We start from the raw sequence: 288,358 nt of genomic DNA, 5'->3' as shown, positions 1-288,358 counted from the left end.
ATGTGCGTTAAGTTCCAATGCGTTGTTAGATTCATTTAGTTCATTTTATGGTTGATCTTTGATTAGGTTTTGATTTTCAGGCCTTACCGTATGTAATATCTCAAAATTTCCTAGATGCAAACTATATGCCAAAATATATCATTTCATTCGATGAATGCTAACTACGAGAGAGTTGAGATATTTCAATCGAACAAAATGATCGTAAAACAAACAATGATAACTCTAATGCAGCTAATGGCAATAAAAGAAACTTTTCTTTAAAGTCATTAATCACTAACAACAACGAAAAACTTTAATTTCCATTAACTAATATAACGCAAAATAGATTGTTCGTTTTTCTTTTATTGGCAAAATGCACTAAGTAAATTTTGGGAAACAATAACAGAGAGCAAAAAAGCAAATTTCACTCAATGGACACAATCAAGTCTTTGAAAAGAAAGGCAATCCTTCAAACCAAGAAAAACTCCAAAATCTCAATGAGCCATGTGATCTAGGCTCAAAACGAAGCCATATGGACATCAAGCAAAAAGAACTAAATTGCTCGAATAACCCAAAAACAAGCTTCAACAACCACCAAACAGATGCAAAAGAGTATCCAAAAAGTTAACTGGGTCAAGAGAAGACCGAAACAGAAACTGGCAAACACCCAAAGTATGCAAATGTAATCTATGCACACTTTTCATTCATATCCTGAAAATGAGAATTCTAATTATGCAAGTGTGATCTATGCAAGAGAATTCTCAAACACACAATGATTCTAATGTAATCTAAGAACCAATCAAGTGCAAACCAAGAAAAACGGGTGAGAGTTCCAAAGATCATAAACTAAAAACACTCAAAGGCGATTAACACTCATACACAATTTAGCCCCCCCCTCGGCGAATGAGGGGGAAATTTTTTTGCAAAAACAAAAGCAAAAAGATGCAAAATTGTGAAAAGATCGAGACAAACCTCCAAGTAATGATCAAAGGAAATCAAATTAATAATTTGCCAGAAAAAGACTCAAAACCAGTCAAAAAAGACTCTGATACATTCAGATGATTGAACAAAACAGGAAACCCAAGCTTGGGAGGCTGTAAACAAGCAAAATGAACAAGTTCACAGGGTTGGCGCGACTGTCAGGAAGAAAACTGCGCTAATTGAGCATTGGCGCGAGCTGTACACTGGAAAATGGCGCCAATTGGCGCGACTGTCAGGGAAAAAGTCGCGCTAATCAAATTTGCTAGCTTAAAAATAAAAACAAGCAGTTCAGGGTCTGATCGACAGTATCCAGGCAGACTAGGCAGCAAGAAATAACTTAAAAATTCGACCCAGAAAGCTATCCAAGCAATCAAACAAGAGAAAACCAAAGTGCAAGACAAACTCCAAGCTGTTCGGTTCGTAAACCAAACCGGAGATTGACTGAAGTGGCGTTGATCTACTCCGCTAATGCAAAGCAATAGCGTTTTGAAGGCTACCTGGCCGTTCTTCAGGCTCCGTCCAAGGTTTATGAATCAAACAACAAATAGCGTCCCCAACGGAGTCGCCAAATTGTTGTAGAGGTAAATCCCCTCTGCGGACAGAGGCGATCCCACTAGCCCAAAATGGTTCTAGCAACAATCAATTAACGCTACCATGCAAGTTCCTAGTTGCAAATTGAAAGTGGATTATGAGAACCAACTTGGAGTCCAATGCTAGTGTCGTAGACGAGTTGATACTCTCGTTCCCTTGCTCCGGCAGGTCACGATCCTCACGATCTCCGCGAATGGATACCTGCACATGCAAAGAACGAAGCGAATACAAGCATAAAATCCACTAAATACAACTATATATCGGTCAGAAAAGACATAGATCAAACATTATCATAATGAACAATAAGATCAGAACCATAACGATAGTCGTTTATTAATGAATAATAAACAGAGAAAAATACAACCAAAGTTCTGACGTTGAACCTCTCCTCTAGCTGGGCGAGCAGATACATATGTCTTGAAATAGACCTTTCTCTCTCTTTGATTATGAATACACAGCTCAGACTCCTGGCAGCATAACCTCCCTATGCTCCAAGACTCTTACTATCACTCAAGACAAGCGTTATCACTACTAGCACTATCACCACTACTCAAAAACTAGCTTGTCAAATGCATGAGGACAGACTTTTATAGATGGAGAAGGGGAGGAAGATACAATGCATCAAGACACCCATTATGGATTGGCATTATCTCCAAAAAGCCGTTGTGGATAGATGTAAGGGATAGATGATGAATCTCGACATCTAGAAGATTAGCTTTATCCTCAAAAGACTTCATGACTTGAAGGGAAAAAACATCTGGGCGCGCGTTTGTTAAAAATCTTTTCCAAGCTCGGTTGGCGCGGGTGTTACTCTAAGACAGAGCGCCAATGGGCGCGCCTTCTTTTGAGGATCTCCCTCATTGGCGCGGGTAGTACACTGTGGACCTGCGCTAATGGAAAAAGGGCACTTTTCAGGGATATTTTGCAGGAGGTGTCTTCAGGGCACATGAAGTCCATACTTAGGGGAACATAATGCAAGTGTTTTTAAGTTATGTCACTGCTCACAGGTCCCAGAATGAGTCCTCCAAAGTACGGGAAAGGGGTAACAGGGACGGTGACCAATGGTGACAAATTACTGTGTAACAGGTATGTCCTCCTGACTTAAAACACTGCAAATACCTTCTCCACTAGCATCACATTTCACTTGAAAAGGTTTATTAAAATAGGTTTCTCAGTGATCTTCCTTTTCAACAACTTAAAGTTCTTTTCTACTTCAGCAGTCCATTTATATGGTTGTTTATCCTTCTTGATAGTGTCAATAATAGAAGCATTGATCTTACTAAAATTCCTTATGAACTGCCTATAAAAACTAGCAATGCCATGAAAACTTCTTACCTCAAAAACACTTTTTGGTGAAGGCCACTCTATGATTGCCTTTATCTTCTTTGGATCCATCTTTAATCCATCAGCGGAAACAACAAAGCCCAAATATACCAACTCTTCCTTCATGAATGAACATTTCTTTAAATTTAATAATAACTTTTCTTGTTGCAACCTCTGTAAGACATAACTCGGATGTCTCATATGTTCCTCTTTAGATCTGTTATAAACTAATATACCATCCAGATATAATATTACAAATTTACCAATAAATTCTTTCAACACTTCATTCATTAGCCTCATAAATGTACTAGGAGCATTTGATAACCCAAAAAGGCATCACCATCCATTCATATAATCCTTCATTTGTTTTAAAAGTAGTTTTCCATTCATCTCCTTCTCTAATCCTTATTTTATGATAACCACTTTTTAAATCCAACTTTGTAAAATATCTTGCTCCACTTAAACAATCCATCAAATCTTAAATTCTAGGTAAAGGAAATATATACCTGATTGGTATTTTGTTGATTGCTCTTGAATCAGTGCACATTCTCCAGCCTCCATCCTTCTTTGGACTCAACACTGTTGGCACTGCACAAGGACTCAAACTCTCTCTAACCAGTCCTTTATCTAACAGTTCATGAACCTGTTTTCTGATTTCTTAATTTTCTGTGGGGGTCATCCTATGATGACTGATTTTTCTAATGGGTGGTAACTCATTAGGCAAATCATCTACAATGATATCAAAATAATTCTCCAGCATCTCTTGAGTTTAAATTGGCAAATCAGAAATCTTAGTGGAAGTCATTATTACCTTGGGTTTACAAATCAATGCAAAATTTACCTCATCCTCTTCAATCTGTTGTAAGTATTCTTTTCCACTCAACAATAGGGTCTTTGGATCATATTTGCTTGATGCATCCTCCTCTTCCATAAGCAGCAATATATGATTAACACCATCCTTACCAAACTTGTATGTGTTCTTTTTCCCATCATGCATAGCTCCTCTGTCATATTTCCAAGGTCTTCCCAGCAATATGTGACACACATCCATAGGCATCACATCACACAAAATTTTGTCTTTGTATTTGCCCAACTGCAACTCCACTTCACACTGTTCATTCACTAACAACTGATGTCCTTTTTGAAGCCATGACACCTTGTAAGGTGTTGGATGTTTCTTTGTCTTTAATTTCAACTTCTCCACCACTTTTGTAGAGACCAAATTATCAGTACTGCCACTATCAATTATCATTTGACAGCATTTTCCTTGAACCTTGCACACAATCCTGAACAAAGTATTTCTCTGTGCTGGTTCAACAACTTCCTTTGTTGGCTTTAACAAAACTTTGTTAACTACCAAAGGTTCCCCTTTCTTTGGTACATTTTCTTCTTCTATCACCTTTTATGCTTCTTCTTCAGTCTTAGCAACCATTACATTTCTCTTATTTGTTCATGTGTTTTCTGGGCACTCATAGCATCTGCATCCCAGCTTGTTACATCTGTAACATTTGATTTCTCTTCCTCTACATCTGCCTCCTCTTCCTCTGAAAAAACTCCTTTTTTCACTTTCATCACCTTCTGTGGGTGTACACTGACTCGAGTTGTTGCTAGCTCCATCTATAGGTGTTGTAGATCTTCCTCTACCACCTTGACCTCCTCTTCCTCGGAAATTACCTCTACTTCTGGCGGATTGTTTCCTTATGAGTTTTTCTTCAGCTTTCAATACCATCTAATAAGCCTCTTCTACTGTTTTAGGAGACAGCAAACTTATCTCATCTTGGATCTTCATTCTGAGACCATTTATGTATCTTGCAACCTTCTCATATGTATCTTGAATTTGTCCAGCTCTTATGCTCACTTTGTAAAATTCCTTTGTGTATTCTTTCACTGTCAAAGACCTTTGTCTGAGATTCTACATTTGTCTAAATAATGTCTATTGATAATCACTTGGCAAAAAATTACCTCTCAACTTTGCCACCATCCTGTTCCAATTTCTAATTGGCTTCTTACCAAGTTTTTTTTCTTTCTGCCTGCACTCCATCCCACCAAAGTGTTGCATGTCCTTGCAATTCTGTGACATCAAATTTCACTCTCTTTCCTTCTTCCATTTCTTCATAATCAAATAATTTATCCATGCTATTAATCCAATCTATCAACTCCTCGGGGTTTAAACCTCCTATGTAAATTGTACCCTCAAGTCTGGGTTTAGATGTGGATCCCAACACCAATTTAAAGAATCCAATTTCAGGAGTAATTTCTGCAGGTTCCTCTGCTTCTGCAGCTTCAACTTTAGGCTCACTAACATCTCCAACATTTGCATCTCCTTGATTTCCCATTTCCACTGCTTCCAATCTAGCTTGCATCTATTGCATATCTTCCAACACTTCAGCATTTGCAATTGGTCTTCCTCTTCTTTGACCACGTCTTCATCCAACTCTAAAAGCCATGTTGGACTTCTTTCTCTGATATTTGAGATCCTGATCAGTGTCAATAAGCTCCTCTGATACCATTAATGGTGGTCTGGGTACAGGTGTTAGAGATAATCGTTCAAATCCAAAAACGATCTCTTCAAGCACAGGTGGAAGTTCTTCCCGAATTTCCTTTGGAGTTTCAGTCATCCGCCTCCAAATTTAGTTATTTTGCTAAAACAACAATTGTTAAAATTACCCGAAATATGGCAGAACTTCACTTACCACGAAACCAAAAGGAAATAACATTTTCATTCATAAACTTCTTGCATCTGCCTTTTCCACAAACCTTTACCTTTCACACAGAACCGAAAGGAAACAAAGTCGCAGTTTATAACTTCTTAGGTCTGAAATTTAGATTAAAGCCCGTGTACTTTTTTATGCGATATTCGTTGGATCTCGTCACTTCATAGTGAACGACTATGATCAATCCAGACTTCAATAGATTAAATCGCAATTCATACAATATCACGTCTAATTTCCAATTTAAACCTCGTGCATGTTAACCGCACGATTACCATCGGATTGGCCTCCTTCAAGCGGACGTTCCAGATTAACTGAGTTATTAATTCAGTTAAATAATTTCTCACGTCCGGTTTTAGAATTAACGTTCATGCTTGGGAGCACGCGATCACTGTTAGATCTGTGCCTGTCGATCGGATGGTTCAGCGCGTTTCCTAAGGTTCCTCACGACTTTTGCCGGGGTTTTCCCCATTCCGCCAAGAATTTGCAATCCGCCAAGTTTAGACTGTTTCTAAGTTATATTTCTTTTAAACATATCCCGAGCCAAATCCAACCAAATCCCCTTACATTAATTCAAAACTTACATAAATACCATTACATACAACAATCAGATCCTCAATCAATGGATCAAATCTGCCTAATTCTAGATAACATCTAATTTGCTTGGTATTCTCCTCGAGAATCTTAACTAAGTCTAAATACTTGAATTAATTACAAAATAGTTCAAATCCCTGAATTCTAGCTTAAATATTATCTAGAAATCTTTGTAAATTGACAGCTAAAGGATCCCACTCCTTTGCTTGTAAACCTTTTTTGTATTTTTGGAATAAAATTGGAAGCCTTTTGTCTTCAAGCCTCACGCTCCTACATCAGAGTGGGAGTCAAGAGAAGGGAGGAAACATGGAGAAGAGGAACTTAGACTTGGACAACAGATTTTGTAGTTTGGAGGGTGTTCGATCGAGAACTCAAATGCATTATGACTATGCTTGGACTTGGGCTCAGAGGGCTAGAGAACCTATGGAAGTTACCTAGGCTAGGAAGTCAGATAGACTTTCCTAGTTGGTAGGGTGGCATATTTAATCGTGTGGTCCCAAAATAAGCACTGCAATCAAGCCACAGTAGTTGGTACAAATGTATTTTTAATTTCTTGTTGAAACAATTCTTTATAAAAACTTAAGATCCCCTCATAAAAGGAGGCCTTACACATGGTATCAAAGCCCAGATTCATAATATAAACCCTCAAAACCGCATACACACCAACACCCTTATTCCAACCTTGGGTACACATAGAAAATCCTCACCTGCAAACAAAAGAGATGAAATTATCCCAAAACTTAATGAAGGAAAGGATAGTTGTAGCTTACTTTTAAAATTTCCTAATAAACTTTCTTGACTTTGCTGTGGCTCAATTTTGTACAAGTCTCAGTGTCTGACAAATGCATTTTTCCAGTGTCAGCACAACATCTGGTAACTTGCTATATCCCACAAACGACCTAGGTAAATTTTAATGCTATCCACGGAATCGAAACACCGTGTGCATTCTGTGTACTTGGTCTAAGCAAAATTATATTGGGGGTAAACATCCTTAGCAATATAACTTACAGAAACTTACGAATGACAGAGTCGAAGCAGATCTTGTAACTTAGAAAGATTGTAATCAAAAGCTCAACATTATTTATAGGGCTCATTCAAACTGAAGCTGGTGCATATTGGAAAAAAAAAAATAGCAGTGAAACCTTGCAAGCAAACTCTAATGTGCTCCAACTCTACATTAGCAATAAAATATTTTAAACAGATATATAATTAAAAAAATACAAATAGAAAGATAAAACTTTTAAATTCTTGAAGTGGCTAAAACTAACTATTGAAATTGAATATATATATATATATATATATATATATATATATATATATATATATATAGATATATATATAATGACTTTTTGAAACATTTTCAACCCAAATTCCAAACATAGAATAAAGTTGATTCCCATCTATCTTTTGGAAAAATCAAACATTTTCTATCATTATGTCAGAATTTTAGAAAGTGGAAATGTCAAAATAAAGCCACATTCAACTATGAAAAAATAAAACCTCACATGTACCAAATTTACAGGTGCCTTGGATCTCGGCCATGCAAGAAACTTGAATAACATGAATTCAGTCTGATCTAAGGAAACATCTAGAGTTTGGAGATGGTTGGTTAGGGTGAATGAAGTTGATGCCTCTACAATGAGGGTTTATATGACCAAACACACCCAAATCCATTTTAAATGGAAATGAACCTTGAAATAGAGAGAGGTTTAGCACATGCAAAAATAACTTATGACATCCTATTACTGTAAAGACAGAAAAAGAGTTGTATGTATCAAAAATGCATAAATGACAACCCTATCCCATGTTAAATTGTTAAATTGACTCAAGAAGCACAACTATGTCTTTGAGCAATTGATGCCTTATTAGCAACATCAATCACTAAAGTTGCATGTGGTAACAATCACATAGTTAGTTAGCCAAAGTACAAATTTGTCTTAGGTATATCACTAATTGGATCTATTATAATAAGAAATTGTGAATGAGATAGACCACTTGTGTATTTCTAGAAGTTGGTTCAAGACTCTTACATAATAAACTCTAAAATTGTGTTTATCTTGGACTTATTAGAATAGTTGACCAAAAATAAAAACTCCAAATGTAAGTTATTTTCTTTTAGACAAGCTTCTAGAAAATGATATTGATAGGTGATAGAAGACACTTCTAAAATATATTAATTAAAAACACTTACTAAAAAAGTGTTGGATTAAAACATGTCCAAAACTCAAAGTATAAAGACATAATCTACATATATCCCTGAAAAACAATTCAAAAATGTAGACATCTAGATTTAACTCTAGAAATTCAACTAATTTAAAAACAACAATGTGCTCAATTAAGGAATGAAGTAAATTCAACTAATTTAAAAACAATAGTGTGATCAATTGAGGAATGAATTAAGGTGGTGAATTTTAGAAAGTGGGCATTACACTTGCAAAGAGATTCTCTTAATTTGTTTAACTATCTACGCTTTGGTCAAAAAAATAATGGTATTTGCTTCACAAAAATGTCAAAATGTTTGTGAGGTTGAGAAATTTGTTTGTCTTCAGCTTTCAAGATCACAATGTGAGATTTAAATTCACCCAATTTATTGACATTTTAAGGAAAAGAATAATGTTTTTGTATTTTAAAATAAAGATAACGAAAAACCTGGCTTATCGTAAATTTCTTGGCATAAATCCTAGATAATAGAATAACTCTCTCATAAATAATGTCGTGTTGTGTTGCCAAGATGGCTTGAGTAAACAAGTTAAAATAAATAAAAATCTATCCTAATATTAATTCTAAATACCCAATTTACAATTTTTTTTTATTTTTTTTTTATTTTAACATACTAGGCTCTTTATACTACTAGTATTCCATTCATAGAGGTTAACAAACAATGGGATAGGTACAATCTAAATGAGATTAAAAACAATTATTTTTATTTTTTGTTTTAACATACTAGATTGTTTATACTACTAATATTCCATTAGTAGAGGTTAACAAACAATGGGATAGATACAATCTAAATGAGATTCAAAATTTAATTTAAATTGATGAAATGTGTGATTAACATTTTAATTTATAAATTTTTTAGTATGAAAAAAATGTTGATTATTATTAAGGAAAATAAAACCCAGTACATAATGTTCATAATGGAGCATCATAAACAATCCACCATATAGGATTGGATCCCGAGAGAATACAAAGTTCAAAAATATGCAAATGAATACCAGAGTATACAGGTTGTGGATCCACAAAGCCGCAACCAAAAAAAAATATTGAATAGTGCCTTCCAGTAGAAAGCAAGTCCAAATATAGTGGAACATAAGAACAATATCAGAAGTCTGTAAAGCAAACATAGTAGAGCAGAAATCAAAATGTGTATATTGGCTAACATAGTTCATAAAAACTGTGTGGAGTTTGAGCTGCCCATCCCAAGAGAGATATGCATGCTGCTAAGAGGATTCAGAATGTCTAGTTTGGACATGTCATATGCATGTTGCCAAGAGGATCTAGAATGTCTAGTTTGGACATGTCATATGCATGTTGCCAAGAGGATCTAGAATGTCTAGTTTGGACATGTAATATGCTGTTGTATTGTATTCTAGTTGAATATGCTATTGTATTCTCGGTGAATATGTCGGAAGTTCATATTTTGAAAAGTTTATTTGAGATATTCAATGTTCCTAAGCCAACCTTCTAAGTGTGGATGGGATATGGAGGATGATCCCAACACATGGTTGATTATAGCCAGTGAGTCTCCATAAATTTATAAATTTATTTAGAAAACTAGCAAACCACAATAACCCTAATACAACTATAATAACCCTAACGTACAATTTATTTTAATTTTATTTTTCCATTTTAACTTATTAAATTGTTTATACTAGTAGTGTTCCATTCATAGAGGTTCACAAACAATGGGACAGGTACAATCTCAATGAGATTCAAAACTTGAACAATATGGCGAGTAAAATCTTGAATTGATGAAATGTGTGATTAATGGGAAGTGTGTATATTTAAAAGGTTTTTAACTCAGGAATCCGTAAAGAGTTGATAGGGGATGGTAAATGTGAATGGCATCCTGAAAGATGAAGTTGTTGCATCCCATAGCATTTCATAGGTAGCACAGATTCAAGATTTGGGCCCTCGAAATAGCAAAGCCTTGCATTTATGGCATAGAAAGGGTCCAAATCATGTATTTACCACTGCCTCTTTTTTTAAATGTGTTGGAAATAATACGCTACTTCTGTTAATTAAACCTGCGTATATACGCAATTATGCAGAAGGAAACCCGCGTATGCAAACTTTTAATTTACTTTATCTTTCTGATGTTGATTGTTAATCTATGATTTAGAAGCAAATAACCAGTAACCGGAAACAGTAAAACAGAGCAGAAAGACAATCGCACACAAGAACACAAGATATAAGGTGGAAACCCAATGTGGGTGAAAACCACCTGCTGCAATTCGTCTCTATCTTTCTCTTTAATTAGAAACTTCTTTTTACAATTGTACTGGTGCAGTCCTTTACCAGTACGCAGGCTGCAACCTGCAGAGAGCTACAACCCTCTCTCGTTTTCCAGCTTCTTCTGGAAGGGAGCTCCAACCCCCTTAGTTCTTGTACTAGCTTGAGATACTAGTACACAGGCTTCTACCTGCAGAAGGCTGCAACCTTCTCTTTACTTTCAGTGACCTCGTTTCATTAATTTTCAGACTGGATCCATAGATAGCATCAATCAAACATCAAGTATTTCTGCATCAACCAAACTCCTTTTCACCAATAAAAAATTGAATCAAACAAACACTTCTTTGACCGCTATACTCAGAACATAGTAACTGTAATCAAACACCAATTCTGAACCCAGAACACTGCAGCAATAAAACAGAAGCAACTAGAACATAAATCAAGATATGTACGCTACTTCACTATTTAGCAACCTACGTGTATACGCTTCTGTACCACAACCAACCTGCGTATACGCTTCTTTCATTCACAGAAAAGGCGTGTATATGCTTCTCCACTTCACTGAACCTGCGTACAGATCTATAAAGGATAATTTATTCTTTTAAAAACATTCAGTCATTAGTTAACCCAGATTATCATATTTATAGATCAAGAGAGCGCCACATATAAAAGATCAAAATCATACAGAGATACCAATGATCAAGCCTTGAGATTTTGATCCATCAATAGTCCTTATCCTTCTTGCGCTCAGGTTCCTCCTTCATTCAGATCTAGATCTGCACCATAACCCAATCACCAGTATTCCAGATCTAGAACAATATCAGATATTCAATTAATCAGATGATGTCTTGCCACATGATCTCCTTCCTCTTTTATAGTTTTAGGCCTTCCACAATACCACGGTCCAAAACCATAATAAACAATACCAAGGGCCCAATACCTGGGGTCAACACATCTAACGAGATACCATGGTCCAAAACCATAGGTCCAAATACCAAGGACTAACAACCATGGACCAAAAATAGGTTTCCCACCATGTATGCGCTTTTTTGTGCATAAAAGTGCGTGTATATGCATACGCGACTTCTGAACGTATAACCCGCGTGTATACGCATCTTCGGCAAGGTGAACCTGCGTATACAAGATTTCCTTCATTCTGAGCGCCTGAACTGAGATCTGACACCAAAGTGAGTTGCCATGAAGGACAACACCTGTACCATAGGGCCACACCTGTGCCAAAATGCCAACAATCTCCCCCTTTGGACTTGATGGCAACCCCAAGATCCTCAAAGTCATTCTCCCCCTTTGTCATCAAGGGCAAAGGGCTGTGCTCCCCCTGAGTACATGCTGATATCTCTGCTCTAATGTGATGAACATGCTCCCCCTGTCTGTAGGCAAGATCTGCAAAAGATGTTCTTCAAGAAGAACCAAGACATATACATTATGAAATACCTTCCTATCACCAAAAGACTCAATATATACATCCATCACCCAACCAAGTGGGGATCATCCACCCAACCAAGTGGGGATACATCAGAAATTTACATATGACAACCAATCACATTGCATCAACCATCCCAGGCATAGTGGGGAAACCAAAATAGGCCGTTACATGACCTTGATAAAAAAAAGATATACATGACATAGAAACGAAATATCAAGACTATGCAAATCACCAATAACTACTATCAGCAACATCTGACAATCACTGTATATATCAGCAACCATGTTCTCCTTCTGTTCTCCTTTCTGCAGTTGATCCACCTGAACCAAAAAACAGCTTGAGTACTAGAACCAAGAGCTTCTAAGGTAATGCCAACAATGCATTATTAGAAGATTATCTTCTCCCCCTGAACCTATGCCTGATGATCTCTGACAGACCCATATCAGACTCTCTCCAGCTAGAGTCTGTCCTCGCTGATTTTCTTCAAAACTCCATATACGCGACTGCACTTGCATAAATCGGCGTATGTACGTGGATGCCCCTCATCTAACTCGTGTACGCCATCTTTTCTCTGAAACAGACAAGCTTCAACAGCAGGATGATGCATCAACTACTCCCAGCTTCTGTCTGAGATATTCAAAAGTTTCCCTGGGCAGTGGTTTGGTGAGTATATCAGCAACTTGTTCCTTAGAAGGAACATATTCCAACTTGACATTTTTCTCAAGCACTTGTTCCCGAAGAAAGTGATATTTGATAGGTATGTGCTTGGTCTTTAAATGCGTGACAGGATTCTTTGAAATGCTTATTGCACTCGTATTATCACATAAGATGGAGACAGGTGGAGTACAAGTGATTTTAAAATCCTGCAAGATTTGCATCATCCAAAGAAGTTGAGTGCAACAAGATGCAGCAGCCACATATTCCGCTTCAGGTGTAGATAAAGCAATCGAACTCTGTTTCTTGTTGAACCAAGATACTAATCTGGAACCCATAAAGAATGCACCACCACTTGTGCTCTTCCTGTCATCCACGCTTCCGGCCCAATCTGCATCTGTGTAAGCATGAAGTGTGAGATCTGTACCTCTAGGATACCATAGGCCATAGTTTTGAGTTCCTTGAAGGTACTTGAATATTCTCTTGACTGCCTGAAGATGAGTTTCCTTTGGATTTTCCTAAAATCTTCCAACTATTCCCACTGCATGCATGATGTCTGGTTGGGTACCTGTCAAATAAAGTAGACTTCTAATCATAGATCTATAGTTTGGTTGATGTACTGATGCTTATTCATCATTTGCACTGAGACTGCATCCTGTAACCATAGGGGTACATACTGGTTTCGAATCTTCCATGCCATATTTCTTCATAATCTTCTTGAGGTACTTGGTTTGAGACAAGAAGATACCGCCCTCATTTTGTTGGATTTGCAATCCAAGAAAGTATGTCAGTTCTCCAAGCAAAGACATTTCGAATTCTTTCTGCATCACCAAGGCAAAGCTTTGACTCATAGCTTCTTCGTTGCTGCCAAAGATAATATCATCTACATACACAACAAGTATTAGCAATTTGTCATTTTCAATTTTTATATAAAGATTGCTATCTGCTGATCCTTTTGAAAAACCTTGTTGATGAAGGTATTTGTCCAAGCGGTAGTACCAAGCCCTTGGAGCTTGTTTAAGCCCATAGAGAGCCTTTTTAAGTCTGTATACAAGATTTGGATCATTCCCAAGGATAAAACCATCTGGTTGCTCTATGTACACTTCTTCTTCTAAGTCTCCATTTAGAAAGGCTGATTTTATGTCCATTTGAAATACTTTGAACTTCTGGAAGCTAGAGAGAGCAAGGAACATTCTGATGGCCTCAAGTCTAGCAATGGGAGCAAAAGTTTCTTCAAAGTCTATTCCTTCCTGTTGATCATACCCTTTACAAACAAGTCTGGCCTTGTTTCTAATCACTTCCCCATTTTCATTCAACTTATTTTTGAAGATCCATTTTGTTCCTATGACATTTTTGTCTTTTGGTCTAGGAAACAACTCCCAAGTGTTATTATTTTCGATCTGCTCAAGCTCTTCATCCATTGCCTTAACCCAACACTCATCTTTGCATGCTTCTTTTCCATTTTGTGGTTCAGTGGAAGAGAGCAATGCCAAATAGCTTGAAGCTTCTTCTATTGTTCTTCTTGTTTGTATACCTGCTTCTTTCTGCCTCAAAATTTGAGATTCTGGATGATTCTTCTGAACGTACCTGGATGGAGTCTTCTCTTCTAACCTTATCTGTTCCTATGGTGCCTCTTGGGGTTCTTCTTCATCATCTGTCTGATTTGGAGAGTAGTCTTCATCCTCATCGATATTTTCATGATTCACTTGCCTAGGGATGTATCCTTTTTCATCAAGCACTACATCAATGTTGTCAACAATTCTTCCAAGTCTTTTATTGTAACACTTATATGCTTTGTTGTAGGGAGAATAACCAAGGAGAATTCCTTCATCTGCTCTAGGTTCAAGTTTGCCAAGCTGCTCATCAGTATTCTTAATATATCATTTGCTCCCAAAAATTTTGAAATGCTTTACCGAAGGAGTCTCACCATACCAGAGCTCATGAGGAGTTTGAGTGTTGTTCACTCGGACATTTATTTTGTTGAGAATAACAACCGCAGCATATGCAGCTTCACCCCAGAAGGTTGCGGGAGTTCCAGACTCATCAAGCATAGCATGAGCCATTTGTTGGACTGTTCTGTTCATCCTTTCTGCCACTCCATTTTTCTGAGGAGTCCTGGCTGTAGAGAATTCCCTTCTTATTCCGTGTTCTTCACAGAAATCAAAAAATTCATTTGAGGTAAATTCCCCACCTCTGTCGGACTTGAGGCACTTAATTTTGTAATCTGATTCATTTTTAGCCAAGGCTTTGAAGGACTTGAATTTTTCGAATGCTTCATCTTTGTGCTTCATAAGTCCTAACCAAACAAACCTGGAGAAGTCGTCAATGAATAATATAAGGTATTCTTCTCCTCGAGGTGACCTTGTCCTAAATGGACCATATACATCTGTATGGACTAGCTCAAGAGGCCTGCTAGCTGATCCTTCCTTCTCAGGAAAGTTAGTTCTGGTTTGCTTACCAAACTGACATGATTTGCATATGGTGTTGTCTGGAATTTTGATATCTAGAAGACCACGAACTGCTTAGTATTTGCATGCTTTCCTTATTTGTGAAAAGCTTAGATGCCCCGACCTCTGGTGCCATAACCAGTGTTCATCATCCTTGCTTAAATAGAATTGTTGTTGTCCTTCTTCAAATATGTATAGATTATTTGGAGTTCTTCTGCCTTTGATCACTGTTTCTCCTGTATCAAGATCACGAACACTACATCCATTTGATCGAAATATTACCTCGGTTCCTTGATCGCACACCTGAATAACACTCAGAAGATTATGCTTCAAGCCATCAACATACAAAACATTTCCAGCCTTGACCTTTTCTTTCAACTGAGCAGTGCCTTTTCCTTTTATGGCTGCAGGGTTATCGTTTCCAAAAGAAACCTTCTTTCCCTTTTCTAATGCAGTATAGGATTCAAGTTTTTCTTTATCACCTATCATATGCTTCGAACATCCGCTGTCGATATACCATAGATTTTCTTGTCCTTCTACATAAAAGGCTATCCCACATCTTTCTGGTTGTGGTTCCTTCATTCTCCATGTTCTGGCACTTGAGGTTTGTTCCTTCTGAGTTGTCTTCCAAAACCTGCTCCTGCATTCAGAATCTTCATGACCAAAGTTATTACAAATAGAACATTCAACTTCATTTTCAAGGGCTGAAAAGTTGTTATAAGTCCTTTTCGTGATCCCAGTCATATTCCTTTTTTGAGCTTCTCTAGTCATGATTGTCTTATAGGCAACACATTGGGCTGCTTTGTGACCAAATTTATGGCAAGAGAAGCATTGGCCATTGAAGAAACTCCTGCGATTATCAAATCTATCATCCAACCGATTGTAGTTTCTATTGACATCCATTCTTGAGGCAAATTGGGAAGATTTTACCTGAGGCTGACTGTAGCTTCTATTTGTCCTTAAGGTAGCTTGCCCCCGATTTTCTTGATAGTCTTTGTTCGTTCTTGAGGTAAATTGTCCCTGATGATTTCTATTAGGCCTTTGCTCACTCCTCCTTGTTGCATCAAGATAACTTTTGGAGGTGGATGCTTGAGATGTTTCTTCATTATATCCCAGACCTGTCTTGATTAGTGGAGAACGCTGCACATTGATAATCTCATCTAGAGTTTCAAATCCTTTAAAAAATTTGAGATTAATAGCTTTTGTTTTCTCAATCTCCTTTCTAAGACCAACAATTTCACATTCCAATTTTTCAAGATGTTTTTCCCTTTCAGCCAGTTGACACTGCAGAGAATCAATAATCGCATTTTTCTCTTCTAAGAAAATTTTGAGATTAGATATCTCTTTATAAAAACCTTCTACATCTATAGCATCCATGTAGTCAACATCTTCAAAAGCCATTAAAATTTTATACTTATTACCTCGTTCATCTTCGTCACTATTTGAAAGTCCATCACTATCTTCATGAGTGTAATAGCTTTTCTTATTTGCATTATGTTTCTTGTTCCATCTAACAGGTTCCTTCCTTTTGTCAATCTTACCCTTGTGAGGACATTTGGCAGCATAGTGACCGACTCTTCCACAAGCAAAGCATTTGAAAGGTAACTTACCTTGAAACCGTCCAGTACCCCGTTGAATATTTCTGACAAAATTTGATTCTTCTTCTTCTTCTGACACGTGTCCTAACTCATAGTACTCGCCTTTGCCTGAAGCCTTGAAGGCAGCTTCTCTCCTGTCTGATGGACCTCCTTTCCTCATTTCGTAAGCAGTTAGAATTCCGTGCAGCTGTGACATTTTAAGGCTTTGTAGATTCTCTTTTTCTTCTATTGCAGAAACTTTAGATTCAAACCTAGGGGATAGAGATCTTAGAACTTTTTTTCAACCACAATAGCCTCTTTTATTTCTTCACCCAAATTTTTCATACAATTAACAATCTCATCTACATGAAGAAAATAGTTAGCCACACTTTCATCATTATACATCCTGAGATTTTGATACTGAATCCTGAGGGTTTGAAGTTTTGCTCGTTTTACCTGATCATCTCCTTCATAGCTCAGAACAATCTTGTCCCATATCTCTTTTGCCGATTTAAACTGCATTACCTTGACAAATTCTGATTAAGATAAGCATCCTAATAGAGTATTGACCGTCTTTGCATTTGTTTCATATTTCTTCTTTTCAGCCGGATCTGTAGGAGTTGCTGATGGAAAAGTATACCCTGTATCTATGATATCCCAGACTTCTGTACCAAGAGATTGAATATAGGTAGTAACTCTTACCTTCCAATAAACGAAGTTTGTCCCATCAAAAATCGGTGGCCTGATTGATGCTTCCCTCTCGTAGTTGCTCATGATGAATGATCTTCCTTCAAGCAATCAAGCTTCTTCTGAAGGACCTGCTCTGATACCAATTGTTGGAAATAATACTGAGAGGGGGGGTGAATCAGTATTATTAAGTCAAATATTCCTTTTTCAAAATCAAATGATATACGCTACTTCTGTTAATTAAACCCGCGTATATACGCAATTATGCAGAAGGAAACCCGCGTATGCAAACTTTTAATTTACTTTATCTTTCTGATGTTGATTGTTAATCTGTGATTCAGAAGCAAATAACCAGTAACCAGAAACAGTAAAACAGAGCAGAAAGACAATCGCACACAAGAACACAAGATATAAGGTGGAAACCCAATGTGGGTGAAAACCACCTGCTGCAATTCGTCTCTATCTTTCTCTTTAATTAGAAACTTCTTTTTACAATTGTACTGGTGTAGTCCTTTACCAGTACGCAGGCTGCAACCTGCAGAGAGCTACAACCCTCTCTCATTTTCCAGCTTCTTCTGGAAGGGAGCTCCAACCCCCTTAGTTCTTGTACTAGCTTGAGATACTAGTACGCAGGCTTCTACCTGCAGAAGGCTGCAACCTTCTCTTTGCTTTCAGGGACCTCGTTTCATTAATTTTCAGACTGGATCCACAGATAGCATCAATCAAACATCAAGTATTTCTGCATCAACCAAACTCCTTTTCACCAATAAAAAACTGAATCAAACAAACACTTCTCTAACCGTTGTACTCAGAAAATAGTAATTGTAATCAAACACCAATTCTGAACCCAGAACACTGCAGCAATAAAACAGAAGCAACTAGAACATAAATCAAGATATGTATGCTACTTCACTATTCAGCAACCTGCGTGTATATGCTTATGTACCACAACCAACCTGCGTATACGCTTCTTTCATTCATAGAAAAGGCGTGTATACGCTTCTGCACTTCACTGAACCTGCGTACAAATCTATAAAGGATAATTTATTCTTTTAAAAACATTCAGTCATTAGTTAACCCAAATTATCAGATTTATAGATCAAGAGAGCGCCACATATAACAGATCAAAATCATACAGAGATAGTAATGATCAAGCCTTGAGATTTTGATCCATCAATAGTCCTTATCCTTCTTGCGCTCAGGTTCCTCCTTCATTCAGATCTAAATCTGCACCATAACCCAATCACCAGTATTCTAGATCTAGAACAATATCAAATATTCAATTAATCAGATGATGTATTGCCACATGATCTCCTTCCTCTTTTATAGTTTTAGGCCTTCCACAATACCACGGTCCAAAACCATAATAAACAATACCAAGGGCCCAATACCTGGGGTCAACACATCTGACGAGATACCATGGTCCAAAACCATAGGTTCAAATTCCAAGGACTAACAACCATGGACCAAAAATAAGTTTCCCACCATGTACGTGCTTTTCTGTGCATAAAAGTGCGTGTATACGCATACGCGACTTCTGAACGTATAACCCGCGTGTATACGCGTCTTCGGCAAGGTGAACCTGCGTATACAAGATTTCCTTCATTCTGAGCGCCTGAACTGAGATCTGACACCAAAGTGAGTTGCCATCAAAGACAACACCTATACCATAGGGCCACACCTGTGCCAAAATGCCAACAAAATGTGGATAGAGGATTTGTTGATGTCAATTAGATGGATTTGATCCTGCAAATTCTAGCAAATAAGATCTTTGTTTTCTGGAGCAGAGTCGTTGTTCAATTCTCCATTATGAGAAGAGAAAACAAAGAGTAAAAATGTTGCACAGGCCAAAGTCATTAAAAATGCCAACGTCCATTAAGATCTATTTCTTATAAAGATTTTTATGAGGAAAATTATCCAAAAATATAAAAACATTTTAAATAATTTGTAAAAAATTCTTTTAAAAATATCAATTGACTAAACAAGAAATGTTCACAAACTTTACCAATTAAGATTCCTGAAACCCAATTTCTTATTTACCCAATAAAAAGCAAAAAAACAAAAATAGACTTCATTGTTGGCCCTATTACCAATATTCTTAATCTAATCAAACAATAAGTGTTGTTTTAACAATGCCTAACCATCTCCTTCTTTAAAAATCAATGGAGCAATTAGAGAAGACTTCATCTACAATAAATTCGAATCACTACTATATGTTGGGCTGAGATGGCCATGATACACAAAAACAAAACAAAGCAGTTGTCTATAACGCGACTTTTTGAAAGCTTTTCCGGCGGGTTTTTCCGGTCGAAATCTGGCAGGAATTTATTGGAATCGCAAGTTTGATAGCTAGTTTCTGCACAATGAAAGCGTCCCAGGGGTTTTCGAGGGTGTTGAATCCAAATATGCAGTTAAAAAACCATTTTAACTACAAGAAATCAAGATTTAACCTCAATTTCTTCCGCCGGATTCCGTCACCAGAATCTCCAAAAAATCGCATTATAGACAACTCCCAAAACAAATATGCTAAATAAAATAGCAAACCATTGCCAATCAATCACAAGTCAGAGAATATAGAATAATGAACCAAATGGTAAAAAGAAAGAAATGAAATCATGCATGTGTTTTTTTTGTTTGTTAAAAAATTTAAAATTGTTGTTGAATCGAGAGATATTCATTCTATAACGAGTGTATGTATGTCTTTTTTATAAATAAAATAAAATATTCTCTATATAGAAAAGTAACAAGTAATACATTTTATAATAAAAATAAAATAAAAATATTATGTATATTTAATTAATTGTTCATATAATGCCCACGGGGCTTTGGATTGACGGTGAATGGGTGCGTTGTTAAGGCACTGCTTGCGATAGGTCACCGGTTCAAATCCCCGTGGGTGGGTAGGTTAGTCTTAACAAGCAAAAAAAAAAATTAATTGTTCATATAATTAATATAACTTCATGTAAAATAATTAAAAGTAGAAAAAATATGTAACCAAGATATTTATACATTTTAGTTTTCAAAAATATTTTAACACGTGATATTAACTTTATATATTTATATATAGGAAAAAAAATATTAAAAGAAAATAATGTTATATAAAGAAAATATCACATGTGGGAATAGAATTTATTTTAATATGAATTAATATTGACATATATTTAAAAATATGATTACTTTAGTGTGTTTTTATAAAATGTCTCTATACACATGTTATATAATGTCTATAACATTTAAAAATATAATTTAAACAATAAAAAATTACACATTATATTTTATATTTTTTAAAAAAATTGATTTCTCTAAACTTATATTAAATTCGTACTTAAAATAAATCTATACTCATAAATAAAACTCTACCCAACTCCAACTCAACCTCCACTTTTGTAAAAGCTAACCTTGAATTTCAACTCAACTCCGCCACTTCCAAAGCCGGCAGCTTCCTCTGATAGTAGAAGAGGTAGCACTTCTTGAGGCTGTAAAGAAGGTGCCTTCTCCGAAGTCAAGGAACTGGCCCTGCTCAGGCTGTAAAAAGGGAATTTCAACTCAACTCCGCCACTTCCAAAGCCGGCAGCTTCCTCTGATAGTAGAAGAGGTAGCACTTCTTGAGGCTGTAAAGAAGGTGCCTTCTCCGAAGTCAAGGAACTGGCCCTGCTCAGGCTGTAAAAAGGGCACCTGCTGCAAAGCCTATGGAGAGATAAGACGATTTAAGTAACCGGAAATTCAAGTCTCCCCTCCACGCACCCAGATACCCTCGTGTAGACTTTGCCATATCCATGGCCATATCTCATATTTTTTTTTTTTCTCATTTATTTATTAATTTCATTTTCATTTATTTTAGTTTTCTTTTCATATTTTTCAATTTAAGGCGACAAATTTTAAAGAGGAAAAAATAATTAAAAAAATATCCCAGTTTTTTTAAGTTTTATTACTTTTAATTTAACATGTGTATGTATTTTTTCTATTTTTTTCTCTATTTTCAATTTCAGTTACATTAATCATAATATTTTTCCTTGCTTAGACATGATTTTTATAATTAATAACTATTATGATATATAGTTACTAATGCTTAGGATCTAGTGAACATTTTTTGTGAATTTTATTGAATTTGTTTTATTTAAACATAGTTTTTATAATTTTTTTACTCAAGTATATAAAAAAATTCAAGAAATTAATATTCTTGAATTCAAGAAGTTTTTTTTATTCCTTTAGTGTGGTCGTGATTAATGTATGTTGTTCTGGCAAATCAAAGGATTTGAAACTCCTGGCTTATTTTCATTATCCCACTTTGAAGTTCAATATTTTGTTTCACTTATTCAATCAATTTAATATTTAATCACAAATTATAAACAAAAATATAATATTTAGAATTTTTTGAAAATGGCTAATGATATGTTTTATTTATTTTAATATTTAATTTTTTTAATGATTTTTTTTTCACAATACAAAATGTTTTAGGAACTAAGTATTTTGATTAGAAACTAAGTGTTTTGATATCCATCTATAGTTACTAGTGATTTAATTTATATAATTGTTCTAGTTATAATTTAGTTGTTAAATTAATAGTAAGAGAATTGTTATTACGAATTATTCATAAATATTAATTAACTTGTTTTTACAATTTAATTTAAAAATTAATTTAGTACTAAATCACAATTTATAAATCATCCCAACTCAATTTTGCTTTTCAAAAGAAAGAGACCTCATTTGGGAGATAACAACAAAAGTTTTGTTGTTTCATATTCCCATGCCTTCACTGCCACAAACACAATTGCATTCAACTCTATATCAATCATGTTCAATTCTCATAAACTTTGTAGGAGACAATTAGTTGTGCAAAACAAGTTTCTTGGAATTAACATCTCATTGAGTTGAAACTAAGTTTCTCCATATCAATTTGAACCAAACACTACCAAAAAAAATAAAGTTATAAAAAATCATTACAACCAATGAGGTAGGGCTTCTATTTTTTTAGGAATGCTTTAATTGATCATCTCACACTCTATCAACTAATCATACTCCAATTAGCTATATTTAAACTAAGCCGCAGGTACTAGCTACTTCATAGCACTTGTTTTATTTTGTATTGTATTTTTTATTTTTTAATGCTTTTGATAGGTCATTTTTTCTTTCTTATATATACTTATGCACCTTGAGTGGGTCTAATGGTTAAGAGCATTTGTTTCCTCCTAAAAGGTCATAGGTTCAAAAGAGGGGTAGAGTATGTATGCCTTCATAAGAAATGATGATGATGATGGGTTAATTTTAATTAATCATATTAATTAGTTAATTAACTACATTAATGGTTAAAGATTAATAAGGTGCTAAAGATTTATCAACATTAATTAATTAAAACTTTATAAACTAATTGGGAGTGGCTTTATTGAATGGCTTTTGGAGAGGAGATTTGATGCTAGGAAGATGTTAGGAGTGACTCATAGGTGCATTGCACCGTTAACCTGCCTGCAAAGAGAGAGATTTTAGTAGGTTACATGAATCTCACACATGAGAGGATTTAGTAGATCCATAAGGATCTACCCATTATCAGTAACACTTGTTTACAAGCATAGTTAAAGGAAAACATACACCTGTCGTTTTATATACGTATGTGAGTCAAGTAAGAGTTACAAAAGTCCTAAGCTACATTAATGAGCCTTATGTGTCATGCAGATATTCGACCAATTCAGAATGGTGAGGACACAAGGAAATCAAGGCCAAGGAGGGTCAACAAAAGGACCACTTCCTCTAGAACCCCCTTTGCCATCACTGAAGATGGTCCTTATCTTGCACTCCCTAGAGGCAATTAATGAGACCTTAAGAGGGCACCAAACAACTGAGGTGGAAGTAGAACAACCTCCTTCAAGGGTAGGAAACCCTAAGGAGAAAGGGACTTGAATAGAGGACCTCCAACTGAGGAAATTACTAGGGAAATCCAAAATATTAAGCTCCCAAAATTTGTTGGAGGTCATGTCAACGAGCGAGTAGAAGCTTGGTTGGAAGGAATGAAAATATGTTTCGTACTAAGCGACTACAATTCCAATATGCTAACATAGTGATATTCCATCTTAGAGATAGTGCCTTGAACTAGCGGGATAACCTGGAGCAACAATTGCACCTCACTCCTAACATTGTCACTTGGGAGTTATTTGAAGAAGGTTTAGGAAGAAGTACCTGCCAACATATTACCAAGCACAGCAAGTAGGATCCTTCCATGCTTTCGTGAAGGGAAACCACATGGTAGAAGAATATGAGATCAAATTCATGGAATTGGTGAAGTATGTCTTTGTAACAACCACGCCCAATTTACTATGTGGTAGTGGTGTTACTGCTAATCCAACTCCTCTGGTGTTGTTAGAAGAATGGGATAATAAAAAAAATTGTCTTTTATCTTTTTTCCCTCGAAGGGTTTGGTTTATTTAATGAAAGTCACCAACCTTCTTCCAAGTCTCACGACCAGAGTCTCCTAACCTCGCCATATGTGTGTGTATGTGTGTGTGTACATGCTCTTATGCAGAGCATGATTATAGAAGGATTGGTTGGCATGCTTAGTTCGAGCTCTGCCTCTATAGACCCGTTATGCTCAGAGTCTCTTCCCCTCTAAATCATCATGCCAATGAATTTATGTGTGTTAGTTAAACAATGAAGGTCGTGATGCCCTTTTCAGTGCTCACCCGCACTAACAGCGTAATAAAAACATAGTCAGTGCCTTTGACATTAGTGTGTGTGCCTCCCTGCAATCAAAGCGCTGAGGAGAATTCATAGTCATAATAACTATTTAACAGGGTCTCCTTCCCTTCAAATTATCATTGTAAATTATGCACATTTCAAGCCATTTAATGCAACTTAAATTTAACAATCAAACATATATCAATGTCTTTAACCAAAGTTCCCTCTTTCCATGCCAAATTATTGTGGAATGTAATAATGATCACAAACATTCCTCAACTATTGCAGCCATCATTCAACTAGAAAAGAGATATTCACTCATTAAAGTTGCAGGTAAAAGAAGGAACATATGTCTTATATATTATGGGAATCTAATTCTGGGACAAAGACTCTCAACCCAACCATAGATAGTTGCAACCAAAGCTCACTTGCAGTTATCACCCTCAAGCCAGATTCCAAAGTCTAAGGGACTTACTCAAAGGATTAAAACACCAACTGCTAGCTAAAACAGGGACTCCATAGGACCTCCTTCCTTCACCCACTAGCCACTTGTTGGAATATAATCCTAACATCTACATTTATTTTTTATCCTAAGTATCCTTGACTTAGCCACATGCACTAAAAATCATGTTCACACTTGGTTTTTGGTAAACTAGCTCGATGGACCAACTTTCCCTTGTTTTTTTGCCTTTAAAGGCTTAATATTATGGAAATATTGGTCTGACTTCTTTCCTAAACCATTTAGACATCTAAGTGCATGTTCACACCTAACCACACCTCATCCACTTAAGTTATTTGAGGATTGGCGCCCCACATGGAGATTCCCCCTTAAATCAAGGGATTTGGTCCCCCGGACCATTTTAGCATGTTTTAAAATTGCCTTCCTTGGGAAATGCATCCCTCCTCATGCTTTCCTTGTGGCTGATAGTTGGCATAGGTTGTCTTGAGTCATTGTTGCTATTTTAGGCCTCCCTTTAGCTTTTCTTAGCCTTTTCTAGTTTTTTACTAGTTTTTTCCTAGTTTTATAGATTCGACAATTTCTATATAACCACCTCCCTTTGGGATTAGAGGTTTGGTTGCTCATGTATTACTATTGTTCATTAATTTAATACATTGATTTTATGGAGCAAATTCTTTCTCTCCTCTCTTGAATATCAACAAATTACTTGTGTTTAATTTAACTAGAATTCTAGATCTATCGGAGTTTCTACAAGAATTCTACATGGTATCAGAGCTAGTTCAAATCTAGTGGATTGTACACGGTTTTATTTGCAGGTATAGATCATCAAGAGGCACAGCAAGTAGCAATGGATCATCTCTCTCAGCCCACAAAACTTGTTCTAAATGCTTTCAATTACTTCGAATGGAAGACATAGATCACTCTACTCCTCTGAAGCAAAGGGCTTTACAAGGTAACAATGGGAACGGAGACTGAACTGACTTCTACATCAAAGAAGATCAAGTATTTCAATAAATTATATGAAGAAATTGGGTTGATATGCCTATCAATTTCTAGAGAACTCCTCTTTCATGTCAGTGAAGCCACTACTCCCAATGCGGTCTGGACCACATTGGAAGGACTATTCGGCAAGCAGGATGAAATGAGAGTGCATCAACTGGAGAATGAACTCATATCCCTCAATCCAACTCATTTCAGAAACCTGCAAGAATACTTCACCAATTTTAAATCCCTCCTCGTTGAACTTGATGCATGTGGAGTCAAGAAAGAGGAAGATCAACTCATCCTTTCGATTCTCTCGAAATTAGGCCCTAAATATTTTGTATTTGTATCGTCTTTTCAAGCATCTAAATTGACTCAGGAAAAATGGAAAATGCCTCCATTGAATGACTTCATTGCAGCATTGACTCAAGAGCAAGCTAAGTTAGTCCAAATGGGTGTCATCAAGCGTTCAAAGAACCAAGCACTTGTGACTATTGATGCTCCAAAGAGAAATGGAAGAGACAAGCAAAAAGGGAAGGGTGAATTTAATGAATCGAAGAAGGAGAGATCTGTACAGTCTTCAAAGAGATCTTCTTTGCCTAAGGGTAAGACGAAGAAGGAAAGAACACTTTGCAGCTATTGTTCCAAAGGTTTTCATCTTGAATAAAATTGCATGAGGAAAACAATCGATGAGATGGCTAAGCAATTGCAGCAGCACAATCTCACCATGCCCGAGAATGCAAAGAAGAAGGATGATAACAGAACGGGAGATGGGAGAGGGAGAGAATGAGATGGTCATGCTTTAATGGCTGTCACATCCACTCCATTAGCTTGGATCCTTGATTCAAGTGCATTGAACCATATGGCTGCATCAAAAGATGAATTTTCCTCCATCGAAGAAAGCACTAGATCCCCAATTTACTTGGGAGATGCCACACCCACAAAGGTGTGTGGAGAAGCAATTATAGACCTTGAAGGGGGTTGCTTCACAAATGTGCTTCATGTTCCCTCGTTGTCCACAAATTTTCTCTCGATATATCAAATCACTCATTCCATCTATGGAAGGAAGGTGGAGTTCACTCCGAACTCCGCAGTGATTACTAACATTTCCATGGGCTCACAACATGCTCATGGAATTGTAGATCACGGTTCTCGTTTGTATTTCTTCTCCCACTTTGTTCCTAAATCTATTAGCACTATATTTCTGTCACAATCTAATGATATCAGTAGGTTATGGCATGAAATATTTGGCCATATAAACTATAAGTACTTGCATCAACTCAGTAAGGAAAACATGGTAGAAGGATTGCCCGCTATTAAATTCACAAGCGGTGTATGTCAAGGATGCATTCTTGGCAAGCATCCGGAGCAAAAGTTTGACAAAGGGAAGGCACAGAGAGCTTCTTCACCTCTTGGGATGATTCACAGTGACATCATGGGCCCATTCCTGCAGCCTTCAATCAATAAGGCTCGATATGTACTCACCTTCATAGATGATTTCTCTCGCTTTACTTGGGTATTTTTTCTGAAATTAAAATCGGAAGTATTTGAATGCCTTATAGAATTTAAAGCACTTGTTGAGAATGAGTCTGGGTGTAAGATTAAGATACTCCATACTGATAATGGGGGGAGTATGTCAACAAAGATGTGCAGCAACTTTGTATTGATGCAGGTATATAGCTACAACACACAATGCCATATACACCACAGTAGAATGGTGTCGCAGAGAGGAAAAAATGGTCGTTAAAAGAGATGGCCAATTGTATTCTATAGTCCAAATCAGTAGCTCCTAAGTTATGGGCTGAAGCTATTAATTGTGCAGCATATATTCAAAATTGCATTCCTCACAAAGCACTCAAAGGAACCACTCCATTTGAATGTTGGACCGGTAAGAAACTGAAAGTGTCACACTTTCGCATTTTTGGTTCACGAGCATGGGCTCACATTCTGACAGATAAGAGGAAGGCTTTGGAGCCTCAAAGTGTTGAATGTATCTTTGTTGGATATCCTGACAGTATCAAAGGATATATATTGTTGGACTCTCACACTAAAAATTTCCTTGTAGCTCGAAGTGTGAAGTTTGAAGAAGAATCACTGCATGATTTTTCAGCAAACCCTACCGAGGAACCGCTTGTTGCCACTAATGAGGAGGAGTCTGAAACTTCTTTGAGCACTTTAGAGAAGCCTCTTGGGTCTGATTCATAGGATGAGGATCAGGTCATCGCTGCTCCAACTCAGCTGCCAACTTGGGCAGAGAAAACCCTACAAGATGCAGGTGAGCTAGTCGGTGATCCTGCAAATGCGAGAAGGACTAGATCACAGGTTTTTGGGGCTCCTCAAGCCCTGGCTGCCACCGAACCATTGCTTCCCATACATTTATATATGAAACTTGGTTCAGATCCATAGTCACACTCTGAGGCTGCTGGAAACCCGCTTTGGGAGGCTGCCATGGATGAAGAGTACTCTACTCTCATGGAAAACAACACATGGGACTTGGTTCCACTTCTGAAAGGAAGAAATCTTGTTCGATGTCAATGGATCTATCGAACAAATATTGCTGCAGATGGTGAGATCAGTAAGTACAAAGCTTGACTTAATGCAAAAGTATACTCATAGGTACATGGCATAGACTACACAGAGACATTTGCAACTATTGCAAAAATGGACTCCATTCGACTAGTTTTAGCCATTGCTACTTCTCGCAAATGGGAAGTTCATCACATGGATGTGAAGAGTGAATTTCTTCATGGAGATCTCAAGGAGGAGATATATATGGAGCAGCCACATGGATACATTCAGAACTCTTCCCTCGTTTTCAGATTAAATAAATCTTTGTATGGCCTAAAACAGGCTCCTAGAGCCTGGTATGCAAAGATGGATTCTTTCCTGCTTTCCATTTGATTCATTCGATGCAAATCTAATCTGAATGTTTATTTTTTGCAACATGATGATTCCCTTTTGATGATAGTACTTTATGTAGATGATTTACTGATGACAGGGAACCTTACCTCAGCTATTGATTCGGCAAAATCAGCATTGCACGATCGATTTTCCATGACAGATTTGGGATTATTGCACTACTTTCTTGGTCTTGAAGTTTCTCAATCTACTTTAGGGATCAAGATGGCACAATCTAAGTATGCATCAAATCTACTTGTCCACTTTCAGATGACAGAACGTTATCCAGCAACATCTCCCTTTCTTTCCGGGATCCAATTTGAGGATGCGGGTACTACACCTTTGGTGGACAGTACACTGTATCGACAATTGGTTGGGAGTTTGTTGTATCTTACTCACACCTGACCTGATATATCTTTTGCAGTAGGAGTTTGTTCTAGATATATGCAAGAGCCCCATGAGCTTCACTGGAAAGCTTCAAAGAGAATCCTTAGATATGTGAAAGGTACTTCCAATTTTGGTATCTTTTATGTTGCAGATTGCCCACTTTCATTGATTGGGTACACAGATTCTGATTGGGTTGGCGATGGTACAGACCGCAAGTCCACCTCTGGTTATGTTTTCAGCTTTAGTTCATGGCCTTTTTGTTGGTCTAGCAAGAAGCAATCCATGATTTCTTTATCTACAGTCGAGGCAGAGTATAGAGGTGCAGTGAATGTAGCTACACAGGTTGTTTGGTTGCAGGGGCTTCTCTCCGAGTTTGGTATTCAGTATCCACTTTCGACTGTCATATTTTGTGATAATCAGGGGTCCATTCATATATCGATTGATCTAGTTCAGAGGCATAGGACCAAGCACATCAAGATTCACATGAATTACATCCGTGAGTTGATCCGTGACCGAGTCATATCACTGCAGTATTGCCCCACTGAGCAGCAAGTTGCAGACATCTTCACCAAGTCTTTCACTGAAAAGAAATTTTTAGAACTGAGAGCTATGCTTGGAGTGGTGGAGACATCTAAGTAGGCCCTTCTAGCCACTCAGCCCTTTTTTCCTCTTTTGGGGGGTTTTCCCTCTTCATTTTACGAGGATCTTTTATTTATTGTACTTGAGTACCTAACATGGCATCTTGGCCGGGTCTCAATTTAGATAAGTGAGTTAGGATGAACGGGGGGTGTTGGAATATAATACTAACATCTACATTTATTTTTTAGCTTAAGTATCCTTGACTTATCCACATGCACTAAAAATCATGTTCACACTTGGTTTTTGGTAAACTAGCTCGATGGACCAACTTTCCCTTGTTTTCTGCCTTTAAAGGCTTAATATTATGGAAATATTGGTCCAACCACTTTCCTAAACCATTTAGACATCTAAGTTCATGTTCACACCTAACCACACCTCATCCACTTGAGTTATTTGAGGATTGGCGCCCCACATGAAGATTCCCCCTTAAATCAAGGGATTTGGTCCCTCGGACCATTTTAGCATGTTTTAAAGTTTCCTTCCTTAGGAAATGCGCCCCTCCTCATGCTTTCCTTGTGGCTAATAGTTGGCATAGGTTGTCTTGAGTCATTGTTGCTATTTTAGGCCTCCGTTTAGCTTTTCTTAGCCTTTTCTAGTTTTTTACTAGTTTTTTCCTAGTTTTCTAGATTCGAAAATTTCTATATAACCTCCTCCCTTTGAGATTAGAGGTTTGGTTGCTCATGTATTACTATTGTTCATTAATTTAATACATTTATTTTATGGAGCAGATTCTTTCTCTCCTCTCTTGAATATCAGCAAATTACTTGTGTTTAATTTAACTAGAATTTTAGATCTATTGGAGTTTTCGCAGGAATTCTACACCACTCAGCAGTTAAACAATGCGTAGGGAATCCAGAGGCCAACTCCCTCCACCCAAGAATGTCAAGGGAATATAAAGAAGCACATCTCCACCCTTCAAGCAAAACACAATGATTCCACCCACTTTGGGGAATCCAAAACCCACTACAAAATCAACAGCAAGAAAGGCTTCAGAGGTCTTCCATCCAGGAATCCAAGGACACAATCCTCCACCCACACCATCAAGGTGTTAGGTAAAATTGACTCGAGGTTAGAGTCAAGTTTGACCAAGTTAAACAATGGTGATTTTGGGGCACGTGGTATTGTGTACCCATGGTTTTCTTCCCATGGTATTACATGTAATGAAGATTATAAAAGGTTGGGAGGATTTCATTGTAAACAAGGACAAGCAGATGAGCGGTGAAGGCTCACTTAGCCTGGTTGGCTAGGGTTTTGGCCAAGGCTAATGAAAGTTCATTAGGGTGGGTTTTTCCTTGGAGTTGGGGTTTTTCCATTGCAAATACTTTGTTTATTATGTTTGTTTTATTATTGTTGTTGTATTTATTAATTTTTCTCTCGGTAAATGAGTTAATATCTCCGGTATTTTTTCTTCATTTGGTATCAAAGCCGAAGGTTTTGTTTTGGCTTCGGAAGGATGCATTTGTTGCCAAGGGTTTGTATTGACTGATGTATTAAGAGTTGCGAAGAAGCTCAAAATATGTGAATGAGGTGGTACGTGGTTGGAGTCGACAATGTCAGAGGGGTTCAATGCGAATATTTGACAGAAGAAAAAGGCTAGATGAGGTCGAAGCGTGCATGGAAGAGCCCAAGTTTTCAATCAATGACATTGAGGTCCAAGGCGATGGTGTAAAAATGGATGATGAAGACTCAACAAAGGTATTTTATAAATGGCTAAGAACCTGCAAGCGGAGATCACGGAAGAGGGCTTTGAGTAAGTAATCAAGCTCAAGGAGATCTCTTTGGCCAAGTATTTCATTAGAGCAATCGACTTGCTCAGTATTGAGTGTCCAATCCACTTGAAACCAAAAGTGATTATGGATGGAGAGATCATAGAGCTGAGTGAAAACCAGTTGTTAATGGCTGTGAATAGGGGCGATTTTCCATCTAAATGCCCCATATTCCATGCCAGTTATAGGATCTAGTGGCTCTAGCGAATCCGTCGGTGGTCTACAAAAGCAAAGAAGTTGATGGTATGGGAGGTGCTATGGATGGTGATGATGGACACCTGACAGTCCCGAGAGGTGGTGCTACTTCAGTTGGTTAGAGGATCTATGAGAGAGAAACTTACTCTTGCGGCTAGAAGAGATGACAAAATTCTTGCGTTACTGTAGAAAATGGAGTGTTGGAAGTCCACAGAGCAGTTACGTGCAAAAAACATTGATCCTCATTCAACCATTGTAGATGATAAAATGGTTTTCTGTTGTTGGAAGTTATTTCCAGGTGGGAAATGACTAAGGAGATTCTGGAATAGGTCACTAGGAGCAAGCAGAAGTGATGCAACATGATGGGTATGTAACTATGTGAGTGATGCGTTGGCTAGACGATCACATCGATGAGAAATATGACAAGAGAGAGTTATGAAGAGGACACCGGCGGTTGAGGATGGAGTGGAAGCAACGTTGCTATAGACAGAGATGAGAGTCGCAACAAAGGACATGGACGAGGCAAGGGTCAAGGTTATGGTGGTCCTGGTGGTCATGGTGGATGCTTTGGTGGAGGTGGTGACATCTATGGATATGATGGACAGGACCACCCTCCCCGTCAATAGTTTGAAAACACCAGTATCTTCACATGTACAGGCAACTGGGATACCCGTAAAGTGTCACTCGTTGAGTAAGCAACCAAAATTTTATATGTAATTAGTATGTGATGCCAATAATAAAGTGAATAATTAGGGTGAGAGTACGTCATTTTCATTGGGTGGAGATGGACTATGGGAGGTCCATGAAAGATGAAAGCACTTGGCGAGAGAATGGAAGCTTGGTAGTAACAAGGGATAAGCAAAAAAAAAATTATAATCAAGTCAAAATTTTTCATGTAAATGGGCATATGGTTGTAAGACCTAGTATGGCATGCGTACCCTTGGGTAATCACTCGTAAAGTTTGGGTTAGACCTAGGTGATAGGGGGGATGTCGGGTTAACTAATACCCCGAGTATTAAACTTTGAGGGGTGTAAGGACTAGAGTGAGCAGGGTTGGGCTGACTCACTTGGAAACGTTGGTTGGATTTATTCAAGGAACACCAAGTCAAGTTTAAGGGGGCAATGTTAGGTAAAATTGACTTCGGGTTAGAGTCAAATTTGAACAAGTTAAATAATGGTGATTTTAGGACAAGTGGTATTGTGTACCCATGGTTTTTTGCCCATGGTATTACATGTAATGGAACCTGTAAAAGGCTAGGAGGACTTTATTGTAAACCAGGTCAAGCAGGTGAGCGGTGAAGCCTCACTTGGCTTGGTTGACTAGGGTTTTGGCCAAGGCTAATGAAATTTCATTAGGGTGGGTTTTTCCCCAGAGTTGGGGTTTTCCCAGGGAAAATAATTTTTTCATTATGTGTGTTTTATTATTTTTTCTATATTTATTAACTTTTCTCTAAGTAAATAAGTTAATATCTCTAGTAATTTTTCTTCACAATGGAATACAGAGAAATATCATCTCCAACCTCTGGCTTTATAGGGACTCGAGAGAAATTGTCCTCACCAAGGGGATTAAATCTTCATACCAATCATTACAATTGAATTGTTGTCATTGGCTTCTCTTCTCTTCAACAAATCCTTGCTCTTGTCTTCTCTTCGGCTATGTCCTCTGTTGAATGTTGATATAATGGATGATTTTGCTTCCGTGAAGGAATGAATGAATCCCCACTCCATGAGTTTGAACCCCTTCTTTTTCATATGTTTTTTACTTCTCTGCATAAGGATTGACTTCACTATCCTTTTTGCCTTGCAATGTCTTCCAAGACAACATGGTCCTCGTCCTTTTCTTTCAGTCCCATTAAATTCATAATCAATCCATTAAAAACATATACCAACCAACCTTTAGTAGCTACTGAAAACAGCTAATATTTCCTACACAAGGAAATCTTACACATCCCAAGCAAGCCACCTCCTCAGCTCTAGAATCTGTTTCCCTTTTGACTTATCCCTTTTAATATTTTGTAAAATATATACCTTGCATTTTTATGAGGAAAATTGGGTTGGGATTGTCACAGACCCCTCCCACTTGAGGGAACACCGCCCTCGGTTTTCTTCTGTTCTTATGCAACAGCAGAAACAAAATATATATACACATTGTTTTATGGAGATTTATACACACAACTCTATATAGTATTTACAATCATATACACATTTGCTTCAACCAGTAAACAAGAAAGGATATGTTTCTCTCATGGAGTCATTAATTTCCCAAGTGGCTTCCTCTGGTCCAAAGTGCTTCCACTGCACTTTCACTTTCTCTATGGCTTGATTCTGAAGCATGAGACTCCTCCGATCTAGAATGCACAATGGCTTTGGCTGGAAATCTCCCTCTGGTTCCATCTATAGCACATACCAATCAATCACATGGCTAGAATCTTGCACATATCTTTTAAGGAAAGAAACATGGAAAAAACCATGAACTTAACTGATGGAGGTAAATCCAACATATAGGCCACTGGTCCAATCCTTTCAAGGATCTCAAAAGGCCCACAATACTATGGTACCAACTTGGCACATGACCCAATCTTTAAAGAACTCTTCTTGGGTTTGAATTTCAAATAAAAATGTTCCCCGACTTGGAACTCTTTATGCACCCTATACTGGTCTGCATAGATTTTTTTGTTTATCTTGTGACACTTTCAAATTTTGCTTGATGATCTGAATTTGTTGCTTTGTTTCCTTGATCATATCATGCCCAATCATGACCTTAATCACTACATAACTCCAGCTGATAGGAGTATTGCAACTCCTCCCATACAATGCCTCAAATGGACTCATTTTAATGGATTCTTGGTATCCATTGTTGTATGCAAACTCTACAAGTGGTAGGTACTCCTCCCACTTCTTGGGTTGATGCATTACATACATCCTCAACATGTCCTCAAGTATCTTATTTTTCCTCTCTATCTACCCATCTATTTGTGGATAATATGCTATACTAAATGACAACTCGATCCCTAAACCTGCAAACAGTTCCTTCCAAAATCTTGAAGTGAACTTAGCATCTCGGTCTGAAATGATTTTCTTAGGGATACCATGTAGTATCACAATCTTCGTTAACCTCACTAGCAGAATTTGTGGATTTGTCTGCTACAAAATGATCCACTTTGATCAACCTATCAATCACCACCATGATTGCATCATGTTTCCTAGAGGTTCTAGGAAAACCTGTAATAAAATCCATAGAAATTACCTTCTACTTCCATTCTGGAATGGGAATGGGTTGCAGTAGCCCTACTGGATGATTGCATGCATCCTTCACTTGCTGGAATTCTATGTACTTGGCCACGAAATCAACCACCTCTTTCTTCAAATTTGGCCAATAATAGAAATTTTTAATGGTCATGAGGGTCTTTTGGTACCCTTGATTGCGTGAATAAGGCTCGACATGGAACTCCTTCATTATGAGCCTCTTTATTTCATCACTATTTGGCACATAAATTATGTTCTTAAACCTAATTAGGTTATCATTAGTGAGTTCATATTCCTCATCCCCTCTATCTTGTAGCATCTTTTATTTTATTTGTTGATGTTTTTCATCTGTTATCCTACATTCTTGACCCTTTCTACTAGGTTTGGTTTGTAAGAACTCATGGTTGTTATGTGATTCACTTCAATTCTCCTACTAAGTGCATCAATAACCTTGTTCTCCTTTCCTTTAATGTACTTGATCCCGAAGTCAAACTGGCTAAGTGTGTCCAACCATCTAACCTATCTTGCATTCAACTTGGTCTACTTAAACAAATACTTGAGCCCACTATGGTTTGTCGTAAGTGTAAATTTCCTGCCAAGGAAGTAGTGCCTCCACATATTCAATGCATGAATAATGGAAGGTAACTCTAGATCATGAGTCACATAATTTACATAATGCTCATTCAATTTTCTTGACTCATAAGATACTACCTAGAATTCCTACATCAAGACTCCACTGAGCCCTTCTTTGCAGGCATTTGTGCATACCACAAAATCCTTATCAAGAGCTGTAATCCTCAACATTGGTGCATTCCTGAGCAACTATTTCAACTACTCAAAGCATGTTGCACACTGAGTTGTCCACTCAAAATTCGTTCCCCTTCTCTACAAGGTTGTGATAGGATGGCCTATCTTGAAGAGATTTCAAATAAATTTCCTATAATAACTTGCCAATCCCATGAATGATCTGACCTCATTCACATTCTTTGGTGTTGGCCACTCCATTATACCATTGATTTTCTCCAAACCAACTGATATCCCTTCCTTGGAGACAATATGCCCCAAATAGTGTATCTATGACTGGAAAAAGTCACACTTGTTGAGCTTTGTATATATATTTTGCTCCTCGGAAATTGTAGCACTCCATCCAAATGTTTTAAATGATCTTCCTTTGTTTTTGAGTACACTAATATGTCATCAACAAATGCAATGACAAAATTGTCCAAATAAGGACGTAACACATTGTTCATTAAGCACATGAACGTGGCAATGGAATTAGTAAGCCCAAAGGGTACCTCTACAAACTCATAGTGCCCATATCATGTCTTGAAAGCATACTTGTGAATATCCTCCTCCTTGATCCTTACTTGATGATATCCTGACCTCAACTCAATCTTGGAGAATACTATTGATCCCCTCAATTGATTAAAGAGATTATCAATCCTTGGCAATGGGTACCTATTCTTTATGATCACCTTGCTTAATTGATTGTAGCGAATGCATAATCTAAGGGTTCCATTCATCTTCTTTAAAAACAACACAGGTGCTCCCCATGGAGACACACTTGGCCTTACGTAGCCCTTGTCCAACATATCCTTTAGCTTATATTTTAAGTCCACCAACTCAAGGGTACTCATCTTGTAAGATGCCTTGGATGTTGGTGTTGCTCTAGGTACCAGCTCAATAGAGAAATCTCTCTCTCTATGAGGTGGTAATCCAAATACTTCCACTAGAAACACATTTGCATATTGTTGCAGAACCGATTGCATTTTCAACAATTCACATTCATCATTCCCCACATCAATGTCAACCTTCTCATCACTTAAGATATGCACTACAAACAACATGCACCCTTTTCTACTGGTGCGCTTGGTTTTCATAGTCATGATCAACCTCATTAAAGTAGGTTTTATCCTATCCTACAAAACCCTTCTTTCTATTAGAAAATTATATATTACAGAGCAATGGAACACATATAATACTACATAAATATAAAAACAGAAAACGCATAAAACCAGAGAGACACAGATATACGTGGTTCACTCAGTTTGGGATATGTCCACCCCAACCAACCAGTCCTTCCTTTCTATTATCCAGCAAAATGAAGAGACACAACCTACAACAAATCCACTGTAATATCCTCTATTTTCTCTCACAGTCTCACCTCTCTGTTTCTCACTTGGAGAATGCACATCTATTGCATAGCCTCAATACAATTCCCTCATACAAAGAGAGGGGTTGCCTTCTAGGGCAAAAAAACCCTAAACTAAACATAAGTTCTACCGTCAGATCATCCGCCTAATGAACGACCCAAATTGACTATAAATTACTATACTTTTACAAGGAAATTTTACATCTGTTTTTAGCTTCGGGGGCGCTGCCCCCGAAACCCCCACCGGGGGACCGCTGGCCCCAGAACCCCCCAGTCGGGGGGGATGGGCCACCTCCCCCGGAACCCCCACCGGGGGGACAAGTCCCCCCCACACACCCCCGCGTGGAGGGGTGTACAAACTTCCTGGGGTATACATCCGGTTGAAACAAATACCTCTAAATAATCATGCTCCACACCCAACAATCTCCCACTTGGAGAATGATTGTAGCAACTCCACCACTACTTCATTTGTTGGATAATGACTCCTCTTTGGACCTGGTTGTTTCTCATCTTCATTGTCATCCTTGAAGACCGATTGAAACTGAGCATATTCTTAGTTTCTCCCTAGTTACAACTTTTGTTAACATATCTGCAGGATTCTAGCTAGTGTGTATCTTTTCCAGCTTCAACTCTCCATCTTCCAACACTGATCGTATGAAATGGTACTTGAGCTATATGTGTTTAGTCCTGGAATGAAATGTTGAGTTCTTTGCAAGATGATTGACACTTTGGCTATCACTGTATAACAAGCCCATATCATGCTCCTTACCCAATTCACCCATAAACCTTTGTAACCAAATCATTTGTTTACTAGCCTCTGTAGTAGCAACATACACTACTTCTGTTGCTGAAAGTGCAACAACACTTTGGATTTTTGAAACCCAACTAACAGTTGTTCCACCTACAATAAATACATATCCTATAGTGCTCCTCTTGTTATCTCTGTCACCTGCCATATCTACATCAACATATCCCTGTAGAGAAATGGTTGAACCACCAGAACATAATGTTTGATTTGTGGTACCTTTCAAATATATGAGAATCCATTTCACTGCCATCCAATGTTCCTTTCCTGGATTGTTCATGTACCTGCTTACAACTCCTACTGCATGTGCAATATCAGGCCTTGTGCAGACCATTGCATACATTAAGCTTCCAACTGTTGATGCATATGGAACTTTAGACATATAATCCATGTCTTCTTGGGTCTTTGGGCACATTTCCTTACTAAGTTTGGAATGGCTAGCAAAAGGTGTACTAACTGGTTTTGCATTGTGCATGTTAAATCTTTTCAACACCTTTTGTATGTACTCATTCTGAGACAATGTTAATTTGCAATTTTTCCTGTCTCTAGTTATTCTCATACCAAAGATTTGTTTTGAAACTCCCAAATCCTTCATTGCAAATGAATTTGCCAATTTTCTTTTGAGCACATTTATTTCCTGCATGTTAGACCCTGCAACAAGCATGTCATCTACATACAATAAAAATATAATATAACTGCCATCATTTTTCTTTTTCAGATAAACACAATGATTAGAGTGACATCTAGTATAACCTTGTTCAGACATAAACTTGTAAAATTTTAGATACCACTACTTTGGAGCTTGTTTTAAGCCATACAAGCTCTTCTTCAACATGCACACTAGTTTCTCCTTCCCTTTTACCTCATATCCTTGTGGCTGCTGCATATATATCTCTTCCGCCAAATCCCCATGGAGAAAGGTTTTTTTTACATCTAACTGCTCAAGATGCAAATCTTCAACTGCTGCTAGACTTAAAATAGTTCTGATTGAAGTCATTTTAACAACAGGAGAAAATATTTCATCAAAATCAATACCTTTCTTCTGCGCAAACCCCTTCACCACAAGTCTAGCTTTGTACCTTTTTTTTTCCTCCATCTTCTTCCTTCAGCATGTAAACCCATTTATTCTTCAATGTAGTTTTTCCTGCAGGCAACCTGACTAAGTCCCAAGTCTGGTTATGCATTAAGGAGTCCATCTCTTCTTCCATGGCTACCTCCCACTTCTTCCTGCTTTCAACCTGCATTGCTTCTTCATAACATTCAGGTTCACCAAAATCAATCAACAATAAATAATATAATGAAGGAGAGTATCGTTCAGGGGGTATACTTATCCTGGTAGATCTTCTAACACCACTTTCAAGTGTTTGGGATGCCTGTTGCTGTTGTGGTGGTTGTTGTTGTTATGGTTGTTGATTATTATTATTTTCAGGCACCTTTACTTTTTTAGTGATCTCATCAAGAATTGTGTATTCCTTGTTTTCTTTTTCCTGTTTCTTTTCCTGCAACTGATTCTTATACAAGACCTTTTCATTGAATATTACATCTCTGCTCCTAATGATTTTGTGGTTTTCATAATCATATAAGTGATAACCAAAAGCATTAACGCCATATCCAATAAAGGTACATTTCTTTGATTTTGCTTCAAGCTTTGTTCTATTTTCTTTATTAATATGGACAAAGGCCTCACAACCAAAAGGCTTTAAAAAGGAGTAGTCTACCTTTTTACCTGTCCATGCTTCCTCTGGAAAACCACCATCCAAGGAACTTGAAGGTCGTCTGTTTATTAGATAAACAGCAGTATCTACAGCATCTGCCCAAAATTGTAAAGGCAATCCTACATGCAATCTCATGCACCTTGCACGCTCCATGATTATTTTGTTCATCCTTTCTGACACGCCATTTTCTTGTTGTGTTCTTGGAACTATCTTCTCTCTGCAAATTCCATGCTCTGAACAATACCTATCAAACTCTTTGCTACAATATTCACCTCCATTTTTTGATCTGAGACACTTCAATTTCTTTCACGTCTCAATCTCAACCAAAGCTTTCCATTTCTTGAAAGTATCAAATACATCATATTTATTCTTAATACAATAAATCCAAGCTTTTCTAGTTGCATCATCAATAAAAGTAACATAATAATGAGATCCATCGAGAGATGATACCTGAGGAGGTCCCCATACATATGTATGCACAAGCTCTAATTTTTCGCTCTTCTTTTCTTTCCCGAGTCTAAGAAATCTGACTCTCTTCTATTTTCCATAAATGCAATTCTCAAAGAAGTCTAAATAAACATTCTTCAAACCCGGCAACAAATTCCTTGAGTGAAGAATCTTCATCCCCTTCTCACTCATGTGTCCGAGCCTATGATGCCATATTGTTGCATCTACTCATTTCGAAGTTAAAGCATTAACAGAGTTAGAAATACCATTGCATAAATACAATGTACCAACCTTTTCGCCTTTTTCTATTACCAGGGCTCCTTTGGTGACCTTCGAAGCTTTATCTGTGAAAGTTGTCACACAACCTTCATCGCCTAACTGCCCTGTTGAAATCAGATTTTTATTCAGATCTAGAACATGCCTTACCTCCTTTAATAGCCATTGGTTTCCATTCTACTATGTTACAATAACCTTATCCATTCCAACAATTTTACAAGGTTTATCATCACCCAAACGGACTTGTCCAAAATCTCCTTGAACATAGTCATGAAAATATTTCTTATCAGGTGTGGCATAGAATGAGGCCCCTGATCTACCACCCAAGGATCAGTGATATTTTCGAAAGAAAGAACCAAAGCATCTTGTAACACCTCACCTGTCACATTTGCTTCATGATTATTTTCTTGTTGTGCATCTTCTTCTTTTCCCTTCCGAGATCTATAGTCTTTCTTTAGGTGTCCTTTCTTTCTGCATTTCCAGCACACTATCCCCGATCTAGACTTGGATCTGCCTTTCCTTGATTTACTACGATATCTTGAGCTCTTTCCTCTTTCCATTTTCTTCCCCTAGACTCCGCACTTAAAGAATTACCCAATGTCTCACTGGAGCTTTTCCGTCACATTTCCTCGCTAAGGACAGCACCGACAACATCATCAAACTTTAAAGTACTAGATCCAGAAACAGAGTTACTAATGGCCATTACTAAACCGTTCCAAATTTCTAGCAATGAGCACAAGAATAATAGAGCTCTAACTTCATCATCAAAGTTTACCCCTATAGAACTTAACTGACTTGTAACAGTATTAAAATCATTTAAATGGTTTGCAACACATCCACCTTCCGACATCTTCATATTAAATAACCGTTTCATAAGAAATACCTTGTTTGAGGCCGAGGGTTTTTCATATAGTTTCGCCAACACCTTAATCAACCCTTTATCATTGTTTCCTTCGAAATGTTGAAGGCGAACGACGCTGCGAGGCACAACCGTACTGTTTGTTGAGTCTTGAAAATGTCATTCATTTGCATTATACTTTCTCTATTATGTCCATTATATCACCTCCATTTCACTACTATGTCACCACATTCATCCCACTTTCATTATTATTGGGCCACCTTTATGTTTTTCCAATATTTATTATTTCTAAGCCTTTTAAGTGAATTTGTGGTTAAACATTAGAAAATAATGTGCATATGCTTATACCTAACAAATGGGTTGAGATTGTTGACATGTGTAGGTTGAAAGAAGGCTTCTAGAAGACCCTTATGTGGCACTCTAAGGCCAAATTCGAATTTGGTTGGAAAGAATCATGGGATCATGAGGATATGTGTCACATCTCCTAATTGTATTGTAACTCTAAAAAGACATGTGTCTTATCAGTTCCTATTTTGATTAGGACTCTAGAGGTAGAGGGAGAGATTCATGGACTATCATTAATGAGATGGCTCTCATCTTTTTGTATAAATAGGAGATCTCTCTCCTTCATTTGCTAGTCTTTCCTTTAGTCTTTTCTTAGTCCTTTTAGTTTGTTAGTCCCATGGCTTTTGAAAGCTTTGGAGAGCTTTGTTGTACTTTGCACTTTTGAAGAAATTGAATAAAGCTTTGATGTTCTCAACATGGAAGGAGATGTGAAGTAGATGTCATGGAGCATATTAGGATGTAAGTAGATTAGATTTCATTTTGTAAATATTGCTTTGTAGAATGTAAGGTAGATTAGATTTTCATTCATGCAATTTTAATTTATGCAAGTTATTTTCTCCCGGGATTGTGTGTCTTTGTTGTATTTGCTTTATCTCTAATGGTATTTTCAGTTGTCATATTCATAAGTAGCTGCCTTTATTTTTCTAGTTTGATTTCTATTTTAGTTTCTCAAGTTGTATGCTAACATATTGATGGTCTCTTTATCATAAGTTGTTCATCTTTAAGAGATCAGAATATTAATAAATTACAGCTTGCTTTGAGTACTTTTTAGACTAATCTCTAACTACTTATTAATCGTGTTTCACATAATCCCATATGTTGGAAGCAGAGAGTTAGGAAGAGTTGAACATTATAACTGGTCTTTAAAGTGGATTTTTCTTATTTTGATTACTTTTTAGACTTATTTCTAACTACTTCTTAATCGTGTTTCACATAATCCCATATGTTGGAAGCAGAGAGTTAAGAAGAGTTGAACATTATAACTGGTCTTTAAAGTTGTTTTTCTTATTTTATTTTTTTTTGCAGCAGCATGAGTAGTGACTAGTGCCATTAGAAAGTGGTTTTTATGCTTTGCTTTCAGTTTCATTTCAAGCTCTTTCTTTGCAAGTTTAATGTACAGTTTGAATTACTGCATGCTTTCAAGTTGATTGTAGATTAGTGATGCACATAGCCTTCTAATGAACTAATGACGTGATAGAATCATCTTGTCCTTTTGCTGCAGCAAGGATACTTGGTCTCATAGTCATTTTCTCATTATTTGATTATTGCATGTTAGAACAAAACCCCAAAAACAACATAAACTATAAAACAACGAAGTAAGAGAAAGGTTAACTAAGCACATATAGTGCACCACACTTCATCAGCTTACGATACCCGGATTGATAATTTATGTAGAGCAATTTAAGACATTAAATTGACTAGACATTGTTCCGAGTGCCTTTCTATCGAGAAGGTTCCATTCTTCATCTATCATACCCATTGATATCTTTGTTTTTCCACCCAATGGTAGGTACAGATCTTTCTGATACAGATAATCTTCCATTTACTTCTTCCACAACAAGAAGTTTTGGTTGTTAAATTTCCTGACCCTAAACTTACCATCTTCTTCCATTGCTCCCACTCGAATGAGGAACCCTTCTTTCCTGCGAGTTTATTAGCCAAATAAACCTTCGGCTCTGATACCAGTTGTTAGAAAATTATATATTACAAAGCAATGGAACACATAAAATATTGCATAAATATAAACACAGAAAATGCATAAAACCAGAGAGACACAGATATATGTGGTTCACCCAGTTTGGGCTACGTCCAACTTGAACAGTCAGTCCTTCCTTTCTATTATCCAGTAAAATGAAGAGACACAACCTACAGCAGATCCACTGTAATATCCTCTATTTTCTCTCACAGTCTCACCTCTCTGTTTCTCACTCGGAGAATACACATCTATTACACATCCTCAATACAATGCCCTCATACAAAGAGAGGGGTTGCCTTCTAGGGCAAAAAAAACCCTAAACTAAACATAAGTTCTACCGTCAGATCATCCGCCAAATGAACGGCCCAGATTGACTGGAAATTACTATACTTTTACAAGGCAATTTTACATTTGTTTTTAGCTTCTGGGGCATTGCCCCCGAAACCCCCGTCGGGGGACCGCTGGCCCTCGGACCCCTCGAACCCCCACGGGGGGGACAAGTCCCCCCCCCCCGCGTGGAGGGGTGTACAAACTTCTTGGGGTATACATCCAGCTGAAACAAAGACCTCTAAATAATCATGCTCCACACTCAACACTTTCTCCTTGCTCATCTAAGCATCCAATTTCATTTTCAAAACAATCCACTTTGGTCCTATGTAGGTACATCCAATCCATGCCAAACAATATGTTGTATCCTCCCAATGGCAATAAATTCAAGTGCATTGTTGTGGGCATACCATTGAGCTCAAATGCATGTGATCTCACCCAATGGTGAATCTTTCTTTTTCTTTCGGTTACCAATTGAACCATCCATGGTCCTCCATGTATTTCCTTGACCAAATTGCATCTTTATACAAGTTCTGGGCCGACATAACTGTAATTAGAACCTAGATCAATTAGAATAGAAATAATTTGATTGCACAACTTACCTTCCATCTCAATGATGAATGCCTAACGGTTTGCTTAGCGGTTTTATACTTCTGCATAAATTATGGACAACATTTGAGTTACCTCTCCCACTATGTGAGATTATTGGGCATTGTAAATCTTTGTTCGAATAATTTTCTGGTGTGCATATAGTCCTTTTTCCTTTGGTTTTCACCACGTTTCCAGCGTTTTAATTGCTCCCTGCCTTCAAACTTATGTTATGTTGGTGTTGGTTGCTGCACATTTCCTTTAACATCAACATTGTCCTTATGTTAAAATTGATTTACATGGGATGGATGCTTACCTTCCCCTTTTTCTAAACTTTTCTTAGGTCAATTATTCTTAATTCTAGTGCCGTTCATTTCCTTCCAGTCATTCTTGATTTCTGGTTTGTGTGTTTCCTGCTCATAGCAGTGTTTTAGCTTTTTAATGGCATCTTTCAGAGTTTGGGGTTTCAACAACTCAATTTTCTTTGAATGTCATAGGCATCCCACTAATGAATTTATGAATGTTGGCTTTTTGATCCCTAATATATGGCATGTGCCTTAATAGTTCCAAGAACTTAGTGGCACATTCATCATCTATCATTTGTCCCATCTTGAGTTCATAAAACTCTTTTGCCTTGCCATCATAGTAGTGTTTAGACAAATACTGATCCTTGAAGAGCTCTTCAAATTCATTCCAAGTTAAGTATCCCTCAACAATGCCTCTAACATTTTTCAAATCGTCCCATCATATGCCCGCCTTTCCTTTCAAGCTATAGGTGGCAATATTAGCTTTCATATTTCCAGAATAATCATGAGTTCTGGAAAAAAATCTTCATGTCAAGCAACCAATCTTTTTACTCTTTTGATTTCTTCATATCCCCATCAAATGTGGGTGGCTTGGCTTTCTTGAATTCCTCAGGCATGTATTCCTTTTCCTTCCTTCCTTAATGATGGTGATGGTGGTGCCTCTTGGTAGCAGAACTAGATGGTCTTCTAAAATGATGTGCATATGTGTTGGTTCTTCCTCTTGGGGTGCTCAATGGTACATTCCCTGAAACAATGTCTTCACTTTCACACCTATGCCTCTTTTTGAATCTGCTACCATCTGCCCCATTGGTATTCTCCTCTGGCTCCCGAGGCTCCCCCCTGTCTCTATGACAGACCCTCATCTCAGGTTTCCTTTGTCTTTGTAAATCTGAGAGGCTTTGCAGAATAATTGCATTTATCTCGGGTTGTCTCTCTTGCGCTCTTACTAGCCTCTCATTATATTCTTTGAAGCTGCTAACTTCAGCCTCTAGGCTTCTCAAGGTATCCATCCAACCTAGAGAGTGATTTCATCCCCCTTGGTCAAATGATCTTTCATCTTCATTGGCCCTAACCCTTTCACTTCCATGTTATGATTGGTCAGAGTTGTACTGCACCATACTAGTCCTCATTATTGTGTTTTGTATCTACCTTGTGATGCTTGTGATGTGTTGTCAATCACACACATTGTTAGATGCCTCATGCGATAAATAAATAAAAACAATCATAACCATGAACCTTGCATTCATGGAGTTTCCATGGTTATCTCTGTTGTGACAAAACAACCATGCTAGTATGCCAGTGATACTCAATATTTCATATGATTTTTCTCTTACAAAGCTACTATAATGGACTATCTATAACAAAACCATCCACATTAGCACGTGGTTATTAAAAAAAAACATGAAAATCATTGTATGGGCCTACAAAATTCACAAAAGGTTTTAACTATTAATCACAATCATGACAATGAGGCATGTCAACTATTTAGTTTTCTGCCATTTTAAGTAAATCGCAGGGTTAATATACCAATTAAGCATGCAATTAATTTGTTTAGACTGACTTTTAACACCTAAACAATTGTTTTCTCAATTCCTATAATCCATTGCTTGATCATGATAGAGCCCATCCATTCCAAGTGTTGAACCCAAATGCTTTGATACCACCTGTAACAACCACACCTGACTTACTCTGTGGAGGTGGTGTTACTCCTAATCCAACTCCTTTAGTGTTGTTAGAAGAATGGGATAGTAATATTTTTTGTATTTTATCTTTTGTCCCTCAAAGGGTTTGGTTTATTTAATGAAGGTCACCAACCTTCTTCCAAGTCTCATGACTAGAGTCTCATAACCTTGCAATATATGTGTGTGTGTGTGTGTGTGTGTGTGTGTTTTTACTCTTACATAGAGCACGATTATAGAAAAACTGGTTGGCATGCTCAGTTCGAGCTCTACCTCTATAGACCCACTATGCTTATAGTCTCTTCCTTGTTAAATCAACCTGTCAATGAATTTAAGTGTGTTAGTTAAACAACGAATGTCATGATGCCCTTTTTAGTGCCCCACACCAACAACATAATAGAAACACAACCAGCTCATCCAACACTAGTATGTGTGTGTGTGTGTGTATAACCATTTAACAGGGTCTCCTTCCCTTCAGATTATCATTGTAAATTATTCATATTTCAAGCCATTTAATGCAACTTAAATTTAACAGTCAAACATATATCAATTTATTTAACCAGAGTTCCCTCTTTCCCGACTAAATTACTATGGAATGTAAACATAATGATCACAAGAATTCCTCAACTATTGCAGCCATCATTTAACCAAAAAAGAGACATTCATTAATTAAAGTTGCATGTATAATAAGGAACACTTATATTATCTATTATGAGCATATTAGTCTGGGATAAGGACTCTCCACCCAACCATAGATAGTTGCATCTAAAGCTCACTTACAACTATCACCCCTGAGTTAGATTCCAGAGTATGAGGGGCTTGCTCAAAAGATTAAAACACCAATTGTGAGTTGAAACAGGGACTCCATAGGAACTCCTTCCTCCACCCACTAGCCACTTAGTAGTTAAACAATGCAAAGGGAATCTAGAGGCTAGCTGCCTCCATCCAAGAATGTCAAGGGAGTCTAGAGAAGCAAGTCTCCACCCTTAAGGAAAAACACAGTGGTTCCACCCATTTTGGGGAATCTATAACCCACTACAAAATAAACAACAACGCTTCATAGGTATTCCATCCAAGAATCCAAGGACACAATCCTCCACCCACACCATCAAGGGAATCCAGAGAAATACCATCTCCACCCTTCGTATTTACAGGGACTCAAGAGGCATTTTCCTCACCAAGGACAAACCATCTTCATGCCATTCATGTCAATTAAATTATTGTCATTTTCTTCTCTTCTCTTCATAAAATCCTTGCTCTTATCTTCTCTTCAGCTATGTTCTTTGCTAAATGCTGCTCAAATGGATGATTCTTCTTCCATGAAGGAATGAATGAATCCCCCATCCATGAGGTTCGACAACTTCTTTTTCCTCTGTTGTTTACTTTTCTACGCATGGATTGACTTCCCTATCCTTTTTGCCTTGCAATGTCTTCCAAGACAGCATGGTCCTCATCCCTCTCTTTCAGACCCATTAAATTCAAAATCAATCCATTAAAAACATATACCAACCAGCCTCTAGTAGTTGTTGAAAATAGTTCAAATTTCCTGCACAAGGAAATCTATTGTCGCATCCCCTGATGATGGACTCACTTTGTAGTCCGAAACGTTGGGTTCAAAAAACTCCTCAACAGGTCATTCCTCCTCTCTCTAAAATCTTACACATCCCTAGAAAGCCACCTCCTCAGCTCTAGAATCTGTGCCCCTTTTGACTCAACCCTTTTAATATATTTTGTAAAATATTTACCTTGCATTTTTATGAGGAAACTTGATTTGGTGTTGTCACAGCCACCTATATGGATATTGATCAACACTAAGTAGGTTTCTTTGTTCATGGATTGAACCCTAAGATTAAGGTGATGGTTTAAATGTTGAGACCATCCTTAATTTTGGAATTTGTTTAAAATGATTTCTATGTATAAGAGCACTTAAACTTGAAAGGGGTAAATAGAGCCCTTTTTCCAAAATAGCCAAGGTTTATAGGGAAGGCCCCTCTAACCTTTTCCAAGGAAGGAATTTGGAGGCCATTTCCATATGGAAATATGGTTGTACCCATAATAGAAGCAACAAGGATTTCAATGGTTGCCAGTGGAGCTTTTCCAACAGCTTCAGGACTTGTGCAAGTTGAGGATAGATGTGTGGAGATGCAAGCAAGGGAAAAGGTCCAAGTAGGAGCTCAGCCAAGAGGGCCCCATAGCATTATATTCATAATCTACCATGCATCACTTATGTGGGGGACCTCAATACTAGCATGACTTACCTGAGTTACAATTTGTTAACACTTGTATAAAATGAGAAGCACCAACAAGAGGAGCAAGCAACCACCATCATATTTATGTAGTGGTGGATAACCACCAAGTTGAACACCAACCTGCAGTGGTAGAAACCTCAGGTATGATAAATCATGTAAAAGTTAAAATTTTGTTTGATTTTGGTGCTACATATAGTTTCATTTCACCATCTACATTAGCAAAATGTGTATTGGCATCCTAGAGCATGATGAATTAAAACAAGTCAAAATGGCTTATGGGGTAAAACAAGTAGTAGGACCTATTTTTAACCAATGTCAAGTGAACCTCAAGTTATGTAAAACTAAGTTGAAGGCATACATCACTACATTGGGAACATATGATGTAATCATCAAAATGGACTGGTTAAAATCTCATCAAGCTTTAGTATACTATTTCAAAAATAAATTGATATGTTTAGATGATGAAGGTAGGTCAATTGAGATATATGGTATGAAGAGAGGAGTGTCCCTGTGATTCATTTCCATTATGAATGTAAATTTTTGCATCAGATAAGGCTAGAAATTATATGTGTTGAAGGCCATAAGTGACAAGCAAGGACCCTCCCTAGATTAACACCCAGTTCTATTAGAATTCGAGGATGTTTTCCCCAAAGATTCGCCAAGATTACCCCTTGAGAGGGATATCAATTCACAATTTATGTAAAACCCAATGCGAAGCCAATATCGAAGATAACCTATAGGTGATGACCCCAAAACTTTGTGAATTATAGATGTAGTTAAAAGAGTTATTAGAGTTGGGATTTATTAGACCTAGTATTTCACGTTGGGGTGCGCTGACAATTTTCGTCAAGAAGAAGGATGGTTCCTTAAGATTATGCATAGATTACAGGGACTTTAATTGATCCACAATAAGGAATAGGTACCTAATATCCAAAATAGATGATCTCTTCGATCAAATGAAGGGAGTAACGATTTTCTCGAAAATCAATCTATGATCTAGATACCAATAGTTAAGGATTAAAGAAGTTGACATCCAAAAATTTTCCTTTTAGACTCAATTAGGACACTATCAGTTCGTAGTAGTGTCATTTTGTTTGACCAATGCACTTGCAATTTTCATGAGCCTCATGAATGGTGTGTTCCGGAAGTACCTAGACCAATTTGCGCAAGCCTTTTTGGACATTCTCATGTATTCCAAGAATGAAAAGGAGTATGAAGGGCACTTAAGGGTTGTGTTTACATGCTTAAGGGAAAACAATTTGTCGAAATGGTCTTTATTTCAAAATAAAATTCATTACCTCAAGCACATCATCTCAGGAGAAGGGATGTTACTTGAGCCGAAAAATGTGAAGGCCATAATGGATTTTTTGGTGCCAAAAAATGCTCATGAGGTGCATAGCTTCAAGGGGCTAGCATTTTATTATTGGAGATTTGTGGAATGGTTTTCAAATATTGTGAAACCCATTACCACATTACAATGCAAGGGGATTAGGTATGCATGGACAGATGAATGAAACACTGCATTCATTGAATTGAAGAGCTTACTAATCAATGCACTAATCCTTTGAGTGTTGTACATGGAGGAGGACTTCACGATTTTCACATATGCTTCGAAGAAAATATTAGGAGTTGTGTTGATGCAAGAAGGAGGAGTAATATCTTATGCAGCCTAGAAGTTGAAGAAACATGAAGATTTGTATTCTATACATGACTTAGAATTAATAGAAGTGATGCTAGCTTTGAAACTATGGAGATACTACCTCATCGGGATAAGTTTTGAGTTAAAAATTAATCATGAGAGCTTAAAGCATCTCTTCACTAAGAGGGGTCTTAATGCTAGATAGAGGTGATGGAGTGAATTCATGAGTGAGTACAATTTTGGGATTTTTTACATTAAGGGAAATCAGAATGTGGTGGTTGATGCACTAAGAAGGAGGTTGTGAACCTTGTCTTTGGTACCCTTGAGGGTCAATTTGAGGGAGCGTGTACTAGAAAAACTCTTTGAAGATAGTTGGTATATGAAGGTTACATTAGTGCTCTAGAGGGGGAAGCGAATAAATCCAAATTTTGAGAGTTATGTCCTTGAATCAAATGGACTATTGATATTTCAAGGGAGAATGTACATCCCTAAGGAAAGGAGTATACAAAGAACCATCCTCGAGAAGTCACATAGAGCACTCTAATGTGAACATCTTGGTGTGAATAAGATGTATGCAAACATGAAGAAACTCTTCTTTTGGGAAGGCATGAAGCATGACATGGTCCAATTGTCACCAAGTGTCTTGAATGTCAACAAGTGAAGGTTGGTCATCACCAGCCAACAAGACTATTGCAACCGCATGACATCCCTATGTCTAATTGGGAGGTCATTTCTATGGATTTCATTGTGGGTTTTCCACTCACTTCATAAAGGAACAACGACATCTTGGTTGTTGTTGATAAGTTGACCAAACGTGCGCATTTCATCCCAATAAGAGACACTTACAATGTTATTGATGTGGCATGAGTGTTTATAAGCAATTACTTGACTACATGTGTTACCCAGAAAGATACTTTTTGATAGACTCTCACTTTACATCTAGGTTCTAGATAGGTTTGTAATCAACATTGGGGATCAATTGAACTTGAGCATTGCATATCATCCATAAATAGATGGGAAGACTAGACTCGATGGGAAAGATACCTACCTTTGACTAAGTTTTCCTAAAATAATAGTAAACATAGTTTTATTGGGATGCCTTCTTACCAAGATTTATATGGGAAGCCATGTAGGACACTCCTGAGTTGGGAAAGGTTGGAGGATAGAGTAATAGTAGGGTCGGAATTGGTCCAAGAAATGGAGGAACGGCTAAGGTAGATTTGACAAAGGTTAAAGGAAGCACATGATAGATAGAAGAGTTATGTCGACGCACATAGGACCGATCAAAGTTATGAAGTGGGAGACCATTTTTTTATTCATATCCGACCCAATAAGAGCACCATTGTTTTGGGAAATGGACGAAGTTGTCACCTTGATTGCCACCCGATTGCATAAAAATCATAATTTTTTTCATGTATCTATTCTACAACATTATGTTTTTGACGAATATCACAAACTCGATTGGATGGAATTGCAAGTCTCAGACATGGGAACTGCAATGGTCAAACTGTTATACATAGTGGACTGTAGGGTTCAACAAATCAAGCATCGCTTGGTGGACTAAGTTAAGGTCCATTTAGACAAGTATAGACCAGGGTATGCTAGTTAGAAGGATGCAGAGATTATACTTCTCATATACCCCTCACTTTTTGACCACTTGTGATGCCTATTTGACTTAGATAGCTATCTATGTTGAGGTCCTATTTGTATTTTCATGATGCTTTGTTATGAATGCCATGTAATAATAGTTGGATTGTTGAAATTTCTTATATAAAACACTTGATGGATTATGTTTCTATTGATTAAAGTATCTTATGTATGACTTATCCGATGTACGATGTATCTAGTGTATGACTTATCCAACATATGATGTATATAGTGTATGGCTTATTTGGTTATGATTTATCTAGTGTATTACTTATGGGATTATGATTTGTTTAATGTATGATTTACTTCTAGCATATTGATGTTAATTGAAAAAAAATGGGTAACGGATACTTGACCTAATAGTATGATGATTATGATCACCTATCTATATGTGTTTTGTTGTTATGTATATGCTTGGATGAGAACTATACATGATAACCAAGACCCATGCTAGTGACTAGGGGATGTCGAGACATCCAATGAGGAATGGTATGATGTACATTGTTCTATTATATTTTGTATCTGCTTGATATGCTTTATTATGACATAGGGTAAGGTGAAAATTGTAGGTGACATAACTTCCCAACTGGATTATTCAATGAAAAGCTACCAACAAATGGTGTAGTGTGGTCCCTGTGACCCCAGTTCTTTGAGGATGGGTGAAGGCATTTCCCACCATGTAACTTCCAAGCCTAGAATCATGGGATGTCAATGATGGACACACTCCCTTAGATGTGTGATGATGATTGCTAGTTTTCTATTGGGGAAGTTAGGTCTATATAGTCGATTATTTCACCATCTTGGTTCTATCAGTGATTTGATTGGTATAAATTATGCCATAATATATTGTAGCAGAGGATGAATAGGATGGGAGTGAAAGTAGGTTAAGAAAGATAAGAGGTTATACGTTAGTTGGGGACTCTAGATGGGAAGTGACATCCTAGCTTAACTTACTTAATCTTACTACTACATCTTTCTCCCTATTTTGTCATGCCTTATTGTCATATTGCTTCTTAACTTTTTGTATCCTCTTGACTCTGACCTCGAGATGGAGTTTTATGAAGGAAGGGTCTATGTAATGCCCCTACCTGATCTTATTATCTTACATTGTGTTAATAACCTACCAGCTCAATGAGTGTTCTTTGTTCTTGATGATAATATTAAGTATCAGTAGTGTATGTATGAAGTATGCATATGCTAGCAACATACTCACACCTCGCACAAACATGTTGGTATCGCGTAGCCTATTATGTTAGACAACTACAATTAACCTTAAGCCTGATTAATGATCAAGCTTATGGTTAGCCTTAAGCTTGCTTAATAGTTAAGCTTGATTAGTGCTTACTTGACTTATAATTAATAATTTATATTTAAACATGATTATTTAATATTTACTTGATTAGATTCGCGTGAATCCATAATGTTGATAAACATGACTAAATATTAATATTTTATCATTATTATTATTATTTTACTATTTATTCCTTCTCGAGCTTAACAAGGTTGTTCTCTCAAATTAATTCGAGGATAAGGGAAAAGTGAGAGGGACTCGAGCAGAGGCATGGGGGGAGTTAATGACATAAATGAAGTGGGTGATGAGTGGGATGCATTTATTGCGAAATGAGGCATAAGTGTGGGGGCAGTGGGGAGGTAAAGGGGATTTTTCTTTTTGTTTAGTTTTGGTAATGCATGAAGAAGGGGGGAGGGGGAGACGAGAGAAGGGAGGAAAATGGGAGAGGGATAACTTGGACTTAGAAGATGGAGTTTGTAGTTGGGAGGGCATTGGATCAAGAACTCATACACACTACGACTACATTTGGACTTGCACTAAGAGAGCTAGGGAACGTATGGAGGTTCTCTATGCTAGGAAGTCGGATAAACTTTCCTAGTTCGCATGGTGGCATATTGAATCAACTGGTCCTAGCAGGAGCATCACAACTAAGACACCATAGACAAGTTTTTTCTTATTAATTTTCATTGTCAAGATTCTTGTTAATTGTCATTGTAAAATTGTTGAATTGCATTATTGTTAAAATTAAAATGATTGAAAAGAAATAATAATAGTCGATAAAATTGTTTTTTTTAATACAAACTTAAGATGTCTTAAGAGAAGTAGGCATTACAATTAGGAGTAATTCTACCATTTGACTACTCCCATTTATAGATTCAAATGTTGGAAGAAATTAGCTAGATTTATGGTGAATAGCTTGTGAAGAATATTTTTAATCTTGAAAGTAGATGAAATATTACCATAGAAATAAAAAATTACACTTTGTCGTTGACTCAATCAAAATATTGATTGTTTATCATTACCCAAGTTCAAGCAAAGTGACAAGTCCCACACTCTCAAATCCATATTTTAGACAAATCTACCAAAGAAGTGCATGAAATCAAGAAAAATGACGATCAAAAGATGCTCTTCAATTTAGAGATATGACTAATGTCTCTACCATTTAAAAAGGCCCTTAAGAAGCCATTTACTTTGCATCATGCCTAAATGTTATGCCCTTATCATATGTGATCTGGATTGGATTATTATATTATTTTTCATCCATCTCGATGCTTTTAGAGTGGAAAAAGTGAAGGAATCAACTCACGGGACCGTTTTTGTCTACAAGACCTAGTTTGGCAAAACACGATCTGAAACCTTTCGGAAGTGTTTTGAGGCATGAAATGACGTTTTTTGGCAGGAAATATTTGTCGCTTTGGTACCACACGTTTTTCTCCTATTCTACATATAGAGACCTTTCCAATGGTGCAAGAATCATGTCAAACAAACTTTGTATACAAAAGTTATGCCACTCATAAGTTGACCTTCCTGTATTCACCACCATAATTCGAGAGGATGCCACGCCAACCCCCATTATTCATGGAAAAGGGGCTAGCCACGTGAATATGATGTTGAAGATTCTAGAAGAGTTTATATTGTAACTTTGGTTAAGAGTTGAGGTATTCAAAGCTAACCATTAGTAGGCTATCTGGTTGTGTTATAATCGAGCCACTAGGAGGAAAAGGGATTCCATTCTTTCAAGTGCATTTGTTCCATCACAGAGAAAAAATGGACAAGAGGGATAGGAGGTAGAGCATAAAGAGAGGATTTGTGCATTGTAGCAACCCACATGCCACAGGCCATGCTTCTTTGTACTCCCAACCATATTTCCAGTTAGAGAAAGAGAGCATAGCAACCTCATCTTCCAGCTAGGTTTTTCTCCCAAAAGGGTTTCCCAGAGCATATCTTGTGTCAAATGTGTGTGTGAAATTTTTATTTTTGGCATTCTCTATTTTATGCATAATTTTAATTCTCATGCATGTACTATTAACAATAATTCTACAGATCCATAAATCTAATAAAACTGTAATAGTGTAGAATTTCATATTTTAAATATAATTGTATCAGATATGTTACGACGAACTGTCCAATGGAATATCCACATAATTCTACAAATCATATTGGCATCAGAGTAGATTTTTTTGAGTGTATTGTGGATATTTGCAGGAGATCTAGATCGATTGGGCCAAAAGTTATAAACCCTAATCATGATTGATGAATATCTTAATAACCCTTGCGATCTTGTAGAGGAGAAGTTTTCATGGCTGAAAAAGCAAGTCGCTGACATAAATCATAATGTAAGTCTCCTCATAGTGGCCCTTAGCAATAATCTTGGGATATTTTGAGAAGATGGGGGTTCAAATGCAAAGGATAAATAAAAAAGGGAATCAGGTGATCGTGAAGAAATGAAGAATCAACTAAATAAAGAAGTCGAAAAAGATTAACCCAATTCGAGTGTCGTGGATCAATCACAACCCCAATTTAAAATGGAAGAAAAGGTTGATATCAAGCCGTATCACAGTGAGATTGATGCTCTGAAGCTTAATCACTGGTTGCAGCAGCTAGAAGTGTATTTCAACATACATCAATTTGAGGAAGAATAAAAGATTTCATTTGTGCGACTGAAATTAGAGGGCCATGCCTTGACTTGGTGGGAGAGTTACACAGAAACCTTGAGGTTGGAGGGAGAGTTTCTAGTGACTATGTGGGAGGACTTTAAAACCCTCATTAAGTCACATTTTTATCTTATTGGGTATGTAGAGGACCAATGGATCTAGTGACACTACTTCAAGCAAAAGTTGGGAAAAAGCGTGCTAGAGTACACCACAGATTTCAGAAAGTTGGCCATAATGTTTTGTATCTCCCTAAAGAACCTAGATGTACTCCTCAAACATTTGGGGGATCTACAGTGCCATTTGTGGTAGAAAGTGATGTTATGCAAGCCCAAATCAATGGATGAGGCTTGTTTATAAGCACAGTACATGGAGAACATAGGCTTGAAGGGAGTGCAATCAAGTGGATCGAAGAAAAAGGAGCAACAAGATGCTTCTAAGGAGGGGAAGAAGAAGCAAAAACGAGGAAAATATAAAAATACAACAACCATAGAACATCAGCGCAATATCCTAGCAATGATTGCAACTAATGCAACATTGACGACCATATAAAGGAGAAATGATGGAAGTTGCATCCAAAGCTAAACATGAAGAACAAAATGGAAGATAAGAAGAAGAAGAATCTCATGCCCATTGATTCGAGCAACTAAGTTGAAAGCAGCTCGGGCGTCGATGAGAAGATCGTCTATATGTTAATGCAGGAGGAGGTGAATTTGAGTAGCCTTCAGCAACAAGAAGAGAATGAAATGACCAAACTCTTCCATATAAAGATACAGGTCATGAAGACAAAGATTAATGCTCTGTTTGACTCAGGATCACAAGAAAATCTCATTGCAGCAGAGTTGGTTAAGAAGTTGGGACTAGAAGTTTGTGATCATCCAAACCCATATCCACTGGGATGGAGTAAATAAAGATGCAAAATTGGAGGTAAAAAAACAGTGCAAAATTAGATTTTCCATCAGTGTTCACTTTATTGATGAAGTAGAACTAGATGTGACTCGTCTTGATGTATGTGGAGTTGTGTTTGGGAATCCCTACGATCCATGTGGATGTTGGTGGCCACCCAACTATTCCACTTAGACCCTCACCATTGTTTCTTTCAGTTTTTTAATTTCCTTAATTGTAGCACAATTTACTATTTTGGTAGTTTTTTGGGTCCTGAACTTCTGGAGTCATTTTGAGGCCCTAAACGACGTTTTCTTGGCAAAATTTCTTAGTGATTGCTATGGAAATTGCATTGACCACTGTAGTCATCAGAGAGATCTTTCCAACGAGGTATCATACGCGTCAAACGAAGATAATATGACCAAGTTACGACCCTGGGAAGTTGGCTGCCCAACTAATGCCAATGGGGCCCATAAACTCTTGGTGTTACATCTCCTCGGGTTAGGGTTTTGGTTGTTTATGGTTTTCTCTTATTGTTCAATAATAAAAAAATCCCTTGAGCCTCATTATAATGCAGTTCAGAGGCATGTAACTGCCAGATCTCTTCTCAAAGATAAGCTACCATCGCCCGAGCTAGTCTTATTTCCATTTTGCTTGTAAGCATATTCTAGTATTTGATATTAATGAAATGAAGTGTTATTTCTGTTGCATCTTTATATTTATGGTTATATCTGTAATTTGTTGCGTTCCTGTTTAAATTTGGATCAATGGTATCAGAGCAGTCTGCTCTTTCTCTGATTTTCTTTAAATGTCCCCAACAAGGTTGGGATATAAGGAGTTAGGGCTCGAATTGATCGAACCTTTGTAGGACCAACCTCGCAAATCCTGATGGCCTCCCATCATGGATGAAAAGAAAGATGAGGGGGCAAGAGATCCTATCAAAATCTTGCTCGAGGAAGCCCTCGAGCAACAAAGGAACGTGATGATGGACAACTTTGCCCAGATCCTTCTGCGGCCACCCAGGTGCGACACATCTACTTCTAGCCGCTACTCTGTAAGCACCACACCTTTTAAGGTACAAGTTAACTTTGAAATTCCCATATTTGAGGGTTAGATAGATGCAGATGTCGTAGATAAATGGTTAAATTTGATAGAATGATATTTTTATGTTCATGATTTTTCCAGCTGAGAAAAAATCACTTTTGCACTTCTCAAAGTCGCCCCCCATATCAAGGACTGGTGGGAAACCTACTGCGAGTAGAAGGATGATAGTACAACCTCACTATTTTTAGCCGCATCCACTTGGAATTTATTCTGGGATGCCATCAAGGAGCAGTACTACCTTGTCGAAAGCTATGAGGATAAATACATAAAGTGGACCACGATGTAGCAGGGAAGCGACCAAGACGTGCCAGAGTTTACCAATATTTTTCATACCCTTCACACAAAGTTGGTATCAAGGATTCTAAGCAGCATTTGGTATTCAAATACTACAACTTCCTACATAGGTACATCCAGGATGAGATGGAGTTCCTGAACATCTCCTCACTTGGAACGACGTACCAATACGCTGTCAAGATCAAGCAAAAGTTTAAACAAAAGAAGCGAGACTTTGGATTTGCGAATCCAAATAACAAAGGACAAAGCCAAGGCGGGGTGACCCAAGACAACCCGTTGAAGCTGCAAGAAAAGAACACCACCACGAAGTCAAATAAGGACACAAGAAACTGGTGTGAGTTCCATAAGAGCCCCACTCACAACACAAGTGAGTGTCGGACCAAGCAGTTGTTGTTGGCCGAGTTGAAGGCTTCAGAATCATATGCATGTTCTGACCATGAGTCAAAACCTGACAAGGGGAATGACAAAGGGAAGAATATTATTGATGTGGAGCCCATCACCACTATTGCCACCGCCAAGACCCAAAAGAATGAGCTCGAAGATCTAGAGGAGGGGGAGCGTCTTTTCCACTCACAAATGTGGGTGAAGGGTTCGCCACTGCAATTCATTGTCGAATGTGGCAGCCAAAAGAATCTCATTTTAGTAGAGGTCATGAAGCGGTTGGGCCTACTGACCATACCACACTCACAGTCATACAACATCAGGTGGGTTCACCAAGGATGAGATCTCTGAGCCATCCAGTAGTGTCGCCTTCCCTACAGCATCAAGCCCTTCACAGATGAGGTATTGTTTGATGTTGTTCCTCTCAACATTTGTGATGTATTATTAGGACAACCATACTTGTGGAAGCGACATGTTGTATATGAGTCTAGACCTCGCTATGTGATTATTTCTTTGGGTAAAAATTATACAAGATACCGAAGGTAGCCCCACCTACTGCCACCTCTTTGATCTCTGTTAAGAAATGCAGTAGGATCATCTCCCAGACTAGGAAATTTATTTTCTTTTTGGTTCGCTCTCAAAGTAAGGGGAAGATCGTAGTCACATCCATGGCCCCCGAGAAGGGTTCCTCCACGCAGCAGAAGCAAGTGGATACAGTCATGAAAGAATACATGGACATCTTCTCCTCATCCACAAGGGTATTGTTGCACTGTCAAGTCAAAGCATTTGTTCGATCTGACTCCCGAAGCACCTCTACCCAACGGGCTGATATATCATTGCTCCATTATGGAAAATTCCAAGTACAAAAAGCGATATGATCAACATCGGGTGCCACACAAGTTTCAGGTGGGCGACAAAGTCTGGTTGCATTTACAGAAAGAACGCCTTACAAGAGCCCATCAGAAGCTCATACCACTCCGATATGGTCCTTACACCATTACCAAGGTTGTGGGAAACAATGATTTGGAGCACAACATTCCCCCATTCATTAGCTTTCACCCAGTGTTCAATGTAGATCGCCTTCGGCCATACTATCCACCATTATTGGACACATCTTGTTAAGAAACCAGCTCACAAAAAGATAGAAAATATAGATTAATGAATTCAGAATCAGCCTCTTCGAGGGGGAAACCTCCTTTACATTACACAAATGAACAATTCTTGGATGATATAAATGACAAGACCTCCTTTATATATATAGGACTCTAAGGGGTCATAATATAATCGGAGCCGACATAACAATAATAATGTAAGGGCACAACAATAACAATAGTGGGCTTCTATGGGGCACAATAATAACAATATGGGGACTACATGGGCACAACAATATAATAAGGGGGTTGCACTAATAACAATAAGGGGTTACACTAGTATTATAGTGACCTAACATGCACCTCACCTTCAAAAAGTGTTATCCTCAACGCTTGAGTAGTTCTGGATGCTTTTGTATAAAATTCTCATCCTTCAATGTGGAATCTTTAGCGGGTAAGTTCTTCCACTTGATGAGATACTCTAAAATTGATCGATTTCGTAGCTGTCAATTTCTTGTTTTTGTGACTCCTTATAGTTCCAATATGATTTTTCCTTCTTCGTCAAGTTCTAGCAATATTGTTTGAACTAGGATCTTCTCACCTATAAAATTCTTTAAGAATGAACACGTAAAAATGGGTGCACTTGGGAAGATGCAGGAAGCTCCAATTTGTATGCCATAGTACCAATGTTTTGTAACACCTTGTACGGACCATAATACTTTGGTGATAATTTATTATCTTTCTTAGCTTGCTTGAGGGACATTTGTTTGTATGGATGTAGCCGTAAAAATACCCAATCGCCTACATCAAACTTATTTCACTGCGATGTTGATCTGCCTGTTGTTTCATTCGATTCCGCACCAAAGTGGGGTTATCCTTTAAAATTTGGAGAAATTCTTGTTGATGCTCGATATGATCTTTCATTGCTTGAAAATTTTTCTTCTTGATATGTCCTTCTATCTTGAGAGTTTGAGGAGCGGTAATTCCTGCCAATGCATTACAATATATGGTCGAATTCATTTCTTAATGCTCGATGTGATCTTTCACTTCTTGAACCTTTTTCTTCTTGATATGTCCTTCTATCTTGAGAGTTTGAGGAGTGGTAATTCTTGCCAATGCTTTACAAGATATGGTTGGATTCATTTCTTCTTTCTCTGGGTTTCTTCCTAGTGTATATCCTCTTCCTTTGACATTTCTTGATCCTTTTCTTCCTCCTCTTCACAATCTATGTAAAATAATTTCTTCTCAGCACACTTATGACCTTTAGTGTGTTTGCTATCACAACTGTAACAAAGCCCTTTTTCTCTTTTTTCTTCCAATCGTTGTGGTGTAAACCTTGTAGGTTATGGAAGGCTAGGAGAAAAAACACTTCCATATTTATAGTTGTGGGTGGTAGGATTCCTTGTTTCCATAATTCCACTTTCAATTTTATTTTTTTATTTTTTTTGCTTGTGAAACGTTGTAGAAAAAAAGTTATAGCGAAAATGCCACGATGACATTTTTTCGAGCAGCAAAACCCTAGAATCCAAAGCTCTAATACCAAATGCTCTGATACCAAATGTTAAGAAACCAACTCAAAAAAAGATAGAAAATATAGATCAACGACTTTAGAATCAATCTCTTCGAGGGGGCAGCCTCCTTTACATTACACAAATAAACAATTCTTGGATGATACAAATGAGAAGACCTCCTTTCTATATATGGGAGTCTAAGGGGTCATAATATAATCAGAGCCGACATAACAATAATAATGTAAGGGAACAACAATAACAATAGTCGGCTTCTATGGGGCACAATAATAACAATATGCAGACTACATCGGCACAACAATATAATAAGGGGGTTGCACTAATAACAGTAAGGGGTTACACTGTAGTATAGGGACCTAACACATCTAACATTGCAGAACAACTCACACCAACAGAGCTCAACCCAAACTACATGGAACAGGCCACAGCTGATCAGATCATGGACACACATATCAAGAACACTTAACAATAGAGGATATAGCTATATTGAGTTGTCAAAGTAGGCCAAATCCTTCACCAAGGCAAATGGCTCACCAGGGACCAAGTTCAGCAGAAGTTTCCTCATCTCATGGAGGAACTCAACGCAATGGGGACCATTGCTTCCTAGGGGGGAGGATTAATCCAGGTGGATATTGGTGGCCACCTGCCTATTCCACTTGGACCTTCACCATTATTTCTTTCAATTTTTTAGTTTCCTTAATTGTAGCAAGTTTACTATTTTTGGCAGTTTTTCGGGTCCTGAACTTCCAGAGTCGTTTTCAGGCCCTAAATGACGTTTTTTTTTTTGTTTTTTGTTTTGTTTTGTTTTTGTTTTGTTTTGTTTTGTTTTTGTTTTGTTTTGCTTTTTTGTTTTGTTTTGTTTTTTTTTTTGTTTTGTTTTGTTTTGTTTTGTTTTGTTTTGTTTTGTTTTGTTTTTTTTTTTTTTTTTTTTTTTTTTTTTTTTTTTTGGCAAAATTGCGACATGATATATATAGCAATCATGTCGACCGTTGTAGTAGTCAGAGAGATCTTTCCAACAAGGTATCGTACATGTCAAACGGAGATAATATGACCAAGTTATGACCCCGGGAAGTTGGCTGCCCAACTAACCCCAACGGGGCCCATAAACTCTTGGTGTTACATCTCCTCGGGTTAGGGTTTTGGTTGTTTAGGGTTTTCTCTTATTGTTCAATAATAAAAAGGCCCTTGAGCCTCATTGTAACGCAGTTCAGAGGCATGTAGTTGCCACTTATCTTCTCAGAGATAAGCTACCATCGCCCGAGCTAGTCTTATTTCCATTCTGTTTGTGAGCATATTTCAGTGTTTGATATTAATGAAATGAAGTGTTATTTTTTTTGCATCTCTGTATTTATGGTTATATCTGTAATTTGTTGCATTCCTGTTTAAATCCGGATCACCCTACATGTACATGTAAGTTTCATTATTCATGTGGAGATCCAACCAATACCGACTCATCAAGGATGGAAAATCATTCATCATTAATGTGAACAAAGGCAAGTAAAAAATTTCACTAATAAGTGCCAACCAAGCCAAGAAATTGATCATCTCCAGCAAGAAGTATGTTTATTATTTTTAAAAGAAAAATCAATATGTAGAAGAGTCAATAAGAGGTAAGGCATCCCTGGAGGGATGTACTAAGAAACATAAACAATAATTGGAAGAGTTTCTACAAGCATATAGGGATGTGTTCTGAGAGCCTAAAGGGTTACCACCTAAGAGGGAACTGGAGCACGAGATCCAGCTATTTCCAGACTCCCCATTGCAAAATATTGGACTGTATAATAAATATGTTATATGAGCAAGTGAGGTGAAGAAACAGTGGTAGCAGCGACTGGAATAGGGTGTCATTTGACCTAGTACATCATCATGTGGGTTACCCATCATCATTGTGCCAAAGAAAGATGAGATTTGGCTGATGTGTATAGATCACAGGGCATTGAACAAAAACATGCACGAGAACGAGTACCCCATCCCAGGATAGATGATCTACTGGATCAATTGCAACAAGCAAAATACTTCACCAAGCTAGACTTAAAGTTTGGATATCACCAGGTTCAAGTCAAGGAAGCAGATACCCGGAAGACTGCTTTCAAAACCATGCAAGGTTTGTATGAGTCGTAAGTCATGCCATTTGGCCTATGTAATACACTAGCTATGTTTCTGAGATTAATGAATGTTGCATTGAGCCATTTTACAAATTCATCTGTTATTGTTTATTTAGATGATATATTGGTATACAATGCTATGTGGGAGGAGCACATCTCTCATTTGATGTAGGTGTTTGGGACATTAAATAAGTACCAACTATTAGCAAATATTATGAAGTATGAGTTTGCACAACAGTCTTTGGTGTATCAAGGGTATGTGTTAGGTGGAGGAGAGTTGAAGATAAATCTTGCCAAGATGGAGACCATCATGAAATGGTTGGTGCCACTGCCTAGTAATGTTTCTAAGGTCAAGAGTTTCATTGGGGCAACATAATACCTGCAGAATTTCATAGCCTCATTTTCAATGGTAGCAACACCGCTCCATGCCATAACAACAAGTGGAAGAGTTTCCAATGGGGAAAGGGTCAACATAGGGCTTTTGAGAAGCTAAAGAAGAATATCAATCAAGCACTAGTTTTGGCATTACCAAACTTGCAACAACCATTTGAAGTGGATACATATGAAAATGGGTATGCTATGGGAGCGGTCTTGATACATGGAGGAAGGTGTGTATGCTACCATTATAAAGTATTTCGTGGGGCACTCCTTAACTACCCTACCTACAAAAAGGAACTCTATGCCCTGGTATAAGCTATGAAGAAGTGGAAGCACTATCTGATGGGAAAGGAGATAGTAATCCATGCATATCACCAACCACTACAATACTTGCAAGCCCAAAGTAAGCTACAACAGAACAAGCATTACAAGTGGATGGGGTTTCTAGTATAATTTTATTTAGTGATCAAGTATAAGAAGAGAAACACAAACAAATTGTCCAACGTACTTTCAATGCCACCCACATCAAAGATCATAGCTTTGAGGACTTCAAAGAGGTGTTTCAATAGTTGCAGAGTCAGAGTCATGTGCATGATGGCGACAACATTATTAAATACCATCTCCGGGATGGGTTACTTTAAAGGTTGGATAAGTTATGTGTTCCTAAAGGTGATAGAGTGTAGCTGATTAGAGAGGCTCAAAACTCCAAGGTTACAAGGCACTTTGGTGTAGGGAAGATCGTGGCCAACTTGTAGAGGTATGTGTATTGGCCCAAGATGCAAGAGCGGGTAACTAGGTTCATAATAGGATACATGCTTTGTTGTACTAGCAAGCTTAGCAATAGGAAATAGGGTCTACTTCATCCCTTATCGCTACCCAATCATCCTTGGGAAATCATTTCCATTGACTCTGTGGGAAGTTTACTAACAACTAGGAAGGGACATGACTACCTATTTGTGGTAGTTGGTAAGTTCAACAAGATGTGTGTTTTGATGCCCTATAATGATCCGGACCTATGCACGAACGTAACATAATATAGATATAAACATAAACACATAGATGCAACAGAAATAAATCTTCATTTCATTAGTATCAAAGAATTGAAAGATGCTTACAAGCATAATTGAAATAAACTAGCTCGGGCAATGATAGCTTATCTTTGAGAAGAGATGTGGTGGCTACATGTCTCTGAACTGTGTTATGATGAGGCTCAAGGACCTTTTTATTGTTGAACAACAAAGGGAAACCCTAAACAACCAAAACCCTAACCCCAAGAGATTGAACACCAAGAGTCTGTGGACCCCATTGGGGTTAGTTGGACAACCAACTTCCTGAGGTCGTAACTTGGTCATATGATCTTTGTTTGGCGCGTAAAATACCTCATTGGAAATATATATCCAAGTACTACAAGATTTGTGGTAGACTAATAGCTTGTTGTGGACCTTAAAAATGTCGTTTATGGGGTCAAAACAACTCTATAAGTTAAGGACCCGGAAAACTGTTGAAAATAGTAAATGTTTCTATAATCAAGGAAACTTATGAAACTGACTAGAGATCTAGTTGGAATAGGCAGATAGCCACCAATATCCACCTTGATCATGTAAAAAGACCATAAGTGGGCAAGAAGCAACGAACTTGTCCTTTGGATAGGTCTGGGTGCACTTTGGGATACCAAGGAGCATTGTTTCAAATAGGGATATGATATTTCTCAATGCATTACATTCTGGGAGAAGTTGGACACAACATTGAAGAGATCTACAACATTCCATCCACAAACATATGGACAAACAAAATTAGTCAACATGACTTTGGTATAGCTTCTGAGGGGATACAGCCAAAAGCATCCGAAGACTTGGGATGAAAATATAGTGTATGTATAACATTCTTAAAATAGAATAGTCCACATTTCTACATGAAATACCCCATTTGAAACATGTGTTGGATATTTTTTGCCTTCACCTTTGGACATTGCATATGGGCAGCAAGGAGAAGTGAGGGAAGATCTTACAGGAGACACCTTGAGAGATGAAAAGTTTGTAGAAAAGATTAGGCAGATCCATATATAGGCACAAGATACATTGTAGAAGTCATAAGAGAATTATAAGACTAGGCATGATCAAAACAGAACATAGAAATCGTTGAAGGTGGGAGACAGAGTATGGCTACCGTTAAACAAGGAGAGGCTACAGGGGCCTAGTAAGAAAATCAAGGCTATGAGGTATGGCCCCTTTGAGATACTGGAAAAGGTGGGTGATAATGCCTATTGACTTATTTTACCACAATATATGCACATTTACTCAGTTTTGAATGTAGAGAATTTGAAACTCAATGAGCCTTCCATGCTAGATCAGGAAGAGGAACACATCCTACCTTCTACAGAGGATTTGGCACCAAATGCTTAGGCAAAGTTGACAGAACATATCGTTTTATATAAGAGGTAAAGAACTACAAGACAAGGGTAGTATGACCTTTGGTAGATTGGGTTGAAAGGACAAGTTCCAAGCAAAGCTAAATGGTACACCAGAGAGAAGGTGGAGGAAGAATTTTATCACCTCATTCAGTAGAAGCTTTTGGGGACCAAAAGTCTCCTAAATTAGGGAGGTGTGATCGAGATTGGATCATTATATGTTTTTCATCCATATCGATGCTTTTAGAGTGGAAAAAGTGGAGGAATCAACTCATGGGACCGTTTTTAATAGCGGGACCTAGTTTAGTAAAATAGGGTATGAAACTTTGCTCTAGTGGTTTGATGCATCAAACGACATTTTTTGGGGGTTAAAAGTTTTCACTTTAGCGCCACATATTTTTTCCCTATTCTACACATAGAGACCTTTCCATTGACACAAGAATCGCCTCAATGACATTCCTTATGTGAAAGTTATGCCACTCGGAAGTTGACCTTGTTGTTTTCACCACCATAATTCAAGAGGATTCGACGTCAACACCCAGTATTCATGGTAAAGGGGTTATCCATGTGATTATGATGCATAAGACTCTAGAAGAGTCTATATTGTAACTCTGGTTGAGAGTTGAGGTAGTCAAACCTAACCACTAGTAGGTTATCAAGTTGTATTTTAACTGCGCCATTAGGAGGCAAATGTATTCCATTCTTTCAAGTGAATTTGTTCCATAGCTAAGAAAAAAATAGCCAAGAGGGATATGTGGTAGAGCACACAGAGAGAATTTGTGCTCTGTAGCAACCCACATGCCATAGATCATGCTTCTTTTTACTCATAGCCATATTTCCATTTAGAGAAAAAGAGCAAAGTGACTTCACCTTCCAACTGGGTTTTTCTCTCAAAAGGGTTTCCCATAGCACATCTTATGTAAAATGTGTGTGTGAGGTTTTATTTTTGTTGTTATCTATTTTTTGCATAATTTTAATTCACATGCATGCACTATTAACAATAAATCTATTGATCCAAAAATCCAATAAAATTGTAATAGTGTAGAATTTCATATTTTAAATATACTTTTATCAGATCTATTGTGACGAACTGTCCAGTAATAGAAATGCGTATCATTAATAAGACTCTTGACATAGATTTTTGAGAATGTTGACATTCATAAGAGAGTAAAGGGTAGGATCCCCTCCCTAAGAAGGTTATAAACCCACATAATGACTAAGATGGTATGAACCATTTATTTTTATAGTAGGTTAATGTTTATTAGGTCCACTTTAATCCCAACCTTAGAAACACATTAATACACTCAATAATAATAATTGCAAAATAAGGTCAACAGTCGTCATATGTGAAGTGGACATTGTTATTTCAACATTCCCCATTAAGTTGAGTAATTATCCATGGAGAATGTTGAAATTCAAATAGGAGGGTGAATTGGTAGGTATCTAACTCAAATATAGGGTCAAGCATTTTGAAAATACAAAATCGCATGGTTTTATGTATAACCAAGTTAGTTGAATGCATGTGAGAGAATTTAAGAAACCTTGAATACAATATAAGGATGGGCTTATGGGTACCCAACTTGAATACATCATGAGAATAGGCTTATGTATACCCAACTTGAATACATCTAAGCTAGTTTAAATGCAACTAAAAAGGCTAGAATACATTTTAAGGTTTACAAATACCCAATTCAATTGTGATTAAGAGATATTAGTTAATTATGCATACTAAACTTGAATAACTTTGAAAGGTATTGAATATAGTGGAGAGGGATCCAATAGGATTTGAATTCTAGGTAATAAGGAAGTTGGGTCAAACTAACAATTATATATATAATGTCACTATACTAATTTTGGGTTACAGGTTGTTGGCACTAGACAACTTCATGTTAATAGGGCACACCATTCTTTCATTCAACATTAGAGTTAGCCTAGCCTAAATTCTACCTAACTGACTGGACTAAGAAAAAAAATTATGAACCACAAACATTTGAATCAAATTGTTATCCCATTGGTTTATTTAATTCTTTTTTTCTTTTGGTTTTATTAAGATTTAGGGGAATTGGTAACTCTTGGCATTACCTAGGCAAGGTCCATGATCAAAGACAAAAAAGTGCCACTATAACCCTTAAGCTAGTGCCAGCAGCCCACAATCCAACACCTAAAATGTAACTTATGAATCAACAACCAGCGCCTAACAGGTAACTTATGACTCAAAAAGGGCATGCTAGTGCCAACAACATGTAACCCAACACCTAACAAAGAACTTATGACTTTACAAGGGCCGAGATGTATAAGGAACTTATGAATTAGCAAAGTAGGTCACTGTTAGCAGCCTGCAAGATAGCGCCTAGTAGGTAACTTACGACTTTGCAAGGGTTGAGATGTCTGGGTAACTTATAACTTGGAAAACGTGAGGTGAAAGTTTTCATTTACATTCAGTTTTTTAAATATCGAATTATAAGGTTGTTGAATAAGACCACAAAATCATATTCATTGCCTCTCTAGGGATTGTTACGCCCTTTGGATTACAAATGTCTTGGCATTCTTCCAAAGGTGTATGGATTTATTTTTTCAAGAATATAACAAATTTGTCAGAACTTACATAGGTGATATTTTAGTAATTTTCAAATTGTTAGAAGATCATGGAGAACACCCGAGTTGGGAGGTAAAGTGGACAATTTTGGTTTGGAAGTGAATAGAAAGAAAAGGGTGCTCTGCAAACCCAATATTAACTATTTTGGAGTGAATAATAGATGAGGACAAATTTTGATGCAAACGCTCTTGGTCACAAAATTTTATGTTCTGAGATGAGCTCGAGGACAAAACTCAAATTCTGAGATTAAATTCAACATATGTGGAACTATTTAAAAATTTATTTGGCAATAATGGCAACTTCCCTTCGAATTTTTATAAAGCACAAGGCCCTCCCTTTGACATTTCTCTAATTTTACCTTTTCATTACCTTAAACATCAATCAACGTATAATGAAAAATGGAAGTAAAATGACAAGTTCATTAAAAATGTGTTAATAAATTCCAAATTTACAAGTATAGTTATTATTGGCATATCAATTAAATCTACATGTGAGATGCTTGCTAAATTGTTGAACATCTGAAAAACTAATATCTATTTCTTTTATTTTTTTTAGACAGTGGGGAAACATATCATAACTCAGTTGTCAAACCAATAGTTGGGACAATCATTATTGCATGTTATCAACTAATGCAAAATGACTCATCATTGTTATTCAAGGAAAACCATGCCATATGTAATTATCTGTTGGTGGTCCATAAGAGGGCAGGGTTTCACTTCTGCATACCTCTAGGTCATGGTTGTTAACTTGTTTCCCTATAATGAGCTCTTAACCAAACAGAAACAATTTTAAGACATACTCTAGGGTTGATTGGAAAAATAAAAATGATAAATAATAATTAAAAATAAATAATATCAGTTTTTTAAAATAATGCAAAGAAAAAATTAAACAAAAATAAATTAGTAGTCACAATCATCAAAACACTAAGATCAAAGAACCAATACCCAAGTTTCATCATTAATAAAAAATCATGATAATATCAACTCTTGATTCCCAATTTGAAAGGTAAAATCAAAGGACCAACACCCATGTTTTAGCATTAATGATAAATCATGATAACACAAACTTTCTTGATTCCCAACTCAAACATGTAAATCATGATCACACCAACTTTTTCAATTGAATTGAAGAATTTTAATGACGTCCATGAGACCAAAATGACCTAAGGGACCTAGATATCCATCCAACAGAGCATCAAGCAATCAAGTTTATCTCCATAACATCCCTCTTGGTGTGAATCATGATAAAAAAAATGTCGTCTTGTGAAGCTTTCCTTCCACAAATAGCTCACAAAGACTGTCCACTTTCAGGTTGCTTTTGAATTGACTACGAATGTCCTTATAGGTCAGACACTCCATGATGAAGTGCCATTCGGTTTTGACCGCTCCTTCCTCACAAAAGACTCAAGTTCTTTCTTCCCACTATTCCTTGGGAATGACCCATCTACCTCTTTCACATCTAAGATGATGGGGTCCAGTCCTTAGTTGTGCTATTAAAATCCTAGCCCTTCCCTTGATTGTGGCACTCATATAGGTCTTTTCATTATGTGACCATATTGGCTTGAAATTATTGACATATATCATTTTTTTATGGCCAACCTGTTTTTCCCACATGACAGTCCTGAATTTTTCAAGTACCCAATTTATTATTTCCACTTTAGAATTAGGATAGTCCTACCAATTGATTCCCCATTTTTCCATCCACTTGTCATTATGCTTCCTCCAAGTTTTCTTCCTACGCTTTAACTCTTCTGCCACAATCAAATTGGGCCACTGGTGTTCTTCCATGCCATCCACCCTTTTTAAATACGTTAACAAACAGATGATTTCTAAAGCTTCCATCGGAAACAAGCTAACCTCTGCTAGCAAGATCTCATATGGGACAGTTGATTTGACTTTAACGTTACTAGTGATTTAGTGTTTTCGCATTCTTTCTACATGTCTTTTTTTTTTTTTTTTTTTTTTTTTTTTTTTTTTCTGACATGTTGTTCCCCCAAACTTCGCACCCATAGAGAACAATTGGAGTAACTAACAATTCAAAATGAGTTTTATTGGTTTTCTAATCCCATAATTTTGCTTTCCTGCATCTATTTTGAAGGAGATAAGACGCTCCCCATCCCCCTTGAATCCTTTCAATTTTGTATGTCTCCCAACTGAGCCTGTTGTGAAATCAATTCCTAGGTACTTATACTCTTCCACTAACTCCAAGGCTTTTCTTGATTCCCAACTCAAACATGTATTACAATATGAAGGTTGCCACTTGGATGTATGTTGGAGAGGAGTCTCTCTATGTTAATGATGATCAATGGGAGAGCCTAAAGTAGTTTTTATACATCATATACATTTTCACATAATGACAGGGCCTCAATGGAATCTATTTTATTAGTGATATAAGTTTATATTATTTTATTAGTCATATAATTTTAGATTATAGGTATTATCAAGACATATGCATTGAGGCCTTGTGTATCGAACTTGAGCTTTGAATTTTATATGTTAGAGTTCTAATTTCTTATGTTAATTAGTGTTTTGATTGGAATTGAGGATTAAACAATGTATTGTTAATGAATACATTATTTACTTTGTGCAAGGTTATAACATGAGTGGATAAGAAAACTAGTCTCCCAAAATTGTGTTGGTGTAGATTCGTTGAGTCCCTATCTGAAACCAAAGGACACCATACAAGTGATTTGCATTGTTCACTAGAAAATTACCCTTGGTTTTTGATACCTATAAAATCAAATGTGGACTACTGTCAAAGTTGTTGCAACTTTATAAACTAGAAGACACTCACTTCTTTTAACATCAAATTCTTAGACATAGATGTGCTAAGGTCATCCTCATATATAACTTCTTCCAACATCAAATTCTTAAATAGGTGTGCTAATGTCATTCTCATATGTGAGATCCTAATAAATGGAGATATGAAGTTCCTTAGTTATAAAATAATATGCTTCAAATATAATGATCTCAACTCTATGAAGAGTACAACTATATAAAGTATTAAAGGCATTAAACCTAACACAAATTTGTATTACATTTATTCAAAAAATTCTCTAATACTAATTGTAGTGATGCCAACTTAAACCTTTCATGCTTGAGCTCATTATCAAATTGTAAAGCTTATTTGGAAATCAGGACATGTTGATACAAGGAAAATCTTCATTTATAAATATACAAATTATCATACTTTGATAGCATTAAATTTAATATATCTATTGCCCAAAAGGAGAGTATAGGTAACATTATTGATTCTCATGCAATACATATGAATAAATACAATGCAATAACAACCAAAATTATTTTTCTCAAGACACCATTCTTTTAAAATGAACATACAAAAGTTTGCTTGCAAACTTTTTTCTTGAATTCTCATGTTTGTTTTAAAGATAAATATTAAGTGGCAACATTGAAAATATTAAGTTGGTTCAACATACTTGTTTTATATATTTCATCTCTTTTCAATTGGGGGCAATTCATTCTAAAGTGGATTTCTTTTTGTGTTTTTAAATAATTAGTTGATAATGGGAAGTTATGACAATTTTGATAGTTACATATATTTACTTTTATGGGAATCAAAAAATAGGGTTATTATTTAGTGAACACTTCAAAGCATTTTTAAAGAGTTTATTTTATATAGAGAATTTTATATTATGAATTTTTAATTATTTTTATTTTTATTAATTAGTGTAACCATATAAATTAAATGATTGATAAATGTAAATAGGATTCAAAATTTTTACATTACTAAAATTAAAAATATATAGGAATTAACTAATTATAACTTTATTTCAAATTATTATTGTTAAAATTAATTATAAAAATAATTACGCCCATAGGCATGTCTATTTTGGAATAGGGCTTCTATAATTTTAATTTAATTGTCAATAATTTTTAGTTGGATGGTAGGGATTTAAGCTCTACATAATATTTTAGAATGTTCTTTTTTTTAGTAGGTAAGCACCCACGAGGGATTTGAACCAGTGACCTATCGCAAGGAGTGCCTTAACAGTGCACCCATTCACTGTCAATCCAAAGCCCCGTGGGCTAATATTTTAGAATATTCATAGTAGTATACACAATCCAATTGATCTTTGTTGGTGAAAAATGAGACTAGAGAATAGCTTTAGCTATGAAGATTAGGGTTTTGCATGCAATATGTGATTATGTCTTTTGATCAGGGGTGTATCGTGGCCATACGATTGAGCCAAGCAGTTGATGGATGTTGATGAACGACGGTGGATCTGGGATATCTCGAGTGTGGTATGGTTTCTACCCCCCCTTAAGATTTCACTCTTCTTCAACATTCTCATAAGGCAAGTAGACAAGTTTTGTGGCATTGTTGGAAGGGGAAATACCTGTCCCATCCCTTAAAATCACTTCTGGCAACCAGAAGGGCTTGCATTTACCTTGTAGTGGGAGACCCTCAAAAAATAGTGTGGCCTTCGACATTTTTCCACATGATTTTATTTTTGTCGAGGCCTGATCGAGACTGTTGGGACGCCTCCTTGTCCTTGTCCAAGGGACTGAGTTGTTAGGCATTATATTGCACAACCCAAATTTGCAAGGAGAATATCTTTGTTTTACTCGACTTTTGTGGGCCAGAATATCGAAAAAGAAAAAACAAGAAAACTTCAAGATCTTTATCAAGAAACCAAATGGGAAGTCTTCTCGGTTTTGGGTCACTGATTTGGACGCAATATAAACCTTGCAGGAGAGTATTGAAAATAGACTGGGAATTCCTATAAATTCCCAATGCCTTCTTTCTGAAGGCAAGTTGCTTCAGGATTCTTTTCAAATGAAGGATTATTGCATCTGTAGAAACTTCACTATAATCTGGAACCTGAGACTATGTGATGGTGCTTCGATACCTAAGAACCCTAGAGGTTTTGTCTCATATAAGGATACAACTCAAAGGAAATGTTTCAATCCAGTGGATCAACCTTAACTCATCCTAGAACCTTACATAATTGAGTTGAACAAATGAAACAAGTTCCTTCCATGGAGGTTAATCTATCAAAGGTAAACCATATTTCCTCTACTCTCCAATCTAAAGCAGTGATTTGTAGATTCAATAGTTTTTGGCCTCAATCTGATGTGTTGCACTAGTGGGTCTTTATAAATTGGACACCCAAGTATGATATTTATCTATGTTCCAAGGGTTTCTTTATTGTTCAATTTGATACTCATGAAAATTTGGAAAGAGTAATGATCAATAGACCTTGGTTTTGGAGAATAGTTGGCTCTTCATTGCCCCTTGGTTCCTGAATTTTTATGCCACAAAAATGGTGGTCTCAATAATGTCATTGTTGGTGAAACTACCAAACCTCGTCCTTCCTTTCTGGCACCACAAGGTTCTAGAGGAAATCAAGAATACCCTAGGAACATTTAGAAAGATGGACCTCAAAACATCATAAAAAGGACTCTTCACCTTTGCTAGAATATGTGTTGAAATAGACCTCAGTAAAGGTTTATGAGATCATATTCAGCCGAAATAGAAAAAGGTACAATGGACCCAATTATTAGATTACACAAATATGGCTTTTAGATGTCGTATATGTTACCAAACAAGACGCTTACAAAACATATGCTTGTAAGCAAAAAGGATGCCAAAAAAGAAAAAGGGGCAAACTCAGAAAACAAAAGGATGTCAACCTTCTGATCATTACTTCTCATAGGAGGAAGAAGAGGAAACCATGTAGAATCCTACAAATCAAGTAGAAGGGGGTGCAACAACTCAAAATGGTAACATAGACCAAAGGAAAGAGGGCACTGAATTCGAAGAATCCAAGTATGAAAAGAATAGAAAGAAGAGGAAAAAAACAAAATTGGGATGGGGGGTATAAAGAGCTCATGTTTCTGAGAGCTCAGACTCATACAAAGAATCCCCATTGTAGACATTAGGAAATGAACTGGCTGACACCAACCTAGGGGGATGTCAAAAGGTTCAGAAAAAGAAAGGCATAAATGAGAATTTATGTGATTATTATCATGCTTAACTTTGACATTTGTATGTCATTTTTATCATTTTCCCTTTTATTGCTCATAAGTTGGGAGTCTGTAATTTTCTCATTTGTTTCAAGTTCAATAAAATTACGGTTTTTTCCCTAGGAAAATTATACACAAATCAAAGATTAAGATTTATCTACAAAGTAGTTATGCCCTTTTTGCCCTTTTAACTAAATTGATTAATTAAAAAAAATGTCGTGTTCATATGATTTGTTCACATGACTTTTTTTTAATTAATCAATATATTTAAAAGGGAAATAAGGACATAACTACTTTAGAGATAAATCTCAACCTTCGATTTATGTATATTACTAAGAATATTGTAAACTATTGTGAGGAGGTTAAATCACTACCATCCACCTAATAATTATTGATAATTAAATTAAAATTTAGAAAACTGTATTTCAAAATAGATATGTCTATCAAAATAATCAATTATTTTAATAATAATAATAACAATAATAATAATAAAGTTATAATTTAGTTGTATGATGTCTTTTAACAATGTGAGACATATCATGAAGTAAGTGTTTTGACATTTATCAAGGATTGATGCCTATTGGAATTTACAAGCCATTTAATTTATATGGTAGTACTAGTTAATATATGAATGAAACACACACACACACACACATATAAAAGACATGTAACAAGATTTTTGACCATGGAGATTCACCCCCATTTTACTATGGTGTAACACCCTCCTCCCACACTTACCCAAGTTCATCGGTCCACCGAGGTAAATATGTGATGAAGAGTTAATATGATATGACTGGACCTCCTAGGTACAATTAAGGAAGTGGAATTGACGAATTGAAACTTTACTAACCTTCCTCAGTAGCTACAGGACCCCCAGGAGCTAAACAACCACTCCAAGTCCCATAACCATGAGTTATCTTACTTTTTTACTGACCTAGGCTGCTAGTCGCATGCGTAAAAAGGCAATCCAACCACTATAAGCCTTCAGTTGCATGGATAAACCTGTCTCCTAGCGGTTGCAGTCTAATTTACCCAATTTTGTGGATGCAACCTTGAGATCTAAGCCACTTTTTAAGGGCTAGGATCGAGACCTCTACACAAAACTTGATAGAACTTTCCAGAATGATGAATGACACAAGGACAAAGCCATTAATGCAAAACTTGGATAAAAACTTGACCTAACAAGGCCTGACCATAAAAAGCATTGAGTCAAACACATTGCGAACATGTAATTTACAAGCTATAAATGCATATCTGAACATAGGGGTCTCATACTTATCTGAAAATCATCAAGAAGGTTTGATGCCCTCTCACAATAGTTGCAATAACATCTATTAGGTCATGCATTCATTAACCATTCATTTACTAATCAAAACATGATAAGAGACATAACTAAATTCTGTCATAAAACCATGCTTATAACCAACATATAACCAGAATAATAACAGTGATAGAACAACCATCAAAGCCACATCATAACAAGTATAAATACTCATGAAATACAAGAGGAAAAGAGCTCTTATTAACATATGCAAAATCCAACCAAGTTAGGGACTTCCATGTACCACCCGACCATAGATTGGGCTGAACCAAATATTTCTTTCAACCAAGCATTCCTGTGTCATATTTCAAGCATGAATGTGGGACTCATAACAAAACAACCATGGATTCCTCAAGCTTTACTGCATATCCTGCCATTACCGATCAAGGGATTTCTAGGACCAAAGCAGGCACCTACCCAACCAGGCTTTACCGTAATCTCGCCATTACCAGTGAAAGGATGCCTGGGCCCAAACAAGGAAACATACACTGCCAGGCTTTATCGCAATCCTGCCAAAACCGGACAAGGGATCACAAGGCCCTAAACATGCATGAATGCCTCCAGATTTATTCGCCAACGCCTTGAAGAATTTTCCCATCTCCGCCCTCAGGTTTTACTGTCTATCCCACCATTACTGTTCAAGGGATTTCTAGGGCCTTCGGAATTTTCATGAGACCACCTCACCCGGTTCTAAAACCATCCAACAATCCAAGCTCAACCAAATGAAAGAACCTCATCACACCATGGCTATCCAAAAATGGCAAGGAAAAGTTGAAACCACTGTCACACATGGAAAATCCCATGTTAATGACAACAAGAGAACCAAATACACGCATGCATGTACCATGCATGCCTAAACTAGTGAGTATACCTACAAAGTAATCTTCTTGTAGTTGTTTGATCTAACTCCTCCTTGCTTGATCTTTGCTTCCCTTTTCTTTCTTATCCTTCCTTTCTCCAATGCTAGAGTGCTCCAAGAATGCTCTAAGTGTGTAAGAGTATGAGAGAGAGAGCTCCAAAATTGAACTGACAAAAGGTTGTGGATTTATCCTAAGAAGCTTTTTTATCAATGAGGCCTCTATTTTCTTCAATTTCCTCCTCACATGCAACCTGTGACCTTTCACCTTCCTTTTCTACTATTTTCCATTATTTTCATAAATAAAATGCCAATTAATACCCTTTGCCTTTTCAATGCCTTTACCAATTTCCTTAGCCATAATCAACCAAATGAACACCCACTAAGATGTTTTTCCCAACATTTAGCTTGGAATAAGTGTCCCATGACCTTGGTCTTATTTTTTTCTTTATTAACTTTATTACATGAACTTTTAACCCTGGGCTATTACAGACCCCTCCCCCTTAGGGGAATCCCGTCTTTGGTGTTTTATGACACCTACAACCAGCAAGACCGCTAAAAACCAAAACATACTGCTCATGGAGCTTTATAACTTAGCTCAATGTAGTATTTACATTGAGCAACATGTTGCAAAGTAAAACCAACTTGACAAACATAACAATGTGACAACCATACCACTTATTGGAGCTTTATAACACGACTCATTGCGTTATTTATAATAACAACCATACATAAATATGTACATATACTAAAACTCATTTGCCTTCATTGGAAAATAATGAAGGATACATAGCCTATATCTAATCAATCATATCCCATGTAGCTTCATTGGGCCTAAAGTGCTTCCACTACACTTTAACTTGCTCGATTGATTAGTTTCGAAGCATGAGTTGTTTCCGCTGCAAAATGCACTAAGATTTCGAATGGGATTCTCCTTCCCGCTCCACCTGTAATACATACCAATCAATCACATGATCAATATCCTTTACATATATTTTAAGCAATGAAACATGGAAAACATCATGCAATTTCATTGTTGGAGGCAATGTAAGTCTATAGGCCACTAGTCCAATCATCTCAAGGATCTCGAAAGGCCCGCAATACTGAGGTTCCAGCTTCACACATGACCCAATCCTCAAGGAGCTCTTCTTGGGCTTAATGCACAAGTACACATATTCCCCAACCTAGAACTCCTTAAATGCCATGTGTTGATTTGCATAACTCTTTTGTCTATCATGTGTTGCCTTTAGATTCTTCTTGATAACATGCATTTCCTATTCCATCTCTGCCAACATGTCTGGTCCTATCAACTCCCTGTTCACTGGATTACTCCAACTAATAGGAGTATTACAACTCCTTCTGTAAAGTCCCTCAAATGAACTCATCCTCAATGACTCCTAATACTCATTGTTGTAAGCAAACTCAACCAGTAGAAGGTACTCTTCCCACTTCCACTACTGATGCATAACATACATCCTCAAAATTTCCTCCAGAATCCTGTTGATCCTATTTGTCTGTCTATCTGTCTGTGGATGATAAGTTGTACTGAAGGCCAACTTTGTCCCCAAACCTACAAATAACTCTTTCCAAAACCTGTAAGTGAACTTGGAATCTTTGTCTAACACAACCTTCCTAGGAATACCATGCAATCTCACTATATCTCTAATGAATATCTGTGCTACCTCACTAGCTAAATAAGTAAACTTAACCACTATGAAGTGAACTACCTTTGTCAACCTATCAACCACAACCATGATGGAATCATGTTGCCTAAATGTCCTCGACAAACCTGTAATGAAATCCATGGAAATGACGTCCCATTTCCACATTGGAATCAAAATCGACTGTAATAACTTGCATGGATGCTTACACTTTGCATTTATCTATTAACAATCCAAGCATCTAGCCACAAACTCTGCCACTTCCTTCTTCAGGTTCAGCCAATAATAGAACTTATTCACCGTTGTCAATGTCTTATGATATCCTGGATGACCTGAATACATCTTAACATGAAATTCCCTCTAGATAAGCTTCTTGAGCTCACTGTTGTTTGACACATAGATCATGTCCCTCAATCTCACCAAACCATCTTCCGTAAGATGATAATCCACATCTTGTTCACCTGTACCCTATTGTTGTAATATGTGCCTAAACGCCCTATACTTGTCATCCTGTTGCTCTTCCTGTAAGATCTGATCCTATAAATATGTCGCATATGAACTCATAGTTGCTATGTGATTTACCTACACTCTTTTGCTAAGAGTGTCTGCAACCCTGTTCTCCTTCCCTTTAATGTATCTAATCTCGAAGTCAATCTCACTGAGTGTGGCCAACCACCTAGCTTACCTGACATTTAGATTAGGTTGGTAAAATAAGTACCTCAACCCACTATGATCACTCATCAAAATGAAATTCCTGCTAAGAAGATAGTGCCTCCACATCTTCAATGCATAAATGATCGTTGCCAACTCAAGATCATGTGTCACATAGTTCTGCTCGTGCTCATTCAGTTTCCTTGACTCGTAGCATACCACCTATCCCTCCTGCATTAGGAATCCACCAAGTCCTCTCTTACAAGCATATGTACACACCACAAACTCTTTATCTGGATTTACAATCTTTAGAACCGGAGCATAGGTCAAAAACTACTCCAACTGCTCAAAACTTTCAACACATTCTTTTGTCCATTCAAATTTCTTTCCCTTTCTATGCAATGATGTAATATGATAGGAAATATGTGAAAAGTTCATGATGAACCTCTTGTATTAACCTCCTAACCCCATGAATGATTTGAGCTCATACACATTCCTAGGAGTTTCCCATTTCATGATAGCTTTTATCTTTTCTGGATCCACTGTTATTCCTTCCCTGGAAACAATATGCCCCACGTAATGTAACTCTGTCTGAAAGAAACTTCATTTTCTAAGCTTGGCATACAACTGATGCTCTCTTAGAAATCTCAATGCTATTGCTAAGTGTTTGACATGCTCTTCCTCATTCTTAGAATATATCAATATATCGTTAATGAATACAATAACAAACTTGTCCAAATAAGGACGCAACACACTATTCATCAAACACATGTAAGTAGTTGGATCATTATTCAAATCGAAAGGAACTACAACAAACTCATAATGCCCATACCTAGTCCAGAAAATAGCCTTGTAGATGTCCTCTTCTTTGATGATTACTTGATGATATCCATATCTCAAGTCAATATTCGAGAACAATGTTGCTCCCTTCAACTGGTCAAACAAATCATCGATCCTCGGCAACGGGTACCTATTCTTGATCGTCACCTTGTTCAACTGCATGTAATCGATGCACAACCTGAGATTACCATACTTTTTCTTCACAAACAACACTAGTGCACCCCAAGGCGACACACTTGGCCTTATGTATCCCTTGTCAAGCATTTCCTTCAACTACAACTTCAATTCTACTAACTCTTGAGTGTTCATCATGTAAGGCGCCTTTGATGCTAGTGCTACCCCTAGTACCAAATCAATAGAAAAGTCCACTTCCATGTGAGGAGGAAACTCTGAAATATCCGTTGGAAACACATCCTGAAATTGTTGCAAGACCAAGTACCTCTTCAATATTTCTGCATCCTCAACATCCTTACCTTTATCACTGGAGATATGAATTGCAAGTAGCACACATCCTTTCTTGTGAATACACTTCGCCTACATAACTGTAACCATTCTGACTGATGTTGCCTTCTTCTTACCCTGCAAGATTATACGTTCTCCATTGTCATCCAAGTAATCAATGGCCTTTTCATTTAGTCTTATGAAGACACAACCAATCCATACCCATAAGCATATTGTATGATCCCAATAGAAGTACATTCAGATGCATTGATGTAGGCATACCATTCAAGTCAAATGCACAAGCTCTTACCCAATGGTGAACTCTTATCTTAGTATTTGTAGCCAACTGTACCAACCAAAACACTGCATGCACTTCTTTTCTCAAACCACACTTATCCACAAGTTCAGGGTTAACATAACTATAATTAAATCCAGGGTCAATCAAAATAGAAACAAATTGATCACAAAGCTTACCATCCATCTTGATAATATATGTTTGGTGATCTGCCTACCTATTATCCAATGTTGCATAGATCCGAGGAATGTTATTCCCAACATCCCCAACTATCTGTGCTTCATGTGCACTATAGATCTAAGGCCTACCACCCTGATATGACATAAAATCCTTCTTGAGATGCTCCTTGCCACATATTTAACACTACAATTGTTCCCTACGAGTGCCTCTATTTTTCTACTCTCCAGGATGCGACCCATGTCCCTTCTCAAATACATTAAACTTCTTGTAAGGAACATCGTTCTCTTTCTCACATGCATCCTGAGGTCTTGTTCGCTTCGGTGGCCATTTATCTTTAGTCTTGTCTTTCCCTTGCCAACCCTGCTAAGACTATGTCTTATGCTTCTATTGATCATAACAGTGTTTCAACTTCCCAATGACTTCTTATAGTGATTGAGGATCATCATACACAATCTGATCCTTAAATGCTAATGGTAATCCATGGACAAATCTCTAAATTTTTAATTTCTCATCCTTAAGATATGGTACATACCTCAATAACTCTAGGAACTTTGTCATGTACTCCTCATCTATCATCGTTCCCATCTTCATCTCATAGAACTCCTTATACTTACTATCATAGTAACTCTCTGGTAAGTACTTCTTTCGGAAAATCCTTTTAAATTCATGCCAACTCAACTCCTCTGTCCTGATGTCTCTAACTCGCTTCACATCTTCCCACTATGTAATGACCCCAGACGATGTAAATGTGAAATTTTACTATGGTAAAAGACAGTATGACAGTTGTTGTTTTATGTTTAAAAAAAAACAAAACTGTGACAAACTATTTTATTAAAGTAATTTAAATATTTTCTTGAAATGCTGGCAGCCTCTAGGAGGTGGATTTAAAAGAAAGAGATCAGTTGTAATAACTGATTGAAACTACCCTCCCAAACAGGAAAAGTCCTGGCTGTAGGGAGGAAGTTCTGTGCTGTTGGGACAGACAGAAGAGATCTTTTCCAAGGAAAAGAAAAAGGAAAAATACAAAGGAAAACTGGTTAAGTCTGGTAGGGACCAGATAACCAGGCACAAGGTGCACAGATCTTGTTGAGGGCTTGAGGCCTGCAAGATGGCTCGGGGGGAGAATTCCATCTGAGAGATGGATCTCACGGCTGGGTGGAAGAGCAGACTCGAAGCACAGGTGACTTTCTTGAGTATCTATTTATGAATCTGGTGAAACAGGTACGGTTTCAAACCTCAAAGTCATTTTGAATTAAATGAGAAACCTACAGTGAACTCACAGTAGTTAAATAAGAACTGTGCTTCATTTCTTAGAAACTGTCATATTATTCATATACCTGCATAACCGTAGTATTAAATTAAAAGACAGGTTATCAGTTGATAGACCTGACCTGAATATAGTCACGCGGTTAATAAAGCTACAGAGGTGTAGTTTAATTAAAAGACCGCTTATGGATAGGGAAACATGGCACGAAACAGTCAGAGAGATAGAGGTATTTTAAGTAAAGAAGAAGCCAATACCGAGACAAACAGTCCCGAATACCTTGAACATAATTAAACCATACATATAATGTGCCAACAAGAACGAGCCTGGAAACCCCAGAGCTTGGGAAGAAATCACGGCTGTAGCCAGATTATAAACTCAGTGATAGGAAAGAGAAGAATCTACTGTTTTTTATAAGAAAACTGTTGAAATGCGAGATTAAACATACTAATCCAGACAAGAAAAATCTATTCTACAGCTGTATGAGACAGAGAGAGAGCCATTCTGTAACCGGTTATAAACAGCGTTTGCTGATAAAATAACAGAGGAACTAGTTTAATGAGAAACGATAAAGGAAGAAACGAGATATCCGAACAAGGACCCTGTGCATACTACTTCAGGGAGGAAAAACAAAACTCAAAACATATGTATATTCCAACATTTGTAAAATAAAGGAAGCAGTAAGGTATTGTCAACATAACTAACCGAGAGCATTCATAGCAAAAGCTAGTAAAGACGAGAAACGCATGAATATATCAGAACGAATTATTTGAAACCATAGTATATCTTGAATAAATTTAGGAGTCCTGCCGTCGCTGAGACGCGCAGCATATCCATAGTCAAAGGCGGAATCAACGATAATAAGCAATCAACCATGCATCGAATTAATGTTGCTAAGCACACAAGTATATTAATCAATGATTCAAAGCGTAAGCCATCCTGAGGGCTCGAACAGGGCAACATGTTCATATATCTTTCAACAAAAATAATACCAGATAGTGTAACTCTGGGAAGGGAACAAGTGCATATACAATGATAAATGGAGGCAACTTTAAATAAAAGGAACCTGAATCCGTTAGCCCAGATCTGTGCATTACGGCCAGATCCGATGCCTTATGTCTTATAACAGATATAGCAAGCCAAAGTCCGGGAATGCCGCAAGGGCAGCAATACAAACAAAATGAATCCGTAAATACATGTATTAGAACTCATGAGTTCCGCCGGGGACAACAACTCATCAGGCGGGTCATTGACTCAAACCAGACATTAAAACATAAAGGTAAACCGTGAGGGTCCTCCTCGGAGAATGCCTCAACAAACCAAAGCAAAGAACCAGCATACCAACGGCGATCTGTAACAAAACACAATGAGAATAGCTCAGGAACGAGGAGCTTTGAGCTCTCGCATGCAGGGGAAAAGCAAATATTAGATGAGAGCTTACCTGTAACCGCCGAGAGGGCTGAACCGTCGAGACTAGTCACCTCGACACCATCGAAGGGGTCTGAATAATCCCATCTGCATTCGCTACCAGTGAAAAGGAACAAATTAACATGAGTCGCTACATTTAACAATAGAATAGTAAGCGTTAACCAGTAAATTCGGAGCAGAGGGTATTTACCTGTGTAGGCCTGGTGCTGGGCACCTCACGGCTTCTGGTGAGGTTGCAGGTTGTGAAAATGACCCTGGTGGAATCGAACCAGCGTCTAAACGCCGAGGCGGAGCCGGAAGAGCAGTGCGAGCAAATAAACCTTGAGCTTGCTCCAAAGGGTTATGTAATAACTTAAAACCCTCGAACTCATCCCCGCCCTTCATTCCCAGGATGAGATCTCGTCCGTTCAAACAAAGCGGGAAAATGAAGCGGGAAGGCCGAGAAACCCGAACCCGAGGTGTCACATGGCCGGATGGGCAAGCCATGCCACCTGCCCTGTTGTGGACCGAGGTCATTTAAGCAACGGATGAGTTGGCGCCTGCAAGGGCTGCGGCCGGACCACCAAACCCCGCGCCTATTTAATATACGTTGTATGCTGGGGTGGGTTAATAATTAGGTTCAGCTGTAAGCCAAAAGTGCTTCATAAAACAAGTTACGGCATAAACTTAATACCATGGTGCATATGTATACCATATTGCAAAGTAATCAAGTGTTAGACTAATAAATTTATTATTACGAAGGATGCATGGCATAAGTGTTGGACTATGCGGCATATAGTTTAAACATGCGGCAATGCACAAGGTATAAGCATATAGTATAGCGAAATTTATGTGTATGGTATACATTTAAGTACTCAAATTTTTTATTTATGCATATATGAACAGGGGTGTGACACACTAGATGTCCACTTTCCCATTGAGGTTGAAAATAACTATCCCAACCTTCATGTTCTTGGTGTAATCACGCAACTCGAAGAACTTATTCATTCCAAGAAACCATGATTTTGCATCTTCCGACTTCTTTAATTCTCCATCAAATGTAGGTGGCTTGGCTTTCTTGAACTCATCCGGTAAATATCCCCTGTCACTCCTCCTGTAAGGATGATAATGATGATGACCATGATACCTGTCTGAACCAAAACTAGAGTAAAGCCCATGTCCATGTCCTTTCCTATCAGGTGTATCCAAGCATCTTCCATCTCTGACTATGTCATCTCCATTTGACCTATTCCCACCATGAAATCTACTACCATATGCTCCATTAGTCATGTCCTCCTATCCATGTCTGATCCTAAGCGGTCCCTGTCTTTGCAAGTCTGACAAACTCTGAAGGATAACTGCATTGACCTCTGCTTGTTTCTCCTGTGCCCTAACAAGTCTCTCTTGTGAATGAATGATTATGTCATTATCTGCTTTGCAACTTCTTATCTTTGCCTTCAAACTTCTCAAAGTGTCTGTTATGTCAGGAAGTACTCATCTCTTGGCTACTCATCTGATCTATAAGGGGAGTCTCGTGATCTGTAATCCACCATTTTTCTAGTCATCTTTGATCTTCTACTTCTTGCAAACATATCATGTCAGATAAACCAAACATAAACATAACCAACATACCTCAGTATAGTTCAGGGGAGGATATCTCGTCTGCAAGATCAACCAGATTAGCATGATACATGTATAATCATAACAATATATCAACCTCATGCATGACAATACCAACTGCATACCATGACCTCATGCACGACAACCATGACCATAACAATGCATGCATAACAAACATATAGACACTGAAATTCATAACAAAATACTTATACAACCGACATGTATGCATGATAAACACATTCCACCCATCTAGTCCAAGTGATGAACCTGGGAGCTCTGATACAACCCTATAACACCCTCCTCCCACACTTACCCAAGTTCACCGGTCCACTGAGTACATATGTGATGAAGAGTTATTATGATATGGCTCAAACTCTTAGGTATAGTTAAGGAAGTGGAATCGACAAACTAAAACTTTACTAATCTGCCTCAGGAGCTACAAAATCCTCAAGAGTTAAAGAACTACTCTAGGTACCATAACCTTGAGTTAAATTTCTTTTTCACTGACCTAGGCTACTAGTCGCATGCATAACAAAGCAAGCTAGTGACTATAATCCTCTAGTCGCATGGATGATCCTGCCTCCCAACGACTGCAGTCTAATTTACCCAATCTTGTGCATTCTGTTAGTGTCAGTCATTCCAGCCTTCCTCCAGTGATCAAATATGCTCTTACAAAGTGATTTTGAAGTGTCAAGGTCAAATTTTGTCATTTCAGTGAGTCTTCAAGCAAAATTTGGTCACTAGGCATTAGGTCTAGGGTTTGCTTTCACTCCTTCTAAAGTTGTCCAAATGTCAATCCATGTCATCATTCAGCTGAGTCTATCATCATTCATAGGGTTGTCATTATCATCTCAGTGTCTAATGAGTCATTTTACATCTTGTTCATGCTCGACCCCTAGAGGCAAGGAAAGGTGTTAGCTTGCCTATATTATGTATTTTCTTAGTCATTTTCAAGGGTTGGAGGGTTGAACTCTTGAGGGAGAAGCTATCATTGTATTATTTCACTGTATCTCTGCAATTTTTGGCTAAGGAAGACCAGGGTTTTGCAGTCCTCTTTGGGATTCTTTTGGACTCATGTGTTGATGGTGTGTTTCTCAATGTTCTTGTAAGCTTGTTATGTGATTCATTTCCTTTCTTTTACTTCTGCACATTAAACAAATGAAGTGTTAAAGTAAGAATTCATGCTTGCCATGCTCTGCTTTTAAGTTTGTTTAATTTCAATGTTTTCCTCTGTCTAAAGAGAATTCAAAGTGATTGTTTGCTCTCTTTAGCTCCTCATCTTTCATTCCTGACCATTCACCTCGGTTAAAGGCATCAACGCTGTCTCCTACCTCGCCCCAAGGAACCCCCTGCAGAAACTGTGTCCAATCCCCGCACCCAAAATTGCCATCCCCTCAATTTGCCACCCAAAAACCCAAAAAACCCCAAATCAAACTTTTTTATCAGTTTACTAGCCTAATATCAGTGTTACCCTATTGGTCATCTCATCCATTGAAGATTTTACGAGATAGACCGGAGAGAGCCTTCTCCTGCACCGTAGGGCTAGCTACGAGGCTAAATGGTTTGATGTTGCCTTGAGGTTTACCTTTCTCAGCTTGAGGTGAAATTTCAAGCGCTAACACATTCAACCCTGAGATTTGAGCCACTTTTTTCAAGGCTAGGATCTAGACCTATGCCCAGAATTTGATAGAAATTTCCAGAATGATGAGTGAGACAAGGACAAATCCATTAATGCACAACTTAGACAAGAACTTGACCTAACAAGGCCTGACCATGATAAACATTTCGTCAAACACACTGCAAACATGTAATCTACAAGTTATAAATGCATATATGAACATAGGGGTCTTATACTTATTTGAAAAATCATTAAGAAGGTCTGATGCCCTCTCACAATAGTTGCAATAACATCTATTAGGTCATGCATTCATTAACCATTCATTTACTAATCAAAACATGATAAGAGCCATAACTAAAGTTTGTCATAGAACCATTCTTATAACCAACATATAACCAAAATAATAACATTGATAGAACAACCATCAAAGCCACATCATAACACGTATAAATATTCATGAAATACAAGAGGAAAATAACTCTTATTGACATATGCAAAATCCAACCAAGTCAGGGAATTTCGCGTACCACCTCACCATAGATCGTGCTGAACCAAATCTTTCTTTCAGCCAATCACCCTCGTGCCATATTCCAAGCATGAATGTGAGACTCACAACAAAACATCCAGGGCTTCCTTAGGCTTTACCGCATATCCCGCCATTATTGATCAAGATATTTCTAGGCCTGAAGCAAGGACCTACCCAACTAGGCTTTACCGTAATCCCACCATTATCGGTCAAGGGATTCCAAGGCCCAAACAAGGAAACATACACTACCAGGCTTTACCACAATCCCGCCAAAACTGGTCAAGGGACCACTAGGCCCTAAAAAAGCATGGATTCCTTCAAATTTCTTCACCAATACCTTGAGGAATTTTCCCGTCTCTACCCTCAGGATTTACTGTGTATCCCGCCATTACCGGTCAAGGGATTCCTAGGCCCTTGGGAATTTTCCTGAGACCACCTCACCCAGTTCCAAAACCATTTGGAAATCCAAGCTCAACCAAATGAAAGAAACCATCACACCATGATTATTCGGAAAATGGTAAAGAAAAAGCTAAAACCACTATCACACCTGGCAAGTCCCATGCCAATGACAACAAGAGAACCAAATACACACATGCATGTACCATGCATGCCAAAACTAGCAAGGAAATCATACATGCAACTCAATACCTACAAAATAATCCCACTGTAGCCACTTGATCCAACTCCCTCTTGCTTGATCTTTGCTTCCCTTTGCTTTCTTGCCCTTCCTTTGCCTTCCTTTCTCTAATGCTAGAGTGCTCCAAGAATGCTCTAAGTGTGCAAGAGTATGAGAGAGAGAGCTCCAAAACTGAATTGATAAAAGGTTGTGAATTGATCCTTAGAAGCCTTTTTATCAATGAGGCCTCTATTTTCTTCAATTTCCATTATTTTTCTTCAATTTCCTCCTCACATGCAACTTGCCACCTTTAACCTTCCTTTTCTCCTATTTTCCAGTACTTTCATAAATAAAATGTGAATTAATATCTCTTTGTCTTTTCAATGCCTTTGTCATAGATTTTGTCAATTTCCTTAGCCATAACAAACCAAATGGACACCCACTAGGATGTTTGCCCAACATTCAACTTGGAATAAGTGTCCCATGACCCTCGTCTTAATTTTTATTTTATTAACTTTATTACATGGACTTTTAACCAAGGGTTGTTACACATGGAGACCCTTAATCTATAAATATGATTTGTTACATTACCATGGGCAATAAAATGGTTTACTAATATCACATGTCCAAAAAATTATAACCCATTTCCATGCTACATTTTTTATTAATCAATTTAATTAAATAGGCAAAAACGGTGTAACTACTTTTGAGATAAATCTCAACTGGGACTGCTACTAAGAACTAGGACTACCACCATCCGCCTAATAATGATTGATAATTAAATTAAAATTCCGGAAATCTTATTCCAAAATAAACACGCCTATCAACATAATAATTGCGAGAGTAATTTTTTTTTTCGTTCCAAGATAAAAATGTTTTTATCCATAAAAGCATGTGTTTTGTTAGGGTGAATTATATTGCTTGGAAAAGACTGGAGTTTACATAATAAGTAAAGATAATCAAGTTAGTCTCTTACTAGGGAGACCTAACCATATCCAAAAATGAACTCTCCTTAAAGTAGAGAGAGATAACTATAAACTAAAAGATACAAGGAAAACCAAACTCAAACTGAAAGACTGGCCTAACTGGCCTTGTACTAAAGCATTTGTGACAACGCAAACATCAAACATTGACATTACTTAACTAGGTTGAGTGATTCAAATCTAAGACTACAACCAGGATGGGCTCTTTTGGGTCCTCAGATGTTCTCCCTACTGTAGGAGGGAGGGATGCCAATATGTTGTTCTATTCTCTCCATTCTTCGTTCTAGGTCCCTCAAACGTTGATGCATATGTTGAAGGGAGTGGAGAGTATCCTCACAGTGCTCATGCTAGTCTAGAAGAATGTGTCCTAGTAAAAACTTCATCTGTTAATAAAGATCTACAATTTGCATATGTTGATTAAACCTTCCCTCGTGTGTCCTGTATCTAAGATCTAGTCTACCCATTCTGTGAGAACCTCCATATCTGAGAGGGCCATCCTTTGAGAGGAGGCTTCTCCCTCAGCTCGGTTGATTTCTCCTTGAATGTGATATGGTGTGAGGTCTTGATACCCTGAGGTAAAGTCCTCCAATATACGATGCATACATGTATTGCCCTTGTGGGCTCGCTCTTGATAATAAACGACCCCCCTTCTTACTCGCAGTCTCTGTCGAGGCATGGGGAAGAAAGCAACAAGACGAGGAAAAATATGCCTAATCTAGAACCAAATAAGAATACGAGGATGGCAAGGGGAGTGCCACGTCATACAAGAATTGAGAATAAAAGAGTCGTTGTCAAAGGGGACATCTGAGGGGGAGTCTAGTAAACCTAGCCCAAGAGTATAAGGAAGGAGAAAAGCAAGCCCCTACCCCATTAGAACCTCACCAAATACAAGAAAGATTCTTGCAAAAGGTCTAAATAAGGAATAGAGCTGGAAACAAAAACGACCGGGAAGAGGAAGGAAAAACACCACCACATGGGAAAGAAAATATACGAGACCACTAGAAATGTAGAGGCTCTAGGACCACTAATTGAAGATACTAGAGAAGGAGAAGGGATGCCTCACAATGAGCACCAAGGGTTCTGGTTCACAAAAGGAAATAGTTGAGCCTTAGGCTTCCGAGCGAGCAGTGCACCAATTACCTTGCAAATTAATAGAAAAAGCAAACTCAAAACAAATATGCAAGGAAACCCAGTAATACCAATTCCCAAGCGAAGCCATAGGACAAGAGGGAAACATCACTAGCTGGAAGTCAACAACTCCACTAGTGAATAAGCTTCTAGCCACTTAATATTTCTTCATGGTAACTCCGAAAACACTGCCTCACCATCCCTATCCCAAGATTTGCAATTGTCTTCCACCTATCTTGCTACAAACGCCTTGCCACAAGACTGCTCGTGATACACATTTGAGGATTTAACACCGTGAGTGGGATCTTAATGTCACCTCCCATCTTACGGGTGAACAACTTAAGCAATGCAAAAACTGCATATTGCCAAACCTCCACTAGCTTCATTCCTATTAAAACTTCGTAGATCATTATGATCACTCGAATAACAAGCTTCAATGCATTTAAATTTCTTGGGGCTATACTACCATGCCCCCCCATTTGTTGGCTAGGTGGGGCGATGACAACCTATTCCCTCGTCTTCCTTAATCATCACCTCATTCAAAGATCTATAAAAACATGTGTTACATGAATATGCACCCATGTTTAAAAATAACGAAACTCAATAGATATGAGAAATTTGAGAAGCATTTGTCATGTGTTGAGGCCCTTTTTTGAAAAAAAATATTTTCACATTTTCATTTTAAAAACAATGACACATCTCCTTATAATTTTTATTTAATAATTAAAAAAAATCTCAAATTTTTAAAAATGTATTTAATAATAAAAAAATCAATTTATTTTGTTTTTAAAATTAAAAAACACTATAAATATATAATTTATATTTTAATTTCTTCATACTTATATTTTATAATTTTTAAATTTGAATTCATTATATATACATATATTTAGGCAACCTACTTTCATATTACTATTCACCTATGTCAAGATGTTACTAAAAGATTAATAAAAATGGATTCGTAATCCACTTATTAATATAAAGTAGACTGATTTTTTTTTTTCAATTTTTTTTTAATAAAAATGGATTCACCATCATTATAAACCTAAATTTCCAAAATCTTGAAATTTGATAATTATAATCTGCAGAATTTAATAACTATAATCTGCAGACTATGATGTACAGAATTGACAAAAATCATTCTAAAATTTTCACAATTTTCCAAACAATTTTATGGCATCTGTACAATTTGTGGCAAATTTGTGGCCTTGGTACACAATTTTTTTTTTTTTTTTTAAATGTCCGACAAGCATGAGAGCATGTAAAATAACCAGCAGTTTAGAGGAGCATATCAAATACTAATGGCTGAGTATTTGCTTAGTAGTTGATCCACCGGGCATCTTGCTGGTCCAGAGTAGTCCCAACCCTGCGGAGAAGATAAAACGCCATTTGACAGCTATGGCGACGAAATGCTTATCTGCTTCTCAAAAATCCATTAAAATTAACGACTTTTTCGACAAGACGCTCTACCCAGGAACCTTAAGGCCACGTTCCTCCGTATGCAGAGCATTTGACACCAACAGTGCATACTCTGGAAGATTCATTTGTCTTCATATAAAAAATGACAATCGTCAGACTGTGACGAAGGTACGCAGCAGCAAAATTGAACCCACAGATTACACGCAGGAGTTCAGGAAAAGAAGCAGTGCAGATGAGGTTTGCCTCTTAACTGGGTTTCTTCTTCTTTAGATGGGTTTGATAACCTCTGTATTCAAATGCTTTGTACTGTGACGTTAAATAAGATCCTTTGACATCCGTCCTCTATGTGAATAAAACAATATTGCACTCCTGTTTTTTTAGAGCCTGTTTCATAACCCTTTCCAAGGTATCACTGAGAACTAGAGAACTAGATTCTCAGTTGGGATTCGAGAATTACATTGAATTATAGAATGGATGAACACTACAAGGCTTGTCTGTTTACTCTATTTATTTGTTGTTCGGGATTCTATCCTAAAGCATCAGTATATCATGCAAGAAAACCAGCATATATGAAGTAAACCATAATGTTATACTGGTCAAACTGATTACAATCCCAATTCACCACCAGAGCACATCATTTTTCTATTAATTATGTTGTTTGAATATTAATTTTTGAGATCGGTATTTCCCCTGCTGGAGACTCTAGGAGAATTGAACTAGTGGCTAGCACTGAACAGTTTTCACATGTAGACCAATATCTCTTTCTCACATAAATTTACCTTCTTGAAGTGAAATAACTAAACCTTAGCAAGGAATAAGGGAAATATGAAACCCTAGGTTTCAAACCCTAGCTATCATTTTTGTGAGGGAGTAAAGTCAATGGGGAGAGCTAGTTGAAAGATTCACCTATGGGATTGTCATACAAATTCTATAAGTGGGTAATGCATGCAATACTATTACTAAGATTCCATAGAATAATTTTCAACAATAACTTGCACATAGAAACCCTAGATAATTAACCATTCCATACAATAGCCACAAAATGCAAAGATTTATCAAATACAAGGTACACTTACAAGATAGAATGCATGAACAAATCCTTTATTGCTCCAAAATGACATCTCCAAAGCCAAAGAATAGCTCCATAAGAAAAAATCCTTAATAGATCACATCTCCACAAGATACAAGGTCACAATTCAGCTAGGCTGAATTCTCTAAGAGGGCCAAATTAGCTCACAAGTGATAATAAAAATGAAATGAGCCTATCATCTATTTATATGAGGATTAGGTCTCCTAATTTTAGCCTACAAAGTCCCTAAAAACAAGTTTGATTATAAAATGACCTCGGGTTACAACCCAACCTATTAGCTTACAACAAAATAAGCCTAATTAGTCCACATGTGTGAGCCGTAGCCTCTTAATTGCTGATGTCGTCCATAATTAATGCTCCAAATGCCATGTCAATGGGTGATGAGGTGTCAAAGAATGTGTAGATGCCTAGATGATTCCAAATTTGAGGGTTGGCCCTCAAATCCACCTCAATATCTCCCTATGGGATCTGAGGTGCCAGCTGGGGTGTCATCAAGTTGTCTACACAAGTCTCAGACAGTAAAATAAGGCTTTCTCCTCTCTAATGTTAAGATTCCTTTTGGTGTAAGAAGCTCTCCCTAGTCTCTCAATGGGAGACCATCCTCATCTAGGCTCTGAATCAACTCCTGCCCATCAGGTTGTGTCAAGGTTAGCTTGGGGGCATATTGGATCCATTGGTGTTATCTTGAAGAATCCCCAAAACCTGGTCAAAGTAGACCTAAGACTTTGGGACATGTGTCATCTTCGAATACTGTCAAGAGGCTCCAGTCTTTGAATGCTACACTTGCTTAGGCCATGTACTTCTTTGGAAGGCGAGGGTACTTGTGGAGTGGGTGCCCAAGGCCTGGGCTGTTGAACCACATGATAGGAAACAACATGGATTCTAGTAAAAGCAACCATCCATCAAAGACTAAGATCAATAATGCATCTAAGTGAAGCAAAATTGAGTGCTAATGGCATATTAATACTTCAAACCAAGGTCCTCTTCCAAAATCAAGACTAAGTTCTCGCAAAGGTTTTTTTTCCCTTGGTAAGGGTGGCTAATGGTCAACCCTATTAGGTGCTTCCAGAACCAACCCCTAAAGGGAAGTAACATTTCCCTGGTCCACCCTTCAATTGATAGGTGCTAATGTATAATAGTGTGTTAATGGAGGGGAGAAGACTCATGGTCAACTAGCATGGTCAAAGGGACCAACTGATGGGGGGGTGTCCACATCCTAAGTGTATAGATGTGAAGAGGGAGCATTCGTGGATGGATGTGTTACCAGCCCATCTTGATTTTTCCAACCCTCTTGTGTGCCTTTTACTTCTTGATTTTTTCTTGTATTGCCGCTTATAGCTCAAGGGTTAGAGCTTGCTTTGCATGATGTAACAACTTTATTACACCTTGAAGATGAGTCAGTTTATCACTCATTGGGGTTGGGAGCTCTTGCTAGGTTTTTGCTCACGTGCTAATCTTTATGTCATGTCCATCTTTTGCATTTTGATTTTTCTTTCTTTTGTTTTATTGTGGCCATGATATGCTTTTTCTCTATGTTGCAGGAAACGTGGGGGGGGGGGGCCGTTTTCGGCTGGAAACCGGTACGAAACGCGGAAACGCGTTTGGTACGGCCAGGAAACGCGGGAGCCACGTTTTCTAGTTGTAATGTGTGTTTTTTTTTATTTTTTTTTAGGTTTCCAGTAAATTCTAGAAGCCTATTCTAAACTTATAAAAGAGAAGTTTGTCTCATTCTCTCATCACACTATTCAGCAAGTCGTTTCTCTTGGAGACTGGCAGTTGTTTCAGCTAGGGTGTTTTGAGCAGTGAACAAAGTAGATTTCAGTAGTAGGAGAAAGAGATTTCAGCAGCAAGAGAAAGAGATTTCAGCAGGAGATTTCAGTAGCAGCAGATTTGGCTCAGCTACAGCCATATTTCTCTTCTCTTTTCTGGCATTTCGGGGTAGTTTCAGCCATAGAAAATTAATTTAGGTAAGCCACATTCATTTTGTTAGTTTTTTCTTACTATTTCTTCATTTTTTCTAGGGTTTATGTAGCCAAAAATATGAAAAACGTTTTTTATTTATAGATTTGTTTTTTAAATTTATTTTTGCAGCAGATTTGGCTCAGCTACAGCCATATTTCTCCTCTTTTCTGGCATTTTAGGGTAGTTTCAGCCACAGAAAATTAATTTGGGTAAGCCACATTCGTTTCTTAGTTTTTTCTTATTATTTTTTCAATTTTTCTAGGGTTTATACAACCAAAAATATGAAAAACGTTTTTATTATTTAACTTTTTTATTTACAAATTTGTTTTTTTAATTTATTTTTGCAGCAATGGCTTCCAGCCAGAGTGCAGCTGCAAGTTCAAGCCTTAGGGCCAACCCAAGGGCTGAATATTATCCTCTTTGGAGGCATGTGACGAAGCTTCAAAGATGTGGAGGTGGTGGCTCATGGGAATGACGATGCAATCTTTGCAATAATACGTACAAGGGCTCCTACCCAAGAGTGAAGGCACATCTATTGCATGGAGGAGGACAGGGGATTTCAGGTTGCACAAAAACATCAGATCCGTTGGCAAGGAGGGCATATCAAAGAGAGCAAGATGAGGTGGATGGTACTAAGAGAAGGCATGATGACCTTACTCAAGCTCCATCTAACATTGAGCCAAGGATTGTAGCTGAAGCAAGAAAGAGGAGAGTTGGTCACACTCAACAACATGAACAACCAGCACCCAAAAATACCAGAGGCCCAGGGGCATCCCCTTCAGTTCAGGATAGCAGAATTGCTAGATTGGTGAATGTGCAAGCAAGAGAAGAAACTGATTCCAGAGTGGCTAGGTGCATTTATGCATGTGGTATCCCATTCAATGTTGTTCGCTCTCCTTACTGGCAAGATATGATAAGGGCAGTTAACAAAGCTCCTCAAGGGTACAAGGGGCCCAACTATGAGAAGTCAGAACCCAGCTTCTCAAAAATGAGAAGGACCTTGTGGAGGACATTTTAGCTCCAATTCGTTCTTCCTGGAGTAGCTCTGGGGTTACCATAGTCTCAGATGGTTGGACAGATATAAGGCGCAGACCATTGATAAATATCATTGCCACTTCCCCTAAAGGAGCAATGTTTATCAAGGCAGAAGACTGCTCAGGAGAGGTGAAAGATGCACAATACATTGCTGATGTTATTATAAAAGCTATTGAACAAATAGGGCCTAACAAGGTGGTGCAAGTTATCACGGATAATGCACCGGTTTGCAAAGCTGTAGGTTTAATTATTGAGGGGAGGTATGACCACATCTTTTGGACACCATGCATTGTCCATAATCTGAATCTGATCTTAGAGGAGATCGACAACAAAGTTTCCTGGATAAAGGAACTCACAGGGGAAGCAAGGGAGATTATCAAATTCATCACCAACCACCACCAGTCTCAGGCCATATTTCGAGAGTACTTCAAATTGGAGTTGTTAAAAGTTGCTGAGACAAGATATGCCTCAAACTTCGTGATGTTGCGCCGCCTTGTTGAGGTTAAGCATGCATTAGTTTCTATGGCGGTGAGTCAACTTTGGATTGAGTGGAGACAAGCAGATTCAGAGCAGGGATCTATGGTGCGTAGATTGTGCCTTGATGAGGATTGGTGGAGCAAGGTAGATTTCTTGCTAAAGTTCACAACCCCTACATTTGAGCTTCTTCGGAGTGCTGACACTGACCAACCTTTCTTGGGAGAGGTATATGATGGCATGGATTCCATGGTTGAGAAAACTATGGAAATCATTTCGCAGGAGTCTCCGCAACTTTTGTTTGTTGATGATCATTTCGCTGGTTTGATCAAGAAAATCATTGTTGATAGGTGGAACAATTTCAATACTCCATTGCACACTTTAGCACATGCTTTGAACCCCAAATTTTATGATGAGGAGCTTATTGCTAAAAGCAATGGGAAGAGGAAGGCACCCCATAAGGATAGAGAGGTGGCTACTGGGGTGAAAAAAGCCCTTATGAGAATGTTTCCTTCTCATCTACATAGGGAGGTAAAGGAGGAATTTGCTAGTTTTGCTGCAGGAATAGATGATTATGCAGATATATCAGCTTTGGAGGAGAGAAACACCATGAATCCAGTTAGGTGGTGGATTTGTCATGGAGCAAATGGTGTACATTTGCAAAACCTTGCCATTCGTATTCTTTCACAAGTGGCAAGCTCTTCATCAGCAGAAAGGAATTGGAGCACTTATGGTTTTATTCATTCTGTGAAGCGCAATAGGTTGGGTTCACAGAAAGCAGAGGATCTTGTTTATGTGCACTCCAACCTTCGCCTTGCATCTCGTAGGGGTCCAGAATACAACAGTGGTTCTTCTAAAGAATGGGATGTGGATGCAGAAAATCATGATTTGGATCTCTCTTTTGCTGCCCTGAATATTGAGGCCGAATCTGGAAGTGGAATTGGTGCATCATCTTCTTCAGCACTACCATCCACTGTTGAGCATTGTGCTGCTTCTATTTTTGATGAGGATTGTTATGATGAGGATTAGTCTTTTGTGACTTGTCTCTATGGTTCTTGCAGCCTTATAGTCTTTATTGTACTTGCAGCCTCATATACTAATATAAATAAAGGTTGATTTTGAGATTTTGCCCTTGGATATATAATAAAGGTTGCTTTTGGATTTTCCTATATTTTTATTTTCATTATGTGATCATTCATGACTCATGAGTAAATGTGATGTAAATTTAATCTTAATGTTTAAATGTAATAAATTATAATGTATCATTAATGCTTTATGATTGCACATATATATAATAATAATTTTTAAATATTTTTAATATATATATATATATATATTCGCGTTTCCCCGTTTCCAAAATTTGGGGAGGTCGCGTTTCGTATCGCTTCCCGTTTCGAAAACTCGTTTCCGTTTCCCCGTTTCGTGCAACTTAGCTTTTTCTTTTCTTTTAGTTGCATCAACCTCCCAAGGCAAAGTTTGTTGAAAAATCCAAGTACAGTGTGTACAAGCAAGATTTCTGAACTTCTGATAATTATTTGTGAATATATTAGGTTTGCTTTGCAATTACTTTCTCTTCATCAAATAATTACACTTCAGAAAGTCAATCAATAACAGTGAGGAGAAAGAAGAGATCACAGAGCACAATAACAAGGGATACCAATGTTTAGGTCAGAGACCAGGGCAAAAACCCCATGAAGGGGAAAACCCAAACAAAATTTTCCTTATAGAGATCCTTCAACAAGACATCTAGACTACAAGATGGCTTCCACAAGTGCTAAGACAATGTCTGTCAGCAAGATCACAAGATCACAAACATGCCACAGAAACAGAGCTCTGATCCCTTCCTTTAGAGGCTCTGACTTCAGATAGAATGTAGATCTGAGCATGCAAGAAACCTGGACCAAATCTCAGTTATGAAGTAACTCGGATCTCAAAGAGACAAATATGAAAATCACCTTAGATCTTGGCCTATTCACAGGCCTTAAATAGATCAAAACTTGGATATATATATATAAGCCACAGAAGTAGATTGGAACTTGAACCTAGAGAAATAGATTAGATCTGAAATCAATGTATATGCCATAGATCTTTGAACTTGAAACTATATATATATATATATATATATATATGCCTTAGATAGATCAAATCTGAAATCAATGTATAAGCCATAGATGTCAGAGAAGTAGATCAGAATTTGAACCCAGAGAAATAGATCAAATCTGAAACCAATATATATGCCACAGATCTCGGAGAAAAAGTCCCAGTATAACCTCCTTGAGCTCGGCCTAGAAACAGATCTTGGATCTCGGATGGCAACAAAAATTGAACCAAGGATACAGATCTTGGATGGCAACAAAACTTGAACAAGGATACAGATCCCAGACCTCCCAGACCTTCCACAGAGCAACATAATTCGGACAAGAAGTATACTTAGGACCTTCCACATAAGCTTTTGAACAAAAATAAGATCTTGGATCTCTTCCACAGTAGCCTTGAATACTCCTTAGAAGACATTCGAATAGATGAACAAATGATAAATGCTTGAGTGATCAAACTTGCGTATTAGGAAGAGAGAATTGAGTTCTTTATATAGTCATTAGCTGATCCGAATTGGTGAGTTCCTAGGCAAATTGTCTTGACCATCTCGGAAGACTGATCTGATCCAAATGAGTTTTTAGGCAAGCCAACTAGCCATCATGTGATCTGAATGAGAGAATTTCAAGGCAAGCCAACTAGCCATCATGTGATCCGAATTAGAGAGTTTCAAGGCAAGCCAACTAGTCATCATGTGATCTGAATTAGAGAGTTTCAATGCAAGCCAACTAGCCATCATGTGATCTTCTAGGCAAGTTGACTTGATCATCTAGAAGAGCTAGCCTAACACTTGTGGAGTGTTAAATTTTAGGTATGTTCTATGCTTAGAGCAATTTACTTCAATTTTTCACATTAGCTCAATATCAATTCCAGATTAGCAATCACATCAGCATGATAGTAAAGTGCATATAGAACATAAACATAAACATTAGAAGACAAGCCAAGACAAGATGACACAAGATGTGGCGCCAGCCAGGGACAAATCCAAATGTGGGGAAACCCTTGATCAAATCTTCTTATATTCATCAATAGTTCAGCAGAGAGAGAGATAGTACATATACATTTGAAGTCAACACTTTGACTTGCCAAGATAGGAGATCAGACATCTGAGATCTTCACCATGAAGATGACACAATAGTTCTGATGACAAGGACTGCAGATCTGAACTCAAGTGAAGGCACACTTATCAGATCTCATTCTTCAACGGATTCTCCAAGGTGATTCCATCACCATGCTGCATCCATCATCACTATGCTGCAATTCACTGTGCTGCACTCATCATCACTATGCTGCACCCATTCCACTGATAACAAGCTGCTCCTGCAATTCCAGTTAGGGCATAATATGCAGCCCTAAACTCCCTTGACTGTGATATGAAGCTGATCTGATGAGGGCACTAATCTCATGGATCAGCTCTTAATAAACCCTTGCTATGATGCTATGGCCTATGGCCTAGCACATATCAATTCTGAAGTGAAATCATCAACACCAAGGAGCAGACTTCAACCCTTTCCTTTACAGTAAAGTTGTGGCTTATCAAACAGTCCTTAGGGCATGATTATACCAGCTCCCTTCATCACATAGTTACCTACAACAAGCATGTATCTTAAAGCTATGATAAGATATTTCCTTACAGCCACCTTTGCTGTGAATGTAGCTGTCAATGAGTGCTTCTTTAGGACTGCGGATAATGGCTACTTCAGGCTGAGTATAAGGACCTTCATTAACAGAATTTTAGGGCTTCGTCTGAACCATGTATAACAACAGATTAGGATCTTCACTAAATGTGGATTAGGGCCTCCTTCTAGATCTCGGTAGAGCCTCCTACATGCAGTGAAGGAAGCCTCTCCTTTACTACGACTTGCTGTGAGTAGAAGCCTTCCCTTGACTGCTCTTATAGGGCTTCCTTTGACAGCGGATGGGAGGTGATTTTCAGACCTGTGTTTAGGGCTCCTTTATAGCTTCTCTTGACAGCGGATGAAGGGCCCCATAGATTGCGGATTAGAGAAACCTTTTAGGCTGTATATCGTAGCTCCCTTCGACTGCATTTAGGGCACTCTCTCTGACTGTAATTTAGGGTAGCGTAGGCACTCCAAAAAGATCCTTTCTCCTCCACATCTAGGGCTTCTCCTAGACTGTAATATAGGGCTCTCCATGGCAGCATATAAGAAGCTGTGTATAAGACTCCTCCATGACAACGTTAAGCCTTTTCCATGACAATGTTAAGGTCATCTCCATGATAACGTTAAGTCTTCTTCCATGCCTGCGTTAGGGCTTCATCATGACCGAGTTAAGGTTTCTTCATTAGGGCAGCGTAGAGCCTAGGGCACTCCCTCTAGATCTCTCCTTCATCAAAACCCAAAACATAAATGAAGAGAGAGATCACAAGAGTGAGTGTGTGTCAAAATGACTTGAAGGCCACCTCTATTTATAATAAAACGTTGAGGACAAGTGGGGGTAATTTGGTTGCTGGCCGACCTTGACGAATTGTCACATAACACAAATAAATTCATATCTCCATGAATACATGTCGGAATCAGATGATCTTTAGATCAATCCTACACCTCTCGGTGAGAGGAATCCAAGAAAAATATCAGCTGCCATAAATAAGAATACCCACATGGAGTTTGGCCTAGTTGCCAATTTTAACACTCCCTCTCAACTAGGGAGAACTCCATTTGCTAATCCATCTGCCAGTCCGTACTATCTCTGCCATTAGTGCCCTGCTCTGCTCTACTCTACTGAACTATGAAGAATAAGAAGTGATTGAGAATGTATCATACCATCCTCTACTAATCCGAAGTCAGTCCCATATAAAGAGAGTGTCTCATACCACTCTTACTGATTTAAAAATCAGTTCCAAATAAAGAGAGTGTATCAAACCACTCTTACTGATCCGAAATCAGTTTCAAATAGAGAGAGTGTATCATACCACTCTTACTGATCCGAAATCAGTTCCAAATAGAGTGTGTCATACCACTCTTACTGATTCGAAATCAGTTCCAATAAAGAGAGTGTGTCAAAACCAGTGTATATAATATCGCTGAAATATCAACGATTTTCGTAAATATTGCGATGTTTTCGGCGAGCCGAAATATCGCCAAGAAAATATCACAATATTTCCGAGATGTTGGCGATATATCGACAAAATATCGTGCGACGATGCAAAAAATCGCCCAGCGACAGTCAAAAAATTCCGCGCGGCTATAAAAGTCCGATTTTGTTGTTTTTTTCAATCATTTTCATTTCTGATTGCTGGAGAAGGAAGGGGAGAGCTATGTGCTTGCTGCCAAGGAGGGTTTGAGCGTTGAATAGCTATTATCGCCACCAACAACGAAGATTTTGTTGATCTAAGCTTGAAGAACAGTGAGACAATTTCATTTCTTCCATTAACAGGTATGCTCAAATAAACCCCTATGTTAATGAATTTTTTGTTAGTTTTAAGATTGTTCTTGCTTGCCTATTTGCCTACAATCATTTTGCTTGTTTTTTTTCCATTTGAAAAGATTTTCATGCCCATGAGCAAATGCAAGGGTTTTAACTTTTCTCCATATTTGGAGAGCAAACTCCTTTTTTTTTTAAACTTTCAAATACACCCTCTTATTGTCATTTATGGTTTTTCATTGAATTCACATTGCAAAATTGCAAATAATGTAGCAAAAAGGCTGTTTTGTAAAATGATGTGGTTATTACTTATTAAGTTATTAATTCCAATTTTTTTTTTGGTGCCCTAGGTTTGAGTTAGCCCACTACAAAATTCAAATATGACAAAAGCCTTGGACCCATTTTGGGAGTATGGGAACCTTGATGGTGGGACAAATCGATCATATCTTACATGCAAATTGTGTGGGACTAGGATGACAGGAGGGGTTACACGACTGAAATACCATCTGGCTAGACTCAGTGGACATGATGTTGGGATTTGTACAGTTTCTAGTCCAGAGCTTATACAAAAAGCTCTTGAGGCAATTGATGAAAAAGATAGAAAGAAGGAAGAGACAGAAAGAAACAAGGCTGAACGTGCAGGTAGATCTTTCAGGATATCTTCTCCTGATTTTGATGTTGAGGGTAGTGGGAGGGGCTCCACAGCTGGCACATCATCACCTGCTACTGCTAGTGCAAGGTCATCATTTTTTGTTCCACGAATAGGACATGGATCACAACTTGGCATAAAATCGCTTGTTAAAAAAAAGGAGAAGCAAGAAACAGCTAGAGTCATGGGGAGGTGTATTTTCTGGAGCGACTCACCTCTCAGCATCACCAAAACCAATCCATTTTGGCAGCCAATGTGTGATGCTATTGCTGTTCTGGGCCCAGGGTACAAAAGTTCTACATATGAGGAGTTGCGGTGGCCAATGCTTCAAGAAGAAAAGTAGGACATCAACTCTAGATTGGCGGAGTTGAAAAAGACATGGGAAGTTACTGGATGCACAGTGATGTCTGATGGTTGGACAAATAGGAAGGGTAGGACCCTTCTAAATTTCTTGGTACATTGTCCTAAAGGTAGCATGTTTATTAAATCGTTGGATGCATCAAAACATATCAAAGATGCAACAACGATATGTGAGTTGTTAGATGGGTTCATTCAGGAGATTGGTGTGCAGAATGTGGTGCAAGTCATAACAGACAATGCAGCTAATTATGTGTCTACCGGCAAGATGCTTATGGAGAGACATTGCACATTGTTCTGGACTCCGTGTGCAACACATTGTTTCGATTTGTTGCTTGAGGATATGGGGAAACTCTCCTTCATCAAGGAGGCGGTTGATATGGCTAGGAGCGTCCCCAAGTTTATTTATAACCATGCTTTTGTTCTTAGCCTCACGAGGAGGTTCACTAGAAACAAGGAGTTGCGGCGTCCTGCGATCACATGTTTTGCCACAAACTTTATTGCTCTTCAGTCTTTGCTTAGATGTCAGTTCGAGTTGAAGCAAATGTTTGTGGCTGATGACTGGCGTAATTGTAGATACAAAAGGAGACAGGACGGGAATGCCATTGCAAAAATGGTGTACTCTGAGACGTTTTGGCATGGAGTAGAAGAAGCATGCTCAGTTAGTGAACCTATAGTAAAGGTTCTCAGATTGGTAGATGGGGAGAAGCCTGCAATGACTTATGTGTGTGAGGGCATGGATAGGGCCAAGGAGGCCATTCGTTCTTATTATGCAGACAAGGGTTCTGTTGGCCTTGATAAGTAGATGATGTTATGGGATGTGATTGATAGTCGGTGGACAGGGATGCTTCATCGACCCATTCAGGCAGCAACACTCTTCCTCAACCCCGCATTTTTATACAAATGTGGCTTTGATTTTGATGGCGAGGTGATGGAAGGGCTCCATGCCTGTATTCATAGGATGGTACCTGACCCTGAGCTTCGTAGAAAAATCAATCGCGAGATACAGTATTATCGGGATTGTGTTGGCCTATTTGGCTTTGATGATGCTATTAGGGAAAGGACTCTCTTCATGCCATGTAAGTGACAAGTCATCACCCATTATAAATTAGAATTTTCAATTTAGAATTTCCTTATAATTCTATTTTTTTTAAATTCAATTATGTAACTTTTATTTGAAAGTTTAATTATGTTTTAAGTTTTTGAATTTTTTATTTCATTATTTTGTTGTAGATATTTGGTGGCGAAGCTATGGTGCAAGGGCACCAAATTTGCAGAAATTGGCCATACGAATCTTGAGTCAAACATGTAGCTCTTCAGGGTGTGAGTGCAATTGGAGTGTATTTGAGAAAATACACGCAAAAAAGCGCAACAGGTATAACTTTGAGCTCCAGCCTTCAGTTGAGCAATTACACTTATTGTAATTTTTAATTTTTAATTTATGACCTTCAAGTGTCAAGAGTCAAGAGTCAAGACTCATTAGTTTTTTTGACACTCTTACAGGTTGGAGTTCGCACACCTCAATGATTTAGTGTATGTGCATTACAACATCCGACTTCGAGTGAGGCAAATAGAATCACCAATGGATCCAGATGCCATTTCCTTAGACAATATTGATGTATTGTCTCAGTGGAGGGTGGAGTCTGAGGAGCCCATCTTGGAGGAGTCACCTTCATGGTTAGAGCCAGATGATCCATTAGAACAGGGGCAGCAAGAGGAGGAGGACTCGGAGGAGCAACAACGCTCAGAGGAGGAGCAGGAGGAGGAGGAGGAGGACACTGTGGGAGCATTAGCATCAACATCATCTGCTATAGATAGAGGAGAGCACAGCCCCATACCTAGCACTCATTATTTGACATTAGGTGCAGAGGCAGGGTCAGGGCCTTCTACTACTAGGGGCAGGCCTGGCAAACAACCCATTATGTTTTCCCGTAAAAGGGGGAGAGGGCAGTGATTTCAGATAGATAGCTGCTAGTTTTATTTGTTATGCTACATATAACTCATGATGATGAGATACTTTTATATATGTGATGCTATTTTGTATTGGCTCTCCACATTTGAGTCCTTGAATGGACAATTATCAGGGATCAGGATTTGGTATCACCTTTGATGTATGATTTCTATTTGACATCATATATAACAGTGCATTCTTCATATTTATGTGCAAATATGTTTATTTCATGTTGTTATTACTTTATATGTTTAAAAATCTGAAAAAAATGAATATATTATGCATTTTTTATGCTTGCGGATATTTGCCGATATTTTGCCGATATTTTCACAGATATTGCTGATAAGATATTTTCTAGACCGTCGTTGATATTTTGCCGATACCGATATTTTCAACACTGGTCAAAACACTCTTACTGATCCGAAGTCAGTTCTAATTGATCGCAGATCAATATCATCCTAGCATAGGGAGTAAGGCAGTAACACGATGCGTCCATCGATACTACTATGGCCCCTATCCTTGTTTCCCTACTCGTTGGCCAGATGAGAGCTACTTCCCATGAGTCTCGGACTGCATGGGTAGGATGTCTTAGCAGGAGAAGGATGAACCACTCATCCTGCCTACATGTCGCCATGGGGTATCCCAGGGTAAGGCTGAACCACTCATGCTATGATTGTGTCTCAGCAGGAGAAGGATGAACCACTCATCCTGCCTACATGTCGCCATGCGGTATCCCAGGGTAAGGCTGAACCACTCATGCTATGATTGTGTCTCAGCAGGAGAAGGATGAACCACTCATCCTGCCTACATAGCAGACCACTAGGGGAAGGCTGAACCACTCACCCTATGGTTGCTCATCACTCCAAGAAGTACCCCATTACCCCCCCTGGAGCTCCTAGAGTTCAATATCCATATCATACAGGACCCTCAGGAGAGGGGTCTCTCCACAACTCCTAGTCGTCCTTGGAAAGTCAAGAATTTGACCTTTCCCAGGGGCTTCATCTGAATATCGGCGACCTGCACATCAATCCCAGAGTGATGGAGCCTTCTTGCTCCCTGTTGTACCATATCCCATATAAAGTGGTACCTGATGTCTATATGCTTGGAGCGATCATAGAACACGAGATTCCTCAACAATCGAATCCCCCCTCTGGTTGTCACAGAAGATCACGATGGTATCCAACACATGTCCAAACAACTCAAAGAAGAGCTTCCACAACCAGACAGCTTCACAGGAGGCCATACTCACAGCTATGTAACCGGTCTCATCGGTGCTCAAAACAATCGACTTCTGCTTCTTGCTCATCCAGGTTATTGAAGCAGAACCCAAAGAGAATCAACACCCAAAAGTGCTCTTGCGATCCTCCACACTACCTACCCAGTCAGCATCAGAATAATCACGAAACTTCACATTTCCGACAGTGTATCTCAATCCATGAGAGATTGTGCCCTAAATATATCTCAAATGATTCTTGGCACCAATCTAGTGAGACTCAACCATATATGAGCTCATCATGCTAATTGCAAAACATATATCCGAACGAGAGTTCACCAAGAACATCAATGCTAGTATGAGTTTATGAAACTCAAAGGCATTTCCTAAATCAAGTCTGGCATCACTACCACATAACTTCTTAAAGTTAGCCTTTATCGAGGTAGTCACACTCACGGGCTTGCAGTTCACCATTCCAAATCCGGAATCCAACTCCCTCTTTTGCAAATGAGGGGGTCTGCACCTGTCTGAAAGAGGTCGTCCTCATAAGGTACCAGTATGAGAGGTCTATCATCAACAACCTTAAAGCAATGGTTTGGATCGACTTCACTCCTAGTGAATCTCAGCTTCATCAGATAGCTATCAATCCTCTCATACCAAGCCCGAGGTGCTTGCTTTAAATTATAGAGAGCTTTCTTCCACAATCTCAAACCCCTCAGGTTGATCCACATCTGTGGTCTTGCTATTACATGAGGGGAATGGTCCCCTGGTAAGTTTTCTTTCGGTACATCTCGAACATGTACTTCCATGCTCTTCTTGAATTCAAGCATCCCTGTCACCATCTGTCTCAAATCGGGTAGGGCTCCACAATGAAGATGCGTAGACCTCCGGTGCCATAGAAGAGATGTGACACACGACATGGTCTCCATTGGACTTCCTGTAACTTGATATAAATTTCCAACTCTGAACCCAAGAGTAAAAGCATCTTAAAAATTCCTTTTTCAAACACGTACCTTTCCATCAATGAATGCCACCTTGAAACTTTTGACTTCCATTGCTGAAATGGACACCAGGTTCTTCTTGAGATCAGGTACGTAAAGAACTTCTTGTACATGAATCGTGCTACCCTTATTCAATTGAAGGGTAGCATTCCCTACACCCTTTCCGGGATAGGTGACATCGTCTCCAAGAATAATCTCCACGATTGTCTCCTTCTCTTATCAAATTAGAGAGAGCTTCCTTCAATTCGTTGAAGTGCCTTGAGGCACCACTGGAGTTCCTTGCTTCCTTGGAGAGTCGACCATTTCCTTGGTGACCTGCATTCCTTTTTCTTTTGCCATTGTACTTGTCATTCCTCCGATCATTGAAGATACCCCTGGAATGATTGTTATCATCATCAAGTGATGCGTCCCTTCTATTCGGACACTCCCACGCATAATGGCCAAACTTATTGCAAGCAAGGCGTCTGCCTTTCCTTCCACCCTTAGTGTGCTTGTTCTTTGTAGCTGGTATATTTCATGGAGGCTCCGGGATTTTATCCTTCACATAATCCAACACTTCTTGCTCTTCCAATGTCAGATTCAGAGACATCTTCTCTCCATGATAGACTTTATGGAGCTTGACTTCAGCAGGGAAGAGGGATGAGGAACCCATTGAGCCTTTTGTCCTTTCCAACTGTCTTCAATGATTGCTCTTTCACTCTAGCTTGGGCTTTGTCTTCACCTCACCTTTGATACCATGTTAAATTTTAGGTATGTTCTATGCTTAGAGCAATTTACTTCAATTTTTCACATTAGCTCAATATCAATTCTAGATTAGCAATCACATCAGCATGATAGTAAAGTGCAGATAGAACATATACATGTAGAAATTTCTCATTTCCCACCTCGGTTTTCAGTTTCTCCTTATTTCTCCCATATAGTTAAATGCCCTTTCCCATAACCATACATTTAACAAGCTGGAAAATATAAATTTGCTGAAAACACAAATTCTGGAAATTTTACAGAATGTTGGAAATTGCAGAAATAAAAATCAGCAGTAATAAATAGCCATTAAAACACATTTAAACACTGAGATTTTTGGTCAATGTGACCCTGGAAAAACCCCCTACAACTCTTGGGGAAAACCAGTTTGAGAGCTCTTCTTTATTTCTGGAAAATGCCTTTTTACAGTAAGAGAAATATTCAGCAAAAATCAGCAAGCAAACTATTACAACTTATCTCAGCCTTGCTGAAACTCAGCCTTGCTGAAACTCCGCCCTGCTGAAACTCCGCTCTGCTGAAACTCCGCAGCTCACTGTCCAGAAATCTCCCTTGCTTTCTTGCTCTCCTTCTCTCAATTTGCTCATGAAAGAATGAATGACCTTTTCCTCCTTTAATCTAACCCCAAGTGACTTTTGGGTGATCCCTAAATCTAATGGCTGAAATAGATTGAGATCTAAGGCTGAGATTAAATGCTCATTTAAATCTCACTTTTTATTTTTTAATTCACCCCACTTTAATAAAGATCCACTTAGTCATTTATTTCCAAAGTCACTTTTCCTTTCTAATTTTTCATTGACTTTATAAAAGTCACTTTAAAATTAGACTTAGTAACTTTATCACTTAAAGTCACTTTTAAATTAGATTTAACTTTATAAAATTATAAAGTCACTTCAGGAGAAAAATTAAATTCTTTTGGACACTTTTCCTTGGGCCAAAGATCAAAGCCTAAGGGAACCATCTGTCCTCCGGTACCAAATTTCAACACTCCCTCTTACCGAGGAAGGTGTTCCTCACCACACCCATCTTGTCTCTGAAGTAGACATGCTTGCCCCGTGGTAAGGCTTTGGTAAGAATATCTGCAACCTGCTCATCAGTGGAAATATACTCAAGCTTCATAGCTCCCTTTTGAACATAGTCTCTGATGAAATGATATCTGATCCCAATATGCTTTGACCTGTCATGAAATATTGGATTCTCCGTGAGTTTAATGCAACTCTGATTATCACAGTAAATCACTGAAGGTCTCAATGGCTAACCAAATAAGCCAAACAACATCTTGCGAAGCCAGATAGCCTCACAACTAGCTAGACTGGCTGCCATATACTCTGCTTCCGCTGAACTCAGTGCTACTGACTGCTGCTTTCGGCTGAACCATGACACTACTGCTGAACCCAACCCAAAACAACACCCTGAAGTGCTCTTCCTATCAGAAGCACAACCTGCCCAATCAGAATCAGTGTATCCTGCCAATCTCACTCCATCTCCCTGCCTGTAGTCCAGACCATAATCCACTGTCCCCTGCAAGTACCGCAAAATGTGTTTTGCAGCCACCTAGTGAACCTTCCTAGGCTCACACATAAACTGACTCATCGTGTTGACTGCAAAACAGATGTCTGGTCTAGTGTTGACCAAATACATCAAGGAACCAATCAGCTGCCTGTACAATGTGGGATCCACCAACTCGGAATCCGAAGCATGAAGCTTCTTCCAGCTGGTGATCATCGGTGTTGACATGGGTCTACAATCCTCCATGTGGAATTTGCTAAGGATGTCCACAATATACTTCCCTTGCCCTAGGAAGAAATGCCCCTCCTCCTGCCACACCTCCAAGCCCAAAAAGTAATGCATCAAGCCTATGTTCTTCATCTCAAACTCCGTCGCAAGATCTCTCTTGCAGTGCTCTATGAGTCTCTCTGCACCTGTAATGACCAAGTCATCCACATACAGCACCAGCATGAGAGGCTCCTCACCAATCACAATAAAGTAAAGGTTCGGATCTGCCTCACTCTTTGTGAAACCCATCCCCTGCAAATATGTATCTATCATGGAGTACCAAGCTCTGGGAGCTTGCTTCAGGCCATAAAGGGCCTTCTTCAGTCTGCACACATGGGACTCCTTCCCATGCACCTCAAAGCCCTGTGGCTGCTCAATGTACACCTCCTCCTGTATGAAGCCATTGAGAAATGCGGTCTTCACATCCATCTGGTGGATCTTCCAACCTATCTCTACTGCTATCGATATAATGGAGCGGATCGAAGTATATCGAGCCACGGGAGCGGAGGTCTCCTCATAATCAACTCTCTCTACCTGGGAGAACCCTCTAGCCACAAACCTTGCTTTGAATTTCTCAATGCTGCCATCTACAGCATGCTTTACCTTGTAAAGCCATCTGGAAGTAACCACGGATTTGCCCTCAGGCCTCGGCACCACCTCCCAAACATCATTCTTCATGATAGAAGAATACTCCTCCTGCATGGCCTCTCTCCAGACCTGCTGGCTAGCTGCCTCCTCATAGCTAGAAGGCTCAGAGTCAAGGATGCTGGTAACCATCGCCATATAGCTACAAAACCTCTCAGGTGGTCTACTCTCTTTGACTGGCCTCTTCTGCTCAGCAACAGATGAGGCATCTCTCAAGGTGTCCTGAAGCCACTTGGGCTTCCTCTTCCCTGAGCGCACTTCTCCCACCGGAGAATGAAATTCCTCCTCATCATCATCAGGAGCCTGAACTCCTGACTGTCTGTCTACTGTCCTCCTGTCTGCACCTGAACCTGTAGAAGCTGAGGTACCGTGTGAACTGTCCATCAGTGGACTCCCTAGTGAACTGCTCTGCATGCTGCCCGGAGCACCACCCCTCTGGCTCGGTGAGCCACTGCTCACTGACGGACCTGACACCCTCATAGATGCACCTCCTGATCCTCCTGATCCCTGCCCACTGGATCCCTGCGACTGACTCAACTGCTGCTGAGGGTCTGGCTGATCCAGATACTCTAACTCCCGTGACCTCCTAAAGGCCCTGTCCTCCTCGAACTTCACATCCCGTCTGACAACAACTCTCCTCTGTGCAGGAATGTAAATCCGAAAGGCCTTTGAGGTCTCACTGTAGCCCACAAAGATACCCTTCTCTACGGTGGGCTCTAGTTTGGTCCTCTTCTCCTTGGGTATATAGGAGTATGTAATGCATCCAAAGATATGAAGATGACCAATATCGGGCTTCTTCCCAGAGAAAGCCTCCTCCGGAGTCATGTGCCCCAAGGCACGATGCAGACTCTGTTCTGCAAGTAAACAGCTGTGTTGCAGGCCTCTGCCCACAAGAACAATGGCAACCCCTGATTATGTAACATGGCTTTGGTAGCCCCTATGATGGATCTGTTCTTCCTCTTTGCAACCCCGTTCTGCTGGGGGTTGTAAGGAACAGTGAACTCCCTCCTAATGCCTGCCTTCGCACAATAGTCAACAAACTCTCCAAGGGTGTACTCTCCTCCATTGTCCGACCTCAGGGACTTGATCTTTCGACCTGTCTGTGTCTCCACAAGAGCTCTGAACTCCTGAAACCGCTTGAAGACCTCACTCTTGGTCTTCAAAAAATAAATCCAGGTTCTCCTGGAGTGATCATCAATGAATAAAACATAGTACTGATATCCACTCAAGGAAACATGAGACATCCGACCGCTCACATCGGAATGAATCAAATCAAGTATCCCAGTCGCTCTGCTGTCACTGCTGGGAAAAGGGGATTTGGCAAACTTGCCCATCGCACAACCTCTGCAAGTATCAAAGTGATCAGTACTGAAATCTGGCACACCTGTAGTGATCTCCCGCAATGTCCTCAAGGCTCCATGATACATATGTCCCATCCTGCGGTGCCAAATCTCACACAGCTCAGAACTGCTAGCTTTGCTGTCGATACTACTGCTCAATACCAAAAGGGGCTGGAATGCAAACTTGTACACCTTTGCATGGCGTACACCTATCACTCTAGCTGAATTAGCTGGAGTGCCCCTAGGATACATCAACACTTGTCCTCCCCTGAACAGTACCTCATATCCTCTGTCCTCCAAAGCTGAGACGGATATGAGGTTCTTCCTCATCCCTGGCACATAAAGAACATCTGACACTTTCAAGGGAGGTTTGGACTCCCTCTGAAATGTCAGTGTCCCCACCCCGACTGCTCTAACAACTCTGTCATCACCGAGTACTACCTCTATATCAGTGCCACTCTCTGAAAGCTCTGAGAAGTACTCACGGACTCCTGTCATGTGACGTGAAGCCCCACTGTCCACATACCAGATACCTGAAGATGCTCCGCTAATCGAGGGAAAAGCATGCTCCCTCTGAACCTGTGTGGCAGGTGATCCTGCACTAGAGGACTCACACGTAGTGAACGCAAACTCCCGGTCAAAACGACCTGCAAAGTCCTCAATCTCTGCTGAAGCTGCCACGTCTTGGTTCTTCCCCTTCTTCTTCTTCTTCTCCGGACACACAACTGCATAGTGTCCCATCTTTTGACAATTCCAACACTTCACTTTGGAATAGTCCTTCTGTGTGTTCCCCTGTTTACCTTTACCTTTGCCTTTGCCCCCACCACTGCTTGTTGAAGCCTGCTTCTTCCCTTTGCCTTTCTTGCCTCCTGCCACCAGTGCTACATCCTCATCCTGCCCAACTGGCTTGGCTGCCCCAAGCTGACCTTTCCTGATCTCTGTCTGAATGCAATCATCCCAAAACCTCTCCCATGTGGGAAGGGTCTCACGTGCACAAACCCCATCAGCAAAGTTCAACCATGAACGGGGGAGGCCATTCACTGCAATCCGCACCAACTCAGTGGGTGGAATGGCCTCTCCAATCGCTGCTAACTCGTCTCTCACGTTAGTAATCTTTGTGAGATATTCAGCTGCACTATCATTACCCATCTTAATGTTCTTCAGCTTCTCCTTCAGGACCATCTTCCGGTTCTCATTGGTACTCTGGTAGAGATTGGACAATGTTGTCCACATCTCATGGGCATTGCTCTTTCCTCTCACATGAGGAATGCAATGGTCTTTGATTCCGTCTAGAATCAACATCTTACTCTTGTTGTTATTTTTATTATAAGCTGTCAACTGAGTAGCATCAGTAGGCACAACAACAGGGTTCTGTGTGGTATGCACCATGATATTCCAGACTTCTGCCTCCTCAAAGATATTCTGCATTCTCTCATTCCAAACGCTGTAATTTGTATGCCCATCCAGCCTATCCTCCACCCTCAATCCCAATGACATCCCGCTGTCCTAAAACTGAAAAATAGCACTGCTGTAGTAAAGATAAAACTGCTGTTTATGAAAAAAATCATCTTGCTAGAATTTTCTGAGTGAAAAATCAACAACTGTAATTTTTCCTTTTGCTGTCCCAAACTGTCCTTCAGAACTCAAGCTCTGATACCATGTAGAAATTTCTCATTTTCCACCCCGGTTTTCAGTTTCTCCGTATTTCTCCCATATAGTTAAATGCCCTTTCCCATAACCATATATTTAACAAGCTGGAAAAAATAAATTTGCTGAAAACACAAATTCTGGAAATTTTACAGAATGCTGGAAATTGCAGAAATAAAAATCAGCAGTAATAAACAGCTATTAAAACACATTTAAACACTGAGATTTTTGGTCACTGTGACCCTGGAAAATCCCCCTACAACTCTTGGGGAAAACCAATTTGAGAGCTCTTCTTTATTTCTGGAAAATGCCTTTTTACAGTAAAAGAAATATTCAGCAAAAATCAGAAAGCAAACTTTTACAACTTATCTCAGCCTTGCTGAAACTCCGCCTTGCTGAAACTCCGCCCTGCTGAAACTCTGCTGTACAGACTTGCTGAAACTCCGCTGCTGAAACTCCGCTCTGCTGAAACTCCGCTGCTGAAACTCCGCAGCTCACTGTCCAGAAATCTCCCTTGCTCTCTTGCTCTCCTTCTCTCAATCTGCTCATGAAAGAATGAATGACTTTTTCCTCCTTTAATCTAACCCCAAGTGACTTTTGGGTGATCCCTAAATCCAATGGCTGAAATAGATTGAGATCTAAGGCTGAGATTAAATGCTCATTTAAATCTCACTTTTTATTTTTTAATTCACCCCACTCTAATAAAGAACCACTTAGTCATTTATTTCCAAAGTCACTTTTCCTTTCTAATTTTTCATTGACTTTACAAAAGTCACTTTAAAATTAGACTTAGTAACTTTATCACTTAAAGTCACTTTTAAATTAGATTTAACTTTATAAAATTATAAAGTCACTTTAGGAGAAAAATTAAATTCTTTTGGACACTTTTCCCTAGGCCAAAGATCAAAGCCTAAGGGAACCACCTGTCCTCCGGTACCAAATTTCAACAATACATAAGCATCAGAAGACAAGCCAAGACAAGAGGACACAAGATGTGGCCCCAGCCAGGGACAAACCCCAATGTGGGGAAACTCTTGATCAAATCTTCTTATATTCTTCAATAGTTCAACAGAGAGAGATAATACATATACATTTGAAGTCAAGACTCAACACTTTGACTTGCCAAGATAGGAGATCAGACATCTGAGATATTCACCATGAAGATGACACAATAGTTCTGATGACAAGGACTGCAGATCTGAACTTAGTGAAGACACACTTATCATATCTCATTCTTCAATGGATTCTCTAAGGTGATTCCATCACCATGCTGCATCCATCATCACTATGCTGCACCCATCATCACTATGCTGCACTCATCATTGTACTGCACTCATCATCACTATGCTGCACCCATTCCACTGATGACAAGCTGCTCCTGCAATTCCAATTAGGGCATAATATGTAGCCCTAAACTCCCTTGATTGTGATATGAAGCTGATCTGATGAGGGCACTAATCTCAATGGATCAACTCTTAATAAACCCTTGTTACGATGCTATGGCCTATGGCCTAACACATAGCAATTCTGAAGTAAAATCATCAACACCAAGGAGCAGACTTCAACCCTTTCCTTTACAGTAAAGCTGTGGCTTATCAAACAGTCCTTAGGGCATGATACCAGCTCCCTTCATCACATAATTACCTACAACAAGCATGTATCTTAATGCTATGATAAGATATTTCCTTACAGCCACCTATGCTGTGAACGTCACTGTCAATGAGTGCTTCTTTAGGATTGCGGATAATGGCTACTTTAGGCTGAGTATAAGGACCCTCATTAACAACATTTTAGGGCTTCGTTTGAACCATGTATAATAGCATATTAGGATCTTCACTAAATGCGGATTAGGGCCTCCTTCTAGATCTCGGTAGAGCCTCCTACATGCAGCAAAGGAAGCCTCTCCTTTACTACGACTTGCTGTGAGTAGAAGCCTTCCCTTGACTGCTCTTATAGGGCTTCCTTTGACAACGGATGGGAGGTGATTTTCAGACCTGCGTTTAGGGCCCCTTTAGAGCTTCTCTTGACAGCGGATGAAGGGTCCCATAGACTGCAGATTAGAGAACCCTTTTAGGCTGTATATTGTAGCTCCCTTAGACTGCGTTTAGGGCACTCTCCCTGACTGTAATTTAGGGCAACGTAGGAACTCCAAGAAGACCCTTTCTCCTCCACGTCTAGGGCTTCTCCTAGACTGTAATATAGGGCTCTCCATGGCAGCCTATAAGAAGCTGTGTATAAGACTCCTCCATGACAACATTAAGCCTTTTCCATGACAACGTTAAAGTCATCTCCATGTCAACGTTAAGGCTTCTTCCATGGCTATGTTAGGGCTTCATCATGACTGAGTTAAGGTTTCTTCATTAGGGCAGCGTAGAGCCTAGGGCACTCCCTCTAGATCTCTCCTTCATCAAAACCCAAAATAGAAATGAAGAGAGAGATCACAAGAGTGAGTGAGTGTCAAAATGACTTGAAGGCCACCTCTATTTTTAATAAAACGTTGAGGACAATGGGGGTTAATTTGGTCGCTGGCAGACCTTGATGAATTGTCACATAACACAAATAAATTCATATCTCCATGAATACATGTTGGAATCGAATGATCCTTAGATCAATCCTACACCTCTCGATAAGAGGAATCCAAGAAAAATATCAGCTGCCATAAATAAGAAGAAGCACATGGAGTTTGGCCCTAGTTGCCAATTTTAACATGGAGCCACTTGAAGTTATAAAAGTAATAATTTTCTTTTTCTCAAATACAATGAAAATAAATAATTTTATGAAGATCGACCATAGCTACAGTTTCAACAAAGTTTATGGGCCCTACTCAAAGTGTGTGCACTGTGAACATATGAGAGCCAAATCCCCAATAACCTATGACAAGCTATACCCGAAGAATGAAAGTGAGATATGGGGCTTGTAATGTGGGATGGAAAGTGTTAAGTATGGTATAGAGAAAATCAAACACACTATCTCAATCATGACTTTCCAAGTAGTGCCCCTCCAATAACCCAAAGGGCCTTAAGGAAGATCCTATTGGACTAGGGTCAAAGATTACCCCCCTTGGTAAGGTGAGAGAACAAAAATATGGTCATGGTCTGTCAATCTTCCAGATCGCCCCATTGTCAAAACTAAATGCCCAAAACAAAAAGTATAAGCACCCGATTGCAAAATGATCAAAGTATCTTTTGAATAGCAGCCCACCTCCATCTGAGTGTAAATGTCGGATGGTGAGAAGCACATGGCTAATGCAAATGGTGAAGGCATATCACATATCATCATTTACTGGTGGCTGGTAGGGGTTGCTAACTGGCTGACAAATGTAGGAGAACAAATTCCTCCTATGGGGTTACCCATTTTGGTGGGTAACACGCTCGATGCCCCCTAACTTTGTTAATTTTTTTTTCTTAAATTTAATAGAAACCAAAGTTAAATTACAAGAATCAAAACTAAATTTTTTAATGTCAATGTTAGTTGTCTTGATATAAGTTAAGAACAATAGTATTTGGAACTAATAGAACAGTTACAAATGAACCCAACCCATAATGCTATAACACATTCTTTCTGTAAGACATTTAGTGAACTCAACCTTTTTTTCCTTCCTGAGTTTCCACTCTTTCCTACAAATAGTTCATAGGGTGAAACTCTAAAGATGTTCCAAACTTGTTCAGATCAGTGGCACAATTGTTGATGTTATGTAGTTGCCTAATTATAGTGTTTGGTTGAATGTTATAGGTTGGCATAGCAATGCCATGGAGAGATGATATGTATGTCAAATCTGTCAGGGTAGGTGTAAATATAGCTATAAGTCAACTTGAATAGTGTGTTTATGAGTATTGTGTTGTTTCATGAAATCCATCTAAACAATTATGATCGTTTGGTTTCCACTCTTGAAAAGTGGCTAATATAGTGCACATTAAACCAATTAGTCCCTTTCTAGTTTTCAACTTTACTCTGTATCTGATTAAGTTGAGATGGATTGTATTTTCTTTGGCATCTAGGTAATCAGATCCCCCCCCAATGTGTCGCGAATCGGGCGAATCAAACACGATTCTAGAGGGACACGTGTCCAATTCGAGGCAATTGCGTGTCCGAAAATCAGGATTTGTGTCCCACGAGAATCAGATTCACTCCCACAACAAATCCTGATTTTCGAACACATGTCTGGCAAAAAGGGACCCGCGCGGTTGCTAAAAGGCTGATTTGGGTAGTGTTTCCTCACTTTCATTTGTGGATTTGGACCTATGGGAGTGTGGGAGCAACCAACAAAGGAAATTGGCTTTTTTTGGAGGTGATTCAAGCAACATGTACGTGGATTTATCTTCCTTTTTTTCCTCCTATTTTTGCTACAACAGTGTGCCTGTCATTTTGTTTACATTTTTTAATTTATTTTTATAGTAGTCATGGCTTAATCAAGGGCAGCAAGGAAGAGGCAAAAAAAGGGGAGGAATATCCCCGTTGGTGATGCTCCGCTCTTTCAGTTTCATGTGGGTCTGCTAGTGTTCCATCTGTGTTGAGTGGGACTGCAACAACAACTTCAAATGTTGAGAGAAACAACAATTTAGCATGACAACAAGCTCAAGAAAGTAAATATCCCTTGTGGAAGTATGTTACAAAAGATCAAGGGCCAGGCAACAAGTTAAAGGGAGGAGGCAATGTTTTTTGGAAATGCAACTTTTGAAACATCCAATTCAAGAGCACCTATTTCTGTGTGAAAGCACATTTGTTGGGATTACCATCTTGTGGACTTGGAGCATGTTCAGAAGTGATTGCATCTAAGAGGAAAGAACTAAAAAGAGAGACCAATGTTGGTGTGGCAATGGTGGTTGCATCATCTAAGAAAAACAAGGATGAGGATCCCCTTCCATTCTTAAGGAAAAGCAATGTTAGTTATCCATTTGGGAGTTCCGGTGGGGGTGCAGGTCAAGCAACAAAAAGGAGGACACTTGGTCCAATGGACAAGATATTTCAACAAGAGAGGCGAGAAGAGATTGATCTCACCATTGCCTTCTTTTTCTATCTCAACTTCATATCATTTAATGTTGCACGATCACCTTTATTTATTGAGATGTGCCGAGCTCTAACTCAAGGGGCTCCATTGGGGTATGTGCCTCCTGGGTCAGAGAAGCTTAGAACTACATTGTTGAGTAAGGCAAAGGAGGTGGATAAAATGCTTGAGCCTATTAAATCAACATGGCCAACATCTGGGGTTAGTATTGTTTCTGATGGATGGATAGATGCAACACACCATCCACTCATCAACTTCATGGTGTCTTCCTTGAATGGACCAGTTTTCTTGAAAGCAGTGGATGCTCTTGGAAAATACAAGGATGCACAATATATGGGTGAGTTGTTCATTAAAGTTATTGAAGATGTAGGTGTTGATTCTTGTGTGCAAATCATTATAGACAATGCATCTATTTGCAAGGCTGCTGGCATGATCTTGGAAGCTAAATATCCACAAGTATTTTGGACACCTTGCATTGTCCATTCCTTGAATTTAGCACTCAAATCTATTGCTTTTGATGTACCCTGGATTGGAACTCTTATTGAGGATGCACAACATATCTACAACTTTGTACAAAATCATACCAATGCCCTCACAATCTACAAAGAGTACACACATCTATCATTGTTGAAGATCGTAGATACATGATTTGCCTTTACATTCATCATGCTGAAGAGGTTGAGGGAGGTCAAGACTGCTCTTGGGTCCATGGTTATTTCAAAGTTTTGATCTTTTTGGAGAAAGACAGATCAAGCAACCTCAAAAAGAGTCAAGGACACAGTATTAGATGATGCTTGGTGGGAGAGGGTAGATCTTACTATTAAGATCATGGACCCTGTCACTGCTTTGTTGTGATTTGCAGATATAGACCAACCCATCCTAGAAGCACACCTTTGCATTGATTGGCTCACTCATTGAATCCAAAATACTACAACCATGAGTGGCTGAATGGTGGACCTTCACGCAGATTCCCTCCTCACATGGATGGTGAGATTTCACAAGGGAGGAAGGATGCATTGAGATAAATATTTCAGGATAGAGCATCCCTTGATGAGGTGGAGGATGCCTTTGTAGAGTTTTCCACTAGCACTGGGCGATTTGCAGGCTATGATGTTATTAGAGACAGGGGGGCTAAGAAGCCCTATTCTTGGTGGGCAACTCATGGGGCAACATGCCCTCCTCTACAACAGTTAGCCATGAGGCTCCTCTCTTAGGTTACTTCATCCTCTTGTTGCGAGAGGAATTGGAGCACATATGGGAATCTGTATAGTTTGAAGAAGAGCAGGCTTGAGTAGTCTAGGGTAGAGACAATGGTGTATGTGCACACCAACCTTCGTCTTATTTATAGGCAGAGGGAGGAGTGGTTGAAGGGACAGACAAAGATATGGGATGTCTTTCCTGATGACATGTGTTTGGACAACAGTGTTAAGTTGGCATTGACCAACTTGGATCTTAATGACCCAGTGCTAGAGCCTACCATTTTTGATGATGGCGATACTCTTGAGGGGTCATCCTTCACGCTAGCAGATGCAAAGATTAAAGTGGATACAAAGGCAAAGGATGCAAAAGAGAGCAGTGGTGGTACTGATGCTGATTTTGATGTTGATGACTTTGAGCTATAAGCAGCACTGCAACAGCAAGCAGCCTATGAGATTCTTTGGTTCCAGGTTCGAGTGTCTACTTGTTTTGTATTTGCTATATTCCATTGGCATTCCAAGTTAGGAGTCCTTAGGACTTGGTACCTATGTAATACATTTTGATTTTGATGACTTAATGAGAAAGCTACAGTTTATGGTTAATTTCCAGTTGTAAACTTGTATCATTGATGAATCATGATTGCATGCATAATGTTACAAACTTACAATGTACATGTATGAATCTATGATTGAATTTGTTACTTGTATCATCATGAGAATTTGTGTAATATCATAATATGATGTACCTATTATATATATATATATATATATATAACATGCCCTGTTCCGAGGGGTCTTCGTGTCCCATGTCAGACTCTCGTATCCCCGTGTCCTGCGTGTCTTGTGTTCCTGTGTCAGGTGACTTAGCTTGGCATTTGTTAGTATTCTTTGTTATTCTTGTGCTGTATAGCAGTGCTGTTGAAAACTGTAAGTTCACCTATATTGAGTAGATATGATTTGGCATTATTATTGAACTGCTGTTTTAGAAGTTGAGAATGTTAATTACTTGTAAAGTTCATGCACTGATGATTTTTTTGTTCTTTTTGAAATTCTAAATTTAGTAGATGAGTCAGCCATATTGAATTGATTCAAAAGTTTTAGTTGAGTTTGAATCTTGGTTTCCTTAAAAGTTTGACTTTAAATTTTTTCAGGTTTGCATAGAGATACAGAAATGCTATCAACTTGTTCACAACCTTGGAAGGGGAGCTGTGTACTTGGGTTCTTCAAGAATAAAGCCAGATCATCACCATTTTTTGCAAGCCATGGAGCTTGCACGAGAGGTAAAAGCTATTAAGAGACATACCTCTTCTGTCCCTTTTTTTTATTATTGAAAAATGTCTTATATTTACAGAAAATTATTTACAACCAAAAAAGCAAAATGCAGAAGCGTATACACAGTGAACTTCATAACCTCTTCCTGATTGCAACTAGAGCACAGGTAAAAGCAAAATATTCTATGTATCCAAAGATTGGGCAACTTTGATGAAAAGAGCTCCCTTAGCCAAAATCTGATGGTGTCCCTCATCTTTCTACAATGTGCTGAAAGAAGACAAAGATTAAACTTTTAATTAAAAACATATACCTGATTTCCACAGCACAATAACATTGAGATCTGCAAGCAATGCCAAAGCCCTAGTAAGGAACTTTTTTGTTCCCAGCAAACATATCTTTGGGGAAACCTCTCAGGTAGCTCCATTCATTCTGAGGATGGTACGTATTGTAAACTCTAGATTCTCTAGGGTGCAAGGCTAGGTCAACTCCTCATGAATAGTGCATAAATAGTTCGTCAACAATCTTCTCAACAGAGTAACATGTTACAAAGTGGGATTTGAACTTGTCAGCATAGAAATTTTTACCCCTTTGGAAGGTGAAAAGCTTGGTAGATCTATGATAGAAAATCTCAGTGCAACATCTACAAGAATTTGCCCTATAACACCACAACAAACTCTTCTCTCCATTTGGGCTAGAGCTTGCAAGCCACAAGGGGGGGTCCCCCTAGCCTCGCATGCAATGTTTTCCCTTAGATCTGCAAAAAAAAACACAAAAAAGCACACAATAATTTCCTTTGACCAACAACTAAGTGGTTAAAGAGGTTATAGAATAATTTATGACTAAATTGGTGGAATTGTCTTCAGTGTTAGCTTCAAATAGCGAAAGAAAATATAGGAAAGAAGGTGATTCAAATGGCAGTCTTATTACCAAGAAAAAGGCTTAATAACTTCTAAAATATTGCACAATAAATTATTAAAATGCCGACAAACTTAGCGAGACGGATAAGAGCAAAACCGAGCTTTATTTTATTCCTCAAAAACCAGGAGTCTGCCTACGCCAAGAAGTTAGTTATAGAACCTGTTGACCACTACAGGTCAACTGCCCATAGCAGTACACCCCCTTTTTCTTTGCAAAAAGGGGTAGCGCTTGATCAACATGTCCGTGCCATTCAACAGTCATCAGCAGCTTGATCAATTTATTTGATAACCCAGTCTGCATGTATAAATTTGTAAATAATCTTAGCAGATGTGAGTCATTTCCATAAATTGCCTAGGTGGACCTAACTTTCTAATGATAATCTACGTCCCGGAAGGTTTTTTGTCTCACCGATCCATGATCGGCAGAGTTTTCCTTCAGCCTGACCCCAAAGCCGGGATGGATTTTGTCATTAGAATCTTAGGAGAATCCTAGTGTGTTAATCTGCTAGATTATAGTTGTGTTGCAGAACTGGGTGATTTATGAGGGTCTATGTCAAATGGGTTTTCCCCCCCTTGGGATGTAAAGTTGTAAAAGTCATGATGTAAAGTGTCTTAAGGGTTAGAAAATGTTTTAGTCACCTCATAAGTCATAAGTGCTAGGTCCTAGCTGATTTTTCCAAAGGCTAAGTTCGAGGATTCATTTAAAAATGAATTAAAAAATTAAAAAAAAATTAAAAATAAATAAATAACTGAAAAATAAAACAATAAATAAAAAATAAAAAAAATAATAATAAAAAATAAAAAAATATTTTTTTTTTTATAAAATAAAGCAAAAACCCTAAAAAATAATAAAATAATAATATTTTGAGTAAATACATGCAAAATTTCATTTTTTAATGAATTAACAAATTCGACGGATGAGATTAAGAGATGTCTTGATCCTCATCGACAGTCGAGATCATTTCGACATGGATCACTCGAACTAGCTGTTGGGATCATTTCCTTTAAATAGGTTGCTAGGGGTCATTTGAGAAGATAGGATCTGTGAGTCTTGTGCTGAAGAAGCTCTCTTGTAGTTCATTTTTCTTGTGCAATAAAGAAGACTTTGGGGTTAAAAATCTTGCTGGTGTTACTCTTCTGAAAATGCTGTAAGATTGTTCTATTTGTTCTGCATAATTTTATTTTCAGCCATTAATGATAGCTTAATGAAGATTGATCTAGGCACAGGTATCTTGTCTGATCTTTGGGGTTTGAATGATAGTTTAGATTCTGAAATATATTGGCAAGTATCTCCATTTGATCGAGGTTTCACTATTGTTTTCTCCTTCTACATTGATGGTTGATTTTAAGCTGTGTAGGAAATCCTTTTTTCAGATTACCGGGCGTTAGGGGAAGTTCTCGGCTGAACCAGCCAACTCTCGGATTGTGTTTTCTGAAAGAGCCCAGCCAGTTCTTGATCCCGGGCTTATCATTCGAAATATTTTTTATGAATGCTTGCAGGGTTTTCTGAAGCATTTTACATTTAAATTAAATTCTGATAATATTACTGTGATTATTGATAAATCTGGCTACTAAAGATCCTTAGATCTGTAAATACTGTAATTTTTTTGGTAGATCTAGGGTTTTGATTTTGTTTACTGCAATTTTTTTTTTGTGATTTTAGGTTAGTTTTGAAGGGTTTTACTTTAAAATTTTGTGTATATCTGCCGGGTTTTGTTTTCTTCTTGCAGGTTACAGACCTGAGACAAGATCTTGAGTTTTCTCGGTCCTCTGGGTGCTGCGTTGATTGATTGACCATCTGCTTGGCTGGCCGTGGAAGCATCAAGGCCCAGAAATCACGTATTGAAGGGAACATATTTCGATTCAAGGGTTTTGCTGTTCTGTTACCCACGTGAAAAACGTCAGGCTGCCTGCAAAATATGCGTGAGTCCTTCCATGCCGTGGCTTCATGTAGCTGAAGCCGTCAAGAGAAAAGAGCTGCAAAACGAAATCTATACGGGGCTGGTTTGTATATGCATAGCGTCAGGTAGCAGGTCCAATCTAAAACGAAATCGTCCTATTCAGAAATGCTCAGAATCGACCCGCAGGCACTTCGACTTGAATAGCAACGGTGGCCTCAAACCTACCCACGCGTTTTATTAAATCACCATCACCTGGTTGCTGGAGGCTGCATACTTTCAAACAGTGGCGTGAGTTTATATCAGGCATCGATTTTCAAATTTTTTGCGTGGACGTGACTGTCAGGAAAATGACGCATCATTCAGAAACCTTTCAACGTGAACTATTCCTCGCCAGGTAACAAATCAAATCTCAGTCGAAACGCTAAGGTGAGTTTCAAATCAATTCACATTTGCTGCCTCACGCCGTCGAAATCTCTGTCCACCGCATGATATCTCGCTGCTGTCCCTCGCTGTTAGTTATACCTTCGTGGGCTTCTTCTTTACCACGCTGCTGCTATTTCTCGTTGCCACCGTCCAAACTCCTGCGTTCATGTGCCTTCCTTCCAATTCCGCAGCTGCCGTCGGAAACCTGCAAGGGCACGTTCGATTTCTTTTACGGACCAAGTTTATTGCATGCGTGAAATGTATGGGCATAACCGATATATGTTAGCATAGTTTAAGTGTCGCATTTTTTTTTTTTTAGATTTCTAAATCTCCGCATATATTATTTGGTTTTCTTTTCAAATTTTGATTTGGGGCTAGATTTAGTTTTTTTTTTTTTTTTTTTAGACTTAGTTTTATTTGTATGTTTCTTTTTATTAAAATTTTAGATTTAGAATAGACGTTAACATTAGATTTTAATTTAGGAATTAAATTTTTAGTTAAATAGTTTAAATTTTATTTATTAAGTTTTAGTTTTATCTTTTAAATCGTTTCAACTTTTTAGATTTTATTAATTAAAATTCATAAAATTTTTTTTTTTTTTTTTTTTGCAATTTCAGTCTTAGCTCGGGAAATTTTTAGGTTTCATCTTTTATGCTGAGGCTAAAATTTCTGACGTGGGAATTGGTGTTTATCGTTCTTAAATGCTCATTTGAAGATTAACTGCATAAATATGATCTCTGATGGTTGTTTAAAGCATTTACCTTTTAAAATTTTAAATTGCTAAGCTATTAAGCCTTTATTGATCATCTTGCATCTGGCAAAAGTTAAGCTTTCATGATAAATGATTGCTCTTCATGGTTTATATTGCTGCAGTGTCTGATAATTAATCGATTAAACATTTACTCTCATAAGGCACTGGTCCATTAACTCCTAAATCATTTAAGTGCTTGTTCCCTATCGTGTCTCCCAACCCAACTGTTTGGCAGTTGGTCTTCATCATCTCACAGGGTCTACCCCCCTTAGCCGTGGGAGACAGGCTTAAACGGAGAGATCGGGGATCAGAGTGACAGCCCCCGGTCTGAGCGTTGTCGTGTCAAACTGTGCGACAACATTTTTTGGCGTCGTTGCCGGGGACATTTTATTCTCGGCATTTCAACAACAATCATCCTTCTCATTTCTTATCTTTTCATCTGGCCCGGCAACGCCAACATTTTTTGGTGCCGTTGCCGAGGATACTTTATTCTTGGTGTTTCAACGACTTTTTATCATTCATCGTTCATCTTTCTATCATTCGTTTGAGCCGGCAACGCCAACATTTTTTGGCATCATTTGGATCTTTTCATCACATATCAACAACTTCTCTTCAGTTCATTTCTTGTTTGGGTGGCGACTCCATTTTCTTATTTTTTCCCAGACAAGAAGCCTTCCTCATATCTGCTTGTGTTTCCTTTTTGGATCCTAGAATTAGATTCATTGTTCAAGTGGCGACTCCACTTCTTTCATCTATTGATTTTCTTGAGCAGAGATCTCGTTCTATCATCCATTTGATCCCGTATTATTCATCATGGATTATTCATTTAAACCATGTCATTTTACTGACCGCCTCCATGATTTTCCGGAGGAGGCCATTTCTAAATTACCTGTGTTTTCGGGTGGTGATTCAATCGCTGTTAGAAGGCATCTAGGCTTGTTTACTCGTATAATGATCATATATTGTAGACCCCCTCAGTTTAATCATGAAGATATCAAAATGCGTCTTTTTGTCTTTTCTTTAGAGGGTGATGCTTTGAATTGGTTTAATAATTTTCCTAAGGATTCTTTCACTTCCTTACAAGACATTGTCAATGCTTTTAAAGATAGATATGGTAATCCAAACAGCTTGCCTTCTGCCCCTAAAATTGTGCAACAGAATAAAAGTAATTTGATAAAAGGTCCAGCTGACGGTGAAAGATTCCAAGACGATTCTTCATATCAGAATGTGTCATCCACCTGTACTATTGTAGATCAAATTCATTGTAATGGAAAAGCAGGGATAAGTGACAACGAAAAGGAAGATCAAAAGCAAATTATACAAGAACTAATGATGCTGGTAAAAAATATGGAGATTAATCAAACTAATTATGTCAATGATGTGAGAACTTTATGCACCCACCTGGAAAAACGTAATAGGGAGATGGAGATTATGCAAAATCAGCATGCTAAAGAAATTGAGGCCATGAAGACTAATCATGACAGAGAAATTAGATTCATGCAAAGCAAGATGTCAGGCTTAGAGGAAAATATGACGACCATGAAAGCTGATCATGATAGGGAAATTAATTCTATGCAAAACAAGTTATTAACTATGGATGAAGAAATGACTATCATGACGTTCGATCATAATAATCAGTTGGCCACCATGCAAGCAAATCATAAAGAAGAAATAAACTCTATGCAGTATTGCTTGATGAACTTAAAGGAAAAGACCGATAAAGTAATAAAAGATATGGAAGAAGACCATGTCAGGCAAATCAATGCTATAAAGGTTGAACACTCCAGTCAGATAGATGCCATTAAAATACAGGTTCAAAAGTTTCAACAATGGTCAGAGGATAAAAGAAACCAGGAAACATCAATAGATCAGGAGCCTTCTCATTTGTTACAACAAGTTCCATCTTATTATGAGGAGGTCATTGGTTCGATTGAAAGATGGTTAATTGAAGGTGATCCAGATAGACTTAAAAATGATAAAGATCAGATGCAGGATAAAGATAGACATGTCCAACATACTTCATCTGATAACTTTGAAACAGAAAGTTCCATGTCATCAGTGATACAACCTGCCACAAAGAAAAAGCGCAAGAGAAAGAAAATGAGAAGAAGATTTGATGCATCAGACGGCCGCGAGCAGCTTGATTTTCGGATAGGAAAAAGTCCTACCATATGCAGAATTGGACATGGCACATCCGACAAGCAGCCGACAGATTTGCCTGAAAGCAGGCAAATGCTCAGTATACACTATATTGAACACATCTGATGCCATGGGGCATCCTTTGTATTGTATTTCTAACCCTACTCCTTGTCATTTCAGCATTTTTGTTTTAGGATTAGATTTACTTTTCTAGATAGTTAATAAATGAAGAGCTTTTATTTTTCTTGTGCTTAATGTATATGATGATTTTTTGGATGGACGCTACTTATGTTTTATTGTTTGTTGCCTGGATGCAGATTCTGGATTCTCACATTCCTACAATGCAGCAGCGTGTCCCCAAGTAGAGCCAGATGTTGACCACTACAGGTCAACTGCCCATAGCAGTACACCCCCTTTTTCTTTTCAAAAAGGGGTAGCGCTCGATCGACATGTCCGTGCCATTCAGCAGTCATCAGCAACTTGATCAATTTATTTGTAAACCCAGTCTGCATGTATAAATTTGTAAATAATCTTAGCAAATGTGAGTCATGTCTGTAAATTGCCTAGGTGGACCTAACTTTCTAATGATAATCTACGTCCCGGAAGGTTTTTTGTCTCACCGATCCATGATCGGCAGAGTTTTCCTTCAGCCTAACCCCAAAGCCGGGATGGATTTTGTCATTAGAATCTTAGGAGAATCCTAGTGTGTTAATCTGCTAGATTATAGTTGTGTCGCAGAACTGGGTGATTTATGAGGGTCTATGTCAAATGGGTTTTCCCCCCCTTGGGATGTAAAGTTGTAAAAGTCATGATGTAAAGTGTCTTGAGGGTTAGAAAATGTTTTAGTCCCCTCATAAGTCCTAAGTCCTAGGTCCTAGGTGATTTTTCCAAAGGCTAAGTTCGAGGATCCATTTAAAAATGAATTAAAAAATTAAAAATAAATTAAAAATAAATAAATAACTGAAAAATAAAACAATAAATAAAATATAAAAAATAAAAATAATAATAAAAAATAATAAAATAATAATTTTTTTTTATAAAATAAAGCAAAAACCCTAAAAAATAATAAAATAATAAGATTTTGAGTAAATAGATGCAAAATTTCATTTTTTAATGAATTAACAAATTCGACGGATGAGATTAAGAGATGTCTTGATCCTCATCGACGGTCGAGATCATTTCGACATGGATCACTCGAACTAGCCGTTGGGATCATTTCCTTTAAATAGGGTGCTAGGGGTCATTTGAGAAGATAGGATCTGTGAGTCTTGTGCTGAAGAAGCTCTCTTGTAGTTCATTTTTCTTGTGCAATAAAGAAGACTTTGGGGTTAAAAATCTTGCTGGTGTTACTCTTCTGAAAATGCTGTAAGATTGTTCTATTTGTTCTGCATAATTTTATTTTCAGCCATTAATGATAGCTTAATGAAGATTGATCTAGGCACAGGTATCTTGTCTGATCTTTGGGGTTTGAATGATAGTTTAGATTCTGAAATATATTGGCAGGTATCTCCATTTGATTGGGGTTTCACTATTGTTTTCTCCTTCTACATTGATGGTTGATTTTAAGCTGTGTAGGAAATCGTTTTTTCAGATTACCGAGCGTTAGGGGAAGTTCTCGGCTGAACCAGCCAACTCCCGGATTGTGTTTTCTGAAAGAGCCCAGCTAGTTCTTGATCCCAGGTTCATCATTCAAAATATTTTTTATGAATGCATGCAGGGTTTTCTGAAGCATTTTACATTTAAATTAAATTTTGATAATATTACTGTGATTATTGATAAATCTGGCTACTAAAGAGCCTTAGATCTGTAAATACTGTAATTCTTTTGGTGGATCTAGGGTTTTGATTTTGTTTACTGCAATTTTTTTTTTTGTGATTTTAGGTTAGTTTTGAAGGGTTTTACTTTAAAATTTTGTGTATATCTGTTGGGTTTTGTTTTCTTCTTGCAGGTTACAGACCTGAGACAAGATCTTGAGTTTTCTCGGTCCTCTGGGTGTTGCGTTGATTGATTGACCATCTGCTTGGCTGGCTGTGGAAGCATCAAGGCCCAGAAATCACGTATTCAAGGGAACATATTTCGATTCAAGGGTTTTGCTGTTTTGTTACCCACGTGAAAAACGTCAGGCTGCCTACAAAATTTGCGTGAGTCCTTCCACGCCGTGGCTTCATGTAGCTGATAGCCGTCAAGAGAAAAGAGCTGCAAAACGAAATCTATATGGGGCTGGTTTGTATATGCATAGCGTCAGGTAGCAGGTCCAATCTAAAATGAAATCGTCCCATTCAGAAATGCTCAGAATCGACCCGCGGCACTTCGACTTGAATAGCAACGGTGGCCTCAAACCTACCCACGCGTTTTATTAAATCACCATCACCTGGTTGCTGGAGGCTGCATACTTTCAAACAGTGGCGTGAGTTTATATCAGGCATCGATTTTCAAATTTTTTGCGTGGACGTGACTGTCAGGAAAAGGACGCATCATTCAGAAACCTTTCAACGTGAACTATTCCTCGCCAGGTAACAAATCAAATCTCAGTCGAAACGCTAAGGTGAGTTTCAAATCAATTCACATTTGCTACCTCACGCCATCGAAATCTCTGTCCACCGCATGATATCTCGCTGCTGTCCCTCGCTGTTAGTTATACCTTCGTGGGCTTCTTCTTTACCACGCTGCTGCTATTTCTCGTTGCCACCGTCCAAACTCCTGCGTTCATGTGCCTTCCTTCCAATTCCACAGCTGCCGTCGGAAACCTGCAAGGGTACGTTCGATTTCTTTTACGGACCAAGTTTATTGCATGCGTGAAATGTATGGGCATAACCGATATATGTTAGCATAGTTTAAGTGTTGCATTTTTTTTTAATTTTTTTTTAGATTTCTAAAGCTCCGCATATATTATTTCGTTTTCTTTTCAAATTTTGATTTAGGGCTAGATTTAGTTTTTTTTTTTGTTTTTTAGACTCAGTTTTATTTGTATGTTTCTTTTTATTAAAACTTTAGATTTAGAATAGACGTTAACATTAGATTTTAATTTAGGAATTAAATTTTTAGTTAATTAGTTTAAATTTTATTTATTAAGTTTTAGTTTTATTTTTTAAATCGTTTCAACTTTTTAGATTTTATTAATTAAAATTCATTAAAAAAAAAAAAAAAATTTTTTGCAATTTTAGTCTTAGCACGAGAAATTTTTAGGTTTCATCTTTTATGCTGAGGCTAAAATTTCTGACGTGGGAATTGATGTTTATCGTGCTTAAATGTTCATTTGAAGATTAACTGCATAAATATGATCTCTGATGGTTGTTTAAAGCATTTACCTTTTAAAATTTTTAATTGCTAAGCTATTGAGCCTTTATTGATCATCTTGCATCTGGCAAAAGTTAAGCTTTCATGATAAATGATTGCTCTTCATGGTTTATATTGCTGCAGTGTCTGATAATTAATCCATTAAACATTTACTCTCATAAGGCACTGGTCCATTAACTCCTAAATCATTTAAGTGCTTGTTCCCTATCATGTCTCCCAACCCAACTGTTTGGCACTTGGTCTTCATCATCTCACAGGGTCTACCCCCCTTAGCCGTGGGAGACAGGCTTAAACAGAGAGATCGGGGATAAGAGTGACAGCCCCCGGTCTGAGCATTGTCGTGTCAAACTGTGCGACAACATTTTTTGGCGCCGTTGCCGGGGACATTTTATTCTCGGCGTTTCAATGACAATCATCCTTCTCATTTCTTATCTTTTCATCTGGCCCGACAACGCCAACATTTTTTGGCGCCGTTGCCGGGGATACTTTCTTCTTGGTGTTTCAACGACTTTTTATCATTCATCGTTCATCTTTCTATCATTCGTTTGAGCCGGCAACGCCAACATTTTTTGGCATCATTTGGATCTTTTCATCACATATCAACAACTTCTCTTCAGTTCATTTCTTGTTTGGGTGGCGACTCCATTTTCTTATTTTTTCCCAGACAAGAAGCAGATTCCTTTTCGGATACTAGAATTAGATTCATTGTTCAAGTGGCGACTCCACTTCTTTCATCTATTGATTTCTTGAGCAGAGATCTCATTCTATCATCCATTTGATCCCTTATTATTCATCATGGATTATTCATTTAAACCATGTCATTTTACTGACCGCCTCCATGATTTTCCGAAGGAGGCCATTTCTAAATTACCTGTGTTCTCGGGTGGTGATTCAATCGCTGTTAGAAGGCATCTAGGCTTGTTTACTCATATAATGATCATATATTGTAGACCCCCTCAGTTTAATCATGAAGATATCAAAATGCATCTTTTTGTCATTTCTTTAGAGGGTGATGCTTTGAATTGGTTTAATAATTTTCCTAAGGATTCTTTCACTTCTTTACAAGACATTGTCAATGCTTTTAAAGATAGATATGGTAATCCAAACAGCTTGCCTTCTGCCCCTAAAATTGTGCAACAGAATAAAAGTAATTTGATAAAAGGTCCAGCTGACGGTGAAAGATTCCAAGACGATTCTTCATATTAGAATGTGTCATCCACCTGTACTATTGCAGATCAAATTCATTGTAATGGAAAAGCAGGGATAAGTGACAACGAAAAGGAAGATCAAAAGCAAATTATACAAGAACTAATGATGCTGGTAAAAAATATGGAGATTAATCAAACTAATTACGTCAATGATGTGAGAACTTTATGCACCCACCTGGAAAAACGTAATAGGGAGATGGAGATTATGCAAAATCAGCATGCTAAAGAAATTGAGGCCATGAAGACTAATCATGACAGAGAAATTAGATTCATGCAAAGCAAGATGTCAGACTTAGAGGAAAATATGACAACCATGAAAGCTGATCATGATAGGGCAATTAATTCTATGCAAAACAAGTTATTAACTATGGATGAAGAAATGACTAGCATGACGTTCGATCATAATAATCAGTTGGCCACCATGCAAGCAAATCATAAAGAAGAAATAAACTCTATGCAGTATTGCTTGATGAACTTAAAGGAAAAGACCGATAAAGTAATAAAAGATATGGAAGAAGACCATGTCAGGCAAATCAATGCTATAAAGGTTGAACACTCCAGTCAGATAGATGCCATTAAAATACAGGTTCAAAAGTTTCAACAATGGTCAGAGGATAAAAGAAACCAGGAAACATCAATAGATCAGGAGCCTTCTCATTTGTTACAACAAGTTCCATCTTATTATGAGGAGGTCATTGGTTCGATTGAAAGATGGTTAATTGAAGGTGATCCAGATCAATGTTGCAGGAAGCGCCCCCCCCCGGATCCTAGGCCCGAAGCGCGCCCCGTACGGAAGCGCCCCCGGAAGCGCGCTTCCGAAAATGGCGAAGGGCGCTTCGGCCTTTTTAATGCGCTTCCTGGAAATTAGGAAGCGCCGGCCCCGAAGCACGCTTCGGATGGCGCTTCGGGCCAGGAAGCGTGCGCTTCACGCAGCGCTTCGGAGCGCTTCCTCCAAAACCGCGCGCCCAAGGGAAAAAAACTCATTTTTTAAATTTTTTTTTAAAGTTAACTTAAGTTAGCATTGAGGGGGTGGGTTAGGGTGAGGTTAGAGTGAGGTTAATGTGAGGAATGAAAAGAATAAAGCCCCCATTCATTCCTCATTTTCTCACTTTGAGTTTATGAGAGTTGGAGAAGAGAAGAGAGGAAAAGAGAGGAGAAGAGAGGAGAGCTTGGAGGAGTGAAGAAGGAAGAGCAAGGAGAAGGAGGAGGAGCTTGGAGCAAGAGCTTGGAGGACTTCATCTACAAGAGCTAAAGAGGTAAGTTCAAACCCCAAACTCCCTTATTTTTTGTGACAATTTTTTTGTATTTTTCTCCTCCCTCTCCTACTCTTTCCCATTGTTTCTACTTGCTCCTTTATTTACAGGTTGTCCACCACCTATATCCATATTCCAAGATGGTGTTCTTTTGGCTACTATGTATCATTCCACTCTTGGTTTTAATGATGGCAAGGGTGAGGAATAGAAGGGAAGAAACAGAAGAGGACATTGGTGATGGTCCTAATAGTAGTGACCCAATGTATGATGAGGAGGAAGGGTTTGAAGAGGAAGGGGATGAACTTGAAGGGGACACTGAAACACAAGATGGGAAAGCTACATCAACACCCTTGTGGAACTATGTGACCAAACTTGATGGGGGAAAGGGTGGTGGATCTTACAAATTTGTGTGCCCTCATGGTTGTCATGGAGGAAAACCATATTGTGGTTCATATACCTGTCTGAGGAGGCATCTTTGTGGGGTGCTGGACAGTGATGAAAAAAAGGGTTCTGTGGGGTTACAAATTTGCCCAAACATTTCAACTGAAGAAAGAAGAAAATACATCCAAATAGAGATGGCTGCACAACAAAAAAACAAGAAACAAAAAACTCATTCTGAATCAAGTGCAACCTCTAAATTTGGTAGTTGCTCATCTCCTCATGGTACTTCTGCAAGCTCTGGAGGTAGAAGAACAATAGGGGATTTCCTTAATGTTGCTGGGAGGGATGATGTGGATGGAAAGATAGTCCATTTTCTTTGTGCTTGCGGTGTACCATTCAATGTGCTTCGCTCTCCCTATTGGCATGAAATGGTAAAGGCCATCAATGAAGCCCCAAAAGGATACAAGGCCCCCAACTATGAGAAAGCTAGAACAGTGTTATTAGAAAGAGAAAAAGCGAAGGTTCAAAGAGCTTTGACACGTTTTACAAATGAGTGGATAGATTCTGGGGTATCCATTGTATCAGATGGGTGGACAAATATTAGAAACCAACATTTGATAAATGTTCTTGGTGTTTCTTCTAGTGGTGCAGTATTTATTGCATGTCATGACTCCTCCTCCATCACTGCATCTGCACAAAACATTGCAGATCTCCTATTGAAATCAATCAAAGATGTTGGTCCGAATAATGTGGTTCAAGTGATCACAGATAATGCAGCAAATTGTAAGGCAGCAGGAAAAATTATTGAGCGTACTCATCCACACATCTTTTGGTCTGGGTGCCTGGTTCACACATTGAACCTTTTGATGCATGATATTGTGAAACACAAAGATTGTGGGTGGATTGCTGAGGTTTACAGGAAAGGGAAGCAGCTCATTAAATTCATCACAGGGCATACAAGGGTAAACTACTTCTATGGCACTTACTCCAAGTTGCAATTGCTTAAAATTGCAAAGACAAGATTTGCTAGTTATTACCTCACCTTTAGGCGGCTAGTGAGGGTGAGACAAGCTTTAACTAATCTGGTGTGTGCTGAAACATGGGATGAAATTAACACTGACACAGATGGTGCTAATGCAGTCAAGGACACTGTTCTTGACAGTTACTTTTGGTCACAGGTTAAATATGTTTTGCAATTCACCAAACCAATTTATTACATGATCAAGTTTGCAGATTCAGATCGACCAGTAATTGGGGAGGTGTATGAGCAAATGGATAGCATGTTGGGGCAGATTAAAGACATTGTTGAGCCTAGAGATACCACCTTGTACAATTATATTCGTGTAGAGGTGCAAAACCGATGGGAAATGCTAAATATTCCATTGCATGCATTAGCATATGTTTTGACACCTAAATACTATCATCCATCATGGCTTTCAACACCAGCACCTGGGGGGGAAGCAGGAGAAAACCACACCAAGATAAAGAGGTTCACGAAAAATATATGGCTGCATTGAGTAAATTAATCCCTGATGAGGAGGACGCTGCATTGGTACGGAGACAGGTGAGCAACTATACGCTCAACACTGGTCCATTTGGGAGCATGCATGCAATTAAAGATCGAGAGACTTTTTCTGCTCTTGAGTGGTGGAACATGCATGGAGGGGGTACTCCACTTCTACAGAGTTTGGCATTGCGGGTGCTATCACAGGTGGTAAACACTTCTTCTGCAGAGAGGTGTTGGAGCTCTTATTCTTTCATCCACAGTGTTAAAAGGAACAGGTTGAGTTTAGACCGGGCAGAGAGCTTGGTTTATGTTCATTACAACTTGCGATTGTTGTCCCATTACTGTGAAGATGCAAAATCTAATAAAGACTTGTTGATTTGGGACAAGAATCCAGAGGAGCCCAATTTGGAGGATGGAGTGTTGCGACTAGAGCAATTAGAGGATGCTCTTATCCAGGTATGTCCATTGTGGTATGAATTTTCCAATTTTCCCTTATAAAGCATTTCTCTAATTCATGTTTTTAATTTTTTTGTTAACTAGTGTTTTTTTTTTGCATGAATTTTTTGAGCGATTCTAGGATGATGATGACCGTGTTGATATGCCACCACCCCCACCCCCATCTGGTCCCTTGGTTCCTAGGTTCCATGGTTCAACACCAACAGCAGGGGGTTCTTCTTCATTAGTTTCAGTGCCACGACTTACACAGGCACCATCTTCTTCATTGCCACCACGTGGAGGCCCGCCACCACATTCTATTCGTGGTGGAAGGAGGAGAGATTAGTAGATATATTCACAATCTACTACTTTTTGTCATAGATTACTCATTAGACTTGTAGACTTGTGAATTTGAATTTTGAACCTTTTTGGCTTGGCGGTGACCAAGTGACATATTTTGTAAACATTATTATTTGAATTTTGGACATGACAAATGTTGACAGTTGCTCACTTGCTAGATAAATCATAATATGCTCTATGTTTTATGTTTTATAATATGCTTAAATGTTTTATGTTTTATAATATGCTTAAAAATTTGATGTATGTTTGTAATAGCTAGAATATAGATGATTGTTGTACATACTAGTAACTACAATGGAATCATGGATGCCATATCTATCTTGATTTATGCAAAAATATGCATGTTTTCATGTCTTCTACAATTAATTTGGTATTTGGGATGTTTGTTTTGAGTATAAATGCAAAAAAAATATAAAAAAATATATATATATAGCAGACGCTTCCGCGGACGCTTCGCTTCCTAGATTTTTGGAAAATGATGCTTCCGCGTTCCCGCTTCCGCTTCCGCGCTTCCGCTTCGCTCCCGCTTCGTGCAACATTGATCCAGATAGACTTAAAAATGATAAAGATCAGATGCAGGATAAAGAAAGACATGTCTTACATACTTCATCTGATAACTTTGAAACAGAAAGTTCCATGTCATCAGTGATACAACCTGCCACAAAGAAAAAGCGCAAGAGAAAGAAAATGAGAAGAAGATTTGATGCATCAGACGGCCGCGAGCAGCTTGATTTTCGGATAGGAAAAAGTCCTACCATATGCAGAATTGGACATGGCACATCCGACAAGCAGCCGACAGATTTGCCTGAAAGCAGGCAAATGCTCAGTATACACTATATTGAACACATCTGATGCCATGGGGCATCCTTTGGATTGTATTTCTAACCCTACTCCTTGTCATTTCAACATTTTTGTTTTAGGATTAGATTTACTTTTCTAGATAGTTAATAAATGAAGAGCTTTTATTTTTCCTGTGCTTAATGTATATGATGAGTTTTTGGATGGACGCTACTTATGTTTTATTGTGTGTTGCGTGGATGCAGATTCTGGATTCTCACATTCCTACAATGCAGCAACGTGTCCCCAAGTAGAGCCAGATGTTGACCACTACAGGTCAATTGCCCATAGCAGTACACCCCCTTTTTCTTTGCAAAAAGGGGTAGCGCTCGATCGACATGTCCGTGCCATTCAGCAGTCATCAACAACTTGTTCAATTTATTTGTAAACCCAGTATGCATGTATAAATTTGTAAATAATCTTAGCAGATGTGAGTCATGTCCGTAAATTGCCTAGGTGGACCTAACTTTCTAATGATAATCTACGTCCCGGAAGGTTTTTTGTCTCACCGATCCATGATCGGCAGAGTTTTCCTTCAGCCTGACCCCAAAGCCGGGATGGATTTTGTCATTAGAATCTTAGGAGAATCCTAGTGTGTTAATCTGCTAGATTATAGTTGTGTCGCAGAACTAGGTGATTTATGAGGGTCTATGTCAAATGGGTTTTCCCCCCCTTGCGATGTAAAGTTGTAAAAGTCATGATGTAAAGTGTCTTGAGGGAAAGAAAATGTTTTAGTACCCTCATAAGTCCCAAGTCCTAGGTCCTAGGTGATTTTTCCAAAGGCTAAGTTTGAGGATCCATTTAAACATGAATTAAAAAATTAAAAATAAATAAATAACTGAAAAATAAAACAATAAATAAAATATAAAAAATAAAAATAATAAAAAAAATTATAAAATAAAGCAAAAACCCTAAAAAATAATAAAATAATAATATTTTGAGTAAATACATGCAAAATTTCATTTTTTAATGAATTAACAAATTCGACGGATGAGATTAAGAGATGTCTTGATCCTCATCGACGGTCGAGATCATTTCGACATGGATCACTCGAACTAGCCGTTGGGATCATTTCCTTTAAATAGGGTGCTAGGGGTCATTTGAGAAGATAGGATCTGTGAGTCTTGTGCTGAAGAAGCTCTCTTGTAGTTCATTTTTCTTGTGCAATAAAGAAGACTTTGGGGTTAAAAATCTTGCTGGTGTTACTCTTCTGAAAATGCTGTAAGATTGTTCTATTTGTTCTGCATAATTTTATTTTCAGCCATTAATGATAGCTTAATGAAGATTGATCTAGGCACAGGTATCTTGTCTGATCTTTGGGGTTTGAATGATAGTTTAGATTCTGAAATATATTGGCAGGTATCTCCATTTGATCGAGGTTTCACTATTGTTTTCTCCTTCTACATTGATGGTTGATTTTAAGCTGTGTAGGAAATCCTTTTTTCAGATTACCGGGCGTTAGGGGAAGTTCTCGGCTGAACCAGCCAACTCCCGGATTGTGTTTTCTGAAAGAGCCCAGCCAGTTCTTGATCCCGGGCTTATCATTCGAAATATTTTTTATGAATGCATGCAGGGTTTTCTGAAGCATTTTACATTTAAATTAAATTCTGATAATATTACTGTGATTATTGATAAATCTGGCTACTAAAGAGCCTTAGATCTGTAAATACTGTAATTCTTTTGGTGGATCTAGGGTTTTGATTTTGTTTACTGCATTTTTTTTTTGGTGATTTTAGGTTAGTTTTGAAGGGTTTTACTTTAAAATTTTGTGTATATCTGCCGGGTTTTGTTTTCTTCTTGCAGGTTGCAGACCTGAGACAAGATCTTGAGTTTTCTCGGTCCTCTGGGTGCTGCGTTGATTGATTGACCATCTGCTTGGCTGGCCGTGGAAGCATCAAGGCCCAGAAATCACGTATTGAAGGGAACATATTTCGATTCAAGGGTTTTGCTGTTCTGTTACCCACGTGAAAAACGTCAGGCTGCCTGCAAAATCTGCGTGAGTCCTTCCACGCCGTGGCTTCATGTAGCTGATAGCCGTCAAGAGAAAAGAGCTGCAAAACGAAATCTATACAGGGCTGGTTTGTATATGCATAGCGTCAGGTAGCAGGTCCAATCTAAAATGAAATCGTCCCATTCAGAAATGCTCAGAATCGACCCGCAGACACTTCGACTTGAATAGCAACGGTGCCCTCAAACCTACCCACGCGTTTTATCAAATCACCATCACCTGGTTGCTGGAGGCTGCATACTTTCAAACAGTGGCGTGAGTTTATATCAGGCATCGATTTTCAAATTTTTTGCGTGGACATGACTGTCAGGAAAAGGACGCATCATTCAGAAACCTTTCAACGTGAACTAGTCCTTGCTAGGTAACAAATCAAATCTCAGTCGAAACGCTCAGGTGAGTTTCAAATCAATTCACATTTGCTGCCTCACGCCGTCGAAATCTCTGTCCACCGCATGATATCTCGCTGCTGTCCCTCGCTGTTAGTTATACCTCCGTGGGCTTCTTCTTTACCACGCTGCTGCTATTTCTCGTTGCCACCGTCCAAACTCCTGCGTTCATGTGCCTTCCTTCCAATTCCGCCGCTGCCGTCGGAAACCTGCAAGGGCACGTTCGATTTCTTTTACGGACCAAGTTTATTGCATGCGTGAAATGTATGGGCATAACCGATACATGTTAGCATAGTTTAAGTGTCGCATTTTTTTTAAATTTTTTTTTAGATTTCTAAATCTCCGCATATATTATTTGGTTTTCTTTTCAAATTTTGATTTGGGGCTAGATTTAGTTTTATTTTATTTTTATTTAGACTTAGTTTTATTTGTATGTTTCTTTTTATTAAAACTTTAGATTTAGAATAGATGTTAACATTAGATTTTAATTTAGGAATTAAATTTTTAGTTAAATAGTTTAAGTTTTATTTATTAAGTTTTAGTTTTATTTTTTAAATCGTTTCAACTTTTTAGATTTTATTAATTAAAATTCATAAAAAAAAATAAAAAAATAAATTGTTTTGCAATTTCAGTCTTAGCTTGGGAAATTTTTAGGTTTCATCTTTTATGCTGAGGCTAAAATTTCTGACGTGGGAATTGATGTTTATCGTGCTTAAATGTTCATTTGAAGATTAACTGCATAAATATGATCTCTGATGGTTGTTTAAAGCATTTACCTTTTAAAATTTTTAATTGCTAAGCTATTGAGCATTTATTGATCATGTTGCATCTGGCAAAAGTTAAGCTTTCATGATAAATGATTGCTCTTCATGGTTTATATTGCTGCAGTGTCTGATAATTAATCGATTAAACATTTACTCTCATAAGGCACTGGTCCATTAACTCCTAAATCATTTAAGTGCTTGTTCCCTATCGTGTCTACCAACCCAACTGTTTGGCAGTTGGTCTTCATCATCTCACAGGGTCTACCCCCCTTAGCCGTGGGAGACAGGCTTAAACGGAGAGATCGGGGATAAGAGTGACAGCCCCCGGTCTGAGCATTGTCGTGTCAAACTGTGCGACAACAGAACCGATACAATGATGTTCCTAAAGTAGAAGATAGAACAAAGAGGAGAGGAATTAGTGAGAAAGTGTTAAATTATGGTATGTTCTATGCTTAGAGCAGTTTACTTCTTTTCTTCTTATTAGCCATAGATTAGCAATCACATATACATTAAGTAAAGTGTAGATAGAACATTAAACGATGAATAGAAAACAAGCAAAGACAAGAGACACAAGATGTGGCGGCTAGCTAGGGACAAACCCCAATGCGTGGAAACCTTTTGATCAAATCTTCTTTTATCTTCAATAGTTCAGCAGAAAGAAATAGTACAAAATCATAATTCTGTAAATTTATATCAGCAGCAGCAAACCCTAGATCAACAAAGTCAAACTTGGTCAAACGAGTTGAAATTGACCTCCAATATGCATGGTCAATTTCCGGTCAACTAGCCCTCGAACAGCCTCAAGAAACAACTCTTGAACAGCCCCAAAAACACAGTCAAACTGCTGTTGATTGAAGTCAACTTGCTGTTGATTGAAGTCAACTTGCAGCCCAAAATTAGGGCAGTCAACGTTGGTCAAACCTATGGATGGATTGCCTTGATTTTTGTGCCAAAATCTGTGGCTTGCCTAAGAGAGGCAGCCACACCAAAACCACACCCTTGATGAGTCAATGCTTGGTCAACGCAGGTCAAAGAGACCTTTTAGCGGCTTTTGCGTCCTCCTTTCAGTGTCCTCCTTGCCCTAATGCGTCCTCCTTCCCATGTGTGAGCTCCTCCTTGTATAACCCAAAGCTGAGAGAGAGAGAGAAGAATGAGTGAGATGAGATGATGAGAAAATGAAGCAACCTCTCTTGTATTTATATGATTCACTGGGCATGTGTGCCACACATTTAACCGCTGGCCGACCTTGACAATCTGTCAAGTAAAGACAAATAAATTCATATCTCCATAAATACTTGTCGGAATCGGATGATCTTTAGATCAATCCTACACCTCTCGACAAGAGGAACCTAGGAAAGATATCAGCTGCCATAAATGAGGTGACCCACATGGAGTTTTGCCCTAGTTGCCAATTTTAACACTCCCTCTCAACTAGGGAGAACTCTATCTGCAATTCGTCTGACCATCGCTACTATCCCAGCCATCAAATGCACTGCCCTGCACTGCTTGGCCCTGCTTTGCTTTGCTCTACTCTGCTCGAACTATGAAGAAGAAGAAATGATCGAGGATGTATCATACCATCCTCCACTGACCCGAAGTCAGTCTCAGAGTGTGTCATACCACTCTTATTGATCCCATATCAGTATCATTGATCCTAGATCAATGGAGGTCATCCTAGCATAGAGAGTATGGTAGATACGATGCGTCCATCGATAGTATTACTAATGGTCCCTAACTCCATTTCCCTACTCATTGATCAGATGAGAGGTACTTCCCATGAGTCCCAGACTGTATGGGTGGTATGCCTCGATAGAAGAACTAATCATCCTGTCCACAGGAGAACGAATCATCCTGTCCAACAGTTGCCACAGGAGAACTAATCATCCTGGCCCACAGGAGAACTAATCATCTTGTCCTATAGTTGCCATGGGGTGTCACAGGGGAAGGTTGAACCTTTCACCTTGTACATAGTGCACCACCAGGGGATGGTGAGTCGCCCTGTGGTCACATGTGGCTCCAAGAAGTACCCCACACCCCCCTGGAGCTCCCAGAGCTCAATACATCATATTCGACCCTCATAAGAGGGTCTCTGAACGACACCAAGTCGTTCTCAGAAAGTCAAGAATTTGACCTTTCCCAGGGGCTTCGTCAAAATGTTAGCGACCTGTTCATTTGTATCGATATGTTGGAGCCTTATTGCTCCCCGTTGCACCATATCTCGAATATAGTGGTACCTGATATCGATATGCTTGGAGCGATCATGAAATGTGGGATTCTCTGATAAACGAATCCCGCTCTGGTTGTCACACAGGATCACAGTGGTGTCCAATGTAAATCCAAACAGCTCACTGAAGAGATTTCAGAACCAGATCGCCTCACTGGAGGCCATACAAGCAACAATGTACTCTGCCTTGGCAGTGCTCAAAGCCACCGACTTCTGCTTCCTGCTCATCCAGGATATCGAGGCAGATCCCAAAGAGAAACAGCACTCGGAAGTGCTCTTTCGGTCCACCACACTGTCTGCCCAATCAACATCGGTATATCCAAGTAGTCTCACATCTTCGGCAGTGTATCTCAACCCATGAGTGATTGTGCCACGGAGATATCTCAACAGATTCTTGGCACCAATCCAATGTGTGTGGTGAGGCTCAACCATATGTTAACTCAACGTGTTGACTGCAAAGCATATATCCGGATGGGAGTTCACCAAGAACATCAATGCTCTGACGAGTTGATGATACTCAGTAGCATTTCGTAAAACAGGTCCGGCAGCACTACCGCTTAACTTCTTGAAGTCAAGCTCCATCGGGGTAGTCACGGGCTTGTAGTCCACCATACCGAATCTCTCCAATATTTTCACCACGTATTTTCCTTGAGATAGAAAAATCTCCCCTGGTTTTTGCCAGACTTCCAGTCCTAGGAAATGGTGCATCAGTCTTAGGTCTTTCATCTCAAACTCGGAAGCCAACTCCCTCTTACATTTGAAAATGAGAGGGTCTGCACCTATTAGAAAGAGGTCGTCAACGTACAACACCAGTATGAGAGGTTTTTCATCTTCAACGTTAAAGTAAAGGTTAGGGTTAGCTTCACTCCTAGTGAATCCCAGCTTCATCAGGTAGCTATCGATCCTCTCATACCATGCTCGGGGTGCCTGTGTTAGCCCATAGAGGCCTTTCTTCAACCTACACACATGAGATTCTCGATCTTGAATCTCAAATCCTTTGGGTTGCTCCACATAGACATCCTCTTTGATCGAACCATGCAAAAACGCGGTCTTGACATCCATTTGATGTAGGTTCTGTTGTTCCTTAAGAAACTGGTTTCCTGGCTGTAGGGAAATTGTGCTTAAGACATTAATAAAGATTATTTACTGTCACTTATTGTTTATTATATTCCCAAACGAAGGACTTGGAAGGCTTGGCCTTAGACTCTTAATACATGTATGACCAGAACATCTCAAAATGCCATTTGTTGCTAAATAAAATGATGAATGAGGAAATTTTGAAGGGAAAGTTAAAGACAATATGCTGATCTCTCACAGGAACTATTATCTGTAACTTAGAGGAATTATGATCATGAGAAATAAATCATAGACAATATGCTGGTCTTTCACAGAAACTACTATCTATAACTTGGAAAGGAAATGGGAATTTTAAGTATAGGAGCGCTTTTTAAGGGATTTTACGTTGCAGCTTCATTACTACACTTAAAAAGAAGAAAACATTGCATGACACATGACAGTGAACTTACAAAATTATATGTAACAACTACTGGAAACTTCTGGTTCTTTCATTAATCAATGATGTTATCAGGAATACAGGGGCCTGGTTCTCCCAAATTCCAATCCTTTCTTAGTAAATTTTCCACTTTTTATACATTTGTGGAACAGTTATTGATTTCTGAAACCTATCTAACTGTTTTCTAATTATATGACGTAAAACTACTACAAAATTTACAGAGGGTAAAACACCTCAGAGAACATGAAATAGCAAGAACAAAACTGAATTTAGAAAGAGATGACAACTGTTGATTCGCTCTATTTAATCCGCTGTTGAATTCCTTTGAAGGTGCCTCAATGGTAATTAATCTGTTTTAATTGTAACAAACCTATGTTTAATTTATGCATAACCTGGCTTACGCATGTATCGGGTGCATTTCGACTGGCCAGAACAGTTCGACCAACTGCCTTCTTCTTTAAATCTAGCTTTACATTGATTTTCCTGTATACACAACAAAAATAATGCAAAACAGACAAAGTGGAACTGAAAAGGGATTAACCTGTTTTAATAAACTTATCGCATCCACCTATTTAGTGTTCACAATCGACGCTTATTTCTTTTATAATCCCTTTATAATAGAAATATATTAAAAATGCATGATTATAACGCATATGAAAACTTTTCAATATAGCGGACCTGCCAGAACTTTACAACATGATACATAATTTTTCGGGTCCGCTATATCAAATCGCAATCGGCAGTTCTTAACGTTCAAGGTGCTGTGGCGTGGCGGACCCGACGGAGCTTTAAACCATGTTGTATATACCTTTTGGGTCCAGCTTACCCTTATCGCAATCGACATAGCCACCTGCATATGCATATATATATATATATATTAAGGATTTATGCGATAACGTAGACCCACCGGTTTATAAAACATAACCTATATGCATTTCAGGTCCGCTATCACAAGTCGCAATCGGCGGGGGCATATGTATATAATATAAATGTTTTATATTATTTCGGACTCGCCGATGTTATAAAATAGGGCATATAAATTTTCGGGTTCGGAACCCAATCGCTAATCGTAATCAGCGCTTATCCCTAGTGCCAACTATCCATGTTGCGGACCTGCTGAATCCGCCGAACTTTTAAATGCAACATTTAATATTTCGGGTCCGGTGTTAATGTCTTAACACTTGTTTTCTTTGAAGTTCATTACAGTTATGCTTTGCGTTTCCTTTGTAAATCCGATAGAGTTATGCTTTGCGATATACATATACATGTACACCCATATAACCATTGGCCTCCGATATATCATTATTGCTTCTTCCTTTTGCCATTTGATGTATTATAATTACCTTATCTTTAGACTTTTCGAAACGGAAAATATAAAGGGTTTCCTTGAAATTGAATCCCCTTAATGATTTTAGGCCACATTTTGTGATAAAATTAACAAATAAGGCTTAGATCACAATATAGGCTACGACATTTGGCTCCACCTGGGGACAATGCTTTTGCCCCAGAAGCACTAAGAACCGGAAATCAGTGCTTTATCCTTTGGGCATGGAGTCATATATTGCTTTGCCAAGCTTAACTGTGTGAAAATCTTTATAGTGAAACCACACCAATATCCGCAGTGATTAGATGCTTGCGCTCTGATAACAAAATTTTGAGAATCATAGATCAGTAGCCTTAGTTGGGCATGGAGTCCAAAACTGTAAAACCCTGAAATCTGGCAACTGAAAACCTGACAATCTTGAAGTCTGACACCTCAGCAAACGAGTTTCCAACTGGGAAAGTCACCCTTATTCATCCACTAATGTTTTAACTGAAGAACTGCAACTTGAAACCAAATGCTCAACACATAAGCTTATTTATGTACAAGTTCCTACATATGTACATGACTGACCTCAATCAAGTGAAGTCAATCTTCCAATGATACCAGATTAGCATTTGAGTGCTTAATCCAAAACCATTCTGCTAGTGAATCTTGAAAATACCATTCATCCTGAACAAAGAATAAATTATGCATAAAAGCAGCTCACAACAAAAATTGGAAGTATATCCACCAAAAGATATGTGTAGACTGCTGATAAATTCCTCCATGTAATCTGCCACAGGATCTTCAGAAGTATGAGAAAAAACATGTTCTTGATCAACTCCAACAAAGAAATTCTCTGTATATGAAGGTCCCTGCTCAATTGATCCCTCTGTTGGGATGATATGTACAGCAAAATAATCAGCCACATCTTTAAGAAAATAATCTATGTCACTTCCATGTTTCCACTCTTCATCTCTAAGCTTTGATTGAAAATAACTTGTAATTGTATTCTCAGGAAGAAAAAGGAATTTTTTCAAATTACTATATGACATACAATCAACTTCAAACAGATTGTTTACCTCTGATCCATGAGCATCATTGTGTTTTTCAATGCACTGATATACAATCTCTTTATCAGCTTCCTTTTTGCATGACATAGCCTCTTTTGCTATGATAAATGACTCAATATATTGCTGTCCAACATATTCCACTTGCTGGTTTCTTCCTGTAGGTGCAACATCCAATCGATGATCTTGAAGGGCTTCTTCCTGTTCCCCATTTAAATCATTTTCATTATACATAGGAGGATCATCAAACTCATCAAAATAAGATCCTTGGGGATTTATTTGCAACTTAATTGTTTCTTCCTCTTCTAGACTGCTGAGTAGAGATTCTTGATGCATGTTTGCACTTTCCTCCATCTGAATACTCTCTTGATTTGCTTGAAACAGAGTCAACTGATTCTCTGCTTGGGAGATTATTGAAGAAAATTGTTCTATAACCCTCTCCACATCATTTTGAGAAAATGATAGTTCCTCGCTTTCAGAGACCTGCTCATAATTCTGAATGCTTGATATATTATCATTACTAAGTCACTTGACACGGGGATTCGGGACACATAGGATTCGGGATTCGTGGTGTCGGATTCGGGACACGCTGACCCCGGAACAAGACACGTTATATATTATTTTATTAAAATATATATATATATATATATATATATATATATATAAAATATTTAATAAATATATATATATATATATATATATTAAAAATTAGTTATTAGCATATTTCTTACACAAATTTTAATTAATGATACAAATTTATTGATTTCAAACATAGATCTTCATCTATAGCTATTAGCATGCAAAATTTAAATCATGATTCATAATTCATAACTGAAAGACAACTTACAACTACAAGATAGTAAGATAAACACACTGACAACTGTAGTTTTCTCATTAAGTCATCAAATCAAAATCTGTTACATAGGTAGTGTTGGTGCAATGCCAATGGCAAATAGAAATAGAAAATATAAAACAACTATAGGTATACAAGCCTCAAGGCATCAATCAGCATCAGAATCAGCATCACTGTCCCCATCATCATGGTCCCCACTGCTCTCCTCTGCATCCTCCTCCTCCCCTGTATCCATAGTCGCTCTGCATTTGCTGGTATGGAGGTTGACCCCTCTAAGTCATCAAAACTAATAGGGTCTAGCACTGGATCACCGAGATCCATGTTGGCCAATGCCAACTCAACAGTGGTGTCCAGACCCATATCTTCAGGAAAGACATCCCACATCTTTGTCTTTCCCCTCAACCACTCTTCCCTCTGCCTGTAAATAAGACGAAGGTTGGTGTGCACATACACCATTGTCTCTGCCCTGGACTGCTCAAGCCTGTTCTTCTTCACAGTATGCAAATTCCCATATGTGCTCCAATTCCTCTCGCAACAAGAGGATGAAGTCACCTAAGAGAGGAGCCTCATGGCTAACTGCTGAAGAGGAGGGCTTGTTGCCCCATGATTTGCCCACCAAGAGTAGGGCTTCTTAAGCCCCCTGTCTCTAATCACATCATAACCTCCAAATCGACCAGTGCCAGTGGAAAACTCTGCAAAGGCATCCTCCACCTCAGCAAGCAATGCACTATCCTGATAAATCCGCTTCAATGCCTCTTTCCTCCCCTGTGAGATTTCACCATCCATGTGAGGAGGGAATCTGCGGGAAGGTCCACCATTCAGCCACTCATGGCTGTAGTATTTGGGGTTCAATGAGTGAGCCAAACAATGTAAAGGTGTACAATTCTTGTCCCATCTGCGGACAAGAATATCATGTATGGTATCGCAGAAGGCCTCTGGTGATGTCTCATACGGGGGGCACTCACTCTGTAGAATAATGCTCCTCATAGACTCAATCATGGAATCCCATCCCTCATAAACCTCTCCTAGGATGGGTTTGTCTGTATCTGCAACTCGAAGCAAAGAGATGATAGGGTCCATGATCCGAATAATTAGATCTACCCTCTCCCACCAAGCATCATCTAGTACCGTGTCCTTCACTCTTTTAGAGGCTGCCTGATCTGTCTTTCTCCAAAAAGACCAAAACTCAGAAATAACCATGGACCCAAGAGCAGTCTTGACCTCCCTCAACCTCTTCAACATCATGAATGAAGATGCAAACCGTGTATCAGCAATCTTCAACAATGATAGATCGCTGTACTCCTTGTAGATAGTGAGGGCATTTGTATGATTTTGCACAAAGTTACGGATATGTCTTGCATCCTCAAAAATGCTTCCAATCCAAAGCACATCAGAAGCAATGGATTTCAGTGCTAAGTTCAATAAATGGACAATGCAAGGTGTCCAAAACACTTGTGGATATTTAGCTTCCACAATCATGCCAGCCGCCTTGCAAACAGGTGCATTATCTGTAATGATTTGCACACAAGAATCAACACCTACCTCTTCAACAACTCTAATAAATAACTCACCCATAAATTGTGCATCCTTGTATTCGCCAAGTGTATCCACTGCTTTCAGGAAAACTGGACCATTCAAGGAAGACACCATGAAGTTGATGATTGGGTGTCGTGCTGGATCTGTCCATCCATCAGAAACAATGCTAACCCTAGATGTTGGCCATGATGACTTAATAGGCTCGAGCATTTTTTGCACCTCTTTTTTTGCCTTCGTCAACAATGTGGTTCTCAGCTTCTCTGACCCAGGAGGCACATACCCTGCTGGAGCCCCTTGAGTTAGAGCTCGGCACATCTCAACAAATAAAGGTGAACGTGCAACATTAAATGATATGAAGTTTTGATAGAAGAAGAAGGCAATGGTGAGATCAAGCTCTTCCCGTCTCTCTTTTTGGAAAATCCTGTCCATTGGACCAAGTGATCTTCTTTTTAATGCTTGTCCCCCAGTAGAAGTAGAACTCTCAAATGGAAATTTGGTGGTGGCTTTCCTCAAAAATGGAAGGGGGTCTTCATTCTTGCCCTTGGGTGCTTTTGATTTTGAAGCCAGTGCCACATGTTCCATACCAACATTGGCCTCCTTTTCCAATTCTTTTCTCTCTTGTGAAGTAATAACTTTACAAGATCCAATCCCACAACCAGGTATAGCCAACAAATGTGATTTCACACGGTGATATGTGCTTTTGAAAGAAATGTTACAAAAGTTGCATTTCCATTGCACATTGCCTCCTCCCTTTCCCTTGCTGTTTGGCGCATCCTCTCTTGTGACATATTTCCACAATGGATATTTTTCATTGTCTTTATGTCCTCTTCCCTCAACATTACTTGCAGCAGACTCTGATGATATTGGGGGAGGAAGAGCATCTCTACCCATGACATTCTTGCCCTTCCTTGCTGCCCCTGCCTTTGATTGAGCCATGTTACCTCAACCTGTAAAAAAAAATGAACAAACTGCTGTAAAAATTTAAATGAACAAATTGCTGTAAAAATGAACAAACTGCTGTATTACGAAACTATTTACCTAAATTTATATACATATACAATGAAAAGGCAGCAAAGTTTGTCTTGTTTATTCTCTTGTTCTGGCCACAGAGACTTTTCTCTTACAGGCGGCAGAATTTTGTAACAGCTCTCTGTCAGTCGTTTTATGCTTCTGAGACAAGACAGGGTTTCAGTGAATGTTTCTTTTGATCAAGCGAAGTTCTGTGCTCTCAAGGATAAGCTCGCAAGTCTGGCAGTGAGTTGGATAAAGTGGAGGGCTCAGAACCTAGGGCATTTAGCTTAGTGATATAATCTGCCACTCCCCCTACAATTAACTCCTCGATGCCGACTGTTGCAATAATATTGAACACCACATCCATATTTAAAGTTATTAATAATAAAATTGAACTCACATTAACTTTAGAATTCAATATAATTTATTTTGACAACATATTTACCAGCATATTCAGGATATTCTTTTGACACAGGGATTCCTCTTAGACTCGATGGCAGCTAAAATACATTATACGCCCTATGTCATTTGAAACACGAAGACCGATTTCGATTTTAATTTGACAATATTTGACATTTAACTTCTGCTGTCCAATGTCACTCAGATAGTCTGTCTTTGGACGCTAAGAAGAAGCTGCAATCAAGCAATGAAATTTAATGAAAAACACTTATTTCAATATATATTTCAGATCTATTCTATGTACCTGTTTAAGGAGAAACCCATATAGTACGCTGCAATAAATGTTCATAACAGTGTGGTGCTTTTCGGTGAATGGTGTCGATGATAACTTGGGTAGAGGGCTGAAATTTGGTTGCCACTGTGTGTTTGCTTGAGATTAAAATCGACCAGAACCTTAGTGTTCACTCATTAGTTATTTGATATTAAACTGTTTTTGATTCTTGAAGTATTGCCGACGCCGTATTAAAATTATCAATGCGAGTTCTAAACTGTAAATTTTTTAAACCCGTGGGCCGTTACAGTTAAGGTGTAAACCTACAGTTTCTAATGATTAATATGTTATTGTCATAAAACTGAAATTGTAAACCTGTTGAATTGTAAACCCGTATGATTTAAAACAGGCTACGAATCAGTGCTTACCTGTAGTTTAACGATGTGGCGATGCTTGGGTGGAACTGGACTGTGGTCGTTCGGTGGTTCGCTCCTCGCAGCAACAAAGAATGATCATTCACGCAGCTCGCCGCCCCTTTTTAACATTGCAGAACCCTCAAAACGAATCACAAAACCCTCAAAACGCGTCGAAAAACCAGGACTCGCTTTCCAGGATCGAGACACGATTTCTAAATCGGGGCACGTTACGGGACACGACGTGCCACAATAGGACACGACGTGCCCTCCAATCCTGACACGAATCGGCACAGAATCGTGTCCGATTCGACCGATTCGGGATTCGTAACCTGTTTTGAGCGAATCCGGTTTTGTAGATTATCAACAAATCATTAGTTTCATCAACAAGGTTATCTTGAGCCTTTAAAGTATCTTTAGCATCATAATATTCACAACATCCTTCAAAAAGAAACTTGTGTGGATAATAGGTTTTACAAGAAGAATTGAACACTGAATGGAAATCTTTCAAAGATGAAATGCTTGAAAGAGGCAGAGACCTGAACCAAGCCCTAGCTTCTTGATCCAAAGGAAACATAAACAATTTCATCTTAACATCTTCATGAATGATGCCATGCTGCTCCATGCATTCATGAAACTCTTGGAGGTGCTGAGCTGGATCTTCATATTCCTTTCTACTGAATCTTGGAAGATACTGATTCCACACAGAAAATGCAGGCATATCATGGGGATAGCTAGTGATTCCAATAAATGTAAATGGATCAAATTTATGGACTAAGAATGTCGGGAGAGCCATTAAAACCAAGAAAAGAAAACTTCAAAGTCCAGTGGAGTCACCAATCAATGTGGTAAGTAAAATCATAGGTGTGCATATACAACCCACTGCTGAAACTTGTCTTAGCTTCAAACTTAATGAACCTATGGAAAAGTATTCTTATTCTATTGCTTTATAGACTGTGGTCTTTGTTATAATGGAGTCGCCTTTTATTGCTTTTATTCAAACAACCAAATATTTCCTCCTCACTGAACAACCAGAGGAAAATATTGAAAAACCTAGGGAAAAACCTTCTTGTCTTCTCTCCCCGGCAACGACGCCAATTAATGTTGTTCTTTAAGAAACCAATTTCCTGGTTGTAGGGAAATTGTGTGTAAGACATTAATAAAGATTATTTACTGTCACTTATTGTGTATTATATTCCCAAATGAAGGACTTGGAAGACTTGGCCTTAGACTCTTAGTACATGTATGACCAGAACATCTTAGAATGCCATTTGTTGCTAAATATAAATGATGAATGAGGAAATTTTGAAGGGAAAGTTAAAGACAATATGCTGATCTCTCACAGGAACTATTATCTGTAACCTAGAGGAATTATGATCATGAGAAATAACTCATAGACAATATGCTGGTCTTTCACAGAAACTACTATCTATAATTTGGAAAGGAAATGGGAACTTTAAGTATAGGAGTGCTCTTTAAGGGATTTTACTCTGCAGCTTCATTACTACACTTAAAAAGAAGAAAACATTGCATGACACATGACAGTGAACTTACAAAATTATATGTAACAACCCCTGGAAACTTCTGGTTCTTTCATTAATCAATGATGTTATCAGGAATACAGGGGCCTGGTTCTCCCAAATTCCAACCCTTTCTTAGTAAATTTTCCACTTTTTATACATTTGTGGAACAGTGATTGATTTCTAAAACCTATCTAACTGTTTTCTAACTATATGAGGTAAAACTACTACAGAATTTACAGAGGGTAAAACACCTCAGAGAACATGAAATAGCAAGAACAAAACTGAATTTAGAAAGAGATGACAATTGCTGACTCGCTTTGTTTAATCCGCTGTTGAATTCCTCTGAAGGTGCCTCAATGGTAATTAATCTGTTTTAATCGTAACAAACCTGTGTTTAATTTATGCATAACCTGGCTTACGCATGTATCGGGTGCATTTCGACTGACCAGAACAACGAGAAATTCGACCAATTGTCTTCTTCTTTAAATCTGGCTTTAACACTGATTTTCCTGTTTAATATCTCGTCATAGTCTATACCTTCCTTCTGAGAGAAGCCACGAGCGACAAAACGAGCCTTATACTTTTCTGCACTTCCATCAACTGCATGCTTTATTTTGTAAAGCCATTTCGAAGTGACAACTGCTTTGTCTTGGGGTTTGGGGACCACATCCCATACATCGTTTTTCATGATGGACTCATATTCCTCAGTCATAGCATCCTTCCATACTTGATGCTTGACAGCTTCTGCGAATGATAAAGGCTCATTTTGGATGATCGTGCTCATGATGGTCAAGTATCTCTGATACTTGGTCGGCTTCTTACTTTCTCGGAAGGTTCCCCTGGATGCAACGTGCTCTTCAACATCAACAAGTGTCCCCCTTAGCCATGAAGGTCTCTTCCTAGAAGAGGAAGGATCTTGTGGAGGGGGATCAAATTGGATCCATAGGTTCTTCCACATAGGGCATCGTCTCGTCTTCCTTTTCCTTTGGTTCCCTGGTGTCAGCGTCTTTAGATCCCATTTGAGTAGGAAGATTGTCAACTTTGCTAAGATCCATATCTTCGTCAAAGGTGACATCATGGCTAATCTCGATTTCCCTTTGACTAGCCACATAGATTCTATAGCCCTTAGTGTTTTCACTATAGCCCACGAAGATTCCTTTCTTTCCAGATGCACCCAATTTATTCCTCTTCTCCTTCGGCACATGAAAATATATCGGACTTCCAAAAATTCTAAAATGAGATACGTTAGGTTTCTTACCAGTGAACATTTCTTCGGGAGTCTTGGAACCCAATGTTTGATGAGGGCATCGGTTTTGCACATATATGGCAGTATTCGCAGCTTCGGCCCATAGAAATTTGGAAGTCTTTGATCGTGAAGCATAGCACAGACAACTTCCATAATTGTACGATTTTTCCTTTTCGCCACACCATTCTGCTCAGGAGTATATGGTGTTGTAGTCTCCCTCTTAATGCTAGCTTCTTTGCAAAAGTCATGGAACTCATTGGATTCATACTCAGTCCCATTATCAGTCCTTAAGATCTTGATTTTCTTTTCGGTTTGATTCTCGATCAAGGCTTTGAAGTGACGAAACCAAGTGAACACTTCATCCTTCTTTTTTAAGAAGTATGTCCAAGTCTTGCGAGAATATTCCTCTGTAAAAGTGAGGTAATATAAATATCCTCCCAAGGAGTTCATAGGCATCATACCAGATATGTTTGAGTGAACCAACTGCAATATATCGGAGGTCTTGCTTAGGCTTGAGGTGGATGGTCCCCTTTTGAGCTTCCCTTCGGCACATCCCGAACATACACCTTCTTGCTCCACTCGGAACTCGGGCATCCCTGTCACCATTTGTCTTGCATTGGGTAGAGCTTTATAATGAAGGTGAGAAAACCTCCGATGCCATATTTTAGACTGAAGTGATGTGTCACAAGACATGACACCCTGCGGACTTCCTTTGACCTGATATAATGAATCGACTCGAAACCCAAGAGTGAAAGCTTCTTTAAAATTCTTTTTCCATACACGTACCTTGCCATCGATGAAGGTTACCTTGTAGCCTTTGTCTTCCATTGCCGAAACAGACACCAAGTTGTTTTTGAGATCAAGTACATATAGGACTTCTTGCAAATGGATTGTATTACCCTGATTCAATTGAAGAGTGACATTCCCTACGCCTTTCACGGGATATTGTTGTCCCCAAGAACAATTTCTAGGTTGGTCTCCATCTCGATCAGATTAGAGAGAGCTTCTTTGAAACTAGTGAAGTGCCTTGAGGCACCACTATCAATAAGCCAATTTCCCAGCGTGTTTGGGGGAGCAGTGGTAGAGAGGGCTGCGGGTAGACAATATTCATCTTGCTTATTGTTAACAACGTTAGATTCATACCTGGAGTTTCTTGCCTTCTTGAAGGGTTGTCCCGTTCCTTGATTTTCGACATTTCTTTTACCTCTGCCATTGGACCTGCCATTCCTTTGATTGCCTTGAGAGTGATTTTGGTCATCGTCATGGTGTGAGTCCCTTTTATCAGGGCACTCCCTCGCATAGTGGCCCATTTTACTGCAATTGTAACATCGTTCTTTTCTTCCACCCTTCGGTCCAGCCTTTCCTTTGGATTTAGCCCCATATTTGTTTCTTCTTTTAGCATGAGAAGAAAAGGCAGAGGGATGGCCTTTAAGTGCAGGCATTTCTTGCTCTTCCATCCTTGTCTCTTCTTGAATACATCTAGCCATCAATTCCTCAAATCCTCGGATGACATTATTGTTGAGAAGAGTAGTCCTGAGTATATACCATTTAGGTGACAGTCCTCCAAGAGTTGTGATAGTCATTTCCCTGTCAGGAACTACTTCCCCAATAGATAGGAGATCATTCTTGATCTCGGTGATCCTTAAGAAATATGCTTGCATACTCTCATCTTTGCCCTTCTTAATTTCCTTCAGGTTATTTCTAAGGAACATAACTTGATTTGCATCATTAACTTTAAATAAACTCACCAGTCTATTGTAGATTTCCTTGGAGGTTGTCAGCTCGGAAACATAAGCCACCAAGCATTTGTCGATAGAGTCCCGGATGATCTTCCTTGCTTTGACTTCTCCCTTGGACCACTTGCTTTTGGCAGCAGTGGAAGCATTTGATGGAGGGGCAACAACATTGCCTCTCACATGGTCCAACACTTCCTGATCTTTTAAAGTCAGATCGAGAGACATCTTCCATTCGTGATAGTCAGACTTCTCATAGAGCTTGTCTTTAGCGGGGAAGAGTGTTGAGAACCCCATGAAGTTTTTAGGATAGCCTTGCTAACCTTCTAGTCGGTGATTGCTTTTGCTCTTGCTCTTGCTTGGGCTTTGTCTTCACCTCAGCTCTGATTCCATGTTAAATTATGGTATGTTCTATGCTTAGAGAAGTTTACTTCTTTTCTTCTTATTAGCCACAGATTAGCAATCACATATACATTAAGTAAAGTGCTGATACAACATTAAACGATGAACAGAAAACAAGCCAAGACAAGAGACACAAGATGTGGCAGCTAGCCAGGGACAAACCCCAATGTAGGGAAACCCTTTGATCAAATCTTCTTTTATCTTCAATAGTTCAGCAGAGAGAAATAGTACAAAATCAGAATTTTGTAATTTTATATCAGCAGCAACAAACCCTAGATCAGCGAAGTCAAACTTGGTCAAACGAGTTGAAATTGACCTCCAATATGCATTGTCAATTTCCAGTCAACTAGCCCTCGAACAGCCTGAAGAAACAACCCTTGAACAGCCCCAAAAACACAATCAAACTGCTGTTGACTGAAGTCAACCTGTTGCCCAAAACTAGGGCAGTGAATGCTAGTCAAACCTGTGGACGGATTGCCTCGATTTTTGTGCCAAAATCTGTGGCCTGCCTAAGAGAGGCAACCACACCAAAACTTCACCCTTGATGAGTCAACGCTTGGTCAACGCAGGTCAAAGAGACCTTTCAGCACCTTCGGCGTCCTCCTTTCAACATCCTCCTTGCCCTAATGCGTCCTCCTTCTTCCCACGTGTGAGCTGCTCCTTGTATAACCCAAAGCTAAGGAGAAAGAGAAGAATGAGTGAGATGAGATGATGAGAAAATGAATCAACCTCTTGTATTTATATGATTGACTGGGCATGTGTGCCACACATCTAACTGCTGGCCGACCTTGACAATTTGTCAAGTAAATACAAATAAATTCATATCTCCATAAATACTTGTTGGAATCGGATGATCTTTAGATCAATCCTACACCTCTCGACAAGAGGAATCTAGGAAAGATATCAGCTGCCATAAATGAAGTGACCCACATAGAGTTTGGCCCTAGTTTCCAATTTTAACAGAAAGAATGATCTGTTGCTGTTGAAGAAGATCCCCCGGGATCCAATAGCCAACACCTGTATTTAATGATCTCTTCATCCTATGCACATTGGGAAAGAGGGAGATAGAACTTCTCATGCAAGATTAGCCTATGTGCATTGATGAGTGAATTAGCCATCCAACTGCAACTGTTCTTAGTCTAAGTGAGTGTGAATCTTGTAACCCTAGAGAAAAGTGTCAAGCACAAGTTAAAATTAGGGATTGGTTGAGTCGATACAAGGAGAAATATCTTGGAGTATGAATGCACAGTAGCTCAATAGAGAGTTTATCCTAGTCAAGTAGCAACAAATTAGAGAAAGCAACCAAATGGATGGGTGGCGTGGGGGTTTGGTGGAGTAAAGTGAGAAAGAAATGGCACTTTAGTCAATTAAGGAGATAAGTGAGAGAATTGGAAATACATTAGTGTTAAAGTGAAAAGGAGATAAGTGAGTGAAGTGGAAATACATTAGTGTTAAAGTGAAGAGGACTAGAGTGAGGTGGAGGGAATCTAGGGGAGAAGTGAAGGAAGGATAAGGCCATGCGCATGGGTGAAGATGGAATGATTTGGTCCAACTAAGGTCAAACCAATGTTGCGAATATTGGCATTGGGATAAAATTGGTAAGGGTTCGGAAAACCAAAAAATCGTAAAAATTTGGAAAATGTCGGTAAAAATTGGCAAACATCGGCAAAATCAAGGTACCTTCAAAATATTGGTAAAAATTGGCAAACATTGGCAAGGCCAAAAAATCATGATTTCAAGATAAAATCAGGATGTTATCAAGATGTTCGGAACACTCAAACTAGAGATAGATGTTAAATTTTCGTGACACCAACAACTTGGCCAATTACTACTTAGCAGATTCCTTCTTGTAATATTTAATTATTATGCACTGTGCAAACTGAATAAAAGAGACAACTAGGGTCTTAACACATAAAGCAAATATAACATTGGAAACAAATTAATGACACCAATCTGGTACACATGCACATAGAGATTTTCTTCCCTTCAAATTATTTCTTCATTCAAATAGCTTCAAAACCTACAAGGGTTCCTTTCCTGGGATAATGACCACTGAGGAAAATACAAATACAACAAGAAACTTGGACTTATCCTAGCTGATCAAACCCCTCTAAAAATTTGTCTTTCAATCTTGTTGGTTGATCTGGATTTCTCTCCGTTGCTGCCCCTTGCAGTCTTCCTCGAACCCTACACACTTGAATGGAAGTTCTTCTCCACCTAATTACTGAGATCTCACTCTTGTTGTGCCTTGTACTCAAGATGTATCTTCTCACTCTTGTTGTGCCTTGTACTCAAGATGTATCTTCTCCCTTAGCCTAACCTTCCTTTTATAACTCAAGAGTTATTTACCTAATCCACAACCCTTATCTCCAAAGAGATTGATGAACGAGATTAAATCTCAACATCACTTGAAATCATTGGTTGAGATCATCTAATTCACTAATGCAAATAACCTGCGCATTTCAATAGGTTAACTGACTTTATCTTATATTACTTTAGTGATTGCTAAGGTTAAGGGCTATGTTGCAGGAAACGTTGGGCCTAAGCTCATTTCTGGGCAGAAACGATACGGAAACGTGTTTGGTACGGCCTCGAAACGCGTTTCAGGCCATACTGTCACGTTTCACGTGGGGGAAACATGGCCCAGTACGGCCTGAAACACGTTTCCAGGTCATACAACCACGTTTCAGCGATAAAGTGACTTTTTTTTGATTTTTTGTTGTTTTTTTTAATTTTTGCTCCTTGCCAATTCGGGAGTGATAGAGGGAGCTATTGAAGATTGGAAACAATTTTTTTTGAGTGGGGCAGCCTAATGTTCAAGCCTATGGCCCTAGTGTTGATATGCAGTTCATGATAATGTTAAATTCTTTTATCTTTCATTTTCATCATTTTACTTAAATGTTTAACATTACCATGAAATGACTCAGGATGTTTGAGAGTGGTTTCGTTCTCATTGGATTTCATATGGAGAAAGTAGAATTTTAGATTTCACTCAAAATCCAACAAACTTATCATTTTTTCAGGATTTCAGGATTGGAGGGATTACAATGTTTCCATTGGATTTTGTCATGTACTATGTTATGGAACTTGTATTTAATCAAGAAAACAAAGCCCTCTATGCAGGGGAGACTCCCAATAATCAAGAGCACCTAGGGTACTAGGGTATGGAACCTGTATTTAATCAATAGCACTAAGGCAGTTTGACTATGCAGGTGGAGACTGCCAATCAAGCACGAGACAAGAAATTAGAATTTTTTCGTGGCTGATTTTGGATATTGCTATTTTCATTATGTGATCATTCATGAGTAAATGTGATGTAAATTTAGAGACTTATAGTTTATGCGTTGACATATTTAATCATAATGTATCATGTTTGCTTTATGATTGCACCTATTTCTTAAATGTCCTAATACATATATATATATATATATATATATATATATATATATATATTGTGTTTCCTCGTTTCCAAAATTTGGGGAGTCACATTTTGTACCTGTACCCGTTTCGCCGTATCGTGCAACTTAGGTTAAGGGTCAATTAGGTGACTTCCCAATGCTTAGACACTTAGGCTTGGGCAAAAGTGCTTGCCCGAGCCACAAACATCCAAAAGAGAGAGTTAAACTAAAGTGAAGTGGAGAAAAATGAATACACACATTTAGTTAACTTAAGCAAAAACCTCGTGGACGATTGACAAGACACTTCTAGACCGATGCATGCATCCCAATAGTGTGCATTTGATTTGTTGAAGTTTCTAAGTTTACTTAGTTTAGAAACCCTTCATGCACTTTTTTCTGATTTATTCCTACCTACTTGTTCGTTAACAAGTTATTTACAAAGTGAATACTGAAAATAAACACCAGTGCATGCTCAACATATTACAGATCAACAACTAAAAGAAACAAGAACAAACACACCACATGACACCATTATTTTTGGACCAATGTCCCCGGAAAAACCCAATGCGGGAAAACTGGTGCAGCTATCTGAGGGTTTTCTTATTAAGTAATATCAAAGTACAATCTGGGTGCCGAAACTGGCCTACCCAACAGAGAATTTCCTTAGCAGCAATACCTCACAGTTTGAGAGAAATCTCTTGGCCGAAACCCCAGAAAATCCTTCCGGCAACTCTTCAGCACAAAACTGCTCCTACAACCCAGCGTCTGCCCAATCTGGACTGCGTCAACCCCTCCCTGTCTCACACTGGCCTTGTGTCAGCCTTTCTAGGCCTGTGTCAGCCCCAGGAGGCCTTGCGTCAGCTCTGGGAGCCTTTGTGTCAGCTGCGTTGGCCCCTCTGGTGCTCTGCGCAGCACTTGGTTGCCTCTACGTGGCCCGGCGTGAGCCCTTGTCGGCTCTGCGTCACCCTCCTTGGCTCCTGCGCTGCTTTCCCGACACAATCTCTGCCTTCTCTGTTTCTCTGTACTCAAAGCCCCTCAGTTGCTCTCCCGATCACTGATTCTATCTCTCTTAGCAAACCCTGCTCTAGAGAATAGAATGACTGATCATCTGGTTTGTTCTCCAAGTGACCCTCAAACCTCCTCATATACTTTTCCTGTTGACATCTCAACGGTCGAGATTAAGTCCCTAATCAATGGCTAAGATTAGATCTGGCTTGATCCATGTCTTTTGGACCACTCTAACACAGGTTCATATTAATACACATTAATATTTTATTTTCCCTAAGTTTAGACTTAGGGACTCCATTAAAAATATTAATTATTTTAATAACTCTTGATTTGTTTAGAATCTGCCCAAATCCTTTCTGGGTATTGGAGATCTCATGTGCCCCAACCTCTCCACCAAATTTCGTGGTTAGAGCACATTCGATGCTACTCCAAATCAACACTCCCTCTTAGCGAGGGTTGTGCTCTAGCAATACTCCTCACTGAGTATTACTCTGATCATCTGGCATCAGTCCCTGTGCTGATGCTAGGCCTGCTGCCCACCATCCTCTACACTGCTGTATCCTGTACTGCTGCCCATGGTTCTTCCACTGCCACTGCTGCATTTGTATGACAACTCCCTCTGCATCCATGTTGCCGCTGGTCCTTCCTCCCAGCACTGCATCTGCACTGCAACTCCCTCTGCATTTGTGCTGCTGTTGGTCCTTTCTCCCAACACTGCATCTGCACTGCACCTCCTCTCATCATGTTGCATCATGCTGCCCACTGCTGCACTGCAACTCAGTTACTGAGAAGTAAGTAACTGATTTCCCAACTGACCTCCCTGTCGGGCTAGATCCCTCTATCGCTGACAAGTGCTACCTCTCTGACCTCTGCGCTGCTGCAACAACTCCCTGCATCTCGCACCGCTGCACACCTCTCTGTGCCTTCCTGCACTGGTGCAACACTCCTGTGCCTCTCACACTGCTGCAGTCTGCTAGCTCAGCGCTGTCTCAAGACTCCTGCATTGTAGCTCTCTCTGCTGCTCCATCTGCATCCATCGCTACCCACTCAGCCATCCTGCTACTCCTCGTCGGGGCTCCCGTAGCAAGCTCTAATCCAAGAGGCTAGGTACCTCAAGGATCCTGCCCCTCATCGCCTGTAGTCCACCTGACTACAATTCGATGTCTCCCCACTTCTGCTCAAGTGGCGCGTGTGCACTCATGGCACAGTCATCGTTTGTCAAAACTTCCTTCTCTGCCCGTGTTGGCGCTGCCTTAGTCTTGGAAGACTCTCCCTTACTCTTCTTCCTTGGGCACTGGGTCGCATAATAACCCATCTGCCCATAGTGGAAGCACTTGATCTTGGAGAGATCTTTCTTCTTCGCTTTTCCTGCTTTCCCTCAGATGCTAGGGCCACATCTTCCTCCTCCTGCTGAACTTTGATCCCTTTGCTGCTGCTACCTGTCTTTGATTGTCGTCTGATCTCTTCCTGGCGAAGAGCTGCCCACATCTCGTCCCAAGGTAGGAGGGTTCCTCTGCCCAGGATACTTTGGACAAACACTTCCCAATCTTCTGAGACAACATTCAGGGCTGTCCTCACCATAAGATCCTGATCTGGTGTCGCTCCTATAATAGTCAACTTGTCTTGGATCTCATTCAGTCCTCCGAGGAAGGTGTCAATTGATTGACCCTTCTTCATCTGATACGACCTCATTGGGTTCTCGAGCAGCATTCTTCTCTGCATAAAAGTATGCTGGTACAGGTTCCTGAGAGCCTCCCACATCTCAATTGCCGTTTCCTTATCGGCTATATGTGGTACGACATGATCCTTGACCCTGTCAAGGATAATGCACTTGGCCCTCGCCATCGTCTCTTCGTACTTGTCGTTATGATTGGGGTCGACTGGGATAGCTATAATCTTCAAGGTGAAGTTCTTAACACAATTCCTATCAAGCATTGATAAGATTCTGGCCTTTCAGACTACGAAGTTCGATGCTCCGTGCAGTCTATCCTAGTCTCTTACCCCGTGTAGTGCCATGATGCTCCTCTACTTCTCTCCTGGAAGTTCTCGTTTCGACTCCTCTGAGTCTCTACTTCCCGTCTGGAAGTTTTCTTCTGGACTCCCTCTGAGTCCTGATTTACCTCCTAGAAATCCTTTTGCTGCTTGTCGAGATGTCCCCTACTCTGATCGTCTTGTGCAACTGCACTGTTGATCCAGGTTCCTCGGCTAGAAACCCTCGGTAACAACTACTCTGGCCCTGCTCTATTAGGTATTGTTCTGACTACAGTACCTCACCAGCTCCACTCTGCAATATTTCTACAACCTTCTAGACTCCAACAACTACCTCTCTATGAATTGCGCCAGCCCCTCTCTGCCCCACGCTGTCTCTGCGTCACCCCAGATGGGTCTGTGTCAGCCCTAGGATGCCTTGCGTCAGCCCTCCAGCCTTCTACGTTAGCAACGCTGGCCTCTCTGAGGCTGTGTGCAGTTCCCGACTTCCTCTGTGTGGCTCTGGCTGGCTCTGTGTCACACTTCCTTGCTTCTGTGCTACTAGAAATAGCTTTTGTCACCTCGAGACAGCTGTTTTTTGCTGCTATTGCTCAGCTCAGCTGATGTCTTTTAGTCCTCCTGTGATCTGCAATCATGCTCTGATACCATGTTGAAGTTTCTAAGTTTACTTAGTTTAGAAACCCTTCATGCACTTTTTCTGATTTATTCCTACCTACTTGTTATTTTTCTTTAACAAGTTATTTACAAAGTAAATATTGAAAATAAACACTAGTGCATGCTCAACATATTACAGATCAGCAACTAAAAGAAACAAGAACAAACACACCACATGACACCAATATTTTAGGACCAATGTCCCCGGAAAAATCCAATGTGGGAAAACCGGTGCAACTATCTGAGGGTTTTCTTATTAAGCAAAATCAGAGTACAATCTAGGTGCCGAAACTGGCCTACCCAACAGAGAATTTCCTTAGTAGCTATACCTCACAGTTTCAGAGAAATCTCCTGGCTGAAACCCTAGAAAATCCTTCCAGCAACTCTTCAGCACAAAACTGCTCTTGCAACCTCAGCGTCTACCCAATCTGGACTGCGTCAACCCCTCTCTGTCTCATGCTGGCCCTGCGTCAGCTCCAGGAGGCCCTGCGTTAGCTCTGGGAGCCTTTGCGTTAGCTGCGCTAGCTCCTCTGGTGCTCTGCACAGCACTTGGCTGCCTCTGCATGGCCCTGCATGAGCCCTTGCTGGCCCTGCGTCACCCTCCTTCGCTGCTGCGTTGCTCTCCCAGCACAATCTCTGCCTTCTCTGTTTCTCTGTACTCAATGCCCCTCAGCTTCTTTCCCGATCACTGATTCTATCTCTCTTAGCAAACCCCACTCTAGAGCATAGAATGACTGATCATCTGGTGTGTTCTCCAAGTGACCCTCAAGCCTCCTCTTATACTTTTCCTGTTGACATCTCAATGGCCGAGATTAAATCCCTAATCAATGGTTAGGATTAGATCTGGCTTGATCCATGTCTTTTGAACCACTCTAACACAGATTCATATTAATAAACATTAATATTTTATTTTCCCTAAGTTTAGACTTAGGGACTCCATTAAAATTTTTAATTATTTTAATAACTCCTGATCTGTTTAGAATCTGTCCAAACCCTTTCTGGATATTGGAGATCTTATGTGCCCCAACCTCTCCACCAAATTTCGTGGCTAGAGCACATTTGATGCTACCCCAAATCAACATGATTCACTCAAGCGACCCAATTTGTTGAAAATGGTACTAAGGAGGTGTTTTCTAGGCATTTCTCCTTTTGGCCTATGGAGACACATAAATCACCTTTTGTCTAAGTGATATTATGAGTTTATTAATATCAAGAGGGGTAAAGTAATTTTTATGAGGAGAAGTACCATGTACTTTAAGTTATTAAAATCACATGTTTTAAAAGTGACTTTATATGTAAAGTACTAAAGTACACTTCAGATTATTAAAGTGAATTATGTTTTAAAAGTCACTTTATGAGAAAAATGACCATGGTACTAAAACATTAAAATTACTGAGAGTCTAATTAATAGAAAGGGGGACCACATGAGGAGGAGTCAAGTAGGGGACTAATCTCCACCCTTGATGTAAATGTTTTGAGATTAAATTTCAATCATTAGCTCTTAGGGATAGAGTTCCCATCTTATGTAGAAGACAAAAGGGAGTGTTACCCACCACCAGTGGGTGACCCCTATATGAGAATTTTTCTCCTAGATTTGTCTTCAGCCAGTAGCTAGCAGCCCCTTGTAGCCACCTGATAGCTTGATGTGCCACCATTCTCCGCTACCTGAGCCAACCATTGTGTGCCCTTGCTCATCTGTTATGATCGTATGTTTGAAGGTGGGCCTTCCAACCCCGAAGGTATGATTTTTCATTATGTAATTGGGTGTTTATGCTTGCTTTTCTTGGGCACATTTGGACATGGATTAGTGGGGGGATTCGGTGGAAAGAATGGGCTTGGATTGTACTCTTGTTCCCTTACCTCAACTTGGGGGTTAATCTTGTATCCTAGTCCTGTGAGATCTCCTCTATTGGCTACTAGCTTTAGGAGTGGCACTACATGGGAAACCCTAATTTTGGTTGTGTGGTCTTGCTTTCTGATACCATATATTCGACTTCCCTCTACTCATTACAAGCCCTTTTCACATTTTCCCCATTTGGGTCCACATTTGTCCATTGGGTCCACAAGGTGTTAGCCTCCCCCTCCCCTTGTCCACACTTTAGATCGGGCCTAGAATGATGTCCCGGAGGTTGATGAAGCTAGAAAGAAAGTTAAAATCATAATTTAACCACATTCAATAGGAAATGTACCGCAAAATGCAAAAGATGGTCGAGACATAAGAATTTAGCGTGTTGGCAAAAGCCAAACATGATCTCTACCGCCTATCACTATGGCCATGACCCTGGTTCCTAGGTCCCCCTATGAGTGCCTTCTGTATCGTTAAGAAACTCATGATTGTCCCAACCCTTGGTGGGCGATGAATTACCAACCTTAAGGGGGTAATAACTGTTACATCATACGCATCATGTTCTCATCCCCTGGAGCCTCCAACAGTAAAATGAAGAAAAATCAATAAAAGGCAAAAGACATATGAAGAAGGGTGGAAAAACAAAAGTCGGGGTAACTCATGTACCACGATTGCTCCCTCCTACATCCATACACCCAATGTGTGAGCTTCCTTCATCATAGCTACCCTTGTACCATGGCATGTGGCTTGGAGCCTTCCCTCTTGCCCCCACTCCGTTCCATCATTGTTTCACACGACACCTGCCATTTCATGGATGTACCATGGACCCGTCACTCCCTTAGAGATTGAAATCACCTAATAGGGGCCTTTATTAATCTCTCTTATCGAGCAAGGGAACACTTGTACATTCTAGAGCCCATTTGGAAGGGCATGCCACTATGAAGTGTCCACTTTTTCCCTTAATTAGCATGTGTATTTACTCAATTGCACTAATGGATTGTTGTACTAGAAGGTGAGGAGAAGCATTGGATCTTATACAGGATTGCAGGTGGATATTCATCTTGGACTTGGTCTCCCTATACGAGGTGCAAGCCCTCTAGAGGGTCATAATGGCATTTGTAGGGTGAGCGTTGAGAGCCGTGGGCCTCCACTATTGCAGTGTTGAGAAATCAATATGGCAGCTAATTAAGGTGATTTCTCTTAACTTGATAGTTGCTTGTGATGTTCTTTTACTTCTTTGATTAGATTCTTCTTCTGCTTGTTATTATTATGTTCTTTATCATCAAACAACTACCAAAAACATGAAGATCATCAAAGACAAATGGACACCAGATGTAGGCTACAAGCTAGGGCCAAAACCTCTCCTAGAGAGGAAAACCCAAATGAATCTCTTCTCTTCTTATGGACACAATTCAAATGAGAATTCCAAGACTCAAGACCTTTGACCAAGACACCCTCCAAGCACCAAGTCAACCTTCCAACAAAGTCCTTGCAATAAGTCAAATCCTCCCAAAGTCAACAAAGGTCAACATCTTTCAAATCAGCCCTAGATCAGCTCTTGGTCCTGCAATTTTAGAGGTTCGGACCTACAACTTCTTTAGAACTTTGGACCTGCAACTTTTAGCTTCTTGCAGTAGAATAGTAACCCTAATTTCCTCACACGTGTGAACAAAAATGACCAAAAAATTGTCTTCTTCTTCTTTGCTAGGGTTTGCTTCTTGTTTCCTTGCCTAGTTTCTTGATTTCACTCTCCCTTCTTCTTCAGATCGAACTTATTTGTGTGTCTCTCAAATGAGGTCGAAGTCCTTCTATTTATATGCTTTTGGTGGGGTCGAATTACCCCTCACTAGGCTGACTTCTCTTGGACAGGCCGACTTGGTCTTGGAGGGTTACTTTGACACTTTAGACACAAAAATACATTTTCTTTCTTGTTACAAGTTGCCCAATAGGGTCTTACAAATATGACAATGACTTCTTTGACTCATGACATTAATTCTTTTGACTTGACAAACCCTAGAAACATGAAGAACATGCTTGACCTAGAAAGACCACTTGACTTGAGCATGAAACCCATGCTTATAAAAATCATAATAATAATATTTTCTTTCTTCTTTTTCTTTTACATCAAATATACAATATCAAGAATACATGAATCATTATGAAGCCGAACCTAGTTACATATTTCAACATGCAAAGCATCCATTTCTATACCATGGGCTTCTTCAGCACCACGCATTGCTTGTTCCTGTCCCAACCATATAGAGATGATGATACCCTTGGACCATGTTGCCCAACTGAACACACATTTGCACCCAACACTTGGCAACTGATCCGGGGCCTAGATGGGGTTTTGTCTCATCCAGAGAGACACAGGAGGGTTGTTGAGAAATCTAGGGCATAGAAATTAAGTGATTTCTCTTCTATTAGTAACTGCTTGTTAGTGCTTTTTACTTAGATTAGGATCTTCTTTTACTTAGGTTATTAGTGTTCTTCTTCATCAAACAGCTACCAATGCATAAACCATAAAGAGACAAGAGACACAAAATATAGGCTATCAGCTAGGGCCAAAACCTCTCACTCTTTGAGAGGAAAACCCAAACAAAATCTTCTTCTTATAGAGATTCCAATTGACGAATACCAAGACCAAGACCCTTGACCTATTTGCCTCTCCAAGACCAAGACACAAGTTCCCTTGATGATAGTCAACCTTCTGATCCTTCCTTTGTCTCGGCTCCTCTTTCACTTCGACCTCCTTCTACTTCAACTTTTGGCCTCCTTGAATTAGGTCTGCAATCCTAATTCTAACTTGTACATAAGACCTTTTTCTTATGCCTTTCCTTTGCTTGGGATGGAGTCTCCTACTAGCTTGACTTGACCTTCCCTTATGACTTGAACTTCTTTCAACTCCAACCTTTTGCTCCTTCCTAAGGACTGTTGTTCTTCTCAGCTCCTGCTGCTGCAACAGATCCTTTGCTACCTCATACGTGTAGAGGATATAAACCCAAAAACATACCAGAACCTAACTCGGATTATACTCTTTCTCCTTCGCTTGATAATAAGCCTTCCTCGCTATACTTCTGACCTTTTTCATCAGATTGTATGATCACCGAAATCTGCTTTGGAATTTTGTGTCAAAGATGAAACCCGAGCTTCCTATAAATAGTAGTTTGCCTCTGTAAATTAGCCAACATGAGAGAGCTGAGACAACATGTCTCTTTGAGTAGGTTATTTACTCCATTTTGTAGCCGACTTGAAGGAGTTGTTTTGTGCTTGGTCTTGGAGGGCTTACATACTGATTTAATGACTCATAAAAATGTGACATACCCAAGAAGGGTCCTTCATACATGGCATTGACTCATTTTAACTTTATGACCAACCTAAGGACTCACAATGGGAGTCATACTAAAAATTCATTGCTCATGAAATCCATGAGACAAGCATTACAATAATAATTTTATTTTTCTTCTTTGCATCAATTACATAAAATCACAATAACACATGTCGTTATGAAGATCGAACGTAGTTACATTTTTCAACACTCCCTCTTAACTAGAGAGGTATTTATAATGGTACTTGGTCATTCCCAATCTGAAGAATTCTCATAGGAAGAGTCAGATTGGTAACCCATCTGTATAGCATCATATCAACCAGCGTTGTCACATAGCAAGGCCTTGACTAACAACTCTATCTCTCCACAAGATCAGAGCACAATGCTGGCGAGACCAATGATGTATAGACATCCTCATCATTGTCTCTCTCGGAACATACCCCACCCAGGTTCTCAGGGTGTGTTCCACCAGGACTATTCTTATCTTGGATTCTCAGTCCTCAAAGAATATTAGTCCTCAATGACTACTCTTATCTTGGATGCCCTAATACATCCTCAAAGAGCATTGGATGCCAGATGTTTACCCAATCCTCCATTTTGTCTTCCCAAGTGAAGACAAGAATGATGTTCTATCTCTCCCTCTTAATTATGAAGGGCATATCTATTTCAATAAAAGAATGTACTCATTCCTACAGAAGGAATGTAACTAAGCTCCCTCTTGGCTTAGGAATTTCCAAGTTTCTTCCAAGTAAGAAACTTGTTTCCAGGCTCCCTCTTAATTAGGGACCTACAACAACTCCTCGGGTGGAGATGATGGGATAACCAACTGCTTGAAGAACTCCTCTTCATAATGTCATAAATTTCTTTTCGTTATGTAGGAGTCTTCATGTTTGAGACTTCTACATAGGGCTCCGACCATCCATCACTTTTATCCATGAGTCAGCCATGTCATCATCGAAAAGTGATCCATCAGTCCATATCTAGCCTTCCTTCATGCCATGCTTCTTTCGTCATGCCATGTTTACTTAAGGATCTTTCATCTTGCTACACGTGCATTGGTGGTGGAAGACACCCATAGATCTTTCCTTGGCAGCCCTGCATAAACCCATCTAGATATTTGTAAAATAAAGGAATGAACATTAAAATCAACATTACCTTTGTGATGGTCTTTCATCATGACATATTCTAGTTGTTAGTTTTTGGTAGCAGCGGAAGTGTTCTAGCCTTGAAAATTGGTGGAGAGGCTAAGGCACATGAGTTCTAAAGAACCCAGAAACCATTTGGCGAAATTCCACCTGCATTGTATTTTATTAAAATAATTAATATTTTTAATGGGGTACCTAAGTCTAAACTCAGGGAAATTAAAATATTAATGGATATTAATCAAAATATGGTTGAGAATAATCTAGAAGGCAGATCAAGTCATGTTTTAATCTTAGTCGTTGATTAGAGACTTAATCTCGGCCGTTGAAGACTGAACAGGAAAAATATAAAATGGAGGCTTGGGGTTCATTTGGAAACACACACACACACACAAAATTGATATGGAGTTCGATTTATGGGACTAGGAAGCTGAGAAAGCCGAACTAAGTGATCATTCAGCAACAGAGGGGCAGTGAGAATCCGAGAGGACTTTCCGGAGAATACTGACAGAGAGGCGGAGAGAGCTTGCAAAGAGGTAGCGCAATAGTCGTGAGAGCTGACATTGGGCCAGTCTGGGCCCATGCAGTCCCGATGTAGAGCCACAAGGGCTAGCGCAAAGCTAAAAAGCTGTCTGTCACGCAGAATCCAGAATTTTCGGAATAACCGGAACTGTTGGGAATTGCCGAAACAGTCGGGAGAGCTGACGTAGAGGGTAGAGAAGCTGACGTAGGGCCTACACAGGGCCAGTGCAGAAATAGCCAGGGTTAGCCAGTCTTGTGCTGGATCAACCAGAACTCTGCGGGGTGAAGTGAGGTAAAACTCACTTAGATTTTCCGCCAATATTTTCTCTGTAAAAGATTGCTAGATGAGCATCCTAGATTTGTATTTAGATATTTCTCCTGCATAATAATAAATCCTCGGAACTGCTGCACTGGTTTTCCTGCATTGGGTTTTTCCGGGGACTATTGTGTCCAAAAATAAGTGTGTCCTATGTATCTTGTTCTTTGCCCAATTTTCTGTTTCATGAGATCAAATATTTAATTAGTGTAGGCTGCAAAAGTAATTTGCTTCAGTATTTAGAAGAATAACTTGATGAATGTAATTTAAAAATCGAGTAGGTGAAGTAGATTTAGATTTGCTGCAGTAGGGATTCCTTTAGAGTGTAGGAATTTTCACATGGTATCAGAGGGTTGATTTTGAAACAGGAAGAGAAAATCTAGTGCTGAGCAATGAGGCCAAAAGCTACACTTGGCAGCAATTTGAATCCCCTTGAAGGGATTGCGTAGTCCTTGCCGGGAAGTAGATCTGAGGAAATCTCTCTCTGAGTGAGACGACAAAGAGGTACGATTTCCAGTTTGTAAGTTTGCAGAGGTAGAGGGAGTGACGCAAAGCCTCAGCGCAAGGCTTGAAGGGCGCAGTTTTTGCCGGTGCAGAAATCCGCTAGAAAAGAATGAAGACACGTAGAAGGGGAATTTTCTCCTCAGAGAACTTTCCACCAGAAAGTTCGAATTTCTCACTTTTTGAGCAGTTGAGCAGTGCTAAGCAGTGACTAGAGGAGTTAGTTCGATAGTTGGGTGAGATGGCATTGCATGGGCTCAGAGATCAGGACAGGTTGGACGGAACTTCCAACTATGTCATATGGAAGACCAAAATCTTAGCTGTTTTGGAGGAACATGATCTCGAGATCTATGTCAATAGTGTTGTAGCTGTTCCTGTTGACAATGATCAAAAGAAGAAGTACAAAGCCGAGCAGGGGAAGGCAAAGAGGCTCATTCTTGATGGAGTTCGAGATCATGTGGTCTCACACTTGTAGGGCAAGGATACAACCTGAGAGATGTGGGAAGCCTTGTCTTCTCTGTATGAAGGCTCTTCCGAATAGCGGAAGATGTATTTGGAGCAGAAGTTGCAGCGGACTTTGATGCAAAAGGGAGAAGGGGTGAACCTCTATCTTCAGCGTCTTCAGGACACTAGAGACCAGCTTGCTGCAATGGGGTCCACTCCTCAGCCAACCGTGATGGTGAGGATAACCTTGAATGGAGTCTCAGATGAATGGCAAGTTTTCGTCCAAAGCATGTTGAGCAGAGAAAAACTACCTTCATGGGAGGAGATGTGGGCGGCTCTTCAATAGGAGGAGTTAAGGAGGGACCTAGTGGAGGTCAACCTTAGTGGCAGCAGTGGGAGTGGCACAAAGACGAAGGAGGAGTAGAACGCAACTCTGGCATCGAAGGGACAACAAAAGCCAAAGCGAAAGAAGGACATTTCGAAGGTGAAATATTTCAGCTATGGCGAGTTGGGCCACTATGCATCCCAATGTCCTTTGAAGAAAAAGGACAAGGATGAGAAACATGATCCTAAGGCTGCTTCAACAAAGATTGACGAGGATGAGTTTTCCATGAGTGCCCATGTATTTCCAGGAGGGAGATTGATCTGATAATCACCCAATGAGTGACCTCAGTTAAAGATTTATTGAATAAAGGTATTACAGACTCATGTGCTAGTGTGTGTGTCTATGTTATTTAAGCAACGGATCGATCATATTGAAAATACACAAAGACTTAAAATGGAAAGACAACAGAGAAATACAGTAAGCAAATACAAGAACACAAGAAATTAATAAGGAGTTAATCCTATCCTCCAGGGCTACATCTCCGGTCCAGCTCTCAGTGGTGGCCTTATTTTATTGTGTTTTAAGCAGAGAATTACAATGCAGGAGCTAAATATAAGTCCCCTGGAACAGATTTGCTTGGCAGGGTGGTTCTTGGACTCTCCAAGCCACTGGAGTGCACAGACTCTTTGCCTACCAGATCTGTGACCTTCTGGTCTACAATGGAGAGAGCCCAATGCGGTGCTCAGTCCGGACAGATACTCTCTGGGATGGCTTGAATCTCTCAAGCTCTCTGGTGCTCGACGCTGCCTTCGGTCAGCTCGACCTTCTGTCTTCATTCTGCTTTTGCTTCACTGTCTTCTTTGCTTCTCTGTTTTCTGTCTCTCTGTGTTCCGTTCTCCTCTTGGGGTTCCGGTTCCTCTCTCTTTCTCTCTCTGTTTGTCTGTGTGTTTTTGTCTTTGTTCATGGCTTTAAGGCCATTCGTTTCCAAGACTGTTCAGTTCCTCTTCCACCTCCGTCGAATTGCCTTCTGCAGCTGTGCTTGGAGTTCCCTGTTCGGTGTCATCACCAAGCTCATAGGGAGTGGCCACATGTCCTTCTGTAACCCGCCAGCTTGCTTCGTCGGTTCAATTCTTCAGTTACATTCGTGGAATGAGTCTTCCTCCACCGTGGCGCTCAAAACGGACCTCAAATTCTTTACAAATTGTGGCTTAATCCCTCGTCGATTCCACTTCCCCATTGGGCGTGATCTCAACCGTCCGATCTGGATCCCCCAGATCCAACGCCGTCCGCTCATTTCGCGCGATTGACTTGCTCGACCGTTAGTGCGTGATGAGCGGCGGTTTTCTCTCTCCTCCGCTCGCCGTGCGTCGATCGCTGAGTGGAATCGCCTTGTTTTCATCCAAAACCGCTTACCGTTCAAGGAGCCCCCGATCAATACCGCCGGTTTCAGAGCGGGTCCCGCCGTTAGCTTTTAGCTCTTCTCGCCTTTTTCCCTACGGTTCTCCAGCTCCCCATGCAACTGAGTGCTTTGGGCTTCCCCATTTCGAGCCTTTTTGCCCAGCGATAAGCGCTAATCGCGCATCAAAATCCACCTCCGTTTCCCGATCTGGGCCTCCCAGGGGCTAATTCGGCCTCCCGCGCAGTCTCCATGGGCCTCGGTCAGCGCGCTTTGACTAAGGTCCTCGTCGTTCCACGTTGGCTGCCACTGTCACTGGTTCAGGGGTGTTTTCGATCGCTGTTCTGATTTCTTCGATCTTCGTCCCGACCTGATACAGTCATGGTTCTTTTGACAGTTCTTTATGGATCCAATTCGGATCACGACCTTCCCATTGAAAAAGCTTTTGGACCACCAAAAGTTGGTTTTCAAGCATCGAGTAAGTGAGGATATTGTTTTCTCACTTGCCCAATCTCAAGCCACTTCGCATTGCTTGGCTTTGAACCTTTGAGCCCAATCCTGAGGTACTCCACATCTCCCCTGTGCGTCGTCCTTACCTTCCTGCCCAACACTGTGTCTTCCTGCAATTCATTAAGATATTCAGGTAGCAGGTCATCAATAGAAGGCAATTGACTTTGCTCTTCAAGGTCCTCAATCATTGAAGGTTCAAACAATCTCAAACAATCTGCATTTACGACTGAGTAGATGTGCATGTAAGCTGGTAAATCAAGGCGAAAAACATTTTCACCAATCTTCTGAAGCATCCTAAAGGGTCCATACCTGATAGGCTTTAGCTTTTTACCTTCACCTTGCATCCTGTCCTTGCTGATATACAGTCAGACTTGGTCACCAACTTGAAAACTATGCTCCATCCGATGCTTGTCATGCCTAGCCTTGTACTTGGCTTGGCTCTTTTCCAGCTGTTTTTGTACTGCCTGGTGGATCTCCTGGATCTGTTCAATGAACCTAGTTGCCTTGTCCACATCACTCTGTCCATCAACCATGGTATCTTTACCAAAGACAAAATCCAAAGGAGACCTTGGTGTGAAACCAAAACAGGTCTCAAAAGGAGATCTCTGTGTAGAAGGATATTTTGCTTTGTTGTAAGCATGCTACACATAACACAAGTGTTCATCCCAAAGCTTAGGATGTTTGCTGCAATATCCCCTCAGTAATTGGATCACTGTCCTATTAACTACTTCTGTCTGGCCATCTGTTTGTGGATGAAAAGCTGTGCTTTTCTTCAGTTTGGTGTCCATCAGTTCCCACAGACTTGACCAAGTGCAACTGTTTTACTTACCCCAAAGTGACCTGATATCAGAGAAGTGTGTGCTTCCCTAATTATCTTTATCCTCTTAGTTTGTGGAATGCAAATTTTCCCACAATGATATAAGAGTCGGTCCTTCATGTGATAGTCCAATTCTTCTACTCTTTTGCCTTGACTCAAAGTTGCATATACATATTTAAAGTCCATATCCTGAGCATATTGTTCGATGTAGCTTTCATGTAGTACAGAATTATGCTTAAGTATGGTAGATGCATTTATAATGGGTTTAGATAACATGTTTGCAACTTTGTTATGTATGCTCTTTTTATATTTGATGACTAAATGAAACTGTTGTAGAAAACCCATCCATCTGTAATGTCTTGATTGCTGCAATTTAGTTTGGGAGTGCAAATATTGAAGTGGTTGATGATCAATATGTATTACTTTCTCTTTGCCCATTAAGTAATGTTTCCACTTTTTCACACTCTGAACTAATGCATACAATTCTTTATCATATGTAGGATAGTTAACTACTGCAGGATTAAAAGTCTCAAAATGATAACATATGGGTTTACCATGCTGTGTCAACACTGCTCCCATGGCATAGTCACTGGCATCAGTTTGGATCTCAAATGGTCTTTGTAGATCTGGCAGTGCTAGTATAGGTGCTGTACTAATCTTTTCTTTCAAGGTGTCGAAGGCTTTCTGATGTTTGCCTCCCCACTGAAACACCCTATTCAATCCTGTTAAAGCATGTAAGGGAGCTGCAATTGAGGAAAAGTTAGAAATGAACTTACTCCAATATTGTGCTGCTCCTAAGAAGCTCCTCACTTCTGTAGCAAACTTGGGTGTAGGCCAGTTTACAATGACTGCCACTTTAGAGGGATCTATTTTCAGTTCACCTCCCCCTACTATATGACCCAAGTAGTTTAGAGATGTTTTGCCAAATTCACATTTTGAGAGTTTAACATAAAGTTTTTATCTTTTCAAAACATCTAGTTTTTGCTTAACATGCTTTAAATGTTCTTCCCACGTTTTACTAAAAATCATAATGTCATCCAGGTACACAATAACAAAATCATCAAGAAAAGCTCTGAGTACATCATTCATTAATCTCATGAAAGTAGTAGGAGCATTGGTCAAGCCAAAAGGCATAACCAACCACTCATACAATCCCTGCTTTGTTTTGAAAGTAGTCTTCCATGCATCTTGCTCTGCGACTCTGACCTGATGGTATCCACTGTGCAAATCCAGCTTGGTGAAATAAACAACTTCCTTCAATTGATCTAAAAGATCATCTATGCGAGGAAGGGGATAACAATTTTTGATTGTTATCTTATTCAGTGCTCGGTAATCAATGCACATTCTCCACGAGCCATCTTTCTTTCTCACTAAAATGATTGGTGACCCACATGGTGATGTGCTAGGCTTGATGAACCCTTTCTCGAGCAACTCCTGCACCTGCTTCTTGATTTCAGCATTCTCTAAAGTAGACAACCTGTACATTCCAATGTTAGGCAATGGAACATCTTGCTGCAAAATAATATCATGTACTATTCCCTTTTTGGGTGGCAGACCTTTAGGTTCTTGAAATAAGACATCATACTCTCAAACAACCTTTTTTATATTAGCTTGCTGTTCAACATTACAACCTTTAAATACATTGGTTTTATTAGGTTTCTTTTCCTTTACAACCATCAGTAAGAATTGTTTGCATGAATTTATCATTCTTTTCATCTGCCCTGAGTTTATGAGAGTATAATTATTCTTGAGCTTATGAGCTCTTACAAAGTATTCGATTCCATCGTTAACAAGTAGATACTTGTTCTTAGTTCTATCATACAAGTAAGGACTTCCTAAAACAATTGCACATATATCCAAAGGAATTATGTCTAACTCAACCTCATCTACAAATGCTGACCGAAAAGAAAACTTGAGCTTGCACTGTCTAGTCACTTGTAGCTGTGCTTTATCATTCAACCATCCTAATGGGTATGGTTTCTTGTGAGGTGTAGTTGTTAATCCCAATTTCTTTACAATTGCTTCAGAAATTAGATTTACTTGTGAGCCACTATCAAACAAAGTATCAATCTTTTGATTTTTGGAAACAACTCGAATATGGAAAAGCTCATGTCTTTTTCTCTTATTTTCTTCATCAATAACAGATTGAGCAGAATTACTAGTAGATGCTTCAGAATTCTTACCTTTTATACATGTGGCTGCAATAGTTGTTTCATCTCCTGAGTCTGACCCCAAATCTTTCTGAATAGCTACAACAGTCTTCTTCTTCTTGCCCTCGGACTTCTTAGGCCTCAGCTCTGGATGCAGAATCCAACAATGCTCATCATCATGCCCATCCTTTTTACAGTGAGTGCATGAAGCTTTGCTTTTCTGTGCAGTGTTAGCCTTCCTTGCTTTCCACTTCTGCTTTCTTTTCTCCTTGCTCTTGCTTGCAGTGGGTTGGGATGGTCCCCCAACTTCTGGATTTCCATTCTTTCCTCTAACTCCTAGATGGGTAGCTTGTATAGATACCTCATCTACACTAGTGGGATTAAACATGAGGATGGTATGCCTCATGTAGCTGTGTAGACCACCAATGCACTTCAAAAGAGTCTTTGGCGAGTCTAATGAGATACCCAACATCAATGCTCTCTTTCTAAATTCTTGAGAATACCCTTGCACACTTTGCCCTTTCAACTGTCGAAGAGTTTGCCAACTCATCATGGCTTGTTGCGTGTAGGCCAATGGATAGAACTGCTTTTTGATTGCAGAAACAAACTCACTCCAAACAGAGATGGTCTTACCATGTCTTTTCATGTCAGCTTGGGTTCTGCCTTCCCACCAAACCAAGGCAGCGCCTCCTAGGCGTAGGCTTGCTAGCTGAATCTTACTCTTGTCTGAGTCTATGTTCTGTACCTTGTAATACACATCAATTTATCTAATCCAATTGTCCAACTTTTCAGCATTTAGCTCTCCATCATATATAGGCAAATCAAATTTAACATCTAGCTTGATCAAAGATGCTTTCTTATTATGCACATGGCTATTAGGAGGTGTGAGAAAGCTTTCCTCTTTCCATTTTCCTTTGGAGTGGTCATGGAAATGAGACTCATCTTCTTCTTTATCTTGTTTAGAACCTGATGAATCTTCAACCTTATGCTTTCTAAAGTCCCTATACATTTCTTCTACCATAGACTTTATAGCTAGGAAACTTTCTATGAATTGAGGGTCTGGCCCCACAGAACCTTCCTCTGACATTGTCTTCCGAGGATAGACTCTCCCAATTTCAGGATTAGTTTCCACCAACTCTCCTTCTCCTAATTTGAGCTTTGATCTAGTGAGTATTCACCAGCTAAATCAACACAAGCTTGTCTAACCTTACAACCTAAAGCTCTGATTACCACTTGATCTGATAATCACCCAATGAGTGACTTCAGTTAAAGATTTATTGAATAAAGGTATTACAGACTTATGTGCTGGTGTGTGTGTCTATGTTATTTAAGCAACGGATCGATCAGATTGCAAATACGCAGACGCTTAAAATGGAAAGACAGTAGAGAAATACAGTAAGCAAATACAAGAACACAAGAAATTAATAAGGAGTTCACCCTATCCTCTAGGGCTACATCTTCGGTCTAGCTCTCAGTGGTGGCCTTATTTTATTGTGTCTTAAGTAGAGAATTACAATGCAGGAGCTAAATATAAGTCCCCTGGAACAGATTTTTTTGGCAGGGTGGTTCTTGGACTCTCCAAGCCACTGGGGTGCACAGACTCTTTGCCTACCAGCTCTGTGACCTTCTGGTCTACAATGGAGAGAGCCCAATGTGGTGCTCAGTCCGGACAGATCCTCTATGGGATGGCTTGAATCTCTCAAGCTCTCTGGTGCTCGACGCTGCCTTCGGTCAACTCGGCCCTCTGTCTTCCTTCTGCTTTTGCTTCACTATCTTCTTTGTTTCTCTGTTTTCTGTCTCTCTGTGTTCCGTCCTCTTCTCAGGGTTCTGTTTCCTCTCTCTTTCTCTCTCTGTCTGTCTGTGTGTTTTTGTCTCTGTTCATGGCTTTAAGGCCATTCCTTTCCAAGACTGTTCAGTTCCTCTTCCACCTCCGTCGAATCGCCTTCTGTAGTTGCGCTTGGAGTTCCTTGTTCGGCGTCATCACCAAGCTCACAGGGAGTGGCCACATGTCCTCCTGTAAGCGCCAGCTTGCTTCGTTGGTTCAATTCTTCAGTTACGTTAGTGGAATGAGTCTTCCTCCACCGTGGCGGTCAAAATGGACCTCAAATTCTTTACAAACTGTGGCTTAATCCCTCGTTGATTCCGCTTCCCCATTGGGCGCGATCTCAGCTGTCCGATCTGGATCCCCCAGATCCAACGCCGTCCGCTCATTTCGCGCGGCTGACTTGCTCGACCGTTAGCGCGCCATGAGTGGCGGTTTTCTCTCTCCTCTGCTTGCCACGCGTCGATCGCTGAGTGGAATTGCTCCGCTTTCATCCAAAACTGCTTATCGTTCGAGGAGCCCCCAATCAATACCGCCGGTTTCGGAGCGGGTCCCGCCTTTAGCTTTTAGCCCTTCTCGCCTTTTGCCCTACATTTCTCCAACTCCCCACGTGACCGAGTGCTCGGGGCTTCCCCATTTCGAGCTTTTTCACCCAGGGGCTAATTCGGGCCTTCCACCTCCATTTCCCAATCCGGGCCTCCCAGGGGCTAATTCGGCCTCCCGCGTAGTCTCCATGGGCCTCGGTTAGCGCGCTTTGACTGAGGTCCTCGTCGTTCCACGCTCGCTGCCACTGCCACTGGTTCAGGGGTGTTTTTGATCGTTATGATTTCTTCGATGTTTGTTCCGACCTGATACAGTCATGGTTCCTTTGAGAGTTCTTTATGGATCCAATTCGGATCAGAGATGGGGTGATATTGAGCTGTAGTTGGCAAGACTACATATGGGCAGGATCCTTGAGGAGTCCACCTCTTGGATCAATTCCCTACGGGAGCCCAAGATTCAATAATAGTGAGATGGACTTAGTGTCAGATGGTGCAGTGGAGTGTTTGGAGGACAAATGCAACTTATTGGGGACTAGAGATTGATTAGCGCAGAGCAAGGTTGGCAACAATGCAGTTAGCACAGTGTAGGAGTCAGCAGCAATGTAGAAGATTCAGAGGGTTAGAATCAACAACAGTTAGATTCCAATATTCATTGTATTATGTTGAACACAATTAAGTTCAACTAATTTTGGATGTTTTTCAGTTGCTTCTCTCAACAACTGAGTTGCAGTATGGATGCAGTGTTAGCAGTGGCAGTGCTAGCAGCATAGCAGATGCAACGTTTGAGAGGGAGCTGTAGTACAGATGCAGCAGTGGTAGTGGCAACGTCATGGGAAACAATACAGTAGCAACAATAGCACAGTGTTGGTGGCAACAACAATGCAGAAAGGAAGTGCTTCAGAAACAGAGCAACATGCAGGTGGACATTGTTGCTAGAGAACTTTCCTTGCTAAGAAGGAGTGTTAGTTTTTGGTAGCATCGGAAGCGCTCTAGCCTTGAAAATTGATGGAGAGGCTAAGGCACATACGTTCTAAAGAACCTAGAAACCGTTTGGCGAAATTCCACCCGGATTGTATTTTATTAAAATAATTAATATTTTTAATGGAGTTCCTAAGTCTAAACTTAGGGAAATTAAAATATTAATGGGTATTAATCAAAATATGGGTGAGAATGATCTAGAAGGCAAATCAAGTCATGTTTTAATCTTAGCCTTTGATTAGAGACTTAATCTCGGCCTTTAAAGACTCAACAGGAAAAGTATAAAATGGAGGCTTGGGGTTCATTTGGAAACACAGAGAGAGAGAGAGAATTGATTTGGAGTTCGATTTCTGGGGTTAGGAAGCTGAGAAATTTGAACTAAGTGATCATTCAGCGACAGAGGGGCAGTGAGAATCCTGGAGAAGGACTTTTCGGAAAACACTGAGAGAGAGGTGGAGAGAGCTTGTAGAGAGGTAGCGCAGTAGTCGGGAGAGTTGACGCTAGGCCAGTCTAGGCCCATGCAGTGTTGACGCAGAGCTAGAAGGGCTAGCGCAGAGCCAGAAAGCTGCCTGTCATGCAGAATCCAGAACTACCGGAACAGTTGGAACAGTCGGGAACTGCCAAAACATCCGGGAGAGCTGACGCAGAGGGTAAAGACGCTGACGCAGGGTTGACGTAGGGCCTATGCAGGGCCATCACAGAAATAGCCTGGGTTAGCCAGTGTTGTGCCGGATCAGCTAGAATTCTGCCGGGTGAAGTGAGGTAAAAATCACTCAGATTTTCCGCCAGTATTTTCTCTGTAAAGGATTGTTAGATGAGCATCCTAGATTTGTATTAAGATATTTCTCCTGCATAATAATAAACCCTCAGAACTGCTGCATTGGTTTTCCCGCATTGGCTTTTTTCGGGGACTATTGTGTCCAAAGATAAGTGTGTCCTATGTGTCTTGTTCTTTGCTCAATTTTCTGTTTCATGAGATTAAATATTTAATTAGTGTAGGCTGCAGAAGTAATTTGCTTCAGTATTCAGAAGAATAACTTGATGAATGTAATTTAAAAATAAAGTAGGTGAAGTAGATTTAGATTTGCTGCAGTAGGTGTTCCTTCAGAGTGTAGGAATTTTCACAATAGTTTGCATCAACATCCTGCATACATATCGACACATCTCCCAAATATATATATATATATATATATATATATATATATATATTGTCAAGGGTCTCTTTCTTTTTCAGACTTTATTAGAGTCTTCATATCTTCCATGGAGATATTCTAGTCAAATCTTCGCGGTCTTTCGGATGTTGATTGCCTTTACCATGATTGCATATTCCACGATCTCTTCCTTCTTTTCTTCACACATTTCATTCCTAGGAGCTTCCAATTAGAGTTCCTCAATTGTAGTCAACCACCTCATACTTCATATGAGGACATATTATGTTGATTTCATCTAGTGAATGCATGACCCATGCATTCTTGCATTCCTTTGAGGGAGGATATCCTTTCTTTTGATCACGCTCTTAAGATAGAGCACTGGTCCATGTTACATGCAACCATATGACATAACTTTTCAATATAGACCGTAAGCATACATACGTCATTTTCCTTTGGGTCATCCAGACTTCCCGCAACAACTTCCTTGATTGAAAGAGCTTCAATCCCTTGATCTGCTTTACTTTTATGTTATCATACCATCATCCCATGAATTCCACAAGTTTGAAGTTCTCGATGACACAGTTGCTTCCCCTTATGATCGACGAACCTTTCAATGAAGATTCCATCAGAGAATCTTGAGGATCTAAAGTATCCCCATCAGCAGATGTTTCCATTTGACAGATGTATGATGAACCTTATATTAGATTACCTTGCCACTTGTGTTTTCAATGAGATTCCCAAGAGCTATATCCTTGACTTCCATAGATTCTAACTGTCTTTCATGCTTCTCTATGATGATGTCCCAAGCTCTTGCTTTCAATGCTTCTATGATGACTTGATGAATCCCATTATTTTACTTAGTGAACCATGATAGTCATATCTTAGAAGACTTAGGAACTTGAAAAGAACTTATGTGAGGAAGATTCTCTCAATAGTGGAGATCTATTACTTCCTCCTTCTTGGATTTCTTTTTTTCAACTTCCTGCACTTCCTTGATGATGTGGGCTTCTTCTCTTCCTCTTTTGTTATTGTCCTTCTTGAGCTTAGGACAATCTCTCGTATATTGCTCATATTCTGGACACCCATAGCATTATATTTTAGCCACGTTTTTCTTCTTTTTCTAAGGACCAAACTTTCCAAATTTTCCCTTTCTTTTTGTCATAGTAGTGTATGCTTGATTTTGCTCACCTGCTCCCACATCAGATTTGGCCTTTAGTCTAGATTCTTCAATCTTGCATAGTGACCATAGATCCTGGAATGGAGTAGCTTCTTTCTTCCCATAAATACTTGAAGTAAAGTTACCCCACTCCTCCGGTAGTGCATTTAACACAACTATAGTCATTTCTCCATCAGACATGACTTCTCCCAGATCTTGTAGTTGATCTCGGATCTCAGATAGCCTCATAAAGTATGAGGCTATTCCATCTTCAGCTTGTAGAGTTCTTGCCTTAATGAGATGACTTCTCCAATAATGCTTACGGAATACAAATCTACCAGTTTGTCATAGATTTCTTTTGAAGTTTCGAGTTTAGATACATATGGGATGAGGGGATCTTTGATGGATTCTATGATAATCCTTTGAGCCCTGACTTCCCCTTTCATATACTTGGCAAGAGCTTGAGCATATTTCTTTCTTGGTTTAGTGATAGAACCTTTGACATGTTCCATAACCTCATTTTCAATGAGATTCAGATCTGTCCTTTTCTTCCATGCAAGATAGTTTGAAGCCCCAACCAATTTGTGGCTTTCCTTGCAATTTTTTTTTTGACAGATTCAGATTTTGAATTTCTTTTTATTTGATGCCCTAGCTATTGTACCAAGTGGGACCCTTGATGCTGCTTTTGACTTGGGGATTCCTTGAAGGTTTTCAATTTAGTAGCATATCATTCTAAACCTTTTCTCTTGACTATACTGAGCTTAGATGAGCTCTTATCCCGTAAAATACCTCAACCCTAGGCCTAGTATAGTCTCTCTCAAGGGTTTTTTTGTGGAAAGGCATCTTAGCTTCTCCCAAAGCTCACACCTCAATTGAAACTTTCCATTGAATGAGCCATTCTTGCCTCACTTTGAACCCTAGTATAGACACACTAATCAATGGCGAGGATAACTGGGACTCCTCCGGTTTGTGAAAATCCGAGAAGGGGACATAGGCTGTGGTGACAGCAGGCCTTTGTCCCAAATTGTTGTTGTGCCCTCTAGCTTCAGCCTACTAACTAGGCCTGCTAGTTTGTGCAACAACAGGGAGGAAAAAGGAGAAAGAGGCTCATTATTCTCTTGAGAAGATTGAGAGGGGAAGAGAGATGAATGAAGGGAGGAGAAATTGCCGAGTTAAGGAAGGAGAGTTCAAATTAGGCTACTAGTTTGAATTTACAACAGAGAACATTGGCATGAGTCTCCAGGTTAATGCTCCAGTTATTTGAGTCGAGTTTGTTGTAGGATTCAGTCCAAGTTTGCAACCAAATTTTTGTTGGGTTTTAGCCTCTTCTAGGCCTAGTCTTGTGGCTGAGCTCAGTCACAATTTCCCCCATAACTGAGGCTGAAAATTTAGGGTGAGTAGACCCAGAATTGAGGCGGAGAATTTCGGGTGAGAGCAGACCCAGAATGGAGGCGGAGAATTTCGGGTGAGAGCAGACCCAGAATGGAGGCGGAGAATTTCGGGTGAGAGCAGACCCAAAACTTGTCACTGTCAACGAATTGTGGAGGTTACTTCAACACACAATTCAGAGTATTCTTGTTAGAGTTAAAGGTTCGAGTCTCAAGGATAAGTTCTGCTGTCTTCAGGGCTTGAATTCATGGTACTATCACAAAGAACAAGCATAGAGTTTGAGCAAGTATCTGTCTGTGTAAAGGATTGTGTGGTGGCTCGATTCTTCTTGTAGCTCATTGTGCCTACAACAAACAAATCAAGGGAGATAATTTAACCTTTCTCAGCGGCAATAAATTCCTTTAAGAAGCAAAATAAAAGCCTCCTTTCAAAACTGGTTTTCCGCAACTGTGGTGTTTTCCTAGGGTCTAGTTGACCAAAATAATTGTGTCAAAATTGTTTATGTTCTTATTTATTGTTCATTATATTAGCTGAAAGTAGAAGCACTGTTTATGTTTCAAATGAATACTTGAAAATTTTATAAAAACATGTCAAAACATGTGGGTTGGGTTTGAAAAACCTTTGCAAAATTTGTAAACTGGGAAAGGGTGTAGATTATTAAATTTTCTACACAATTAACTCATTACCACACCCAATCCAACTAAGATGTCTCACCATCTCACTTGAGCTCATGCGCTTGTCCATATCTTGCCATGTGTCACCCTCACAAGCTGCCACGTTTACACCTAGATGCCGCTGCATGTTATCAACAGAGACCATCATGTGTCATCACTATAGGATGCCATGTGTCAACCCTATGTGACCACTGCAAAAAATAGAGTATTTTTTGCATGTCCATAAGATCATACTCATTGGACTCATTTTTTAGTGAGGAGTTTGAATATGTCATCAAGATCAAGCCTACTAAAAAAAATATCTCACATGTCTATGAAACCATTGTTATTGGACTTGATTTTTAGTGAGGACTCTGAATATGTGACCAATTTTGACAAGCAACCCCTACTAAAAATATCCATCTCACATGTTCCCTGAAAGAAGCTCATTAGAATCGTGAGCTCGCAACGATCTCAAATGTATCATCACAACTAACATGTGAGTCCCCGGTCCATGTCTCTTAGAAAATAAGGGGACTACTAAAAATAGCATCTCTCTCCAATATGATGAAAATTTGTGCAAAAATTGTATTTGAACAACCATAACATCATTGAACTAATGTTGTAGTTGAACTCCATTGAAACCAACCCTGGGCTCAAGTAAAGTTGTATTGGAAATTTGAATGTCTCTGAACCTCCAACCTAATGAAATGTGCTAGTCCTTAACCCTCCAGATTTGCAAGGGGGCAAATCTTGGGGTTAATGAAACCCAAGTGGGGAGGTTAACAATTTTTTTCACAACCACTCGACCTACACCCTATTGAAAAAGCCCTCAAAAGACAATGTGGGCAAGAGAACAACCATCAACAAACAAAGTAACATTCCAATGCACCGTATTGTGAAGTAGCACATCACGATGAGCCTAAAAAAGCCCCAACAACATGGTGGATTTACATTCCTATAAAACGTGCTTGATAGTTTCGAGGCATTGGAAAACTGCACAAAGTTCACTTTAAAGATTACTTTTGGGCAATTTGGCCATTGAAGGAATACCCTAATAGTTGACCAACCATGTAAAAACACACAACTAGAGTAGAAAACTAGGGCTTAGTGCGAATTTCTAGGGAGGAGGTTTTTCAGTGGTTTGAGAGCCTAAACATCAAGAGGTAGGCGTTGGCTCCAAGACTTATCATGTTGGTGGGCATTCACTCAAATTTTATCCATAAAATCCCTTGCCCTAGTTGTTTGCCCTAAGTGGGAAACCCTATTTTCTCCTCTCTCAGCTTAAGGACTTCTTTGAAGGTTTCATGAGCCTTGGCTTAGCTGAATTTCATTGCAGGAAACCTTTTCCTCTTGCCTTGACCTTGAGTTGCTCCATCAATTGTCAAATCTTCAATACCCTTGGTCTTGAGCTTCCATTCCTAGGGCTTTTCATTGAGAGCGAATGGTTTCTTTGAAGCATTGAACTCAAATTTTATCTCTCTTGAATGAGCCCTAGTGAGATCATTTTGCACATTAACTTGGAAATATTCTTTATAAGTGATCTCTTAGGTTACTAAGACTCCTCTCATTGGTGAAAATCCATAAAGAAAAGGGGTTTTGGCTAAGGTTACATTGGGTATCTACCCCTTTGTTAGCACTTGGTCTAGCTTTTGCCTTGTAGGGTTCCCTCCCCAAGGCCTACTAGATTTTGTGGTAAGATTTTTGGCATCGTTGCTAGGGACCGAAATGTGTGTTTCATCCCCATATGGCAAAATAGATCCTTATTTTATGACTCCATTGGAAGAACAAAGCCCTAGTTCTTCAGTAAGCTTCAAAGACAATGCTTTTAGGGTGAAGCAAGCATCTTTCAAGGCATTTCAGGTTCACCCTGGTGACTCCATATTTGAATATCACGAGAATTTGCATGGCAAGAAATGGCTCACTGGAAGGGCCTATTTAATATGTTTCATGATGATTATCCTCAACCAATTAATCATTATGTCATTAGTTTCCGTGAGGAGCTTGATGCCTCTCTTGATGAATTTGTTGGGAGCCATAAAATTGAGGAATCTACTCAATGCCCTAAAAGGGCATTATGGTTCTTCCCAAGGTATGATGATTATAGCACACCTCTCGATGATCAGAATGATATGATGGAACCAACTATGTCTTTTGTTGAAATTGTAACTAGGTTAAGTCTTCATAATTGTCACTGTACTTGTATCAATATGTATTTCATGTAGAAACAAAAAAAAGGAAAAGAAATTATTATTATTATTTTGTAGCATGTTCTTCATTTTTGGTCAAAAGAAAAAGTCAAAGGGCATGTTCTTCGTGTCCCTATGAAAAGAAGAAAATTAGAATTTTTATAAGTGTTATTCGTTCCTCCAAAGTTGCCAAGTCGGCTCTCCTACAGATCAAGTCGGTTCTGCTATTTGAGGCATCTTTTCGCATACAAGAGCAAGTATATATTGGCACCAATCCTTCGTCATTTGGAAACCATTTGGATGTCCTTCTGAAGAAGACAATTCGGGTCTGTGGTATGGAAATCCGAGGCATATTCTCCTTAAGAAAAGTGAGCTTCTTGTAATATCTTTTGTCTGTAACTATGCAAGTTCCCTGAGGCTCCTTCTGTAATATATGAGATAACTAAGGGAACAAACTTATATGTTGGTCCAAATTTCAGAGAAGACATATTCTCCATGATGATACAAGTTCAGAGAGATACATCATTTATGATGATGCTTGTTCAGAGATATGATGATACAAATTCCGGGAGACACTCTTTATGATGATGCGATTTCAGTAAAGGCCTATTCTCCAATGATGATGTGAGTTTCAAAGACATTTAAGGACATACATATGACAGATAGATTGACAAAGCATGGCGGGGTTTGGAGGGCTGACCTGGCACTGGATCATTGGTTAGATTGACTTGGATTTCTCTTGTTGATGACAAAGCTATAAGGAAAGGATTGACGGGTTTTCCACTTGTGGGTTTTGCCTTGGCCTCTGGCCTAATCTCTTGTGTCTCTTGTCTTTTGTCTCTTGTGCATTGTGATCTCTATTTTCTTAATGTGTAATTGCTTAATCACATTACTAATCAATGTAAATGCTAATAAAAAATTTGTATTTTAGTCACAAGTAATTACCATTATAAGAAATTATATCATCTGTTTGAATTTCAACATGGTATCGAAGCTAAGGTGAAGAAAGGAAGATCGTAGCAACTTTCTCTCTCAATCTATGCCAAAAGAGCTTTCGTAAGATAGTGAAAATGTTTACTAAGGAAAAGGAGTTGTAGAGCATTTTTCCAAGTTACATATCTGTGTCAAGGTCCAAAATAGTCTGCTTCTTCAAGAGGTCCAAGACTTGTACCTCAGTTCAAGACTATTGCCCTCCGAAATTGTTTCAAGGTCAAAGGTACCAGAGTTATCCTTTGTGGTTTATTAGATATGTATAGTTTGGATTTCTTGAAAGTAATTACCAAGCCAAGTCCTAGAGAAATCGAAGCCGAGACCCAAAAAAGAAGTCCGAAACTTTTGTTGTGCAAAGCATACATTTGAAGACGATGAAAGGGATCTGAATTGAGGAAAATAAATACAAGACTTAACATTTGAAATATGACTTGAAGTTTGAAGTTTTGAAGATTATCAACTCTATAACTAAGCAAAAACTTCTTGGTGATCCAAGATTCTTGGCACTTTCAACTGTCGCATCAAAGATCAAGGATCCAAAGTAATACGCGAAACCATGTGGATAGTAATCAAATCCTCAACCTACTGAATTACATCTTTGTGGCATCTGAACCCTTGTGGCTCTTTGGCATCTAAACTACTCTGGCAACATATCCTCTACGACATCTGAGCCACTATGGCATTGATGTTACTGTGAATAAGAGTTATTAAATGCATTCTATGTGGCATCTAAGGACAAAAAGATGACATCTTGTGGCCTCCTGCTGAAATCTAAAGTCTAATGTCACTTAGGGGTCCGCTCCCTGTGTGAAAAGAACCAAGTTTCAATTGAAAATTCAAGACATTATGTAATGTCCTCCATGAATTAAGGCCAAATGGACTTAGTAGCCTATCCATCCCCATGGGCTATAGTCGTTTATAAAGGGGATAAAAACCCAAAATACCCATTGTTGGGCAAGTTTTGGCTTAGCTGGGGTTTTGAGTAAGCTACACTCAACCAGTTAATAAGATGAAATCCATCAAGGAAGTCTATAAATAAAGGATGATTGCATTCATTTAGGCATCAAGTGTGGACCATTTCATGGTGTTTTGAGCATTAGCTTTGAGGGTTTTAGGACCCCACTCTCTCTCTTGACAATTTTGGTGGTGAAAGATTCCACCCTAGTTGACTTCCTTTCATTTTCTCTCTCTGTTATGGGCAAAGCTCTTTTTTGAAGCAACAAAATTTTGGAAGACATGATTCTATATTTGGGCATAATAATATCTATCTAGAAGCAGTGGATTTTTCTGTTGGTTTTGATCTTGTTTATGGGCACAAGAATACCCATTGGAAGACCGTGAAGATTATTGTTGAAAAGACAACAAAAAATCTGTGCTGGGATTTGGGATACAACACAGGGTTTTGTTTGTCTTTGATTCGTTGGCCTTGAAACCTACACGTGGAACCATCGAAGTCTTTATCAATCTACCTGAGGCAGTGACACCGTAGTTGATCCCTTTTTCAGGTAGCGGGTTTGCTTTAGTATTTCGTTTGCACAAAGGCAAAGGGAGAAGCGAACCTTTGTTGGCACATAAACATTTATCTGAAAGGTATCTTGAAGTAAGCAGAATCCCCTGCAAAAACCGAAATCATGGATCAAGCCGAATTGTGTCATCCTGCGGTTGAGACATCTAGGAAGCTCAACGAATAAGGAGAATAATTGCAGATCCATTATAAATTAACTCATGGGCAAGTGAAAGGTTAGAAGGAAAAAAATTTCACAACTAAGGAAATTGCGCAATCTGGGAGGGCATCAAATCTCTGACGTGTGCCAAAGTTCAATACGACGGCTAACGTGTAGTTTCGGAAGCCCTAAAGCATAACCAAAGTCGTACAAGAAGGAAACGATCTATTCTAAAGTTCGATTGGTGCAGGTCTGAAGACTGAGTGCAAAAGTGGGCTTGCAGAAGAAATTCTGAGGTCTTAAGATGCAGTATTAGCTCTCTTGTAGTAGACTCGAATAGCGAGGCTTCTTTTTTGGCTCATGCGTTATCCTATGAAGCAAGATTTGTGAAGAACTGAACAATGAAGATACTCCTGCGATGTCAAGCTTAAAACCAGGGTGTTTTTAACCTCCGGATTCCACTGTGGGAGTAAAAGCGCCTTTAACAAAATGATTAGGGTTATGTAGAAAATAGTTGGGGTTAATTGGCCTACATTCGTTTGCATAGTCAGCTTCCAGAAAGTTGTGCATAGTTAGTTTCCAGAAGTATAGTCATGTTTCTTTTTGAGTTTGGACTATTTTGATTTGGATGTTATGTGCTATCGTATTCACTTTGAGCTTAATATATTCTATGTGGACTTAATGTGGTGGGGCCCGTTGGGCCATTAACTTTTATATATTGGAACTATCTTGGTATTATTAAATTTCTATTATTCTTCACTATAGTGTAAAAAGGACTTTGCACTATTTTCATTGAACTGCATTGTTATAATAAAGGAGAAGTAAAAGGAAAAATTGCCCTAGCTCACTACACATTATCACAGTCTTGAGCACGTGTCTAAGCCTATCTTCAATGTGAAGCCAGATCAAAAGTCTGAATTGAAGGGAACAACAGTGACATCAATCCCCTTGTTATCTGTACAAGCTTTAGTCTCCTCCTTACTAAACAGGTCCAAGCACTCTCATCCTATAGAATGGTTAAGTTCAAGAACACAACCAGAATCATGACCATAGAGGCGCTTCTTCTCACAAAGATGAAAGCACAAGATCTGAAGTTCAAAGTTTTTAACAGAGAAGTATAGTTGAAGGTTTGAAGAGTTGAGCTACCTTGATCAGAGATCTGAGTCTGCTGCAGCTCAAGAAAATTAAGAACAAGGTTGGATAGGTAAGGTTGAAAGAGGTACATATAATCCTTTATTTTTCATATCTCAAAACGCTAGGCATAGATCTAAATTTGTCTTGAACTCAGAGATCTGTAATCATAGAAGTCTATGTCAATCATTTTTGCATGGAATGCTAAATCTCTAAGGTATGAAGAGATCACATTTATGAAATTTCATGAATTGTAAGCTAACATATTCTATGAGAAGTCGTGTCCTCTCTTGAAGACTAAGACATAATCAATATGTTAGGTGTTGCTCTCATTAGCATTCAGATTATTTCCTTGCATATAATGACTAAGTTTTGTGATCAAGACATCGATGAACTCCATCTCATGAATATAAGACCTATCAATGACATTTCTAGGGTTTATGACCATCATATTAGTATACATCTTGCAAATCTGGAAGATGGAAGTTTTTGAGGTGTTTAGTTTTTGAGACATATAGGGTTTGTAAACCCTAACAAAAGTATGAACTAAGAAAAACCCTTGGACTAATCATTTCCGTTGTAAGTAGAACTTAGAAGTCCTAGCTCTTGGAAATGATAGATATGACATCATGTTGAAAATTACAAAAGGTCCAAGATTAAGAGGGAGCTGACTCTTCTCAAAACATAGGCATTCTATACCTTTCTTTAAAATTGTTGTTATTGCCTTCAAGTTTTGGTTATTCTCATGTCTATGTATTCTCTTCTTGGTTATAATTGTTCTCTCATATCCTTCCAGTGAGGATTGCAGGAAAATAACTATGATAACCTAGGCTTTGGCAGTAGAAGAATGAATGAAGCATAGGCAAGAAGACTTTCTAGATGCAGTCTAGAAGAAGAACCAAGGAGTTGGCAAACTTAGAATCTTTGAAGGAGCCTCCTGATTAAAGAAGACTTTGTACTTTGGGAAAGCAGGATTCTTGAGCCAAAGGAAGTAATATTGATTTCAGAGGGAGCTGGAAGCAGAAGTTGACATGGAGGATCTTACAACTTGGGACTTAAAGTTACATCAATTGAATTGGAAGTGCTGACGATGAATACAAACACTACCTGTTATCGCTCAAACTAGCAGGGGTCCTAAAAGGGGATCCTTGAAGGGCTACTACTAGGCTAAGGACAACAATGGAGTGATAGCCCACTGTCACCTTGGCTAAGGCTCCCTACTCTTTAAGGACTTTCACCGATGGGAGGAGACCCGTTATGATAAGGATCACGAAATGAATGGACCAATGATAAGGCGAGGGGTGATCCTAGAAGCCTATTCACAAGAGAGGCTCAAATATGTGGCTTGCTCGTCTTGGAAGACGAGATGGAAGGCTCTCAAGGAAAGCTTGGGGAGAATTTCAAGGGTTAGGGTTTGAGTATGTGCCTTATAAAGGATATCCCTAAGTCCTAAAATTCTTGTGGAAACTTGGGTTTAGGTGATATTTGAAGAATTAACCTTGATAGTGCATGGGACCACACATGACCAGGTGGACCTGAGGTTAGGTGAAGGGGATAAGATTTAGCAACCAATGATATGCTTGACCTAATTAGGGAGGGGAAAGGGATCAATGAATGAATTTTCAATAAAAGGCAATGCAAGGATCCCAGTGAGGTTTCTAGCCTAAGGGAAACCAAGGGCAAGAATTGTTCTTTGAGCGAGGGCTTGCGATATCTCAAGATCCCATCGTCGAAATCTCACGAAATTTGGAGGGCTTCTTGAGGACACACCAACGTAATTGTGGACCAAAAATCAAAGTATTTGGATGGCTAGATTGATGCCCTAGGTGACCTAGAGGACTAAACCTAGAGAAGAGGAGAGGGAAGGAAAATAGGTATAAGGTGATCACCTTATGGCGGACCAGTGCCTAATCCTTTGGGGAGATTTGGAGTCAAGAGTAATTATGACTATGGACATTGAATTTTCTATGTCAAGGAGGCTTCAAAGACAACTTCGCATAGCATTAGGGCAATAACAAAAGCAACTTCAAGAACTTTATACTTCGTTTTGCAAGATTTTTTTCCAATGGAAAAATCTGTAACTTTTTATTAAAGAATGAAAAGTTACAATTGCAGATGCATGATGCATTTCAATAAGCTGCCCTATGGGCTCCAGTGCCATGGCACCCGGCGCTACGTTATATGACTAACGTGCAAAGAATGATGAGAAGAAATTAGAGAGAGAGAGAGGAAGAGAAATGAAAGCAAGAAAAACTGAATATACTTAAGGACGCTTCAGGTTTTTCTTCCTTTTTTCTTTTCGACCTTGCGCCACTCTCCTTGGGTGGGCTCAATCGAGGCTATGACTAACTGTGTTTCAGCTTTCTGCAAGCCTGATTCCTTGTCTGAATCTGATGTGTCTGAATGGTGGTGCCGTTTTATCCCTCCCATATTCTGGTCATCGTTTATCTTCTCTGCCTGATTTGGATGAAACTGTGGAGCCTTGTTGTCTGATATGTTTTCCTTCTGATTCCCTGTTTCAGCTTCCTCTATGATGGTATCATCCTCTTCTGCTTCTGATTCTTCGTCTTCTGATATCGAAGAGGCTTTCTTTTCCGAGACTCTCTTCTTTACGACATCATCTATATTCTGCCATCCTTTGGGCTTCCTTTGTTGTGGCTTGCTCTTGTTGAGGCTTTTGCATGCATTGTACAGATGACCTGTTTGTTGACATCCCCTGCATCTGAAAGCTGTATTCTCATAGTCCAAAGATTGTTTCCACTGTGAATTGTTGAAGTTCAGAATGATGCTTTCAGGTAATCCTTGGCTAAGATCTACCTCGACACATATTCTAGCAAAAGTAAAGATTCCCTTTATGTGTCTCTCTGTATCAATCTTTAACGTTCTTCCAAGGGTATTCCCTATAACTAATAAGGCCTTGGAGTGCCAAAAATGTATCGGGAGATTATGCAGCCTTACCCATACTGGCATCCTTGATACCACCATAGTATTGGCATCAAACTCCGGGAACCATGGGGTAACAAAAAGTCCCGCACTGCCCCAGAACCATGGCCCTTCATTGAGAATTTTTTCCTTTTCTTCTTCTACGAGGAAAGTTACTATGAAGAAACCCTTAGAGCATAGGTGAATTTGGCAGTTTTTTGTCCAGACCGTGTGGATCCATTGGTATAATGCATTGGTTCTAGGCCAAAAGCCGTTAAATCTACAAATAACAGCATTTTTTTGTAGATCTGAGAATTTGTACTTTACCTCTGGTAAATCCAGAGAGATGGAGGGGCTCTCTGGCGATTGATCCACGATATACTGCCCTGGAGGTACATTAGCCGCTGTAGATTCTTTCCCCTTTGGAGGTTCTTTCCCTTTGGCTGCATCGCGATAGGTACCTGTAGGTTTTGAGGTAGCTCCCTTAGATCCACCTCGCAATCGGTGATTGAGGATAATAGTTGAATCCTTTGCAACCCTGTAATGCTGGAGTGTGTGTTGATCCTGCAAGCAGAGCCCTGAAAATAATAGATTTTGTAATGCAACTGGAATTCCCAGTTTGTCCTGGATCTCTTTTTTTAACTCCAATACACTCATCCGTTCCCAGATCTGCACACAAACGTGTCTGCCTTCTGTTGATCTGATAAAGATTTGCTTCAGATCCGCTGTGTCTGCCTTGATCAAGTCCCGTTTTACGGATTTGAGTTCTGGATCTGGCGGACTTCCATCTATCTTCTGCCTGGATCTGGCCAGATCTGATAGATCCACCCCGGATCTACAATGTTTGGCCCGATCTGATGAGCCGTTTCCCAGATCAGGGCTCCTGTTGAGGCGATCTCTCATTTGCACGACGTAGTCTGCGGACCCTCTGTTAAAACGATGCGCATGTCCTCTGCTCGTATCATGTAGATCCGGCCTGGATCTGCGGGGATGGGGCCATGCCAATGAGTGAAGAGGCGAATCTGCCTTATGCCATCCCCTGTGTTTGCATGCAGTAAGCGCCTGAATAGATATTCGCCTGACGCACAATAGACTGGCCGATCTCTTGAAAAACAGGCCGATCTCTAACTGTTTCCAGCCCCCTGGATAGATTCTGGGCCCCAGGACAAAAAATGTCTGCAGATCTCTGGCCTCGGTCGACTTTGCTTTGTTCTTTGGACGAGGGATGAATGCTGTGTTGAGGAGGTCCGATTCTTCCCAGGCATTGGGCCGCTTGATCAGGCCGTCACAGCGTACCAGCTCCGTTCTCAGAAGATCGATCCTGTGAGGGGCGAGGACTGCATCCTTCCCTCCCACGCCGCCTCCGACAACCGCAGAGACAAGGGTTTCCTCCCCTGCGCAGAAAAGAATCTCGGCGTTTGCCATCGCTCCCCGGATCACCCTAAAAGTGTATTTTTCCAATACTACTCTTTTCGTTTTGCAAGATTGATGGCTTATCAAGTTGAATTCCAATGAGAAAGCATCTTTAGGAACATTCATTCATAATACATGGCCCATACATGAAGCATCACTATCTAGAAACCAAATTTCCACAACTTCACATAAATGGATGCAGTAAATTAGCCCTAGTATAGCGAAATCCCAGCAACAATGTATGTGACAAGAATAGAAAATAAAATAGCATTAAATTGTACTTACATGTATTAAGAGTATATCCAACCATCAAGAATTTTCCAATCAAGAAGCTCCAAGACAAGAGAAAATAATCCAAACATCAAAATTCATTCCATGCTCCAAAATTCGTCCTCCAAGAAGGATAGCGAAATTCTCAAGAGAGATACAAGTCCAATCCAAGTGATGATGCTAAAATGAATTCACATCACTTGTATTTATACACTTTTAATGAGTTTGATTTAGCTAATTAGGCCTACATTAGCCCCTAAAATAAAATAATGTGCAAAATAACTAACTTTTGGTGACAAGCCCACCAAACTAGCTCATAAACAAAAGAATAAGCCTCTCAAGAGGTCGAATGATCAATAATACATGTCGTTGGGCCTTCTAAGAGACCTGATGAAGTCCATAGGTGCCATAATGAGAAATAGGACTCCCAAAAGTAGTGGACAAGGGGTTGGCCCCTTGTTCTCCAAATAATAAACTTGTGGTGCTCCCAATGGGTGTGGGGCTACACGAGTAATCTCATGGGTCTCCAAGTAGATCGAAGATGCCTATAGACCATCTGTAAGGGCTCAAACGATAATGTAAGTGATGCCACATCAGCGTACAAGCCTTGGGTCATCAGCTAAGTGCATGATACAACTGTGGGGCCAACTGGGCATAGTGAACTAGGTGCATCTTCCTCGTCCAATAGATGAAACTCGAGCAATCTTTGAACATCTCTGGGGATCCATGGAATGCTGTCTACTGTTGTGGAGGCCCATGGCTCTCTACACACACCCTGCATGTGCCAATGTAGCTCTCTGAAGGGTTAGGATGCCATACAGGGAGACCAAACCCAAAATGGAGACCATCTGTAATCCGGCATAAAATCCAATGTGTCCCCTTGCCTTCAAGTACACCAAGTCATTTAAATAAATCGAATGAAAGAGCTTGCAAACCATGGACAACAAGTGGGCACTTCATAATGGCATGCCCTTCCATAGTGGGCTTTGGCATGTGCTAATGTCTCCAAGCTCTAGGGGGGTAACTAAGTGCCGTATTAGGTGGTTTCTACTTTTAAAGGGGTTGATATGTCCAAGTTATATCCTTCAATTGGTGGTGGCATGTGATAAAGTGATGGTACGGAGTAGGAGATGGAGGGGGCAATCCTAGGTCACATGCCAAGGTACAAGGGTAGCTAATAAATGGGAAGCCCACATTTGGGTATATAATGTATAGAAGGGAGAAATTGTGGTACATGAGTCACCTTGGCCTTGATTTTTCCACCCTTCTTTGTTTGCCTTTTGCCTTTTATGATTTTTCTTTGGTTAACTGGTTAGAGCTCAAGGATTAAGAGCATGATATGTAAGGTATAGTAGTGGATACCCCCTTTGAGGTGGGGCGGTTCATTGTCCACCAGGGGTTGGGACAATCATGGGTTCTTGAATGATAAAAGAGGCTCATCTAGGGCCTATAGGAACCAGGGTGATGGCCATGAGAATAGGGTAAAGCTCATGCATTGGCTTTTGCCCATGTGCTAAATTTGTTTGTCCCAACTATCTTTTGCATTTTGTGGTACATTTTCCTGCTGAATGTGGCCAATTATGATTTTGCTTTTCTTTTCAATTGCATCAACCTTTGGGGCATCGTTCCAGGCCCGACTCAAGGTGTTGGCAAGGGGAAGGGGAAGGCTAACCCTATGTGGACCTAGTGGAGGAATGTGGACCCAGGTGGGAGGAATGGCGAATGGGGTTATAATGAGCAAAAGGGGAGTGATATATGTGGATGAGGAAGCAGGATCACACAACCAAAATCAGGGTTTCCCATGAATTACCATACCTAAAGCTCAAAGGTCAGTAAAAGAGATCCCACAGGACTAGGGTCCAAGGTTAACATCCAAAAGAGGTCTAGGGGATAAGAGCACAAACCTACCCACTCTTTTTGCCTAAGTTGCAGGAAACGCAGGGGGAGGGTCCGTTTCCGTACGGAAACGAAACGGAAACGCGTTTCCGCGTACCGTACGGCCTGGAAACGCGTTTCCGGCCGTACAGGCACGTTTCCCGAAATGGAAACGTGCCCGTACGGCCGGAAACGCGTTTCCAGGCCGTACGGGCCCCGTTTCCTCCAAAAAATCACTTGTTTTTTAATTTTTCTAATTAGTTTGTAAATTTTTTTAGGGTTTCTAAGCTGTTCTAGAAACCATTTCTAAAGTTATAAAAGAGCAGTGCCTCTCATTCTCTCATCACACTATTCAACAAGGAGTTTCTCTTGGAGATTGGCAGTTGTTTCAGTAGCTGGTATATATATATATTATTATATATATTCGCGTTTCCCCGTTTCCAAAATTTGAGGAGGTCGCGTTTCGTTTCGCTTCCCCGTTTCCCCGTTTTGTGCAACTTAGCTTTTTGCCAAATCCCCCCATTAATCCATGCCCAAAAGTTTCCATGATAAGTAAACTACAATACTTAATTACCAAATGATAAGGCATACCTTTAGGTTTGGGAGGCCCACCTTCAAACATACGATCATGACAGATGGGTGAGGGACCACATGGCTGGCTTAGGTGGCGGAGAAATGGCACAACAAGCTAGTTGGTGGCTATTGGCTGCTAGCTGAGGACCATCTTCTAGAATTTTTTTCTAGGGTTATCACCTGCAAAATGGTGTTTAACATCTGGCTCCAACTAGGATGTGATCTATCAAATAGTGGGTGAAGCTACATAACTGGTAGGTCACGAGAACACCAGGAATCTCTTGGTACGCCGTAGACCTATTATCTGCACATAGATGAAAAACATGGGGCATCATACTTTCGGGGTGTCTCATGGTCGCACATGCTTGGATTAGACCCATATCGATTCATAAAAATAAACTTTCAAATGCAGTTTTAAATCTAAATGCAACTAATCTATCATGAGAAATATCATTTGACCTAAGTTGCACGAAACGGGTACGAGTTTCCAAAATGGGCATAGGTACGAAACGTGACCCACCCTCCCTTGCCCCCCCCAAATTTTGGAAACAAGGAAACACAATATATCTATCTATATATATATATATTAGGACATTTAAGAAATATGTGCAATCGTAAAGCATATATGATACATTCTAATTTATTACATTATGATTAAATTGTCAATGCATAAACTATAAGTCTCTAAATTTACATCACATTTACTTATGAATAATCACATAATGAAAATAGCAATATCCAAAATCAGCTAGGAGAAATTTCTAATTTATTGTCTCGTGCTTGATTGGGAGTCTCCTCCTACATATTCAAACGACCTTAGTGCTCTTGATTAAATACAAGTTCCATACCCTAGTATCATACATGCTCTTGATTACTGGAATCTCCCCTGCATAGAGGGCTTGGTTCTCTTGATTAAATACAAGTTCCATACCCTAGTACATGACAAAATCCAATGAAAACATTGTAATCTCCCCAATCCTGAAATCCTGAAAAACAGATAAGTCTGCTAGATTTTGAGTGAGATCTAAAATTCTACTTTCTCCATATGAAATCCAATGAGGGCGAAACCACTCTCAAACATCCTGAGTCATTTCATGGTAATGTTAAAAATTTAAGTAAAAGGATGAAAATGAAAAATAAAAGAGAATGTCACTTTTACTTTAAGAATTTAACATTACTATGAACTGCATATCAACACTAGGGCCATAGGCTTGAACATTAGGCTGCCCCACTTAAAAAAATCCTCTTTTTATAACTTGAGAGGCATCTAGAAGATATTTTAGTTGCCCAATAAAAAATTAGAAACAAAAAAATAAAGAACAAATACAAGAAAAAGTCAATTTAGAAGAGGAAACTCCGTCGTATGACCTGGAAACGCGTTTTCGGCCATACTGGCCATGTTTCCTCCTCGAGAAACGGGCCAATATGGCCAGAAATGCGTTTCCAGGCCGTATGGTACGAGTTTCCTCATTTCCGTTTTGTTTCTGGCCGGAAACGAGCCCTTCTCCAATGTTTCCTGCAACTTAGCATATGATGTTAGTTCTAATGCGAAAATCAGTATGCAATGCATCCTACCTTAACATGCATATGGTACAAAACTAATACTAAGTGTAATCATAAAGCTAGTGCAACCAACATATCATCAAATCAATATAAATATGCCAGCCTATATGATTACTCATGCAGCAAATGCCAAAGCGAATGTGGACAAAATCACATGGATGATAAGGCTAATGGGAGGTAGGAAAATAGAATTCCCACACATGGATGATCATGTGAGAAGAGGTAAGAAAAGGATGTAATCTAGTCCATGAGATCCTCTCTTCTAACCAAAATATAGAGATGTCAATGATTAGGCCCATAAACTTTTGATGGATGGCAACCTTGAGCATATGATGGTCCTTATCATTTATGTCATATTTTATGGCCTCTACAGGGTTATGATTAGTAGGAACGAGAGACTGATGAGATGGAGAAACACAAGTAGGTTTCCCATGATGATCACACTGGAAAGGGGAGGTTATAGATTGATCATGATCCTGAGGGGGCACCCAAGGAGATAAAGAATATTCAATGAGGGGTTCTTCCTTGACACTATACTCAGAAAGGGGAAAGGGATCAAGGTCACTTGAGATCATATGAGAACAAGTGCGGGAATCACTCTCAAAATGATGAACAAGAGAAGAAGGAAAAGGGGAGGGTGGAGTGTTATATCCAATAGGTTTCTCTTCCCCAAAATCATAATCTAAAGGCTCAGGTGATTTGAATATAGAATCATAAGGAGGAGCCTTATTGATTTCCTTAGTATCATATATTGGGCCTCTCCTAACAGGAAAATTGATCACTTTCAACTGCCCCTCCTTATGTGAGGGAAAACAAAATTTCCCCTTCCCAAGGGCATCAATGGATATGTCATCATAAATAATACCCGAGAGAAAGGGAGGACCAATTTCAGCCTCATCCTCCTTGTCGGTGTCGTGAATTACAATAAAATTGAGGACCAACAATTTCCCATTTCTCCTTTTCAATATAGAAGTAATCTCCAATATCATCTTTTGAGGGGAAAATGGGATCACTTTCCTCAAGGTTCTCAAAAGGAGAGTCATTAGGAGTAATATCCTCGAGAAAGGTGAGTTTAGTCTCAACTTCATCCTTCTCAACACGTGTTCTCAAAATCATCCTTTTCATCATGTGGACTCGAGGAGGACTCGTCTTCTTGCTCATTACTTAGATTCTCAATGTCTTGATGATGGGCAATGAAGGCTTCCTCTTGGATGCTTAATGTGGGGCTTGCTTGAAAATGTCCAAGAAAGCCATCAACGAACTTTTCAATAGATGAGATGCTCTTAGGTTCATGATCTTGCAACCATGAGTTATGACCATTGAAAGATCCCATGAACAAGAAGATAAGGAGATCTTGGTGAACAACCTCCTCTCTTGAAGCATGTGCATTAAATCTTTCTACGTGGTCAATTGCGGAGAGAGGATCACCATCAAACACGGCCACCCCATGTACCATCCTTCTTGTGACATGATTAGGGTTCCCAGGGATACTAGCAATGTCCAAAGCGAGAAATTTATCAAAGAAAGACAACCTATTTGAAATATACATGAAAATTATGTAGGAGTCGACAGGGCGAATGTAAAGATGCCTAGAAAAATGCTTGCTTCACGCTACAAGCATCGACCTTAAATTTCAATGAAGAACTAGGGCTTTCTTCTTCCAATGGAGTCGCCAATAATGATATGTCAATATGTCGTATGGGGAACAAAAAACACATCCCTTGTCCCCGACAACAATGCCAAAATGTTACTGCTCAAACTAGTAGGGGCCCTAAAAGGAGATCTTTGAAGGGATACTACTAGGCTAAGGGCAATAATGGAACGATAGCCTATTGTCACTTCGACTAAGGCTCCCTACTCTTTACGGACTTTCACTGATGGGAGGAGACCCGTTATGATAAGGATCACGAAATGGATGGACCAATGATAGGGCGAGGGGTGATCCTGGAAGCCTATTCACAAGAGAGGCTCAAATATGTGGCTTGCTTGTCTTGGAAGACAAGATGGAAGGCTCTCAAGGAAGGGCTTGGGGAGAATTTCAAGGGTTAGGTTTTGAGTATGTGCCTTATAAAGGAGATCCCTAAGCCCTAGAATTCTTGTGGAAACTTGGGTTCTAAGTGATCTTTGAAGAATTAACCTTGATAGTGCATGGGACCACACGGGACCAAGTGGACCCGAGGTTAGGTCAAGGGGATAGGATTTAGCAACCAATGATATGCTTGACCTAATTAGGGAGGGGAAAGGGATCAAGGAATGAATTTTCAATAAAAGGCAATGCAAGGATCCTAGTGAGGTTTCTAGCCTAAGGGAAACCAGGGGCAATAATTGGTCTTCGAGCTAGGGCTTGCATTATCCCACCGTCGGAATCTTACGAAATTTGGAGGGCTTCTTGAGGATACATTAGCCCAGTTGTGGACCAAAAATCGAAGTATTTGAATGGTTAGATTATGAGATAATTGATGCCCTAGGTGACCTAGAGGACTAGACCTAGAGAAGAGAAGAGGGGAGAAGGAAAATAGGTTTAAGGCGATCACCTCATGGTGGACCAATGCCTAATCCTTTTGGGAGATTTGGAGTCAAGAGTAATTATGACTATGGACACTGAATTTTCTATGTCAAGGAGGCCTCAAAGACAACTTAACATAGCACTGGGCAGCAACAAAAGCAACTTCAAGAACTTTATACTTTGTTTTGCAAGATTGATGGTTTATCAAGATGAATTTCAATGAAGATGCATCTCTAGGAACATTCATTCATAATACATGGTCCATACATGAAGCATCACTATCTAGAAACCAAATTTCCACAACTTCGCATAAATGGATGCCGTAAATTAGTCCTAGTATAGCGAAATCCCAGCAACAATGTATGTGACAAGAATAGAAAATAAAATAGCATTAATTGTACTTACATGCATTAAGAGTATATCTAACCATCAAGAATTTTCCAATCAAGAAGCTCCAAGACAAGAGAAAATAATTCAAACATCAAAATTCATTCCATGCTCCAAAATTTGTCCTCCAAGAAGGATAGCGAAATTCTCAAGAGAGATACAAGTTCAATCCAAGTGATGATGCTAAAATGAATTCACATCACTTGTATTTATACACTTCTAATGAGTTCAAGATAGCTAATTAGACCAACATTAGCCCCTAAAATAAAATAATGTGCAAAATAACTAAATTTTGGTTACAAGCCCACCAAACTAGCTCATAAACAAAAGAATAAACCTCTCAAGAGGTCGAATGATCTATAATAGATGTGGTTGGGCCTTTTAAGAGACTTAATGAAGTCCATAGGTGCCATAGTGAGAAATAGAACTCCCAAAAGTAGTGGAAAAGGGGTTGGCCCCTTGTTCTCCAAATAATAAAGTTGTGGTGCTTCCAAAGGGTGTGGGCGTACACAAGTAACCTCATGGGTCTCCAAGTAGATTGAAGATACCTGTAGACCATCTATAAGGGCTTAGATGATAATGTAAGTGATGCCACATCACATACAAGTCCTGGGTCATCTGCCAAGTGCATGATACAACTTTGGGGCCGACTGGGCATGGTGAACCATGTGCATCTTCCTCGTCCAATAGATTAAACTCGAGCAATCTTTGAACTTCTCTGGGGATCCATGGAATGTTGTCTATTGCTCTGGAGGCCCATGGCTCTCTACACACACCCTACACGGGCCAATGTAGCCCTCTAAAGGGTTAGGACCCTGTATAGGGAGACTAAACCCAAAATGGAGACCATCTGTAATCCTGCATAAGATCCAATGAATCCCCTTGCCTTCCAGTACAACAAGTCATTTAAATAAATCGAGTGAAAGAGGTTGCAAACCTTGGACAACAAGTGGGCACTTCATAATGGCATGCCCTTCCATAGTGGGCTTTGGCATGCTAATGTCTCCAAGCTCCAAGGGGGGGTAACCATTTGTCCTATTAGGTGGTTTCTACTTAAAAAGGGGATGATATGTCCAAGGTACATCCTTCAGATGGTGGTGGCATGTGATAAAGTGATGGTACAGAGTAGGGGATGGAGGGGCCAATCCTGGGTCACATGCCAAGGTACAAGGGTAGTTAATAAAGGGGAAGCCCACACTTGGGTATATAATGTATAGGAGGGAGAAATTGTGGTACATGAGTCACCCCGACCTTGATTTTTCCACCCTTTTTCATTTGCCTTTTGCCTTTTATGATTTTTCTTTGGTTAACTAGTTGGAGCTCAAGGAGTAAGAGCATGGTATGTAAGGTATAGTAGTGGATACCACCTTTGAGGTGGGGTAGTTCATTGCCCACCAGGGGTTGGGACAATCATGCGTTCTTGAATGATAAAAGAGGCTCATCAAGGGCCTATAGGAACTAGGGTGATGGCCATTAGAAGTGGGTAGAGCTGATGCATTGGCTTTTTCCCATGTGCTAAATGTGTTTGTCCCAACCATCTTTTGCATTTTGCGGTATTGGATGTGGCCAATTATGCTTTTACTTTTTTTTTCAACTACACCAACCTTCGGGGCATTGTTCCAGGCCCGACCCAAGGTGTGGGCAAGGGGAAGGGGAAGGCTAACCCTATGTGGACCTAGTGGAGGAATGTGGACCCAACTGGGAGGAATGATGAATGGGGTTATAATTGTTGAAGAATCTAGGGCAATTAGGTGTAGTGTGATTCTTCTTGACTAGATAACAATTTGTGAAGTCTTTTTACTTTTCTTGTTAGCTTAATTTTCTCCTTCTTATTAATAAATGTGTGTGTACTTCATCAAACTGCTACCAAAACCATAAGAACAAGAACACAAGATGTTGGCTCTGCCAGGGCCAAAACCTCTCTTCTCTTGAGAGGAAAACCCTTGGCTGACTTGACATTTATAATTTGGATTGCTTCTTTGGTGGTGTTACATGCTTGGAGGAGACTTGACTTTGCTTGGAGGTTTATTCTTTGACTCTTATACAAACATATACATGGTGTAACATGCCCTTAAGGTCTTCAACATTTTATTTTGACCATTTGACTCGCTTATAGCACTTTAACATGTGCTAGACCTATTTCAATGAGCAAGAAACTCATTGATATATATTATAAAAATAATGATTCTTTTCTTGAATAAATACAAATATCAAAAGTACATTTATGAAGACTGAACCTAGTTACATTTCCTTCAACACTCCCTCTTAACTAGGGAGGTATTCATACAACATTACAAGGTGTTTGGTTACGTTTCAATCTTAGAGAATTCACAAAAGAGAAAGTGGATTTGCAATCTGTTGTCGCACAAAGTGTCTAGGCACCACGACAACGCTCAGAGTAAGGGCTGTCACTCTAATCCTTACTCACCTTGTTTCGACTCTCTCCTAGATAAGTCAGGGGGGTAGTCCCTAAGGTGAATGGATGACGATAGTCTGTGGAACACAAGCTCTAGGAGATTTTAAGGATGAACTTAGAGCAAATCTTGGTCAACTAAGATGGATAGATTAGACAATTAATATAAATAAGACACAACCACAAGATAAAACAAATGCTTATAGACCAGTGCCTTATATTCAATTAACCATAGACTAAATGAAAACCAATTATCCAGAGCAAAATTATAAATGTGGCAAAGCGACGATCATGAACAATTAAATGTAAAATGCTCAAAAGTTTAGCATGTAGGATAATCTGGCAAAATTTATCTTTCTCCAAAAGTCAATATGATTTCTTAAAACATTTATCGCCCCTGACAATAGAGAAATAACTACCACAAAAGAACACCAAGGAACCTTAGTTTAATAATTTAATTATTCTTTAGGCAATAAGTTGTATGTGGTATAATTTAATTATTCTTTAGGCAATAAATTGTATGTGGTAAATGAAGAAATCAAAATTTTTTAATGTGACAAAAGTGAAACGAATTAAAGGTTTAAAAATTTTAAATTTTAATGGGCCATGGGCCATAGGCCACATTAAAATATTTAATGTGAAAACACAAATCCATTTTTAATTTATTTCATTCTCAATCCCAAAGTCACCAGAATAAAAAAAAAAAATAGATTTTTAAATTTTTTAAATTTTAGAATTTTTTAATGATTTTCTAATTTTTTTAATGTTTTTCAAATGAAAATAAAAAAGATCAGAATCATAAGTTAAATTTTTTTAAAAAGGACAAAGTGTAAAACTAAAATAAAATAAAATAAAAAATAAAAAAAAGAAAATCGAATAATGACAACCCAAAACAAAAAAATCGAAATTTTAAACTAAAACGAATTTAAACAAAGTTTCAAAAATGAAATCGGATTATTAAAACAAAGAACTAACCTAAACCCTAACGAAAAACCTAAGGCGAAGCTGAAACAAACATTAAATAAAAGAAGGAAAAACGAAATGTTTGTTTGTTTTGTGCATATGCAGGTTTCGAAGAAGGCAACGACAATGGAGGAGAACTGGACGCGGGAGGTCAAGGCAAATAACTGTAGGTCGATGGGAGGGCGAGGAGCTGCAGGTTAACTCGACAGTATTTGTGGCTGCGGATGGAGAAGAGCACATAGGTTGGGACATGAAGGAGTAGAGGAGAGGCGACGTGAAGGTTTTGACGACAACCGGAGAGGGAAAGCTACAACAACAATGAGGGATTGCGGGTTTGATGGAGAAAGGATATGGCAACAAAGGAGGAATAACATATTATGGAGGGTTTTGCAGGTGCAATGAAGGAGAACGCAACAGAGAGAGGTGGGCAACGAATGATTTGAAATTTGCAGTGAAAGGGATAAGATTGCAATAGAAAACGAAAAGCACCAGGCAGCAAAAATATTTCAAAATTTTTTTAGAAACCCCAAAACGTAGACAACACAAGAAAATTTCGAAATTTTCTAGAGGCTCAATACGGCAGTAGACAGAAAAAATGGTAGCAAAAAAACCTAAAAATTTCCCAGAAATTTTGATTAAAATTTTATACTTTTGCTTCAGATTTATCAGTGAAACTCTTAGAAAAAATTTCAAACCCTTGGACTGCAAAAATGTTGGATAATATCCCTGCAAAAATGATTTTGAGGCCAGATCTTACCCTCTAGGGCTTAGATCTGGCTTCAAATCAAACTTCTCTTTCAGATCTGCAACCTGTACCTGAAAACAAAAACATCCAGAACCCAGATATACAAAAATAAATAAAACCCCAAAAACCCAAGTCAGAAAACCAAAAAAATTTACAGATCTATGCACAAAAATGGTAGATCTATAAGATTTGAGGAGTATGAGTCCAACTCCGCTCCCACATCTGATATTCTAAGGCTCTCAACAGCGAGATCTATCAATTTCCCATACAAAAATTAAATATTTTAAATTTTAAAGGAGGTGCTTAACTCAAAACCCTTTTTATATCACACATAAAATCTTATGATAAGCTCAAAGCTAATTTAGCTGGGTTTTTCAAAAAACATAGATTGGGAGTTGGTTGGTCCAACTAAAAACTTCCCCTAACGCCCGAGGATCTAAAAATCAAGATTTTCCTGCAAAACTCAATCCAACCATTAAAATAGAGCGAGAAAATGATAATAAAATTCAGAGAAATAGAGATCCTTGCTATTACATTCAAAATTTAGATTATCATTTAAACCCTAGCCACTGAGCAAGATACCTATACTCAAATCACTCTTCAGAAGCTATCATCAATGGCTAAAAAAAATTTATGCATGAAAACAACACATCTTATAGTATTTCTATGAAGAGTAACACCAACGAAATTTAACCCCAAAGTCTTTCTTTACTATATAGGAAAAAATTACATGAGCTTTTTGCTTAGCACACGACTCAAAGATCAGATGAATTCACTGACGAATGACTTTTTATTTAAAGATAAATCTTCCAACGGCTAGTTTGAGTGATCCTCGTCAAAGCAATCACGATCGTTGATGAGGATAAAAAATTATTTTAATCTCATCTGTCAAAATATTTAAATATTTGAGGAAATTCGAAATTCGAAATTTTCAATTAAATGCATTTTAATTAACTCAAAAATTAAATTTTTGATTTAATTTTCTGAAAATTTTGACTTTGATTTAACCCCAAGGATCAAAAGTTTAAAATTTATCAAAATAATTAATTTACCTTAGTCCTTGGACCTCTTAAAATTGAATTTTTAAGGACTGACGAATTTTTCCTTTGGAGAATTTAAATTTACCTAGGACATAGAATTAATTAAATTTCTGGCTCAGGATTTTAATTAATTTTTGGCCAGAAAATTTAATTAATTAACCTATGAGAGGATAAATTATTTTTCCAACTCTCAAGACACTTTACATGATGATTTTCATATTTCTTTTACATCACAAGGGGGAAAACCCATTTGTAATAAACCTTCACAGAGTACCCATTTCTGCGACACATATAATCCTGCAGACCAAGCAATTTGTAATAAAATAACCTAACCAAATAGTCAGGATTATTCCCAAATTATTTTTACATAGACTTGGTTTAGAACACTAGGACTCGCCTAAGATCCCAATGACAAAATCCATTTCAACTGTGGGGTGAGACTGAAGGAAAACTCTGCCGATCATCCGAGAATGGATCGGTGAGGTAAAAAACCTCCCAGAATGTAGATCGTCACCAGAAAAATAGGTTTGCCTAGGTTGTTACATACATGACACAGATTTGCTGAGATTATTTACATCACATACATGCAGAATGGGTTTACTTTATAACATCTTGGAAATCAGGCTAATGATGATAGCTGAATGATACAGACACATCGATCAGGCGCTATCCCTTTTGTGAAGAAAGGGGGTGTAGTGCTATGGGTCGTTGACACGTAGTGGTCAACATAATCCATCTGTTATAACATCATAATAACCAACATTGTTTCCACAACAAGGCTTTGACTAACAACTCGATCTCTCAATAGATCAGAGCACAATGTTGGCGAGACCAATGACTTATAGATACCTTAATCATTGTCTCTCAAGGTACATACCCACCTGGGTGTTCACTGAGTATGACCTTCTAGGATTATTCCTATCTTGGGTTCCCAACCCTCAAAGAATATTGGTTCTCTTGCCTACTTTTGTCCTGGATGCCCTACACATCCTCAAAGAGTATCGAATGCTAGATGATTACCCAATCTTCCCATTCTTTCTTCCCAAGTGAAGACAAGAATGTTGGTCTATCACTTCCTCTCAATTGAGGAAGACATACCCAAGTATCCTCTGACAAGGTACTTGTCCAAGTTCCTTTGTAATTGGGAACTTGTTATAATTCCCTCTTAGCTAGGGACTTGTCCATTCATCAGCAACTTCTTCTTCGTGGGTCCTTCAACTACTTGATCTTCTTCTTTCCTTCAATGTCATGAAGTTTTGGTTCGAACTTTCTTGTGGAAAGTGGAAAGTGGTCCTCACCTTATCTCTCTTCTTATTTCTTCTTCCTTTTAAGGATAGGTAGCCTCTCTAGGGCTTGGTACGAAATTCATTTGGAGTGAGCTCTTGCAAAACCAATTGGATAGGCTTCTGTGTTGGTGTTTCCTCTAGCCCTCCTCCAAATTTGAGGCAATTCTCACAATTGAATCTCAAGATAATTGATGCCCTAGCCATCGTACCAAGTGGGAACCCTTGAAGCTGCTTTTGACTTGGGGATTCCTTGAAGGTTTGTAATTTAGTAGCATATCATTCAAAACCTTTTCTCTTGACTATATTGACCTTGGATGAACTCCTATCCCATCACATACCTCAACCCTAGGTCTAATATAGTCTTTCTCCCAAGGGGTTTTTCGTGGAAAGCCATTCTAGCTTCTCCCAAAGCTCACACCTCAATTGAGCCTTTCCATTGAATGAGCCATCCTTGCCTCACTTCAAACCCTAGTATAGACACATTAATCAAAGGTGAGGGTTACTGGGACTCCTCCCGTTGGTGAAAATCCGAGAAGAGAAGGGGACATAGGCTATGGTGACAGTGGGCCTTTGTCCCAAATTGTTATTGTGCCCTCTAGCTTCAGGCTACAAACTAGGCCTGCTAGTTTGTGCAACAACAGGTCTTGTTTTCGCGTTCTACATTTTTACTCCCCTCCACACATTGCAAGTCCTTTTTCATCATTTTCCTTCTCTAGGTCCACAAGGCACTAGCACACCCCCTTTCCCTTGTCCACATATTTGGATTAGGCATGGAAACATTGCCGTGGAGGTTGATGCAGCTAAAAGAAAGTTAAAATCATATCATGGCTACAAGCAAGAAACAAAGAAAATGAATATTATAAAATGCAAAAGATGGTTAGGACGTTTAAAATATCACGTGGGCAAACACCAAACATGAGCTCTACTCCTTACCATCATGGCCATCACCCTAATTCCTAGGGCCCATGAGTGCCCCCACATCATTCAAACAACTAATACACGCTCCAACCCCTGGTGGGTGATGAAATGCCCCACTTTAAAGGGGTAATAACTGCTTTATATCATACACAACTTGCTCTCATTTCGTGGAGCTTCGAGCAGTAATACAAAGAAAAATCAAGAAAGGCAAAAGGAAAATAAAAGAGGGGTGCAAAAACAAAGGCCAAGGTAGCTCATGTATCCACAATTTCTCTCTCCTACATCTATATACCCAATATGGGGACATCCCTCATCATTTCTATCCTTGAGCCCATGGCATTTGGCGTTGAGACCCCCGTGTTCCCATCCATTCATCATTATTCACATGACACCTCTCACTTGAAGGATGTACTAAGGACATGTCTTTCCCCTTAGGGGTTGAGACACCTGGTAGGGTCGTTTATTAACCACTCCTACCTAGGGAGGTAACACTGCTTCGAGATCAAAGCCCCAAATTTAGAAGGGAAGTCCCATATGAAGTCTTAATTTTCCCTTAATTGTCAAGCTTGGTTCACTGAGATGCACTAATTAATTATTGTACTTGATGGTGAGGATGCGACATTCAACATTATATGTGATTGGTAGGTGGTTTCATCATGGGTTGGGCAACTTAATTGGGGCCCAAGTCCACCAAAGGATCATATCGACATCCCTAGGTGAAGCATTGAGAGCCATGTGGCTCACATCATGTGCATAGCATCATTTCATGCCATGGGCACCTTCAGCACCCTCAACAGTCTGTGCATTGCTGCACATTATTCACGAGATGATGCACTTGGACTAGTGTGCCCCACCCAACTCAACATTTACCACGTGGTGTGGTAGCTGGTCCAAGGCCCATATGAGGTTTGTCTCTTCTTTGGAGACATTAGAGGGCAAGCCCCATTGTCAAAGCCCTCAGTATTGGAGCATTACAGTTTTTCTATCATTAAGAGACCCATGAGATCAGTTTTTGTGCCCCAAACACAAAATTGGGGCCCACATGATGACATACATGGAGAATTAGGGGCCATCCCCTAGTTTGAGGTTTATGGAGCTGTCTTACACATTTTGTCACAAAGAGGACTCAATGTTGTCTTCCAACGGCCCTACATCAGTATGAAATCATCATTTCAACTTGGATTTTGGATGGCTAACTTATATTTTTATAAAGCTACTCGGCCGACTTGTGACCAAGGGATGTATCTTGCCCATTTCTATAATGTTGAGGGGAATGTATGTTGATTTGGGGTAGCATCAGATGTGCTCTAGCCACGAAAATTGGTGGAGAAGCTAAAGCACATGAGATCTCCAAGACTTAGAAATGGTTTGGGCAGAATCTAACTAGTTTGGGAGATATTAAAATAATTAATATTTTTAATGGAGTTCCTAAGTCTAAACTTAGGAAAAATAAAATATTAATGTGAATTAATATAAAACTGAGTTAGAATGGTCCAAAAGTCATGGATCAGGCCAAATCTAATCTTAGCCGTTGATTAGAGATTTAATCTCGACCGTTGATGGACCAACGAGAAAAGTATAAGAGGAGGCTTGAGGGTCAGTTAGAGAACACACCGAGTTGATCAAGAATTCGATTTTCTGGGGCAAGGCTTGCTGAGGAAATTGAAGGAATGATCAGAGTTGCAGCTCAGGGGCAATGAATACAGTAGCACAGAGGTAGAGATAGTACTGGGAGCATCAGCGCACAAGCCGGGAGAGGGTTGACGCAGAGCCAGCTAGAGGCCACGCAGAGGCAGCCATAGGCCACGTAGAGGCAACCAGGCGCTGCGCAGAGCCTGAGGTGGGCCAGCGTGAGAGACGCAGAGGCTCCAGAGGCTGACGCAGAGCCCTGAGAGGCTGACGCTGGGCCAGAGAGGTTGACGTAGACCCTAGAGTCCGACGCTGGGAGATTTCGTGGGACAGATTGGAGCTGGAGAGCTGGATAGGGTGATGCAGTACCTATCAGCGTGACAGAGAGCGACAGAAGTGCTGCATTGTTACTATGGGATTGTTCATCCGGTGATTTAGCCGGAATATCTGTCTCCGACTGAGAGGTACTACTGTCGAGGGCATTCTCTATTGAGTGAGCCATTTCTGGCACCCTGGTTGTATTTTGAAACTGCATAATAATAAAACCCTCTGAATAGCTGTACCAGTTTTCTTGCATTGGGTTTTTCTGGGGACATTAATCCAAAAACAACGGTGTCACTTGTGTGCTTGTTTCTTTCAGTTGATGATCTGTATGTGTTGATACTGTACTTGTATTTATTTTCAGTATTTACATGGTAAATAACTTGTTAAGTAACTGAACAAGTAGGAAGAAATAAATCAGATAGTACAAGAAGAATTTCTAACGGATAGACTTAGAAATTCCAACATGGTATCAGAGTGTGGTTGCAGATCACAAGATAACTGAAGGCATCAGCCGAGCAGAGCAGTAGCAGCGAAAACAACTGTCCCGAGTGACAGAAGCTGTTCCTAGCAGAAAGCAGCAAGAAAGGGGTGACGCAGAGAGCTTGCGTCATCAATGCGAGCCAGGAGGAGGATCAACGTTGAGGCAGAGAAGAGCAGACCTGACCTACGCAGTGCCCGGTCATCTTTCTCAGCCAGGAAGGATTGACGTTGTGGCCAGGAGGTGCAGATTGTGCCGGTGCCGGGATTGCACAGAGCCTAGAGGCTCTAACCTTCAAACTGTTGGGGCATAGGAGGCTATGGGTAAGTTGCGGAGTGAAGCTGGTGGGGTACTGTGGTAAGAACAATACCTAACAGGGCAAGACCAAGGAGGAGGGAGTTGCTGCTGAGGATTGGCAGAGGGATTTCCAGAAGGAAAATTGAGGCTCAGAGGGAGTCAAATTGAGAACTTCCAGACAGGAAGTAGAGAGACTTGAAAGAGTCGAAAGAGGAGCAGTGAAATGGCAGTGAATGGGCTAAGAGACAGGATAGACTGGACGGAGCTTCAAACTTCGTAGTCTAGAAGGCCAGGATCTTGTCCATTCTAGATAGGTATCGCATCAAACACTTCGCCTTGAAAACAATAGCGATCTTGGTTGACCCAGCTGAAAATGACAAGTACGAGGAGGCAATTTCCAGTGCAAAGTGCATCATCCTTGATGGTGTTAAGGATCATGTGGTTCCACACATTGTCGAGAATGAGACGACAAATGAGATGTGGGAGGCCCTGAAGAAATTGTACCATCATACTTCTGTGCAGAGGAGGATGTTACTTGAAAATCTGATGTGGTCATATTAGATGCATAAGGGGGAGTAGATAGATGTCTTCCTTGGTGGATTGAAGGAGATCCGTGATCAGCTAACTTCCATAGGGGCCACATCGGATGAGGAACTGATGGTGAGGACCGCATTGAACGCAGTCTCAAAGGACTGGGAGGTATTTGTCTAGAGCATACTGGGCAAGACGAGCCTTCCAGATTGGGAGGAACTGTGGGCGGCTCTTCATCATGAAGAGATCAGATGGGTGTCCAAGGTGGGGAGTAGCGGAAAATGGGTCAAAATCAAGAAGGAGGAAGAAGAAGATGCAAATCTCGCATTTGCGAGAAAGCAGGAGTAAAGAAAGAATAAGGACCTCTCCAAGGTTGAGTGCTTCCATTGTGGGGAACTAGGTCACTATGTGAACTAGTGTCCTAGGAAGAAGAGCAAGGGAGAGGCTTCTGAGACCAAGGCTACATCGGCTAAGGCAGAGAAGGAAGTGGAGACTGATGACGACTATGCCACAAGTGCTCATGCATCTCGAGAGAAGAGGTGGGGAGACATCAAGCTGTAGTCAAACAGACTACAGGTGATGAAGGGCAGGGTCCTCGAGGTACCCAACCTCTTGGATTATACCTGGCTACGGGAGGCCCGAAGAGGAGTAAGAGGACTGGTGGATGTCGGTAGAGATGGATGCCGATGGAGCAATAGAGAGGGCTACAGTGCAGGAGTCCCAGGACAACGTGAGGCAGCAGTGCGAGAGGCATGGAGTTGTTGTAGCAGCGCAGAGGTGTGTAGAGGGAGCACTTGTTAGTGACAGAGGGAGCTTCAACATCGAGAGTGTTTCTAGCCTAACAAAGATGTCAGAGTTGGGAGGGTTAGTTACTTACTTCTTAGTAATTGAGTTGTAATGTAGCAGTTAGCAGTGGCAGTGCTATGGGCAACACGATGCAGCTTGATGAGAGGGGATGCAGTGCAGATGTAGCAGTGGCAGTGGCAGGGACGTGGGCAGCAGCATGGATGCAGAGGGAGCTGCCATACGGATGCAACAGTGGCAGTGGCAGGGCCATGGGTAGAAGTACATGATGCACCAGTGTAGAGGATGTTGGGCAACAGGCCTAGCATCAGCACAAGGACCGATGCTGGATGATCAGGGTGATACTCAGTGAGGAATATTACTAGAGCACAATCCTCGCTAAGATGGAGTGTTGATTTGGGGTATCATCGGATGTGCTCTAGCAACGAAAATTGGTGGAGAGGCTAAGCACATGAGATCTCCAAGACCCAGAATGGTTTGGGCAGAATCTAACTGGTTTGGGAGATATTAAAATAATTAATATTCTTAATGGAGTTCCTAAGTCTAAACGTAGGAAAAATAAAATATTAATTTGAATTAATATAAAACTCAGTTACAATGGTCCAAAAGTCATGGATCAACCCAAATCTAATCTTAGCCGTTGATTAGAGATTTAATCTCGGCAGTTGATGGACCAACGAGAAAAGTATAAGAAGAGGCTTGAGGGTTAGTTGGAGAACACACCGAGTTGATTAAGAATTTGATTTTCTGGGGAAAGCTTGTTGAGAAAATCGAAGGAGTGATCAGAGTTGCAGCTGAGGGGCAGTAAATACAGTAGCAGAGAGGCAGATATAGTACCAGGAGCATTAGCGCAGAAGCCGGTAGAGGGTTGTTGTAGAGGCAGCCAGTGGCCACGCAAAGGCAGCCAAGAACTGCACAGAGCTTGAGGTGGGCCAGCGTGGGAGACGCAGAGGCTCAAGAGTTTGACGCAGAGCCCTGAGAGGCTGACGTTGGGCCAAACAGGTTGACGTTGGGCAGACGCTGGGCTAGAGAGGCTGACGTTGGGAGATTTCGTGGGACAAATTGGAGCTGAAGAGCTAGACAGTGTGACAGAGAGTAGCATAAGTGCTGCATTGTTATTGTGGGATCGTTCATCTGGTGATTTAGTCGGAATATCTGTCTCCGACTGAGAGGTACTACTGCCGAGGGCATTCTCTGTTGGGTGAGCCATTTCTGGCACCCTGGTTGTATTCTGAAACTGCATAATAATAAAACCCTCTGAATAGCTGCACCGGTTTTCCCGCATTGGGTTTTTCCGGGGACATTAGTCCAAAAACAACGGTGTCACTTGTGTGCTTGTTTCTTTCAGTTGATGATCTATATGTGTTGATACTGTACTTGTATTTATTTTCAGTATTTACATGGTAAATAACTTGTTAAGTAACTGAACAAGTAGGAAGAAATAAATCAGATAGTACAGGAAGAATTTTTAATGGATAGACTTAGAAATTCCAACATTGTAGGCATAATTTGACTTAGTAGAACACATATAAATAGAAGATCATTTCATTTGGATTGGATCATCATCAAATGGGAAATTCGACCTCTTAGGCTAATTCACACTTGTTCTTGGATTGGCTATTGGAGTATCTTGGATGAATTTCGATATTTGGAGCTTATTTTTTATCTTCTTTTGGAGTTATCTCTTGGATTATGGATGCATATATTGCTTGTCATGTTGTAAGTGTTCTTTGTGTTGATTTTTGGTAGCATCGAATGTGCTCTGGCCTTGAAATTTGGAGGAGAGGCTAAGGCACATGAGATTTCCAAGACCCAGAAATTGTTTTGAGAAATTCCACCCAGATGAGGAGTTATTAAAATAATTAATATTTTCAATGGGTTCCTATAGGAAAATAAAAATATTAATGGGTATTAATAAAGATAAGGGTGAGAAAATTTTAAGAGACGAGGATCAAGTCTATCTTAATCTTAGCCGTTGATTAGAGACTTAATCTCGGCCGTTGATTCATCAACAGGAAAAAGTATAAGAGAAGACTTGAGGATCATTTGGAGACACACCGGCAGATACTCAGTATCTCAAGGAAAATTGATTCTCAAGAGAAGGAGATCGATTTCAAAGGGAGAGTTGCAGGGTGGAGGAAGAGGAGGGCATCAACAACAGTCCGTGACTGAGGAGGAGGTGACACAGGGACAGTGAGAGACAACACAGAGAGAGACGAAGTCCAGAGGAGAGATGTAGCCCTCACGCAGGCTGATGCAGAGGGACGCAGAGCCACTCAGAGCCACGCAGAGTGACACAAAGGTGACGCAGGAGTGAGAGAAGGGTCTCCAAAGTGTCAGAAAGTCAGAAAGGGAAAGTCTTAGGTGTTTTCTTTTAGTTTCTCTGTAAAATCATTCCTTGTAAAATCGATTGTTGCTGAAGATTAATAAAACCCTCATCTATTGCAACGATTTTCCCGCATTGGGTTTTTTCGGGGACAATTGTCCAAAAACAATTGTGTTGATGTGATTGGTTCCTGTGCATGTATTTTCTCTGTGTAAGTATGTGATAACTGCAGTAGATTTTATTTTAATATTTGTTGAAGCGATTTCGTAAATAACTTATTGTGAAGAATAAGTAGGTGAAATAAATCAATTGTTGCAGTAGAATTCCAGTTTAGAATTTTTCACATGGTATTAGAGGAGAGATCCGGCAACAGGAGAGAAAAATTGACTATGGGTCAAGAGCATGATGCAGAGGCATCAACTCAAAGGGACTCATGCAGATTTCCAGAAGAATGCACAAGGGACATGGATCACGATTATTCTATGTTAGCTTCCAGATTGGAAGAAGAAGTCACTTGCCTAGCAAGCTCTGCCTCCTTTGAGGTTTGGTATATAGATAGTGGAGCTTCTTGGCATATGACAGGAATTCGAGAATGTTTTTCAGATTATCAGGAAGAAAGAATGAATTTTCAGATCACCATGGGAAATAAGGCAAAGTGTACCCCAGTAGGAAGAGGTACTGTAGTCTTTCAAATCGAAGCAGGAGAGTGGCTTCGAGCAACCAACGTGCTGCATGTGCCAGGATTGGGATGAACTTACTCTTTGTATCTCAACTTCAAAACAAGGGATATGAAATTTTCTTCATTAAGGAGAAAGTATATGTCAAACACCCGAGTTGGAAAAGGAAGACCCAGATTGGAACCAAAAGTAACAGGCTGTACAGGTTACAACTAGAATCACCAATGGCGCTGATAGGCAACAATGGAGACAAAGATTTGAATGAACTATGGCACAAAAGGATGGGACACTTACACCATGGGGCTTTGAGAATTCTCAGGAAAACAATATCAGGAGTTCTAGAACTAAGTACCGAATGAGATGATGTATGCAGAGGGTGCGCTCTGGGCAAGTATGCCAAAGCAACGCTTTCCAGAAGTAACAATAGAGCTAAGAGTGGGCTAGGATTGATAAACTCAGACATTTGCGGTCCGATGTCCACAAAAGCTCTTAGTGGTGCCAAATACTTCGTCACCTTCATCGATGACCATTCTAGGAAGACTTGGATCTACTTTCTGAAAACCAAGGATGAGGTTTTTGGTTGATTCAAAGAGTTCAAGGCTCTAGTGGAGAATCTAACAGGAAAGAAGATAAAAGTGTTGCGTTCAAACAATTGTGGAGAGTATGTTGACAAGGACTTCACCGATTTTTGCACCAAGGAAGGCATCAGAAGAGAGTGGACAACTCCCTACAATCTGGAGCAGAATGGGGTAGCAGAAAGGAAAAACAAGACTATTGCGGAAGCAACTAAGGCAATGCTATATGATCAGGATATGCCCAAATTTTTGTGGGGAAAAGTATGCAGTGCAACAATTTATGTCCAAAACAAGACTCCTCACAGGGCATTGAGCAAAATCACTCCGGAAAGGGTCTTCACCGGGAAGACACCTGAAGTCAGTCATTTCAGGATATTTGGGAGTTTAGCGTATTGCCGTATACCCGAAGAAAAGAGAAAGAAATTAGATCAAACTGTTGAGAAAGGATATCTTATGGGATATAGCGAGAATGCGAAGGCATATAGAGTCTATCTTCCATGGAGTAGGAAGGTATTGGTTCAACGGGATGTAAAGTTCATGGAGGACAGAGCTTTCAGGAAATCCTGAGAAATGCCTTCCGAGGAGCAGTCAAAAGACGAACCGTTGGTCCACCCACTTCGACCAGCGGAAACTAGTACTAGAAATTCTTCTGAAGACAAAGCTTTAGAATAGGAGGAATCTCAGGAAGCGGGAGAGCTGATGAATGTGCCCACTACCAGTGGAAGAACGAGTTGGGAACTCCGACAGATTCTACAGGATGCAGAGGACTTCATTGGTGCACCCAGGAATAATAAAAGGGAGCGAAGACAGCCAGACAGATACCAGGCCCTAGTAGCTCAGGTTGGGGAACCTTCTAGTTTTCAGGAGGCTGTTCAACATCAAGTATGGGTAGGATGCTATGGTGGAGGAATATAGTCTTATAATGGTTAATGATGTCTGGGAAGTGGTACCTAGGCCTCAGGACAGGTCAATGGTAGGTTCGAGATGGATTTACAAGGTCAAATATGCTGCAGACGGTAGTGTGGAGAAATACAAAGCTAGGTTTGTGGCTAAGGGGTAGGCTCAAAAGGAAGGGATAGACTAGGAAGAAACCTTCGCCCTAGTAGCCAAGTATACTTATATTAGAACCATGATATTTCTTGCAGCACAGATGGTGTGGGAGATTCACCAGATGGATGTCAAAATGACATTCTTGAACGGGGTAATAGAAGAGGAAGTATACATAGAACAGCCAGAGGATTTCGAGACACATGAGAAGAAATCTCATGTATGTAGATTAAAGAAAGCCTTGTATGGGCTTAAATAGGCACCTAGAGCATGGTACAGTCGAATTGATGGCCACTTGTAGAAGATGGGTTTCGTCAAGAGTGATGCAGACCCTAATCTCTACTATCTTGTCATAGAGAATGAGCCTCTAATCCTAATATGTGGATGATATTTTCTTGATAGGATCATCCAGGCTCATCAAAGACTGCAAGAAGAACCTAGCCACAAAATTCGACATGAAGGATTTCGGACAGATGCAATATTTCCTCGGGTTGAAAGTTTGGCAGCAGAAGAGTGAGATCTTCCTTGGACAAGGAAGATATGCTATAGAGACCTTGAAGAGATTCTGGATGCAGGACTATAGACCTATGGCTACTGCAATGATCACCAACTGGAAGAAGATTGATGCATCATAAGATAAAGACGTTGATCCCACCTTATATAGGCAGCTTATAGGGTCCTTGATGTATTTGGTCAATACCAGGCCAGACATTTGTTATGCTGTCAACACGCTCAGTCAGTTCATGGGGGAACCCAAGAGGGCGCACTGGGCAACAGCCAAACACGTTCTGAGGTATATTCAAGGAACAGTTGAGCACGAACTATTGTATACCCAAGGCAATGACATCAGGCTAAGTGGGTTCACTGATGCAGATTGCGCTGGAAGTTCAGTAGATCGGAAAAGTACAACTAGGTACTGTTTCAACATTGGATCAGGAATGACCTCCTGGTGTAGGAGGAATCATAAATCCATGGCACTAAGCTCAATGGAAGCAGAATATATGGAAGCTAGCACAACTTTGTGTGAAGCCATATGGCTTAGGAAATTGCTTGTGAATCTGTTCAGGAGAAGGATGGAAGCGACTAAGATTTTGTGTGATAATCAGAGTTGCATCAAGCTCTTTGAGAATACAGTATTCCATGATCGGTTGAAGCACATTGATATCAAGTGTCACTTTGTGTCCAACGAGGGGTAGTACAGTTGAGGTACACTCCTACAGGAGAATAGGTGGCAGACATCCTCACCAAGGCTCTAGGAAGAACAAAGTTTTTTAGTTCAGGGAGAAGATGGGGATGGTGAAGAATCCATTTCAGTGGCAGAAATGGATAAGTGTCGGAGTTGCAGTGCAACAGTTAGCAGTGGCAGTGCTATGGGCAGCATGATGCAACATATTGAGAGGGAGATGCAGTACAGATGTAGCAGTGGCAGTGGCAGTGTCATGGGAAACAATACAGGAAGCAACAATGCAGGGGATGTGAGGCAGCAAGGCAAGCATCAACAAAAGTACTAATTCGGAAGATCAGTGTGATGTTTTTATGGTGAAGCATTACTAGAGCACATTCCTCGCTAAGAGGGAGTGTTGATTTTTGGCATCAGATGTGCTTTAGCCTTGAAATTTGGAGGAGAGGCTAAGGCACATGAGATTTCCGAGACCCAAAAATCGTTTTGAGAAATTCTACCCGGATGAGGAGCTATTAAAATAATTAATATTTTTAATGGGTTCCTAAGTCTAAACTTAGGAAAATAAAAATATTAATGGGTATTAATATATATAAGGGTGAGAAACTTCTCAGAGACGAGGATCAAGTCTATCTTAATCTTAGTCATTGATTAGAGACTTAATCTCGACCGTTGATTCATCAACAGGAAAAGTATGAGAGAAGAATTGAGGATCATTTGACGACACACTGGCAGATACTCAGTATCTCAAGGAAAATTGATTCTCAAGAGAAGGAGATCGATTTCAGAGGGAGAGTTGTAGGGTGGAGGAAGAGGAGGGCATCAGCAGCAGTTCGTGACTGAGGAGGAGGTGATACAAGGACAATGAGAGACAATGCAGAGAGAGATGCAGTCCAGAGGAGAGACGTAGCCCTCACCCAGGCTGATGCAAAGGGACGCAGAGCCACGCTGAGTGACGCAGAGGTGACACAAGAGTGAGAGAAGGGTCTCCAAAGTCCCAAAAAGTAAGAAAGGGAAAGTCTCAAGTGTTTTCTTTCAGTTTCTCTGTAAAATCATTCCTTGTAAAAGCGATTGTTGCTGAAGATTAATAAAACCCTCATCTGCTGCACTGGTTTTCCCGCATTGGGTTTTTCCGAGGACAATTGTCCAAAAACAACTGTGTTGATGTGATTGGTTCTTGTGCATGTATTTTCTCTGTGTAATTATGTGATAACTGCAGTAGAATTTATTTTAATATTTGCTGAAGGGATTTCGTAAATAACTTATTGTGAAGAATAAGTAGGTGAAATAAATCAGTTGTTGCAGTAGAATTTCAGTTTAGAAATTTTCACACTTTGTTGAAATATTGCTCTTGAAATATGTATAATGTATGGAATTATTGCCACTAGATTAATACTACATTATGCCCTAATTTTGTGAAGATAAATTTTGAAAGCTATTTGTTTGACAATTGCATATATTACTTATGTCATGACATGTGATGAATGTTCCTAGTGAAATATTGTTTTTCTCCATAAAACTTCATAATTCTCGAGTTGGTAATTGTTGAGGGTTGGTACCTAGGGCATCAATTCTTGACCCGCTTTAAGACAATTTTGGCCAATCTAAAGCATCTAGGACTCCATATGCCCAAAGGACAAGGCACTAGTCCAAGACTTTGGTGGTCAAACTCAATTTCTCTCCATAAATCTCCTTTCCTAAAATTGGGTCCCCTAAAGTAGGATTGCTATGCTAGGGCATAGAGCAAATTGCATTAGAGAGTGATTTGGTGGATTCCAAGAGTCTAGCACCAAGACTAAGGTCTTATCTCCTTAACTTCAAAGTTTGGTGGGCATCTAATTAGTTTTCATCCATAAAATCTCTTGCCTTAGGTGTGCCATAAGAGGGAAACCTTAGCTCGTTATTGCCTCAACTTGGGGAATTAAATCATAAAAATCCCATTCTCCTCCTTGCCTTGATCGTGGGAGTGCCTCCATCCATGATTACCTATAAAACCCTAAGTCTTGTGAAAATATTTTCTAGGTCTCTTAGAGGGAGTGAAGCACCTTTAGAAGTGTCATATCATCACCTTAAGCTTCCCTGAGAGGTCTTAACTCATCACCTAACACCAGAAACCCAAGAACATCTATTGAAAGTGATTATTATACTACTGGGACTCCTCCCATTAATGAAAGTCCGTAAAGAGCAGAGGACATTGGTTGTGGTGACAGTGGGCCATTGTCCCCTTGTTAGTACTTAGTCTAGATTTTGGTCTTGTACGGTTTCCCTCCTCAAGGCCTGCTATATTTTGTGGTAATAGGCACATCGATTAGTCACTGACTCACTAGAATTGAAACAAATTCCAGTCAGTGATAGAGTCCAGGCAAAGGACTCACCAACTGGTCACCAAGAACCATGTTCCACCACAACTCCATGGCTACCAAGTGTTAATTTTTTCACTATGTTCTATGCTGTTATAATCACTTAAACAATTTCATCCAATTTCATTCACCCTAGTAACAATTAAGCAATTATAGACAGTAAACAATAAACAATAAATGCACAATAGAAGATAACCAAACATAATGAGACATGAAGATTTACGTCAAAGACCAGGGAAAAACTCCACAAGGGGGAACCTAGAATCAATTCTTCTTCTTCTATTAGTCAATCAATGTTCAACATGAGATACATAAGTCCATTAACACATCCATAAACTAGTGAAAGTCAAACTTTGACTTTCCAAGTTAATCAAACCAAAAACCAATCCAATGAGAGAGAGAAAGTCAATTTTTGTCAAAGATCATATCTGCAATAGAGGGCCGAAATTCGACCTGTGGAAGCTCGGTCAACCACAGTTAATAGGTTGCAACTTTGGTCAAAGTAAATAGTCAAACCTACCTATAAAACTTTGGTCAACCTAGAAGAATATTCAACCTTCTTTCCTTAGTTAGAATTTGGTCAAACAAGGTCAAATTCTCTTGCAACTTTTCGGTCAAATTCCACAGTCAAACCCTGTGGTCAAAACCTAGTCAAGCTTGTGGTTAACCTCAAAAAATGTGCCCAGACATTCAGTCAATGCAGAGAGAATATTTTAGTCAACATTTGGTTAAAGTGTCCTTCCAAGAATTTGGTTAAAGTAGCAGAGAAATAGCTTGGTCAACAAAATTCAACACTAGACAACGCAGGCATAAATATATCAGAAAAGTCAACTTCGTTCAAATAGAAAACGTCCTCCTACTCCTTCACACGTGTGAACTTGTTCTGCGATTTTCAGATCAGATTGTGTGTTGAGATGTGCCAAATGAGGAGTCAACAAGAGTCTATTTATAGTTGACTTAGGAGGGTCAATTTCCACATCTAGGGCCGACATGAACAACTTGAGGCCGGCTTGGTCAAGGGGAAAAATTTGATTTTCTCCATTGTTTTGATGATGAAATTCCAACCAAAGCTGCCCAATTTTCAACACTCTCTCCCATCTATGGAGGAATTTCGACCTGCACCATAAGTCTCATCTCGGATGTACATGTCTCAACATAAGAGAAGCTCATCTTGTCTCATCTCATCTCATGTCAGCGGAACAATGATGACTCGATCCATAAAAGAAGAAGAATGATCCACACGACATTAGGGTAGATCGATTTACCAGAACCAAACTGTCCATGGCAGTCATAAATGACCTTGGTAAAGATCACACACCCTATGTCCACTAACTGACCGTCACCCAACTTGATCCTCAATGATCAAGTGGTAGAACACCTGCATCCAATGTTGATTTGGGGTAGCATCGGATGTGCTCTAGCCATGAAAATTGGTGGAGAGGCTAAAACACATGAGATCTCCAATACCCATAAATGGTTTGGGCAAATTCTAACTAGTTTGGGAGATATTAAAATAATTGATATTTTTAATGAAGTCCCTAAGTCTAAACTTAGGGAAAATAAAATATTAATGTGAACTAATATAAAACTGAGTTAGAATGGTCCAAAAGTCATGGATCAAGCCAGATCTAATCTTAGCCGTTGATCAACGAGAAAAGTATAAGAGGAGGCTTGAGGGTCACTTGGAGAACACACCAAGTTGATCAAGAATTCGATTTTCTGGGGCAAGGCTTGTTGAGGAAATCGAAGGAGTGATCAGAGTTGCAGCTGAGGGTAGTGAATGCAGTAGCAGAGAGGCAGAGATAGTAATAGGAGCATCAGCGCAGAAGCCGGGAGAGGGTTGATGCAGAGCCAGCCAGAGGCCACGCAGAGGCAGCCAGGAGCTGTGTAGAGCCTGAGGAGGGCCAGCGTGGGAAACACAGAGGCTCTAGAGGCTGACGCTAGGCCAGAGAGGCTGATGCAGGCCCTAGAGGCTGACGCTGGGAGATTTCATGGGGCAGATTGGGGCGGATATTTGTCTCTGATTGAGAGGTACTACTGCTGAGAGCATTCTTTGTTGGGTGAGCCGTTTCTGGCACCCAGATTGTATTATGAAATTGCTTAATAATAAAACCCTCAGATAGTTGCACCGGTTTTCCCGCATTGGGTTTTTCCGGGGACATTAGTCCAAAAATAATGGTGTCACTTGTGTGCTTGTTTTTTTTTCTTCAGTTGATGATCTGTGTGTGTTGAGACTATACTTGTGTTTATTTTCAGTATTTACATGGTAAATAACTTGTTAATTAACAAAACAAGTACGAAGAAATAAATCATAAAGTATAGGAAGGATTTCTAACAGTTAGACTTAGAAATTCCAACATGGTATCAGAGGGAGGTTGCAGATCATAGGATAACTAAGGGCATCAACCGAGTAGAGCAACAGTAGCAGAAACAGCTGTCCCGAGTGACAAAAGCTGTTCCTAGCGGAAAAGAAGTAAGGAAGGGGTGATGTAGTGCTTGCATCATCAGTTTGAGCTAGGTAGAGGATCAGCGCGGTGGCAAGAGGAGCAGACATGACCTATGCAGTCCCCGGTCATCGTTCTCAGTGAGGAATGATTGATGCCTGTGGCTAGGAGGTGTGGATTTTGCTAGTGCCGGGATTGCACAGAGATTAGAGGCTCTAACCTTCAGTTTGCTGGGGCATAGGATGCCGTGGGTAAGTTGCGGAGTGAAGCTAGTGGGGTACTGTGTTCAGAATAGTACCTAACAGGGCAAGACCAAGGAGGAGGGAGTTGCTGTCAAGGATTTCTAGCCAAGAAATCCGGACTAGTGGTGCAGCTACACTAATGATCAGAGTGGGGGCATCTCAACATTGCCAGAGGGGTTTCTAGGAGGGAAATCGAGGCTCAGAGGGAGTCACACTGAGAACTTCCAGGAGGGAAGTAGAGAGACTCGGAAGATTCGGAAGAGGAGCAACTAAATGGCAGTGAATGGGGTAAGAGATCAGGACAGACTGGACTGAGCCTCAAACTTCGTAGTCTGGAAGGCCAGGATCTTGTCCGTTCTAGATAGGAATTGTCTCAAGCACTTCGCCTTGAACACGATAACAGTTCCAGTTGACCCAGATGAGAACGAAAAGTACCAGGATGCAATGGTGAGGGCCAAGAGCATCATCCTTAACGGGGTCAAGGACCATGTAGTACCACATATTGCCAAAAAGGACATGGCAAATGCGATGTGGGAGGCTCTGACGAAATTGTATCAACATACTTCCGTGCAGAGGAAGATGCTACTGGAAAATCAACTACGGTCATATCAGATGCAGAAGGGAGAACAGATAGATACCTTACTCGACTGATTGAAGGAGATCCAGGATTAGCTGACTTCCATTGGGGCACGCCGGATGAGGAGATGATGGTGAGGACCACATTGAACACAGTCTCAGAGGATTGGGAGGTATTTGTCCAGAGCATAATGGGCAGGTCGACCCTTCCAGATTGGGAGGAACTGTGGGCGACTCTTCGTCAAGAAGAGATCAGAAGGCTAACCAAGGTGGGAAGCAGCGGCAAGGGGGTCATAATCAAGGAGGAAGAGGAGGATGCTTCCCTAGCATTTGAGGGAAAGCAGGAGAAACAAAAGAAGAAGGACCTCTCCAAGGTCAGATGCTTCCGTTGTGGGGAATTGGGTCACTATGCAAGCCAATGTCCGAGGAAGAAGAGCAAGGGAGAGGCTTCTGAGACCAAGGCTGCGCCAGCAAGGGCAGAGAAAGAAGTGGAGACAGATGATGACTGTGCCATGAATGCTCATGCACCTTGAGAGAAGAGGTGGGGAGACATCGAGTTGTAGTTAGATGGACTACAGGCGATGAGGGGCAGGATCCTCGAGGTACCCAACCTCTTGGATTATACCTTGCTATGGGAGCCCTGAAGAGGACTAGCAGGACTGACGAATGTCAGCGTTGGGAGATCAGTTACTTACTTCTCAGTAACTGAGTTGTAGTGCAACAGTTAGAAGTGGCAGGGCTATGGGCAGCACGATGCAGCATGATGAGAGGGATTGCAGTGTAGATGTAGCAGTGGTAGTGGCAGGGCCATGGGCAGCAGCACAGATGCAAAGGGAGCTGCCGTACAGATGCAGCAGTGGCAGTGGCCAAGCCATGGGTAGTAGTACAGAGGATGTTGGGCAGCAGGCCTAGCATCAACACAAGGATCGATGCCGAATGATCAAGCTGATGCTCAGTAAGGAGTATTACTAGAGCACAATCCTCGCTAAGAGGGAGTGTTGATTTGGGGTAGCATCGGATGTGCTCTAGCCACAAAAATTGGTGGAGAGTCAAAAGCACATGAGATCTCCAATACCCATAAATGATTTGGGCAGAATCTAACCAGTTTGGGAGATATTAAAATAATTAATATTTTTAATGGAGTCCCTAAGTCTAAACTTAGGGAAAATAAAATATTAGTGTGAATTAATATAAAACTGAGTTAGAATGGTCCAAAAGTCATGGATCAAGCCAAATCTAATCTTAGCCGTTGATTAGGGACTTAATCTTGGCCGTTGAATTGTTAATGAGAAAAGTATAAGAGGAGGCTTGAGGGTCACTCGGAGAACACACCGAGTTGATCAAGAATTCAATTTTTTAGGGTAGAGCTTGCTGAGGAAATCGAAGGAGTGATCAGAGTTGCAGCTGAGGGGCAATGAATGTAGTAGCAGAGATGCAGAGATAGTACTCGGAGCATCAACGCAGAAGCTGGGAGAGGTTGACGCAGAGGCAGCCAGAGGCCACAAGAGGCCATGCAGAAGTAGCCAGAGGCCACGCATAGGCAGCCAGGAGCTGCGTAGAGCCTGAGGAGGACTAGTGTGGGACATGCAGAGGCTCCAGAGGCTGACTCAGAGCCCGGAGAGGCTAATGGTGGGCTGACGCTGGGCCAGAGAGGCTGACGCTGGGAGATTTGGTGGGGCAGATTGGGGCTGATATCTGTCTTTGACTGAGATGTACTACTGCTGAGAGCATTCTCTGTTGGGTGAGCCATTTCTGGCACCTAGATTCTATTATGAAATTTCTTAATAATAAAACCCTCAAATATCTGCACTGGTTTTCCCACATTGGGTTTTTCTGGGGATACTAGTCCAAAAATAACAGTGTCACTTGTGCGCTTGTTTTTTCTCTTCAGTTGATGATCTGTATGTGTTGAGACTGTAGTTGTATTTATTTTCAGTATTTACATGGTAAATAACCTGTTAATTAACATAACAAGTAGGAAGAAATAAATAAGAAAGTACAGGAAGGATTTCTAACAGCTAGACTTAGAAATTCCAACATCCAATACCTAGGGGAGATCAATTTACCACAAGCAAGTCCATGGCAGTCACGTCTGAACTTGGTAAAGATCATACACACTGAAGTCTCCTCACGCATTGGCCAGATGGGTGGCAATCATGACAAGCTTAACCAAGTCCATGGCCCTTGGTCAATAAAGACACAAGCTGACTTGCGGGTAGGATGCATATTAGGGTACGTACTCAGCCAAGTCCATGGCTCTAAGGAGTACCCTCAAATCCAAGAGCCTTGTTGTTTATCCCCCATCACCAAGTCCATGGCTAGTCGAAAGACTGGTGGAGAGAGCATATGCTCAATGTTCTTGATTAGTAGTGGTTTCTCTCAGGGAGGGATACATTCTTTAGCACTCCAAGTTGCTCTCTAAAGAATAAGAACTTCACTTTAGGCAAAGGCTTGGTGAGAATGTCTGCAACCTACTAATTAGTCGAGATGTGTTAGAGCTTCACTGCTCCTCTCAGTACCATATCTTTGATGAAGCGGTACTTGATCTCAATGTGCTTCGACCTGTCATGGAACATTGAATTCTCTGAAAGTTTGGTCTTGCTTTGATTGTCATAGTATGTCATGGTCGTATTAAGCACCTGCTTAAACAACTCAGCAAAAATCTTCCACAACCACATTGCCTTGTAGCTAGCCATACTAGCTGCAATATATTCTGCCTCGGTTGTACTGAGAGCAAAAAATTATGTTTCCTGCTCATCCAGGAAATTGTGGTAGAACCTAAGCTAAAACAACGCCTTGACGTGCTCTTCTCCCAGCCTAATTTGCATTTGTATATCCATGCAGTCTCAACTCATCGCTAGAGGTATATCTCAGTCCATAGTTGACAGTCCCATGTAGATATCTCAACACATGTTTTGCGACCACCTAGTGAGTATGCAAAAGTTCCACCATGAACTGGCTCAAGCTATTATATGAAAATATATATCCGGTCTTGTGTTGACCATAAACATGAGAGCCACAATCTGTTGTCAGTACAAAGAAGGATCCGCTAGATTTGGTCCCACAACTTCATCACATAACTTCTTGAAGTTTTCCTAGGTGTGGCCATGGATTTACAATCCGCCATCCCAAATCTCTCCAAAAGTTTGGCAACATATTTTCCTTGGCTAAGGAAAATCTCTCTAGGTCTCTACCACACCTCTAAGCCCAGGAAATAGTGCATTAACCCAAGATATTTCATCTCAAATTCAGAGGCAAGATCTTTCTTCAAGAGTCTTGTTTCCCAAGGCTTGATGAGGACACCTATTTTGGACGTATACATCGATATTTGTTTCTTCTCCCCACATAAAATAGGAAGCTTTTGATCATGAATCATGGCTTTGGCTGCTTCCAAGATGGACCTGTTCTTCTTTTCAACAACTCCATTTTGTTGAGGGTTGTATGGAATAGTCACTTCCCTCTTAATCCCAACATCTCTGCGAAAACCTTTGAAATCATTTGAAGTGTATTCACATCCATTATCAGTCCTCAGGATCTTGATCTTCATTCTTGTTTGATTTTCCACAAGAGCTTTGAAGTCCCTGAACATGCTAAAAGCCTAATCCTTGGCCTTCAAGTAGAAGATCCAAGTCTTACGGGAGAAGTCATCAACAAAGATAATATAATATAAGTATCCTCCAAGAGATGTCATCGGCATGGGCCCACAAAGGTCAGAATGAATGAGTTGAAGAATCTCTTTAGATTTGCTGCTACTAGAAGGGAATGGTCCCTTGATATTCTTTCCATTGGCACATCCTTGACATACACCTTCATGATCAACTTGAATCTTGGGAATCCCTGAAACCATCCTACTCAAGTCAGGAAAAGCCTTGTAATGAAGGTGAGAAAATCTCTGGTGCCAAAGCTCACACTGATTAGTAGTATCATGGACCAATGCTTGAATTGGTTGTCCACAAACTCTGTATAGGCCTTCATTTCTGACACCAAGTGTGAAGGTTGCTCTCAAGTTAGATCTCCTTGGCCAAGCAAGGACTTTTCCATTAATGAATGCAACTCTAAATCCTTTGTCTTCCAAAGCAGAGATGGAGACAAGATTCTTCTTCAAGCTCGACACATACAACACATCTTGTAGATAAATGGCTTGACCAGATTCCAAATGAAAAGAAACAGAACTAGACCCTTTGACAGGATGAGTAGAATTATCCCCAAGTATAATTTTCAAATTAGTCTCCCTCTCAACCAAATTTGAGAGGACTTCATGATACCCAGTGAAGTGTCTAGATGCCTCACTATCCACTAGCCAACTATCAATGCTATCTGAAGATGATCTAGAAAGAGTAGCAACAAGATACTCTTAAGATTGAGTATTAGTAACATTATTGACATACCTTGCGTTCTTAGAGCTCTTTTGAGGGCGCTGGGACTCTCCAACACTTGCATGGGCAGTAGGACCTCTTCCTCTCCTTCTATTGTTGAAGTTGTTGTTGTTGCTGCTGGGCCTTTGAACATTTCTTCTATCAGAACAATACGAGTTATGTGGCCAAATTTGTCACACCGCTAGCATTGGACTTTGCACAAGTCCCTTCTATTGTTGTTGAATGCATGGGATGGTTTCTTAGGCTTCCATTTAGAAGGTCTTCCTTTCTTGACATTGGTTGCAAAGGTTGTAGGTTCTCCCTCTTCTTTGCTTTGGATTCTTCCTCTGGAAATGAGCTTGGGTTCTTCTTGAGTGCAATTTCCCAAAGGCTCATCAAATGTAGGGAGCTCTTTTCTGCAATTAATGCTTGTAATTAATGTCCCCCAAGACATGGGGAGTCCTAGAGTCATCTGCACAAGCTCTCTTTCAGGTATGACTTCTCCAGTGGAAGGAAGTTGATCTCTTATTTGAGGGATCCTCATGAAGTAGGCTGTAATAGACTCAAACTTGTTTATCTTGATGTCACAAAGTTGATTATTCAAGGAAATGACTTGGCTGAGATTGTTGACCTCATACATCCCAATCAATTTGTCATACATCTCCTTTGACTTCTTCATCTTGGACACATAGGTAATGAGATTGTCTCTAAGAGAGGTAATAATGATCTTCTTGGCCTTGATCTCACCTTTCTTGTACTTGGACTTGACACTGAAATTGGCATTCTCAGGAGGTTCAACTACTTGACGCTGCACATATTCCATCACATCATTATCTTCAAGAGTAAGATCCAATTTAGCCCTCCATGCGCAAAGTTGATCATTCAATTTCCCTTCAATCTTGAAGTAGGAGGTAGTCATCTTGTCCAAGAGAGAGTTGATCACCAATCAACAAAAAGAGTGTCTCAAAGGGGTGTTCTCTGGTCTCCAAAGGCTAATCTTCACCTCAAGTCTGATACTACGTTAATTTTTTCAGTGTTCTATGTTGTTATAATCACTTAAGCAATTTCATCCAATTTCATTCACTCCAATGTCAGTTAAGCAATTATAGATAGAACAGTAAACTAAATGCACAATAGAAGATAGCCAAGGACAATGAAACACATGGATTTATTTCAAAGACTAGGGAAGACCTCCACAAGGGGGAAAACCCAGAATCAATTCTTCTTCTTCTATTAGTCAATCAATGTTCAACATGAGATGCATCAGTCCAATAGTACATCCATAAACCAGTGAAAGTCAAACTTTGACTTTCCAAGACAACCAAACCAAAACCCAATCCAATGAGAGAGAGAAAGCCAATTCTGGTCAAAGATGAGATCTGCAACAGAGGGCTGAAATTTGGCCTGTGGAAGCTTTGTCAACCACAGTCAACAATTGCAACTTTTGGTCAAAATCAACGGTCAAACCTGCCTAGAAAAATTTGGTTGACCCAGAAGAATATTCATCTTTCTTTCTTCAGTCAGAATTCAGTCAAACAAGGTCAAATTCTCCTGCGAATTTTCGGTCAAATTCCACAGTCAAACCCTGCAGTCAACCTCAGAAAATGTGCCCAGAATTTCGGTCAATGTAGAGAGAATATGTCAGTCAAGATTTGGTCAAAATATCCTTCCAAGAACTAGGTCAAATCAGCAGAGAAACAGCTCGGTCAACAGAAGTCAATGCTGGTCAACACAAGCAGAAACATATCAGAAAATTCAACTTTGGTCAAACAGAAAACATCCTCCTACTTTGCACGTGTGAACTTGTTCTGTGATTTTTAGATCAGATTGTGTGTTGAGGAGATGTGCCAAATGAGGAGTCAATGAGGGTCTAATTATAGTTGACTTAGGAGGGTCAGTTCACACATGTGGGGCCGACATGAACACCTTGAGGCCGACTTTGTCAAGGAGCAAAATTTGATTTTTCTCCATTGTTTTGATGATGAAATTCCAACCGAAGCTACCCAATTTTCAACACCAAGGCCATACACTAGAGCCACGGGAGCTCTCACCAAGGTGCATCCTTTACGACATGATTAATTGAATAAGCATGTCAGTGACATAGTCCAAGCCCAGGACTCATTGACTATCTAGAACCGAATTCATTGAATCCTCATCAACAACTGAACCATGAATGAATGCCTTCATAGTGAAACATACACTTTGATAAATGCATGAATTTCTTTTGCCATGTGGCACCTTCTAAAACCACATGGGCCTTAGTACTTTTTTCCACTCAACAGATCACATCAGCCCTGTTGCCCCTTTTTCCTGGAGTTGAGCGCCCCCATACTCTTTTGCATGGAGTTGGTCTGCAGCCAACCAATTATTTTATTAATAATATGTGCAGTATTTACATCATGATTACAATTCCAGGCTCTCTGGCCTCATAGCTTCTAAAGGCATATATTCCCGGGTTCGCTGGCCCCAAAAATATATTTAATTCATTTACATGGGTATGCAGGCCCCAAAATATACCTCGATTCACCATCCTATTAATCATATATTTCTGGCTCACCAGCCTAATGTTAAAATTGGCAACTAGGGCCAAACTCCATGTGGGTCTACTTATTTATGGCAGCTGATATTTTTCTTGGATTCCTCTCGTCGAGAGGTGTAGGATTGATCTAAAGATCATCCGATTCCGACATGTATTCATGGAGATATGAATTTATTTGTGTTATGTGACAATTCGTCAAGGTCGGCCAGCAACCAAATTACCCCCACTTGTCCTCAACGTTTTACCATAAATAGAGGTGGCCTTCAAGTCATTTGGCCACTGATCTCTTGTGATCCCTTTCTCCACTTGTTTGGGTTTTAGTGGAAAGAAAGGTCTAGAAGAGAAGGTCTATACGCTGCTCTAGAGGAGATGCCCTAGACCTTAACGCAGTCATAGAGGAGGCCTTAACAAGCTATAGCTGCAGAGGAAGAAGACACCTAGCCGCAGTCAATGAGGGTTTTATGCAGCAAGAGGAGGATCCTTATACGCTGGATAGAGGAGGCCTTAACAAGCCCTAGCTGCAGTCCAAACAAGTGTCCTATGCCGCTGTTCTAAAGTGCCCTAAACGCAGGTCTAGTAGAGACCCTAATCCGCTGTCCTAGAAGGCTCTCAGCCGCAGGTCTAAAGGAAGTTTTAGACGCAGTTGTGAAGGCACTTTAGAAGCCCTATACACAGTAATAAGGAGGCCCTGATCCACCGTTCAAGATATGCTCCTATCTACAGCAAGCCGCAGTCAAATAGATGTTGTCATACACAGTCAAAGGTGGTTTCATTTCGGTGTTACTACTCACTGTCAAGAGGAGAGTAAATTCACTGTTCTAAGTGGTCCAAATCCGCAGCCTAAAAGGGAACTCTAATCTGCTGTTTAGAGATGCCCTTATGTGCCCTAATCGCAACTGGTTGTCAGCATGAAAGTGGCATGGTTTGGGACAGTATAAGGCTGGTTTCTTCTTGCAAGAGGACCGAGTTAAAGGAGCATAGCATCAGACCTGTTGGGGTGTTATTGAAGGGACATGCCATAATGAATTGAAGGGACATGTCATAATGAATATGCTGCCTGAAGACTGTGTGTTAGGCCGCAGGCCATAACACCACAGTCAAGCATTTCGTATGAGTGTATGAGGGCCTATATATGCCCAGATCTTCAGCATAATCTAGGAGCTGTCTTGTGAGATAATACTGCTGAGATCCAAGGCTATTTCGATGACTATTGGAGGGCTGTATGATGCTGCTGCAAGATGAGATGGACAGAGCTATTGTCATGGGTTAGCATTACTGCGTTGAGGATTAGTCAGCTAGCAAGGTGCAGCATGGTGATGGAATCACCTTGGAGAATCAGTTGAAGAATGAGGACTGATAAGTATGCCTTCACCTGAGTTCAAAACTGCAGTCCTTGTCATCAGATCTACAACCTCATTGTGTCATCTTCATGGTGAAGATCTCTGATGTCTGATCTCTTATTTTGGCAAGTCAAAGTGTTGACTTCAAATGTATTTGTACTATCTCTCTCTCTCCGTTGAACTATTGAAGAATATAAGAAGAATTGATCAAGGGTTTCCATTGGGGTTTGTCCCCACATCTTGTGTCCTCTTGTCTTGGCTTGTCTTCTGATGTTTATGTTTATGTTCTATCTGCACTTTACTATCATGCTGATGTGATTGCTAATCTGAATATTGTCATTGAGCTAAAATGAAAAATTGAAGTAAATTGCTCTCAGCATAGAACATACCTAAAATTAACACCTAAACTAGTGTTCCACGGGGACTCGCCCCCCCTAGGGGTTTAGTTTCCTAGCTCCCCTGCGCTCTAGGGACTTGGGGACAAGAAGGGGTCATTTCCCCATGCTCCCAAAAAACAGGGTATGTAGGGGGATGTGCTAGGGCGTCGTTTCCTTGTGTTGAGGGGTTGTTTCCGAAAAGGGGGTCGTGGGCGGGGTCGAGGGGGGACGTGGGGGGTCGAGGGGCCCGATTTTTTTAAATAAAATTTTGTTTATAATTAAAATTTAACATTAGTTTTAATACTTTAGGGTTTCAATTCATTTTTTCATAAATTTAATTCATTATTCGCCCTGACCCCTCACTCCATTCGCAAGACGTTCCTAGTTCCTTTGCAGCAGCGAGGAATTGGTCCACATATAGCTTCACCCACTCTATCAAGAGGAATAAGCTTACCTCTAAAAGAGCGGAGAAGTTAGTTGCTGTGCATAGTGCCCTACGTCTTGAGCATAGGAAGACACCTGAGTATTTGAAGGGACCAGCAACACGATGGCATGTTGATCCAGAGGATGATGTACAGGTAGATATGGAGGAGAGACTTGATGAGAGACATATGGGGTTGGTTGGTGTGCCACTTAGCATGTTTGAGAATGCTAGTGATTCAGATTCAGATGGTGATATGGTTGATCTTGATTTATTCATGCAACAGCGGGATGCAAAGACTAGCGGGGCATTACCTTGAGGCTTGAACAAAATTATGCTCGTTTATCTTTTGATATGTTGATGTTTTTATGTTATTCTGACTCTATAAAATTTTGACTCTTGATGTATTAGACTTGACTTTTATAATTTTATTTCAATATTCACTGTTCAGTATTCAATGTTCATAGTAGGAAGTGGAACATCAATATGGTTTAAACTTTAATCATAATGTATGATGTATGATTATAAATTTATATGATATTAGATAATGATATTCATATCAATGATCATGCTTTGCAGCTTTTCAATTCAAACCCAATTGTCATGGTGGACTCAATTTATACACTATATTATATATTTATAAGTTTTTAAGACCTTGACGTCCCCCCACGTTTCCTAAAAATTGGTGGGGAGCTTTTGCATAGGCCGCTCCCGCATATCCTCGCTCCCTTGCCCCCTTGCCCCCTCGTCCTGGAACCTTGGTGGAACATTGACCTAAACATCATGGTCCTCAGGCCCATTACACAAGTACACCAACCTTAACCTTCTCATAACTCGGCCCACCGGCCTAACATGTGGATACTTATAGAGGCTCACCAGCCTCAACATCACACAGACATACATAAGCAACTCAGGGGTCAAGCAGGGGTATTACAGTGTATGCTTCCGGCCATTTGGAGCCAGCGCTAGCCCGCCAACAACCATGACATCACCGTTCCATAGTTGACGAAACCTCTATAGAGTAATTGAAACAAGTAACTAGTTTTTTAATGGTGCTTTCTATCAGCAATGAGGAATAGCTCAAACACCAATCGCACTCAATGAACCAAATACATCACAATTTCCGTTCCTACATTCTCATACTTTGACAAAATAAAAATACCCGTTTGAGCTCAATTACAGCCTCATGGGTGTTGACCTCTCAGGGAAAGGTGGTAGCTCCCTCAGTCAAGCTCATACCCTGTTTTCTCTGTTTACCATTCTCACTAACAGAATCAGATTATATTTCAGCCCAACAATCATAACCTTTCTTGCTGTCACACCTGCAAATCTGAAACAAAAGCTTGCCCTGTCAAATTTGGACTTCTTAGAACGGCAGAGGTCTCATTGCCGCAAGCTTCCATAATAGTGCAGTGCTTTTCACCATGAATACAAGTATTTATAACCAGTTTGTCTCTATCAATGATGCTTTCTTCAGAATTTCAAATCACACTCAGGGTGAAAAGCATTCTTTGCCACCACTCCCATGAGTTCCCAAATCTGCAGATTGTTCCTTTGTTTCATCACGACTGTCAAAGATGGGTTATCCTTTAAAATTGATGGTATAAGACCTCAGACCTAAGTCACAGGACACATCCTCCAAGGTCCTGTGTCCCGTATTTTATGTGTCGGACATGAAAACGGCCCTAAAATGTGTCGAAAACGTTTTTCATCGTGTCCTGTAAAATGTAAAACGTATTCGCCGATTTTCGTCGTGTCCTGCATCTCGAAAACGCGTATTCCGTTGATAGAAAACGTTGCCTGCATAAGTTGCAATTTTTTATGAAAGAAACAAATAATTTTTGAGTGTGCCAGCTTAATGATCAAGTCTAGGCCCTAGTATTGATATGCTATTCATGGTAATGTTAAATTCTTAAAGTAAAAGTGACATTCTCCTTAATCTTCATTTTCATCCTTTTACTTAAATTTTTAACATTACCATGAAATGACTCGGGATGTTTGAGAGTGGTTCCGGCTTCATTGGATTTCATATGGAGAAAGTAGAATTTTAGATTTCATTCAAAATGCAGTAGACTTATCAGTTTTTCAGGATTGGGAGATTGTAATGTTTCTAGGTGACACCACCTGCCCGGGCTACCTTTGCCACCAGTAGAGGACGTGGTCTACCTCCTATAGCTCCTACTTCTAGTTCTTCAGCTTCTAGAGCATAGCAAACTCCACTGCCAACTCCACCAGCACCAGCATCTACAACTAGAGGGAAAGGGAAAGTTGTGGCATTTTCTCGCAAGAGGGGCAAAGGAAATCAATAGGATTAGAATTTAGTTATTTTCTTATGTGGTTGTAAGTTGTACATGAACAATGAACATCAAATATTCAAGAATAAAGACCAAGCATATCACATTCTAATTTCTAAATAGTAAATTTTGATTCTATTTAATTTTTTAAAGTGAACTATGAACTTTGAGAAGTAATTATATTTTAATTTGATTAGATAATCTGCAACCTGCAATTTAATATGGATAAAAAACTATATTTCAGTATATATATCTATATATATATATATATATATTTTATTAAATATATATAAAACGTGTCCCCCGTGTCCTGTTTCTAGGTCGCTGCGTTTCGTATTGAATACTCGTATTTACGTGTCCTCGTGTCATGTGACTTAGCCTCAGACTTGGCTGTAAGAAAATTTTAACTTCCCCTCTGCCCAAGTCTAGGTCATTGGTGGCTTCAAACTTTGGCTGCCCATCAAAGCACACTATATGTTTTACCTCTGTTTTGTCCAAAGAATGTGTCCGGATGGGGTACATGCCATTGTCAGACTTTCTTCCTCTGTTGCACCTCTTTCAATTATGCCAGCAATGCTACCTTCCTTGGATTCTGTGCTAGGTTCGAGACTTCTAGCATCATCTTCCCCTTCACTAGCCACCCAAATTACCTTGGGATTCTTGAGAGAAAAATCCAGAGGTATATCTATATCAGTTCCCTCTTTTTCATGGCAATTGGGCTGTTATTCCTGGTTAACAACAATATCATTACATGGTTTATTTCTCTGGTTTACAATTCTGATCAGAATATTCGTCACCATCTGGAGTATCATCCTGAAAATCCTAGTCTTCTTGATTAAGCAAACCAGTGGCATTCGATCAAGTTTTGCAATTTACATCGGTTCAAGACCTTAAGAACCCCTGTCAGAGCCCAATTTCTTTACCAGTCCACAGTTTTCATCATCGCTGCTGGCTGTTTAATAGTGTCGAAACAGACCTGCAAACTGGTGGCTGCTTTCTCAGATGGTAACAGGTCAAGATGTATTGGCTGCTGTAGGCCTGCCACTTGCTGATTGGAAAAACTTAAGTTTTCTTTGCTTTAAGAGGAACAAAACTTCACTCATCTACTCCATCATGAAAAATAAAATAGCTCTGTAATCTTCATCTCTAAGGCTGTCATATGGCTGTGCAAGAACTATTTAGAAAGCGCTGACCTTGTTCAAAAAAGTTTTATATAGGTGCCCTAAAGGGGTAAAAAGACATATCTTATTACTTTTGCCAAGTGCCTAGCTGATGATGAATAAGGTCACAAAGTAGATGAAAGGGTCTGTGTGCTTCCAGGATGTCTGATGACAGATCTTCTTTTTATGCAAATTCAGCAGCAACTTTACATTGAAACCACAATATATCTTCAGTATCTGTTTAATAATATAAGCTAGCCCAAGCATTCCAAGTCATTCTTGTTCTTTAGAAGAAATGTTGGAGAGGTATGCCTGTTATGAGTTGGGTAGAAGTTAAAAATTAATCATCCTGTTTTTACAGACAGCAGGTCTTCTAGAATGTACTACGTGGTCAGGAGTTGGACCAGGATTGATGGATTCGATAATCAAAGGAGCACTACAGGCAGGAAAACCAGTAGGAGGTTTTAAAATTGCAAAAGAGGCTGGAGAATGGACAAGCTCAAACTTTCATCCGTATCTGCCTTTGGACACTTACATGACATGCAGGCATGTTATATTTCAAGCTGACATATTTTAAGTGAAAACGGAAGTTTGAACATTGCCATTTCATACAATTCTGCTATGTTGGTAATGTATTTTCATGAGCTTACAGGAATTTAATTTTTTTATGCCAAACAGGTTCTTCTCAGCACGAAAGCATGGATTAGTGGATGCAGCTGTGCGAAATAATCTGACAGACCATACAGCGATCATTGGTTTACCAGGTGGTATAGGCACCTTAGATGAAATTTTTGAGGTCCTCACCCTAATCCAGCTTAAAAGAATAGGGTCAAAGTATCCTGTTCCCTTCATATTGATGAACTATGATGGATTTTATTCCAAACTTCTGCAATTCATTGATACATGCAAGAAATGGGGTACTGTTTCTCATGGAGAAGTCGATTCCTTGTGGAAAGTATGTAATTGTAACTTAGAAGCCCTTGAATATCTAGCAGATTTTTATGATATCCCTGAAGGCAGAAGAAAATTTAGAGGTAGGCTACAAGAAGCCTATGTCTAGAGTGATTAAGTTCGATACAGGAATAACTTTTGTTGTGGGTTCTTTTCTGATATGCAAACAGAAGAAACAGTCTACAACTGAATACATTTATTAACTCAAAAACTAGTTTAATACATAGCAATGACCTTCTTTTATAGGCAGATCCAAAAGAGGACATATAACTTTGACCACGTCATCTCTTTTATTTTAATAATAAAACCTTACATCTTATATGCACTGTTATGCTGTAGCATTGCTGTCCTCCAACATCTCTCTTGGAATCCCTAGCATTTCCTCCCTGTTTGAAGATGCAAGTGACCCCACTTGTGAAATAAGATGAGAGAAACGAGTGGCAAATTCATCTTACAAAAGCCATTTAGCTTGGACAGTCTGTTTCCCCTTGCTGCCCATGAGGTATATAGCGATATTGCCACAAGTGACACACCTAGGGGCTGGAAATCTAGAACATTTTCCATCGGATGAGAGATGGGAATGTCTTCATCTAGTTGTGAAGGCTCATATATGTTGAGCTGGATGACATTAACTACTAGATGAATACTCTGTTATCACACAAACTAGCACCTTTAGCTTAAAGTCCCAAAGAGAGGGTACTAGCCTTGTGGAATTGAAGAGTTTGACCATTGTCACCTCATCAACTCTCCTCTCACTTTAGACTCAGGAAAGGGTTCCTAGTCAAGGGGGTTTTCCCTAATGGTTAACTAGTCTCACTTCGTGTAGTAATGAGTGGAAGTAAAGTGAACATGGCAACAATGAAATGAATGATGAAAATATAAAAAAGTCTTGGTGTAATGAGTGGAAAGGAGTCTAGTTATGTCTATTGTTGACCCACGCCGAGATGTGTAGAACACATCAAATGGTTGCTTAAGTTCCATTGACTTGCTCTCTTGGTATTGTTTGAATAACTGCATAGCCCAAATTGTTGAGAAATCTAGGGCATTAGTATTAGGTGATTTCTCTTCCATTAGTGACTAGTGAATGTTTTTTAACTTCTTTAGATTAGGATCTACTTCTTCTTTAGATTATTAGTGTTCTTCTTCATCAAACAGTAGCCAATGAATGAATATAAATGGACAAGAGATACAGAATGTAAGCTATCAGCCAGGGCCAAAACCTCTCACTCTTTGAGAGGAAAACCCGCACAAATTCTTCTTATAAAGATTCCAATTGACAAATACCAAGACCAAGACCCTTGACCTAGTAGCCTCTCCAAGATCAAGACACAAGTCCTCTTCCATCTCGTTCACTCTTTCTCGTTTCCTTCTAATTCATATTTCGCTCCATATGTGATGACACCCAATTATGATTATTGTGGATAACAAACTTCTCCAGTAGTAACACCGAATCTTGAAGACATATTGCTGAACCATAGTTGCTACCCTTTGAGATACCATCGAGATCTTCTTCCTTGTAACAACAATGAGATATTGTCACACACATGTGACCTTTCTCTTGTGCAACACCGAACGTAAGAAACCCCTATTGTTGTAATCTGAACTTCTGTTCCTTTTCTTATCACTGTAATATCCATTCGAACTTAGACAGAGATCCGAACTACTGTTGACTATGATCATCCCTAAATGGAACCTCACAGTCCCTACTCCTTCCTGTGATTCCATCGAACTTATCACTGCCCTTGTCTATTCGAAATCACAAAGATATCCGAATTGTACTCTTCCACTGTCCATGCAAAATTTTGTCTCTATCACCGAAAACTCAGAGAAAGATATCCGAAATTTCTCTTTGTGGACTGGGCCGAGGTTGCTATTTATAGTGGTCTGTCCGTCATATTAAGCCGACATGAGTTTATGAACAGGTGTGTCTCCATAATGAGAAGCCGACATGAAGAGGACTTTTTGCTTGTCATTGGAGGGCTATGATAAACTCACATACATTTGACATATTCCAAGAATGGTTCTTCATACATGACATTGACTCTTTGACTCTAATGATAAATCCTAAGGCTCTCAATGGGAGCCAATTAGATAAAAACTCTTGCTCATGAAACCCATGAAGAAAGGCATTACAAAAATAATTTTTGTTCTCTTATTTTCATCATTTACAAAGATCATAATTACATGTCATTATGAAGACCGAACCTAGTTACATTTTAGAACACTCCCTCTTAACTAGGGAGGTATTCATAATGGTACTTGGTCATTCTCAATCTGAAGAATTTATTATAAGAAGAGTCGGACGGTAACACATCTGTATAACATCATATCAACTAGCATTGTCATGTAGCAAGGCCTTAACTAGCAACTCTATCCACATGATGAGAGCACAATGCTGGTGAGACCAATGATTCATAGACACCATAATCATTGTCTCTCAAGGTACATACTCCACCCGGGTGTTCACAAAGTATGACCTATTTTGGACTATTCTTATCTTGGATAGCCAGTCCTCAAAGAGTATCAGTCCATGACTACTCTTATCTTGGATGCCCGATCCCATCCTCAGAGTATTGGATGCTAGATGATTACCCAATCCTCCATTCTGTCTTCCCAGGTGAGGACTAGAATGATGTGTCTATCTCTCCCTCTCAATTAGGGAGGACATATCAATTCCAATAACGAAAAGTATTCATTCCTACGGAAGGAATGTACCTAAGCTCCCTCTTGGCTTAGGAATTTCCAAGTTTCTTCCAAGTAAGAAACTTGTTTTCAGGCTCCCTCTTAATTAGGGACCGATAGAAGCTCCTCAACTAGCTGCTTGAAGAGCTCCTTCCTTCGATGTCATGAATTTCTTTGTCAAGGGGTTTCCATCTTTTGTGGCTTCTTCATAGGGCACAGACCATCCTTCACTTTCATCTGTGGGTCAGTCATGTCATTAATCCTTTCATCAGAAAATTATCCATTAGTCTTCATCTGACCTTGCTTTATGTCATGCTGCCTTCTTCATGCGATATTTTTCGGAAGGATCTTACATCCTTCTATATGGTATGGTCCTCTTGGAAGTCATCCATAGTTCTTCCCTTTGGCAGTCCTGCATAAGCCCATCCAGATATTTGATCAAAAATAAGAAATGAACACTTAAATCAAAATTACCTTTGTGATGGTCTTTGATCATGACATATTCCAGTTTGCATCAACATCCTGCATACATGTTGACATATCTCCAACGATATCCATTATCAAGGGTCTCAATCTTCTTTAGACATTCATCAGAGTCTTCATATCTTTCCGGGAGATTTCCTAGTCAGATCTTCTAGTCCTCGGATGTTGATTGCCTTTTCCATGGTTGCATAGTCCACGATCTCTTCCTTCCTTTCTTCACACATTTCATTCCCAGGAACTTCTAATCAGACTTCCTCTAAATCATTGTCAACCATGTCATTTTCATATGAGGACATATTATGTTGATTTCATCTAGTGTGACCTATGCTTTCCTGCATCTTTTCAGAGGAGGAGATCCTTTTCCTTTGATCATGCTTCTCAAGATAGAAGTAATGATCCATGTTCCCTGCAACCATACGAAATATCATTATGGTATTGAATACAAGCATACATACCTAATTTACCTTTAGGCCATCTAGGCTTCTTTCAGTAGCTTTATTGATTGAAAAGATCTTCAACCCCTTGATCTGCTTCATCTCTTATGTCATCATACCATCATCCCATTAATTCCACAAGTTGGAGTTCCTGATGAAACACTTGATTCCACTCTAGATCAGTGAATCCTTCAATGAGGATTCCATCAAAGAATCTTGAGGATCTTTCATATCCCTATCCAACAGATGTTTCCTTTTGACTTGATGTATGATGAGACTTGTCCTAGATGACTTCTTCCTTTCCTTCATTTTCCAATGAGGTTCCCAAGAGCTATAACCTTCACAGTTGACTGCCATAGATTTTGTTCCAGCTGTCCTTCATGTTTCCCTATGGTGATGTCACAAGCTCTTGCTTCTAATGCTTTTCCTCTTTCAAATTTCTCCACTTCTTCAGTGAAATGGATTTCTTCTCTATCTTCCTTGTTATTGCCCTTCTTGTACTTAGGACAATCTTTCCTATAATGCCTATAGCATTGAATCTTAGCTATGAGGACCAAATTTTCCAAACTTCCCCTTCCTGCAAATGTTTGAATCCTTTCATTTTAACCTTCAACAGTTTTTGCCCTCAACCTGTCTTCTTCTATCTTGCATAGAAACCACAAGTTGTTGAATGGGATAAATTTCTTATCCTCATAGACATTGGTTACCTTGTTCATCAGTTGGTGCATTTAGAACAATGAGGATTATCTCTCCCAAATCTTACAATTGAGATCTTATGAAGATAACCCTTTATCCTTTAATACCTTCAATTTGTGTAGATCAGATCTAATTGATGTGACCTTCTTTATCGTGTATTCAGAGAATAGTTCTACCAACTTGTCATATACTATCTCTTTGATGTCTCCAATACTACTATATGTGGGGGCCTTTCATAAGAATCCCGTTCCATGTATTCAGAGGAGACCTTTTCATTGATATGTTCAATGACTTCACTTTCTTCGAGGACTATGTCTATCCTCCTTTTCCATGCAAGTGTTGATTTGGGGTAGCATCGGATGTGATCTATCCATGAAAATTGGTGGAGAGGCTAAAGCACATGAGATCTCCAAGACCCATAAATGGTCTGGACAGATTGTACCTGGTTTGGGAGATATTAAAATAATTAATATTTTTAATGGAGTTCCTAAGTCTAAACTTAGGAAAAATAGAATATTAATGGGTATTAATATAAAACTAGGTTAGAAGGTTCCAAAAGTCATGGATCAAGCCAAATCTAATCTTAACTGTTGATTAGAGATTTAATCTTGGACGTTGAAGGACCAACATGAAAAGTATAAGAGGAGGCTTGAGGGTCAGTTGGAGGACACGCCAGAGTGATCAGTCATTCATTTTGCTAGAGCGGGGTTGCTAAGAAAAAGTGAATCAGTGATCAACAACAAGGGTTAGTGAGTACTGCACAGAGAAGCAGAGACAATACTGAGAGACCAGTGCAAAAGCAGGGAGAGCGAGAGCAGCAGCCAGTTCAGGCCACATAGAGCCCAACAAGGACAACACAAAGGCCAGAGGGACTGCGTCATCCACATAGAGGCTGCTGGAGTGACATAGAGGGACCTAGAGGCTGCGCAGTACCTCAGAGGGCTGATGCAGAGGCTAGAAGGGCCAACGCTGTGCTTTAGAGTCGCCGAAGAGGGTTTCGTGGGACAGGTTTTCTGAATACCTGTTTCTGAATAGAGAGGTATTGCTGCCATATATTTTTCTCTGTCAGGTGAGCCGGTTAGGCACCCAGTTGTACTCAAGGAAATACTGCATAATAATAAACCCCCAGAATAGCTGCACCGGTTTTCCCGCGTTGGGTTTTTTCGGGGACATTTGTCCAAAAATAATGGTGTCACTTGTGTGTTTGTTTTCTTTCAGCTGATGATCTGTAGATGTTGTGACTGCATTGTGTTTATTTTGGTATTTAAATGTTTTAAATAACTTGTTCAGAATTTACAAGTAGAAGAAATAAATCAACAAAATACAGATTAACTTTCTAACGGATAGACTTAGAAAATTCAACATCAAGGAATTTCGATGACCCAACCAGCTTATAGATCTCTTTGCAAAACGAAGTCATTTTACCAAATTTGATTAGAAAATGAAAGATACTTACTTGACAAGTGAAGATGAAATCTTCAACTTGATTACTTTGATGGTGGTGAAGAAGATGTATTAGTGCTCCTTTTGGATGATCTTCTTCCAAATGAAAAGCCCTTCTTCAATAAAGAAGATTGCTCCTTTTATGATTTCAACGCCTTTAGATCTAGCTTCCTTTGTTGATGTTGATTGATGAGGATGTTTTGATGCTTCCTCGGATGATCTTCTTCAAGGATAAGGAGGGGATCCTTATTGTAATGATAGGGAGCTTGCCTTGTAGCTTTTGAAGATGATGATAATGCCTTCCCACCTTCCAGATATTTCGACTTCTTTGGTAGTGAATGAGTGCAGATAAAGAATGCTTCTAGGGTTTCGACTTTCTCCAAGATGATGTGATCTTCGTCTTTAAAGTACTTCAAGCTACCTTGCTTTGTAGATAACTTGATGAGGGTCTTTGTGGTCTTTTGATGATGACTATAGGATCCAACACATTTTGTTGGTTTAGATTTCTAGCTGCTTTGATTTGTAGATCTATTTGCCTTTAGTAGAAATAAGGCTTTGGCCTTGATTATTTTGATTGATGATCCCAAGACTTCTTCTAAAGTAGACCTTCTTCTATGAAGATCTTTGAACTTTCGCTTTGATATCCTTAAACCTGTTTTGATGCCATTCTTGAAACTTGATCCATGAGTGTCTCTTTGATTGCATTCCCTTTTCTTGACTTCGACACCTTAGCTCTGATTCCATGTTGAGAAATACATGGCATTAGTATTAGGTGATTTCTCTTCCATTAGTGACTGCTTGTGAATTCTTTTTAACTTCTTTAGAGTAGGATCTACTTCTTCTTTAGATTATTACTGTTCTTCATCAAACAGTAATGAATGCATGAACATAAATAGACAAGAGACACAGAATGTAGGCTATCAGCCAAGGCCAAAATCTCTCACTCTTTGAGAGGAAAACCCGCACAAATTCTTCTTATAGAGATTCCAATCGACAAATACCAAGACCAAGACCCTTGACCTAGTAGCCTCTCCAAGACAAAGACACAAGTCCTCTTCCATCTTCTCATTCACTCTTTCTCGGTTCCTTCTAATTCAGATTTCACTCCACATGTGACGACACCCAATTGTGATTATTGTGGATAACAAACTTCTCCTCTAGTAGCAACACTGAATCCTAAAGACATATTGCTAAACCATAGTTGCTACCCTTTGAGATACCATCGAGATCTTCTTCCTTGTAACAACAACGAGATCTTGTCACACACATGTGACCTTTCTCTTGTGCAACACCGAACATAAGAAACCCTTGTCACTGTAATCCGAACTTATGTTCCTTTTCTTATCACTGTAATATCCATCTGAACTTAGACAAAGATCCAAACTACTGTTGACTATGATCATCCCTAAACAGAACCTCGCAATCCCTTCTCCTTCCTGTGATTGCATCGAACTTATCACTACCCCTGTCTATTCGAAATTACAGAGATATTCAAACTGTACTCTTCCACTGTCCATGCGAAATTTTGTCTCTATCATCGAAAAACTTAGAGAAAGATATCCGAAATTTATTTCTCTGTGGATTGGGCCGAGGTTGCTATTTATAGTGGTCTATCCGTCATATTAAACCGACATGAGTTTATGAACAGGTGTGTCTCCATAATGGGAAGCCGACATGAGTTAGTTGCTTTGACTTGAAGCCAACATGAGTTAGTTGCTTTGACTTGAAGCCAACATGAAGAGGAGGACTTTGTGGTTGTCATTGGAGGGCTATTATAGACTCATATACATTTGACATATCCCAAGAAGGGTCTTCATACATGACATTGACTCTTTGACTCTAATGATAAATCCTAAGGCTCTCAATGGGAGCCAGCTAGATAAAAAATATTGCTCATGAAACCCATGAAGCAAGGCATTACAAAAATCATTTTTGTTCTCTTCTTTTCATCATTTACAAAGATCATAATTACATGTCATTATGAAGATCGAACCTAGTTACATTTTACAACACAAATACATAAGGCACTAGACTCCTTTCCACTCATCAAACTAAGTCCTTTTCATGTTTTCGTCATTCATTTCATTCTTGCTAGGTTCTCTTTACTGCCATCCATTACTACATGAAGTGAGCATAGTTAACTCTTAGGGAAACCACCATTCATTACTACATGATGTGAGCCTACTTAACTCTTAGGGAAACCCCCCTTGATTATGAACACTTTCTTGAGTCTTAAGTGAGAGAAGAGTTGTTGAAGTGATAGTGGTCAAATCTTGTGTTCCACATGGCTAGTACCCTATTTTTAGGACTTTAAGTTAGAGGTGCTAGTTTGTGTGATTACATAACTAGTTGTGGCGGAAGCTCCAATTTGAAGGCATTTTCACTGGCCTACTGCAAATTTTGATATGGGCCATAATGGTTTGGATGGTGCTTATAATATTTAGCTCTCTGAAAGCATTGCTTCTAAAGATATAACCATACCTTATCACCAATCTGGAAGGTTGCAAGGCTATGTTGGCGATCATGCAAATCTTGATGTGTGCTTTGTTACTATGAATGGTTTTGTGTACTTGTAGATGAATATGGGCCAGATCTTTCACAAATGTAGTGGCCTTCTTTGGGCATTAAGTTGTTAATGTGAAATAGGAGCTGGTAAGGTGGTTGGGAACTCAAAAGTTACAGTAGGATGATACACATAACACTTCAAAAGGAGAAAACCCATCAAAGAGCTCATTGCTCTGTTATAACAATGTTGCATTATGTGTAATGCTTTATCTCACTACTAGTTCCTAGAATTACTTGCCAAACGTAGTTGGACCAAGGTGTGATTGACCACCTTGATTTGGTCATCGGTTTGGGGTTGGAAAGAAGTAGAGAGCTACAACTTGCATTCCAACATTTGCCAAAGCACCTTCAAAAAGTGATTGAGAAAAGGTGCATCTCTATTAGAAGTGATAGTGCAAAGAAGGCTAAAAGTTGTCCAAACATGGTAGAAAAAAAAGTCCGTTGTCTATTGTGTAGTAAGTTTGCTTGTTACGAAGCATGAATAAGGCAATCCTTGAAAAAAGAACATACTACAACAAAAACACAATCATGTTTCTAGAGGATCAGTGAAAAGCCAAAAAAAAATCCATAGAAATATCTTCCCAAGGACAAGTAGGAAGTGGAAGTGGCAAGTAAAATCCAAACTTGCAATTGACAATATTATTATTGTTGCACAAGGCACTAATTTGTTGGGATATATAAGGGAAATAGAAATGGTTCTACAGATGCAAGAAGGTCTTTCGTGTTGAAATTCCGATAGATGATATAATTTATTATCATGGTAATTACTTAAGATTGATATGCATTCTTTTCTTAGTGTTTAATTGTTTATTTATGTCATCAAGCAATTATACATTAGCAAAATATAGAGAATATAACGCACAAGAGATAAGAGACACCAGAAATTAGGCTCCAAGCCAGGGAAAAACTCCACAAGGGGGGAACCCAACAACAATCCTTTCCTTATAGCTTCTTCATCAACAACAGAAATCCAATTCAAAACGAACCATTGATCCAAGTGTTAAGTCAACCCTCCACCAACCAATAATTCACATGAAGTCTACTATAGGTCTGTCCTCTAGATGCCATGATTCTGTCTACCAGAGAGTCCACAAGGCTGTCCATAAAATGCCAAATATTTGTCCCCAATAGAAGCCTGAATTTCGTTTTTTATATCAACTTTCATAGAGATAATGCCACAAAGCCTCCTCCTGAACAGTGCCTCAAAATCTCGCTCATATGCCACAAAAATATTTGTTCGTGTACCTCAGGAATCTCAGATGTATGTGCCTCAGAACTTCAGACATATGTGCCTTAGAGTTTTGGATATACGTGCCTCAAAAATTCAATATGTGTGCCACAGAACTCAGACTGCTCTGCCACAGAAGATCACTGTATTGGTTCTGAATGGTGGAGGATAGGTGCCAATATATACTTGTGTCCACGTGCGAAAAGACATGACTCTTGAGCAAGCCGACTTGTCATCCTAGAAGGCTGACTTGGTAACTTGGAGGAGCAGATGACATTTTACAAAATTCAAAATTTTCTTGTTTTTATAGGGCCACGAAGAACATGCCCTTAACCTTTTCTTTTGACCAAAAATAAAGCATAAAGAACATGCTTAATAAAATATATATATATATATATATATATATATATATATATATATTACATGAAATACATTTTGATACAAGTACAATAATTATGAAGATCGAACCCTGTAGAGTCTCATGACTATTTTGTTTTTGACACTCTTTTCATCATCGCTATCAACTCAAATAAGCAGTAAACTATAGATTTTGACATGGTAAGGTACTCATATGTCTTATTTTTCGTATTTACTAATGTGCCTTATTATTAAGTTAAAAGATTGCAATAGCTACAAAATTAATACGATTCTGTAGCTGTTTCATGATTCCGCAACTATCTCCATGGTTTTCCGGATTCTAGTATGCCAACCAAGCAAAGAAGCAGATGGGCAGATAGGGATTGATCACCTCATGGATCTCCTCCTATTTGTTCGAGCCAAATCATCAAGGAAATCACCCAGTGGCGCAGTCAAAGAAGCAAGTCAATATGTGGATAAGCGGAGCAACAAGAGTTCAGATAAATCACGAATTTTCTTTCCAAATAGAAAATAGTAGAGAAATGTTATTACTTCGTTATAGATTAGAATTCAAACTAGGATTGTTTTAAGTTTTATACGGCATAAAAGTCTCAATTTGTTGACCACAAATTCTATATATATACTCTGTAAACAAAAAGCAGGGAGGCGTGTATGTAATCTTTGAATCTCTGTTTGAAGTTTCATAACTCTGTTCTCTTTAATTGAAGAAGCATTTTCATCAACCTCATGCGCAGTTAATTGTTGAATTAAAGTTCTAAAACCTGTTGTTTTGTGGAGGGCCCCTGCATATAATTGAGGTTCAATCTTTTATGTTTTGCTCAGTCATTTCATTTTCGTTATTTCCAGAATTTCATTATTGTAGCTTCAGTTTCTTTATAGTCATTTGCTTACAGTCTTTTTTTTTGCTGTCTATCAATTTCAGTCATTTATATGCTTTCTAAAATAGAACCATGTATATACTCTTCTTCTTTTCATAGCAAATACATCTGTTAGATTACATTCCTTTTGTTTTTGCTTTATCATTTCAAAGTTGAATTTTTAATTGCAGTGTAGAGATCTTAACATAGGATGCTTTATAAATTCATTCTAGAATAGAAGTGATTCTCTTTTAGAGCATAAATGGTTGTCTTTCTAAAACATAAGTAGTTTATTACAAATTTTAGAATAACTTTTTTTTTAGTTTCTTTTCAAAAACACAATTTATCTTGAAGAAGTTTTCATAGAATTTACAAAGTAGTTTTGCTTTTCCATTACCTTGCATGAAGGTCTTTTGAAACTAATGATAGTTAGTTAAATAGGATCATGATAGCTTGTTTTAATTTTCTTTCCAGAGTTGATTATAGGAATTTAATTGTCAATCATCAATTTCATTAGGAACATAAGAATAAAGAAAATCCTTAAAATAAACATAATCATCATTTTAATAAACTCAAGAAGACTTCTAGCATATATAGTGCACTTGCACTTCACAAGTTTACTAACTCCGGTTGATAATTTATGTAAGCAATTTAAGAACATTAACTTGACCAAACATTTTGGCGCCGTTGCTGGGGAAGTGTAAATAGAAGTCTTGATTTCTTTTGGATAAAAAAACAACAAAAAACAAACAATAAAAAAAACATGATATGCATAGGGAAAGAGACTCTAGGGGTAGATTTGTAGGTAGAGAAAAGAGCTTAATTCCAACAACATCACTTACCCCACCATGATCTCGTAGTGCCACACCACCCACACAAACTCGAATTCAATTCATAGCAGGCAAACATAAACTTCCTGAGGTATTAAGATCTGAAAGCCAACCTAGAGATTTATCAACTTCATCAACAAAAGCCATAATAGAAGAAGATCCTATATCCCCAACAACAAGAACAATTTTCCTATCTTCAACTAGAGAACAACTTCTAGCTCAAGAGTTGGAAGTTCCTACTGAAGAAGAGGAAGAAGAAACCTACTTCAAACCATTGATAGAAGAACCAGAACTAGAACCCTATATTAGTTCTGAATAATTTACAATGGTTGGAGAAGGGGAAGGAGAGATACATAGTTTGAATGGTGAACAACCTAGGATTGGAGCTGGAAGAGGTGGAGGAAGAGGAAGAGGAGAAGATATAAATCCAGAACCGTTTGGATTTCCTATCCTCGATGAAGATACAACTGTAACAATGAGAAATATCTCACCCTCTATTCTTCCAAACTTTCATGGATTAAGGAGTGAAGATCCTAAGACATTTCTCTTTGAATTTGAAGTCTTGTGTAGATCATATAATTATCTACATGATGCTCAAAGGTTGAAATGATTCCCTACAACCCTTAAAGATGCAACATTAAAATGGTTTATGAGTTTAGGAATAAACTCCATAAGGATATGGGAATAAATGAAAACTACATTCTTAAAGAAATATTGCCCCATAACATTAAAGATGAAGTCTTTAAAAGGATACAAAAGAAGATGAAAATCTTGAAGATTTCGTCGAAAGATTTGCTTATAATGTAAAAAGGGAAAACATGAATAATCTAGATGAGGAAACTTTGAAATCTCTCTTATTGAAACCCATTAGAGATGAGTGGATTGATCTTCTCAATCTAATGGGTAAGGGAGATATTTCTCAATTGTCACTAGGAGAAATTTGTGAGTTGTGCATACACATTTCAAGAGGCAAAGAAAGAAACGAGAAAAATCCAAGAGATCCTCTTTTATCAAGGATTAATAAATCTACAACTAGGACAGTAAGTAGAGCAGAATTAGGAAATTTATTTGATAATTTTAAAACATATATTTTAGGGAGTCTTACTGAACAAATTGTCACCCTTAATATACAAAACAAGCAAAAAGTTGAAAATGCTGCATTGTCCATTTTTTGTCCTAAGTGCAGAAAGAAACATGCCTTGAGATAATGTCCTCTTGATTTGAAAAGTGTAGAAACTTGTGTTATTTGTGCGGAAAATCATGATACAAAAGAATGTCCCTCAATACCAGGTCTTAAAGCTGTCTATCAAGGAGTACCGAATCAGGTAGATCCTCTTTGTTTTATTGCTAAAAGACCTTGGCATAATCCATAGCCAAATACAACCTGAGGTTTTAATATTCAACCATTTGCACAATCTTCACAAAGTAATTGGACTGCCCCAATGCCTTGGCAATCTTGGCCACAACCTTGGTCACAGGGATGGAAAAATCCTTATGGAAAATACCCTCAAATATCCTCAATTTCCACAATTTCAACAATCATATCCTACTTTTCCTCCACAATATTATCCTCAGTGTTTTCAACAAACTCAAAATCACAATTTGTATCCACAAATTTCATTACCATTTCCTCAAAAACCAAACCAATTTCCTGCCTAACCACTCCCAAATACAAATAACAATAAAAATTCACAACCTGTTTACAATATGGAAGGACAAAATTTTCAAACCTGCATCATAACTAGGTCTAAACAATGTTCAACTTAGATCTGGTAGACTATTAGAAAAGAAGTCCCCATCAGTTGTTATTCAAGAAAGCGAATAGGAAAAGATCTTTTAAAAAGAAAAGTCTCTTAATGAAAAAGAAAAAACTAAAAAACAAGTTACTCCAACACATTCAAATAAGTCAATTCCTATTATGGAACAACCTTCAGTATCCGTTTCAAAACCACCTTTCCCTGAAAGATTAAAAAATGATGAAGGGGTAGAAAAACAAATTTTATTTCTTGATTACGACATGTTAGATGAACTAAAGAATGCTTGCATAAAGATTCCTTTGCTTCAAGCCATTAAGGAAATACCAATTTTCGCAAAAACAATTAGGGACTTGAGCATAAAAGAACCTGGAAGAAAAAGAAAAGAAGTCAAAAGAATCCAACTAGTTGGAAAAATTGCAGATATCATGATGGGTAAAACAACAATAAAGAAATATCTTGGTCTAGGAAGTCCCATTGTGAAAACACACATCAATGTTGTGGAGATCCCAAATACATTGATTGATCTAGGAGTAGCGATAAATATCATGAGTAAACAAACTATGAATCAATTAAAACTTTCTAATCTTGAATATACACCTACACTATTACAATTGACAGATAGATCTGTAATCAAACCTGATGGTGTATTATAAGACATATATGTATCCTTAGATTCTTGGGAATACCTTGTTGATTTTTTTGATTTTAACACCCAAGAATAACTTAAGAGGACATCCATTGATTCTAAGAAGACCATGGCTAGTTACAACTGATGCTTTTATAAGTTCTAGATATGGTGATATGTTCATTTTTGATGGGAGTATAACAAAGAAATTCACACCGTATCCACCAGCAAAAACAATAGTAGAGGTTGAAAATGAAGAATGGATAGATGTGGACTTTGATATAATACCAATCTTTGATACTTCACAAATAGATGAAGAAGATAAAATTTTAAATTCAATGGAAAATAATGAATCTTCATCATATTGTAAATCTAGTCAGAATTTTCAAAGGCAATGCAATATTGAATACTTATCATCCCGTCAACTATTCTTGCATTCTATGGCAAAATTTGACATTTTTACAATTGAAATATTTCAAGGAAAAACTTTGAATATCAACAATTATTTGAAAGAATTTCAAAAGAAAGAATTCATCAAGATGTTACAAGAACATTCATTTGCTTATGCATGGGAATATACTGACATGAAGGGAATTGATCCTAATACTTATATACATCATATCTACATTGAAGAAAATGCCAAACCAATTCGACAACCTCAAAGAAGAATGAATCCAAATCTAAGGGAGATTGTTAAGGAAGAACTACATCTATCCAATATCAGACAGTCAGTGGGTTTCACCCTTAGTAATTGTTCCTAAAAAGAATGGAAAATGGAGAGTGTGTATTGATTATAGGGAATTGAATAAAGCCACTTTAAAAGATCACTTTCCACTCCCTTTCATAGATCAAGTTTTAGATACATTGGCAGGAAAGATACATTTTTCATTTTTAGATGGTTTTAGTGGGTATAATCAAATCTAAGTAGCCCTAGAAGACCAAGAGAAAACTACCTTTACTTGCCCATGGGGAACTTATTCTTACCGAGTGATTCCTTTTGGATAATGTAATGCTCCTGCAACATTCCAAAGAGCAGCATTATGCATTTTTTCTGATCTAATTCATGATTGTGTGGAAGTGTATATGGATGATTTTACAATATATGGAAATTCTTTTGAAGAAGTTCTCAAATTTTTTGAAAATGTTCTCATTAGATGTAAAGAGACAAATCTCTTATTAAGCCATGAAAAATGTTTTATGATGTTTACTGAGGGAATTGTTTTAGGACACCATATTTTAGGAAATGAAAATATAGTGGACACATTTAAAGTAGAAGCTATTTCTAAATTATCAATTCCAACCGGTCAACGAAATGTTAGAAGTTTTCTTGGTTTCACTAGTTATTATAAAAGATTCATAGAAAAATTTACAAAAATTGCATCTCCACTTTTCAAACTGTTCACAAAAGACCGTGAATTCAATTTGAATTCTGATTGCCAAAATCCTTTTGAGTCATTAAAAGAGAAAATCTCTGAAGCACCCATTCTTAGATGACCAAATTGGAAATTACCTTTTCACATTTCGACTGATGCTTCAGACACAACTTTAGGAGTTGTAATGGACAAAAAGACTTAACTCCATATGCCATTTATTACACCAATAAAAATTTGACTCCTGCAGAGTTAAATTATACTGTCATAGAAAATGAGTTTTTAGCTGTTGTTCATGCCATCAATAAATTCAGACATTATATTACTGACTATGAAACTTTTGTACATACTGATGATTTTGCAATTAGATACTTAATGAATAAACCAATCACTAATGACATAATCATTAGATGGATGTTGTTGCTGCAAGAGTTTAACATTACTATTTTGGATCGACCTGGAAAATAAAATACAGTTGCTAACTTTTTATCAAAGATTCAAAATGATAATAATGACATGCCTGTAGAAGATAATTTTTCAGATGAATATCTTTTTGCAGTATCTACTAAATCTCCATGGCTTGCAGATATTGCTAACTATTTGGCTACTGTCTCCTCGACAAAAAGGGAGGTAATTCAAATTAGTGCATTTTATTCATGGATAAATGAAGGATTGTATAAAACAGGGCCATATCTAATCATCTAAAGGTGTGTTAGAGAAGATGAAGCACCAGAGATACTGAAAGCTTGTCATGATGAGCCATGTGGAGGACACTTTGCTGACAAAAAAGCTTCTTACAAAGTCCTTCTTTTAGTATACTATTGGCCTTCCCTTTTTAAGGATGCCAATGAGTATGTTAAGAGATGTGATAGTTGTCAAAGGATGGGGAACCCTGTTCCTTTTGATGAAATGCCTCTAAAACCTTAGGTACTTATTGAACCTTTTGAAAAATGGGCTCTGGATTTTGTTGGTCCAATCAATCCACCTTCAAGTCAAAAATTGTACAGTCTTGTTTGCACCGATTATGTTACAAAATGGGTAGAAGCTAAAGCACTTCTTTTTGCTACTGAAAATGTTGTGGTTTCGTTTCTTTTCGAGGATTTCTTTACTTGTTTTGGTGCCCCAAGAAAAATTGTAACAAATCAAGGTATTCAATTCACATCCAAGCTGGTACAGAAGATAATGAAGGAATACAAAATTAAACATCGGAAGTCTACTCCATATCATCCTCAAGCAAATGGACAGGTGGAGTCCACCAATAAAGTCATTGAAGCAATTCTCACCAAAACTATGTATCTGCATAGAAAAGATTGGGTAGAAAAGCTTCCAGAAGCTTTATGGGCATACCGTACCACATGGAGAAATATTACGGGCATACTCCTCATGAGATTCTTTATGGGAAACAAGTCTCGTTTCCTATTGAGTTTCAAGTCAAAACTTTCAAGACGACAATCAAATTGGGTCTTGATCTTTCAGAGGCACAAAAACAAAGAATGGATTAACTGAATGAACTTGATGAGATAAGACAAGATGCAATGCAAAGAACCAATCTAGTTCAACAATAGAGATCTAGATGGCATGACAAATATATCAAAGAGAGTGTTTCAGCCAGGAGATTGGGCATTACTGTTTGATTCAAAGTTCAAAGATTTTTGAGGGAAATTTCAAACTCATTGGCTTGGGCCTTATGAGATTGAAACAATCTTTGATAATGGTGCAGTTAGGATCAGAACTATTGATGAATAAATGATTACTTTTTTTGTGAATAGTCATCGAATATCATAAGCCATTGACCAAGGAAGAATTTATCAAATATTTGCAAGACAATATTGATTTAAAGTTGGTGAAGAAAGATTTTCCTTCTTCCCCAACTTGATCTCCAAAAGCCTTTTTCTTTTTGAATATATATATATATATATATATATATATATATATATATATATATATATACTTGAAAACCAACAATGTTTGGCATGTTTATACAGAAAATCTAAGGTGAAAATCAATTTTTGACACCTTAAATTTTCCTCATACCTGTGCTAAACCCATTTTCTTTATATCCCACTCTTTTCCTTTCAGAGATAAAAAAAAACTATAGAATTGTTGAGTTTCTGTAGCTCTAACAGATTTTTGCATCTAATTTAATAGGAATTTCTGATGAAACAATTGAAAGAGTGATTGACTCCCTCCACTACAAAGTACCTGAAGTAAATATAAAGGACAACAACCAAAGGTTATAATGCAATAATTCAAAGGTATGCAACTCCTTAATTTGATAATACGGATAAACAACATTAAATGTATGAATCATATAGACATCGTACTACCAAAATTCAAAATCATTAGTACTAAGAGTTGATAGTATCATGTCAAATCGGATCTAATCCACCATTCACTCCTCATCATTATACTTACGATTCAACCCGCATCCCGATTTTATTGATTTGGGCGCCCAAATCATGCTCTCAACGGTTAGGTTCTGTCGCACTTCTTTATACCCTTACCACTTACACTCCCATCATTCACACTGTCATCCTCATCGCTCTGAAACTCTCTAAAACCCTCCTACCATGTCAAACAAAATAGTCTTGAGACAAAGCTTCTTAGCCATGGGGGTTATGGTCAGAGCAGAACTAGTAGGGATAAAATTTTTAGAAGGATATCCACAGACAAGAGAATTATTGCAGAAAGCGCAGTGGCTGGAGTTTGTGGAGAAATTTGATGGTTTCCACAAAGAAGTAACCAAATCCTTCGCCAAAGCTTTTGATGGGGTGGAAGTTGAGATAGGGGACATAAAATTTACAGTAACAAAGTCCTTTGTTGTCGAAGCTACTGGATTGCCTCGAATTGGAGAAAAATGGTTTAAAAACAGAAATATTGAGAGGGAGGATTGGAAGGTTTTTCTGAAGATACCTAACATGGACACCACCATTTTTAAGAAGGGCATTCCAAGCACAACGTTGAAAAGTAAGTGGAGAAATTTATTTTTGATATTTCAAACAATTGCTACTTGTGAAGGGAGGTTTGGATGCATGTTTTTCTATTATATTCGACTGCTGATGAATTTTATTGAGGATAATGAAATAAATCTTCCATACTTCTTACTTAATAGTCTAAGGAAGATGTTAGGGAATGTTCAAAGGAAAATTAAGTTTATAGAGAATACCATGTATCACCATGGTCTTGTTAAAATCCTTGTTGAATTTCATCTTAAAAATGTGGGTGATAATTGGGAAAGCTTTTTAGTGAGGAATCATTTTAAGGAAGATACTCAAGAACAGCCAAGTAGCAGCAAAGCCAAGAGAGGGAGAAAAAGAAAAATTGAAGAACCAGTGGAACAAGAACAACAACAACCACAGGAGCCGTCAGAGGATGACATTCCTCTTGCAGAAATTTTAGAGAATATAAACAAGAAAAATGTTAGAAGAGAGAAAGCCAACAAAAAAACAGAGAGCACACCCAAAACAGAAAAGCCTAAGATAGAAAGGAAGAAAGCAAAAATTCAAATGCCTCCTGTGACAAGTTTAAGAAGTACCAGACTCAATCCAACAACAAAATAATTGCCTTCAAAAAGTATAGAGCGTATCGACTTAGAAGCAGAAGAAGATTCAAGGGTTTCTCTGCCAACTTTCATCTCACCTCCTCAGAGCCCAGGCTGAAGAACACCTGAAATTGATCCTGTACAACAAGAAATTTATGATTATATCGAGTCCTTGGAGGAAAAACGCGGAAAGAACATCAATTTTAAATCAAGAAGAAGTCTAGTTTAGTAAACCACAAGAACCTCCAGTGATAAATGTTTTAAAGCAAGAAATTTTCGAGTTGGAGACACTAAACAGGTACATTCAAAAGGAGAATCAAATCCTAAAGGTGCAGAGTGAAATCAAAATAGATAAGAGTGATGATCTTCTTTGACACCTAAGTATGTGGTATAAGAAAAATAAGAAGTTGAAGCAGAAAAACAAAGCTCTACAAAGACAAGTCATAAACCTGAAGTACAAGATTCTCATGAAAAAGCCAAGGATGGCAGTGGTTGGAAAGAAAGGGAAAAAGATGAATTTGGATGTACTTGCAGAGGTCTAAAAAAAAATACAGTAATTAAAGAGGAGACATCAGTTTTGTGTTGTGCATGAGGACATTCAAAAACCTTAGCATGGGGGAATGTAGAGTCTCATGATTGTTTTGTTTTTGACACTCTTTTCATCCATTTTTCCTCTTTTCATCATTGCTATCAACTCAAATAAGCAGTAAACTATAGATTTTGACATGGTAAGGTACTCAGATGTCTTATTTTTCATATTTATTAATGTGCCTTATTATTAAGTTAAAAGATTGCAATAGCTACAAAATTAATACGATTTTGCAGCTGTTTCATGATTCCGCAACTATCTCCATGGTTTTCTAGATTCCAGTACGCTAGCCAAGCAAAAAAGCACATGGGCAGATGGGGATTGATCTCCTCATGGATCTCCTATTCGCCTGAGCCAAATCATCAAGGAAATCGCCCAGTGGCGCAGTTAAAGGAGCAAGTCAATACATGGATAAGCGGAGCAGCGAGAGTTCAGATAAATCATGACTCTCCGATTTGCTTTCCAAATAGAAAATCGTAGAGAAATGTTATTGATCCGTTATAAATTAGAATTCAAACTAGGATTGTTTTAAGTTTTATAAGGCATAAAAGTCTCAATATTTTGAGCACGAATTCTATATATATACTCTGTAAACAGAAAGCTAGGAGGCACGTATGTAATCTTCAAATCACTGCTTGAAGTTTTATAACTCCATTCTCTTTAATTGAAGAAGCATTTTCGTCAACCTCATGCGCAGTTAGCTGTTGAATTAAAGTTCTAAACCCTGCTGTTTTGTTGAGGGCCCCTGCATACAATTGAGGTTCAATCTTTTACGTTTAGCTCAGCCATTTCGTTTTCGTTATTTCCAGAATTTCATTATCGTAGCTTAAGTTTCTTTATAGTCATTTGTTTACAATATTTTTTTTTGTTGTCTACCAATTTCAATCATTTATACGATTTCTAAAATAGAACCATGTATATACTCTTCTTTTTTCATAGCAAATACATCTGTTAGATTACATTCCTTTTGTTTTTGCTTTATCATTTCAAAGTTGAATTGTTAATTGCAGTGTAGAGATCTTAACATAGGATGCTTTATAAATTCATTCTAGAATAGAAGTGATTCTCTTTTAGAGCATAAATAATTGTCTTTCTAAAACATAAGTAGTTTATTCATAGATTTGAGAATAACTTTCTTTTAAGTTTCTTTTTAGAAACACAATTTATCTTAAAGACGTTTTTCATAGAATTTACAAAGTAGTTTTGCTTTTCCATTACTTTGTATAGTAGTTCTTTTGAAACTAACGATAGTCAGTTAAATAGGACCATGATAGCTTGTTTTAATTTTCTTTTCAGAGTTGATTATAGGAATTTAATTGTCAATCATCAATTTCATTAGGAACATAAGAATAAAGAAAATCCTTAAAATAAACATAATCATCATTTTAATAAAGTTAAGAAGGCTTCTATCATATATAGTGCACTTGCACTTCACAATTTTACCAACTCTGACCGATAATTTATGTAAGCAATTTAAGAACATTAAATTGACCAAACAAACCCTTGGTTACAATTTCAACATTTCAGATGTCCAAGTATCCCCCATATAGGAAAGAATGTGCTTCCCTGATCAGTAGCAAAGGGGCCTCAGTCGTAGATACGCAAAGTTGTTGCAAGTGGTACAACTAGCCCTCTCGAAGTGTGTAATCGAAAAATGGCAGTTGTTTCACTCTATTAGGGTGTTGTAGGGCATATACAATTAGACCAAACTCTGGATCTATGGCTTATTGTTGTTTCTAATGATGAAAAGTGGGCACTCTTGCATCCAAAAGTTGCAACACGGGGGTAGGTAAGGGACTCAACAAATCTTCTACTTGTGTGACACCTTGTATTGAGCACTAGATGTAATTGTTGGTTGTAGGTGAAACACTTCCTCAAGCTTAGATTTTAATTGAGAAATATCAACAAATGGTGATCTATGTGGAGAATGGTTTGTTCACCCAACAAATAATAATAGATGTGTTTTAAACTTTGAACCAATGCATATTCCTTGTCATATATGCTATACTTCAATTTGGCTATTGATAAGGTTTCTTAATGATAAGCTACATGATTTCCTCCCTATTTGAGAATGACTCCAATAGGATAATGTTAAAATTTGGCAGCTCAGGGATGAATTTCCCCTAAAAGAAATAATATCTTTCAGTTTTGTTTGAACCACCTATAATAAAATTTCATTCGTGACAATTATAATATGACTTTCCAAAAATAATAAGTTACATCTCAATTTGGAAGCGACTTTCCAAAAATAGGTCATGACTAAATAATTAAGGATGATCTTGACATATGGAATCCACTTTAAAATAAAATCAATCATGACTATAAAAGTCAAGAATTAATATTTTTATGTTGATCTAAAGATGATATGAGGTTGTCATTGATGTCAACCCAAGCAACACCAGGGGCTACCCTGATCTTGCAAGGGAATTTTGGCTTGACAACTTACTCTATTTTGAGTCAAGGATCTTCTAGATGGATTCTACTCATCGAGATGTTTCCATTGATATATGGCACACCAAGTAATTTTTCACGGTTTGAGAGATATTCATGTTTGAAGTTAGTGACCCCAATTAGTGGGCTAAAACCCTATGGGGTTGTGGCATGGCACTCATAATTGGTTTTGGTCATTGAATAGTCAATAATTAATAATTTTTTAAGCTCCTACAATCCCTCCAACATTCTCTATAGAGGCCCCTCTCAAACCTATAAAAGGAAATCTCATATATCCTCCAAGTGTAGTGATCGTGGCATTTTTGCTATAACTTCATTTCTGCGAAGTCTTATATTTGAATGAAAATCCATTTGATTCGCAATCTTGATGAACGTCGTGACGAAATTTCAGATGTTGGTTTACTATATTTTCGGAGATATGATCTATGGAAGTTAGGTTTTTTGCAGGCTCCGGAATTTCATCTCAAAGAAGTGACCTTGGGAAAATCGTCATAACTCTCTCTCTGAGAAGAGGATTGGAATTCTGTAAAAAGTGGCAGATAGTGCGTTGACTGTAGTTTTTTGTGTATCGATTTGAGAGCCGAAGGAGGAAACAGTGACACGTGGCACACCGTACAAGTTCACTCTACTGAACTAGTCCATAATTAGGTCATTATGAAAGATTGGGCATAACTTTGCCTTGAAGAGTCCAAATTGGGTCAGTCCTGTGGCATTGGAAAGAAGACTCGGAGGGATACTACAGGACTGAAGATCACATAGTGGGGATCTAAAATCACAGAGATACATCAGACTAAATATCGTGCTCCTAGAAGGCAAGAAAAACTAGATCAAGTGCTGTCAAGGGGTGCAAAGGACCAGACTTTCAAAGGCAACAAAAAGCAAGGTGCAGAAAAATGATGCAACAGAGGTAAGATACAGGTAAGTATCTTCTGTATATGCATGTTCATTTCTTAATTGCATTAGGTTCTTTGTATTCTAATTTGTTGTTTTTGTTTAGCACTGACATATGCTCTGTAGGATGAGGTAAGTTTTGCTATTATCATGTCATGGGTATTTCCTTGAAGACTTTTTGTAGGTATTATATATTCATCAAGAGAAGACTCAATGCATAATATAATGTTCTGAAGAGTGAGAAAGGGTAGCATGACAAGAGCAACAATCAAGGTGCAGAACAATAACAAGAAGTTCACCATATGAAGTCTTCAAGTGGGAAGCACTGCATACAATCATTGTAAAAGTATCATTGTACAGAGTCATTGTAAAAGTTGTACGAGTGCCTATTTGCCAAGAGTTAAAGAGGCAGTGTTGGGAGGTCTAGGATCATCATTAGGTGGTTGTGTCATAGTTGGGGTTATGGTCTAGTGTGTTTTCTTCTTCTACATCATTCTATATCATTGTAAAGTGGACCATTTTCCCTGGTACGAGAGTCCATTCTTCTTTTATTCTTCTATAGGGTGGTAAAGTGGTGCTAGGCTAGTGCATGAAGTCACCAACAGGTTCAAGCCTGTGAAAACTTTAGGGTGGTAGGGTGGTGCTAGGGTGAGTTGTAGCTCATTGGGTGTTAGGGCATCCGTTTAGTTGACTACTGAAGAATCTCGGGCGTTGGAGCGTCCATCTAGTGGGAGCTGGAGAAGAATGCTTTTCTAGAATTCTAGGAAGTTGTTGCTTTCATTTCAGTTGGGGCTGAAGATTAAAAAATTAATTAGAAAAGCATTCGGTGGTTTTTGACCCGGAGGGGGTTTTCCACCTAAAATTTATGTGCCTCCTGGGTTCTTCTATTTACTGTTATTACTGCATAAATGTTAATAATAATTGAAGATTAACTAATGCTTTGAAAAGATTTAAAAGTGCTTATTTCTAAGGAACACTGATTCACCCCCCCTCTCCCCCCCCTCAGTATTTTCCAACATTTTATCCTTACTAGTATTATTATTATTATTATTAGTATTATGATATTATTGTTTATAAAATAGTCTAAAGTCATTCACCTTTAATGGATTAATAAAAACGAATTCTCTCATGGAATAAACAAATTAAATTGAGAATCTTTTACTTGGCAAATCGAACCTTTCTCTTGGAATAAAATAGTAACTCCACACTAAAGAGAATGTAAATTTCCCTCACTAATTCAATGTATGACAAAAGTGTAACTCATTAAATGCACTTGTAACTCCCTCATTCAATTCGATTTGGAACTCTCACCAAATATTCTCTCATGTCTAAGTATAACTCTCTCTCTCCCTAATTCAAATTGTAACTCCTCAAGACAAGTGTCCCTCTCTCTATTCTTGGGATGAGTTACAATTTTCCTAAAATAACTCCTCTCTCATGGAATTCGATTATCCTATTATTAGATCAAGGCATGAATTCATTTTGTAACTCCTCTCCTTTTTCATCTATTAAAGCAAGAGCAAGTGAGAGTTGAGAATAACATGTTCATTGTGAATAAGGAGAGCAAGTGTTGAGTGTGTGCAAGAGTGTGAGAGCTAGTGAAGAGAAAGAGCAAGGGAAGAGCTAGAGAATGTGTGAAGGATTAAATTTGATCAAGACAAATATATCTTCAAACAAAGAGCAAGAACACTTCAGTTGCAAGTTGATTAGACATTGATGAATTTATTCATTCTCATTCTCTCTCTTTCTCTCTCTGTACTCTACTGAACAATTGAAAAAATCTAATAGAAGAAGAATCACTTGGGTTTTCCCCTTGTGGGTTTTGCTTTGGTCATTGGACTTACTCTCATTGTCTTATTTATGTGCTTGATTGTCTTCATACGATACTTATGTTTATATTCTATCTACAATTGCTGATCTGAAAAGTTTTGAAGAAGAAATCTGCATTCTAATAATTGCAACAACATAGAGCATTCATTTTTTTGCATAGTATATTCAATTTTTTGCAAAGCACATTAAAATTTCTGCAAAATACGTTCAATCCTATTCAGTTTTTTGCAAATTACATTCAGTTTGCTGCATATAACTTTCAAGTTTTCACAAAGAATTTTTAAAGTTTTGCATAGAAATTTCAGATTTTTAACATGGTATCAAAGCCTTGGTGAAGACAAACTTCTAGGGAGACCAAAAACCACCTGAAGAGACCCCACTTACTGCCAAAGTTTTTTGATCAAGATGACTTCGTCCTACATCAAGGTAGAGGAGAAGTTGAATGAAGCGTTAAACTTTGGTCCATGGAAAGCAAGGCTAGATATCACTCTTGAAGAACATGAAGTTTTGGAGTATGTTGAAGGCACAATGGCTGATCCACCAGAGAATTCAAGTGTTGCTGTCAAAGCCAAATATAAAAATGATGAAATCAAAGCTAGAAAAATAATCCTTGATTCTCTTAGTGTCATCTCATTACTTATGTTTCTTGTTTGAAGAAAGTTAAAGAAATGAGTGAAAAACTATTTGGCATGTTTGAAATTAGTAACTTGAACCAAATTATTGTGAAAATTCCTTAACCTGAAATCCGTACTGCAACAAAATGATATAACTTCTCCTACTTGTTAATCCATACAAGTTATTTACTGTGTTTTATATTAAATATCGAAGCAAATACTATTGCAGCCTTCAATTAATTAAAAATAATACGCTGAAACAAGAAACTGAACATGAAAAGATAAAACACAAGTGAAACAACTATTTTTAGACAAATGTCCCTAGAAAAACCCAATGCGGGAAAGCCGGTGCACCAACTCTGAGGGTTTTTATTACTATGCAGTAGTAAATATGAGTACAATTCGTTGGAAGTCCAACCGACTATCCGATACAAAGAGAAACTGGACAAAACAATTAGTGAGATGATCTCACTCTATCACTGGAAGAATCTGACCCTGATCTCGCTAGAAGGTGGCTTTGCATCCCTTCTACGTCAGCCTCTATGCAAATCTGTGTCAACCCTATGCAGTCTTTGCGCCACCTCTATTGGAGACTGCGCTGCTTTTCCTCTAGATCCTTTGCTACCTAGAAACTTCGATTTCAGCCTCCCGGCGTCACACCCCAACTCCTGTCTTCTAAAACTCGATTTCCTCAACATGAATTCGATCTCCCTCTAGGCTCTGCGCTGCCACTGCATTAGCTCTGTGTGGGCCAACATCAACCTCTCTTTGGATATCGTTCTGCCCCTTTTGCCTTGTACTCTCTGGCCCAGGAAAAGTTCCCTCTTCCGGATATTATCTCTACCCCTCACTGCAAAATATCACTTCGAAATTCTCTAGTCAGCTGCTTTGATTCAGAAAATCGATCTTTTGATCTTCACTATGCGTGCTTTCCAAATGACTCTCAAGCCTCCTTAAATAATCTTCTCATTGATATTCAACGACCTAGATTAGAAGCTAATCAATGGCTAAGATCTTTTCTGATTGATCCTCGTCTTCTTCTAGAAGTTACGCCCACAGTTAGATTCATACCCATTAACTAGTTTAATTTCCTAAGTTTAGACTTAGGGACCCATTAAAAATAATTAATTATTTTAATAAAATTGTCTTCGGGTGGAATTTCCTAAAACACTTTCTGCGTTATTTGGAATACATGTGCCCAAGCCTCCCTGCAAAATTTGAGACATAGAGCACATCTAATGCTACTAGAAATAAACAATTATTGCCTTGAAGAATTTGCTGAAGGACATCAAGATGAACATAAGAGAGATGGTTTAAGCATACTTCCTGAGAATGACCAAAATCATGAATCAACTATCAATAGTTGGTGAAGTTGTACCCGACAAAGAAATGATGTTGATTGCACTTGGAAGGATTTTGTTTGTTTGTGAGACTTTTATCACCACCATCAAACATATCAACCAATGAAGACAATATCGTTGATATTCGCAAATATGGCGATATTTTCGGGGAGACAAGATATTGCTGATGAAATATCGCGATATTTTGTCTTCCTGAAAATATCACGATATTTCTGAAATATTGGCGATATTTCGGGGAAATATCGTGCTACGACTCAAAATATCGCCGGACATGAGAAAAAATTCGTTGCTGTGGCTAGAAAAGGCCAAAATCGTTTTTTTCCCTCATTCTTGTTTTCTAATTGCTGGAGAAGGAAGGGGAGAGCATTGTGCTTGTTGTGAAGGAAGATTCGAGGGTTGAATAGCCATTATCGCCACCAAAAACGAATATTTTGTTGATCAAAGATTGAAGAACAACGAGACAATCTTCATTTCTTCCATTAACAGGTAAGTTCTAATCAACCCCTATGTTAATGATTTTTTTGATAGATTTAGGGTTATTCTTTCTTGCCTATTTGCCTACAAACATTTTTTTTTTGCCCCATTTGCTATGATTTTCATGCCCATGAGAAAATACAAGGGTTTTCTCCATATTTGGACAAGAAACTCCATTTTTTTTTAACTTTCAAATGCACCCTCTTATTGTCATTTATGATTTTTCATTGAATTCACATTGCAAATAATGTAGGAAAAATTTATTTTGTAAAATGAGGTGGTTATTACTTATTAATTCCATTTTTTTTCGGTGCCCTAGGTTTGAGTTAGTTCACAACAAAATTCAAATATGCTAGAAGCCTTGGACCCATTTTGGGAGTATGGGGATCCTGATGGTGGGACAAATCGGGCATATCTATCATGCAAATTGTGTGGGACCAGGATGACAAGAGGGGTTACGCGATTGAAATACCATCTGGCTAGACTCACTGGACATGATGTTGAGATTTGTATAGTTTCTAGTCCAGAGCTTATACAAAAAGCTCTTGAAGCAATTGATGAAAAAGACAAAAAGAAGGAAGAGGCAGAAAGAAGCAAGGCCGAACATGCAGATAGATCTTTCGGGATATCTTCTTTTGATTTTGACGTTGAGGGTAGTGGGAGGGGCTCCACAGCATCACCTACTACTGCTAGTGCGAAGTCATCATTTTTTTTCCACGAACAGGACATGTAGCACAGCTTGGCATAGGGGGAGGTGTCTTTTATGGAGCGACTTACCTCTCAGCATCACCAAAACCAATCCATTTTGGCAGCCAATGTGTGATGCTATTGTTGTCGTGGGCCTAGGGTTCAAAATTGCTACATATGAGGAGTTGTGGGGGCCAATTCTTCAAGCAGAAAAGGAGGACTTCAACTCTAGATTGGCGGAGTTGAAAAAAACTTAGGAAGTTTCTGGATACATAGTGATGTCTGATGGTTGGATAGATAGGAAGGGTAGGACTCTTCTAAATTTCTTGGTACATTGTCTTAAAGGTACCATGTTTATTAAATTAGTGGATGCATCAGCACATATCAAAGATGCAGAAACGATATGTGAAATGTTAGATGGGTTCATTCGGGAGATTGGTGTGCAGAATGTGGTGCAAGTCATAACAGACAATGCAACTAATTATGTGTCTTCCGGCAAGATGCTTATGGAGAGCCATCACACATTGTTCTAGACTCCGTGTGCAACACATTGTATAGATTTGCTGCTTGAGGATATGGGGAAGCTCTCCTTTATCAAGGAGGTGGTTGATATGGTTAGGAGCATCACCAAGTTTTTTTATAACCATGCTTTTGTTCTTAGCCTCATGAGGAGGTTCACTAGAAACAAGGAGTTGTGGCATCCTGCAATCACACGTTTTGCCACAAACTTTATAACTCTTCAATTATTGCTTCGATGCTAGTTCGAGTTGAAGCAAATGTTTGTTTTTGATGAGTGGCGTAATTGTAGATACAACAAGAGACATGACGGGAGAACCATTGCAAAAATGGTGTACTTTGACACGTTTGGCAGGGAGTAGAAGAAGCATGCTCAGTTAGTGAACCTATAGTAAAGGTTCTGAGATTGGTAGATGGGGAGAAGCCTGCAATGGGTTATTTGTATGAGGCCATGGATAGAGCCAAGGAGGCCATTCGTTCTTATTATGTAGACAAGGGTTCTGCTGGCCTTGATAGGGATATGATGTTATGGGATGTGATTGATAGTCGGTGGACAGGGATGCTTCATCGACCCATTCATGCAGAAGAACTCTTCCTCAACCCCACATTTTCAGACAAATGTGGCTTTGATTTTGATGGCAAGGTGATGGAAGGGCTCCATTCCTGTATTCATAGGATTGTACCTAATCTTAAGCTTCATAGCAAAATAAATCGCGAGATACAGTTTTATCGGAATTCTGTTGGCCTATTTGGCTTTGATGATGCTATTAGGGAAATGAACCTCTTCATGCCACGTAAGTGACAAGTCATCGCTCGTTAGAAATTAGAATTTTCAATTTAGAATTTCCTTACTTATAATTCTATATTTTTAAAATTCAATTATGTAACTTTTATTTGAAAGTTTAATTATGTTTTAAGTTTTTGAATTTTTTATTTCTTTGTTTTGTTGTAGATATTTGGTGGCGAAGCTATGGTGCAAGGGCACCAAATTTGCAGAAATTGGCCATAAGAATCTTGAGTCAAGCATGTAGCTCTTCAGGGTGTGAGCGCAAATGGAGTGTATTTGAGAAAATACACACAAAAAGGCGCAATATGTATAACTTTGAGCTCCAACCTTCAGTTGAGAAATTACACTTATTGTAATTTAAAATTTTTAGTTTATGACCTTCAAGTGTCAAGAGTGAAGAGTCAAGACTCATTAGTTTTTTTTACACTCTTACAGGTTGGAGTTCGCACGCCTCAATGATTTAGTGTATGTGCATTACAATATCTGACTTCGAGTGAAGCAAATAGAAGCACCAATGGATCCAGATGCCATTTCCTTAGAAAATATTGATGTATTGTCTCAGTGGAGGGTGGAGTTTGAGGAGCCCATCTTGGAGGAGTCACCTTCATGGTTAGAGCCAGATGATCCATTAGAACAGGGGCAACAAGAGGAGGAGGACTCGGAGGAGGAGCAACATGAGGAAGAGGAGCAGGATTCAGAGGAGGAGGAGGAGGACATTGTGGGAGCATAAACATCAATACCATCTGCTATAGATATAAGAGAGCACAACTCCATACCTAGCACTCATTATTTGACATTAGGTGCAGGGGCGGGACCAGGCCTTCTGCTACTAGGGGCAAGCCTGACAAACAACCCATCATGTTTTCCCGTAAAAGGGGGAGAGGGTAGTGATTTTAGATAGATAGCTGCTAGTTTTATTTGTTTTGCTACATATAACTCATGATGATGAGATACTTTTATATATGTGATGTTATTTTGTATTGGTTCTCCACATTTGAGTCCTTGATTGGACAATGATTAGGGATCACTAGGATTTGGTATCGCCTTTGATGTATCATTTCTATTTGACATCATATATATCAGTGCTTTCTTCATATTTATGTGCCAATGTGTTTATTTCATGTTGTTATTGCTTTATATGTTTAAAAATCTGAAAAAAATGAATATACTATGCATTTTTTATGTTTTCCTATATTTGCCAATGTTTTCGCCGATATTGGCATTAAGATGTTTACTGGACCCTCGCCGATATTTTGCCGATATCGATATTATCAACACTGATATCAACACTATTCCAACATTTGATGAGCTCGTGGGAAAGTGTATCCAAAAGGAGGCCAGAATGATCTCCAGAGGAAGAATTTCACATTATGAAGGAGAGCCTACTGCATTTTCAACCTATCACAAGAGAAGGAAAGGTAATAAAAACAAATATGCTTTCAAATCAAATAAAAAGAATTTAGACATGTCAAAACTTAGAGGCTTTAATTGTCGAAAGCATGGTCACTTTGCTGGTGACTATAAAGAAAGAAGAAGAACACCTAGATTGAAAAAAAAATTTGATTATAGAAAAAACACTTCTAAAAATCAAAGAAAATGCTATCTTAAAGAAACAATAAATCCAAGGTATAGAAACAATGCAACGATTTCTCAATCATAATATTTTATTGTTTATGCTCTTTCGAGTTCTTCTTCTGCAGATTCATTTGATAGTTGGTTAGTTGATAGTGGTGTTTCCAAACATTTTATTGGTTACAAAGAAGCACTCTCTAATCTAGTTGAGAGGGAGACTAACGTAAATGTTATCCTTGGAGATAATTCTACTCACCAAGTTAAAGGTTATGGTTCAATTTCATTTCAGTTAGATGATGACAAATCTATTTTTTTGCAAGAAGTTTTGTATATACCTAGTTTGAAAAAGAATCTTGTATCCATATCTACTCTAGAAGATAAATGAATGGAAGTTACTTATATTAATGGAAAATTTATAACTTGGCTTTTGAACTTAGGTATGAGATAAGCCTTCACTCTTGGATCAAGATGTGGAGGGCTTTACAAAGTCAATGATAAACCTATTCATGCATTGGTCCATAATATCGATCTTCAGTGTGAGCTATGGCACATAAGATTTTCTCACCTTTACTACAACGCCTTACCTCATGTAAAGAAAATGGTTTTTGGAACGCTTAAAATCAAAATCGATCATGAAGGAGTTTGTCAAGGATCTGCGAGTGGAAAACATATAAAGGGACCACTCCCTCCAAGTAGAACAAAAACTAGTTAGATACTTCAGCTCATACATTTTGATTTATGTGGACCTATGCTTGTTACTTCTCTTGGTGGCTACTTGTATTTCATGATTTTTTTTGATGATTTTTCTCACAAGGCATGAATATTCTTTTTGAAAAAGAAAGGGAAAGAAATTGACATGTTCAAGAATTTCAAGGCTTTGATTGAAAATCAAATTGGAACGCTGATCAAAGCTTTCAGATTTGATAATGGGGGAGAGTTTACCTCCAATGATTTTAATGATCTTTACAAAGATGCCAAAATAAAGAAAGAAGCCAATGTGTCGTACAATCCACAACAAAATGGTGTGACTGAGAGGAAGAATATGACCATTATGGAAGAATTCAGAGCCATGCTGCAAGATCAAAAGCTACCAAAGTTTTGTGGGGAGAAGCTGCAAATACTATTGTTTATGTGCAAAACAAAACTCCTCATCAGACCTTAAACAATAAGACCCCTGAAGAAGCCTTCACTGGTAAAAGAACTGAGGTGAGTCATTTAAGAATCTTTGGCTATCTTGTATACTTCCATGTGCAAAAGAGAAAATGAACAAGTAAGAAAGGTACATTTTTTGGTTATTGTGATAATTCAAAAGCTTATAGAATTTATGTACATGATCAAAGAACTATAAATTTTAGCAGAGATGTAACATTTGATGAAGATGAAACTCTCAGCTAGTTCCCGGCTTTAAGCAGGAACACAATAAAGTACAAAAATAACCATAAACACAAAGATGTAGCCAAAATAATACTTCATTTTGTTAATGTAAAATATTGAAATATGCTTACAAACAGATGGAAATAACCTAGCTGGGGCGATGGTAGCTTATCTCTGAGAAGAGATGTGATGGCTACATGTCCTTGAACTATGTTACAATGAGGATTGAAGCCCTATTTATTGTTGAAAAACAATGGAAAACCCTAAGCATCCAAAAACCTAACCCTAGAAGATGAAATGCCAAACTGTGGGCCCCGTTTGGGTAAATTGGTACATCAACTTCCTGAGGTCGTAACTTTGGCATACAATATCTGTTTGACTCGTACAATAGCTCGCTAGAAAGATCTATCTGAGCACTACAACTTTGGGCCAATATTGCTCCTAGATTTCCCAAAAGACATCGTTTCGGGCTTCAAAACGGCTTCGGAAGTTCAAGACCCGAAAAACTGCTAAAAATAATAAATTGTGGTACAATTAAGGAAATTGAAAAACTGAAAGAGACAGTTGTGGGGGTCTAAGTGGGATAGATGGGTGGCCACCAACATCCACTTGGATCATTTCTTCCCCCCTTAGAAAGCAATGGTCCCCATTGCGTTGAGTTCCTCCATCTGCTGAACTTGGTCCCTGGTGAGTTGTTCTACAATCTTTGATGTGTCCAGTAATGGTGGGAAGCGTGGTCGAGGGTGTTACACATTGAACACTCGGTGCAAGTGAAGGAATGGAGGAATACTGTGCTCAAAAACATTGTTTCCCATAACCTTGGTAATGCTGTAAGGACCATGTCAGAGTGGTTTGAGCTTCTGATGGGTTCTTGTAAGGCGTTCTTTCTGCAGATGCAACCAGACTTCGTCACCCACCTGAAACTTGTGGTACCCCTGCAGGTGAGGAGAAATTTCTCCTGTGTTCTTTCAGACCGTATCCCTCTACTACTGCTGCTGCATGGAGGAACCCTTCATAGGGGTCATCGATGTGGCGACGATCTTCCCCTTACTTTGGGAGCGACCTAGACGGAAAATGAATTTCCTAGTCTAGGAGATGAGCTTGCTGCCTTTCGTAGCAGTGATTAAAGAGGTGGCGGTAGGTGGGGCTACCTCTGGTATCCTGTATAATGAATTACAAAAAGAATTAATGACAGTGCGAGGCCTTGACTCATACACAACATGTCACCTCCACAAGTATGGCTGGCCTAATAATACATCACAAACATTCAGAGGCGCAACATCACACAATACCTCGTCTGTGAAGGGTTTGATGCTGTAGGGAAGGCGACACTGCTGGCGAACTTGGATATCTTGTCCTTGGTGAAGCCACCCAATATTGTACGACTATGGGTGTGATGTAGTCGGTAAGCCCAACCACTTCACGAGCTCTATTGAAATGAGGTTCTTTTGGCTGCCACTGTCGATAATGAATTGCAGCGACAAACCCCTCACCCACATCTGTGAGTGGAAAAGACACTCCCTCTCCTCTGGATCTTGGTGGTGGCAACAGTGGCGCTGGGCTCCACATCAATGATCTGCTTTCCTTTACCATTCCCCTTGTTGGGTTTTGACTCAGGGTCAAAACATGCATCTGATTCTGAAGCCTTCAACTCGACCACCAGCGACTGCTTGGTCCGCATTCACTTGTGTTGTGAGTGGGGCTCTTATGGAACTCACACCACTTTCCCGTGTCCTTCTTCGACTTTGTGGTGTTGTTCGTTTCTTGTGGCTTCGACGGTTTGTCTTGGGTTGCCCTGTCTTGGCTTTGTCCTTGGTTCTGTGATTTGGGGAAGCCTTTCCTTTCCTTTGCTTCTAATACCACTGATCCGGATTTAAGCAGGAACACAATAAAGTACAGAAATAACCATAAACATAGATATGCAGCGGAAATAATACTTCATTTCATTAATGTAAAATATTGAAATATGGTTACAAACAGAAATGGAAATAAACCAGCTAGGGCAATGGTAGCTTATCTCTGAGACGAGATGTGACGGCTACATGCCTCTGAACTGTGCTACAATGAGGCTCGAAGGCCTATTTATTGTTGAGAAACAATGGAAAACCCTAAACATCCAAAAACCTAACCCTAGAAGATGAAACGCCAAACTGTGGGCCTCGTTTGGGTAAATTGGTACATCAGCTTCCCGGGGTCGTAACTTTGGCATACGATCTCTGTTTGACGCGTACAATAGCTCGTTAGAAGGATCTATCCGAGCACTACAACTTTGGGAAGAGAAACATAAGTCCATGGACCCATGTTGCTCCTAGATTGCCCAAAACACGTCGTTTAGGGCCTCAAAACGGCTCTGGAAGTTCATGACCCGAAAAACTGCTAAAAATAGTAAATTGTGCAACAATTAAGAAAACTGAAAAACTGAAAGAGACAGTTATGGGGGTCCAAGTGGGATAGGTGGGTGGCCACCAACATCATTCCTCCCCCCAGGAAGCAATGGTCCCCATTGCGTTGAGCTCCTCCATCTACTGAACTTGGTCCCTGGTGAGTTGTTCTGCAATCTCCGATGTGTCCAGTAATGGTGGGAAGCATGGTCGAGGGCGTTCCACATTGAACACTCGGTGTAAGCGAAGGAATGGAGGAATGATGTGCTCCAAGCATTGTTTTCCACAACCTTTGTAATGCTGTAAGAACCATGTCGGAGTGGTATGAGCTTCTGATGGGTTCTTGTAAGGTGTTCTCTTTTTGCAGGTGCAACCAGAATTCGTCACCCACCTGAAACTTGTGTGGTACCCCTGTGGGTGAGGAGAAGTTGTTCCTGTGTTCTTTCATGACCGTATCCCTCTGCTACTACTGCTGCGTGGAGGAACCCTTCGCGGGGGTCATGGATGTGGCGACGATCTTCCCCTTACTTTGGGAGCGAACCAGACAGAAAATGAATTTCCTAGTCTGGGAGATGAGCTTGCTGCCTTTCTTAGCAGTGATCAAAGAGGTGGTGGTAGGTGGGGCTACCTCCGGTATCCTATATAATGAATTACACAAAGAAATAATGACAACGCGAGGCCTTGACTCATACACAGCATGTCGCCTCCACAAGTATGGCTGGCCTAATAATACATCACAAACATCTAGAGGTGCAACATCACACAATACCTCATCTGTGAAGGGTTTGATGCTGTAGGGAAGGCGACATTGCTGGCGAAGTCAGAGATCTCGTCCTTGGTGAAGCCACCCAATACTGTACGGCTGCGGGTGTGATGTAGTCGGTAGGCCCAACCGCTTCGCGACCTCTGTTGAAATAAGGTTCTTTTGGTTGCCACTGTAGACAATGAATTGCGGCGGCGAACTCTTCACCCACATCTGTGAGTGGAAAAGACGCTCCCCCTCCTCTGGATCTTCGGGCTCATTCTTTTGTATCTTGGTGGTGGCAACAATGGCGCTGGGATCCGCATCAATGACCTGATTTCCTTTGCCATTTCCTTTGTCTGGTTTTGACTCCGGGTTGGAACATGCATCTGATTCTAAAGCCTTCAACTCGGCCACCAGCCACTGTTTGGTCCGACACTCACTTGTGTTGTGAGTGGGGCTCTTATGGAACTCACACCACTTTCCCGTGTCATTCTTCGACTTTGTGGTGTTTTTCTATTCTTATGGCTTCGACGGGTCCTCTTGGATTGCTCCGTCTTGGCTTTGTCCTTGGTTTTGCGATTTGGGGAAGCCTTTCCCTTGCTTCGGGTTCACAGATCCAAATCCTCGCTTCTTTTGTTTGAACTCTTGCTCGATTTTGACACCATATCGGTACACCGTGCCAAGCGAGGAGATGTTCAAGAACTCCATCTCTTCTTGGATGTATTTGTTTAGGCAGTCGCAGTACTTGAGTACCAAATGCAACTCAGAGTACTTGATACCCAACTGTGTGTGAAGGGTATGAAAAATGTTTGTGAACTCCAGCACATCTTGGTCCCTTCCCTGTTGCTGCGTGGTCCACTTTTTGTATTTGTCCTCATAGCTTTTGATAGGGTAATACTGCTCCTTAATGGCATCACGGAATGAATTCCAAGTGGGTGCGACTGAAAATAGTGAGCCTGTACTTTCATCCTTCTGCTCGCAGTAGGTTTCCCACTAGTTCTTGACATGGGGGGTTCCTTTGAGAAAAGAGAAAATAATCTTTTCCCGACTAGGAAAATCATGAACATAAAAATACCCATCTAGCAGATTTAACCATTTATCTACAACATCTGCCTCTATTTGACCCTCGAAGATGGGGATTTCAAAATTAACTTGTACCTTAAAGGTTGTGGCGTTTCTAGAGTAGTTATTGGAAGTCGATGCGTTGCCCCTGGGTAGCCATTGAATGATCTGGGCAAAGTTTTCCATCATCGTGTTCCTTTGACGCTCAAGGGATTCTTCGAGCAAGATTTTGATAGGATCTCCTGCCCACTGGTCTTTCTTTTCATCCACCATGGGAGGCCATCGGGATTTGCGAGGCTGGTCTGGCAAAGGTTCGACCAGTTCAAGCCCTAACTCCTTATATCCCGACCTCATTGGGGAGATGAAAAGAAAGACAGAGAAAGAGAAGACCGCTCTGATACCACTGATCCGGATTTAAGCAGGAACACAATAAAGTAAAGAAATAACCATAAACACAGAGATGTAGCGGAAATAATACTTCATTTCATTAATGTAAAATACTGAAATATGCTTACAAACATAAATGGAAATAAAATAGCTAGGGCGATAGTAGCTTATCTCTGAGAAGAGATGTGACGGCTACATGCCTCTGAATTGTGTTACAATGAGGCTCGAAGGCCTATTTATTGTTGAGAAACAATGAAAAACCCTAAACATCCAAAAACCTAACCCTAGAAGATGAAACGCCAAACTGTGGGCCCTGTTTGGGTAAATTGGTACATCAACTTCCCGGGGTCGTAACTTTGGCATACGATCTCTGTTTGACGCGTACAATAGCTCACTAGAAAGATCTATCCGAGCACTACAACTTTGGGCTGATGTTGCTTATAGATTTCTCAAAAAACGTCGTTTAGGGCCTCAAAACGGCTCTGAAAGTTCAGGACCTGAAAAGCTACTAAAAATAGTAAATTGTGCTACAATTAAGGAAACTGAAAAACTGAAAGAGACAGTTGTGGGGTTCCAAGTGGGATAGGTGGGTGGCCACCAACATCCACCTGGATCATTCCTCCCCCCTTAGGAAGCAATGGTTCCCATTGCATTGAGTTCCTCCATTTACTGAACTTGGTCCCTGGTGAGTTGTTCTGCAATCTCTGATGTATCCAGTAATGGTGGGAAGCATGGTCGAGGGCATTCCACATTGAACACTTGGTGCAAGCGAAGGAATGGAGGAATGCTGTGCTCCAAAGCATTGTTTCCCACAACCTTTGTAATGCTGTAAGAACCATGTCGGAGTGGTTTGAGATTATGATGGGTTCTTGTAAGGCGTTCTCTTTCTGCAGATGCAACCAAAATTCATCGCCCACCTGAAACTTGTGTGGTACCCCTGTGGGTGAGGAGAAGTTGTTCCTGTGTTCTGTCATGACCATATCCCTTTGCTACTGCTGCTGCATGGAGGAACCCTTCGAGGGGGTCATGGAAGTGGCGATGATCTTCCCCTTACTTTGGGAGTGAACCAGATAGAAAATGAATTTCCTAGTCTGGGAGATGAGCTTGCTGCCTTTCTTAGCAGTGATCAAAGAGGTGGCGGTAGGTGGGGCTACCTCTGGTAGCCTGTATAATGAATTACACAAAAAAATAATGACAACGCAAGGCCTTGACTCATACACAACATGTCACCTCCACAAGTATGGTTGGCCTAATAATACATCACAAACATCCATAGGTGAAACATCACACAATACCTCGTTTGTGAAGGGTTTGATGCTGTAGGGAAGGCGACATTGCTGGCGAACTCGGAGATCTCATCCTTGTTGAAACCACCCAATACTGTACGGCTACGGGTGTGATGTAGTCGGTAGGCCCAACCGCTTCATGACCTCTGCTGAAATGAGGTTCTTTTGGCTGCCACTGTCGACAATGAATTGCAGCAGCGAACCCTTCACCCACATCTGTGAGTGGAAAAGACGCTCCCCCTCCTTTGGATTTTCAGGCTCATTCTACTGTATCTTGGCGGTGGCAATAATGGCGCTGGGCTCCGCATTAATGATCTTCTTTCCTTTTCCATTCCCCTTGTCGGGTTCTGACTCAGGGTTGGAACATGCATTTGATTCTAAAGCCTTCAACTCGGCCACCAACAACTGCTTGGTCCGACACTCGCTTGTGTTGTGAGTGGGGTTCTTATGGAATTCACGCCACTTTCCCGTGTCCTTCTTCGACTTCGTGGTGTTGTTCTATTCTTATGGCTTCGATGGGTTGTCTTGGGTTGCCCCGTCTTGGCTTTGTCCTTGGTTTTGCGATTTGGGGAAGCCTTTCCCTTGCTTCGAGTTCACAGATCCAAAGTCTCGCTTCTTTTGTTTGAACTTTTGCTCCATTTTGACAGCGTTACAGTACGCCGTGCCGAGCGAAGAGATGTTCAGGAACTCCATCTCTTCCTAGATGTATTTGTTTAGGTAGCCGCAATACTTGAGTACCAAATGCAACTTAGAGTCCTTGATACCAAACTGTGTGTGAAGGGTATGAAAAATGTTTGTGAACTCCGGCACTTCTTGGTCCCTTCCCTATTGCAGTGTGGTCCACTTTATTTATTTGTCCTCATAGCTTTTGACAGGGTAATACTGCTTCTTAGTGGCATCTCGGAATGAATTCCAAGTGGGTGAGGCTGAAAATAGTGAGCCTGTACTTTCATCCTTCTGCTCGCAGTAGGTTTCCCGCCAGTCCTTGACGTGGGGCGCTGCTTTGAGAAAAGCGAAAATAATCTTTTCCCGACTAGAAAAATCATGAACAGAAAAATACCCATCTAACAGATTTAACCATTTATCTACAACATCTGCGTCTATTTGACCCTCGAAGATGGGGATTTCAAAAATAACTTGTACCTTAAAGGGTGCGGTGTTTCCAGAGTAGCTGTTGGAAGCCGATGCGTCCCCCCTGGGTAGCCGCTGAAGGATCTAGGCAAAGTTTTCCGTCATTGCGTTCCTTTGACGCTCGAGGGATTCTTCGAGCAAGATTTTGATAGGATCTCCTGCCCCCTCGTCTTTCTTTTTCATCCGCCATGGGAGGCTATCGGGATTTGCGAGGCTGGTCTTGCAAAGGTTCAACCAGTTCAAGCCGTAACTCCTTATATATCGACCTCATTGGGGACATGCAAAGAAAGACAGAGAAAGAGCAGACCACTCTGATACCACTGATCCAGATTTAAGCAGGAATGCAATAAAGTAAAGAAATAACCATAAACACAGAGATGCAATGGAAATAATACTTCATTTCATTAATGTAAAATACTAAAATATGCTTACAAACATAAATGGAAATAAACTAGCTAGGGCGATGGTAGCTTATCTCTAAGAAGAGATGTGATGGCTACATGCCTCTGAACTGCGTTACAATGAGGTTCCAAGGCCTATTTATTGTTGAGAAACAATGGAAAACCATAAACATCCAAAAAACTAACCCTAGAAGATGAAACACCAAACTTTGGGCCTTGTTTGGGTAAATTGGTACATCAACTTCTTGGGGTCGTAACTTTGGCATACAATCTCTGTTTGATGCGTACAATAGCTCGTTAGAAATATCTATCTGAGCACTACAACTTTGGGAAGAGCAACATCGGTCCGTGGACCCATGTTGCTCCCAGATTTCCCAAAAAACGTCCTTTAGGGCCTCAAAACAGCTCTGGAAGTTCAGGACCTGAAAAACTGCTAAAAACAGTAAATTGTGCTATAATTAAGGAAACTGAAAAACTGAAAGTGACAATTGTGGGGGTCCAAGTGGGATAAGTGGGTGGCCACCAACATCCACCTGGATCAATTCGTCTTGTAGAAAATCATGTTTTTCATGATAAGTCCAAGCATATTGAGATCAAGTATCAATATATCCAGGATATGGTGCAAAGAGGAGCAATGAAACTCCATCACATCTCCATTAATGATCAGAGAACTGACATTCTTACCAAGCCTTTACCGAAAGGAAAGTTTTTGGATTTTAGAGAGCAACTTGGACTTATGCGTAGGGACCAACCCTATAATTTTTATATATTAAAATACTAATATACAACCATAAGAACATAACATTGGGAACTCAAAAATCATTAAGCAATGTATAAAACTTTCTGGAAATTCTCTTTATTGAACATGTATTAAATTTACATGTTGTCAACTAAAACCATAATGAAGTCATACAAAAGAATACTATAACAACATAAGTACCGTTCACTAGGGGAAAGGATTCAAACGTGACTTGCCACTATTTTCCTTCCTTCGTTGTCGGTCGCCTTCAAGTGTGAATGTCGACGTGCTTAATCCGAATGCAATGACCCACCAGTTGACCTCCTAGCCTACTCCTTGGGTACTCTCCTTCCCCGTGGATCCTCGAGCTGCAATGGGGTTTTACAATGGAGGAATGTATTAGTTGGTAGAGGAGAGCACTCCTTGGCTCAAGAGTCCCCTCTATTAAGTCCTTTACCTCACCAAACTCACTATAGCTCGTAGTCAGTACTCTGACATAGTCTTATCCCTCTTATAATAGGGTAAAGAAAAGTCCCTTCTTCCATGGCTTGCCCCTTCTTTTATAGGAGTCCTCATAGGTGACACTTGGAATTTCATGCATAATTAATTATTGTTGATAATTCAATAGTTTGATTATTCACCCACCTATGTGTCACTCTCTCATCAAGGATCTCCAAAATTATTTACTTAAATTTTAAATTAAAATTAATATTTTTCCTCACCTCAACAAGATTCCTATTTCTTCTCCTAGTTGTCTCTTAATCCCCCTTTTACTCCTTAATTTGTGTTCATTACTAAAATAATTGATAAGTCAATATTTGATCCCCTATCTACTCCCTAATTTAACTCAAGTTATCCTTTAGATGGATATTCTTATGTTGGTTGTTGCCACATGGAAGTTCTCTAAATTTCTCTAAAATTTAATTTATTAATCTTATTTTAATTCACTATCCTCTTCTCTTAATTAGGTTTAACTATTTTAGGATTAATATTTATCCTTACATTTATGTCCCTCCTTCCCCTTTTTACCTAATTAAACTACATTATCTACCTAATATTTTCCAACATGGGAAAGGTAGAGTTTTCAAGGTAAAATAATTTATTTCTTCCTATGATCCTCTTAACCCAAATTTTATTCTTGATTTAATAACCTTGGTTTCTAATATCATTTACCCTTGATGTGAATTTACTTGGTTTTCATATCTTGATTATATTTATTAATTTATTTATTTGTAATGATTCCAAGGTTGCCAAGTTTGCTTGTGCCCTTCAAGAACTTCCGTTGAAGTTCCAAGGGTGCCACGCCTATTAGTTTATTTGTGATGCCAAGGGTGCCAAGTTGGTCGTGTCTTTCAAGAAATTCCTTGAAGTTCCAAGGGTGCCACACCACTTGCCCTTCAAGCATTCAATGGTTACGAGGTGAAAGTATAGGTGCAACGACAAAGACCAATATCATCTCTTATGTTGCCTGCTATAGTGAGACTAATGGTGTCGGGGATCAAGGAATCCACCTTGATGCGCGCCCCCTGGTAAAATCCTCATGAGTGATCCAAATTTGGGACTTGCCTTCATGACATCATGATCTTCAAGGCGAAGATGTTTCAACCCTTCTAGCTCAAGTCACATTGGGAGTGCTAGTGGGTGAGATCAGGGACACTGTCCCACCCCTCTCATGCAGTTCCATCCAATTGTACAACCCCATCACCCATATGTGAGCCATTCGGCCAAGCAACTAATATGTGCCTGCAACCACTAACATATCGTCAGAATATAGATAAACATATATAACAAGTTTCAAAATTGACTTAGATTTTAAAGACACAATATAATTTTTCATCAAACTAGGTGTCGTCAACTCATCATATGCGAGTGCCTCTGGTGGTTTCCTGCCATACTCAATAATAATCAGTAACAAGGTTTCTCATTGTTAGTCATTGTCACAATATCATCATCAACATCACCTAGTCATTCGTATAATTGTTTATTGTGAACCAGAGCTAATGAAAGTAGGTAACATAGAGTACACATCCATCATGGTTATCATCATCATAACATCAATGGAAACAGACATATCTATCAAAGCTATCAACATCGTAACATCAATAAAAACATACCTATCCATCAAAGCTATCATCATCATGATATCAATAGAGAGCATACATATCCTTTACTGCCATCATCATCATAAATTCAATAGAGACCAAACATAACCATTTATGCTACAATCATCATAAATTCAATAGAGAACATGCATAACCATTAATGCTATAATAATCATAATACCAATAGATAACATACATAACCATTAATGCTATATTCATCATAATATCAATGGAGAACATACATAAACATCACAACCACTAATATCTCAACCACTAATACTAGAGTCATGTGCCTAGATCCTCAACCTAAGGTCCTCAAAGAATAATGTGTGGGCCTTAGGGCTAAATAAATGTTAATGTCATATCACTGTCAATCAACTAGAGCGGGGCACTACATTATGGATGTGACACTTATAGGAAGCGGCCACAACTGATTTAGAACACTGAGATGTCTTCCCCCCATCAGAGCTCACATGATTAGGGAATGATGACAGAAATCTCCTGAGAATGAGGGACCTCTTGTGTAGTGTGTGCCACAAGAGTATGCCTTAGTATGCATCCAACCCACAGTCCGGGACATGGGAAGAACCACCTATGTGGCCAATACGTGTAGTGAGGGTCGTCTGTGTGACTTGTCTAGGATGCATATGTTCAACCACTTGTCATTTGGTTGTGTTTGATTCTTGTATGTGCGACTTGTTTGAGTCTTGTCTATGTGATGCCTGTGTTCTTTCACCTAATTTTTGAGATGAAAATTGGTTGAGTGTAATCCTTGTCTATGTGACGTGATGATCTTTTCCTTTTCAAATTTGTGTCAAGTGGATGATTCTTCTTTAGATTGCGACTTCATTGTTACATATGTTACAAAGTAGAGTTGAGCTGAGATGAATGAAAGAGATCAGAGGAAGCATAGATATTTGATGCAGAAAGAAATTCCTCCCTAGTTAAGAGGGAGTGTTAAAATTTGGCAGCTCAGGGATGAATTTTTCCTAGAAGAAATCGTATCTTTCAGTTTTATTTGAACCACCTATACTAAAATATCATTCGTGACAATTCTAATATAACTTTCCAAAAATAGTAAGTCAAATATCAATTTGGAAGCGACTTTCCAAAATAGAAAGTCATGTCTAAATGATCAAGGATGATCTCGACATATGGAATCCACTTTAAAATCAAATCAATCATGATTATACAAGTCAAGAATTAATATTTTGATCCTTACTAGTATTATTCTTATTATGACACTACTATTTATAAAATATTTTAAAGTATTTTCTTTTTTGGTAGATAAGCACCCATAAGGGATTTGAACCAGTGACCTATCACAAGGAGTGCCTTAGCAGTGCACCCATTCACTGTCAATCCAAAGCCCCATGGGCTATAAAATAGTCTAAAGTCATTCACCTTTAATGGATTAATAGAAACGAATTCTCTCATGGAATAAGCAAATTAAATTGTGAATCTCTTACTTGGGAAATCAAACCTCTCTCTTGGAATAAAATAGTAACTCCACACTTAAGAGAATGTTACTCTCCCTCACTAATTCAATCTATGTCAAAAGTGTAACTCCTCATTAAATACACTTGTAACTGCCTAATTCAATTCGATTTGTAGCTCTCACCAAATATTCTCTCATGTCTAAGTATAACTCTCTCTCTCCATAATTTGAATTGTAACTCCTGAAGACAAATGTCCCTCTCTATCTATTCTTGCGATGAATTACACTTTTCCTCAAGTAACTCCTCCCTCATGGAATTCAATTCTCTTATTATTGGCTCAAGGCATGAATTCATTTTGTAACTCTTCTCCATTCTCATCTATTTAAGCAAGAGCAAGTGAGAGTTGAGAATAGAATGTTGCTTGAGAAGAAGGAGAGCAAGTGTTTAGTGTGTGCAAGAGAAGTGTCAGAGCTAGTGAAGAGCAAGGGAAAGGGAAGAGCTAGAGCAAGTGTGAAGGACAAGATCTGATCAAGAGAAGGAGATCTTCAAGCAAAAAGCAAGGGCACTTCAGCGGCAATTTGATCAAACATTAGCGACTTTATTCATTCTCATTCTCTCTTTCTCTCTGTACTCTTTTAAAAAATTGAATAAATCTAATAGAAGAAGAATCATTTGGGTTTTCCCCTTATGGGTTTTGCCTTAGTCATTAGACCTATGTTAAAATTGGCAACTAGGGCCAAATTCCACTATTGGACAACTCATTTGATGGAGATGATTATTACATTGAATTCCTCTTTTCAAGAGGACCAAAATCGACCTAAAGATCATCAAATTTGGACAAGAAGAAATGTATTTTTGAATTTATGCCCATGACTGTGCAAATTGTCAAGGTCGACCACATGTTCATGTAGGCTCATGAAGCCCAAGAGACATGTCACTTCACCCTCAACGATTTGTATAAATAAGAGAGACCTCCAACCTCATTTGTTACCTCAATCACTCACACATTCTTCTCTCTCCTCATCTGATTGGTTCATACAACTTATTAGGCATCTCTTTTCCTCTCACGTGTGGCAACAAAAGGAAGAATTGTAGGAAAAATTACAGGGTTGACATTTCAGAGACTGCTGCAGGTCTTACTAGCATTAATTTGGGGTGCTTTGACACTATAATTTCATTTTTGGTAGGACACATCTATTGGCTAAGGAATTGAGGCATTTTGTTGACTTTGACCGCAAACCAATCGCAGGGTTGACGACAAAGCTTAGCCAAGTTTGACCAATGTTTTCATGACTATTTTGGGTTGAATTTGACCACTTCGGAAGGCCAAGTTTGACTGCCTTCGACCGAGCTGCATAGAGGACCATTTGATACTGCGTTGACCATCATTGAATTTCTAGTTAGGGTAGAATTTGACTATTGTTGACTATAGATTTGACATGGCTGTTTTGACTTTGATTTGGCAAGTCAATGTTGGATTTTGTACTTTCTCTCTCTCTTTGCTGAATATTTGATATAATAATAAGAATAATTAATTAAAAGGTTTTCCCCATCTTGTGGTTTTTCCCTGGCATCTGCCAAATTCGGTGTCCTCTTGTCTTGGCTCATCTTCTGCATTTATGTTTGATGTTCTTTCATCAGTTACTGTCATATGATAATGGTTAATGTGATTGCTAATGGATTAATTGAATTAATAATGGGCTAATAGATTAATGAAGTAACCGACCTAAGCAAAGAACATGTTAACTCAAAAATTAACATGGAATCAGAGCCATGTGAGGTCAAGCCCAAGCAAGAGGAGGAATGAAATTACAAGAGATGTTGTCAAGTTTCCCTGAAGTCAAGATAAATCATTGGACTGCTAATGCATTTGAAGTATCTTGTTGTAAGCCCTAGAAAACACAAGGTCTGGAAAAATAATATAAGTTTGGGTATATGCAAGAGTTGGGCTAAATAGTTTGGGAAGGCCATTAATCAAATTTGAAGATGCTAAAGTCCTCCTTTAACAACATTGTGTCCCTGTGGAGCAGCAAATCTACTGTGGAAGATTGACATTTCTCTCTTGTTTTCTATTTAGGTCACTTGCTGAAGGAGCAACCGGTCTGAGGTTACTCGACCTTAGCCAAGGTCATATGTGGCACACTTTTGTCATTTTTTGTTGGGCTTAGGGTTGTGCTGGCTATGGGATCTGAACCTTTGATTGACCATCAACCGAGGAATCCTGACCGAGTGGTAGGGTAGTAATCTAGGCAGAGTATTCACATTATTATATGGTTTATGACATGCATCAAAGTTGCGAACGCTTGAGACTAGTGCGACTCCTTTTGGCAAGACTTTGGCCCTCTAGGAGGCCTGTGGTAATTCAAGGCATATAAATAACCATGGAATAAACCTATATTGTTAAGTTTTGTGACCTGATTGGAGAGGGTTTCACTGTGTTATTCTTCAAAATGAAAGCATTTGTAATTGAGCCACAACAACCTTTAGACCGAGTCATTAAGTTCCTTGTCTATGTTGAGGAATTTAATGTGGATCAATTCATGACATCTTTGTACATTACTTTGAAGGCTTGATTCTAAGTATAAACAGGGTATTTTTTCCCTCTATCTGAAGCAATTCTGGAGGACTTCTTTGCACAAGTAGAATTGAAGGGTATTTTGCTTCAACTGCTCTTGACAATGCATCCTTGTTATCAGTTTGTTATTCTCACTATTCTGAAGAAAGTTAAATGCACTAATCTGAAGAACATATTCGACAGTTGTGTGGACTTTGATACATTGTGGTCATCAAACTATGAGGCCCTAAAAGGTGACTTCATTTGCAGCTAGAAGGGTGGTATCCTATCAATCATCTTGAGGAGGACTTGTCGTGGAATTAGTGGCAAAACATTATAAAGCATAGTTCTAAGGCCCTCCATAATTTAAGGAAGTTGAGATCTTGTATACATATATTTGCAAGGTATGAATTGTAGCCTTGAAAAGACAATCAGTGGGCATCCTATGCCATCCATATCAGTGAAATCTAGGAACCGTATTATGTGTATTGAAGAAGAGGCTGAGTCCTTATCAATGTTGCAAGTGCATATATATATATATATATATACATATATATACATATATATGCCTTTGAAGCCTTCATAAAAGGTGCCTTGAAGCCAATGAAAATAGAGGATGCAATTATGAAAAGGGATGGTCCCTTTAGACATCAATTTGAAAATGATTTTTGAAGAATAGTAAAAGACCTCCATAATTTCATATTGTTGACTAAGCTACTCATTATCTAGCAACTGATGTGATTTTGTTGAGAAGGTTTAGTGGCAGCCCTCCATGTGATCCTATTTTTGTCTAGCAGCTGAAGCAAAGGAAAAGTATGCAGCTCCTTTATGTTGGCACCTTTGGATAAGGATGATAGTACCCTTGAAAGTTTGGAAGATAGAAGAAGTGCAAGGCACTTTGGAGCAGACCCCTATAACAACCTTTATGAACGTAAAATCAGAGTTATGCTATCTCTCAAGGTATGTGTAATGCATTTATTTTTATTTGTTTTAAGGATCTTTTGATGGAGGGATTGATTTGAATAAGAACCCTAGATGGTTCATGGGAAACCCTAACTCACATATGAAATCCTAACCCTATTATGTTCCCTCACAAGAAACCCTTTCTTTTGTTTTTTTTGGGGTTTGTGGACTCTAGGCTATGATTGATGAGGATGATGTTTTGAATTCCATCCTCCATTAGTGTATGAAAACCCTAGATCGTATCTCATGCTTTTATGATCACATATTGTTCTTGGTAGTGCTTGTGTATGGCTATTGCAAGTGCCTTATGAAGAAAACATTTTAAGACGGATGTGCATGGAAGATCCCATGCCTTGGCAGGCACGATGAGTAGAAGGAACTGTGAGGACCTTGATTTTGGCATCTTGATTGGGTCATTGGGAACTTTGATGCATTGTGCTAGGACCTTATGAAGAACGGTCTTATGAATATGGATGCCTGGATGTGAAGGACCCCTCCTCATCATGGATTGGGTGATTTAATGCGTTGGTTGCAGTCATCTAGCAATGAAGGATAATGCAACTATTTTGGGACAATCTCATGGGAGGATTTCTTCACTTTGGTTGAAGAAGGACCATGATGATTCTTCAGAGTTTACTTTCTGATATGAAGCAAGCTTCCTAGAAGTTTGTTGTTGCAGTTGCCTCGTGGAAAGTCTCATCCCTTGCATGAGAAGCTCATGATTGAAAGCTAGATGATCACGTGAAGCAAGGCTTCAGAGGGAGCTATAGAATCCCCAACAATATGACCCGATGACTCTTCTTGCCTAATGTCTATTGATGAAGGCAAGTCATGGCAGTTGATTATGATTATGATGACTCTGATGATGCCTTGATATATCCCTGTTACTTGAGAGGCTACATGGAATCTACATGATTATGATTGATGACTTTGGCACATGGACATAAGGAAAAGGGACAGGTTACAAGTGGCTTGCTGTTAGTGTTCAAATTTTAATTTGTTTCAACGGTGTTCTCTGTCACCCATTCTGTGCTCGACCTCGTTCAATCATCAGCCAATGCTGTTAAGTTATGGTATGCTCTATGCTAGAGCAATTTATTTAATTCCTTTTCCATATGAGCAATCACATCAGCATAAAGTAAACTGCAGATAGAACATAAATATAAATCGCAGAAGACAAGCCAAAACAAGAGGACACAAGATGTGGTGCTAGCCAGGGACAAACCCCACAATGTGTGGGGAAACCCTTGATCAATTCTTCTTTTATGTTCTTCAAAGTTCGACAAAGAAAGAGAGAGAGAGAGATAGTACATTTACAACAGAAGTCAACAATATGACTTATCTAGATCTAGCATAGATCATTTCATATAATGATGAGATCAGTTGAAGACATTCTGCTTCAACTGATTCTCAAGGTGACTCCTTCACCTATCATTGTGCTGCTCAAACTAATGTGCATTATCATCATGCTGCTGCCTCTGCCTTCTCGTTGCTTCATCATGCTGCAACAATTTGCTTCTGTTGATATCATCCTTAGCTGCTTGCTATGGCTTGCAGCCTAGCAAAGCAGCTAGGTTATAGTTCAAACAATCCCATTATACACAGTGTATTGGTATGCCGTGACTGCGTTTACCTCTTCATCACTGTGGCTTGATGACAGTGGCATCCTTGTCTTCTCAGCGTATATATAAGACCATGATGCCAGTATATAAGACCATGATTATAGCGTATATATAAGACCATGATGCCAACGTATATATAAGACCATGATGCAGTGTATATATAACTGCCCAACATCCATCGTTTACATTTAATGCCCAAAATCCAGCGTTTACATTACTGCGTATGACTGTCCAACATTGACATGTATGTTTTCCAATGTATGACTGCGTTCCAATGTTTGCGTTTCATGTATACTGCGTATGACTGTCCACAATGACTGTGTTTCGTGTATGAGACATTTACATGTATGTGTTTCAATATATCTTCATTACCATATCAGCGTATATATATATTGGTCCACACATCTTATGCTGCCAGATCTATGACAACCACGCTGCCAGATCTAGGGTATGACAATGTTCCATACCCATACATAACATATTATATGACCGTGTTCCATCATTGCATTTGCGTTCCATATTCCATGACCACGTGGTATATAAGCTGATGCGTTTCTATATATAGAATTGCTGTGCTTTTGCTGTGCGTATTATATGTATGACCTGCGTTGCTGCATTTGCTGATGCGTCTATATATATATAGAATTGCTGTGCTTTTGCTGTGTGTATTTTATGTATGACCTGTGTTGTTGCATTTGCTGATGCGTATATATATATATATATATAGATAGAATTGCTGTGCGTATTATATGTATGACCTGCGTTGTTGCATTTGCTGATGCGTATATATATATATAGAATTTCTGTGCATATTATATGTATGACCTGCGTTGTTGCATTTGCTTGACTGCCCAACGTATTACTCCATGAAAGAACAACATATACATTCATCACATTGCTTAATTAGGGCATCATCTTTTGGATCTTTTCTCCATCAAACCCAAAACAGGAGGAAGAGAGATCACAAGAGAGTGAGTGTGAAGAATGACTTAAAGTCTCCTTCTATTTATATTAAAAATGTGGATGATTGAATAGACATGATGATTGGGTTTCTTGAGCCTACATAAGAGCTGGTCGGCTTGATAATAATTACATAACCAAAATAAATTCATATCTCCATAAATACTTATCGGAATCGGATGATCCTTAGGTCGATCCTACACCTCTCGACAAGAGGGATCCAATAAAAATATCAGCTGCCATAAATAAGCTGACCCACATGGAGTTTGGCCCTAGCTTCCAATTTAACACTCGCTCTCAACTAGGGAGAACTCCATCCGGTGATCCATATGTCCGATTGTACTATCTCTGCCATCAGTGCCCTGAACTGGTCTGCCCAACTCTGCTTAGCTCTGTTGTCTCTGCTATGCTCTGCTGGCTCTGCTAGCTCTGCTCTGCTCAGCTCACCTTTGCTGGCTCTGCTATGCTCAGCTCAGCTCTGATATGCTCAGCTCAGCTCTGCTGGCTTTGCTCTGCTCTGATTCCATGTTAAGTTATGGTATGTTCTATGCTACAGCAATTTATTTAATTTCTTTTCCATATGAGCAATCACATCAGCATAAAGTAAACTGCAGATAGAACATAAATATAAATCGCAGAAGACAAGCCGAAACAAGAGGACACAAGATGTGGCGCTAGCCAAGGACAAACCCCACAATGTGTGGGGAAACCCTTGATCAATTCTTCTTTTATGTTCTTCAAAGTTCGGCAGAGAAAGAGAGAGAGAGATAGTACATTTACAATACAAGTCAACAATATGACTTATCTACATCTAGCATAGATCATTTCATATAATGATGAGATCAGTTGAAGACATTTTGCTTCAACTGATTCTCAAGGTGACTCCTTCACCCATCATCGTGCTGCTCAAACTAATGTGCATTATCATCACGCTGCTGCCTCTGCCTTCTCGTTGCTTCATCATGTTGCAACAATTTGCTTCTGTTGATATCAACCTTAGCTGCTTGCTATGGCTTGCAGCCTAGCAAAGTAGCTAGGCTATGGTTCACGCAATCCAATTATACACAACATATTGGTATTCCTCTAATATCATGACTGTGTTTACCTCTTCATCACTTCGGCTTGATGACAGTGGCATCCTTGTCTTCTCAGTGTATATATAAGACCATGATGCAAGTGTATATATAAGACCATGATTACAACGTATATATAAGACCATGATGCCAACGTATATATAAGACCATGATGCAGCATATATATAACTACCCAACGTCCAACATTTACATTTAATGCCTAGCATCCAGCATTGACATGTATGTTTTCCAATGTATGACTGCGTTCCAATGTCTGCGTTTCATGTATACTACGTATGTCCAAAATGACTGCGTTTCATGTATGAGACGTTTACATGTATGTGTTTCAATATATCTTCATTACCATATCATCGTGTATATATATATATATATATATATATATATACATATATACATATATAGATATAGATATATATATATATGTATATATATATATATATATATATATATATATATTGGTCCACACATCTTATGCTGCTAGATCTATGACAACCACACTGCCAGATCTAGGGTATGACAGCGTTCCATACCCATACACAACGTATTATATGACCGCGTTCCATCATTGTGTTTGTGTTCCATATTCCATGACTGCGTGGTATATAAGCTGATGTGTATCTATATATAGAATTGCTGTGCTTTTGCTATGCGTATTATATGTATGACCTGCGTTGCTGCATTTGCTGATGCGCATATATATATATATATATATATATATATATAGGATTGCTATGCTTTTGCTGTGCGTATTATATGTATGACCCGCGTTGTTGCATTTGCTGATGCGTATATGTATATAGAATTGCTGTGCGTATTATATGTATGACCTGCGTTGTTGCATTTGCTGATGCGTATATGTATATAGAATTGCTGTGCGTATTATATGTATGACCTGCATTGTTGCATTTTCTTGACTGCCCAACGTATTACTCCATGAAAGAACAATGTATACATTCATCACGTTGCTTAATTAGGGCATCATCTTTTGGATCTTTTCTCCATCAAACCCAAAACAAGATGAAGAGAGATCACAAGAGAGTGAGTGTGATGAATGACTTAAAGTCTCTTCTATTTATATTAAAAATGTGGATGATTAAATAAACATGACCATTGGGTTTTTTGAGCCTACATAAGAGTTGGTCGGCTTGATAATAATTACATAACCAAAATAAATTCATATCTCCATAAATACTTATCGGAATCGGATGATATTTAGATCAATCCTACACCTCTCGACAAGAGGGATCTAATAAAAATATCAACTGCCATAAATAAGCTACCCACATGGATTTTGGCCCTAGTTTCCAATTTAACAAATGTAGAGCACCTCCAACGCCACTGCACCAAATCACATCCCCCCACCATGGATTTTAATCCCAATGGGTGAAAGGTAACAACATACAAGAAGGGCCAACTCCAAAAAAGGGGCAATTTAAGTAGTTAGAGGGAAAAAATGACAGGTGAATTGGCAGGTAACCGTGGAGAGGAATACAATGGTAGAGGCCTGATCAGATCGTCAACTCACCACGAACCCAGATAATGGGGCCTCATTCCACCTTAGGAAATATAAGAATTGAAAATGGAGATATTTTGTTGTGTCAATTATGACACCTCATGTTTTTCATGTTTTGTGAATATTTCATTTCAAGAAAAGAATCAAGTCTGTTATGTAATCATTAGGACAATTAGGCTAGTCACACACTCAGACAACTGCGTAGTTCAAACAACTGTAACATTTGAGGATATTTTTGTAAGATGTTCTTATTTTGGTTCTCCCTATAAAAATGGAAGAAAGACTCATT

General features: G+C 39.2%; 1 protein-coding gene across 1 annotated transcript; it reads left to right on the top strand.

Moving 5' to 3' along the window:
* The first annotated feature begins 90,657 nt into the window (after positions 1–90,657).
* LOC149140408 (Putative lysine decarboxylase family protein) lies at positions 90,658–235,898 on the top strand. Its single transcript, XM_089447663.1, has 4 exons — positions 90,658–91,166; positions 119,659–119,787; positions 235,066–235,250; positions 235,383–235,898. Exons 1-4 carry the CDS (start codon positions 90,909–90,911, stop codon positions 235,762–235,764), a joined length of 954 nt encoding a protein of 317 aa, XP_089303789.1. The 5' UTR covers positions 90,658–90,908; the 3' UTR covers positions 235,765–235,898.
* The last annotated feature ends 52,460 nt before the right edge of the window (positions 235,899–288,358 follow it).

Source organism: Pinus tabuliformis, chromosome X, assembly GCF_031772625.1.
Source record: "Pinus tabuliformis cultivar Carrire ecotype Pingquan chromosome X, CPIR1, whole genome shotgun sequence".
Lineage (NCBI taxonomy): Eukaryota > Viridiplantae > Streptophyta > Pinopsida > Pinales > Pinaceae > Pinus > Pinus tabuliformis.
Note: the sequence above shows the minus strand (reverse complement) of the source record. Positions and strands in the feature narration are given on the sequence as shown.

Coding starts and splice junctions, on each gene's coding strand:
- LOC149140408 (XM_089447663.1), top strand. CDS start 90,909: ATGGCGACGAAATGCTTATCTGCTTCTCAAAAATCCATTAAAATTAAC. Junction 91,167..119,658: donor AAAGAAGCAGTGCAGATGAG/GTTTGCCTCTTA, acceptor AAATTTTTTCAG/GTTTGCATAGAGATACAGAA. Junction 119,788..235,065: donor CCATGGAGCTTGCACGAGAG/GTAAAAGCTATT, acceptor CTGTTTTTACAG/ACAGCAGGTCTTCTAGAATG.